The sequence below is a fragment of the Pelodiscus sinensis genome, chromosome 14 (genome assembly GCF_052426305.1).
Source record: "Pelodiscus sinensis isolate ZL-2025 chromosome 14, ASM5242630v1, whole genome shotgun sequence".
In the NCBI taxonomy this organism is placed as follows: Eukaryota; Metazoa; Chordata; order Testudines; family Trionychidae; genus Pelodiscus; species Pelodiscus sinensis.
The window spans coordinates 18,043,679-18,302,300 of record NC_143065.1 but is presented as its reverse complement, the minus strand read 5'-3'; the positions used below and the strand labels follow the sequence as shown (position 1 = coordinate 18,302,300).

General features: G+C 43.6%; 2 protein-coding genes, 1 long non-coding RNA gene and 1 pseudogene across 10 annotated transcripts; 2 read left to right on the top strand and 2 right to left on the bottom strand.

The window, feature by feature from the left end:
* Nucleotides 1-1,954: 1,954 nt before the first annotated feature.
* Nucleotides 1,955-22,940, bottom strand: MNS1 (meiosis specific nuclear structural 1). Its single transcript, XM_075897306.2, has 10 exons — nucleotides 22,773-22,940; nucleotides 22,273-22,500; nucleotides 18,612-18,739; nucleotides 16,102-16,204; nucleotides 12,884-13,113; nucleotides 12,027-12,243; nucleotides 11,827-11,934; nucleotides 8,196-8,453; nucleotides 6,140-6,265; nucleotides 1,955-2,257 (listed from the first exon to the last, which is right to left on the bottom strand). The coding sequence occupies exons 1-10, from the start codon at nucleotides 22,773-22,775 to the stop codon at nucleotides 2,159-2,161; spliced, it is 1,500 nt and encodes a 499-aa protein (XP_075753421.1). The 5' UTR covers nucleotides 22,776-22,940; the 3' UTR covers nucleotides 1,955-2,158.
* Nucleotides 22,941-22,955: 15 nt separating this feature from the next.
* Nucleotides 22,956-74,164, top strand: LOC142818325 (uncharacterized). 3 transcript variants are annotated; one of them, XR_012895790.2, is made up of 4 exons: nucleotides 22,956-23,169; nucleotides 62,032-62,178; nucleotides 62,308-62,434; nucleotides 73,531-74,164. It is a non-coding gene; the product is annotated as an uncharacterized LOC142818325 (long non-coding RNA). The 3 variants fall into 3 exon arrangements; XR_012895789.2 differs by lacking the exon at nucleotides 73,531-74,164 and adding an exon at nucleotides 63,683-68,018; XR_012895792.2 differs by lacking the exon at nucleotides 73,531-74,164 and adding an exon at nucleotides 63,683-68,018 and having other exon boundaries at nucleotides 22,956-23,257.
* Nucleotides 74,165-111,428: 37,264 nt separating this feature from the next.
* ZNF280D (zinc finger protein 280D) lies at nucleotides 111,429-244,638 on the bottom strand. Of its 6 annotated transcripts, none has more exons than XM_025190091.3 (21): nucleotides 244,385-244,638; nucleotides 243,702-243,803; nucleotides 226,357-226,502; nucleotides 205,908-205,973; nucleotides 205,478-205,806; nucleotides 196,020-196,137; nucleotides 189,567-189,734; nucleotides 186,851-186,960; nucleotides 179,819-180,048; nucleotides 170,821-170,978; nucleotides 169,837-169,937; nucleotides 169,580-169,726; nucleotides 168,423-168,557; nucleotides 165,555-165,802; nucleotides 163,563-163,703; nucleotides 157,046-157,108; nucleotides 150,072-150,190; nucleotides 137,786-137,822; nucleotides 129,275-129,320; nucleotides 124,642-124,697; nucleotides 111,429-113,240 (listed from the first exon to the last, which is right to left on the bottom strand). In XM_025190091.3, the coding sequence occupies exons 3-21, from the start codon at nucleotides 226,493-226,495 to the stop codon at nucleotides 112,604-112,606; spliced, it is 3,048 nt and encodes a 1,015-aa protein (XP_025045876.2). In that variant the 5' UTR covers nucleotides 226,496-226,502; nucleotides 243,702-243,803; nucleotides 244,385-244,638; the 3' UTR covers nucleotides 111,429-112,603. The 6 variants fall into 6 exon arrangements, 5 of the variants coding, with proteins under 5 accessions (XP_025045876.2, XP_006112547.2, XP_075753418.1 ...); XR_012895788.2 differs by lacking the exon at nucleotides 243,702-243,803 and adding an exon at nucleotides 117,860-118,027 and having other exon boundaries at nucleotides 113,103-113,240; XM_006112486.5 differs by lacking the exon at nucleotides 243,702-243,803 and adding an exon at nucleotides 113,347-113,431 and having other exon boundaries at nucleotides 113,103-113,240.
* LOC102449634 (S-phase kinase-associated protein 2 pseudogene) lies at nucleotides 114,192-114,982 on the top strand (annotated as a pseudogene).
* Nucleotides 244,639-258,622: the final 13,984 nt, after the last annotated feature.

Sequence of the window (258,622 nt, the reverse complement as noted above, 5' to 3'; positions counted from 1 at the left end):
CTGCAGTATGGATCAGTGTCTACACAGATATCTGAAAAGTTCCATAGATCAGCAAAGTCAGTGATTGGACATTTTGTTTGAATAACTTAACAGCTGCTTAATATAACTTTAAATTAATACATCTGCCGCAGCATCATATCAAGGGACCATATTTAAATCAGTTATCTCAATCTCACTCCTGTTTTCATTTTTTGACCAATTACTGTTATGCGGGAAGTAAGCTTGTGCAAAATAAGGAAGCTCTTTGCTTTTTTTTAAAATAAACGTGTTCAGTTTGCCTGGTTAATAAGAATCTGCCTCATAAGGAGTTAAATAAAAGGAGGAAATAAATAGGAAATGAAACAATGGCAAGGATCGGTTAGTTTGAGAGAATACAGGTTTTTGAGGCTGGCATGGTTTCATCCAATCCAAACCAACACCTACCTTAGAAAGGCAAGCATTTTAGGCTTTAATATTGTCTAGAGAGGAAGCATATTGTCCATACAGACTCCCTAAGACAACAAACTGGAGTAAACAAACAGCCTCTCTCCCTCACCGCCCTTCTCTCAAAGGACAGAGATAAGGAATTTTACCCATAGGGCTATCTTTCCTTGCAAACTTTTGTAAGACCAATGCAGTTAGGTTTTTGTTTTAGTCCTTCGCTCTGCACATTGTGTACCTTTTGTGTGACTAATGCTTTGTTTTGAGGAAGCTGTTTTTGATTCACTTTAATCAGCTGCTATTGGAACCTGTGAAACCCTTTTTTTGGGAGCCTAAGTGAATTAAAATAAACCAAACTGAGGCTATTTTAATTCTGAATAACTATCAACAAAATTAATGTAATTTAATCACTTCAAAACACACCTTTAATTAACTCAGATGAACTTTGAGTGTCCCCATGTAGGCAGAGCCCAGCTATGGATAAGATGCATAGTTCTACCCAGAAAGGGGTTTAGGTATAGTAATACCTGTCCCTAAAGAGGTCAAGGAAATCAAAGGAGTTTGAATACACTTTAGCTATCTCTATACTGTGCTCTCTTGAACAAGAAACTATGCAAATGAGGCAAAGCGGTGAATATCGCCATGCCTCATTTGCATACTTAATGAGCCACCATTTTTGCACAAGGGGCTTTTGCGCAAAAAGGAGCTGTCTACACAGCTCTTTTTTGCGCAAACCTCTCCCCTCCCCCCCCTGCCCCTTCCACAAGAGCTGTTCTGCCTGAAAAGAAGCAGCAGAACAGCTCTTGCTCAAGAGGGGAGTTTTGCACAAAAATGGCGGCTCATTAAACATGAAAATGAGGTGCAGTGATATTCACCACTTCACCTCATTTGCATATTTTCTTGTGCAAGAATGCAGTATAGACATAGCCTTTGTTCTGTAACCGAACTCTTGCATTAGGAAATGTCAAAAGTCTCCGAGGGTTAGCTGTGTTAGTCTAACTTTAAAACTAACAAGTATTCTTGTGGCACCCTAGAGTTTAACAAAAATAGTATCATGAGCATTTATGGGCAAAACCCACTTCTTCAGATAAGCTGGAGTGGGAAAAAAACCAGGAAGCTAGAATGTATAACAGAGGGAAGGGAAATAGCACCAGCACTACAGCTGACAGATAACGAGGCTAACTGAGTGGGCTGGAAGTGTACCATATTTAGCTTTTGATGTGAATGAGGTGTTAAGTATATGGAAGGCTGGTTTTATAATGAGACATCCTGTTAATGTCTTTGTTCAAACCTAGAGAAAATGTTTCTCTCTCCTTTCTTTTTCTGTTATAAATTCTGGGTTCCTGTTTTTTTCCATTGCAGCTCATCAGAAGAAGTACGTTTTGCCCATGAAAACTCATACTATATATATTTGTTAGTCTCTAAGGTGCCACAGGATTACTTTGTGACTAGGAAATGTCTTAACTTATAAAACTGCAATTCCTATCATCTGTCCAGATATCAAGTTTCTAAAGTAAACTCCTTAGCAAGTCCGTTATATCATGCACACAGTGTTTTAAAAATTTATTGATACAAATTAACTACAACAAAGACTGTAGCTATTGTAAACATTTAGAAAAAAATCTAAGTACTTAAGTGGGACCCTTTCTCATATCATTAAACAGGAATGTTTCACTAAACAGCATGTAGAAATAAGATGACATCTAGTGGTATGCAACAAAACAAGTTCAAGAGAATTTCAGTTATATTCTGAATACATATCCTCTTTTCTCTTCTGATAAGCCTTCCTAAACTCCTCACCAAGCATGTTAACATCATCTTCATCTTTGAGTATTCCCTGCAATCAGGAGACAGGAGAATAAACATTATGTATGTTACTTAACTCTGTATATCGGGGACCAAGAATACATAAATTATTGACTATACATCTTAGGTATGCCAGTCACTATAGTACTATTTTGAAACTTGAAAATAAAAACTGAGGCAATAGACTATTTCTTTTGTAAAGGAGCACAACTGCTTTGGAGGTTGAGTTCTGCAGAAAAGGACCTGGGGATTACAGTGGATGAGAAACTGGATGAGTCAATAATGTGCCCTTGTAGCCAAGAAGGCTAATGGAATATTAGGTTGCATTAGGAGGAGCATTGCCAGCCGATCTAGAAAAGTGATTATTTCCCTTTATTCTGCTCTGGTGAGGCAACATCTGGAGTATTGTGTCCAGTTCTGGGCACCCACCCCTTACTAGAGAAAGAATGTGGATGCATTGGAGAGGGTCCAGCAGAGGGCAACCAAAATGATTAGGGAGCTGGAGCACTTGACCTATGAGGAGAGAGTGAGGGATTTGGGTTTGTTTAGTCTGCAGAAGAGAAGAGTGAGGGGGGATTTGATAGCAGCTTTCAACTTCCTGAAGAGAAGTTCCAAAGAGGATGGAGAAGACTGTTCTCAGTAGTGATGGATGGCAGAACAAGGAGCAATGGGCTCAAGTTACAGTGGGGGAGGTCTAGTTTGGATATTAGGAAAAACTACTTCACTAAGAGGGTGGTGAAGCACTGGAATGGGTTACCCAGGAAGCTGGTGGAATCTCTATCCCTAGAGGTTTTTCAGTCTCGGATTGACAAAGCCCTGGCTTGGTTGATTTAATTGGGATTGGTCCTGCCTGGGATAGGAGGCTAGACTTGATGACCTCCTGAGGTCTCTTCCAGCCCTAGGATTCTATGATTAAACTGCTCTTAATAAGAATCTTTAATAAGGAGGTTAGAAGCTACCAAAAATCTTGTCTACATGTTTTAGTTCTGAAAGTGGAGATGTGAAATCAGTAAGAATAATAGCATCTGACATCACATAACAGAGCAAAGTATTATTTGTTTGTGATAGAGCTCATTACCAGTGCAAACAAGGATATATACATAGCAAAAGCCTACCTTGACTCCAGTAACAGTGAAGACACTGCAGCACTGATGAATTATCCAAGACGACGTCCAGGGTCCATGCTAAGCTTGTACTACCAACACTGAAGGCCACACCATGCTGACTTTATTATGATTGTTGAACCTGTGCTAACTGGATTTATTCTATCTTGGGTAGGGTAGCCTATACACAGCTTGTGCTGTGTAGGAATACTGGGTGGGGTAAGGACCACAGCAAAGAACCAACCTCCCAGATTTATAAAAATGCAGGAACAATATTAGAGAGACATTGTTGAGGTCAAGTCTGACCACAAGCTTAAGTCTTAAAAAACAAGTTACAAACTAGGGATGTTAGCATATCGTCATTTAAACAGGTTAATCCTAATGACTACACCACACACATATGCCTCTTGCTGCCTCTGTATCAGACGCAGCAAGGGGAGAGGAGGTGGGAGCCAGTGCCCGTGGGGAGCCAGCTTTTAAGCCAGCTCCCTGCATGTGCTAGTTCCTGTGAAGTCACCTCCCCGCATCCCCATGCTGATGCTTCTTTATCAGAGGCAGTGGTGGGGACAGCAGAAGCCAATACATGTGGGGACCCGACTTTTAAACCAGCTCTCCATACTTGCCAGCTCTGCAGAGCTGCCTTCCCCAGATGCAGCAGTGGTGGGAGGCAGGTGGGAGACAGTGCTCGAGGAGAGCCGTCTTAAAACGCTGGATACCCACAAGCACCGGCTTCCTGAAGTCACCTCTCCTGCCCTGATTCAGAGGCAGCAGCACAGGAGGTGAGGGGGTACAGGCAGGATGCCAGAGCAGCCTCTGTTCACAAGGCGCTTGGGCCCTCCGCGAACAGGGGCTGCTTCCTCAGAGTCACTCATGCACAAGCTCATACCTGCCACCCTGTGCTGCTGCCTCTGATATAGCCCTGCCTCCGGGGATCATCGACTAATTGTGTAACCGCTAAGATTTGGTGCAGTTATATGATCATTAAATTAAACAATATCTAACATCCCCATTAAAAACCATAATTGGAATTTGAATACAAACTCAAATTAACTATTTGCAACCTCAGACAACCATTATGCAAGTGCAAGACCACCTGAATGTAAAACAAAAAAATCCTCTAATTTGTTGTGCCCATACTGAGAGAAATGTCTTATGTTCTAGTACAGGCAGTCCCCGGGTTACGTACAAGATAGGGACTGTAGGTTTGTTCTTAAGTTGAATTTGTATGTAAGTCGGAACTGGTACATATTGTATGTAGGGGAAACTCTAGCCAAACATTTCTCCAGCGCTCAGTTTTATTCTCTCACACCTCACTTCCCTCAGTCCTTTATTCTCAAGCTGAGGTGTCTGCTGAGAAAAGCCGCTCCGCGTCTCCCTGGTCTGCTGGGGGCGGCGCTAGCTTCGCGTTTCCCTGGTCTGCTGGGGGGTAGCAGCTAGTGCGGGGTTGCCTCACCCCGTTTGTAAGTAGGGATCTGATGTAAGTCGGATCCATGTAACCCGGGGACTGCCTGTACTTAACTTCCACCTGCATTTTATCAGTTTAATACAGTTTGTTTTTTTATTCCCTCCTGTGTTCTTCTAAGGTGCAAAACTGGCAAGTAAAACTCAATCCCTGCTACAACTATTTCTGGAATATTTTTTGGGAAAACCTTCCACGTATCAATGTCCGAAAGTTAAACTTTAAGAAATCTTCCTTTCATACCTCACTTCAGGAGTATACAGGATGTGTAAACAATACAATAGGTAAAGCTAAACCAAGAAAATCAAAGAATGAAATAAATGAATGAATTAAGGAATGGATGCTGATGGAAAATGTGCCTCCAATATTAAGAGAAAAATAAATTCCTGTGTCAGTTAATTAAAAAAACAAAAAAGGCCCATCTGGCACATGTTTATCTAAGTATTCTCTCTCTGTAAAGACAGCCAAATTAGCAAAATGGTTAGGTGAAAATTCAACCTTCTAAGGTTTACAAATTCACACCTGGGTGCTCTGAATTAGAATACAAATATGAATAAATGTTATGCATCTCATTTAACAGAATATCTGCATATTTAGAAATCTACTGAAAACTCTTTTTCTTCAAGTATCTGATTAACCCCTTCGCTGTTGGAGTTACAAATGCCTTGTGTTCATTCTGAATGCAAGCTCTCTGATCAGTGTAGTCTTAGACACTCATTTATTTTGAACATTTCACAGATTTTTAATGCAAAGCAGTCCTCCTTACCTTTTGAACTTTCAAACAGTTAAAATGAACAGAAGGAGGTTCGAGTCTCCTCTCAGCACATTACTCAGTAATTCACTGCCACAGGTAAAGGGCCTACTGATCTTGGAGACAGGATCAGATTCCCTGTGGGAAACCATTGCTTGTATGCCTTTGCAGCAGCAGAAAGATAGTAGAAATTGTGGAAATACCTTAATTTAAGGGGGACTTTCTGGCTGGCATAGAGCTGATATACAGCCTAGTCCTCCTTCTCCTGCCATAGGAGGGAGAAACATGGCTGAATGTTCTGCACTTCAGCAATTTTCAGCCTCCCAGGGCTCAGAGATAATGAGAAGCATGGTATTTGTTAGCACAGCTTTCAAGCTGCTTTCACTTATGCTAAGAGTTGGGCTGCCCTTCTAACTGTCTAAATGGGTTTTTGCTTGGTTTGCCTCTCATATAGGCCTGCACAGAGTGCAGGAATGTAGCCACAGTATATTAAAAATTTAATTAGTTTCAGATATTATCCTGGAAGTAAAATAGTTAAGAGAAAACAGATATGGGATGAGCACTTCAAGCATTTGGGGAAAATATCTGTAATTCACTTACTCTAGGAAGATACCCCAATAATTTTGTTGCATGTTCTTTAAGAAGTTTTTGTCTCTCTTCTTCAACAATTGCACAAATATTTCCTTGTCTTCTCTCTTCCAATTGCCTTTCTTCAAGTTCACGTTCCTACAGAAAACAGCATGTCTTTGTTACCCTTCTATTTCTGTTTAATAAAATATAACTTTAACCACAAATATAAACTAGTGAAGGACTGCGAGTAGAGCAAACCAAGGACTTCCTCTTAATTGCTCAGCTTTTGCATCATCTTGCAAGAAAGTTTTTTTTGTTTTGACTGTTGCTAAAACACCACAAATTCATCATTCATACAGGATGAGAAGATGGTTGTGAAGGGGCAAATTACTGTTTAAATACATAATTTTGATCAGTAGAAAACCTGAGAAGAGAAATTATTTAACTCTTATTTTTCAGAAGTTAAGTTACTTTGCTGCTTACATGTTTATAAAAGCCCCTCTATAAAGTCCAATAAATGAAAATACGATTCCCTGTGAAGTATTTTCAAACAAGATAAAGTATGTCCAGCAAAAGAAACAAGAAAAGAAAACAGATGTGGTCTCATGCTTATGGCCGGGGAATTATACCGATTAATACCACAAAGTACAGTATTTTGAAACTGTTGTACTCATGTGCAAAAAGAAACAAATGGATTTCTGTTACAGTGAGTAAATGATATTGAATACACACAAGAAGCAGATCCACTGAATAAGAAAATAATTTATATATAACTACTTTCCCAGTAAAATATTACTTAGCATTTTGGCTCTCTCATTCTTTAAAAAAAAAAATTAAATCAGAGGAGGGAATCTCAGAGGATGTATAATTGTGAATAAGGATTTGTTTCATATATACAATGTTTGAGCAATTTATCTTGCAGTTCAACCCTTTCATTTTTAACAATTTAATCCAAAGTATTATTTTTCTTTAAGGAAAATGTATGTTCAATATTGGTTTAAAAGTCTAAAAATTGTATTATATTACATAGTTATGAAGTCTGCAGTATTTAAAATAGTGTAATGACATTTAATAAAACTATGATTAAGTGCTAATATTCTGGAGCTAACATTTTTAAATGTAATTTTCAATATAATAATTGTGTGCTAATCAATTTTTACAATGAGAGCAATTAATCTGGTACCGAGTCTGTTTTAATTCCTATAGTAATGCAATTTTAAATATTAAACAGATGTTTTACATTTAGTAAATCCAAGATGAGAAAGGTCCTTTTTGATTCCAAAGCTAACATATTGCTATTTATTTGGATTAACGTGTGATGTATCATCTACTTTAAACAGGTATGGAAAATGTTCGTACTCTGTATGGAAATATAAATTAAAGTAATAACTTTCCCCCTTATATTTCACTCTACTATAGGAATAAGATTCAGTGAATTAATTCACTTAGTTTTACTCCTGATTTTGTTTATAAAACATCTAGACTGATTACATTCCCCTTCAGGTGTGAGCCTGGTAGGTGAATGTGAACATGAATTGGTTTACCGTTGCTTCCATTCCTATGCCATGATTCCTTTTGAAGTTTAAGCATACCTTTCCAAAGGAAATGTCACGATTTAAACTTTTAAAATAAATTATTTGGACTAACCCATAATTTTGAAACAACAATATGTTTGATTTTTAAATGAACATTTTCTACAACGGTGCTGAACAAGTGTCCTAAAACACCACACTAAACCCCTGGTGTGGCAAGTATATATGCTAGCATGGACTTTTGCAGAGTCCATGCAGTGTTCAGTGTTCCCCATGTACACAGAGGTTCAGGATAGTGAATCAACTTGCTGGATCAGGGCCTAAATTAATACATTCATTTTAAGTTTTTGCCAAAAGGAGCTATGAGGTGACTTTTGCCCCTGCAAAATAAAAAGCAAAAAGTAATTTCCCATTCCTTGATTAGAAATTTGGAAAGCAGCAGCAATCTTAACAAACTAGCAAATATTACCTTATAATTGTAATAGGTTTCAGCTCATATCGAAATATGGGCTGAGTAAAATATGGGGGGGGGGGTTAAAAGAGAATCCTCTTACTTTGTCTGCAAGGAACTGTTTGTGACGCTCTTCAATAAGTTTTTCCACTGCCTTTCTGTGCTCAAGCTGCTTCATTCTTCGTCTCTGAGCATTCATCTGTTCAATGCGATCATCTTCTGCAAACTTGGCTAACATCTTCTGTCTGAAGGCCTCCTCTTCTTCTTGCAAAGCCTGTAGCACTATCTTCTTGAAGGCTAATTGTGTTTCATATGTTTGCCTTAATTCTAGACGCTGCCTAATTCTCTTTTCCATTTCTACCTATGGAGAAAAGCCAAAAAAATGATAATACACTGCTAACATTGTATACCATATTTACCCATAGTCAGATGCTTGTATCTTTTATCCAGCAAAAGATAAATTACTGGTGAATACTGGCAATCAGCCTAGACTTAAACTCATTAAGGAGGGGCTCATAAATATCTGAATTGAAATAAACAGTATATTACTGTCAACCTACAAAATTCTTCAATCCATCAAAAAGATTTTTACACTGGGATTTGCACTTTTTTATTGGGACTATCATTCCTAAAACCAGCATGGATGGTATTAGGGAAAACATATACAGTGCACCTGTACAGTGCAGGGTAAGTGCCATTAAATGCTAACCCTTCTGCCACCTTCTTATTTAGTCACAGTAAACATGACTTAATGGAGGATCCAGAACAAGTCAGTATCTTTAGGTATTATATCATATGCCTTTTTAAAAATGCCATCTGGGATAATCTTCTCTGGAATGACCTTTTGGATTATTTATTGTAACCTTGGTCTTCCAGAATAAATAAATGTACAGTACTTCAAAATTATGTAGAAGGGGTAGACATTCTATAATTAAGACTGGAAATGTGTTCCTATTATAATCCCAATATTGTTGTTTGCCATCTGTAAATTCACAAAGGAATGAATCTAAAACTGGTAGGTTATGTCTGGTGCAAATGTAAAATTTTTTCTACCAGATCTGAAATTAAATGAACAAGCTACTCCTGAATAGCACCCTAAAATATTTTACGTTAAGAACTCAAAGTCTGCTTTTTTTTGGCACCATCACCATGTAGTAAAAACAAAAACAACCCACAAGTAGTTGTGCTCCAGACTCATCTATTTGTGATTTAGGGAACAAGTCCAAAGACTAGTTCATTAAACTTGAATTTTCAAGTTACCCACATTTGAAAGAGAATGAATCATCAGCTCCAACAAACTGTCATAAGGATGTCTGAGACCTACATTTTCATTTAGAAAAAAAAAAAGTCTCCAGATCTCTTCTGTGCAAAAGTAAATCTCAAAAGACAAACCAATTGCCAAAAAGGGGCTTGTCAATGGCAAAATGTCAGCTGAAGAAGCTGTTTGTTAAAAGACATATTTTTTAAAGACATTAGCCATCACACTTAGAAACTAACCTTTTTTTTTTTTTTTTTTTTTTTGCTAGAACCTAGTTTGATAATGGAAAGTGGATACACTTGAACTGTATCCAGTACATCTCACCCTAATTTCCCAATTCTTCAAGATACTGAATGGTTGTTGGGCATCTCAGAAACCCCAAGAGACTCATCAAGATCCCTTACAACAAGCCCCAAATCACCATCAGCCCTATTAGGCTATGTCTAGACTGCAAGCCTCTTTCGAAAGAGGCTCTTTCGAAAGATACTTTTGAAAGAGCCTCTTTCGAAAGAGAGCGTCTAGACTGCACGTTGAACTTTCGAAAAAGCGGCTTGCTTTTTCGAAAGAAAGCATCCAGTGAGTCTGGATGCTCTCTTTCGAAGAAGCCCTATTTATATTGAAGAACGCCTTCTTTCAAAAGAGAAACTTTCGAAAGAAGGCGTTCTTCCTCGTGAAATGAGGTTTACCGCCATCGAAAGAAAAGCCACGTTCTTTCGATTTAATTTCGAAAGAACGCGGCTTGAGTCTGGACGCAGGGGAAGTTTTTTCGGAAAAAGGCTACTTTTCCCGAAAAAACCCCTGAGTCTGGACACAGCCTTAGAGTTTAACAGATCCAAACCAGTTTAAATAGGGATTTCAGCCCATCAATAATTCTAAAGTAGGATTATTGAGGGAGAATTATACTAGGTGGGTGGTAGGAGGGTGGTACTTGACTCCAAAAGATTTAGTTCTAAGTCTCAGAGAGCAGTAAAGAGACATGTTTACAAGCTTTTTAGGGTATGTGTACACTGCAGCTGGGAGCCAGCCTTCCAGCCCAAGCTAGTAGGACTCACTCTCAGCTGCAGTGTAGACATATCCCAAGAGCTCTCCAGAGTCATCACCTAGATGGATCATTATTCCTGGTTTTCCCATTGTCTACAGGGAGTGGTCCTGCAAAAGGACTGCAGGAAAGGAAACAAAGGAATGTGTTGTGAGGTACTGCCCGTCACCATCCACCTCACTCTCCACTAACCCCTGTACTTCCATTTCTACAGCAGTGGAATTTTCCTCCAGTGCTCATTTGAAGGGGAGCAAGAATGAGGCTCTATTCCTGCAGACTTCAAAGTTAACTTGCCTACCACCCGCCTACTCTCCCCACTGTCACATTAGGACTATATCAAATACCTAATACATGTTCATACAAAATAATGTTTAAATTGATATTAAGATTGGGAATATGCATCAATAGCTTAAGGATAAAACTTTTACAAGGACAACGAACATATAAACCAGGCATGGGGAACATTTTGTGGATTGAGGGCCAATGACCCACAGAAAAATCAGTCAGGGGGCCACAAATAAGGATAAGCCAAATCCCCCAACAAAAAAACCCCACAACCCTACAAAACAACCCTTCATTGATGTGGCCCCTGACTGACAAGGAGAAAGACACTCCATACATTACCCTCCTGCACCAGAGCCGGGGGGGAGGGGAACACAGGCTAGTAAATTTTGTGTATTCCATCCAGCCCCCAAGCCTGAGATTCCCCACCCCAGATATAAACCATTAAAAAGTCAAGGAATTCAGCATTATAATTAAACATAAAAAAACCCTTAACCCCTTGAAAGCATAGAAATTCATATTAAAGGTATCCAAGCTGCCTTAAGTATATTTAATCATTTTAAACTTGAAACACAACTTTCAAATACAATAAGAAACCCATAAGTCTAGTTGTTTGTGAGATAGTAGATTCCAAAGTCATGTCAGAATTGGTCTAATAAAAAATGCAAAATGGTAGTCAGAACATCATTTTAAAATTTGATATTTTACACATTAACAGCATATTTCAGGATCAACCTTTTCTAAGCATCAGTCCTGCCCCAGTGATCAAATGAGTAAAACAACCTCAATTACAGGGATGGCTAACTGATCTTAGTTATTACGGTACTTTGAATGATACTGTATATAGAGTAAATAAAGTATTACATATTTTTCCTATACTTCTTTCAGACAAGGCCCCATTATTTTTCCTTAATCTTCTGCAAGAAGCATAGCAACATCATTATTCTTTTGCCTCATATCCACATAGGTTTATCAGTGCCTAAACTATGAAGGTAACACAAAACGCCACTTAATGGACCCCTCTAAATTAAGGGTCAAATCCTCACATCAGGTATCTGTGCCAAGCTCCCAATGGAACTCTTCAGTGGAAGACCCATCTGAATATCTAACAGAAAAATATTATACTTATTTCTTTAAACACTAGCAAGCCCCTACCATCTCTCGTTTTCTATCAGCCTCAGCTTGTTCCTCAAGATACAGCTCTTGTCGCACTTGTTCCAGATCTTCACGCTCCTGTTGTTCTCTTTCCAGATTCTGTGCAATCTATTAAAACATGAGTAAGAAAAGTTTTTAAATACATAATAGACATCATACATTTTATAAGAGTCCAAAGTTTTTGGTAGCTATTCTAATACCATATTCTGGAGCTTCTGTTTTCTTTCCTCACTCGCTTGAGCTTTAGCCATCCGATCTTCTTCTCTTTGCTGCTTCATGTTGGCAAACACCATGATTTTCCTATTTTCTTCTTCCATCTCTTCACGCTTCTTTCTCCTCCAAATAGCCTGTTCTTTTTTAAATTCCTCTATGTATCTCTGAGTTGCTCTCATTTTATCTAACTTGAGTTGTTTTTCCCTATATAAGGTACAAAAATATAAATACTTAAATATCTTCTAAAAATCATACTTTGATATTAATCATTAATATAGTCTCACTTCTTGTAAATAATATATCCTTTTAGTGAATGATATTAATCATTAATATAGTCTCACTTCTTGTCAATAATATATCCTCTTAGCGAATAATATTAATCATTAATATAGTCTCACTTCTTGTCAATAATATATCCTCTTAGTGAAAGAAAAGTAGGTACCTAGTGTCCCAAAACCCCTCCCAATTTACTATTATTGTACTCCATCTAGAAGAAGATTCCATACCAGATACACCTTTCTTCACATGGTTTAAAGTCAAACATAGATACCCTATATAAAACTCAGCTCCTGTGCTCCCACAGAGACCAGGGGCATGTGGTACATTTTAATATAATTGGCTGAGGTCTATTTTGGAGTTTTAAGCTCCAGGAGAAAAACTTTAAAAGTTTCAGAAAGCAGAGTAACTTCCCCAGAATAAAACTATCTTCCCCTATCCATCCTCCTTAAGCAACCTTCCTGAACTGGGGTCTCATTTTGAATAATAAACATGCACAAATTGGTTCATCTTAAATGTGATCATATGAACTTTTTTGGTAAAAAATATAAAACCAAAACCAACTAACATTTGGTCTTCTTCATAGATCTTCCTTACGATTTCATCAATCATGAGTTTTTCTTTTAGGAATGCCTCATAAGCATCCTGCTTCTTCTTTTCTTGTTCCTCGAGCTGTTTCTCCAGTTCTTGCTGATAAAGTATTTTCCCCTTATTTCGCCTCAGTTCTGCAGAACTCTCTTCCATTATCACTCTTTCCTGCTCTTCCTTCATCATTTGTGCTATGTCAGCATCACGTTTCTGTTGTTAAAAAACATTGTAAGATTTTTCCCTCCTTTCTTATATTATGAGTATAATCTGGAATGAAAAACTATAAAGTATAGACAAGCAATCTTATAGCATCTTACTGTACCACAAAAATGAAGCCATCCTGAAAGATGACCTACAAATGTAGATTACCAATTTGTGTTAAATTAACAGGTAGAATAAAAGCACACTATTACCTCAGAACTTAAAAGATGTATGTAACATTATGCAGAATGCCTATTGCAGCCTAGCTATTGATGAATTTGGAAAGGTCACTGGAATATGGTGTCTTAGCTCTGCAGATCATCTTACTACAAATATTTTCATTCTATCAAAATACATCAAAAGAATAAGGTACTTGTTTAGAATGATTGTTGTCTGAAATTCTTTAAATATACATTTAATAGCAATAAAATTTCCATCAATGTATATTTCTAAAATCACCACACTAGTTACCTACTATATATAAATGTACCAATGTTGTTTGATATATAGCTTAATTCTGGGAAGAAAACAGAAGAAAAAAGTGTCAGTTAAATATGTAAAGTAATTTGATGTTATATTTCACTATGCAATTTAATTAACAATTGCTCTGACTATTGCTATGAACTAAGTTTCTTTGTTATGGTCATATATTATCAGCTAATTACCCTACAGATCCACAACAAATTATTAGATCCTAACTCTAATGACATTTTAGATAAATCAGCTTCATAATTAGGCTAACTTTAAGTGAGAGGTTTCAGCATAGTTTCTTATTTTCAACTGTTTCTGAGAATGCAGAGAATAAATCTGTTCCTACTTACTGCAAAACTCACACTGATTTCAAGGACACATGGACCAGGCTCTTACCTTCCATGCACCATGATGAGGATTCAATTTATTAACCACATTTTGAATTTGTACATATTTACAAGCATATTTTACTTCCTGGCTAATACAAATAACTAGCAGCCATGAAAGATACGAATAAAGACTTCATAATATACAAAAAGGTTTAAATTCTAGTTTTGTAACAGTAATTAGTCTAGAGAGCAAAACAATTCCATCATTATGTAAAAAACATTGTAGTCTCTGGTGTTTACACTATCAAAACTCAACAGCATAGTTCTTACCAAAAGGCTTTCTTCCAGTCATCTCTAATTCACATCATGGCTGCTGACCCAGGGAGTCTCTGTAAGCCTTCCAGGCTGCACAGTCATGGAAGCAGTACTTTTTAAGGCATAGAATCATCACAGCAAACCATCAGGAAATGCTATGTAATGTCAAAGCTGGCATTACATTCAAGCTGCTCTCCTTCACACAGAGACATACTTTCATCTGGGTATCAAGCTTTTGGGAATAACTTAAGGAAATATACTAAAAAAGCTAACTGTTCTCTTATGTCAGGTCTACTCAACATATGGCCCGCAGCCCGTTTGTTTGCGGTCCACAGTGCAGTTTGGGTTTACATGGGGCTCAATACACAGCACATGGGTAGGATCCTTTAAACATGGCCTCCACTGGGAACACACTCCACAATGGCAAGGTGTCTCTCAGACAGTGTGATCACTTCAAGACACAAGCCGATGGAATGGCTGGAACAGACAGGTACAGGGTGTCAACGTTTCCAGCCCTTGGGGAGGAGGTGCCAAGAGCGCCAGGGCATTGTAGGAACCACTGGCAGCTTAGCCTTGTGGGCAGAGCCTGTGAGGTGCTGACTGGCTTACACTGGCCACGTTTGGGTCCAGTGCCATGGCTTAATCTTTGTATTCATGCCATCAGTGTGAAAGAAGCTATTTGCATATATATTTCCATGTATATGCAACCACACTTAAGTTGCGGCCGTCGGCATGTGCTGTATTATTGTGTCCCCCAGAGCTTCCAAAGTTGAGTAACCCTGCCTTATGTCTTAGCATGGGGTGTGTGAGCTAGCCAGGCAATTTTAACTAACAATGTTAATGGAGGGGACAGATTCAAGGACTTTCCTGGATTTTGATTTCCTCCCACTCATTTCCAGCCATTAGGATGAGAGAGGCACTACTTAACCCTGGCAAGTAATTCTTCCTCTTCCCCACAATATCATAATGTCTGCTTACACAACAAGGCTAGCAATGAAGTTACTGACTGGAATAACTGCAGCAGGGTAGAAATAGAAAATTTGATTGAAGACTTAGGCTACGTCTAGACTGCACTCTAAAATCGAAAAAAGATATGCAATTTGCGCTATGCAAACTGCCTATCTTTTTTCTATTTAATTTCAAAAGAGGCTATTGGGAAATTTGGCACATTTCCATGGCACCAAATTTGGAAATAAAATGCTCTTTCAAGCCATTCCTTATTCCTCGTAGAACAAGGTTTACAGGGATGGCAAAAGAGAGTGTCCATTATTTTGAAAAAAAAAAATCAAAATAGTGGACGTGTTTCCTGGACACGGCGTTGCTATTTTGGGATACTTCTGGTATCCCTTAATAGCAATGCAGTCTAGCCATACCCCATGGAACAGGAGTGTGAGGGTATTGTGAAACTGTGTTAAATCTCAATACACTACTGCCACCCTCAGGTGTATATAAGAATTTGCAGATAGTGCTCTGCATTGGGACACTACATCTGAATACATTTGCTAGCAAGCAGCAGGTTGCTCCGGCTGCAAAGAGGCAAAAAAGTTTTGTATAACTTCAGTTCAGGAGAGTATCCCTGTTCAGAAGTGCACTTAAAACACATACTTATGTCCCATTGACTTTAGGGAGAGTTCAGCATGTGCTTTAGAAAGTGCCTTTTCAGAACTGGGACCTAATAGTTTTCTAACAAATTTGAACACACAATTCCTCTTTATTATAATTCAATTATTTTTCTTCGGGAAATCAATTCATGTTTTTATTTTAATGGAACAAAAATCAAAAGTCTGTAATATTCTTCCATTTTTCTTCTATGTTCTGAAGTTATTAACATATTAAACAGAATTTTGTCTAGATACACAGTAAAAATTTAAAAAACAATTACCATTTTCTCATATCTTATAGCTTCTTTTTCAGCAATTTGGGCAGCTCTTTCTTTATTGATGTAAGCAGATTTCAGTTTCTTTTCTAATTCTCGAAGTTCAAGGCTGCAAAAACAATTTTTTGTCAATGATGAAAAGAATTTGAAATTAATTAAGCTACAGGGATGTAAACTGTATGAAAAATGTGGCTAAGTTTCCCGTGGTCCCACAAAGTTTGTTTACAGCAACCAGTCCTGGCTCTCATTGTTTTATGCTGTCATTTAGTTCTAATGTACCCATAAATGTCTTGTAAGCAGTGGAAGTACTGGTAATGCTGCCAGACAATATTGACTTCTTGTGATTTGGCAAATTCTCTGGTTTGGCACCAGTGAGGCCCCAAGGGTTCTGGACTAGAGAGATTCAACCTGTACTAAATCAGACCTGTAAAAGAAATAGTGTTATTGGGCACCTATTTATATGTGCATTTAGTTAAAACAGAAATAGTTTACAGAGATTTAGTTAAAATTAGAAAAATTAAAATAACTATGTTTCACATGTTAAAAAGTAGTACAGAAAGAGAACATTTAAGAAACATAGGGAAGGTAGCAATTAAAATGGAGAGTTGATGAGAAATACTTTTAAGACTTTTCAAGGAAAGAAGCCTATGCTAGATGGTGGAATGAAAAGGAAAGAAAAAAAAAGAGAGAGAGAGAAGACCTGTGTGGAGGACTTTTAATAAAAAGGTGAAATCCTGGCCCTATGTAAGTCAGTGGCAAAATTTCCACTGATTTCAGATGTGCCAGGATTTTATTAATGGGAGCAAATTTAAAAGTGACGCCTGAAATGAAGAAACATTATTTGAGGATGGAGTTATGCTTCTTTTTATACACCAAAGTTTGGAGAGCTAGGATTTGAAGAGCAACAGAAATAGGAGATACCACAGTTGAACAAGACAAAAAGGAAGGCATAATAAGGAGCTGTTTTCAATGGTCTTTTGTTTACAGCTATTCCAAAATCTTTTTCACAGAGGACAATTTGAAGGTAGAATGATCACTGACAGAAAAATCACTAAACTTCTTTCACTAACATATTAATGGATTAACCAAGATTCCTACTTATCCGGACTTTAAATAGTTGCATAAACTGGTAGTATCTCTTTAATTCTGTCTGCTCTCCCTTAAGCTATGGCTACACTATGAACTGTTTCCAGAAGATGAAATGCAAATGGTGCTCATTTTCATATTCTCACAATCATTTGCATAGTCTCCTCCGATCCTTTTTGCGGAAGAGGTTTTTGCGCAAAAAAGCGCTGTGTAGACGGTGCCTTTTTGCGTAAAAAACCCTTTTTGCGCAAGATCCCTTCTTCCCCAAAAATTGAAGAAGGGATCTTGTGCAAAAGGGGGTTTCTGCACAAAAGGCGCCATCTACACAGCGCTTTTTTGTACAAAAACCTCTTCTGCAAAAAGGATTGGAAAAGAATATGTGAATGAGAGTGACAGATATGCAAATGAGCACTCCATTTGCATTTCTTCTTCTGGATAAAGTTCATAGTGTAGCCGTAGCCTTAATGTCCATGTCATTTAATAGTCTATTGATGTGATATTCACTTGCTACATTGTATTTTATAACTTGCAGCTATAAAAAAAAAAATTAATGCTCTGTCTTAGTCATTGAAACAGTAGGCCATTGTTACTCATCATAATTCTGATGTGGCCTAGAAATGAGCTGAATAGAGAAGATGGATGCATGCCTGGACTATTATTGGAGATATGCCATTCAAGCATTTCACTACATGACCAACAACCACTTTTGAAGATACGTGGGAAATTGCACTAATGCTTAAAAAAAAAAAAAAAAAATCAACAATCCCTAATAACCCATGCCATTTTGTCCTTATTTGTATGCAAGTAAACATCCTGCCCCCAGCCAAAAAAAGGGAAAAAAAACCACTTTCATTGGACAAGATTTTGTTAAAAGTATCAGTGAGTGAGAGGAAAAGTATTATTTCATTAAGGTTTGGACTGATTTTTATTTTAATTGTATTATCATTCTTAGGCACATTCATAAATATAAGTATAATCCCCAAGATGTTGCGCACACAGAATTCCAGGTTATCTGCAAAAAGCTTTTAGGTGGACTGACTAGATACAGATATTCTGACACAGAGGCAGGAAGTGAGGGGGGCGAGTGTAGTTGATAGGATTAACTGATAAACACAGGTTTATCAATTAATTGTTTAGTTGACCACACCGTTGACATCCCTACTCATAATCTTAATTTATTTAAACCTTCCTCACTTGCTCCCTTGCCTGAGGGCTTCTCGCACTGCATCCCGTTCTGTGGCATCTAAACTAGGGCTCAACCCCCGCTGTTTAAAAAAAAAAAAAAAAAAAATATTAAATGAAAATTATGCCATTACTTCAATACAAATGTTTTGAAATATAATTTTCAGAATTTAGCATTATTCAGTTTATAATACTGCAATATTATTTATGAATTAAAAATGAAATGATTGTACTTTATTTTAAAATACCTGTTCTCTCTTATTTGCTGCCTCATTTTTTCATCTTTAAGTTTTTCATAGTTTAATCTTGCCAACTCAGTTGCCAGTCTTTCTTCCTGCTCCAGCTGCAGCTCTTTCAACTTTTTGTTTTCTTCTGCCTGATCAGAACAAATAATTTCTGTCACAATTTCCCCCCTAGACATTTCATGCATTCATTCTCTCAAGAAGATGGATTATAAGAATATTCAATTATAACATCCAATTAAAAAGCAAGATTTGGAAAGGACATAAATGGCCACACTATGGAATGTAAGTCAACCTCAGGTTGGGAAGAAACTTGCCCCGGGACAGGCTACATCATAACTGCCCACCTGCAGGGTTTATTCTTCTGAGATAGCTGGGGCTGGAAAACATCTGGGACAAGAGGATAGACCATGGTTTGATCCACCACAGCAATCTGCACTGAGCTGTACTTGTTTTTCAATTAACAAACCATGTTTTTTTCATTTACGGTTATTGTGCTAGATTGTGATCTATACAGATTTCAACATAATTAATGTTACACAGTATAGCAAGGGTTGGCAACCTTTCCAAAGTGGCATGCCAAGGTTTAACTCTCCTCTTTGGGCCATACCGCTCTTCTGAGATGGGGGGGGGGAAAGGGTTCTCTCCGCCAAACACCTCGTGGACCACCAGGCTCAATGCAAACCTTTCTGTGGACCACCATTTTCTAATGGAAACTCACCTTTAATTATATAATTATGCCCGAGCCATTTTGCTAGTGCTGCAGCTATGGAGAATGGTTTAATTTAAATTATTAAACACACTGAGTGTTTAACTTTTTCACATTAGTTTATCAAACTTCATTTTAAATAAAATAAAATATTAATTTATGTCCAATACAAAAGGTTTCAATGTTTTCTTTATTTATGGCAGGGGTGGGGAACCTTTTTAGAATCGTGGGCTACTGACCCACAGAAAAATCACAAGTGCAAAGAAAAAAAACTCCAAAAAATCCCAACCTTCACTGATGTGGCTCCCAACTGATACACCTCACTCTTCTGGCACTCCAGCCCCACAGGGCGAGGGGAAGGGACAAGGAGGACTGAGGTTCAGGGCTTCCTGTAGTCCAGATATACTTCTTCTGGGATTCCAGGATTAGTGGATTTTGGGGACTACCTTAGGCTCTGGGGTGGGGACAAAAATAAAGAGTTCAGTGTACGGGATAGGGCTGCCAGTGAGTGGGATAGGGACAGGGGTACAGGATCTGGGCAGGAGGGGGTGAGGAAGGCAGGGTCTGGAATGGAGTTTGACAGCAGAAGAGGGTGTCGGGTAGGGGTACAAGAGGAAGTTTGGGGGTGTGATGCAGAAAAGCTGACAGGGCGAGAATGCAGCCAAATAGCTGTACATCAAAACCTCTGTGGCTAATTGATTATTGTGCAAACAGGCTGAAATTCTCTTTCAAAAACAATGATAAAGTGTAAAGAGGATCATACTGTGATGGGGAGAAGGGAAACAAGAATGAGAAGTAAGTAAAGTGCAGCTTCTGCAAAGGAAACTTGTATTCCCCCTCTCATATCTTCCTTCTGTTCCATCCTCGCTCTCCTCAGCCCGATAATTCCCCCCACCTCCTGCAGCCTGATCCACTCGCATCCCTCCATTCCCCCGCAGTGCAGCCCATGACCCTTCCCATCCGCCCCCTGCATCCTCCTTCACCCTACCTTCTACCCCCACATCAGAGGCATGGCAGCAGCACTGGGATTCGCAGCCCCAGGAGAAACGCTGGGGTGGGGAGGAGGAGATGGAGAGAGGGAACGGAGTCACATCCCTGCTGGGTCCTGCCTTTTGCCAAGGGCTCAACCCTCACCTGCAGGCTGCGGGTCCGGGCACAGCGGGGCACTGGGGAAGGGACTCCCTGCTCCTCCTCACCTTGCAGGGAGCAGGGCAGCGCAGCTCAGGCCCCAGCGTCTCACCTGTGACCAGCCACCCAGCCTCAATCTGCGGACCAGGCTCAGCCCCCGCCTCTCCTGAAGCAGAAAGCAGAGCCTGTAGCGCAGGATGGTGGCTGTTAACCCCTTAGCTCCTGGGAGCTGCATGCCCAGGCCAGGCAGAGGCAGCCCCAGGGATGCATGCAAGTGCCTCTTCCACATACTCCCTCCCAGCAGGAAGCCAGAGCTGGTACTCCAGCCTGCAGCTGCACGACAGAGGTTCAGCCGCAGCACGGGCTCCTGCTGCACAGGGAGGAAGGGCAGGGCTGAGCTCCTGCCCCACGTGCCACAGAAAGTTAGCTTGCATGTCGCTTATGGCACGTGTGCCGTAGGTTGCCAACCCCTGCAGTATAGCACTGGTGTATTAGCATTTACTGAGGATGAGGGATACACTATAAAAATCTACACCGAAAATCAGAAGATTATTGTTTTGGAAGTAAACAGTGCAAAAATAATAGAAATGTCTTATAAACATGGGACAGGTGTGGAATATAGCAAATTAATCTAGATATTTTGAAAAGTAAGAACCATTTAAAAATGAAATACTTTAGTTTCCTTGGGAGTACATCATTCTAATTAGTCTGGTCACATAATCTATTACAGTTAAACATGATATAGTGTTAATGTACAATTGTAAATATAGACACATACACTCTGGATGGCTATAGTGTACAGTACAGGTTGAAACTCTCTTAATCGGGACTCTCTGGTCTGGCAACATCCATAGTTCTGATGTTCCAGGATCAGAGAGACCCGCTAGAGGGCTAGTGTCTGGGAGCCCTGCAAGTTGACAGGACAGTGGGGCTTTCAGGTAGGGCAGCAGGAGCCCGGGACAGAGGCTGTGGGGCTACCAGTCGCAGAGGCTGCGGGACTGCCTGGAGTGGCAGCAGGAGACAGGCTCTGTATTAGGAACATGGTGTGCAGAGGCAGCGGGGCCACATAGTGCAGCACAGAAAGTCCGGTGCATGAAGGCAGCAGGGCTGCCGCGTGCTGCAGCCAAGTGCTGCAGCGTGAAGGCAGCAGGAGCTGGGCACAACAGCAGTAGCCCAGTGTGCTGAGGTGGCATGGCTGCCCAGCAAGGTAGTAGGGGCTGACAGGGAAGCAGTGCCAGCGAGAGGGGAGAACCAGCTGGGAGAGCAGCAGTTGGGCCAGGGCTGGAGCGGGCTGGTGGCAGGGGAGCAGAAACAACCACCCCACATGACCATCAAAATCCCTCATCTAGGACTGGTCAGGTCCCAAAGGAGCCAGATCATGGAGGTCCAACCTGTAGTTTTTATTTATAATGTACAGCTTTAAATAATACATTTTTCTACATTAAATGATATGCTTTTTATTTATGTGTGTGTGTGTGGGTGTTTTCAATCAACAAAATTAAACTATGATATTCATATAGCCTGGTAAACTGTACATATTACCATTTGGTAACTTTTATTTCAAAGAAAAGGATTAGAAGCCCTCCAAATTACTCACTCTGCTATGTTGACTGTAAGAATAGCTAAATAATACTAGTTAGGTTTATGGGCATTTAGACATTTACTGTTTTATGCATATGTTTTATCTTTCACTCTTACCCTTCATATGTTGCATGCCATCTTAGGTTGTGAATTTTCCCAGGCAGGGACTGTACCTTCATAGGTGTATGTGTGAACAGTAACTAGCATACGTGATAGGCCCCACTTGGAACACAAATAAGAAGTGCTCACTTTTTGAACAGCTTCCTCCATCTGCTTTTCATACTCTTCATCTTTCAGCAACCTTGTGAGTCGCTTCTGATCAACACGTTCCTCCGCTTCCCACATCACCTCCAACTGCCTAGTTCTGGCCAACTTCTTTTCATGTGCCAGTTGGATCATTTCTTTGTGATACACCTCCTGCATTTTCTTCTGATTCAGCTGGGCAGCAGTCAGCTGGGGAGGCTGCCTCGCCGACTTCTGCGGGAGGAGAAAGGAAGAAGTGTTACAGCGCCACAAGGCGGCAGGGACGCACACAGCGGCCTGAAGTGAGCCAAAGGCGCCCTCTGGAGATGCAGGAGCGAATAGTCCAATTCGCCTTCCCTTACCGCACACGGATTCCCCGCGCGTTTACAAAGACGCAGCCGCGCCCCATAATCTCCTCAAATGCCATTATCGCTCTGAGCGAACGAGACAGGCCCAAGGAACACTCAGTGCAGCGCCCTCGGCCGGATACGCAGCCGAGAACTCACCATCTTCTCGCAGTCCAAGGGCGCGCCAGGCGAGGAGCAACCACCAAGGGACGTTAACGCCCTCCAGCCTGACACAGCCGCCCACTCCCCCAAATTTGTACCGCCCGCGCGCTGTTTGGGGAGCCGAAGCTGTTGCCCTGGTAACAAGCGACGACACCAGCTTCAGGGCCGGCGGAGCGCAAGGGCCACCTTCTTGGAAGCCGCGCTATGATTGGACAGGCGGGCGGCCAACCTCGCTCAGCCTTCTAGAGACAGACTGCTTTGTCGCCAAGCAACCGCCCTTTCCGCCACTCGTTGGCAACCGGGCTAGGAGGGGTTGACGTTGAGGCGCGAGTAAGGGCTCAGCACCACAGACCTCTTCAGCGACTGATCCCCACCGGAAAGGCAGCTACAAAAAGTGAGGGAAGGGCTGACTTCAGCACCGGGGCCTGGCAGAGTGGGGCTTCGAGGAAAAGGGGTCCTCGTGCGTGGGCTCCTGCAGACAGGTGGGGTCAGACAGTTGCTGCAGGAAGGAAGGTGCCGTTCTAGGTCCTAGACCAAATGCAGACTGACTGGTGGGCGATGGGGGGACAAGGGGGGAGGAGGAGGAGGTAGTATTCAGACGCTTTTGTTTATAAAGCTGCCAGAGAAGGGGGTAATAGAGATGTAGTCCTGTTCATCTGGTCTTGCTGAAACAAAAGACAGGACAATGCAGCACTTTAAAGACTAACAAGATGGTTTATTAGGTGATGAGCTTTCGTGGGCCAGACCCACTTCCTCAGATCAAATTGAGGAAGTGGGTCTGGCCCACGAAAGCTCATCACCTAATAAACCATCTTGTTAGTCTTTAAAGTGCTGCATTGTCCTGTCTTTTGTTTCAGGGAGAGGGGGTTGGCGAGCAGGGGACTCAGCCTCCCCCTAGGTTCTTAAATTCATTCTGCTCAGCTCTCAGAGAAATTCTCTGGGATAATTCTCTGCACCCCCTTCCTGATGAGCATAACTTTGAGCAGACAGAGTTTGGGAAAAATAAACGCTTTAAGGGATAGCCGAATTAGTCTGTACAGGATAAACGTAAAAAACAACAAATGGTCTGGAAAAATAGTAAGTTGTCAAAAATATTTTAGATTGTCCTAAATTACTGCAGTTTTCAGTTGCACCAAGATCACTGTTCATATTTACCTCACTTATCTGTAACTTAAAAGTCTAGCTGAGGGTACTTGTGATTTTTTCTCCCCTTCCGTGAAGATTATATTGGAGCTCAACTTCATACAAGTGAAAGGGATGCTTAGATGAAGGGGCGGGATATTCATGTATCACATTACCATTGATATCCATCAGCACTTATAATTCATTTCTCATTGTGCCACTTAATGTTGCTTTCTACAGACAGACCTAATACAAAACCTGAAAAGCAAAGAAAATTAAGGGTACCAACCAATCTGTGAAACTGCACAGACTCAGGATCTGATTTCAAAATGTACTTACATTTATTAAGAAGTTGCCTATTTTATAAGATTCATTATGAAAATCTATTTTTAGAAGTTTAGGGGGAACCATTTTTGGCAGAAAAAGGGTGTATTTCTGTTGGCTCTAGAACAGTGTGTTAGAAGTTTGAGTTTTTAAATCTCGGCTTGACAAAACCCTGGCAGGATTGATTTAGTTGAGATTGGTCCTGCCTTGAGCAGGGGGCTGGACTTGACCTCCTGAGGTCTCTTCCAGCTCTGTGATTCTAAGTTAAACATTATATAATGCCAGAATGAAAACCAGATGACTCACCTAAGGTATACATTCACTGTGTTTTGCAAAACAACCAAAGATCAGTGGATTTTTTCCCTATAGCTTTTCCCTTGATCCTGCAAATAACGAGAAAGACATGTTTTTGCAAAATGACTAGAAGAATTGGGGACTGGCAGGAAGAATAATGATTTAGATGGAAAGAGATAAGAAGCTCTTTAATTAGCTAGAACAGGGCAGGGGAAGTGCTTTTTTTTTTTTTTTTTTTTTTTTTTTTTGGTTTGGGGGCTACTGACCCACAGAAAAATCTGTCAGGGGCTGCACACAAGTGAAAAGTGGAGAAAAACCCTCACTGAGGCCCCTGACTGAGAAAGAGGAAGACACACCTCAAGTTCCCCTTGTACACCAGAGCCAAGAGGGTCCAGCCTAGTAGATTTTGTGCACTCCAGCCAGCATGGGCTCCCCAGTGCTTGGGAGGAGGGCTGAACCTTGGGGGCTGACTACAAGCAAGCTGAGCTCGGGCTGTATGCAGTCCCCAAGCCTGAAGGTCCTCACCCCGATATAGAATGGCTATTTACTGCATAGTATAAGAGAGCATTTTCTTCCTCCTCTTTCTCTCCTGGGTTTGAGTATATTACTTCTGCAATAGTATCAGGATATCCTCTTGGCTACGTCTAGACTGGCATGATTTTCCGGAAATGCTTTTAATGGAAAAGTTTTCCGTTAAAAGCATTTGCGGAAAAGAACGTCTAGATTGGCACGGACGCTTTTCCGCAAAAGCACTTTTTGCAGAAAAGCGTCCGTGGCCAATCTAGACGCGCTTTTGTGCAAAAAAGCCCCGATCGCCATTTTTGCAATCGGGGCTTTTTTGCGCAAAACAGCTCTCAGCTGTCTACACAGGCCCTTTTGCGCAAAGAGGACTTGCTTGAACGGGAGCAGCATAGTATTTCCGCAAAAAGCACTGATTTCTTACAGTAGGAAGTCAGTGCTTTTGTGGAAATTCAAGTGGCCAGTGTAGACAGCTGGCAAGTTTTTCTGGAAAAGCGGCTGATTTTCCGGAAAAACTGGCCAGTCTAGACACAGCCCTTGTGTTTGAGTTCCAGCATTTCTCCTACAATGGCCGAAAGAATGATGGCAAACAAAATCCTGATACTCTGTCTTTAGAATAGTGGAGGAGATGCTGCAAAGAAGGTTTAGGTAACCTATGCTGAAGGCTTTACTGGTCGTCAGTTGTCCCAGGTGTTAGGGGAGCTCAAGGGTGACACAGCCATTTTTGCTCTCCCCGTCCTGGGAATAAACAAGCACAAATCCCATTAAAAGTCAGGCGAGAGAGCGAGAGGCAGGAGGAGGAGGAGAAGAGAAAGGGAGAGTGAGAGGCAGTAGGGGGAGAAGAGAGAGAGGCAGAGAGAGAGAGGCAGAAGGCGGAGGAGAGAGATGGAGCGAGATTCCAGAGGCTCAGGAGAGAAGACCAATGTGGAGGAGAGCTGAAAATCCCGTCTTATGGCGGGTAATTGGCTAGTATAATATAATAAAATTTAACATCCCCGTGGAAGGAGAAACACCTCAGCAGTCCAACACTGTGGCATTTAATTTCAGATAGGGGAACTACACAAAAATAAGGTTAGTTAAACAGAAATTAAAAGGTACAGTGACAAAAGTAAAATCCCTGCAAGCTATATGGAAACTTTTCAAAGACACCATAATACATCAACTTAAATGTATACCCCAAATTAAAAAAAAACGCAGCAAGAACCAAAAAAGTGCCATTGTGGCTTAACAACCATGTAAAAGATTACCCATGGACTGATAACTGGTTAAAGGACAGGAAACAAAGGGTAGGAATAAATGGCTAGTTTTCAGAATGGAGTGTTGTCCCCTAAGGGTCTGTACTGGGATGAATCCTATTCAACTTATTTATAAGTGATCTGGAGAAAGGGGTAAACAGTGAGGTGGCAAAATTTGCAGATGATAATAAACTGCTCAAGATAGTTAAGACCAGAGCAGACTGTGAAGAGCTTCAAAAAGATCTTATTAAAATAAGCGATTGTGCAACAAAATGGCAAATGAAATTTAATGTTGGTAAATGTAAAGTAATGCACATTGAAAAAAAATAATCCAAAGTATATATACAATACAATGGGGACTAATTTGGCTACAACTACTCAAGAGAGAGATCTTGGAGTCATTGTGGATAGTTCTCTGAAAACATCCACTCAATGTGCTGCAGCAGTCAAAAAAGCAAACAATGTTAGGAATCATTTAAAAAAAGGGATAGAGAATAAGACAGAGAACATCTTATTGCCTCTATATAAAACCATGGTATGCTCATACATATGTGGTTGCCTCATCTAAAGAAAGATACATTGGCAGTAGAAAAGGTTCAGAAAAGGGCAACAACAATGATTAGGGGTTTGGAACAGGTCTTATGTTTAATGAGAGATTAAAAAGACTGGGACTTTTCAGCTTAGAAGAGAGGAGACTAAAGAGGGATATGATAGAAGTCTATAAAATCATGACTGTGGAAAAAGTGAATAAGGAAAAGTTATGTTCTTGTCCCATTATATAGAACTAGGAGTCATCAAATGAAATTACAGATTGGACCTCCCTTATTCGGCACACTTGGGACCTGATCCATCCTGACTGAGGGAATTTGCCGGATATGGGGAGATCCTCTTCCACCAGCCTCCCAGGTTGCTCCCCCTCCCTGCAGCTAGCTCCACTATGGCTCCACTGCCATTTGGGCTCCAGCCTGCAGGGCTTGGACTTGGACTCCGTCCCACTGGGGGTCCCCAGGAATGGAGCTTTCCAGCCACCATGGCCCCACTTCTCCTCTGCCCGATCAGGAATCCCTGGGGACGGGGCTTGCCAGCCGTCCCACTTCTGCTACGCTCTGCTGGGTATCCCTAGGATGGGGCTTGCTGGCTGCCCCACCGCCGTCCCTCCCAGCCAGGGCTCCCAAGGACAGGGCTCATCGGTGCCGCTGTTGCCCCACTGGCTGGGGCTCCCAGCCGGTTCACATTTCCGGGCTCCTGGGCTCTCTGATCCAGCACCATGTGTGGTCCTGCTGGACCATAGATGTTGCTGGACTAGAGAGTTCCGGATTTCAGAGGTTCAACCTGTAATAGGTTTAAAACAAACAAAAGGAAGTTTTTCTTAACACTGCACAGTCGGTCTGTGGAACGCATTGCCACAGGATGTTGTGAAGACCAGGACTTTAACAGGGTTCAGAAAGAACTAGATAAATTCATGGAGGTTAGGTCCATCAAAGGCTATTATCGAGGATGGGTCAGAATGGTGTCCCTAATTTCTTGTCAGATGCTGGGAATGGGTGACTGGAGAAGGAATGCTTGAAGATTCCCTGTTCTGTTCACTCCCTCTGGGGCATCTGGCATTGGCCACTGTCCAAAGATAGGATACTGGGCTAGATGGACCTTTGGTCTGAACCAGTATGGCCATTTTTATGTTCTTATAATATTTTATAATAAACTGCATTTGAGCAGAATAACAGTACATCTCTGTTGTCTCAGTCTCCTGAGAGGGGCAGCACATCAGAGAAATATCGAATAGCAATCTACAAAGGAAAGTATTTTCAAGGCTGCCAATCCTTGGTGTCATTTTTCCACTTTCCATACATTTCAAACTTGCAACAGTGTGTTTATAATGCAACTCAAAGACTTACCCAGCATTGCTGAGGTCCTTCAGGCTAGAGGGTTGGGAGCATGGGGGAGAGGGGTGCAGGACATTTTTTGGGTTCCTCAGGGCGGGAGCTTGGGGATATGAGGGGTCCAGGAGTCAGGGTTTGGGGTGAGGAGGGGCTCAAGTCAAGGGGCTGGAGGGGGGGTACAGGAGTCAGGATTGGGGGATGAAGAGGGGCAGGGTGGAGGTGCAGGAGTCAGAGCAGGGGGTGGATGACTCAGGACAAATTGGGGGGGCTTAAGGGCAGGAGTGGAGGGCAGCCAGGGCTTCTCCACTAGCTTCTCCCTGGGGTTGGCCCAGAGCCAGGGGAAGGGAATCTGCACAGGCTGCCCACCAGGTTTTCCCTGGGGTCAGAGTAGGAGGCCATGCAGGCCACCCACAGGCTTCTTCCTAGAGCCAGTGGGGGCTGTGCATACCTGCCCGCTGGCCGGCTTCTCCCGCGGTTTGGTGATGATCATGCATGCTGCCCGCTGGCTTGGACTGCATAGTGCCTGGCAGCAGCTTTCCAGGGCTCTGCTGCCTGCCAGAAGCTGCTTGCTGGAGTGCTTGCTGACCCCCTGTCATCAATAATGAGTATAACGGTACCTACTATCATCTCTCTCATCTTTATTTCATGGGAGACAATCACATTCCACGCACATCCCACTATCCTGGCACAACCAAACCCTGACCTTGTTTTAAGTTAGGATAAGAGGAGGCTGCATACCAAATTTGGTGGCTCTAGCTTTTACCATTTAGGAAGAGTTCTTGAATGAATGGACTCACATAGGAATGGACAGACAGATGCATATTTCTAAAATATATAGTAAGATAAGTTACAAAATACTTTATTTTATATTTGGCAGTGAGCCATTTCTTTTATCTCCACATCTTTTGGCACTACATGTTTAGAAACTTTCCCATTAACAGTCAATGGAATGGCAGAACTTGGTCCATAATAGGCTTGGAGTTTGAGCTACTATTTCAACCCAAAGATGGTTCTTTCAGGTCAAGATAACATTGGCTGGGCAGTCTGAGGAAGCCATGCTACACTCCTCTCCCCACCCGTGCCCCATAAACAGACATCAGTCTCCAGGGCTGTCAGTCGCATCTTTAATGGGTACTTACTTCACTTAGTTTTTAGAAAAATATATATGGTTTTGTTGTTCTGATGACCTATGTTTTAAACAAATTTTAAATATTTCCTCTATATTTTCTCTGCAACCCATTTAGAACAATATACTTAATGTTTCTTCTTTTTTGTCTCCTAATTAATGGGTAGTAAATATTGCTTAATAGTTCAACCCCCCCAACAATTATTTCTCCAACACTGTTTATGTTCGAGAATATCCCCAGAAAAGGAACATTTTCCTAAAAATTGTCATTCAAGGTTGGTGTGTTAAGGTTGCTCCCTTCTGCCTGAATGAAGGCTACCTTTGACATGCTTAAAATAGATGGACAGAACAAATAGTTAAGATGCCAGTGCTTATAGTACTTTGACTGAGAGCCATTTTGGGTTGCCAATATCCCCCATAGCTGTAGAAAATACACTGAAAAATACTTAATAGTTCCACTGCATAATTCATATTTGCAGAATTGTGCCCATAATCCATCCAAAATAGTAATCAACACCTGTTTTTCTACTAGCAATAACACTACATATAAAATGTTAATAAAATCAGTAAGTTATGCAATTTGCTGGTAAAGATGGAAAGATCAAGTAGTCCGGAAAAGACACTATCAGGTAAAAATTGTCCCTAAATGTAGATTTTATAAAAAAATCAACTTACACTAATTACCTTAGTATATTTTCCATGTTTTCAATAACGTTTTAAATTTTACTTAAAACAATTTTTAAACATATAATGCAAAGGTTTAGGATTCTTATTTGAGTACAACCCCCATAAACTGAAAATGGACCTAATTCTATTCTTTAGATGGACTTTTTGTTTGAAATCTTGCTAAAGAAATATCAACGAAACAGCAGAATCTATTTTATTATAGATTTTAAAAGAAGAACCCTAAATACATAACAACAACCAGATGCAACCTCTGGCTTCTTTTAACATCAAATCCCAGAGCAGCCTGTCTGATTATGGTCACTGACCTACTTTTCATTCCTTTTTCCTAAGATAGCATCAATAATGTCCAGAGCATGAAAACAATAAACATGTAACTATGGCAATGTTTTCTAACAAACAGCTAATTGCAGAGACATCTGTAACTATAAATAAGGTAAATCCCAGCAGTCCTTTCTCAGAGATAAATTAACATATTAGACTATTCACTTTTCATTTTCCACACCACTATTGATGAGTTCACACCAGTATAATATGTTACCTAGCAAATGATGATTACTACCGGGCAAATTAAGATTTTTTCAAAAGAAAAAATATGATGAAACAAGTGTGAAAAAGGAAACAGCATCCACTCAACCCTAGGAGTTAAAGACAATGGAAACTGGGTACACAAAAGAAATCAAATGGAAGGACTAACACAGTGTTGCAGTCTTGCTGTTTTTCCAGACTATTTTAAAAGAGGATCATAATGCAGGACAGTGACAAATGTATTCCAGCTAAAATATGTGGGTCACGCTGAGTTTGCAACAATGTGAACCCCTATTGGGGATAACATGGCTTCTCCGTGAGGCAATTTACCTTCTTTAGATGAACAGATAAATGTGAATTAACAAGGAAGAATCTGAAACATCTGAACAGGGTTATTGATCTGCTAAAGACCTAGATAAGTCATAGAGAAACTAATGCTTGTTTTGGTAGGCATCTATGATGGATGCGGCAGCAGAGTTAGTAGCTAAGGGATCATCACTGTCAAAAAGAATCCTTAGAACTAAGGCAGAATAAAAAAACCCTTTAATTATTCTGTAGAAATGGGGAAATAATGTCCCATGTTAGCAATATATAGAAATGACTTTTTACTTAGGAAGTCACAGGCTGTAGGCAAACATATCATAAGGAACAGAAATGCCTAATATTTCAAATGTGTTCTACAAAATGCAGCTGTTTGTGACGAGAAAATGTGGTTTTAATAAATACCTAGTGATACTACTGAGTTTTCCATCTCCCTTGTGATGTTGCAGTAATCATTTCAATTTGTCTACAAGCCAGCTTTCCCCCCATACTTTACAGAAACAGTGCAGGGAACAAATAAAATGGAATAGGCAAAATTACATGTTTTTAACAACGGCAGACATTAAAATTATCATAAATTGGTTATGTGAATATTTCTGCTCAATTTAACCCCACATCTTAAAAAGCAGTCTCACTAGATATGGAAAACTGAGGGTACGTCTACACTACAGCGCTAATTCGAACTAACTTAGTTCGAATTAGTTAATTCAAACTAAGCTAATTCGAACTAGCGCATCTAGAACTAAAAACTAGTTCGAATTAGCGTTTTGCTAATTCGAACTAGCGCGTCCACACTGATTGGACGCAGGGGGGCATTTAAGGGCAGCTGAAACAGGTTCTGGCAGGGCATCAGGTCAGTAGTTGCTTTGTGTGGCTGCTGTCTGAGGCTATCTGAGGCTTGTGCTTAAAGGGACCCACCCTGGACAGCCGGTTCTCAGCTTTTCCTGCTTCCTTGCCAACCTCGCCGAGGGACAGCAAAGCGTTGGTCTCTGTGCCCGTCTGTGTCGGTGCTTCCCTTCGGGGGGGCCGCCGCAGGTGGCAACATGGAGCCACAGCTTGCCCTGCACCTTCTGGTGCACTTTCTGGACTTGCTGCTGCAAGCCTGCCACCAATGGCTCGAGGCTACCTGGCACCTCCTGGTGCACGTCAGCCCCCTGCCTCTCCGCCTGGCCCCCCTGGGGGCCGTGGAGGAGCCGCGGCGGCACCCCGGCACCGGCGTGCCCCGCCGCGTCTGGCGTCTGGACACCAGCAGCGACTGATGGGACCGCATCATCCTGGAGCGCTGGGAGGACCGACAGTGGACCCAGAACTTCAGGATGAGGAAGGACACCTTCCTGGAGCTCTGCGAGTGGCTCGCCCCTGCCCTGCGCAGAAGGGACACTCGCATGAGGCCCGCCATCCCCCCCCAGAAGCGGGTGGCCATCGCCCTATGGAAGCTCTCCACGCCGGACAGCTACCAATCCGTTGGGAACCAGTTCGGCGTGGGGAGATCCACCATCGGAGCGGTGCTCATGCAGGTACGGCTCTCGTCGGCCACCGAGCCGGGAGAGAGGGGGGGCTGCAAGGAGGGGATGGGCCGCCCCAGGGACAAAGGGGGGGCGGGAGGAGGCGAAAGCACTTCGCACCGGAGGGGACGGTCTGTCCCGGCCGTACTACACGCCGCCAGGGGGGTTGCTACCGGGAGTGGGGCGTGGGGCACTGCCAGGACACGAACGCTCCCAGCCACCCGGGCGCCCCACTGATTGGCGCTTTGCTGTGTCTCTCTCCGCAGGTGGTCAAGGCCATCAACCGGGTGGTCCGCCTCGCTGACCCGGACGCCGTCATCCGGGGCTTCGGTGCCCTCGGCTTCCCCAACTGCAGGGGGGCCATCGACGGGACGCACATCCCCATCCATGCCCCGGAACACCAGGCGTCCCAGTACGTCAACCGCAAGGGGTACTTCTCCGTGATCCTGAGGCCGTGTGTGACCACCGGGGCCAGTTCACGGACATTAATGTGGGCTGGTCAGGCAAAGCACACGACGCCCGGGTGTACCGCAACTCCTCCGTGTGCCAGCAGCTGCAGGCCGGGACCTTCTTCCCCGACCGCCACATCAGGGTCGGGGATGTGGACATGCCCGTGTGCCTGGTGGGGGATGTCGCCTACCCACTGCAGCCTTGGCTGATGAAGCCGTACACGGGGCACCTCAATCCCTCCCGCCAGGCCTTCAATGCCAGGCTGACCAGGGCCCGCATCGTGGTGGAGGGGGCCTTCGGGCGACTGAAAGCCCGCTTTCGATGCCTCCTCACCCGTCTCGACCTGGCCAAGCACAACATCCCTCCCGTGGCGGCAGCATGTTGTGTGCTCCACAATTTGTGTGAGTGGAAGGGGGAGGCTTTCCTGCCAGCCTGGATGGCTGAGGCTGACCGCATGGCTGGACACTACGGTCAGCCCCGCACCGCTGCCATCCGGGAAGCCCAGCGGGGGGCCGTCCGGATCCGGGAAGCCCTGCGGAAGAGATTCCTGGTGGAGGAGGAGGACTGACCTCTCCCTGCATGCCCCACTGGGGCCTTCTTCCACCCTACCCCCCTTCCCCTTTCCCCTCCCTACCTACTGTAAAATAAAGACACCTGTTTTTCAAACAAAAACGTCTGTTTATTTCACATAACTGGGGTGGGGGAAGGGAGGAATGAGGGTGGGAGAGGGGAGGGGGAAACCTGGGACGAGGGAGCTGGAAGGGGAGGGAAGGGAGGAAGGGAAAGGAAAGCTCAGGGGTGGGAGTCCGGCTGCCTCTCCCATCTCGCCACACTGCGGGTCCGGGGGCGTCGGTGGGAAATGGTTGTGGGGGGGGGGCAGGAGGGACAGGGGGTGTGGAGGAAGCAGGAGCGGGAGCAGGAGGAGCAGCAGGAGGAGGAAATGGGAAGCGGTCGAGCAGGCTCTGGAGGTGGCCTCGCAGGGCACGGCCCTGCTCCTCCAGGGCCTCCAGACTCCTCCGGCACAGCCTCAGGTCCTCCTGGACCCAGTGGTCCTGGGTGCGGAGCTGGTGATCCATGAACCGGAGGTGCCGCCTTTGGTACTCCTCCTCATTCCTGGCTCTTCTGCTTGCCCAGGCACGGGCAGCTGCTGTAGGCGGTGTGGTGCACCCTGCAGGCCCAGGTGCTGCAGCTGTGGTGCAACAAGACCAGCGGTCAATTACCCCAGGGGCCCAGGTGTGTGAAACCCAGCTCCCCTCTGCAAGGCCAGGGCCCCTGCAGGATCCCCAGCTGCTGCTCCTTGGTGGGCAAGGCCCAGGCACACGGTCCCGGGGCTCCCTCTCGCCCCAGCCCCCCGTACACATAAGGGGAACACGATGGTACTCATATGTGGACGCCTCCCCGGCCTCGGACGACACAGGCGAGCGGCTCTGTGGGGTGCCTCGGGGGTCCCGGGTCCCGGGCAGGCTGGCGGCAGGCTCCTGGCTCTCAGAGCCCTCCTCCTCGTCCTCTGTCTCCTGTAGCGGGCCCTCCTCCCCGGGGTCTATCACGTCCCGGGGGGGCAGGGACGGCATGAGCCCCCAGGAGGCGGTCCAGGGCATGGAAGTGGGGACAGGCCTCCGGGTCGGCCCCTGGCAGGCAGGCCCGGGAGTAGGAGTGCCGCAGATCTTTAATCTTGCGGCGCACCTGCTCCTGGCTGCGCTGGTGGCCCCTGGCGGCCAGGTTGGCAGCCATGCAGCCGTAGACGGCTGCGTTCCTGTGGCTAGTGCGGAGATCGTGGACATTGGAGGCTTCCCCCCAAACCTCGATGAGGTCCACGATCTCCGCACTTGACCAAGCGGGCGCCCGCCTTTTGCGCCCCCATGCTGGCTCCTGGGAGCCGCCAGGCTGGTCCTGGGGAGCAGTGGAGAGCTGGGTGTCCTCACGTGGCTGGCTAATAGTGTGGCAGGTGCAGGGTCTGCTGGCACGGGTGCTGGCAGCCTTGCAACTGGCACAAACTGTGTAGCCAGCCCGTGGCCCTTTAAGGGCTCTGGGGCCGGGAGGGGGGCAATAGAGTTTCCCTGGTGTTGGCCAGAGTGGCCACCAGGGAAACCTGGGAAGCCTTAGCCTCCCACTACTTCGAATTAAGGGTCTACACAGCCCTTAATTCGAACTAGCTAGTTCGAACTAGGCTTAATCCTCGTAAAATGAGGTTTACCTAATTCGAACTAAGCGCTCCGTTAGTTCGAATTAAGTTCGAATTAACAGAGAGCTAGTGTAGCGCCTATCAACGTTAGTTCGAACTAACGTCTGTTAGTTCGAACTAACTTTGTAGTGTAGACATACCCTGAAAGAATGGAAGGCATAAGGGAAGATCAGAGAATTTACTTGTATATCTTAGATGGACTTTGTAGGTTTCCAGTAAAGCTTTCTGATATCCATAAAATCAGTAAAACATGAAAATCTATCTCAAAGAGATTATCAGTGTAATCAGCTGTATCACTATCAAAAGAAAGCAGGAGTAATTCTGCATCACTTTCTTTTTAAAAATCTCCAAATACCCCCTCAGGAGGTCTGAAACTAAAGCTCATTGCAGGGATACATAGTCTATCTGATTACAAACTTTCTCATATACAAATAGCAGTGAAAATGTTCCATAGATTTAACCATGGAAAGGAGATCCTTTCAGGAAGTGCAGTCATTTTTCTCCAGAAAATTTAGACTTCTGTGTAATAAGCTGCCACACTCTCAAATCCTTTGTGTTCTTGTGTCAGTACTGCTCTCAGATAATAAGCACTAGCATCAGGGTCCAATATGAATGGGGTTTTGAAACACAGGTAGACCAAGACAGCAGCAATCCCAAGAGACTTTTATAATTCTGAAAATATAAAATCACACTCGGTTGACCATTGAAAAGACTTACCTTTATCACCCTACCAATGCAATGCTTTTGCAATATTGACAAACCCATGAATAAACCTATAGTAGGAGAAGAGTCCTATAAAAACTGAAGTTTCATGAGTGTCTAAAAGCTGCCCAGTTTTGCTCTGCCTCAATTATTATTTTAGAACAACTCAGACTTTGGGCTATTGACAACCTTCATCTCATCGCAGACCCTTTTTAAATGTTTTCATTCTCAGTCAGAAGTTTTAGTATTCACCAGAATATTATCTAAATATAATAATCAAGTTGAGAGAGCCATGATGTGCAGTATTCTCTCCATAAACCAATGCTGCAGTTGCATGACACAACCCCAAAACCTTAACATTAAATTGCCACAAGCTTTTCCTATTGCAAAAGCAGGTTTTTTTCTGTCCCTTCCACCTACAAATAGCTATTTTTAATATCAAATGAATTGGATATTACGTGAAGTCAGGAAAACTGCCCCATCTCAGATTCCTATATTAATTCCTGCTCTACAACACAGCAATCATAGCACTTTGAGTCATGGGACTCTATGCAGAGTATGTGCTATTACAAAAACTTTAATTTTCAGGTGTCTGGTTGCCTGCTATGTTTAATTTGTGCTTGTAGAATTTACTTCAGTCTTAAATCTAAGTATGTCATGTGCAGATGTTTCCTGTCTGCTTTTTTTTCTATTTTGTCCATGAGTTGGCGGAAAAGGGCACATTACAGCTGTTTAATAACCATAACATGGAAAACCATGGGTAATAGTAGCCTACCAGAGTCAAGTGTAGAATGTGTAGATCTTGAAACTTTAATTGAAGTGCACAAGTTATGAGCAAGAAAAATTGTTTAGAAATGAGTGGAAGAAAAACCTATAAAATTTGAGACAGGATGTTTAAAAACAAATCTGTAATTGTATCTGCAACTTACAAAGCAGGTTTCCCCTCTAAACTGAAGAAAGAGGTAATTCAAAGGCTATATTAAAAAAGCATATGAATCTCTCATTCCTACCAGTGGCTGAGTGACATGGAAGTAAAGCTGCCTGTTAGATCCTTCCTTTTTACAGATCTCAGCACAGGCCTTCCAATCAGCCATGGAACAGCTCAGCAGCAAAATCCTGGTCTGGTAAATGACATGCTACCCAGCTCAGCATTAGGACCTCTGGAGAACTCCTTGAGGAGGCTTAGTATAGTATAGGCCAGGGGTCAACAACGTACAGCACATATATCGTAAGTGGCACATGCATGATGATTTTTTGTGGCACACGCAGCAGGACGTAGGGGGCTAGTCAGCCCAGCAAGAGGAGCGGGTGGCATGACCCTGCGCTGGGCTCCATGTCTCTGGGGCATGTAGATCCCAGGAGTTAAGGGGTTAACATCCCTCCCCTTCCCCCCCCCCCACTACAGACTGTGCCGCCTGCTCCAGGAGGGGGCAGGGATGAGGCTGCTCTGCAAATCAGGGTGGTGCAGCCAGTCACATGCTGCTGCTGCTTTGGTGGGGCGCCCGGGCCCAGGCTAAGCCATGGCTGCTCCCCGCAGGTGGGGAGACCCTTCCCCAGCACCCCGCTGCACCTGGTGAGGGATTGGAGACAGCCCTGGGCAGCCTCCCCCAGCCTTGGAGCTGCAGCCTGCAGATGAGAGGTGAGCCAGAGCAAAGGGCTAGGCTGGGCAGGGAAGTGTCTCTGCCCTCCCCGGCCGCTCCTTGCCCCAGCACTGCTCCCGGGGGGCTGCAAGTCCCAGTTGTGCTGCCCTGCTGGTGTGTGCACTGGGAGCACAGGGATGTGAGAGCAGGAGGGGGGTGAAGGAGGATGCAGGGGTAGGATGGGAGAGGGCAGGGCTTACACTGAGGGGATGGGGAAAGTTATATCTTGGCATACCACTTCTGAAAGGTTGCTGACCCCTGGTATAATCTCTTGGGTCATATGTACACATCAGGACTAAAGCTGAGATAAGCTACGCAACTTGAGCTATGTAAATTACGTAGCTTAAGTCTAAATAGCTTATTTTGGCTTTTGGCTCTTTCTACACAGCAGAAAGCCTGAGAGAGCACTCTTCCTCCAATTTCCCTTACTCCTCGTACAATGAAGGTTATAGGAGTTGGAGTAAGAAGCCGTCCAGCTCGACATTATGTCAAAATAACTGCTTGTGTGTAGATGTGGACTATGTTATTTCGGAATAATGTCAGTTATTCTGAAATAACGCTGGTGTGTAGGTAGCCTTGATGTTTTAGGCAAAAGCCTCTGGCAACAATGCAGAAAGTTTAATGATTTCATGGCTGCTAAGTATATTTAACTTGAACTTGAAGCACTGTGAATTGCCTCTGCAACTGCTCAGACCAATGTTGATTGGATCAAGCCCATAGCTGGGTCTTATGGAACTCTTCACCTGACCTGCCTTTTTCCTCTAAATGCCACTCAACTTCCAGAATATGAGCCAAATTCACACCTTGTAGAAGCTGGTACAACTCCATTACAAAACTGAACCTATATCCAGCTGAATTTGTTCCTATAACCAGACTCAAGGCCATGCCATTATGAACAGTGACTAATTTGTGTGTGCAGAGGTGGTGAGGGGAGAAGGAAATGTTGTATTATGGACTACTTCTTGTCTAGGAATGATCAGAAATCCCATTTTATGTTTCACTGTAGATAGCATGTTAGCATGCAGAACTTTAAAAAGTAAAAGGGAAAGATTGTAGAGCAATACAATGTCTTTCTCTTGTTAGAAATCATTTGTTTCCCAGCTGGCTGATGTTTTAAGACATGTTGCTTATATGAACTCGGAAAAGCCACATACTTGTATTTATGGGTAACTGTACAATGTGTGCTTATTGCCTGTACAAGAAGTAAAATGTTAACAATTTGTAAAATAAATAATTACACTGAAAAGATATTTCTCCAATTTAGATATTAAACCAAACCTAATCTAATTTGCTACAGCTGGACACCACCTGCAGAGTACTGTTTAAGTACTTTGAACATTACACACTTATCTTTTAAATATTGATAATGCCATTTTTCATTTATGTGACATGAAGTCCCACAGGGAATAATTATGCTAATAAACCTTAATGATTCTTGCAAATAAATGATCAAACAAAATTGCTACTGTTGATTTATATTAATGAATGCCTTTAGGAGGAGATTTGTCAGGATGTGCTGTTTCTTGAATTCCAATTCATCTTATTTAGCAGAAGAATGTACATAGTTTGTTAAACAGATTAAGTGTTTAAAATATGTGTTCATGGAGTTTCTGCAGTTCATAATGTTCAGGCATTATGCCTTATGGCAAATATGCACGGAGTGGTTTCTTTGTATATAACTTTTCTTTAGTCTTTGTATTCCTTTTATTTCCCTCCTTGTATCCCCGATGGCTAAAACAAAAAGTCAAATTTTATATTTTAAAGCTTTCCATTTGTGTTGCTGAGATTCTGAGAGCTATCAACAATGACCTAATTGCCCATGTATGATCTAGGTAAGAAATTAGTGACCTGAAGCATACTTTTCTTTACTCTTTTTCTGGGTGAACAGGTGCACTGCTGTCAACAATGGTGTTCCAAGCCATCTGATTAGATGAACTTTTGGTGCTCTTGCCAAAGTAAAATATGTGTAGCTTGGTGGTCCTGGGATTTTTAACATTTATATGAATAATAGATCTAGTAAGAACTGGAAGGGATCTCAAGAGATCATCAAGACTAGTCCCCTGCTCTCAAGGCAGGACCAAGCACCATCTAGATCGGGGTGGACAACCCATTCTGGATGAAGAGCCAAGATCTAGCTGGATCCAGTTCGAAGAACTGGGGCAAAAGGTTGCAGAGAGAAAAAAAAATGGAGCCCCCAAAAAGTTGTAGAGCAAAAAACCCCCAAAAACAACAACAAAAAAAGGAGCTCCCGTCATATTGGATCCACCATTTTGATCTGGACAGCTCCCCTGCCCCGGGGAGCTGGGAGGCATGGACCATGTTCAGGTGGCGGCTTTGTGAGCCTCAGCGGTGGCTTCACGAGTCGCATTAATGGGGAGGAAGAGCCGCATACGGCTCACGAGCCACATGTTGGACACGCCTGTTCTAGATCATCCTGGATAGACATTTATCTAACCTGCTCTTAAATATCTCCAGTGAAGGAGATTCCACAACTTCGCTAGGCAATTTATTCCAGTGTTTAAACCACCCTGACAGTTAGCAAGTTTTTCCTAATGTCCAACCTAAATCTCCCTTGCTGCAGTTTAAGCCCATTGCTTCTTGTCCTATCATCAGAGGCCAAGGAGAACAATTTTTCTCCCTCCTCCTTGTAACACCCTTTTAGATACTTGAAAACTGCTATCATGTCCTCTCTCTCTCAGTCTTCTCTTTTCTAAACTGAACAAGCCCAATTCTTTCAGTTTTCCCTCACAGCTCATGTTTTCTAGACCTTTAATCATTTTTATTGCTCTTCTCCGGACCTTCTCCAATTTCTCCACCTCTTTCTTGAAATGTGGTGCCCAGAGCTGGACAACGCTCCAGTTGAGGCCTAATCAGTGCAGAGTAGAGCGGAAGAATGACTTCTTGTGTCTTGCTCACAACACTTCTGAGAATGCATCCCAGAATCAAGTTTGATTTTTTTTTGCAACAGTGTTACACTGTTGACTCAGCTTGTGGTCCACTATGACCCCTACATCCCTTTCTGCAGTATTCCTTCATAGAGAGTTACTTCCCATTTTGTGTAAAGTGGATTATTCCTTCCTAAGTGGAGTATTTTGCATTTGTCCTTATTAAACTTCATCCTATTTACCTCAGATCATGTGTCTAGTTTGTCCAGATCATTGGGAGGGGTAATTGGTTGCACTTGCAACCTCTCCCAGCTTCGTATCACATGCAAACTTAATAAGCGTACTCTCTATGCCATCATCTATCTAAATCGTTGATGAAGATATTGAACAGAACTGGTCCCAAAACAGACCCCTGTAGAATCCCTTCCACCGTGACTGTGAACCGTTAATAACTACTCTCTGAGAATGGTTATCCAGCCTGTTATGCACCCACCTTATGGTAGCCCCATCTAGTTTGTATTTCCCTAGTTTATTGATAAGAAGGTCATGCGAGACTGTATCAAATGCCTTACTAAAGTCTAGGTATAGCACATCCACCGCTTCTCCCTTATCCACAAGACTTGTTATCCTATCAAAGTAAGCTATCAGATTCATTTGACATGACTTGTTCTTTACAAATCCAGGCTCCTACCTATCAATCTATTATCTTCCAGATGTTTGCAGATGAAGTCTCTAATTATTTGTTCCATTATCTTCTCTGGCACAGAAATTAAACTGACTTCTGTAGTTTCCTGGGTTGTTCTTATTTCCCTTTTTATAGAAGGACACTGTATTTGCCCTTTTCTAGTCTCCTGGAATCTCTCCCAACTTCCATGATTTTTCAAAGGCTCAGATCTCTCCTCTGTCAGCTCCTGGAGTATTCTGGGATGCATTTCATCAGGCTCTGGTGACTTGAAGACATCCAACTTTCCTAAATAGTTCTTAACTTGTTTTTTTTTTATTTTAACTTCTAAACCTACCCCATTTCCACTAGCATTTATTATGTTAGGCATCCCTTCATCATCAAGCTTCTTGATGAAGACCAAAACAAAGATGTCATTAAGCACTTCTGCCATTTCCAAGTTTCCTGTTATTGTTTCTCTCTCTCCACTGAGCATTGGGCCTACCCTGTCCTTGGTCTTCTTGTTGCTTCTAATATATTTGTAGAATGTCTTCTTGTTACTCTTTATGTCTGTAGCTAGACTGAGCTTGTTTTCTGCCTTCACTTTTCTAATCTTGCTCCTGCACTCTTGTGTTGTTTGCTTATATTCTTCCTTTGTAATTTGACCTCGTTTCCACTTTCCGTGAAGGTGGACCTGGTCAGTTTCCACTCCTTTCTGATATACTGGCAAATGAGATCACTCTATTAAACTTGAAAAATTCTAACCAGGATTACTCAGAAAATTTTGTATAGCTGATGGCTTCATGTTGTGGGTAGTAAGACTCCAAAATTAGTACAGTACCTTTGGTCCCCAGGGTAGTACAGATATGACATGGCCAATTTCTGTGGGGCAGAGCAGAGGTTGAGAAGAAACATATCTAAGTTTAGTAATAGAGATGTAGCTGTGTTAGTCTGGTCTTGCTGAAACAAAAGACCACAATTTGATCTGAGGAAGTAGGTCTGGCTCACGAAAGCTCATCATCTAATAAACCATCTTGTTAGTCTTTAAAGTGCTGCATTGTCCTGTATTTTATATCTAAGTTTAGTGACAAAATAAACTTTGAGGTCATGCATGTTTAACCAGAGTAGAGCAGGAGAGAGATGGGAATTAAACACGTGCTTAAGTCTGTCCAAATTCAGCTAAGTACGTATGCCCATGCTTAAGATGCTTAAGCTGTTGGTTAAGATCTGGACATAGGTAGCCAAGGGAGTTTCTATTACATGAATAAATGTGGTTCTCTCATATAATAAATAGTTGCCTCTGTCAGATATGGAGGGCAGAATTCCTCTCTTCATTAACTCTGAAATCCTTTCAGGAATTAAACAGTTTGTTAAAATGACCACTAACTTGACTCTATTTTCATCCATCCTGGTACTTATCAGTTGTCCCAATTTTTAAGAGCTGGTCAGATACTTTTCAAAAGCTCAAAATTGAAGAAAAATAATTTTCTCTGGAAATATCTTTCCATATTTCAACAACCTCTAATGAAACACTATCACTTTGTAATGCTGTATCCACAGTGGAATGGTGGTTTGACTCAGACATGGCCTGAGGATGTTTAGATACACATTGATCATGCTGCACCATGAAATTTTGCTAAACCATCATGACATTAAAAGTTTTCCTTAGAAGCCAATCCCAGGAAAGTGGCTACAACACAAGAAGCTAGCATTGTCTGCATCCTAATACGAACAGCCTGGCCGCTGAGATGTATTTTTCTGATAATGGTATGGAATTAATTTGATTTCTGGAATTTTTTTCTGCAAAATTGAATGTTCTCAGGAATCATCGCAAATATGTAATTTTTCCTTTAAAAATGGGTCTCAGTGGCATGGGAATATTTAAAAAAGTGAGAGCACTAAGCCCCCTTACCCCTATCTACCCTCACCCCAGCTGGGGCTGGGAGCAAAGCCCTGGCACTCAGAGTTGGCAGCTGGGACCCTGGGCATGAGGCTGACAGCAAAGTCCCCTGGTGTGCAGGGCTCTAACTGGAAACCCTGCAAGCAGCACTGACAGCAAAGCCCCTGGTGGACAAGGCAGCAGCTGGTAACCCGTCGTGAGAGGCCAGTAGCTGGGACCCTAGATGCTAGGTTGAGAGCCTGGGGGTTCTTGCAGCGCCCTCCACACTCCTACTTCCCAGATGAAAGAAGTATCTAATCCTGAAGTCCCTGGGGATTCTATACATGGAGTGCTTACAAGATTGGGAGTCATTTAAATTCTGCAAAAGCAAAAGCGGCGAGGAGTCCTGTGGCACCTTATAGACTAACTGAAGTGTTGGAGCATAAGCTTTCATGGGCAAAGACCCACTTCGTCAGATGCATGGTAGTGGAAATTACATCTGACGAAGTGGGTCTTTGCCCACGAAAGCTTATGATTCAACACTTCAGTTAGTCTATAAGGTGCCACAGGACTCCTCGCCACTTTTGCTTTTGCAGATTCAGACTAACACGGCTACCCCTCTGATATTTAAATTCTATGGGCTGAGAATGATATAACTTATCATCTTTACTTTCACACACTGGAACTTTAAAGCCCTGCTGTTGGATTCGTTCAATGAGAGCCCTGTGCAAATACAAAATTGGTATCCGCATCCAATCCACAGACATGCTTCGCAGATTTACAGGACTCTACTTTCAATAAATCTCCAAGCAACTAATCGGTGAATGCTTTCAGAAATATAATTACATTGTGTACAATGTGTTGTACAACTAAAGGGATAACAAAAGGTTTAAGAGTCAAGAACTCCTCAATTCTAATTTGGACTCTGCCACTAACTGTGTGTGTAGCCTTCAGCAAGTCATTTCAGCTCACTGCTTTGTTTAGTAGGGATAGTAATACTTGCCATCTCTACCTCACAGGAGTATTGCACAGATTAGTCAATTAATATATAAATTGCTCTATATTAAATGAGTATGTAAATTGTTCTATATTAAACGTTAAGTGTCTGCCATCTTCCATGATATTAATGGAGGAAGTGCGGGGTTGGGAATGGAGGTTGGTGCAGAGGGGAGCTCAGGGTAGGGGACTGCAGTGCAGTAAAGTGTGTGGGGTCTGGGAGGGAGTTTGGGTAAAGGAGGGAGTTGTGATCTGGGACACGTATTGGGGCGCAGGAGAGGATTCTGATCTGGAGAAGGACTGTAGGTGAGGATGTAGAGCCTGGGAAGGGGTTGCGACCTGGGGCAGGGGTGCAGGAGGGGGTGAAGGGGTTTGGGTTGTGATCTGGGACAGGGGATTGGGATGCAGGAGGAGATGCAATATCTGGGAGGAGTGGGGGTACAGAGGGTTTGCTTAGTGATCTAGAGCAGAGAGTTGGGGTGTGGGAAAGAGTAGAGTGCCAGGTGCAGGCTTTAGATAGGAGGCACTTACACCCTAGGTGGTTTCCAGCCAGCAGCCCCGTGGGAGTTTTTGTTAGGCTCCCTCCCTGCTATACACCCGCAAGCCAGTCAAAGCAGCCATCTGTGGGGTCCCTGTGCGTGTCGGCACTCTGTGCGCACCTAGGGGAGCCCTCTGCACACTGTCTGTGCTGCAAGCATGGCCCAGGTAGCTCTCATTGGCTGGATTGTGCTGGGAGTGGGGGCAGCACGCAAAGCTCCCCTTCCTGCCCAGGGCACACAGAGCACACATGGCCCTCGTAGATGGCTGTTTTGAGCAGCTTGGGAGGGAGTAGCAGGCAGGGAGCTTGCCCGAAGCTCCTGAGGGGCCATGAGATACTGGTGGGCCGTATTTTGTCTGCCTCTGTTCTAGAAACTGCTTGTTTCCTAGACATGCAATCCATTTTTATTCATTCTGTATGTGGACTTCCAATCACACCATCTGGCAAATGCTATACACTTTTACAATGCAGAAATTTTCATTCTGTGTTGCTCTTGCATTGACCTTTCACGCTCAAGTTAGATGTTGTGATGTTAGCTTAACAACAGTTGATATATTATTTGCATATTATTTTGATAAGAAAATATTCATTGATAGTTCGTGTTCTTTTTAAAAAAATGCACATAAATCATTAAATTAGTTATGTATTGGCTAAAAATTAATATTGGTGGCTTATAATTTACAGAGTGAATTGTGGCTGTTTTTAATATCCAAATCCTTTTATCCGTAACTTTTCTAATGAATTCACACACTTTAATTTTTATATTATTTTCATTTGACACCATGACTGTACATTGCCAGTTACAAAAAACAAATTACCACTTTCTAGACTGCAAGATTCTTCTTTTTCTTTTTAATACTTCAGCTGCTCTGTAAGGAATGATTTAGAAGAAAAGTTTATTCCCTAACACCTGACAAAACAGCTGCTTTGTCCTGCACCAGTCTTCTGAAAAGTCTAAAAAAATTGTATTTCTGAATTTCATAGCCAGAGCAGCCATGTGTTAGGACAGAGTGACTTTAAATGCAATATACAGAATATATCAGATTGTGTTTTGGCTAAAAACTTAAATATTTAACTTTAAAATAAAAATAGATCAAACAGAAACGTGTTAACATTTCTTTCATAAATAATATTTTTAGGAATTTATAATATAGCCATAAAAAAGATGAAACAGTGACACCCACTGGCAAACTAATTCTTATGTCACATTGTAAGGCTCTGGGGGTACGTCTACACTACAGCGCTAGTTCGAACTAACTTAGTTCGAATTAGTTAATTCGAACTAAGCTAGTTCGAACTAACGCATCTAGAACTAAAAACTAGTTCGAACTAGCGTTTTGCTAGTTCGAACTAGTAAGTCCACATTGAGTGGACTCTGAACAGGGCTTAATGATGGCCGGAAGCAGTGCCGGCAGGGCATAAAAGGAGGACTTAGAGCATGGAGATACTGTCTCAGGCTAGCCGAGGGCTGTGCTTAAAGGGTCCCGACCCCCACCCCGGACACACAGTTCTAAGGGGTGCCCCGCTTGCAAAGAAGTTCTGGCTTGGAGTGCCCTGAGTGCCCACACTGGGCACATCACACCACTCGGCCATCAGCCCGGCTGCACTTGCCACAGGCTGCCATCTGGGGAGAGGGAGTAATTGGGGGGCTGCAGGAGAGCTTCCACCCCCAGAAGCCCGCAGAGCCAGCCCAGTCCTCCCCATCGGGGGCTCGTACCCCATTCCTCCCTCACCTCCTTCCACTTGCCCTTCCCTAGCCCCCCTTCTTATTGATGTACAAAATAAAGATAACGTTTCTTCCAACATTGACTCTGTCTTTATTGAAAAAAACTGGGGGAGACTGGGAAAAGGAGGTGGGAGAGGGGAAGAGAAAGGCTGGGAGAGGGGAGGGCAACTAACATGATCAGGGGTTGGGAACAGGTCCCAGATGAAGAGAGGCTACAGAGACTGGGACTGTTCAGCTTAGAAAAGAGGAGACGGAGGGGGGACAGGATAGAGGTCTCTAAAAGCAGGGGTTGGGTGGAGAGGGTGCATTCAGAAAAGTTCTTCCTGAGTTCCCATAAAGAAGGACTAGAGGACACCAAAGGAAAGGAATGGGTAGCAGGCTTCAAACTAGTAAGAGAAAGTTGTTCTTGACAAGGCAAATAGTTAACCTGTGGAACTCCTTGCTGCAGGAGGTTGTGAAGGCTAGAACTAGAACAGAGTTTAAAGGGAAGTGAGATCAAGTGATGGAGGTTGGGTCCATGGAGTCCTATTAGCCAGAGGGTAGGAGTGGTGTCCCTGCCCAAAGTTTGTGGAAGGCTGGAGAGGGATGGCACGAGACAAATGGCTTGGTCATTGTCTTCGGTCCATCCCCTCCAGGGTCCCTAGGGTTGGCCGCTGTCGGCAGACAGGCTACTGGGCTAGATGGACCTTTGGTCTGACCCAGGACGGCCATTGTAAGCTCAGGGCTCAGGGTCGGGGGTCTCAGTGGACCCCCTTGATTTTCATGCACACCTGGTCCTGGGTGGCCAGGCTGGCAGCTCTCCTGCCCTAGCCGGCCACTTTCCTGTGCCTAGTGCGGAGATCGTGGACGAGGTCCACGATGTCCGCACTAGCCCAGGAAGGTGCCCGCCTCTTGCGGTCCAGGGCAAGCTCCCGGGAGCCGCCAGCCTGGTCCCGGCAAGAGGGGGTGGGCTGGGGGGCATCGGGTGGGTGGCTCTGTGCCGTGCCAGGTGCAGGGTCTGATAGCTGGGTGCTGGCAGGCTTGCACCTGGCACGGGCACCGTAGCCAGCCCGTGCCCCTTTAAGGGGTCCGGGGCCGGGAGGGGGGCATAGAGTTTCCCTGGTGTTGGCCAGAGTGGCCACCAGGGAAACCTGGGGAGGGCTAGCCTCCCACTAGTTCGAACTAAAGGGCTACACAGCCCTTAGTTCGAACTAGCTAGTTCGAACTAGGCGTTAGTCCTCGTAAAATGAGGTTTTCCTAGTTCGAACTAAGCGCTCCGCTAGTTCGATTCAAATTCGAACTAGCGGAGCGCTAGTGTAGCGCATAGGAAAGTTAGTTCGAACTAACGTCCGTTAGTTCGAACTAACTTTCTAGTGTAGACATACCCCTGGTTCTCAGCCTGGAGTGATACCGAGAAGGTTTAAATTTTAATTAATTTCAACACAGATCGCAGCAGATTATTTACATTTTTTCAACAGCTCTAGTCACATGTCCAGCAAGCATCACAGAGGTGTTTTCAAAGTGCTGCAAAATTTAAGCTTTTATTAGAAAAAGAAAGTTTATAGACTTTTGATTTTGAAGGTAACCTAACTGTAAATGACTGCAGTAGTTGGGATGCTTAAACATTTAGAAATGGAATAACATGCAATTAATGACATTTTCAGTAAGTATCTATACAGTATGGAGTTTTCTAATATGGTATTTTCAAATGTGTATAATCTGAGTATAAATGTTACATTGGTCATGTATACTGAATAAATGTAATACAATAAAACAACAAATTTATAATTCTTTGGATGAAACATGAATCTTATCCCCTTCAAGACTAAGAGCAAAAACTAGGGAAAATTGATAATAAAAATACAATATGAAAAAGCCAGAGGTCAGTGGGGGACTCCATTTACCACTCAGTCTGTTTGAATATAATAATATTGCCATGCTTTATCAGGAGTGTGAAATTATGCTGGCTAACTTGGTTACCCTTAATGTACACAATGTCAATCTACTGCAGGGATAGGCAATTTTTTACCAGGGGTCGCTTCAAAAATTTTTGAAGTAGTCCGGGGCCACACTAGAAGAGGTGGCGCCTCAAATGAAAGGGGCGGAGCTAGGTGGCTTCTGCACCCCCAGACCATGATTGGTCTGGGGGTGGAGGAGCCTCTTTGCCCCCCCCATCCCACTAAGTACCCAGGCTCCTGGTAGTGGGAGGAGACTTCCTGTGCTCCTCCACCCCCAGGCCAATCAGGGCCTGATGGCGGTGGAGCATGTGAAGCCTCCTGCCCTGCCAGGAGCGCACTGCTTCTAAGTGCCACGCACTCCTCACGGGGCAGGGGTAGGGCGGAGGAAACTGTGCACTCCTCCTGCCGCCAGGCCAATCAGGGAGCTTTCTTTGCTGATCCCTCCCATCTTCCACTCCTTATATGCTTTCTGCTTTTTCTTAATCACCTCCCTGAGATGCTTGCTCATCCAACTTGGTCTAAAACACCTACCTATACATTTTTTCCTCTTTCTTGGGATACAGGCTTCTGATAGCTTCTGCAACTTAACTTAAAATAATCCCAGGCCTCCTCCACTTTTAGGTCCATAAATTCTTTAGTCCAATTCACTTCCCTAACTAATTTCCTTAATTTATTAAAATTAGCTCTTTTGAAATAAAAAATCCTAGTCTCAGATTTATTTTTGTTTATCCTTCTATTTAGTTTGAACTGAATTAGCTCATGATCACTCGAGCCAAGGTTGTCCCCTACAACATTTCTTCTATGAGGTCCTTGCTACTCACCAAAACCAAATCTAAAATGGCTTCCCCCCTTGTTGGTTCAACAGCTACTTGATGAAGGAATTCATCAGCAATCACATCTAGGAAAATCTGAGCCCTATTATTATTACCAGTATTTGTTTCCAGTCTATATCTGGAAAGTTGAATTCTCCAATGATTACACAGTTTCCGTTAGTATTTACTTCTTTAAAAACATTAAAGAGGTCTCTATCCATATCTAAATTAGATCCTGGTGGTCTATAGCACACCCCAAGCACTATCCCAGGGGAGGATCTAATAGTTTTCTTCCCAAATGTAATTTTTGCTCAGACAGACTGTCTTCTCCATTTCTTCACTTTTTAATTCTTTGCAATCTACCTCATCATTGATATACAATGCGACTCCACCATCTTTACCTTTATTTCTGTCTTTCCTAAACAACACATACCCTTCAATACCTGTACTCCAGTCATACCTAGTATTCCACCATGTTTCTGTTATTCCTATAATATCTGGTTTCACTTCCTGGACCAGTAGCTCTAGTTCCTCCATTTTGTTACCTAGGCTCCTCGCATTGGTGTACAAACATCTTAATTTTTGCTGTTTCACCTCACTCACATTCTTTACCCCATTTGGCATGGACATTGTACCTCCAATATAACCTACTAGACTAGTATCCACTCTTCCCTTCCTTGTTATGTCTATTCTCCTACCCCCGGCTATATCCTTTCTTACTTCCTTTTCCTCCCTCTCAATGCTAAAATCCAGTGTAGAGATTACCTGGACATCTCCCAACCATCTCCCCCAGATTCCTGGTTTAAAGCTCTCTTAATCAGTTGTGCCAGCCTCCATCCTAGAAGTGTGTTTCCTTCCCTACTTAGGTGAAGTCCATCCCGAGAGAACAGTCCTCTGTCCGTGAATGCCTCTCAGTGGCCATACATCCCAAAGCCCTCCTTATAGCACCTCTGCCTGAGCCAACTATTGAGCATCATAATCCTATTACACCTTTGTTGCCCTTCTCTAGGAACAGGCAGAATACCACTGAAAATCACCTGAGCCTCCATTTCCTTAAGCGTCCTCCCCAACCTGGCATAGTCTCCCTTGATTCGTTCCAGCGAGAATCTAGCCGTATCATTTGTTCCTACATGAAGGATGATCAATGGATTCTTTCCCGCTCCCTTTAGGATCCTCTTCAACTTTAGTTCCACATCCCGTATCTTAGCACCTGGCAGACAGCACACCCTTCTGTTCTCTGGATCAGCTCTGGTTACAGGCCTGTCTATTCTTCTCAATAAGGAGTCCCAAATCACATAGACCTGCCTTTTCCTGGTGACAGTGCGATTCTCTGGTCTATCCCTTGTTTCCTCTGGCTGCAAGTTCTTTCCATTCCTATCTTCCCTTGTAATCTTCTTCAACCCGTCCTGTATCCTCCTGGTGCTCATTATTGGTGTTGTCTCCATCGACTCTTCCCCTTTATGTATGGGACTCGCCACTCTTCTCTTCTTCTTGCCTTTCCACCTTCAGTGGCCACCTGCTGTATCCCTTCTCCATTCTCCAACTCCGCATGCCTGTTCTTGAGCTCTATTTCTCCTTCACTGGCCCATCTTTTCCTCTGCCTGGTTCTCATAGTCACATGCTTCCACTGTCCATTTTCTTCGCTCAGCAGTCCCCCCTCAGAGGCCTTTGATCCTGCTTCAGTCTGCATGTCTAAACTTTTCCCTTCAGCCACCACATGCCTTTGCTCCATCATCTGCTCGAATCCCCTTCTAAACTTGACCAGAGTTTCCACCTGCATTTCTAATCCTTGGATCTTTTCTTCCATCAGTTCTGTTAGGCAACACTTCATACAAACAAAACTCCTTTCAGGTACCCCCTCCAGAATCATATACATATCACAGCTGCCATATCCACTCAGTCTCATTGTGTCCTCCACTGCTTGGGTTATGGCCACTGCTATCTCTGTGTTAAACAGCCTTCTCACCTAAATCCTGCTAGTCCGGCCAAAAGAAAAACAAACCAAAATACCTCCCTATGGCAAAAAAACCCAACCCTAAACGAGTCCCACAATCCAAACTCTCCTTACAAACTCCCCCTCAAACTCCGCTGTTTACAGCTCTGTTAGCTGGATCCTGCACCGCTGCTGCTCTCTGCATGCAGGCTGCCCCCAAGAGAGAGAACAACTGCAGCCCTCTCTCACCACAGCATCTTGGGACCATGTGAAAAGCGCCTGTCCTTGGCCACTGCAGCAGACACAGCTTGGGGAGGGGTGCATGTCCCCCAGCTGAGAGACAGACAGACAACACGAATAGACAAACTCTCTGAAATATATAGTAGATGGCTTTCCCTTTCTCCACCCGTGCCCCCTGCTTGCACAATAGGATTATAGCTATTCCAGGCCCCATCTCTGGCCTCTTTCAGTCATTCTGTAGTACAACAGCCAGCCCCCTCCTTTTCCATTTTATGAAAAACAATCAAATTTTTTCTGGCACAATCAACCCCTGATCTTGCTTTAATTTTGGATAAGAGGAAGCTGCCTACCAAATTTGGTGTCCTTCCTCTTACTGTTTAGGAGGAGTTCTTAAACAAATGGACTCACAGATGGTCTGACAGACAGATGAACATTTCTAAAATCTATAGTAAGATAAATAAATGTGGAAGCTCCAGCATGTCAGTGGGGACTGCAGGCTATTTACAGGGTGGGAGACCACCCTGCAGCCCTCCCCTTGGACACAGACTTCGCAATGAGGCTGCTCCTCACCTTGATAGAGCATATTGACTTGGCTTGCCCCAGAAACATCCTAGGGCAGCGATGGGCAACCTAAGATAGTAAGTGAACTGCATGAGTGGCCCTCAAGATTGTCATAACCAAGACATTTTCTGGGATAGGGTAGTTTTAACTGCACTTACCTAGAATTTGTGGGATGTGACAACTGAACCATAGCAGCGTTCTGACTGGATGCAGAGGGAGCACTGCGCTATCGCAGCCAGTGTTGTGTGCAATCAGCACGCATCTCACTTCACATGCCTTTGCTTTATGTGCATGTCACTTTAGTAATCTGGTAGGAAAAAAAACCTCTGCGGGCAAAAAACAGAGTAATTTGGCAACCCTGCACATGGGCTACGGTAAACAAAATGTCTCACAGGCCACACATATAGAGCCCCACTAGACCACATGTGGCCCTCGGGCCACAGGTTGCCTACCACTGTGCTAGGGCCTAGCCGCCCCGTGTGGGCATGCAGGCTTAGCCCAGTAAGAGACAAGTGTGGAGGGGCTTCCTGTAGGGTGATCCAAGTAGATGGCGAGAAGATTCTGTGTGTGTGGGGGAGGGGGCAAATCTGGGTGCAGGTGGCTCGTGGAAGTCCAGGTGCAGAGGCACTTGGGACCATACAGGAGGGTCCAGGTGAAGGTGGTTGCGGCACACTAGGGGGAGGCTCTGGGAGCTGAGGAAATGGGGCTTGATGGGGTTGGAATGTAGCCGGGTGGGGCTTAGTGGTATGGAGTTCTAGGTGCAAGGGGTTCATGAGATTTGCACAGGTGAAAGGGGTGGATATTATTTGCTTGGGGGTTTGAATGTGGGGAATGTCCTAGATGCAGGGGGTTGGGATTCTGTGGGGGAATCGGGGAGCACGAGGTGGGGCTCAATGGGGTCTGAGTATAGGTGGATTCAAGTAGACGGGATTGGATTTGGCTTGGGAACTGGGTATGGGAGGGCCCAAATGTATGGGAGTTGAGCAGACAGGGGAACAGCTCCCCATACAGTGACCCCTCTCCCCACAGCTGAGGAGCAATGGGGCAGAGAATGGAGCTTCGGCAACAGAAGGAGTTTTCTGGGAGTGGGTCTGACTTGGCTCTGGATGCTCCTTATAGGAAAAGAGAAAGGGCAATCCTCCTGCACCCCCTGCCCAGCTGCAACTAGCCCAGCTGTCCCAGCCACTCCCCCCCCTCCCTGCAAGGCTTCTGAAGTGCCCAGAACAGTAATCGTGGCCCCGCCTCCCAGCTGGGACTCCCCACCTGGTAGCGCTCTGGGCACTTCAGAAGCCTCGCAGGGACGGGGGGGTGGGGGTGGTGGCTGGGACTCCCGGCTAGGCTTCTGAAGTGCCCAGAGCAGCGATCTCAGCCCCGCCTCCCAACTGGGATTCCCTCTGCCCCCGCCAGGTTTCTGCGCAATCACAGGCTCCTAGTGCCGATCATGGCCCTGCCTTCCAGCCACTCCCCCATCCCACGCTAGGCTTCCGTCCGGTGTGCAGCCGGAAAAATCAGAATACTGGACATTGCACATGTCCGGTATTCTCTGATTTTTTTTTTACCGGACAAAGAACGCAAATACTGGACGGTCCAGTAGAATACCGGACACCTGGCAACCCTAGGTGTCTGGTATAGACCCAGACAGTCCGTTATTTTCGCCTCCTGGCAGGGAAAAAAAAATCAGAAAATATCAAGCATTTCAGGTGTCCGGTATTTTCTGATTTTTTTTTTTTTACTAGACAGGAGGTGAAAGTACTGGACTGTCCAGGTCAGTACCGGATACCTGGCAACCCTACGCAGCACCTAAGTTGCTCTAAACAGCTCTGGAACTGGAGTAGAATATTGGGGAGCTGTACCTGGTTGTTGGTTCCCAGCTTATCCTTTTTTCCATCATCTCTTGGGACAGTTTGGGAGGAGACCAATATCACTTGTTAGAAGTTCCCCTAAAGTCAAGCAGAGCCAGGTCAGTGCCTGTCTTGTTTTTTCTGGGCTTCCACATCCTGGCAGGGAAGGAGGCAATGAAGCAGCAAGAGCTACTCTCATCCCTCCTCTGTAGTGCAGCACGAAGCTAGCACAGTGACTGAGGAACAGCTGCAGCAGGGAAGAGACAGCAGCTGCTCACAGCACTCCTGGCTCACATCAGAACTGCTCTGGGTAAAGTGGTAGGAGGCAGAGCCCCAATTCTCCTCTCTAGAGTAACAGGACTGAATCAAACACTTGTATTTAGTTACCACAGTGCATGGCAGAGTGAACACATATTTGATTAATTACTAAATATTACTTTTCTTTTTAACTTAATACCCTTTAAATGCCACAAATGACACCACTGGAGTTCCAGCTAAATTAGGGTGTTCCCAAATTGTGACCCATACTACAGCTGCAGGTGGCCAGCGTGGATTTGTCAGTCATATCACACTGGCTCCATCCAACGCCTCCTCTGCAGCTGTAAAAGTACATTACAAATAAATTCTATATTTTTCAACCACCTCTTTTCCATGCCTACAATTGCTGTAGTTGCTCCAGGATACCAAGGTATCTTAACTGTGTACAAGGTAATTTCTGTTTTAACATATAGTTCACACTATGAAAAAATGTGAGGGCCCCTAACCTGACCTGACCTATCTTGTAAGTAATACAATGGATGCTAAGTGCCACTATACTAATTAACTCTGAATGTATTTCCTTCATGCATTTATTAATACTAATCTGTAGTACTCTGTTGCACATTATAAATTAACAGTATGTTTTAATCCTGTCATTAGGAAAAAGCCTCCTCTAGTACTAAAACCCACTTTAATGATCATGCTTATTACCTTCTATTGAGACAGTTTGGAGCAAACAGGCTTGTAATCTATTTAGCTTCAGGAGCATGCCTCTTTCAGTCATGTGGGTCTGCTAATAGACCATTTATCAGGATGAAGGGTGCTCTCTGGAGAGAGCAGTCAGCAGGACAAGCCAAGCCTGAGTGACAGTCTGTCCAGAAGAGATTGACTTTAATGAAGCACAGAATAAACAGGAAGATTAAGAGGGTGCAAAAATCAGTGACAAGTTTTGGGTTGACCTCACTGTAGGAAATGGGTGTCTCACTATGTGGTGTAGATCTATCTTTGGATTATAAATGCCGTGTGCCTGTTTTGTTGTTAATAATCACCTACCATATAAATAAACATTAGAAGAGAAAACTTCCTCCATTATTTGCACACTTGAATGGCCACATGATTGTCACTCTGTACATTGTTTTAATCCCAGCAATACAAATATTTTTCATCCAAGTAATTCATTTTGTGAAGATGACGTTTGTGGATTTTTCAGGAAAAGTCTTTACATTCAGTAAGAAGTTGTTTCCCACTCATTCCTCTAAAATAATGAAACATCACAGTAACTATCTAGACAAAGTTAGCTATGAAGCTTGGCCTGGGTCTTCCCTGCCTGTGGTTGATATTGTAAAACTACTGTGCCTTGTCTCCACTAGAACTTTGTAGCACAATACCTAATGCATGTTAACCCATAGTAAAATAACATTTTTTTAATCTATAGCAGAGAATACTTAGAGAAGTGAAGCAATGAGCTCCAACACACCCCGCCAGCCACTTCTTTTGGCCATCTACCATACCCTTCCCCTTCCGCATTTTAACATCTGTCCATGTCCCACATCTATTCCTTCCTTTTTCTTCTCCCTTGTTAACTTTTGATACAACCTTGACCCTCTCTCCATCCTCACCCTCTCCACTTCCCACAACCATTCACGCCACCACCTTCACCTTTCTCATGCCACTATTCATAACCTCATTTCCATCACCTTCCTTCCCTTTTCCCCTTCTTCAGCTGTCTCTGAAACCCCCATTTTATCTTTAAAAATATCTGTCGTCCATGACCTCTTCATCTCACTCCATCCAGCTCGTCCCTCATCATTCTTCTTATACTGCCTCAGCAGCTGCCCTCTCCAAGAGAAGCCTTTCTCTTATATTCCCCGCTGTGATTCAAACAACAGTGGTGGAGTCAAGCATTGCCTCTCTCATTCCTGCCAATTCCAAGGTCTCCTCTCTAATCCTTCCCATCTCTTATTTATAAAGAACTACTTCCAACTCTTCTCGTCTCACCTCTCCCCTCCTCCTCAGCACTGAAGTCATCTACCATCCACCAAATTCCTCCCCATCAGCCTTCCTCTCTGATTTCAACTCCTGCTCACTTTGTCTCCCACAATCACTATCAGTGACTTCTTCCATGTTGATGACAAATCCAACCTCTTAGCTCCCTGTTTCCTGGCCCTCACCTCTTCATTTGACTAGCAGCCCTTGTTCCACTTTCCCACTCACCGCAAGGGTTGTTCACTTGACTTGATCGTTACCAACAACTGATCTCTCATCTCCGAGAGCATTCCCACTTCTTTGATTATTATTTGGCCTCCTTCAGCATTGCCTATTAGCCCCCCCATCTCATGCCCAGTCACTTGACCTATCCATATCTTCCAGCCATCAACATTTGTTATCTTTCTTCTTCTCTGTCCTGTCCTTTCTGTCCCTATCATTGCTTTCTTCCACAAACATGGTTATTGATGCTCAACATGTTTCATTCTCCTCTCCCCTTGACTTTTTTGCTCCTTTGCCCCATAACAAGGTCTGTCCTGCCTACTCCTAGCCCCAACTCATCCCCAATATTTGCTTTCTTGGTCCCTCATCTCATGCTAGAGGGGCTTTGGCAGAAATCGTATGACCAGGATTTCTCTATTACACATTTGTTCTTTCTTCCTCCGCTTCTGCCATCTTTCTACCTAAACAACTGTATTTCTTCAAACTTTTAAACTCCCGCCTGCAATTCCAGCTCCTTTGACTCACTCCTTAAACTCTTTCTCTTCTGCCTTGTTTCTCTCTTAGCACAGGATCTTGTAAATTTCTTCCCAGAGAGAACTGACAAAATACTTTGACACCTTGTCTAGCACCTCTGGTCACCTCTCTTTCTCCCTCATAATACATGTCAATTTTTAATCTGCTCTTCTCTTCTATCCCTTCCACTTGCCCAAATGACTTCATCCCATCTCCTGATCTCCCTGGTCTCTTCTATCAACCCCTCTTTTACTGTTTTCCTTAACTCTCACTCCTCTCTGGCTTTCCCCTCAAAAACAAACATGTTTTAGTCTCTCCCATCTTTAAAAAAAGCACAAAACGTTCTTGGCCCCACTTGCCTCTCTAATTATTTACCCTCCATCTCTAAAGTCAGTTCATTCTCTGCCTACAATTGCTTTCTGGAGTTGCTCTGTTCCAGGTTTATCCTAAATCCTCTCCTCACTGACTTCTATTCTTCTTATGCAATTGAAACAACTCTCATCAAAGTCTCTAACAACCTTTTCTTTGCCAAATCTCTGAGGCTATGTCTACACTGCAGGCTTCTTGTGCAAGAAGTTTTTTATGGAAGAGATCTTCTGCAAAAACTTCTTGCACAAGAGTGCATCCACACTACAAAAGCGCATGGAAAAAATGACGCACTTTTGCACAAGAGAGCATCCAGACTGCATGGACACTCTCTGGAAAGGAAACTCTGATTGTTATTTACAGGATGGCTACTAGGGCACCCTGTACTTTTTTCGATTGCCTCTTTTTGAGCAAAAAACCCCTGTTCTCTGTCCAGAGGAATACCTACACCGGAAAAACCCCTCCGTTCTTTCGTTTTACTTGTGCAAAAATGCGCTTGTGGATGCTCTATGAGTTTTTGCACAAAAATGGCAAAAGCTCTGTAGTGTAGACCTAGTCTGAGCCAGTATTTTATCCTAATCCTCCTTGACCCCTCAAGTCTTCTTTGACTGCACTGACCATGTTCTTGAAATCTTATCCTCTCTTTGCTTCTGTGACTCTGTCCTCTCCTGCCTCTGTAATCACTTCTTCAGAGTGACCTTTGGAGGATCCTCCTCATCCCTCTTCCAGCTTTCTGGGAGGATTCCTCAGGACTCTGTTTTTGGTTCTTTTCCTTTCTCTCTCTGCATCTGACCTTTGGATAATATCATTCACAAACACATATTGAACTACAATATCCATTCTGGTGATTCACAAACCTACTTATCTACTCCAGACGAGTCTCCTCCTGCCAAATTAAAAGCTCACCTTGGCTCTTGGACTGCTCCTCACAGATAGTTAGTCATTGATCTCAAGACCACTATAGCTAGAATAAAGCGACATATCTTTGCTCCTTGCTTTCTTGTTTCTCAAACATTTTGGACACCACCACATTCTTGCCTATGTCAGAGGCCAGTAACCTGAAGGCCAGCTTCTCTAGATCCTCACATCGAGGCTATATCTAAGTTTGAAGATTTGTCTGAATAACATCTCTAACATATGGCCTTTTCTCCATCCACACAGCTAAAACTCACATCTACACTCTCATTATCTCATGCCTTGAATACAATATCCTGTTCTCTAGCCTTGGCAAATGCAATCTTGCTCTGCCCAGACCCATTTAGAAAGCAGCAGCAAAGGTCATTTTCCTAGCCTGTCATTTTGACCTTGTCACTCCTTTCTTTGGATCCCTCCACTGGGCCCCTCTTCTCTAGTACATCAAATAGAAGTTACTTTTCTTCACAGCCTAGCCATATCTCTTCTATGCTGCCCAGACGTCAACTTCTGCCTATGATTAGGCCACAATGCCAGCCTCTATCACTCACTTATATTTTCAAACAAGCTCCTTTGTGCTTTCTCCCAGACAGCTTCTTGCATTTGGGGTTACTCCTGTAAATATCCATAAACTAACGCATTATCCCCGTTTAAACAAACCCTAAAACTCTCCTGTACCTTGATGCCAACCAATGAACCAGATAAAGCCCTGAACAAGAAAAAACTTAACAGTTGGGCTATTGGGATGCACTAGTCTGTCATGCTGACCAATACTGTATTATTGTTGCCTTGTTTTTCCACTGGTCTTTCTTTATCTATGTACGTTGTCTCTTGTCTTGTATTTATATTGCAAGTTCTTTGAGGTAGGAGCTGTCTTTGCACAGCGTCTAGGCACAATGTGGCCTTAATGTATAACTGGTGCTCACAGAAACTATGGCGAGGGGGCGAGGGGGGAGGAATTAGCAGGCAGGAATCATCAATAAAGAGTGGAATCTTTTTCATGTTCAAGTCTGAAAACCAGGGGCTTGTGTTGCAATTCTGCATTCTCAGCAGTGGATGGCACCAGAATTCAATCTGAGAGCAAATACTTCCAATTTCCTATGCATACCTTGTGATAACAGAGACAGTGCTTGAGCACATACAAGCAGATGTACTAAGATTTATTCTGTTTAATTCTGTACAAAATACATTAGGTAAAGGTCAGCATGTTCTTTGTTAAAGAAACCATCACCTAATTTTTCTATGTCTTAGGCCCAAATTATATTAAAACAATTACTTATTAATTCAAAGTGTGTGCCACAAAATGACAGACCCTTGATTTAAGACTCATTTTGATAGCTGCTTTAGATACAGATTTACATTTTGCACCACTGAGTCAGCATGCTATCAGTTGTTGCCATTAAGGCCCCAGTCTTGTCAGGACTGTGTGCAGAGAGCAAGGGTCCTCTCACATGGAACTCATTGCAGGGTCTGGGCTGCAGACAGAACATGGCAAGGCTGAGATCCTAGCAACTATTCATTAACCGTATTCTTGAATAAATGCAATGCCAGCTAACAACACTTTTAAAAATAATATTCCCCCAGTTAGACCTAATAAGGATCCTTCTTGCTTTATTTTTGTTCATTTCTTTGGGTTAAACACAAGACAATTGGCTAGCATAGGAACTGGTAAGTAAATATTCCTGAATTTTAACAGTCAGAATGTATTTGGGATCTTATGGCTTCTCAAATACAATGGTGTTGCTGTTTCTTTAATTTATATATAGGACATTTCATGTAAGAAATAATACCCTCACTAGCAATAGTATTTCTAATGCAGATTTATAGCTTAAAGTAGGAAGAAGGAGGATATTTCATATAATTCAACAGTAACCGTATCAAATATTTAGACAATTAAAAACTGTATAAGGCCTAAAATATTGTGAAATATTGTGAACTGTTAATGAAAACCATATTGCTTAAACTGAAAAAACTGTTTTTCAGTCACTATGTATTACTAGAACTATCATTACAATTGTAATTTATTATGGGGACGAGCCTGGAAAATATTATGCTGAGGTCCCCGGATTATGTCTTGGAACCAGAGGCTGGCTCAGCATTTTGGTTTTGGTTTTAAACTATGATATGCCTGGGGCAGGAAAAAGAAGTCCATTCATTTTTGAAGTTCCTAGAAAACAAACGCTGTTAAAAAAAAAAAAGCACACAGATAAAGCTGAATTCTATAGGCCAGAATAATGATATTGGCTAACAGTTCTCAGTCAGTATCATTGTGGTCAGTACATTCCCAGAATCAAATGCAATCAAACTAACACATTAACAAGAGAATATAAAGGCTAAAAGATTTTGCAATGCCTAAAATACCAATGGAGCCATTGCCAAGAAGTTCTAGCTGGAATATGAAGGCTTAAGCTATATCTTACCTGTTTGGAAATCACTGTATAAGTAAGCAAAATACAGGACTATGTAGCACTTTAAAGACAGTTTATTAGATGATGAGCTTTCGTGGGCCAGACCCACTTCCTCAGATCAAATAGTGGAAGAAAATAGTCACAACCATATATACCAAAGGATACAATTAAAAATAAAAAAGAAAACATATGAAAAGGACAAATCAAATTTGTATATATCGGTATATATGGTTGTGACTATTTTCTTCCACTATTTGATCTGAGGAAGTGGGTCTGGCCCACAAAAGCTCATCATCTAATAAACCATCTTGTTAGTCTTTAAAATTTAATAGTCCTGTATTTTGCTTCAGCTACACCAGACTAACACGGCTACATTTCTATCACTGTATAAGTAATTTGTATAAGCTGTCCACTCATTCACTTGGGCTTCTTTACTTCTTTATATGACTCACTGACAGATAGTAATGAAGGTATTAACTACTGTTTTACTTTGCTTTTTACATTTTTACATACTTTTTTATTTAAAAATGTTTTGAAGCATCTGAACAAGACAGCATATTTTTTATGTTTGGTGTCCAAGTAACTTCTTTATACAAGTATGTAGCTGGAAGACAGCAAAGTCTTTGACTGTTAGATACTGTACATTCACTGTTATTGCTTTTAAGGTATAGCAGAAAAAGGCTTTGAAAAAGTCACATGCAATTTTTCTCATAACAAAATGCCCATTTGATAAGCTTACAGAATTTCAGGCCTGTATATAATAATCAATGCAAAATTAAAACACATTCAAAATTTATCTGCAGTTCTGCAGGTTTTCACATTCAGTACATTATACGATCTTGTCACATCAATGAAACTGGTGTTGAAATTCAGCAAGTGTTTTGCTCTATTCGGATTTTCATGGAAATGCTGAGACAGCTTTTCTTTGTGTCTTTTGAGTTTTGAACTGAGATTGGTTACATGGCAGGAGCAGAGAAGGTGCTAGATTAGGACTTGGGAAAGGGGCTCAGTTCCCTATTCTACTATGGATTTTTGTGCCTTATTACATTATTTGTATTGCAGTACTACGTGGAGTCTGTTAGAAGAAAAACTGCCCACCCAGTAAAAATATTTGGCCAGGCCGCTCTTGCTATAATGGGCTGTAGTACTCCTTGGGAGAAACCGGCCGCACCCTTCCTGCATACCATTGCCTTTAGAAAAAGAGAAGGTGTGAAAAGGGGAAAATAGCCTTAGACTCTCCCACCCGTCACCTTGGCGTGAGAACTGCAGGGCTTATCTGGTCGCATGAAACCTGCAGAGTTTCGGCCCAACCCCTGGGACACAGACCCCCACTTGGTGACTGTTGGGCCGTATATGGTAATATGCAAGCGTGGGAAAATGATGTGCAGACTTGGGGATAAATACCCATCGCACAGTTCGCTCGAGGAGGTCTTCACAACACACATACCACTGTGCGTGTACCCTCCCATATACTTCAAAGTGCTGCCGGCCTGATCAATTGACCAGCCACCTCCCTCGACTCTCGGGCGTAACCAAGGCCTTCGCAACCAAACCGATATCTTTGAAATGGTGTGTGTGCTGTGTAAGTATGTATGATTTGATTTTCTTTGTTGTATAAGCTTAGTGTTGTAGTTGTTTTTGGCAGTACATAGAGTTTGTAGTTATCACTGTTATTTAATTAGTGTAGCTGGATATCTTTAGAATAGAGACTATTCCCCTTGCCATTCCCTTACTTATATTTCTGACACATTTAACTAGAAATCGTAGAATAAATATAATAAATACTGTAAATTCATTATTAACACGGTCTATTAAAAATCTTAGAATAAATACTATACATTCATCACTGTCATAAATAAATACCTTTTATTTACTAAAACGGTCTACCTGGTTCTGTCCTCCTCCTCCCCCGGGTATGCATCATCGGACCTGTGGTTCTCACGACAGAGCCCACATCATGAACCAGGTCACTTTTATGATAGGTATACAAAAATAGAAAAAAAAGATAGTAGAGTATTATCTGTAATAAATTCTTCTTTCTTCCACCCTTTTCCTGTTTCTCATATTTAGAACTGTCTCCTGTGCACAGAAGATACCCAGCACAGGTCTGTGTCAGGACCTGTCGATGCTGCTGTAGTAGAAACAACTAACAATAATGGTGGGAAGCAAATGGTTGAGGTCACATGCTATTTCTTCTGATCCTCTAATTGGTTGAGAGTGAGTATTCAAAGTGACAAAAAGGGATTTAACAACCAACCACCCAAACCATTTGCTTAGGCAGAGTAGCTGCATTTTGTGTCATCTTCTGCAATATATTTTTTCCTCCCTTTTTCCCCATTCTTCTAGGATGTTCCCAAAGTCTTATGTGGTGTTCTCTAGCCTCGGTCTCCTGGGGACAGCAGCAGCAAGCACAGCTCTACAGGAGAGGATAAGAACCATTGATTGTCCTGACCCACAGGTCATCATAGATGAGGTAGCCATGGCCCTGCTTACTAGCTTCCCTATTGATACTGGAGTGAAGGGTGAGCCTGCCATAAACCAAAAATATTGGATGGGAACATTAGGCACCTAGTTTTTCATTTAAGGCAAGTTTACAGCACTAGGTAGGGGGCCCACCAGACTTGATGGGACCCTGGGCAAGGTGGGGGGTGACTCCATGCTCCCCGAAGGGGTGGGGCCTTGGGTGGAAGAGGCAGGGCTAGGATATTTAAATCCCGGGCTTCATTTGCAACTTCGAATGCCTACATTAGCCTCCCTAGTTCGAACTAGGGGGCTAGTGTAGACATACCCTATGAGAGGAAATAAAATAATGCAATTCGTTGCTCTCCACTAGACTTTAACTTGACCAGCACAATATGTTTTCAAAGCGCATGTACAGAGTTGTCACCCATTTGGGTTTTACCCAAGTGCAGTCCAGTGTTTTACTTCTATGCCCAGGTGCACAGTTTTAGAAAGGAGACCTGGCAACCCTAAATGGTACTCAAATCAAAAGTCTGGTCACTGTGGAGCAGGGGGAGGCATTGCATCATTAACCCACACCATACCCTACCTAGTTGGGGGTCACCTCCTACTTGCATCACTAAAACTATCCAGTGAGTGACAGGGGAGAAAGGGTGCAGAGAAGTGAGTGATGGGGGTGGAGCCTTGGAGGAAGAGGGAGATAAGGGGGGGGGGAGGGCGGGGTGAGGCATTAAGGGGAAGGGGAAGATGGGGTCCAGTTACCAGCAATTAGAAAGGTGGCAACTCTGCATGTGTATTTTTCCTAGATTAGACTTCTAGTTAGTATGTGTTTGCTAACCTCACATGCTAAATCCTAGTCTGCACAAGTCTCTGGTGGTGGACCATTTTACCTGGTTAGGACCTTCAGGCAAGCATCAAAAATTTAATAGTTCCCCTCCTATTTCCCAGATTTACATGTTATTTTGCTGGAAACAGGGTGATGGTTAATTGAACGCTCTTTAGTGTAGTCTTGTTATAGCGTGGCTGGTTTTCTTTACACATTTACATGTGTTGTGGCTATGTTAATCCATGGGTCTGCCTGGCTTTTATTTAATTCCCTTCTTAGTACTCAAAGGCAGGGATAAGGAACAAAATAAATTATTATTTTTTATCCACAACGTATAATTTGATTTGACAGTGGGGTCCCTGCCCAGCTCTGTGTGTCCCACGGTCAATTTACTGTAATGGGACTCTTCAAATCTCCAAATTTGTTATTTATCAGGCAGACAAATTCACAGAACTCACGGACAGCAGTGACCACAGGGGATGCCGTACACAAGTCCTTTGAAGAAACAGTCACCAAAAAAGTCATGTCTTAACTCTTCTAATGTAAAAAACAAAGAGGGAAAAAGAAACCTTAAAAATGACTAAAAGCTTCTTCTTTTCCACAAAGGAACATCATACATGGCAGAAGAGACAATATGTTATTTTCTGTTCACCAGTTCGCAGTTATAAAGGAACAGAATGTTTTCTCAACCTTTTTAGGAAACAGTTCACAGGATTTACTAGACCATGCCAAGGAATGAGTCCAACTTATCTTTTGATGCAATATTTTACATTTTGCACTCCTGCTCAAGTTCCTGTGGAATAACAGATTGCCACTGATTAGAGTTAGGGGTTGGGTGAGCCTCCTCACTACTCAGACATATTTTTCATTCATTTATATAGGCAGGGAAGCTGGAGGACAAAGGAGAGGTAGGAAGGGTCTGCACACAAACACAAGCAGGCATTTGTTTTAAAGGAACAGTATTAATATATTTTAAGTGTTAGATGGCAATATAACCAATGGCAGTTTTGGCATGCCGTTTTTCCAGACTCACAGTTAAAAGTGCATTCTGCTCTTTTGGTATGTGCATGTGTTTTTATAGGAGATAATATAAAGTTAAACTAGTGGTATGGTGAGAAATGCACATTATATTTACGTGAGCAGAGGGAATAACAAAGAAAACAGATGAATCAAATTACAGGTGTCTGTGAGGAAGGGAATATGGATGCAAAGCTCCAGTCTGAGAATTTCAACATCTGTCAACATTAAAATACCCAAGTGGGAATTAGAAGACTAAAGCCTTTAACAAATCTTGCAGGTTACTGATGTTCGGCCTGTGATTCCACAGAGAACTGAAATTAATGGAGCGAGGCTTAAATTCATCTAACATGTTTAGGCTAATTTTGTCTTCTGGCAACTGTTTTCCTAATCTGACAGTTTTTGTTTTTTACTTTTAACAATACCTATACAAAACTCTTTTCTTAGAGAAAGGGTAAGATGTGTTGTTTTTAACCATGAATTGTTTTTCAAGAATATTGAAAACATCGTATGTGAATGCAAGGATGCAAGTACAGCTTCACACTGTTCCATGTAGCATACATGGGATTTACATTCAAAACTTTTTGAATAATTTATATAAACTGCTGTGTTCTTTACTTGTCATTAAGTATAGTATCTGCACGGGAGCAAGGCCCATTGACAAACACTGTGGGGCTTATTTACTTTACAAACACACGCCCCCTCCCAAAAAATGTGAAAGAAAAACCCTCCCCAAAAGAGTAATCCAGACCATTGGCTTATCCACAAAACCCTTCTTTGCAGCTGTGAAGATGGCAGACTTTCCTCTGGACTCACCAGAAATGGGACAATGGCACTAACAGCACAGTCAGCTCACAGCATAACCTCTTTATGCTTTAAACACAGGCAAATCAAGCCACTCTAGAAGTGATGGGTGGCAGCCGTGCCTGAGTCTTATGCCTACTGCACAGCAAGCAGGAATTTAGAAGTGTGGAGTAAGATAAAATGTTAACTACTATAATGATCCTCCTTCAGGATTTTGTCTCCAAACTCTCTGCTTTCAAGTTCCTCTCCAATAGCAACTCCCACAGCTGCAGCAAGTCAGTAAAGCTGAAAAATTAGCAATACTAGTAATATAGGGATGCTATAAAAAGTAATCTGACCTTGTGACAGGGTTCGACTCTCCACTGCAGTGCCTTCTCCTGGCTGTTTTGGAGATTAGCTTTGTATGCCAGTGCATTGTCTTCCAGTGATGTCTGGCCACCATCACTTGTGCTCCAGAGATCCTTATCGCGCCCAAGATTGTGGTGTCCTCTATATGACAGAGCCCTCCAGTTGTGCCATGCTGTATTGCCCTCTTCTGGGGTACAGTACTGCAGTCTCTCAGTCCAGCCACTTCCTCAGTTGTGAATGGAGATGGGGGAACCTACTACTCTAGGTCTCAGTCTAGGGGCCCTGTAAATGATGCCACTTGCTATGTCCTAAGGATGTTAAGAACTAGTCAACTATCTGATAAGCAAATGCTCATTGGATAGTAGAGTCAACTAGTTGATTCCACCCCCCTTGCTGCCTCTATCAGACAGAGGCAGCAAAGTGGGAGGGGAAGAGAGGGTACTTCAAAGTGGCAGTGCCGCACGGAGCCCATACCCAGGCTCTGTGTGGCGCTGCCCCTTTGAAATGCTGCCTCGACATTTCAAAGCAGCACAGCAAGGAGCTGACCCCAGGCTCCATGCAGTACTGCCCCTTTGAAATACCGTGGTGGCATTTCAAGGAGGCAGCGCGGCACAGCTGAGCCCAGGATCAGCTGTGAGGCGCTGCCCCTTTGAAACGCTGCTGCAGTGTTTGCATGGAGCCTGGGGTCAGCTGGGGAGTCCTCAGTTAACCCTGGGCTCCATGTGGCATTTCAAAGTCCATTTGAAATGAATCCATTGCAGCACAGCATGGAGCCCAGGTCATCGGGGGACTCTTAAGTCCCCTGCTGAGCCCAGGCTCCATGAGGGCGCTTCCACTTTGAAATGCACAAGAGCCCCTGCTGGGGACTCTTGTGCATTTCAAAGCTGGTACCTGCATGCAGCCCGGAGTCAGCAGAATTTCCCACTGTGGGGGGCTCTTGTACATTTCAAAAGAGGAATGCGGAAGTCTATGGAAATTCCAATGACTACTCGACTAGTAAATTACTCACTATTTAACATCCTTACTGTGTCCCCTTCAACTTCTCTGTAGATCTCCCTGAACCACTTCCCCATGGCCCCAACTTCCTCTTTGCCCTTATCTCAGCATGCAGATCCCTGCAGCCCACCAGCAGCTGCCTTTAGATCCCTGGATCTCTGTCTGCAGCACTGCTCTATCGCAGGTGCTTGCTGCCTTCTGCCTGCAAGGCAGCCAGTCCCCCTCCCTCCTCAAGCTCTAGAAAGTGACTGAACCTGCTCTGCAACCATTTTTATATTGCCCATCCCTACCCTGATTTGCTGCTGCTCCTACAAACCCTTCTGTGATTGGCTGTCTTCTGTGCAGCCTCCCTAGGGCTCTACTAATCCCTGAGAGCCCAGTGTGGGACAATCACATCTGCCCTCCTCAGCCTATCCCATTTTATGTTATCTTCTCCTAGCCTGATTCACACACTTTTACTCATGTAAGTTGTTCCAGGGTCAGGCAGTCTTTAAAGGCCTCAGGTGAGCAGGGACCTTTCTTTCACTTTCTGCCTCTGACAACTGGAAGCCAACAAAGAGCACAGCCTGGCATCACTGCTTGGGTGAAGACTCATGAGAAGTTAAAAAAAAAATTCACCACATCCAGAAACCTTCCATATGCCATTAAATAGTTGCAAGCTCATTTCCATTATCCTTACTACTCAGTCCATAAGGTCGAGACGTTCCAATGCTCCCTCTATATTCACTGCATCCTCCACACAACCTCCATCCTCGCCCCAAGACACTATCATTCCTCTTCCACAAACCAGTTTGCAGAAGAAAGAGAAGTCCTGCAAACAAATGAAATTAAACAAACCAGATATTTACTACTAATCCAGTGTATTCCTCACATACCCACCATGGACAAACCCGTGATGAGAACAGCTGCATAGCCAGTTCTCAGAATGATGCTGATCCCTGCCACATCAGCGGTCAAGAAGCTATTCATTCATTATTAACAGCCTTACAAATGATGAAACACTCCCCTTTTTGCCTGTATCACACAGACCCAGTTAGAGGACACTGGGCATCGTGCTGACCCACATGTTCTGCCTCTAGACAATCTGGGCTGGAAACATCCCTTGTCCTTTCCCTGTCTTCAGCCCATTCATGCAACAGTAGCCACATATAGCACTAAAAGGAATCTAAGTTACCACTGGCCCTTCCAGGTTGGTAAGTGATGTGTCTTCTTCTAATGGAGATTGTTAATGACATTTTTGAAGAGAGGAACCTTAAAGCATGCACTGAAATAGCTCAGCCATTCCTTATGGTGACAAAACAACATCTTTTATAACCCCCTCCCCCCCTTCTTCAGAAAGCTTCGGTAGAAAAATCAGGGACACTGGCTATAGTAACAAGTAAAGAGAAGCTGCCAACTTTTTAAAAATCATTCACATAGCTTTGAATGTAAACTCCATTTGGCATATATTAATATAATGGAACTACTCACATGACGAAATGCCACTTGCTGAAGAAATGATCTATAGGATCAGGCCCTTTAATTTTATACTTCTTGAGCTAGAGCTTTGTCCATGTAGTACAATGTGTTTACTGTATAAGTAATAAATAAAAACTGTGTCCCAAGATATCTGTAGAATTTAGTTACCAATTTTAGCAGCAGCCTTTTTTAGCTAAGTAACTGCAGAGGTACCATGTATCTCTCAAAGGACACCAATGCCTTGATTATTACATGTACGAACTGAAAAAAACGTAGCATGTTTAATTTAGTGAACTGGGCCCACAGCACATTAGTTCTTGATCTGAATAATTGATTACTCTGGAGGGAACAATACTTGACACCTTTCATCACAGGATTCTTCACAACTGCAGTTCCGTATGGCTCATTTTCATTTGACATAGGCAGAGAACACCAAAAGAAATGGTGCGACAGACAAGTGTCACCTACGTGCCACTATGTAGGGTGAGCTGTGTTGCATTGTACAGTTTAGGGGAATACAAGAAGTGCAGGACCTCAACTGCTACAGTGAGATCTGAATTTCCAGACTTCTAAAGTTTCAGGTTATTAAGATGAGAAGTTTCGTTCAGCCTGTGGTAGGGGAGTCTGTGACGTAGTGGAGATTGTGTTCACTCTGTTCGCTTTGTTATGTTGTATGTGATTCCTACTATCCTGTACTGTTCCATTGTTACCCTGTGTGTGTGCCTCAGCTTCCATGGGCACTGCACCGATGCCTGGCTGAGGATGGGAATGTTGGGTGTGGCTCTCACTGAGGAGAAATTGCCTCATCTTAGCACATATACAACAGTAGCTCAGCCTCTTTTGGAACCTGAGGCGAGGTGGGGGAAGCAACCATGTGACCCCTTGCCCTGGAATCTGAACAAAGAAGTAGGCTGGGCTTCCTGGAGGGCTAGGACCAGTGTGAGAGTTAGTTTTTCAGCAGGTGTAGGGAGAAGGGAGTCTAGCTGGCTTGGAGGCCCCCCCATCCCCAAGATGGGTTGTACTGAATGCTCCTGGTTCCTGTAACAATGAGTCTGTGCTACGCTGTATCCCTGTGAACCAATAAGCCTTCTGATCTACTTGCTGTCTGAGTCTCACATCTGGTTGTGGATGGGGGTGCAGGGCCTGGTGACTCCCTCACACTCTGCAACAGAGCCACCTGTAACATTGGGATCCAGATCTGGATTTGAATTCCTATCTCCTGCAAATGCTGTGAATGTTCAGATCAGGGGGTTTGATTTGGTCTCATCTCTGATTATAAGGGATAAAACAGCATTAAAAACAACCTTTTCCCGGACAATCACATCAGAGTGCTTTACTTTACTGACCTTTGGGCTATGTCTTCCCTATGTGTTTTGTAGGAAGAAGCAATGCAAATGAAGCACGGATTAGCATTTTCTCACGTTTCATTTGCATAATCTATTCCAATCAGTTTTTGAGCAAGAGGTTTTTGCGCAAAAACATGCAGTGTGGACATGTCCATTTTGTGCAAAACCCCCTTTTTGTGCAAGATCCTTATGCCTTGGATAACATTGAATGTTTTTGCACAAAAACCTCTTGCACAAAAATGGATTGGAATAGATCATGCAAATGAAGCATAAGAAAATGCTAATCAGCGCTTCATTTTCATTGCCTCTTCTGACAAAACATGTAGTGTAGACATAGCGTTGGAGTATTAGCATTGAAATCTAAAGGAGAATCTTCACATTCATTTTCCCTTAAATAAAAATAGATAGAAATAAAAAAACGGAATGATTTTTTTGTTAAGTTCTCTTATAGAAAGATTAAAGTAAGTTCTAATTATTTACCTAAGATAGAAGGCAAAGAGACACACCATAATGGGATGTTCAAATCCCATATTTGGAAACTACTTCGGTCAATACAATAGACATTTGCAGTGTGTACCTAAATTGTAACTTAGACACCCAATTTGGGCATCATCAGAAATCCCTTCATAGTGTAATTTCAAGTAGTCTCCGATAGTGTGGAAGAACCATCAAACTCTGAATATTTGTTGTTAGCTCTAATTGCATTTTCTTACTCTTCACAAGCCAGACCTCCACCAACAGTACAAATGGCCAGTATCTAATCAAGGATTCTGCAGAAGTCATGAAATACATATAGGTTTCTGAGAATCATACACATAACCTTGATACCTTTCTTGCATGAAGCAGAGATCACCTGGGTTGGTATACATTGGATATATATTTTAGAGATTTGTGTGTCTGTGTGCCTGTCTGCAAGTCCATTTGTTCAAGAACCCCTTCTAAAGCAGGGGTGGGCAATAATTTTTGATGAAGGGACACTCCAAGATCTTGGTCAGTGGTCAAAGGTTGCATTTTTCTATGGACCTTTGGGTGTGGGGTCTGGGATGGAAGTTGGGTGCAGAATGGAGTTCAGATAGGGACCGAGGTGCAGGAGAGGCTTTGGGGTCTGAGAGGGAGTTTGGGTGAAGGAGGGGATTGTGACACAGGGCATGGGATTGGGATGCAGAGTCCCAGAGCTGGTATGGATGCAGAAGAAGATTCTGGCCTGGGGCCGGGCTGCAGGAGCGGGTCTAGAGCTAGGAATGGAGCTGAGGTGCAGGACGGGGTGTGGTACCAGAGGCAGGTTCTGGCCAGGAGGTGCTTGCCTAAGCAGCTCCCTGCCAGCAGTACTTTCAGGCAGGCTTCTCTGCCTGCCAGCAGCCCCAGACTGCTCTAAGTGGCTGGCTGCTCCATGTGGCTTCACGCACTGCCCCCACCTCCAGTAAAATCTCTTAGCTCCCATTGGCCAGTTTCCAACCTATAAGAGTTAAGAGATTTTCTGGGGGTGGGGCAGCAGGTGAAGTTGCCCCTCCCCTGTAGCCCACAGAGCAGCCAGCCACTGAGAGTGGTGCTGCTCCATGCTACAGGGGTGAGCCATGGTTCAGATTAAAAGACTTGGCAGGATGGATCCGAACCATTGGTCATATCTTACCCACCCTGTCCTAAGTGATAAGAGATAGGACCACCAAATTTGGTACCCAGCTTCTTTTTATCCTAACTTAATGCAAGGTCAGAGATTGGTTGTGTCAGGAAAACAGGATATGCCTGGAATTCAATGGTTTTCCATCACATGGAAATGGTGGGGGCTGAGTGAAGGGATCCTATACTCACAGTCACCACGGGGGGCAGCAAGCACAGGAGAGAGCTATATATTGCAGAGTGACCACTGGGGATTGTCATACCACCAAGGGAGTGGCCAGCTGGGGATTGGAATCACCATCTTGCCTGTCACTGGCCCAGGTAAGTGGTCCCGCTGCCACATATCCATCCCCCCTTGTCTGCAGCACTGAACAGGTGGGGGGAAAAGCCTCCTCAGCTCCACCTGGGAGCCACCACCGGAGCCACAGCCTGCCCCTCCCCCCCCAGTCTGTGTGGCTCTCCATTCCTTCCCCACCTTGGGCCAGGTCCAGGGAGTGCCACCGGCACCACACTAGGGCAACTTTCACACACTGGGGAATTGGAGCCCTGTACTTCCTACTCCTCCGGCACTCTCTCAGGACTTTTGGAGTGCTGTCAATCAGCTAATTTCTGGCTGTTCAAGCTCGGGGAGGGAGGGGAGAAGAGCAGGCATGGAGTGTGAATCAGAGGATTCATGGCGCTCTAAAAGTACTAGGAGGGAGGGAGAGTAGGAAGTGCAGGGCTTCAATGCCCCAGAGTGCCAGAGGCGAGGCAGAGACGGGGTGGACAAGCCATAGGTGGAACCCACCACTGGAATCATACAGCCCAGTGAGAAGAAGGAAGACCACTCACGGAGCCTACTTACTAGGCTTGATTGCCCATCGCTGGACTATACCAACGTTACCTTGTTGGTGGAGAAGTCATAGAATTGCAGCCTTATCCTCCCTGTGCCTCCAAGATGCGGCCTCCAGTATGAGGTTGAACATCTCATAGCAGAACAACTCATTCTAGAACTCAGAGGTGAATCACCGGAGCTCCCAGTGGGGTAGAGTACCATGTCAAGCATTGAGGAGTTCATCTGTGTAAGCTGCTAGCAGAATTCAAACAGTTGAAGCAAACCGGACATTCTTTGATGAATAGGTCTCACGTCCTGCATGGAGCCCATGCCTTGCTTATCCAGGCAAAAACATCTTTGATATGAAATGAAATTCAGGATCTAAGTCTGTGTAGTATCTGTTCAGCTACATGGGTCAGAAAGCTGGACCTTCTTCAGAGGAACTTGGAGAGGCTAGAGACTTTCCATATGTGCTGTCAGCACCAAATTCTGAACATAAAGTGGTTTGGCCTTGCTTCAGTTACTGATTTTATTCAAAAGTGGGACTGCACACACTTTAGCCATGTTGCCAGGATGGGTTGCCACATTCTCAACTCTCTGTCAACCCATGAAGGGGTGTATGTCCTGACCCTGCCTGCAGGATTGCCCCAGAGACTTGTGGATTTGCATGAGTCAGCCAGATCTGGGAACTTCACTGCACAACATTCTGTGTAACTTTTGGTCACCTTGACTGGGGTAACAATCATTAGTAGACTATGTATGCTATGATATTTGAGATGCCATATTTGAAAACTGGTATCCTGAAAACTCTAATCATAAAATTGTATTAAAATACACATTTAAAATAAATGCAACTTTAATAAAATAATGGGTGTTGCAAGTTAACAGTTGCCGTGGAGGAGGAAAAGAGAAGCCCATTAGTCAAGTCAAAAAGGAGGCTGATCATATAATGAAGATCTAATGTGAATGGAGTTTTGTTTTGCATCTTAAGCAAATCGAGTCTGTTCTGTGGGTAAAACTTGGAAGCTCTTCCCCGGCAACCCTTGTCTAGGAAGGTTTTTCTAAAGCTTGGCTAAACCCTGCAGCCTTAACTCATGGACAACTTTTACTAAAGTCTGCAGATTTGCCTTTGCCTGAAGAGTCTGGTTCACAGTATCTATTTTAGAAGGTTGCTGTTGGAACGAGGATCCTTGCAATCATATGTAAAAGAGAAAGGACATGGCTCTAATTAGGAAATGAATGTGCAGTGGAGGTAATTTGGATACCAAATTACAAAGCAGATTAACCAGGAAAACATCTTAATTCTCGTTCCTTAAAACAGCTCTCCTGCTGACCAAGACATGGATTAAACCTATGGTAGAATGTGATGCAGCAGCTATTAGTATTCAATCCTCATCCTGCAAAATCCCCCATCGAACCCCATCAGGAACAGGACATCCATTGTGCTTGGTGTTGTACCATCATACACAGTGACCCAATCCTTGCCCCAAAGAGTTTGCACTCTATAAATTATAGCCTGTAATTAAAAAAAAAAATCTATCACAAGTGGTAACATTCTCAAAATCAAGATAATTACAACACTAGCTCATCCTGATTTGTGGGGATATTTTTAGAAGAGAAGAGCCTCATGTGCTCTGAGCTTTTTTATATTTGCATTAAGTCCTCTGCGATTCCTCCACTGAAATGTGGGCATATGCTGAGTCCATGCGAGACGCTACCACTGGCGCTTGTCATAAGAATTAAATCCCTCTCAAGCTTGTTTACAGCTCAGCGCTTGTCATACTGCTCCCTTGAGCTTCATGCCTGGTTGGGTTCCCCCCCTTCCCCTGGCTCTGTGAAAGATTTAATTTCATTTTTGTTTATGTGTGTACTTACACTTGCAGGTGCAGGAAAGAAAAAAATTGCTGTGCCCAGATGTTTTGAAGCTGCAGCAGCATACATACAGCTCAGATTAAGGAGAAAAATTGCATCAGATAAAACCGACACTTCTCGTACAGTATTCTATAGAGTATTTAATAAACCTATCATGTTTCTCTGACAATAAGACTCTTGAATTTAATTTTAGAGAGACCAGAATATTTTAAACAACCATGGGTTTAACTCATTTATTGCTGATTTGGCAGAAAGCTTTATGAAATCTGAACGTGGCCCAATTATATCTCTCCTATTTTCAGTTGCAAAATATTTTGCTGGAATAGTTGCAGTCTCAGACTGTATATGCAGTATAGCTATGGTTTACCAAGCCGTCTTAGCTCATTTTAATTAGATGGACCTTAAATAGCCCAGTTCAGATATCATCTTACACTTTGAAAATTACACCATATTCATTAAAAAGAACAACTCTCATGCCGTTCATATACCTCTGAACTAATATTTGGAATTATCGCCCGAGTTGCCAATAGTGCAACTCATTGCACTACTGGTGCCTTAATTGTATTTTGTTAAAAGTATCTCCTGCTGGTAATTGCGGCAATACGATGCTGCAACATATTCACCCCACCACACTCCAAATAGTTCATAAAACATGCAAGCATTAGCTAATCAAGGTTTCTTAGATGTCTTCTGTATTTATCTTGCTATACAGAAATGGTTTGTCTGTTTCACCTCCACAGCATGCTTTAGAGACAAGAGTTTACTGCAATCAGTAGCAGAGCAGCTCAGTACTTCCTTCTAGTTGCAGACTTGCAATCCTGCCTTAGATATATAGTTAAAGAATACTAATAAATATACATATGTATTTCTAATTATTAGTCAAGTAAATCCATCAGCACAATTGTGTTAACAAAAAAGGTTTATTTTAATCTTTGACTATCTTTACCCTTAGTCTTCTTTCAGTGACCTACAAACTAAAGCAGTAGTGGGTAAATACTGGCCCGGGGCCGGATCTGGTTTACCAGGGCTAGCCCAGCAGGCCCCCACTGCTATATTTACCTGCGCCTCCACAGGTGCAGGCGATCACAGCTCCTGTTGGCTGCAGATCACCATTCCCAGCCAATGGGAGCTGTGGGAAACAGTGTCCCAGTTCATGCCACTTCTAAGCACTCCCATTGGGTGGGAACGGCAATCTACGGCCAACAGTAGCTGTGATTGCTGGTACCTGCAGAGGTTCAGGTAAATATAGCGGCGACGGCTGACTAGGGGCTAACCCTGGTGAACCACTGCCATTTTATTGCCCACCCCTGAACTAGAGGGCCTCACAATTTTGTTGCTTAGGTGAACTAGTCAAGCTGATGGTACAAGGGGCAGGAACATACACTCTATCCCTGAACTTACAGGAATTTTATAGGATACTGCCACTAAACCTGTATTTAATTGGAAAGATTTCTACGCCACTTCTCTTTTTCTTCATAGTTTTATCCATTTCATATAACCACCCCCCCAAAAAAAATGTTGCAAACAAAGAGTTCTGAGCAGCAGCACCGCAACATCAAAGGTAACTCACCAACCTTAAACTCCAACTCTACTGCTTGCCTTGATCATCTCTCCTCAGCAGTGCCTATTTGGTGCAGCAGGGATAGGAAGATCTCTGCCTATAGCTACGGTGGGCAATAAAATGGTGATTTGCCAGGGGTAGCCCATCCTGATGGGCTGCCCCCACCTCTGTATTTCCCTGCACCTCCACAGGTACCAGTGGTCCAGCTCCCTTTTGCCACAGATTGCCAATGATTCCTGCCAATGGGAGCAGCAGGAAGTGGCATGAACCAGGACATAGCTTCCCACAGCTCCCATTGGCTAGGAATGGTGATCTGCAGCCAATGGGGACTGGGATCGCTTGTCCCTGTGGAGGCACAAGTAAATATAGTGGTGGGGGCCCACCAGGGGTTAACTGTGGAGGACCAGATCCAGCCCAAGGGCTGGTATTTGCCCACCCTGGTCTATAGTACCAATTGGGCTCTGTTTTAGAGAACTAACACAGGCAAAAAGATAAATGAAGACCTGCTCAGAGCTAATCTACTACAGCGGGTAAAGACAATTTTAAAAAAAATAGTTGGCAAAGCTTACTCTGCCCATATTCAGGACACTCTGCTGACCCTCGTGTCAGATTTATTTTTGATTGCTGCCATGCCCAGGTCTGGGAGGGTGAAAGGTCTGAACGGGGAGTGCACTATATGCCTCACCTATTTTGTCCACAAGTACACTGCCTTTCAACTGATTTGTGTGCACGAAATGAGGGTTTGCATCCTTCCCACAGCGCACAGGCTCTTCAGGGCAGGGACTATGGTCCTTACTGTATAATACAGATTTCTTTTAAACATATGTCTTTTAACAGAAGGCAAAGTGCAACTGCATGTGTGATGCAAGCATGTAGGTGCCACAATCTGCTTTTGTTTGTACAGCACTTTGTGTGTTGTGGGTTCTGTATCGTGGGTGCTATATTCTCCCAACCAGCCTAGCAAAAGGTTTCAAGTACTCGCCTAATCATCTGCACAGCAGCTTTTAAATTACCGACATACCCATAGTAGGTTCTAATTTTGCATGGTAAAGTGAGTGAAGCCTAAAGAGAAAAAAGTCAGCAGGTTAGGAAAACACCCCTGTATTTTCTTAGATATAAGCGGTCAGAATAGAACTTGATGTAACTGGCTCAATAAAAGAAGACTTACAACTCAGCTCTACCGCATTTCTCTGTCTGCAGAAAAGGGCCCAGTCCTAGCCCTGAAGAACCTACACATGCTGTGGTAAGAATGCAAGTTCCTGTTGCATGCACACCCTCTGCTAACAGATTAATTGAAAGGAAAACCACACCAGTGGAGAATATGGGAGAAACATACAGTGCACTCCAACACCCAGGCATTTCATCCTCCTTGGCCAGCAAGTGGCAGTAATGAAATATTTATATGGCATCAGGGAGTTTCCTGAGCTTAATCTAGCTAGAGGAGGCTTTGTAAACTAGATTTTAAGAGTAATCTTTACCCACTGCTGTAGCTTAGCTCTGAGCAGGTCTTGGCAATCTTCTGTCAGGTCAAATATCACCTGCAGCTTCCATTGCTGGAGTGCTGATAACAGCCAGGATGGGTAGATATTGTGTAGGACCTAATGCTTGTAATAGGAGAATTCCAGTCCCAGACAGCAAAAATAAACTAAAAAGCAGCAGCATTTCACTGTACTGGTTCTGTATTCCACTCACAGTAAACCTCTTGTTGTAGCTTGGTATTGATCTTTTATTGCAATGAGGCATCTTGACATCCAATGACACATCTAGAGTTCTTTGTCTCGCTGTATTTTCCCCTGAGGCAGAAGTCCCACCATTTTAGAGAAATAGTGTATGGCTGTTAATGTGTGTGATCTAAATGTACAGTGAACATGCAGCGTCTTTATTTTTTAATAGCGAGAAGCAGGAGTTTCAAATTTTTGAAGAAATTTTTTTTAGATCTTCCATTTATAAATTAATTTTGGAGGGTCATTTATATGTACCAAAATAAAAAATGAAAGGAAACATGTGATCAAGAAAACCTCGATGGTGTGTTCAGACTGTAAGCTCCCTACAGCAGGGATCGTGCCTTTTATTTGTGTTTAAAGAGCAATGCATGTGTAGGATACAGATTAAATAAAATTATGCAATTATATTATGTTGGAAGACAATGCTTCTATTGTGATTGAGCTATTGTATCATTTTCAATACAAACAACAATAAAGAAACCATACCTTACTGAATGCTTCCAGGGTAACATTACTGAACAGCAATTCTGTTAGTGCAGCTAATTGACTCATCAGCTTTGGTCACCTGTAGTCAGAAACATGATCAGACTCTTATTTTCATATAGCCTATTTTGTTTTCATTATGACTCATCCTTTCTACGTAAGGATTTGCTCTACATAACTTTATGGGATCAGCTGTACCATGAAGACCCAGCTCACCATTGGGGGAATGCACTGCCCCATGTGGAATTCTCGGATGCATTGTGGCCAGTAAAGTCTCCCAGGGAGCACAGAATCTTTGCCACACACAGAGGCTGGAGCACATGCTCTCCAAGCCTGCAGGCTATAGGGATGGAGCCCTGGCACCTTCTTGTTTCTCCCTACACACTTTGGGGTGGATAGTGCTGCTAACCAGAAGGGGCCTTTGTTTAGTGAAATGCTTTAATGTCTGGGCAACCCTATAAAAATTCTGTTATGGAGCCTCTGCATTCAGGGAAGCACAAGGGTTGCTGCTGAACCTTTCTCCTTTCTCACAACAGCAGAGCTTCCTTGCTCTCTACTATTTTGTTCACCAGGAGAAAAGCGGGGGGAAGGGAAAAAGTACCATCCATCATGTTTTACATTTTTATTATATTAACACACACTATATGGCTGTATTATATACACATGCAAAATAATGGTCACCCAAAATCAGCCATTGTGGTTTACAGTTAGAATCAGCTCAATTGTCTAAGATTTTTCAAATCAAGCTCAATTTTTAAAGATTTTTTTTCCCCTTTTTTTAGGTTGATGCTTTGTTGCTTGTTCATTGTCTTGTGGCGAGTCATTCTAACATTCTGTAGCAGGTTATTTGTCTGGAAGATTCCAAGCACTGAAAAAAACCGGTGAAAACCTTCCTCCTGGCACCAGCCTTTTTATTTTTGCATTTGCCCATGTCCTAGGCAATAGCATTTGATTTTGCAGAATGCATAAAGTGCCTTTTTTTTGTAACTACATCATTCAGTTTGTATTGTGGACAGTGGCACTTACATGCTTGAACCACACATGCACTTACACTTTGGTCTTCACTGTATAATATAGGTTCCTTTAAAACATGTCAGACTGAAGAATGTAGAGGTTCTTCTTGAAGGATTTTTTGTTTTATTCTTTAAACAGTAAAAGAAGCAGCTGGTTAAAGTTTGTGTGCGATACTATAATATCCGATTCAACCACAATTGGTGAGAGTCCATCAAGGAATTAACCCAACGTAATTTCATTCATTGTAGCCCTTTGGCAACAGAAAATTCATTGAGCACTATCCCTTTATACAATCACTTTCCCCATTAAAGGGTAGAACTTCCTACAGATCATTCTGGAGGTTGTAGTTTTCAATTGTGATGACCAGAAATGTTGCCAAGAAAATTAACTTTCAACTCTCTTGGAAAAGTAAATTACACTTACCTGTAAAGTCAGGCTGTGGTATTGAGTGGATAGAAATGAATTGTAAGTATATTACTATCACAGGCAACAAAGGAGCAACACTGGGGCTAGTGTATTTACTGCATTCTCTACTTGTGAATATTTGAAAGCAACAAAGTGGAACTCGGGGAGGGAAAAAATAGGGATTCGTCATTTAACTCTACTGAAATACAGTGGACTGGGAGAGCTTTTTGGTCAAAGAAGAATACTGTATGTTCTTATTTTTAAGAAAATGATTTGTTCTTGTTTAAGAGAAACACTAACTGCTGAATTTCAAATGCATATTACACCTATATAGTATTTTACACTCCTTGTATTGTTTATAGTGTGAATGTGTAAGTCAAAATAACACATCAGGTTACCAGAAAGGCACTGATGATCAGTATGGCTCATATCCTGCCAAACTCATGTTGATTTCAGGGAGGCAATTTTTAGAGTTAAGTTACTATTCAGCACAAGTAAAGATACTAAGTCACTGTGCCTGTCCTTGATGAACACCACTACTTACAAAACACATAAAATGGCAGCAATTCTGGTCTGAGGAGGCCATGATCCAAGCTAAATATTACATGAGTGAAAGATAATTACATGGTGTTGGAGGAGTGAGTGTGTGCAGGGAGAAGATGGGGAAGGATAATGAAAACTCCTTTGTAGGGCTTAGAGTGCGTCCTTCAGCAGGAAAAGGAAAATAACACCCAATTGAAAACTATGAAATTGTCCACAATGTTAATTTCCCAATATCCTTTCCAAGATATAGAATTACTGTCCAGAGATGTGGAAGAAATGTCTTACCATGTGCCCCATGGCCATTCTCATCCTCCTGCCTGCACAATGCCAGGTGAGTCATCATTGGCTCCCCCATCTGCACTTACGTTTTCCAGTTTTCTCCAGAAGAAGTTAGTGACTTTGAGAAGGAGTCAATGCTGGACAGACAGTTTGCTGTGTGACCATCCTACCTATCATGGCTCCTCCCAGGTTCAATCTCCTGCCCACTCCAGCACCTCACCACAGTCTCCACAATCTCAACTTTTTATCCATCCTAAGGAGCAGCTTCCAATGGCGGGGGAGGAGAGGGAGGGATGAATTGCTGCTGCTGTTTCTACATGCACTGCCCAATTCTGGGCTAATTTTTATTCCTTCAGCCTGTGAAGGTGGAGAACATCCAGGGCAAGTAGAAGTGGCACTGGAACAGTTTTTGGAGTTGGGGTGCTGAGCTACACTCCTCACCCCTGTCTGCAGCTCTCACTGCCCCCTAGAGATGGGGCCACCAGGCCTGGTGGGACTCCAGGATGGCAGCAAGGACCCTGGGGTCAGCAGCAGAACCCCCAGGTGTGGGCCCAGTGGTCAAGTGGGACCCCAGGCCAGCAGCAGAGCCCCGGGGGTTGAGGTTGATGGCTAAGTATGACCCTGGACTGGGACCATGGGTAACTGAAGCACAGGGCCAGGATGCTGGGTGCAAAACCTGGAGGTGCTGCAGCACCCCCACACCTCTTCTTCCTATGCCTACCTTAAGCAGACTAAAGGATATTTTGTGTTTTGGCACAGAAGTCACAAATTCAACCATACTACCGCAGACAGAAATAGAACATTTCTTAGCTGATAACTTCCTTTCTGGGACTGACCCCAGTGTTCCCTGTATGCGGTGTGTTTGTGCAGCCACTCAGGAGATATTCCAATGCCACCCTACTGATTAGTAGAGTGCCCACAGATCAGTTTTTTATTTCTAATGGAACATGCTTCGGTGCACAAAACAAAATTTTACTCCATGCATGTATGGAAAAAATCCATACATAGATGAAAAAGATTAGAAGGAACATTGCTGACCTCCCATCTAAACAAACCCAAATTGGATAGAAACATATAAGATATTGGCACTTTGGCTAGTGCAAGGAGCCTGGATAACACAAGGAACAGTTTCCTAGGGATTCACTGAGAGCTTCTTGTAGAATTTTAATATCTATACAACTTTGGAAGTGCTCATCAGAGGAGCATGAGAAAGGATATAATAAAACCCTGAAGCATGAGTCCAGACTGTCTCTGATATGCCAGGAAAGTGCTAGCCACAGAAGGAGAAAAAAGCCAGGATCCAGAAAAGTTTAATCTTTTATCATCTTTTAAAAATACTGCTATAGCTGACAAACAGAGAGAAGCTCACTGGAGGTAGGGTGGTCGTGGGAAGGGGGGTGGGGAGAAATAAGAACAGTGTGATACTGTTGTCTTTCTTCTGAACAGGTTTCCCTGTTAGAAGATAAATACCTCTACTCATACCAAACCAAAAGAACAAGGAATAAAGAGAACACAAGTTTTGGAAAGTATTCTATGGCTAACACACCAGAGTGGCAAATGTCAGTGTTCTATACCTGGCTTTGACAAAGACTTCTTGTGTGACCTTGACCTGAAATCCTCAGTCTCTGTGTGTGTCTCAGTTCCCCCTTCTGTAAACCACTAATCTGAGTCAGGGATGTCACGAACATGAGCTCATTAATGATTATGAAATGCCTTTGAATCAAAGATACTGTAGACATACATCAGAGGGGTCGCCTTAATTAATGGGTAGCAGGTTTAAAACTAATAAAAGAAAGTTCTTCTTCACACAGCGTGTAGTCAACCTGTGGAACTCCTTGCCAGAGGAGGCTGTGAAGGCTAGGACTATAATAGAGTTTAAAGAGAAGCTAGATAATTTCATGGAGGTTAGGTCCATAAAAGGCTATTAGCCAGGGGATAAAATAGTGTCCTTAGCCTCTGTTTGTCAGAGGCTGGAGAGGGATGGCAGGAGACAAATCGCTTGATCATTGTCTTCGGTCCACCCTCTCTGGGGCACCTGGTGCTGGCCACTGTCAGTAGACAGGCTACTGGGCTAGATGGACCTTTGATCTGACCCAGTACGGCCATTCTTATGTTATGTTCTTATGTAGCCGTGTTAGTCTGAATCTGTAAGAACGAGAAGTCCTGTGGCACCTTATAGACTAACAGATTTATTGGAGCATAAGCTTTTGTGTGCATCTGATGAAATGGGTCTTTGCCCACGAAAGCTTATGCTCCAATAAATCTGTTAGTCTATAAGGTGCCACAGGACTTCTCATTGTTCTTGTAGACATACAAATAGTGATATTAATAAGCTTATGTGTACAGCAGACTCAGGTCTAAAAAGTGGCCTATGTACAATTTATCTACTTGTACTGTTTATAGTTCACACTGATTCTTAAGTAAACATCTATATTCTTTGTTTTATGAAAGCCAACAGAATGGGTCAAATTCATTCTTGGTTAAAATCCATTTTAATTCAGTGGAGTTACCAGATATGCATTTGGTCCACTGTTTTCAGCCCAGTTTAAATAATGAGAGGATCTGCGAATCTGCATCTTTATCTGTTTAAAGTAGTGTCATATTAAATATACTAATCCTGAGCAAGGAGGAAGGGATTTAGAGTAACAATTTAGTGAGGTTGCAAAGCTTATTTTAGCTTAATTTAGTTGTATTAGTAAATTGAGGCTGTGTGCTATTCTGGTCTCTCTCTCTTTTTTTAAAGTCTCAGTTTTTAAAGTGGTGATACTCGTGATACTTCAGGCTGTTTTATGCAGTGTTGTTGCCTTGTTCATCCCAAGATATTACAGAGACAAGGCAGGTGAGGTAATATTTCTTATTAGACCAACTTCTGTTGGTGAGAACCACTAGCTTTTGAGAGCACTGACTACATGAAGAGCTCTGTGTAAACTCTCACAAACAAAAGTTGGTGCAATAAAACTTGTGTCTCAGGCTATTTTACGATATTAGTGGATTTTAAAAAAAGCACATTAGATGAATGCCATATAATGTAGATAATGCAGGTTGTACAAATACGAAGCATCTAGAATACCAAATCCCATTGTATAATATCTGGGTACATAAACAACAGAGTTGAAAACACAGAGAAAGAGGAAAAACTTAAGGCCAAAGGGAGTTCATGTTTCTTTTTTTCTTCTTCACAACAGTAAAAATCAGCATGAAGGTTACTACGTACGCAGGGGTTGTTTTGTGATTAAGTATATGTTGGCTAGCACCATCTGAACTTGCACCTGTTCTTGGGGGCATGTTTTTTCACAACAGTGCAGAAGAATAAAAACAAGTCTGTCAGTTCTTCAGAAGTCAGCTGCAAAGCTAGAGATTTTGCTGTTCTGCACTATGGGATTCCTTACAGGTTTCTCTGAACATAGCCTGTGAGATTCACTGCTGTCTTTACAAATGTTACCCAGTCACAGTCAATGAGGTGCAACTGAAGCAGGTTGGGAAGTTGCTCCCCAGACAACTATTTAGAGGAGCCTAATGAATAGGGATGTGTCTATACACAGACTTTGTATCAATATCACTATGTCATTACAGATGAGATTTTTTACCAAAACAATTATATCCAGGGAACCCATAAGGACAGTTCTCTACTATCTATTTTAGAGTGTGCGTGTCTGTGTGTCTATCCATCCACAAGTCCATTTGTTTAAGAGCTCCTCCTAAACATAAAGATCCAGGACCACCATATTTGATATGCAGCTTCCCCTTATCATAACTTTAACTTAAAGCAAGGTCAGGGTTTTGGTTGTGCAGGACAATGGGAAGAGTATGCAATGCAATTGTTTCTCATAAAACAGAAAGGGAGAGGTGTCAGAGCAAGGACAGATATACTCATGAATGACCACAGGCAGCAGCAAGCACCCCAGCCCTGGAGAGTGGCCGTTGGCCAGCAGCACAGCCCCCGCCACCCTTGCTTGACTTAGGGAGCAGCCACTGGCCGCTGCTTGGTCCTCCCACCCCAGACTGCCCCTGGGGAGAAGCCAGTGCGTAGGCATCGCAGCTCTAGCTGCCCCTGGATGCAGACAATGCCGGGTAAGTCTAGTACCAGTATAAAAATACACATAATGGTATAGCTTATACCCACAAGGGAAGAGAAACAGTCTATGCTAGTGAGAGCACTTTATAGCCTTATAACTGAACTCACTCGGGAGAACTGTACATGCAAGACAAGGGTTTAGTAACAGGAGCTCAGGATTCAATCATACGGTAGCTGGCTTCTGCTGCACAATCCACCCTTGAATAGTTTTCTGTAATATCAAACAATGGGAGAACCTATGCTGTATATGTGGATTGCAAATGAAAGAGAAACGCCCAACAGATTCTTGATGATAGAAGATCCACATTTCACTTTTCTGATGGGCTAGTGAAAAGCAGATTTTAAATGTTACTATATTGAGTGCTCTTCTTGGCTTTACACTGTACAAATGTCCCCCTAAATCTGGAGTTAGGGAGTGATAGACGTAGTCCTCCACTTGTGCACTGCTCTCAATATAATGGTACATTACAAACTTTCCTACAGCTTTGGCAGCTTACCAGATATACGATGACCCAAGGGGCAAATGATGTGCACACTTCAAATGCGATGCTGTCTAGTGTCAGGACTGGTCACCTTTAGTTGAGCCTGAAGACTAGCCAGACTAGCCTACAGGCCAAATAAAAAACCACAGGTGGTTTGTGCCAAATCCAGGCTCCAGCCCACCAAACCTTTTGATCCAGCCCACAGCTGCCCCACCTCAAGACAGACTCTCAAAACCTGCCCCATCTCAAGACAGGCTCTGCCTGCTGCAGCCTCATGCTGCTCTCTCTAGGTACCATGCATCCCTTGTAGACTGAGTGGGAGACTTCTAGCACTGCTCCTGCCCCAACCCAATCACAGCCCCCATTGGCTGAAGACTGGCCAATGGGAGCTGCAATGATTGGGCTGGGGCAGGGGCAGCACGCAAAGTCTCCCCCTGCTTCCTACCCCGTACATGGAACAGAGAGGCACATGGAGGGAGCAGCCAGCCATTTTGGGCAGCCTAGGAATGCGGAAGGCAAAGAACCTGCCTGGGCTGCCGTCTAGAAGCCACCTAGGTAAGCGCCTCCTGGACAGAGCCTGCCTCTGGCACTCCACCCCGTCCTGCACCCCAACTCCCTGCCCCAGGTCACCACCCTTTGCCCAAGTCAAAACTTCCTCCCAGACCCTGCACCCCTGCCTACACACGTTCCAAGGCCAGAATCCTCTCCTGCATCCATACCACCCCTCAGACCCTGCTCCCCAATCGCCTGCCCCAAATAACAGTCTCTTCCTTTACCCAAATTCTCTCTCAGACCACATTCCCTCTGCTGCACCCCAATCGCCTACCCCAACCTCACTTCTGCACCCAATCTCTATTCCCACACCATATAAGTGTGGCCCTTGACCACTTACCAATATCTTGGAGTGGACCCCCATTAACGTTTTTTGCCCACCCTTGTCCTAGACATTATTCATTCATCAACAGTGGGGATAGTTTTGTTGCCCATCAATGTCTGGCCATAATTTGGCATACATGGGCAACATGTAACTCCTAATGCCAAAGGGGCAGAGAAGAGTTATCTCTGTTAAGGGATTTGAGTTTCTTTTTTCTCACGCCTTCCAACTCTCCTGTAGTCTGTGTGTGCACGTATCATTTTCATATCTGAAGTTAGAAATATTGACCTGTGTATCGTATCTGTTGCTTTGGGTCACTCCCACTGCTGACACTTCAGTGACTACAGTGAAAAAGCCACACATGGCTGAGGGGTCACTAGCTAGGACAATGGACTGTGCATAGGCTTGGCCTTCCTGTGGATGTTTCATAATGCTACTGACTCATGAACGATGGAGTCAGAGGTGTTGGTCACCTGATCCTAACCTGCATCTTGGACTGCTTCACAGGGGGTGGGAGGAACCAAAGAAAGGTTTCCTGCCTTGTGGGAATTCTATATAAGGCAAGAGAAGAAAACAAGGATTGTCTCCAGCTTGCTTTACCTTTACCTCCTCACTCCAAAGAGATATTTGAAAACACCTCGAAACAAAGGATAATAACTGAAGGAGAGAAAAACTACTGGACCAGACTAATAGGTACCAAGTCTGTGAAGCATTCTAGCCTGAAACAATAACTAGGGTGAGAAATTATTATTTGTAACCAATTTATTAGTCAATATAGTGTAGATTGCAGACTCTATTATTTTCTTAGTAATCTGCTTTGTTCTCTTTGCTACTTCTTTGACCATTTAAATACAACTTTCCATAGTTAAACTTATTTCTGGTTTATAATATAACCCAGTTAATGTAATTTCTAATGGGTGGAGTAGCAGAGAGGTTGTGCATACCTTCCTTCACAAATGAGGAAAGAGGAAACTTCATATAATTTTGGGTTTGTACCTCAAAGGGGACTGCATATCTGGGTGCAGTAGTAAATTCCCTCAGCTGAGTCCTTCCAGAGAGGATCTCAGTGTCTGTATCTGCAGCTAGTCGTGGCCCTGCCTGTGTACTTTATTGGAACTGTCTTGAGAGCCTGGTTAAAGGGGGAGGAGAGGGGCAAGTTGGCAGAGAAGATGGGATCACCCATATCTTAAGCACCTTAGTTGGCATCTTATAGGCCCCAAACCATTACACTTCCCACCTATACAACCCATTGCTCCTCAGTGGGACCTCAGTGTGGTTCTATCTGTACTGACAAAACTACCCTTAGAGCATAATGCCAGTGGTTCAATGTCTCTCCTTTCCATTAAGGTTGTCTTCCTTGTTACTATCACTTGATGGGATGGTGAATCTGGGGTCATGGTGGCTGACCCTCCTTTCATGACTTTCTATAGAAAGTCTCACTATGCTTGCATCCCAAATTTTTGCCAAAGATCATTTCCCAGTTTCACATCAATTCATTGACTTACTTGCTTTCTTCCCAAAGCAACCTAATAAACACATTACTGAGGCTACCTCCAGACTGCATCCCTCTGCCGACAGAGGGATGCAAATCAAGCACTTCGAAAGTGCAAATAAGCCCGGGATTTAAATATCCCGGGCTTCATTTGCATACTCACGTTTGGGTGCTGTGCCGATCAAGCGCCCTTTCAAAAGTGAAGTAAAGTCTAGCCACGGCTCTGCCGACAGCGGGGAGCTTTTTTGGCAGATCCGGTACTCCTCATTTTTGAGACTTTACTTTCACTTTTGAAAGGGCGCTTGATCGGCACAGCACCCAAAAGTGAGTATGCAAATGAAGCCTGGGATATTTAAATCCCAGGCTCATTTGCACTTTCAAAGTGCTTGATTTGCATCTGTCAGCAGAGGGATGCAGTCTGGAGGTAGCCTGAGTGTCCAGATTAAACACTTTCACCTCCCTGGACATTCAGTAATGGATTTTAGAATAGCCATCCTTCTACAAAAGACTTTAAAAAACCAGTTACAAAGGGAGATATCTTGAACTGGAATTCATTTGCAAATTCAACACTCAGTTTAGGATTGAATAAGGACTTCCAACTGGCTTACACATTATAAAGGCAATTTCCCTCTTTGAATATTAACATCTCCAGACCAAATACCATGAATGACCCACTTTTACCCTAACTTGATTAGCTTCATTAAAACAAGCAACTTCTTCCTGCTTCTGTAACTTCCACTCCAATTCATCTGATGAAGTAAGTTTTATGTCCTTGTGACGGGGTGTACCAGCCCTGCACTGGGGAAGCGAGGACTAACCAGACTCACCTGGTTGAAGAAGTCTCACCCCTGTGATCCTGTTGGGATGCTCAGACTGCAGCCCAGGTATAAAGGCTTGAGAGAGGCTCAGTCTGGGCTGGCTGCTGAGGAGGGCTACATCTAGACTGCAATCTCTTATTTCGAAAAAGTGAGCCGCTTTTTCGAAAGAGAGCACCCAGGCAGTCTGGATGCTCTGTTTCAAAAAAGCCGTTTGCATTCAAGAATGCCTTTTTTCGAAAGAACACTTTCAAAAAAAGGCATTATTCCTTGTGAAATGAGGATTACCGCCATCGAAAGAGAAGCCTGTAGTCTAGATGCAGGTGAAGTTTTTTCGAAAAAAGGCTACTTTTTCGAAAAAACCCTACAGTCTAGACACAGCCGAGGAAGGAATAAGGCCCAGAGCTGATCCCCGGCTCCATGAAACGCTGCCACTTTGAAACATTTCAGGGAGCCCAGTGTCAGGCTCCATGCAACACTTCAAAGTGGCAGTGCTGCATGGAGCCCAGGATCAGCGGGGGGTCCCCAGCTAACCTCAGGCTCCATGTGGCATTTCAAAGTGGCAGACCCCAGGCTCCATGCGGCACTGCCACTTTGAAGCATCCTTCCTCTCCCCCTTGCCCTGCTTGCTGCCTCTTTCTCATAGACGCAGCAAGGACAGGAAGAACGACTAGTCAACTTGTGTGTCAACTATCCGAAAAGCATTTGCTTATCAGAAAGTCGACTAGGCAACTAGCCATTTACATCCCTAGTCCTAATAAAGCTTATGTCCTAATAAATCTGTTAATTTCTAACAAAACTCCTTTTTTTTGCATATATCAACTAACATGGCTACTACCTCGCTGTGACAGCTTTCCTATTTTCTCCACTGAATTGTAAGTCAGTATATTTCCTTGAAGTTTCCCTAAAGCAAACATTTACGTAAATCATAGCCACTATGTTTTCCACCTTCAATTTTGCTAGAGTAACTTGAAAAATAAGATTAGTATTTAAGTACTCTATTTTTTCTGTTTTTCTAAAAATAACCATTTTCTAAACAATAATACACAAATCAATGTGAGGTTTCAATGTCACATGGCACTTTCTGATTGCTAGGTGCACTGTTTTTGTTTTGTAGCTTCAGACTGTGCCCATAACTTGTATCACATCTATATAATTTTGCACCAATAATATAGAAACAACCTCAAAGAAGAGTATTTCTGCAACCCCTTCTAAATTAAATGCCCAACATCATAAAAACTAAGTGGATTAAAAAAATTAAAATGACTCTGTGACCTTCTATACCTTGGGGAAACAACCTGTAGTCCCCATACTCCTCATCTGTCTATGATATTGCATATAAAGCATGCTGTCTGAGGTATCAGGGAAAACGTTATGATTTACTGAAAGTAATGTCTTTATCCGTATATGTACTGTACATCAATAACACATATGAAGTTATGAGAATCATGTTGAATGGTTGTCAGTGTCTAAAATATACTGTAAGTTGGGGATTTGGCCAAATGCTAACGCTACAGAGGCAACGAGGAGAGTAACCAATGCCCAGATAGGGTATCAATGGCCATTGTCTAGAAAGGAAGCCACAATAAAAGACCCACCTATATGAGGACACATCAGGGCCTCATGCTCAACTTTCCCTGGAAATTCAGCAATGCTCCCAGACATGCCTGGACTTGTACTCACCAAGCACATGGGACAGAGTATAAAATAGAACATAGTGGCCACCAGTGTTCCCTCTAAGATTTTTCCATCTGTGAGTGGAGTGAGTTTTGTCTTGTGCACCAATACTGATGTCACATGAGTTTGTTTGGAAGTGCCTTACTATGGCACCCACCAGTTACTAACTTACCCCCTGTACCAGTGCACGCCGAGGCTAGTCAACCTGTGCTTTTATTCATGTCCCACCACTTACTCCCCTGGTGAGTACAAGAGTCCGACCCGCGCCAAGTCTTTCCCATATTACCCTGTGCCCCTTTAGGGCCTCGTCCATTGTGGCTCGGGGTTCCCCATGGCGGGTGACCCAGCTACGCCTACTCTCCCTTGCCGTTCCTCCCCCACTTCTAAAGTGGGCGCCAGCACCTTTTAAACCCTGGCGTCTCATCACGCCCGGGCGCCTCCCCTCCCAGCTGTTTCACGGCCCACAAACACACCATGCATGCTCCGTTCATGCTCCGCCACACCCCCCGCCTGGCTGGCACTGGGGGGTTTAAAGTGCAGGGCTGCTACGCCCCGTCAGGCGTGGCCCATGGACGCGCATACTCTCTCTGCGTCCTGTACATAGCTGGCACTGGGGAGCTTAAAGTACGGGGTTGCTGCTCCCCGTCGACCTCCCCCCCCCACACTTACATGGCTATGGAAGAAAAATACTAAAACAATGGGTAGATAACAAGGTTCATGATCCTGCACCCACTCACCCTGAAAATCACCTAGCTTGGCACCCAGTCTCACTGCCACCCAGCCTTGCTCCCACCGTTCCTCACCCCTGCACCCCCATCCTGTGCAGTGCACCCTTTGCCCCTAACATCTGCACAGTGACCCCTTCATTTCAACCCCTGCATGCTCCTCCCAGCTGTGCCCCCAACCTCCACCCTGCACTCACGCCAAAAGTTCCCTGGTGTGTAGGGAATAGGTAGGTAGAATGGTGGGAGAAAGCACGGAATATACAGGCAATACTTTTTAATGCTGCACTACAGTGGGTGGAATTTTAAAGTGAGGAAACAATTGGAAGCCATAAGCAGTAAAAGCCCAGCTACACTTCAGTTTATTTAGAATAGTCTGATGCCTCTCACTGCTGACTTTAGCAGAGCAATTTCTGAAGGGGAAAGAATAGGGAGTCTGCCTGGGAAATACAATGAAATAATGAGAAAATTAAATCTCAGTTAACAGCAAAACAAAGGCAGATAGATATTCTTGGTCACTGATGTCTCACAGCTGACCCCCGGCTCACCGCGGCATTACCCCCATTGGAGACTCTTGTGCATTTCAAAGCAGGCATGCCGTGTGCAGCCCGGAGTTAACAGGACTTCCCACTAGCCCCAGGCTGAACGTGGAGTTCCTACAAGGGCAGGGTCCCTTATACATTTCAAAGGAGGAATGAGGAAGTACCTATCGACTAGTCAATTAACTGCATTTTAACGTTCTTATTCCCAACACGGCCTCGGTGGTAGCCAGAGCTGCTACCCCTCTATGGCCTCTGTAGCAGCTGAAACAGCTGCCCCTCAAGGCAGCCCCCATCCCCAATCTCGCCCGCCATGTGGCCTTTGCTGTGGGAGCAGCGATGCCATTCACTTTCCAGGTCCAACAAGAAGTTGAGTGTTGCTGTGCAGCTCTGCAAAGGAGGTGGGCAGGTTTCAAATTTTATGTGCGCAGCTACACAGGGGTGCACCTTAGAGGGAACACTGGTGGCCATGTGCTTAGCCTCTCTCCTTCACCCACCATGCTGCAAGCAATAAGGACATTCTGAAGACTCCAATAGTCTTAGTTGTTGCCCAGTCTAACAGGGCTGAGAGTTTAGATTGTGTGTTTATATTTTCTTTTGGTAACCACTCTGACTTTTTGCCTAACACTTATAAGTCACTTAATTTCTATCTGTGTGATCAACAATCTTACTGTTTATCTTACCCAGTGAGCTTGCCCGAAGTGTTTGGTAAATGTGCTCAGGCGTTTTACAAAGGCTGTTGTATATCCATTTCCTTGTTGAAGTGGGAAACCAATAAATAAATTGGACAGTATATTCCTGAGACACAGTGCTGGGGGCTGGGCAGATATGGTTCTGGTACCTCTCTATATGTGATTCATGAGTAGCTCTGGGAGCTTTCATGCAATCTAGCTGGGTGTGGGGGTCTCTATATATGGTTGTGCTAAGTGATAACAGCACCTGGAGAGGTTGCTGCTAGTCACTAAGCAAGGCACTGAGAGAGACAGCCCAGGCTTGAGAGAGTTACGCCATCCCACCCTGCACACCGGAAATTATTAATCTTCCACTTGTAACTATCATTACTACTAAAAAGTGCTTAAAAGAATGAAGGATTGGATTTTATTTCACAAATCCATGTTGACAAGTTTTGCCCATGGAACCAGTCTGATTTTAAATTGTGTAATATAGCTAATATCTATGTAACATGCACACTAGTTCTCTTGGTGGATATGGAATTAAACTTGGCTAACGTGAAAAGTAAACATATTACTTACCAGTTATCCATGTGGTAGTCATTTAAAGTTTAACCTCTCCAACAGCCATTAGAATAGTAAATACACCTAACAGTGAACTATTTGATGTAAGTAGATGCATTAGCTTTATGTTAGTTTGCAAGAACATCAGATAAAACTTCTAGAAGATGAAATGTTTCACAATAAAAAGTTTTCCACCCTTTTGCTTTCATCTGATGTATACAGTAAACATCAATTTAATGTGGTTAATCAATACAAACTATGAATACATTTTCAAATTTAGAGTTTCAGAATTGATGTTGGAATTCAATAGCAAGAACAATGCCACATACAACCTCTTGCAATATGACGACCAACTTTAATTCAGCTCTGGAGGAAATTAAGGGAAAAATTTCACTCACAGTTGTATCTGAAACTCCAATTGGAGCAGCTCATTGGAATTTAACTTTAATTAATAGATATTCACCCATTCTGCTTCTGATCTAACAATAGTCTCTCAGGATACCCAGTAATCATAAAGTATTAACCTATCTTCTCTGGTAGACTACTGAATATCAAGTGTACATTCTGAGGTTAAATGGCATAAACCAGAACAGCTCATAAACAAGAACAGCTAAAGACATAAGAACAAGCCCAACCACAAATACACAGGCATAAGACCACTTAAGTCCTGAGTGTAAAAGATAAAGTAATTTTACTTATCTTTACTACACAGTGGATTGAGATTGTAGTGATCAATGCATGATCAGTCGATTTATAGTGTCTAAGCAAATGTGATAAATCAAACTCTGAGTGCTGTCCCATTGACTCTGGTACACCAACAGGATGAGAAGAGTACCTGGAGTTGATAGGTGAGCAGCCTCTACTGATCTTACCACACAGAAGACACCGCAGTAAGTATGTTGACATCAGCTACTCTAGTTGTGTAGCTTAGATCAAGAGGGGGCTGTTGTGTAGACTAGGCTTCAACAATAGAACTCCAATGTCAGAGATAGATATCTTTCAGTCAGACATCACAAACTTTGCCTGTTAAGAGAAAGCTAGTAAATTCTATGACCTGACAGTGGTACTTGAGAGTTTATTTTATAGCTGGAAACATTATCAAATAAAAATATTACTACTTCATCCAGTAGCACTTACCATCCAAAGATTTTAGACCTCTTTTATAAACATGAAAGTTTTTGAAGTTCTTATACCACACCCTTCATAGGCATCTGAGGATACATCTACCCTGCAAAAAAGAATCCCACATATCTAACAAAGACACTAAAAATGAACAGGCACAGGAGCATCAATGAGGAATAGGACTGTTCAAGATCAGTGATAGCCCAGGATATCAAATTAATAGACGGGATCTGGATGAATGGACCTAACTTCTTGTTGTGACAGAACAGATGAAGATGGATGAAGAATTCCACCTGACAGCTGGAGCAAGTCCATATACCACTGCTGTTTTTCCCAAATAGGAGCAACAGTGTTTTTCCGCCCCCCTCATCCTGTCCTGATGTATTTTCTTCCTAGCAGAGCTCCCTCCATCATGAATTTGCTCTGTTCAAAACTAACATACTGTACTTTGCAGAGATTTATGTGCCTCACTCAGACAGCACAGACACTACCGATGCTCATCACTAATGGAGAAAGAGTAAGGACAGGAAACTCATCCTTAAATTCCAGAACTTTGGGCTTTGTCCTGGAACCAGGAATAATACGCTTTACTATCTATAAAACCACAAACTACTGAAGGTTTGATAAGGGGATGGTTGGATGAAATAACATGATCTTGGTAACTAATTGACCATTCATTTCCAGTTGGAAATAGGTCAATGGAGGGATGATAGGAGTTGCTATAGGGAACTTTCTGGGTGTCTGGCTGGTGAGTCTTGCCCACATGCTCAGGGTTTAGCTGATCGCCATATTTGGGGTCAGGAAGGAATTTTCCTCCAGGGTAGATTGGCAGAGGCCCTGGAGGTTTTTCGCCTTCCTCTGTAGCATTGGGCACAGATCACAGCTGAAGGACTCTCTGCATGTTGGGGCCTTCAAAGTATTGGAAGGCTTCAATATCTGAGACATAGGTGAGAGGATTATTCTAAGAGGGGTGGGCGAGATTCTGTGGCCTGCATGGTGCAGGGGGTCAGACTAGATGATCATAATGGTCCCTTCTGACCTTAAAGTCTATGAGTCTATGAGTCTATGAGAAGTGAAGATATAAAGCTATTTATAAATATTTTTAACTTTACAGAGTGAAGGAGGATATTATTCTGACTCAGGCATGTGGCAGTAAGGCGGCACTGGAGAGGCATCAACCCATGTGATACTACTTCTAACACTGTTGGACAAGGAGGGTTAATGGACACTGCTTTGAACAAATTCTGAGCTTGGGCACATAGTGCACATGCATATACATGTATAGGGTATATATGGGACTGTCACTCAAAAAACTACTATTTAACTTAGATATTTATAAATGTAGAAAAGTTTAAATTTTTCTTCCTAAGAGAAAAGCATTAATCAAATATTGCATTTTTCATTTTCTGAAGTGCTCTTAGCCATATAACAAATTAACTGCCCCCAAAGAAAAATCCCAAATATATTATGAAATTTCATCTCCCCAGGTCAATATTTTTCAGTGTTTGAAAAATCAGCACATGCTATTGCTGCTGGAGAAAGTTAAATTCTATGTCACTCTTTTTCTCCTGATAGAAGTACTACAGTACAGTACATGCCTTTCTCATGAAGATCAGGATATACCTCAGTTGTCCATTCGCAAAAAATGCTGATTGTTTAGCAAGGACATGGAAATTTCTCTATCCTCCCACCAACCTCTAATGGTTACTGTTGTTAAATATTTGTTTTTTCATAGATGAGTATTACCTTGTGTTAATAACGGGATTCATTCTGTGGAGAATCCTGTTATTTACACAAGGTAATACTCATCTAAGAAAAAACAAACATTTAACAGAACTGTAACCAACAGAGACTGGAGGAAGGATAGAGAAATTTGCATGTCCTTGCAAAACAATCAGAGCACTTTTATGTATATAAAAATACTTTCATGATTAATATCTTTGAATACATACATATTTTCTCCAAATAATTCAGGTCTTTTCAATATGATAATTTTATGGCCTCACCTTCACATAGTAGGTGGCTCCAAGACTTCAAACACGTATTTTTCCAAATTCGTATAATTTAAAATAAACTTAAGTGCAATAATAAAAAAGAAGCACAATGACTAGCTAATTACACATAGTGGCATCACAATATAACAAAAATAAACTTCTCCAGCAACAATGTTTATTAGGGTTTCAACTTAAGTCATACTATTTGCATAAGCAGGCAAAAGTGAGAACTATTAAATTTTGTTTGGATTGTATGATTGTTGTTTTCTATACTGTGAGTAGCTCAGGCTCCCCATCAGTAAGAAACATATCAAGTCATTTGGTTGATTGACTTTCCCAATACCCCTTTTTTTTGGGATGCTCTGTTTATTTTAGGCGATTTGAAAAACAATCACCATCATCACCACTTACCATAAAAACATAAGAGTAACCATACTGGGTCAGACTACAGGTCCATCTAGCTCAGTATCCTGTCTTCTGACAGTGGCCAATGCCAGATACCTCAGAGGGAATGAGAAGAACAGGTAATCATCAAGTGATCCATCCCTTGCTGCCCAGTCCCAACTTCTGACAAAGAGGCCAGGAGCACCATTCTTGCCCATCCTAGCTAATAACCATTTATGGACCTATCCTCCATGAATTTATCTAATTGTTTTTTGAACCCTGTGATAGTTTTGGCCATCACAACATACTCTAGCAAGGAGTTCCACAGATTAACTGTGCATTGTGGGAAGAAATACTCACCTTTTTTTTGGTTTTAAACCTGATACCTATTAATTTCATGTGGTCTCCCCTAGTTCTTGTGTTTGGGAATATGTAAATAACTTTTTCTTATTTACTTTTCCACACCAGTCATGATTTTATAGAGCTCTATAATATCCCCCCTGGGTCTTCTCTTTTCCAAGCAGAAAAGTCCCAGTCTTGTTACTCTGTCCTCATATGGCAGCTATTTCAAATCATCTCCTAATAATTTTTGTCATCCTTTTCTGAACTTTTTCTAATTCCAAGATATATTTTTTGACATGACTCAACGATATCTGCTTGCAATATTCAAAATGTAGGTGTACTATGGATTTATATGAAGGCAAAAAGATAGTCTCTGACTTATTATCCATCACTTTTTAAATATCTAACATTTGGTTTACTTTTTTGACTGATGCTGCACAGTGGAGAGGATGTTTTCAGAGAACTATCCACAATGATTCCAAGATCTCTCTCAAGTAGTACGTGTAGCTGGAATTATGTTTTCCAACATACATTACTTTGCATTTATCAACATTAATCAGATATTTTGTTGCCATGTCAGCCAGTTCTGTGAGATCCTTTTGAAGCTCTCTACTTTGGACTTCACAATATTCAGTAGTTTAGTATTGTCTGCAAATTTTGCCACCTCATTATTTACCCCTTTCTTCAGATCATTTATGAATATATTGAATAGGACTGGTCCCAGTATGGATGCCTGCAGGACACCACTAATTACCTCTCTGCATTCTGAAAACTGATCATTCGTTTCTACCTTTTGTTTCCTATCTTTTAATCAATTATCAGTCCACGAGAGAAGAGTTACTCACCTTCTGCAGTAATAGGAGTTCTTCAAGATGTGTCCCCGCATGGGTACTCCACTAAGGGTGTCTGAAGAGCAGTGTCCATCTCGAGGAGGTGGTTTTGGAGCCTTGTCCCAGAGACAAGGAGAGAACAGTGTGACCCACTGATGTTGTTGGGATTAGGCCAAATGCCAGAGCGCAGTGTCTGGCAAATATATGTTCAGAAGACCAGGTTGCTGCTCTGTAGATGTCCTCAAGTGGGACATTATTGAGAAAGGCTGTGGTCGAAGCCACTTCTCTGGTAGAGTGTGACGTGATAACAGGTGGTGGTTGTTTGTTATGGATAGTTTAACAAGTATGGATGGACGAGGAGATCCATTTTGATATTTGTTGTGAGGCGACAGCTTGTCCTTTCGAGCCTTCGGCAAAAGAAATAAAAAGTCTTGCGGATTTTCTCTAGGATTTGTCCGACAAGTGATCGCTTTTTTCTCGACAGGACCAAGGGTGTATAACCCTACCTGGATTGTGTCATTTTATGGCTTTGGACAGAATGCAGGTAAGTGGATTGGTTCATTAATATGGAAGAGTGTGAGAACTTTTGGGGGGAATTTTGGGTAAGGTATGAGTGTGACTTTGTCCTTGCTGAAATTTGTGTAAGGGGATCTGCCATCAAAGCTGCTATTTCACCTACATGTCTGCTGGAAGTGATGGCTGTAAGAACGACTACTTTCATTGAGAAATGTAGCCACAAACATGTGGTGAGTGGTTCAAAGGGCAGTTTTGTTAGACTCTTAGGGTATGTCTACACTACCCCGCTAGTTCGAACTAGCGGGGTAATGTAGGCATACCGCACTTGCAAATGAAGCCCGGGATTTGAATTTCCTGGGCTTCATTTGCATAAGCGGGGAGCCGCCATTTTTAAATCCCCACTTGTTCGAACCCCGTGTAGTGTGGCTACACGGGGCTCGAACTAGGTAGTTCGGAATAGGAATCCTAGTCCGAACTACCTAGTTCGAGCCCCGTGTAGCCGCGCTACACGGGGTTCGAACAAGCGGGGATTTAAAAATGGCGGCTCCCCGCTTATGCAAATGAAGCCCGGGAAATTCAAATCCCGGGCTTCATTTGCAAGTGCGGTATGCCTACATTACCCTCCTAGTTCGAACTAGGAGGGTAGTGTAGACATACCCTTAAGGACTTGGTTGAGGATGGGAGTAGGTGGTCTTATTGCAGGGAATGTGTTTTGCAGGCCTGTTAAGAAACGTTTAGTCATGGGATGTGAAAAGAGCGAGATCCTATCCATTTGTTTGTGAAACTCTGCAATTGCTGCTGTGTGGATTTATTGAACTAAAAGAGAGACCTGACTCTTGCAGTTCAAGTAGCTAGCTTGTCAGGCAGTATTAGCTATAGCAAGCATCTTACACCATTTCTCCAGGAACTGTCATAGCTTTCATTTAATTTATGAATACGATTGTAGGCATTGACTTCAATCTGTACATGGCTTAAATTTTTGTTATCTGAGAGAGAATTTCATATTCACGCAGAGAATCCCTTCCATTTATATGTATACGTTTTCCTGGTAGAATCTTGTCGACTATTGATTAGTATTTATTTTACCCTGTCAGAGCAGGACATTTCAGCATCATGGAGTCATGAACGCAGCCAGGCCTTGAGGTGAAGAATGACTGGATCTGGATGGAGGATCTTGCCATGATTCTGGGATGGAAGATTATGATATGGTGGGAACACACGGGGAATGAAGATGGCCAATCACTGCAAGTATAGAAACCAGGCCTGCCTGGAACACAATGGTACTACTAATATGACATGTGCTCTGTTTTGTCTGATTTTCACAATTCATATAAAAAGGTAATAGTGGGAATGTGTACAGAAATGGTAATTCCCATTAGAGGAGAAATGCATCCCCTAGAGATCCCTTTCCCAGGGCTGCCCTGGAGCAAAACTGGTGACATTTGCAGTTGGATCAAGTCACAAAAGAGTCTGTCGTGTTGACCCCATATGGAGAACACTTCCTGAAGGGCTGTTGTGTCCAGTTACCATTCATGTTGGTCTGAGAACAGGCAGCTGAAGTTTTTCGCTGTAACATTGAGAGCCCCCAATAGGCAGGTTGCTGTAGGAGTTGTCTGGAGCTGTATTCACCAGTTTCAAAATTTCATTGCAAAGGGAGTACAAAGGGAGCTGGACTGTGTCCCTCCCTGGTGTTTGATGTGTTGTCTGTTAGGATGAGGATAGTCTTGTTTTTGAGGTGTGGAAGGAAATGGAGACATGTGTATCGTACTGCTCTTAACTCCAAAAGGTTGATGTGGGGGTGTTTATTCAAGATAGGACCATTTGCCCTGCACTGTATGGGAGTCCAGGTGTGCTCCCCAGCCCATAAGGGAAGGTATACAGTTATGGTAATTGTTGGGGAAGGTTGTTGAAATGGAACGCCTATTAGCATGCCGTATCCACCAGTGTAGCGAGCTAGGACATGATGTGGCTTGGAATGTTGACTTTTTTTGTGTTGGGAGTCCCTGGAAGGGACATAAACTGTGGCCAACCATGTCTGAAGGCATCTCAGATGGAATCTGGCTAGTCTCACCACCTATGTTGTGGCTGTCATGTGACCAAGTATTTGGAGACAGCTGTGTACTGTTGTACTGGCAAAGCCTGCACTTTGTTTATAAGGGTAATGAGTGACTCGAGCCTGTGTTTGGCTAGCGTCGCTCTGGCTGTGATGGAGTCTAGTTGAGCTCCTACAAACTCGAGAGCCTGTGTGGTCTGCAATGTGGATTTCTGATACTTAATATGGAATTCAAGGCTGAGTAGTAGAGCGATAGACTTGTTGACTATGTCCTGGCTATCTGGATATGATGTGCCTTTGATAAGGCAGTCATTCAAATAGGCAAAGATCATCACATCTATCTGGCAGAGGTATGCAACTACTACAGCCAGGGTCTTTGAGAAGACTCTTGTTGTCATTGACAGGCTGAATGGAAGGACTCAGTATTGGTAGTGGTCGATTCCTACTGCAAAAATGTAGGAAATGTGGGTATGTCTACACTACAGCACTAATTCAAACTAACTTAATTTGAATTAGTTAATTCGAACTAAGCTAATTCAAACTAGTGCATCTAGACCTAAAAACTTGTTTGAATTAACATTTTGCTAATTCGAACTAGCATGTCCACATTGAGTGGACCCTGAACCGAGGTTAAGGATGGCCGGAAGCAGTGCCGGCAGGGCATCAGATTAGGACTTAGAGTGTGGAGCTGCTACCTCAGGCTAGCCGAGGGGTGTGCTTAAAGGAACCCGACCCCCACCCCGGACAGACAGTTCTCAGGGGTGCCCCGCTTGCTTGTCTAACTCGATGAGGGACAGCAAAACAGTCCTGTCTTGGAGTACCCTGAATGCCCACACTCGGCACATCACAGCACTCAGCCATCAGCCTGGCTGCACTTGCCGCAGGCTGCCATCCGGGGGGTCAATCGGGGGGCTACAGGAGAGCTTCCACCCCGAGGAGCCCGCAGAGCAACCCCATTCCTCCCTCACCTCCTTCCACTTACCCCTCCCTAGCCCCCCTTCCTGATGTACAAATTAAAGGACACGTGTGTACAAAAATAGAAACTCTTTATTGAACAAAACTCGGGGAGACTGGGAAAAGGAGGTGGGAGAGGGGAAGAGAGAGGGTGGGAGAGGGGAGGGCAACTAAAATGATCAGGGGTTTGGAACAGATCCCATATGAAGAGAGGCTAAAGAGACTGGGACTTCTCAGCTTAGAAAAAAGAGAAGACTGAGGGGGATATGATAGAGGTCTATAAAAGCACGAGTGGTGTGGAGAGGGTGCATAAAGAAAAGTTCTTCATTAGTTCCCATAATAGAAGGACTAGAGAACACCAAATGAAATGAATGGGTAGCAGGCTTCAAACTAATAACAGAAAGTTCTTCTTCACAAAGCAAATAGTCAACCTGTGGAACTCCTTGCTGCAGGAGGCTGTGAAGGGTAGAACTATAACAGAGTTTAAAGAGAAGTTAGATACATTCATGGAGGCTGGGTTCATAGAGTGGTATTAGCCAGGGGATAGAAATGGTGTCCCTGGCCTCTGTTTTGGAAGGCTGGAGATGGATGGCACAAGACAAATGGCTTGGTCATTGTCTTCGGTCCATCCCCTCCGGGGTAGCTGGTGTTGGCCGCTGTCGGCAGAGAGGCTACTGGGCTAGATGGACCTTTGGTCTGACCCAGTACGGCCATTCTAAGCTCAGGGTCAGGGGTCTCACTGGACCACCTTGATTTTCATGCAAACCTGCTCCTGGGTGGCCAGGCTGGCAGCTATCCTGCCCTAGACAGCCACTTTCCTATGCCTAGTGCGGAGGTCATGGATGAGGTCCACAATCTAGGCACTAGACCAGGCGGACGCCCGCCTCTTGTGGCCCTGGGCAGGCTCCCGGGAGCCGCCAGCCTGGTCCTGGGAACAGGCGGAGGGCTGGGTGGCAGCGGGTAGCTGGTTCGTGCCGTGCCAGGTGCAGGGTCTGCTGGCTGGGTGCTGGCAGGCTTGCACCTGGCATGGGCACCGTAGCCAGACCGTGGCCCTTTAAGGGTTCCGGGGCCGGAAGGGGGGCAGAAGAGTTTCCCTGGTGGTGCCCAGAGTGGCCACCAGAGAAACCTGGGGAGGGCTAGCCTCCCACTAGTTGGAATTAAGTGGCTACACAGCCCCTAATTGGAACTACTTAATTCGAACTAGGCGTTAGTTCTCGTAGAATGAGGTTTACCTAGTTCGAATTAAGCGCTCCACTAGTTCGAATTAAGTTCGAATTAGCGGTTTGCATGTGTAGCGCCGATCAAAGTTAATTCGAACTAACGGCTGTTAGTTCGAATTAACTTTGTAGTGTAGACATAACCTGTCTGTGTGCTGGATGAATAGTTATATGAAAGTAGGCGTCTTAGAGGTCAAGGGCTGAGAACAAATCTCAACTGTCTAACACTAATATGATGATTGCTAATGTGTCCATCTTGAACCTTTAATATGTTATGTATTAGCTGAATTTTCTGAGATCTAGTATGTGTGGTTTGTGTGGTTGTAATCAGGGAGGAGAGCCAAATAATTGGCTACACACAATCGTAAAGTGGCAGAGGAATAAACCTTTCTGCCCAGTATATTGAGTTGTTTATGATCCTTGTCCTGGGGATGGACCAGAATTGGGGATATTTGGCTTTATGATGGATGGAGTCCAAGGAGTTTAGAGACATATGTGAAGAAATTGTTACTCACCTTGTGCAGTAACATCTGTTCTTCGAGATGTGTGTTCCCGTGGGTGCTCCACTACAGGTGTCGGGCTCGTCCCGGCGCCGCAAACCGGAAAGTTTTCGCCAGCAGTAGCCCCCTCCGGAGGACCTCGCATGCGCACAGCATCCCGCGGCGTTCGCGCCTTTTCCGCGTCGTGCGGTCCGACTCGCCAGTTCCTCCTAGCTGGAACATCTGAAACAGAGAAAGACAGAGCTCCGAAGCAGGGAGGAGGGTGGGTTGTGGAGCACCCACGGGGACACACATCTCGAAGAACAGATGTTACTGCACAAGGTGAGTAACAATTTCTTCTTCTTCGAGTGATGTCCCCGTGGGTGCTCTACTACAGGTGAGTATGAAGCAGTCACCCAAACAGCTGGTCATGCTTCGGAATTATCTGTGCACAGAAGAAAGAACTGCCTGAGCGACTGCAATGTCTGCAGCTTTGAGACGGTCAAGGGCATAATGTCGAGCAAACGTGGATGAGGACGACCATGTTGCTGCACGGCATGTGTCACGTAGCAGGACGTTCTTTAGGAATGCTGTGGAGGCAGCCATGCTCCTGGTTGAGTGTGCTGTTGGTGGACAGGGTAGGGGCCTGCCCCTGATGGGGGAACAACGAGTGATGCAGTTAACGATATGCGACGATATACGTTGTGACAACAGTTGATGACCTTTAGAGCGGGTTGCCACTGATAATAGTAATCATGGAGACTTCTGGAAGGGACGCATTCTGTCCAAATAGAATGCCAACGACCTTCTGACTTCTAACGTATGCCAGCGGGCTTCCTCAGGTGTAGCATGTGGCTTGGAGTAGAAGGTAGGAAAGACCACAGGCTCATTGACGTGGAATGACGAATTAACCTTCGGCACAAAGGCTGGGTGAAATCTCAGTGAGACGCCCTGTTGAGTGAATACTGTATAGGGAGGATCGGCGGAGAGTGCCGCGAGCTCGGAGACTCGTCGGGCTGAAGTGATCGCAAGGAGAAAGGCAACTTTAATAGTGAGAGTCTGTAAATCACAAGTTGCGAGTGGTTCAAATGGTGGACGGGTAAGAGTGTCCAGTACGAGGGTAAGGTCCCATGGTTCTGAGATAGGCCTATGCGGTGGGTAGAGATTGGAAATACCCTTAAAGAACCACTTCGTAAGTGGATGAGAGAAGACGGAAAAACCCTCTATCGGAGCGTGGAAGGCCAAAATCGCCTCCAAATGTACTCTTAGGGAAGCAACTGCCAAGCCTTGCGAATATAAATGGAGTATATAGTCTAGGATGCATCGGATATGTGCTTTGAGAGGATCGATGGTTTGTGATTGGCCCCAAGTATAGAAGCGACGCCACTTGTAGAGGTAAGATCTCGGAGTGCTGTGATATCTGCTTTGTACCAGTACGTATCTGACTGCTTGGGAGCAGGTTAGCTCTAGGCCTTGGAGTCAGTTAGGAGCCAAGCTGTCAGATGCAAACGGTCGATGTTCGGATGGAGAAGATTGCTGCGTTGCTGCGAGATCATGTTGCTCAGCTGTGGAAGTCGTTGAGGTCTGGATAGCGACATCTGCATGAGTTGCGTCAGCCATGTCTGGCGAGGCCAGAAGGGAGCCACCAGGATTACTGTCGCTGCATCAGATAATATTTTCCCTATTACTCGGGGTATCAGCGGAAACGGGGGAAAGGCGTATAGGAGATGATATGTTCCCCAATTGAGCAGGAAAGTATCTCCCATCGATTGGCCGCCTATGCCCGCTCTTGAGTAGTAAGCGCGACATTTCTTGTTGTCGCGAGTGGCAAAGAGGTCGATTTCTGGGTAGCCCCATAACTGAAACAGATCGCGGGCTATGTAGTCGAGTTCCCATTCGTGTTGGGATTGGAAGGATCTGCTGAGTGCATTTGCAATTGTATTGACCTTGCCGGGGAGATAGGAGGCTGTGAGTGTGACACTGGCGAATAGCCCAGTTCCAAAGGCGCACTGATTCCACACACAAGGTCCTGGATCTGGCTCCGCCCTGTCGATTGATGTAGTATACAGTGCATATGTTGTCCGTAAGGACCTGTAGTGTGGTTCCCTGGATCTGGTGGACGAAGTGGCGGCAAGTGTTGAAAACTGCTCTGAGCTCCAGGAAGTTTATATGAAGTAGGGATTCCTGGTGGGACCACAAGCCTTGAACCCAATGTTGTAGTATATGTGCTCCCCAGCCTACAAGGGACGCATCCGTGGTAAGCTGGATTGACGGGGGTTGAGCCCGGAAGGGGACACCAGCAAGAGTATTGGCAGGGTGGAGCCACCATACGAGCGAGTCCCTGACGCAGGCAGGAACAGGCGTGAGCCTGTTGATATTGGTAATACCAGGTCTGTAGGTTGCGAGAAGCCAATGTTGCAGGCACCGCATGCGAAGGCGAGCGTGGGCTATGACATACGTAGTGGAGGCCCTGTGGCCTAACAGTTTCAGGCAGGTGATGTATGAGACTGCTCGGGCAGTAAGCAGGACGCTCGATAGGTCTCGGATGGCGTGGGCTCTGTCTATGGGTAGGTACGCCATAGCGGTTGTAGAATCTAGTCTGGCTCCAATGAATTCGATAGATTGGGCCGGGACCAGAGAAGAATTTGGTAGATTGATGATTAGTCCAAGAGTCTCAAAGATACCTCTTGTAGCGGTAACTGCGGTCTCGGCCTCTTGCATAGAGGGGGCCGTGAGGAGGCAGTCGTTGAGATAGGGAAAGATGGTGATGCCGGCTCGACGAAGGTACGCAGCTACGACTGCCAGGGTCTTCGAAAACACTCTTGGGGCTGTGGATAGGCCAAAGGGGAGCACCGCGTATTGGTAATGATCGCTGCCCACGGTAAAGCGTAGAAATCTCCTGTGAGCTGGATGGACGGCAGTATGGAAGTATGCGTCCTGTAGATCGAGGGATGCGAACCAATCCCCTTTGTGTAGTGCTGGGATGATGGAGCCCAAAATAACCGTTTTGAATTTCTGTCTTCGCAGGTGGCAGTTGAGGCCGCGAAGATCCAGGATCGGTCTCCATCCGCCAGACTTCTTCTCGGTGAGGAAGTACCGGGAATAGAAGCCTCTGCCTCGGAACTCGGAAGGAACTACTTCTACCGCACCTATAGTAAGTAGGTGCATGACCTCCTGACACAACAAATTTGTGAAAGGGGTCCCTGAAAAGGGACGGGGATGGGGGGTTGGTGGGAGGTAGAGTGGAGAAGGGAATGGTGAGTCCAGAGGGTACGATCTCCCTGACCCAACGGTCCGTGGTGATGGCGAACCAACGGCGGCAATAAGGGTTCAGGCGGCGGTGGAAAAGCTTGGTTACTTGTGATGGAGACTCCAATAGGGGGATGGTATGCAGACCCTCGACAAGGACGTCAAACTTGCTGCCGCGGTTTTTGTTGATTCTGATGCTTATTAGGCTGCTGGCGGCGACATTGAGGGCACTGCCTTTGTTTATATTGGTCATAGGGCCTGAAGCATTGGGTGGAATAATAATAAGAAGGCCTTTGTCTGTTATACAGCCATGCTCTCCTGCGCCTGAAAGGCGGAGTGTACATCCCGAGGGTTCTTAACGTAGTTCGGGAGTCTTTTCCGGAATGGAACACTCGATTCGTGTTCTGGGCAAACAAGGACGCTCGATCAAATGGAAGGTCCTCCACCTTGGGCTGTAGATCTTTTGGCACAGAAGCAAGGTGGAGCCAAGAGGCACGTCGCATTACGACCAATGTCGCCGTAGTGCGGGAAGACGAGTCGGCAATATCCAGAGATATCTGGAGTGCATTACGGGCTGCTGTATAACCCTCCTGCACAATGGATTTCAGTACATCCCTTTTGGAGTCTGGCAGTACATCCCTTTTGGAGTTTGTTGTATCAAAGGCACCAACTTCGAGTAATTATCGAAGTCGTGGTTAGCAAGGTCGGCGGAGTAATTGGCCATTCTCAGTGTGGCTGTTGTCGACGAATATACCTTCCTGCCGAGCAAATCCAGATGCTTAGCTTCCTTGTCCGCAGCAGAGTTTCTCGATTGCGTGGACTTCACCTTTTGCTGGGCTGCGTCGACGACGATGGAATTAGGGGCGGGGTGAGTAAAAAGAAATTCTGTGTCTTTGGTGTCAATAAAGTATTTCCTGTCTGTGCATTTATTGGTAGGGGGCACGGATGCCGGGGTTTGCCAGATGTCATTAGCTACTTCAAGGGTAGCGGCATCGAAAGGGAGAGCTAGTTTCGATTTGTTGGATTGTTGTAAGTTTCTGAGGAGGGCATGCTGCTTCTGTGGCACCTCGGAGGTACGTAGGTTTTGTGAATATGCTACCCGTTTAAAAAGCTCATGGAATTGTTTGTAATCATCCACCAGAGAGGGTTCGTCATTGAACACCGCGTCGTCCGGGGAAGAGGAAGAGACATCTGTTGGAGAAGCCGTGGGCTGTTGCTCTGTTACAGGTGACTGAGTGATATCGTCATGTGGGGCAGAGGCTGTTGACGCATCACCAGTAGGCGTTGGTGGGCGTTGAGCCAGTGGGATAGAGTCCTGAGTCATTGGTCGTGGTGAGTATAATTGCTGCCACTCTGGAGACGAGGGTGAGCGTCTTGTAACTGAACGTGAACGATCACGATGGGGCGAGGTGTACATACGATAACGAGAGTCACGGTGTGAATATTGCGGAGAGTAAGAATCGATGCTCCTGTGGCGATAGTAACGGGAGCGAGGAGGAGATCACGGGGATCGTGAGCGGTGTGAATGGTGATATGGAGATCTCGAGTAGTATGTACGGTGGTAACGCAGCGGTGTAATAGATCGCCTCGGAGATCTGTAGTAACAGTGCATAGGAGAATAACCGTAATGGTGGTCCCGCCGTCTTTGGCAAGGTGAGAGCGATGGCTCAGGGGAAAACGCCGCCCTGTCGGGACTGGGGGAAGGTGTACGGGGATGGTGAGTCTTCCTTTGCGCCTTAGTCGGTACCCCCATGGATGGGGGAGCCCTGGGGATTGGACTACCCGGAATGGAGACGACCGAGGCAAAGTCAGAAACTTCCTCTGGGAGGCGTGGTGACCGAAGTGCGGAGGATGGGGATGGTGGTGCCGTATCGTCCCTCGAGTGGGGTTGTGGGCCCATAGGGCCCGGCGCCAAAACGACGGACGGTGCTGGTTCAGCCGCACACAATGGGTGGTCTGTGCAGGCAGGTGCAGGCGTACCCAGTACGTGTGGCGTAGCCGCATCCCCAGGTCTTGAATGGGGGAGGGTTGACCTGGGTGCCAAGTGCTTTCTTGGTGCCGTCTCCAGTGTCTGCACTGGTTGTGGCTTAGTCTTCGATGCCTGCTTAGGCTTCGGTGCCAAGTCGACTCTTGATGCTGAGTTAATCTGAGAGTCTTCATGAGGCAACGGTGCCGAGGACCGCACCATACATGGCTGCGGTGCCGCTCGGAGACTCGGTGCCGCAGATGATGGTGCCGATTCCAGACGACCTGGTGGGACCAAGAGCACGGGGCTCTGTGCCGATGTACTACGGGCTTTGGGTAACTTGTCCACTCCCTGTTTGGGAGGGTAGCCCGATGGGCCTCGTGTCTCTCCTGCACTTAGGCTCCTGGACGGAGCGGAGCTTTTTCCGTCCCTGGACTTATGCGGGGCTGAAGCTTCCCGTTCTTCTACTGGCGGGAGCTGAAGCGCCTTATTGAAGAGTGGCATCTTCAGGCGCATTTCTCTGTCCCGCCTCGCCCGCGCGGTCAACTTGGAACAGTGACCGCATTTCTGGGGGATGTGGCCCTCTCCCAGGCAGCGAATACAGCGGGAGTGGCCATCGGAGACCAGCATGGCGTCACCGCACGAAGCGCATTTCTTAAAGCCGGGAGAGCCGGGCATGTTTAGTGCGGCGGTCTCTGGGGGAAGAAAGAACTTGAGGAGCTGGTCGGAGCGGCCCTCAGAGGTTAAAATGGCAAGAGAAATTTTTTTTTAAACTATTAACTACTAATTTAACTAAGATAATAACTAACACTATGTAGGAAGGGGCTAACTGGGAAAGAACAAACGAATAAACGATATGATTTCTCCTCAGGAGAGGAGCGTGTTCCAAGTCCGTCTGCGGCCGTGGACGGTTAGGAGGAACTGGCGAGTCGGACCGCGCGACGCAGAAAAGGCGCGAACGCTGCGGGACGCTCTGCGCATGCGCGGTCCTCCGGAGGTGGCTACTGCTGGCGAAAACTTTCCGGTTTGCGGCGCTGGGACGAGCCCGACACCTGTAGTGGAGCACCCACGGGGACATCACTCGAAGAAGAAGAGAGAAAGTCCATCCTCTTGGTAGGGACAAAATATTTCCTATTTGCCCTCTTGCTTGTGGGCATGATTGAGGTGAGTGTCTGCCAAATGGTGTCGGCCAGGTCAAGAATGGCTTCGTCCATAGGGAGAGCTATTTTGGAAGATGTGGAAGGCTGCTGGTTATGGAGAAAACCTATGTTGCTTCTTTTGCACTTCTTTGGAGAGCTAGCTCCTGTGCATTGGCCACTTGTTTGAACAACTCCTGAAACTGTTTTCGGCTGTCCGTAGGAGTTGGGGTCGTATGAATTATTGCTTCATCAGGGGATGAAGATGAGTTATCAGGGGGGGATCTATCTTCCTCCTCTGACAAAGGCTCTTCCTCCTCTGTCTGCTGTTGTTTAAGAGAGTTGGGTGCTGTGCTGTGAGTCTGGCATGGTGGGGATATATCAGGTCTTTTTGCAGGAGCTGAAGATGTGGTGACTCCTATAGGCTGACCTTACATCCCATGGTGGCCATTGTCCTGGATATATCAGTGGTGGGTGGGTATGGCCAATGATGACCATACCAATGCAGAGAGGGTGGTTGGTACATGGGTGGATCTAAGTGAGCATGACTACCAGGGAGGGTGTCTCTGTGTTGGTGAGGAATATTGAGACAAAAACCAGCTTTGTGGTCTCATATCTGGCTCACTCAGTGATACTGATGGTGACAGAGATCTGGGGCAATATACTGAGTGGGCTGATGACACCGGTGAATGCAGTGCCGATCAGACATCAGTCTGAGTATGCTGAGTTGGTGCCACGGTGCATCTTGGTACATCCTTTTGTGGTGCCATCTTGGTAGATGCCAATGACGGTGCCAGAGAGCTCAATGTCAGAGCCCTGGGAAGTGGCATATCAGCATGGGGTGGCTTTGATGACATCTGGTGCTGATTTTGGTGTGGTCTTAAGTGCAGCATCAGGTAACGGCACCGTTGGTGCCAATATTGGAGCAAGTATCAAGGGCTTGTGCCTAGGTTCCTGGCATTTAATTTCAAAAAGGGGAATTACGCAAAAATGAGGAGGTTAGTTAAACAGAAATTAAAAGGCACAGTGACTAGAGCCAAATCCCTGAAAGCTGCATGGAAACTTTTTAAAGACACCATAATAGAGGCCCAACTTAAATGTATACCCCAAATTAAAAAACATAGCAAGAGACCTAAAAAAGAGTCACCGTGGCTTAACCACCACGTAAAAGAAGCAGCGAGGGACAAAAAGGTATCTTTTAAGAAGTGGAAGTCCAATCCTAGTGAGATAAATAGAAAGGAACATAAACACTGTCAAATCAAGTGTAAACTTGTAATAAGAAAAGCAAAAAAAGATTTTGAGGACCAGCTAGCCAAAAACTCAAAAAGAAATAACAAAATGTTTTTTAAGTACATTAGAAGCAGGAAACCTGCTAAAAAGCCTGTGGGTCCCCTAGATGATCGAGCTATAAAAGGAGCAATCAAGGACGATAAAGCCATTGCGGAGAAACTAAATGATTTCTTTGCTTCAGTCTTCACGGCTGAGGACGTTGGGGAGATTCCTGAATCTGCACCATCCTTTGTGGGTGATGAATCTGAGGAACTGTCCCGGATTGAAGTGTCATTAGAGGAGGTTTTGGAACAAATAGAAAAACTTAATGTTAACAAATCTCCGGGACCGGATGGCATTCATCCAAGGGTTCTAAAAGAACTTAAATGGGAAATTGCTGAGCTATTATCTGTGGTTTGTAACCTATCCTTTAAATCGGCTTCCGTACCTAATGACTGGAAGGTAGCCAATGTGACACCTATATTTAAAAAGGGCTCTAGAGGCGATCCTGGCAATTACAGACCGGTAAGTCTAACTTCAGTACCGGGCAAATTAGTCGAAACAATAGTAAAGAATAAAATTGTGAAGCATGTAGAAGAACATAATTTGTTGGACAAAAGTCAACATGGTTTCTGTAAAGGGAAATCCTGTCTTACTAATCTATTAGAGTTCTTTGAAGGGGTTAACAAACATGAGGACAAGGGGGATCCAGTAGATATAGTATACTTGGATTTTCAGAAAGCCTTTGACAAGGTCCCTCACCAAAGGCTCTTGTGTAAATTACATGGCCATGGGATAAGAGGGAAGGTCCTTTCTTCGATTGAGAACTGGTTAAAAGAAAGGAAACAAAGGGTAGGAATAAATGGTAAATTTTCAGATTGGAGAGGGGTAACTAGTCGTGTACCCCAAGGGTCAGTCCTGGGACCAATCCTTTTCAACTTATTCATAAATGATCTGGAGAAAGGGGTAAGCAGTGAGGTAGTAAAGATTGCAGATGATACCAAACTGTTTAGGATAGTCAAGACAGAAGCAGACTGTGAGGGACTCCAAGAAGATCTCACCAAACTGAGTGATTGGGCAACAAAATGGCAAATGAAATTTAATGTGGATAAGTGTAAAGTAATGCACATCGGGAAAAATAACCCCAACTATACGTACAGTATGATGGGGGCTAATTTGGCTACGACAAATCAGGAGAGAAATCTTGGAGTTATCGTGGACAGTTCTCTGAAAACTTCCACACAGAGTGCAGCGGCGGTCAAAAAGGCAAATAGGATGCTAGGAATTATTAGGAAAGGGATAGAAAATAAGACCCAGAATATCTTACTGCCCCTGTATAAAACTATGGTACGCCCACATCTTGAATACTGTGTACAGATGTGGTCTCCTCACCTCAAAAAAGATATTTTGGCCTTGGAAAGGTTTCAGAAAAGGGCAACTAAAATGATTAGGGGTTTGGAACGGGTCCCATATGAGGAGAGGCTAAAGAGACTGGGACTTTTCAGTTTAGAAAAGAGGAGACTGAGGGGGGATATGATAGAGGTCTATAAAGTCATGAATTGTGTGGTGAGGGCTGATAAAGAAAAGTTATTTATTAGTTCCCATAATAGAAGAACTAGAGGACACCAAATGAAATTCATGGGTAGCAGGTTTAAAACTAATAAAAGGAAGTTCTTCTTCACACAGCGTGTTATCAACCTGTGGAACTCCTTGCCAGAGGAGGCTGTGAAGGCTAGGACTATAATAGAGTTTAAAGGGAAGCTGGATAAATTTCTTTAACTTTCAGATCTCAGAATCATTCAATGAAGTGAGGATCTCAACAATTATAAAAACAAAATGTTCTAGTACTCATGGTTGAAGAGAAAAACTTGAAAAACATCCAAATATTCAAGAAAAGGATGACAAGAAAGAAAACCCCTTCTTTTATTATTTTTCAAAATCATTATTCAATCTCATGTTTTTTGGAGTCTGGTGCATGATTCTGGAATACCGGAGATTGGCAATACTGTTTATATTTAAGTAGCACCAAGAGAACTCAATCTAGCATCCTTACTTGTGAGCTAGCTAGTCTTGAGCTTCCTCAGTCACAGGAAGACCACTGTTCCTAACTTAAAAATTAACAAGACCTAAGCTACTGACCCAATGTTCTATTTAAACCCTTGCCACTCCTGGCTTATGTTGTAGTGGCAGTGGAATTTCCTCACAGGGAACACTTCGGATGCTGTTGGCACAGCAGAGTTCCTCCCAGAACTCCAAAGTAGTATTAATATCCTGTCCCAACATATTAAAATAGGAATAACATGCGTGTATAGGCTCATTACATTTCAAAACAATTCAAATATTTCTCAATCCACTAATTTTAAGAAGAAATAAAAATGAAATAGATAACTTTTGGAACCTGCAATGAAATGTTTAAAGAAACAGAAAGACTATGTACAAATTAATTACATGAAAAGTAAAATTATTCACAAAGACAAATATTGTTGCAAATATTTACTCAAAAATGTAATATTTACAGCAGAGTTTTAATAGCTATTCAAAACATTTAACATTCTTTAAAAACAAAATTGAAGGAGTCAAATGCACATTGTAAAAGATTCAAATGGATCATTTTAATGAAGTTTTGTTAAAGCAAGCTACTGTTAATCATATTATGCATTCCTATACTTAGCTGCTAACTACACAGCAAAAATAAAATAAAATAAAATCCCAAAATTATTTCAGCAGCCATTTTCTTGTGTATAAGTTATACTATAAAAAGTATTGAAATGGAATTGTACATCTCTGCTTTATATGCCCTTGAGTCTTTTTGTAACAGCAGGTAGCAGCTGCAAAATGGCAGAATACATGCCAGTCTGTTTCCAGTTCTTTTTGTAAAAGTTTCTGTATTAAACCGTACTTTGGTTTGACTTAAAGACCATTCATATGGGTCTATCACTAATAAAAAAATCATTAAAACAACTGTAATGGCCTAACAGCTACAGTACTTCGAGCAGTATTGCCCTACTTTATACAACTAGTACATCAGGTAAATCTGCACAGCTTGCACACTGAGAAGTCTCACACATTTGTATTTATATTGCAATTTCCACTTTCACTGAAAGTTTAAGGTAAGCTTACAACCTGGCAAGTTTACACCTATACAAAGGTGCATAGACTCATTTAATTGTGTTTACATGCTTTGACAGACAGGAATGTGACATCAAATCCAAAGTAGGTTTCTATTTATCCAAACTGTCAGTAAGCCAATGCACCATTGTTTTGAACATGCTCTATTTCAGCAGTAGATTTACTTAAACCTTGTGATGCTAAGATTTCCACATGGACACTATTTTCACAATCAACAATCATTTCTGCTTGAGTAACAAACCACTTTATTATTGGCAACATCATGATGATTTTTTTTTTCATTTTCAAGTGCCAGACTAGTAAGACATATTCTCTTTCCATCTCTTGGAGATATAAACTAATGTGCTATTCTTTGTCATTTTGTTACTAAATTGCTTTCTTCATATACAACATCTATCCTCTTATTTATCTATCTTAATACTCTGAATCGGAAACAATAAGCATACCCATCAGGAATGGTCCATGGTGTTCTTACCATAATTTATATAGCATACTACTTTATACTGAACAAAGTTACTTGAATTTCAGCTTGCTTCATTCTCATCTGTCTGGTTTTCAGTTGTCTCCATTCTGCTAGGACTGCTTTCTTTAGGAATGTCATCTGTTTGTTCAGAAACTAGTTCAGCTTTCTTTGATGAAGGTGCAACATTGCCTTTCTGAAGGATCTCTGTAGCTTCATGTTCTAGTACCTCTGATGGAGTCAAAGGCTCCAAATGAATGCTGCCTTGCTCGCTAATGTCAGAACTAGCAGATTCAGGTTCGTCTCTTTTTCTTAAAAACTGTTCAAAACTAACATCTTCACCCAATGTCAGTTTTAAGTCCTTAGTGTTCAAAGCTGAAAGCCTAATTCCACCCAAGCTATCTTCTTTAGTTTGGTCATTCAAGATAGTATTCTCTGAACTTTGACAAATTTTCAATTCAGTTTCATTACAAATATGTTTTTTTTGTTTTTCCTCTATGAGTTGATCATTATCTGAATCACAACATACTGCTATCTCACAAGATGAGTTTCTTGAATAGTTTTCCTGGAGTACTAGATTGGAGTCTTTTTTCATATCTGATGATGCACTTTCTTCAATCTTTTCAACTGATGAGCCATTGTTAGCTAGATTTCCATAGCATTCTTTTTTTGTATCCTCTGAAGAGTCAGTTGCTTGTTTGCTGGAAAAAAAAATCTACTTATTTCTCACGCATCATACAAATTATTTTAACATATGGGTCTACTCTGCAAGACTAAAAATGTCTATACTTGTCATCACTTACTGACCTTCATATCAAGCAGAAAGTGCTCCCACAACTGCTAGCCCTGCAAACTCAGCCTTGCATCTAACAGCAGAGTTCTTTCCTTCCTGCTGTCAATAAATAAAGATCTTTCAGGCCAAATGAGACCCTTATCTGTACCTGTGCAACACAATGCTTTTTCAAATTATTCTCTCAGTGACACCTGCTCTATCATCACATTGTTTTTGCATCATCTGAATTACTTAATTCTAATTAGTGATATTTATTCCATTTTAGACAAACAAAAAAACCCTTATAAAAGCTTGCAGAAGAAAAAAACCAACCAACGACCCCCACCCCAGAATCTAGGTCACTGCATCTTAACCTAATTGGCTCTGTAGTACTAACAGGAATACAAAGCAGTACAAACATGTTCCCCCCCCTTCATTAAAGCGAGCTGCTCCCTGAATTCACACAGGGAACAGGTTTGGCTGAGCATAAAAGGTGGCATTTTCACATAACTTTTCACAGTAAAACTGTATTTTAATTGTTCTTTTTAATTAAAAAAGGTACTGAATTATCTAAGCCAAGTCAAGGAAAGCCTTTCCATAGAAGTCCATTTAGTTATTTATGCTAAAGGGACAATATTGGAACAACAAATAGATATAAACTGGTCACAGACAAATATAAGATGGAAATTAGAAGCAGTCTCAGATAGGAAAGTTGAAGCAAGCAAGCTTAGTTTTAAGAGAACTGGAAAAATATATGAGTTCTATTGAGTAATAGGATTGCTTGTGATGGGATGAGGGGAGCAGGACTCAACAGCTGCAGGGTTCACTTCTAGTTTATGTGTTATGTTCCTAAACAATGGTATTGGAAACCATTGTTTAAAAGCAACCAACCTCTTAGAGTGCAACATATGGATCTGTCCAACTGCACAGTAAATGTTGTAGATCTCCATAATATTCTTTGTTGTTGTGATCGACTACAGAATCTCAGCTTGGAAGGACTGGTGCTTTCTGATGATATCATTAGGTGTATTGCTCAGAACTCCAGGTTGGTACGATTAAATATCTCTGGATGTTCTAGATTTTCTGCAGAAGCACTAGAGATGATGTTGATCAGCTGTTCTGGATTGGAAGAATTGAACTTATCCTGGTGTGACTTCACAGCTGATCATATTAAAGCAGCAGTCAGTCACATTTCTACAAATATAATCCAACTATGTTTTAGTGGATATCGACAAAATCTGCAGATATCAGATATTAAATCATTGGTTACAAGATGCCCATATCTCATCCACTTAGATTTAAGAGACAATGCAATGTTGAAGCCTGAATGTTTTCAATTTTTTCGTCAGCTTATCTGCCTACAGCATCTGTCTCTTAGCAGATGTTATCAGATATCTCCTGCTGATTTACTTGAACTTGGTGAAATTCCCACACTAAGGACTCTTCAAGCTTTTTGAATAGTGACTGACAGTTCCCTACAGCTCCTAAAGGAAACACTTCCCCACATAAAAATCAATTGTTCGCATTTTTCAACCACTGCACGGCCAACTGTTGGCAGCAAAAAGAACCAAGAGATCTGGGGTATCAAATGCAGACTGATACTGAGAAATCCTAGAGATTTGTGATGCAGTTTGCTGGATATTTCCTTTTGTTGACTCCAAGTGTAGTGTGCTTCATCAAGAAACCCAAACACTGGAGTATCACTCTACTTCTTGTAAAAAGTATTTTAACTTGTTTTTATGCTATAATTTACTTTCATACATATATTTTTACGTTGTCTGTCTTAGTGCATTCAGAAATGTGTCCAGAAATCTAATCAGGTATGAGTAATTGTAGACATTTTAAAAGTCAGTCTTGCTTTTCAAAAGATGTTTGCAAAAACTGAGTGAGTGTTGTAATTGTGTTAAACATGAATGTTAGAATATTTTGTAATAAATAGTATAGCTGGTCTAGTTAAAAAAAATGCAGCAAGGGAGGTTTAGGTTGGACATTAGGAAAAAGTTCCTAACTGTCAGGGTAGTCAAACACTGGAATAAATTGCCCAGGGAGGTTGTGGAATCTCCATCTGTGGAGATATTTAAGAGTAGGTTAGATAAATGTCAATCAGGGATGGTCTAGACAGTATTTGGTCCTGCCATGAAGGCAGGGGACTGGACTGGATGACCTCTCGAGGTCCCTTCCAGTCCTAGTATTCTATGATTCTAAAGGCTCGTGCTTCAGGGTTTCAGCTAGCTACCTGCAGGGGTCATGAAGGTATATCCTACAGTATTCTGAGCACTTTTTTCTTGTTTATCTCCTTCCTATGAAGCATCAGGAATGATTGCAGCTGGAAATGGAACTTTGGTGATGTAGTCCCAACCTCTCAAGTGGCACTAAGCATTATCTTTGTCTGGTGTTTCGATGGCTGATTCTTACTTGTGCTCAGAGTCTAACTGATCGCTATACATAAGATTTGGGATCTAATACAGCTCCTCTGTGATATATTGAAAGCTACAGTAGATGACATAATTGTTCCTTCCGGCCTTAAAAACTTTATGGCTATAAATAAATCCAAGACTAACATAGATAAGGTTTCTATATAAAGTAGATTTAACTGCACCTTTTATTGCTATATTGTTTTTAAATGCACTGCTCTAAAATACCCAAGGAAATCAATATGCCCCACATAAAAACTGCAGAGAACTCAATTCATACATATAAACCTCTCAAATATACATAGAAAATCTGAATATTTTTTAGTCCAGTCCCCACATTTATCTGCTCATATTTTTGGTTCTAATAGTTGGTGATCCAAGTAGGACACAGTTCTGAATATTGTTTTGTTATAGAAACACCGACTTCTATCATTTACTTGTACTGAGGGAACTCTGGTCTCCATTCAGAATTTTAGTTTGATGGAATAGTTACATTTAATTCCTAGCACCCACAAGAAGCCCTAGAATCTGAAAAAGCTCAGACTAGCAGAAACTATGAATAGGATGACAGATTAAAAAGGGAGAGGAAAGAACTACAATTAGAATATTTTCAAACTTAATTTGTACTCTAGAAGATTTATCTGCTGATGCTCAGGTCCTTAACCCAAATAAGTTTTGGTTTTGTTCATTTAAATCATTGTTCGAGGGTGGAGCTGGTACGAAGGGTTCAGTATGCAGGCTACCCCAGGGAAAGAAGACAGCTTCAGAGCGCTCTCACTGCAGCACCTTGGGGCGAGGTGAGACGTGCCTGTGTATGGCTCCTGCAGTGGGCACAGCTTGGGGAAGGGGTGCATATCCCCTAGCTGGGGGACAGACAGATACTCTGCAATATATAGTAGATATCTGTCCGTTTCTCCATCTTGGAAGCTGCATACCAAATTTGGTGGTCCTAGCTCTTACTGTTTACGAGTAGTTCTTGAACAAATGGATTCAAAGGCAGATGGACAAATAGACATGCACATTTCTAAAACATATAGTAACATTAAAAAGGCTAAACCAGGGGCTCAACATTACTCCAAATTTAGCTTAACAATATTTCAAATTTAGCTTTCAAAATCTAAAACTAGAATTTAAAACAATCCTGGACAGCCAAGAAATGTGTGAGAGAGAAAAAGATGTGAGGGGTTTGGATGGCGGTGAGGAGGTAATTGATGAAAAAGCATTTAAAGTTTAATTTTTGCAAGCAGTTTTAAAAGTGGTTTGAAACTAGTTCTGGCTAAAGTCATTTACAGCACTGGTTAAGAAGAAAACGTAGACTGTTCCAAAATCCTTAATACAGGCCAGAATATAGGCTGGTTGCCTAAACCTAATTAAAACTTTTTAAAAATAATGTAGTTTTCACTTTAGGAAGCACTTTAAATGCAGATCAGTGCCAAATGGATTTGTATTTGTCTAGACAAAGAGTTTATGGGAGCTGTGATTCTCGTGGAAAAACAAAAACCAAACCAAAACCAACTAATTTTCTGTTATTTTCTTTTTATTCTACGCACACAGATTTTAAATCTACATGTACTGCTGTACTTATCTGGATATATCAACAGTTTAAATGAGCCACTTGTGATAAATTACATTTTGCAGATTACTGGAACTCTAAAATAAAAGGATTCAGTATTATTCTAGCCAAGATTTTACTTTACAAAATTGAGTAGCTGCTCTGCTTTCAAGTTTTACTTTCACTTAAGAAGATTAACCAAGATTTAAAAAAAAAACAAAAACAAAAACAAAAACAAAAACAAAACAAAAAAAGAAGTGAACTTTCTTGTGAAGGATGTAAATCTGACAAGAATTCAGCAACCACCATTATCTATACACTAGAAACAGTAGAGACAGCTCTAATGTAAGCACTGCCAGAGCAATATGTTTTGTTCATACCCTGAAAGGATTCATTCAAGGGTTAAGAAGCTACCCATTAAAACCCCTCCTCCAAAAAGATTGCTAACAAAGGTTAAATTTATATTTCATTTTTATTTATAAAATGTACTGTAATCTGTTTAAATCTCTACATAAAGATAACACTTTTTTGCTTCTTGTTTAAAACACATTCAAAAAAAGCAAAAACAAATAAAATTCCTACCTCACAATAACTTCCATGAAAGACTTGAAATAGAGCCTTGCATGAGCTATTGGGTGCAACATGTTCTAGAGCTAAGGACTCTACTCAGAATACCATGTCATAAGTGTCTTGATGTTTAAAATCTAGGGTTTCTTAGCATGATTATTCCTGCTGACTTTGATCACGCTGCTGGAATAAGGAAAGAGAAATTCTCTCTCAGATAACAAAGATTTAAGCCATGTACAGAATGAAGTCAATGCCTACAATTGTATTAATAAACTAAATGACAACTATGACAGTTCCTGGAGAAATGGTGTAATATGGTTGCGATAGCTAATACTTGCCTGAAAAGCTAGCACCTTCATTTTGGACTACAGATATAAAATCCCATTTAATTGGTTAACTAGTTAAATTTAACTGGTTTACTCATTAAATGGGGTAATTAGGAGGGCTGGGCCAGAGTGACATCCCCTGCCGTGGGCAGGGGCTGCTCTGGGCCAGAAGAGCCATCAGCCCTGCATGGGGCCAGAAGCATGATGCTTACTGTTAACATCCCTATTTTGAATCAAGTGTAGCTACAAGGTGACAAAAAAGATGTTCCCTACTGAAAGCTCTGAGCAGATACAAAATTTTTATCTGCATCTGTATCCACAAAATGAGCTGCGGATATACACATCCGAGGATGCGGATACCTGCAGATATAAAGCAGATATCCACAAATTTGCAGAGTTCTATCCATACTGATCCACATGGAATTCCAAGAACAGACAGGTGTATAAGAACATGTTCAAAGTCAGAATCTCTTAGAATGGGAATATACCCTCAATCAATGGGCAAGAATCATTATCCCAAACCCTCAAAATCTCAAGCATCAAATTCTCCATCTTTTTTCAGACTGACCCTCTATGAATTTGTTCATATTCAAGCTCAGTTTTGGCCAGGAACTGGAAAGCAGCTTATGCATCATTTGATACTTGCAAAGAAATAGATGGAATTGTGTGATATCAGCACACCAACAAATTTTTATACCCTACTACTAATTTATTTATACATGTTGAACTGAAGGCTGTAAGATTAAAAACAATTTTGAAAATTCACTCAAAAAGACCGGTTGCAGCAAAGGAATTTACGTACTCAAAACAAGTGCTGGCCTCTCAGATAAAAACACATATAATGCCTCTAAAGCAATACCATCTACTCCTGACTGAGGATTACAGATGAGTCAGTAAAACTTGGTGCCGTGGTCCCCAACATTCGTGCCTGGCCCTGGGCACGTGGCGCATGCACAGTGCCGGAGCCGGCTCCAGGCGCATGGTGAGTGCCGGCCTCGGGCGCTTGGGGGGGGGGGGGGTGCGCGGCGCTTGGGGGCGAGGGGGCGCCGACCCCGGCCCCCGGCGCTTGGAGGAGGGGGGGGCGCCGGCCCCGGCCCCAGGTGCTTGGAGGAGGAGGGGGCGCCGGCCCCGGCCCCCAGCGCTTGGAGGAGGGGGGGGCGCCGGCCCCGGGCGCACGGAGCTTGGTGGGGCAGGGGGCGCCAGCCCTGGGCGCACGGTGCTTGGAGGGGGGGCGCCGGCCCCGGGCGCACGGCGCTTGGAGGTGGCCCCGGGCACTTGGAGGAGGGGCGGGGGGCGCCGGACCCGGGCGCCGCTCTGGGGGGGCGCGGCTATGGGGGGGGGTCCCGCCCCCGTCCCCTGGCGCCCGGCCGGCGAACGGCCACGCCCTCTGGCGCCCGGCAACCTCCACAGGTTGGGGACCACTGACTTAGTGATTTGTGACAAATTAAGACACTGAGTCAAAAATACTGTTTGATGTTGAGAAATGCATATGAAAAATAGCCATTTTATTGGTAAGGTTGTAACTGAAAAAAATCTGATACTTAAAGGAATGAAACATCAACACTCCTGTGATATATTCCTGTATGCTAACTATTTTGACAAACATGCATGTAAAGAAACAACTAACTGTAGATGTGAGGGGAAAAAATAGGAAAAACTATAATTTTCCAGAGAGAATGAAGGCTTTGAATAAATACAGCTAGTCATTTGGCTTCTGTACAATGAAAACAAGTATTCATTTTGAGACTTGTATGGTTGCCTAACCTTTCATGTCAAGACGAGAATACCAAGAATGTACTATGGTAATGAGCAAGTTGACATGTGGCCCTAAAATAGCCAGCCTTGACCGTAAGGCTACACCTACATTACACTCTCTTGTGCAAAAACCCCCTCTTGTACAAAAGCTATTCTGCCACTTATTTTCAGGCAGAACAGCTCTTGCTCAAGAGGGGGTTTTTGCACAAGAAGGAGCAGTGTAGGCTGCTCCTTCTTGTGCAAAAGCCTCTAGAATCATAGAATCATAGAGCTGGAAGAGACCTCAGGAGTTCATCAAGTCCAACCCCCTGCCCAACGTAGAACCAATCCCAATCCCCTTGCGCAAAATGGGACTCATTAATGGCTTCAGCTCCAGCAATTGCTATGCAGCAGGCAGCTGCTTGCTGCTGAAGCTGGTTGTTCATGGTGGCTCTGGGGGGCTGGGGTTCACCCTGGCCCCAGAGTCCCCCAGTGCCACCCGTAACCCCTAGAGCATCCCACCCCTACATTACCCTCCAGCACCAGCTACTGCCCCCCAGAGTCCCCTGCAGCCTCCTGTCCCCAGAGCCCCTCCGTGCCAGCCCCTCACCTCTTAGTGTTCCCTGCCTGTAGAGCCCCACAAGCTCCCAGTGCCTACCCCATCCCCATACCTAACTCTGCGTTCCTCCCAGGTCGTGGCTACTCTAAGGCTGCCAGGCCATGCTCCGCAAGACCTTCTGTGTCCAGGCAGAGACCCCCCCTCCTCCCCGGCATTGGTTGGCTGAGAGGCGAGGCACTGGGTGGTGTACCCTAGCCCCGGCCCCTGAGCCACTGGCACCAGGCCACAGATCAGTGGGTGGGAACCGTTGAGCTAGATCATGGAGTCATGTTGAAGCTTTGGCTGAAAAGTGAAATTTGGAAGAAGAATAGACCACTGACTAATCTTGGAGAGAAAGGTGACTCGAGCAATGGTATCAAGGGCTGCTGAAGAAACTAGGGTCAATATGGATACTTATCCACTGCCGATTGCCAGGAGGATATCACCAACAAACACAACTAGTCAGTGCTTTGTTATATTGTGGCTTAAAATCAAAGAGATCAATGAAATTTGGAGGATTAAAAAATGACTGATAACAGGAGATGCCTTACTTTAATTTTCTGTATTAAAAAAATATAAAGAGGTAGGTTTTCCATCATATTGAAATCTGTGCACTACAAACTAGACCAGGAGTGGGCAATAACTGGCATACAGGCAGAGGTGATCTGCCAGGGTTAGCCTCTGGCAGGCCATCAGACACTTTATTCACCTGTGCATCCTCAGGTATGGATGCTCGCAGCTCCCATTGACCACAGTTCACAATTGCCAGCCAACAGGAACTATGGTAAGCGGTGGCCTGGTGTGCACCACTTTCCACAGCTCTCAGTAGGCTGCTTATTTCCTCTTCTGAACTAGCCTTAGACAACCAACTCATTTCCTCTAGGCCACTGGACTATTTTTAAACTTGAATAAAAGTGTCATTAAAGAGCAAAAAGCTGCAAGAAATATAGATGGGGAGGCAGAGAGAAGTTAGTAAATATGATACACAACTGCTTACCATGCAAGATTACAATGATTTACTACAGCCCTGGGATGGATTGGAACTAGGGATGTTAAATATCAGTTAACTGAATAGTCGAGTATTCTTATCATTTAGTCGACTATTCTATAGTCCCTGGGGGTGGGACCAGCAGCTAGTGTACTCCAGCTTCACTTCTGGGGAGCCCCCTGCCACTCCGCTTTGCTGCCTCTGTATCAGAGGCAGCAGTGCAAGGTGCCAGGCGGGAGCTGGTCTGGGGTGGGAGCCAGTTTAAAAAACAGCTCCCCTAGTGGACCAGCTACCTGTCACCCTGTGCTGCTGCCTCTGATGAAGAGGCAGCAGCATGGGGTGACACCAACCCCTGTCTAGGCTGGGTCTAAACTCCCGGACCTGGTGTGAGCTAGAACTGAGCCAGTCTGCCTGCCTGCCTGGCTCCTAATACACTTTAAATGCAGTGCTGCAGCAGGGGTAGGTCCCCGATCTGTTTCAAGCCAGGACTGAAACAGGCTGCTGGCCAGCCTGCTAAAAAATTTACTGGCAAGAGGGGTGGAGGGTGGGGGTTGAGGGGTGCAAAAAAGGATGTGGTGTATAGTATTAACCTATACATATTTGTTTATTGGTTAATTGACTATACTATTACATCCCTAATTGGAACCAGTGATGTAGCAAAAGAGAGGCACCTGAGCCATCCAGTTCCCATTATTAAACAAGCAGTTTAAGTGAAAGTAAAATTTTAGAGCATCAAACATACCTCAGGCCATAGCTATGACCAAAGGAGGGAAAAGCAAAGGAGAACAATTTATGGGTAGAAAATTAACTGTCAGGATATTGTGTTAAAGCTTACTTTTTAAAGACCGTGTATACTGTAACATATTTCAAATGTGTATGAATCTAATTTAATATAATTAAGTTAGAAATTTGTGGCAAACAACTTTTAAGGACTACTTCATTTGAGTTCATTTGTTCAAGAACTCCTCCTAAATCAGACTTGGGAAAAATCCAGCCCACAGAGGCAGCAGAGAGCCCATGGCAGGCTTCCCTGCTTGCCCCGCACACTGCTCAGAAAAGCAGCTTTAAAAACTGTGAGCAGGGAGGGCAGGGGGGAAGGCTTCAGGCACAATTCCTGCCCCAAGCACAATCCCATTGGTCAGCTTCTGGCCAGAACTGACCAATGGGAGCTGCCTGTTTGAACAACAGGCAGCACGTGAAGCACCACGCCCCTCCTCCCTCTCCGTTATTCGCACAAGCACAGGGCTGTGAAGGCATGAGGCAGGCAGGGAGGCTGGCTGAGAAACTTTTAAAGCTCTACAAGCATTTAGCTCTGCAAGCAAGCAGACTGGGAAGTCTCCTGGCCAGAGCCTGACTCTGGAACCCCAGTCCCTCTCTTCCCCAATTCTCTGCCTCCTCACTCACCCAAACCCTCTGTCCCCTTCCTGAACCCATACCTCTCTCCCAGGTGTGGCACCCCAATCTCCTACCCCAGATCACAATCCCTTTCTACCCTAGGTTACAACTCAAACCCCTGCACCCCAGTCCCGTGCCCTAGGTCACAACTTCCTACTCCCTTCCAGACCCCACTACCCCTCCTGCACCCCAATCATTTACCCTGAACTCCCTTCTGCAACCAACCTCCATCCCAGACCCTGCACATCCTCCCTTAATATCATGAAAGAGTGTGGTATCCTTGATCTTGGAGTGGCCTCCCATCAAAAATTATTACCCACTCCTGTCCTAAACGAAGAACTGGGACCACCAGTTTGATATGCAGCTTCCTCTTAACCTAACTTAAATCAAGATCAGGGCTTGCTTGTGCCTGGAAAATGGGAAGTGCCGGGAATGGGACTGCTTTCCATAACATGGAAAGGGAGGAGGCAGAGAAAGGAGGAATGTGAAAAGGATGGACACAAAGAGGAGGGATGAGATACTGAGAATGGACTCTGGGAGCAGCTGCAGCACCAAGAGAGTGGTCAGCAGGGCTGGAGTTCTGCCATCTCGCCAGCCTCCAAACCAGGTAAGTAGCCCCCTCTTCTACACCCGGAGCCTCCCCACCATGGAGAGTCTGAAAGCTGGGGGGGGGGGGGGGAGGGAGGCAATGGAGGAGCAGGCAGGGGAGCTACTGGAGCCTGGTCCCCCCACAGATAGCCTGCAGGCCACAAGGGGGTAGCTTAAGACCCCAGGCAGCCCTTGGAGCCTTGCCTCCCTCAAACAACTTGAAGGCTACCAAGAGGGGTGCAGCAGGAGGGGATCGCTCCCCAGAGCCTCCCCCCCACCTCAACAGAGTGCCAGGCTGAGGGAGGCACTGGAGGCTAGCAGCAGCCTCCAGAGCCTCCCCCCACCCAGATAGCCTGCAGGCCATGGGGGGAAGGAGGGGTGAGAAAAGAGTCAACTGGAGGGGCCTGCTGGCAGGGGAGCGCTGCTCTGGCTCCTTAAGAAGAGTTGCCACCAGAACAGCACCACCCTTGCCACCATGGGCAGCCCCAGTAAGCACCCCCACCTCCAGAGCACCACACCTGCCACCTGCCTTGACTAATGCACCCCCCCCGAGATCCCCATCACTGAAATAAAGCATGTATATTTTCATTTATATCCCTCCCCCTAAAAAAGCATTTCTTCAACAATATTGTGCATATTGCTGTAATGTTACCATCATCCCACAAGTTCCCATATATAGCTTCACATTTTGAAGAGTATCTTTTCAGAAGTGTGAAAATAGGTTTTTATGAAGCAAAAAATAATCTACAATACTGATGTTTTAAAAAATTACTTAATTAGAGTGCATGTTTATTTTAGACTTCTATTTCCCCCTGAAAATGCCCTTAAAATTCGCATTCATTAATACAATAAACAATCCTTCTATTCAGTATTTTATACATGTCCCTTGGGGGAAATTATTTTTAAATTTTGACTGTATGTTTACAAATATTAACGCTTTAAAATTTGTAGCAAATACACAAAATCTGAAGCCTGACAGCCCAACTTCCACATATTATTGAGTAAATATACTATAGCTGCTATTAAAAAATTGCTTTCTATCATAAAATATTAACAGTATGCAAATACTAGTTAAAATATTTTTTCCTAATTACCTGAGAAATAACACAGCACACGTGTTATTTTATGTACTTGAATTTCAAGAGATGCAACTGTTCCTTATATTTACCTTTCAAAAGTTGATGTTTCCATTTTTCCTTCAGGCAAACTAGGTCTTGAATTTTTCTGTAATAATTAATGATATATTTTTATTTTACATCCATGATCAACTGATTATACAGTGATGCAGCAGAAAGAATTTTATACTGTTATTTCCCCAGATCTGAAAGTTTGTAGGAATCCAATGGACAGCTAAGTACAGCCACTTGCAACCAGTCTTCAAATTAAGAAAAAGTGGATCACATTTTACCATAAATTCCTGGAGCTCTTATTCATATAAGTGCACCCACTCACATCTTACTTGAGCAGAGTCTGCGGAACTGAGTCCCCACAGTTGTTCATTTGAAGAATGTTAAGACTGAATTATAGATTTGTTGACCGTAAGTGGAAGAAAGTGAAGTTAATGCAATTTAAAGTATTGCAGAAGACTTCCTACACAGTACTGGTAATGTATTAGATAAGGAAGAGTGACATACAAGTATGTCTCATATAAAAACTGTAAAGCTCTTATTGTAATAAGGGATGTCTAGAATACATGCCTCTGCTGACAGAGGCATGTAAACTAGGCTACCTGACACAGTCAATGAAGCCGGGATTTAAATATCCCCGGCTTCATTAAAATAAAAATGGCCACCGCGCTGTGCTGGCTCAGCTGATCGTCGGCACAGTGCAGCAGTCAAGATGCGGATCGGTCAACATGGGAAGCCTTTGTCGACCGCTCCATTATGCCTCATGAAACGAGGTTTACAGGAGCAGTTGACAAAGGCTTCCCTTGTCGACCGATCTGTGTCTTAACTGCTGTGCTATGCCAACGATCAGTTGAGCCGGCACAGCGCAGCGGCCATTCTTATTTTAATGAAGCCGGGGATATTTAAATCCCGGCTTCATTGACTATGTCGGGTAGCCTCGTTTACATGCCTCTGTCAGCAGAGGCATGTAGTCTAGACATACCCTACAATGTTAAGAGGCATATAACTGGCTAATAATGTAGTTGATACAATGAAGGAAGGTGGCTCAGTCCCAGTTCATGCGAGGTCGAGGAGCTACCCATTCTGCGTATCTGCTGTTTAAATGTAGTAGGAGCTGGGCACAGCTCCTACTAAATTTAAACTGCACTGCCACAGAGGGGGGAGGTGCCCAACCCAGCACGCGCTGGGATTAGCCAGGCTTGCTCAGTCCTAGTTCATGCCAGGTCCAGCAGCCCCTACCACGGTGGGTCCCAGCTATGGCAGCAGCCTGTCTGCAGCGGCTGGGGCTGCTCCAGCTGGACTTCCTGTGGACTGGGGCTGCTCTGCAGGATGTGGAGCAGTCTCTGCTCGTGGTAAACCTGGGCCCACTGCAGTCAGAGGATGCTTTGTGACTACCTCCCCAGCACTCTCTCCCTGTGCTGCTGCTGGGAAGCACCATGGAGATGGTGCTGAGAGGAACCAGCTTTTAAGCCAACTCCCCACACCACCAGCACTGGCTCCTGCTTCCCCTCCCAACTCTGCTGTCTCTGATACAGGGAAAATGTGAGTAGTCAACTTCTTGACTGCCTCCTTACATCCTTAGGTTGTAAGTGCTTAGTGTGATATCTATATAGGAGAACAAATTGTCCACTATCATAACTTAACAATGTAAGCAATTTTCAGCACTTTAAGGCATAATAAAAATGAGCTAATTCTTTCGTGTGCAATCTAATAAAAGCAACTACCATATTATAGACCCTTAGGTCCATGCAAAACCCCACTAAAGTCAATGAAGGCTTAGAGACAAAAATGACAACATTAGAAAATTTAATTCATAATGGTCACTGTCAAAACTATAAATGGATTTTGGATTTAAAATGATAAACTGTGTAATGCTGAGCAAAGTATTTTAAATTTCTATTATTTGTATTGAGGGCTTTTTAGGTCAAAATGTTTTTTCTATTTTGTTTTTGTATTGTACTATATGTATACTTTGTAGTGTAACATACAATACATAAAATATATGGGGATCTGTTTACGCTGCTATAAGGAGACCAAATTCTACAGCAAACACTCTTAAACTTCATGACAATGTTAATCGGTTGTAAATAGCCTTCATTCTGATCCCTTCACTGATATAAAACAAAAAACAAACAAACAAAAAAACCCCAACGCAAATAAAATTATTTCCAACAAAGATTATCTTCAACTATGGATTTTTCACTATGTCCTTCAGATGACTTTGCTCCACTCTTCATGCCTTGGATCTCCTGATGATGTCAAGTTGTCTGCTTCAGAATCTCTTTCCCCCACCTACGTCTACCTAAGAAGAGGTGAACTTATAGGGCAACTTATTTTCCTGTGCTGTTCTCAAGGCAATTTATCTAGCCAGCCCATGCTTTTTGTTCCCCCAGATCCAGGCTGTAAATTAGACTCCAGCTCTGGTCTCTGCTCCCCATTATCAAATATTATCAAGCAGAGTAGAAAGCATGCATTATAACGCAGTAATCTTCTCCTCACAAGGAAAAACTGGAGAACAAAATTTTGTTTCTTGTACCTGATCTGCTATAGTCAGATCCAGGAGAGCAAGCAGAATAAACAAAATGTCAAGCTTCTAGCTGCAGCAAAATTTAAAACATTCCATGCCATTGTAGAAAAATTAACCAATTCCACAGTTGTAGAATCAAAAACCCATGGCGCCTTGATGAAAACTGTAGGTTCAGGTCATGTTTCTGAGGGCTGGTTTCAAGACTCCCTGCAAACTCAAAGCCAACAATAAAATGGTCTGCACTTTGGTCACTTCAGTGTAATGCTTCTTCTGCAATATTTGCCTGAAAGCTGAAGCTAGACAAAGTCAGACTGAAATAAGGTATAAATGTTTAACAGTGAAGGTAGCCACAGGAATAATTTTCCAGGGACCATGGTGGATTTTCCATCAAAAAAGATATGCTCTGGAAATTAATTTGGTGAAGTTCTACAGCCCGTACTACGTTAGAGGTCAGATTAGATGATCACAGTGGTCCATTCAAGCTTTGGCATCTACGAAAAAGAATCTTAAGAACTAAATTTAATCTTTGTTTTTAAACAAAAACAGAGGTTCTAGAGCACAATTCTGCATAGCAATGGGTAAATTCCACAGCGAATTCTATGCTGCTGAATCCTGGAAAACATGAGGTCCCATTATATATCAGTATAATACATTGTTAATCTTTTGTATCAGCAATACTTAATAAAAATGTGGAAAGAAAAAGCTGGAGAACCATAAAAGAGGCACATTTCTGCCCCCAAATCCAGAAGATCTAACACTTCTGCAAGAAATGAGTGCTAATTACAAAGAGGTTGTGTGTCAGGTTCTTGGCCTTCCCCTTCGCCCACTGGAAGAGTGAGATTTTCTGAAGCTTCTCAACAGGAAAGCAGTTGAACAATATCCATTATTCCACCAAGTACATCCACCACTCTGCAAATCCCCATCCACAGGAGAACATTCTGTAGGATGTCAAGGGAATGGCAGTGATTGGTATTGGGGATGTGAACAGGTAGTCGATTAACCTTGGGTGTAGGGGGAAGGGAGCAGAAGCCAGCCCCCTGCGCTCATGACTACTGACTCCTGCTGTCACCCCCCCGCCCTCTGAGGGGGAACTGGCAGCAGGAGCCAGGAGCCTTGCTCATGTGCAGGGGTGCCAGAATCAGAAGACAGCTCCCCGCTTGTGCAACTGCTAGGCCCAGCAGTGGCAGACACACCTTGAGAGGGTTGGGAGGGCCAGGAGTGGGAGCCCACTTAATTGGTTAACCAGTTAAACCTTCAGTTAACTAATTACATCTCTAGTTAGTACAGGAATATATACTGTGATAGACTGCAACTACTCCCTTCCACACAGAGCAGCAGGGAGCTATGAGAAGATCTTAGCAAAGCAGACAAGACTAGGGATGTAATAGTATAGCCGATTAACCAATAAGCAAAAGCGTATGGGTTAATGCTATAGACTACACACATTTTCCCCCCTACCCTCACCCTTTGCCAGTACATTTTTTAGCAGGGTGGCCAGAAGCCCAGCTCAGTCCTAGCTTGCACTGGGTCCTGGACCTACTCTGCTATGGCTCTGCATTTAAAGTGTATTAGAGCCAGGCAGGCAGGCAGCCTGGCTCAGTTCTGGCTCGTGCCAGGTCTGGGAACTCAGACCCCTTCCTCCCCCGGACAGGGGCTGCCCAGGGACTATAGAATAGTCGACTAACTGATAAGAATTCATGAGGTTAATCGACTATTCAATTAACCAATTTTTAACATCCCTAATCTAGACTAGCAAAGGAATGACTAAAGTATTTTGTTTGTTTTAACTATGCCAAAGAGTGCAAGGTTTTTTTAAAAGTCACTTCATCACTTCCATTAAGATCTATGCAGTATACATACAATTAGCAATGGCTTCATTAGGTTGGCATTCCAATCCAATCAGTATTTGAATACCAATTGGAAGTTGCTAGATATAACAAATTTAAAGAACATTGAGTGAAGGAACATTTTAGATATGTCCTTGAAATAAAGATGACAATGCAGGACAAAGGTGGATTCTTCAAAACAAATGCGTCTTCTGGACATGCCAACTTTATTATACAGCAGTACATCACTATGTATTTAAGTAGTATCTTCCTATTTGGTTAACCATTACATTCAAAAATAACTTCTTTAGACTGTATTACCTCAGACTTCGAAAGTGCCATCAGAGAGAGAGACGTTGTCTTAAACCTAGTGAGTAATGAATTAAGATTCAGTGTTTTCATACTGTACTATTAATATTAAAGTAAATTAAATTTAATTAATTAAAATAGGTGAAAATAGAATATTATATGTTAAGAAAAATAACATGGCAACTTGAAATGTATTTTTATTGTTAAAAATGGAACCAAGTTGGCTTATAATCTATATAGTCCTTCCAAAGAACATTTCATCATCTCAAAACATTTACTGTATACATGTAATAAATTGCACACAATCGGGTTTCAAGTGACCCTTTCCCATTTGTTTCATTGATGGAAAAAGGGAAAGCAATACACTCACAAAACTTCAAGAAATATTGTTCTGCTAATACTGTAAATCTATTTGATGGTAGATGATGCATCTTGCCCACAGTCAACCTCTCAAACTATGACCGAATCCATGTTTTAAGCACATAAGTTCCTAAGATTTATATATGAAACTTGCTTTGTCTTATACAGCTATACAATTATATTAAACAGAAAAATTCTTACAACAAAACTGTTGCATATATCTTTCTTAAATTGTGCAATTTATTGCAACCAATTGCTCAGAATAAAGAAGCTTTTTAGAATGTTGTAAAATGTTGAAATTGACCTTCATGTATCACTTAGAGGATATTCTTCCCCCAAAATATCTTCACAAGCACAATCCATACATTTAGATAGCTATAAATTATTTAAATGTATTGACTTCTAAAAACCACATTAATTAAACAGCTTATCACAACATCACCCTGATTGATTTTCTGTGTTTATATGAGAAAATGCTACTGCAGAGATAGTAAGAAGTACATGTGTCCTATAAAACCTTGTTAACTCATCAGTTTTAATATCAAATCTAACCTTTCAAAGGCTTTTTGTTTTAGAAATTGCTTATGGTTGTATCTTCTTTGTTGATGCTGCATTCAAGTCAATTTTAATCGGCTGACGTATGGTACTCTTTTCATCAGACCTGAGTAGTAATGTTATTAATCATGAATTAAATTATTCATGACCTCGGTGAAGCTTAATGACTGCTTCTACAACGTTCAATATACCTTGCATAAGAAACAGTTAGTAATTTAAATTGTATCAAAAACAGATAACACTATGACTGATATCATCTATCCTAATTGCTATTCTATTATTCACTAATCCAAGAAAAAGAACAGTGTTAAACACCATTTCAATAATTTTTAAACATTCCCTATGGACACATCATAAAGCTTATGTTTATTAATAAACATATTGGTATGTATTAATGAAGACTTTGGTAGTACCATGTAAACCCATATATGATTATTTATTACATCCTGATTTATAATATAGATTTTTTTTTCAAGGAGAGCAAAGATCATATTGCTTTTATTGTAGCACTTAGCATTATATTAATGTAAAACTAATTAACAATGAGAAAACCAGAGTAAATCAAGTGTTAAGTTTGTATACAATAAATGACACACTCAAACCACTCTTTTCATTCAGGGATTTAGAATACTCTGAAGTATTTAATCATGAGTAAGAACACCAATAAAAATGAAGCGGCTTCTCTCTACTATTTGGCTCAGCTTCATTGCTTTAATGATTTCTGTGAAGAGAATATAATAAATTTGTTTTTAATAATGATTTATCTAAAGCACAGACACTAGTTAGAGAAATGTGGTGAAAAGGCCAGACCAATTTAAATGCCACAAAAATATAGTTGTTGATCCTGTTCTGACTGGAGTCAGTAGGGGTTCTGCCACTAATTTCAGTATTTGTTTACAGTATCTTTCACTCTGCTAGATCAAACTCGCATGCACTTCAGTGGATTGTGCATTTCTGTACATTAACATGTTGGGAGAAAAAAAAATGGTTACTCACCTTAGTAACAGGGATGTAAAATCCCATTTAATTGGTTAACTAGTTAAATATTTTGTTTAACTGATTAACCAAGTAAAAGGGGCGGGGGAGGGGAGGGCACTCCAGCCCTGCTGAGGCCAGGCTGGAGTGTCCCCTGTCTGTAGGGAACCTGGGCTCGGGAGCAGCTCCTGCCTGAGGCAGGTGGGGAACTGCTCCAGCCCCCACTGGTTAACCGTTTACCATCACCACCACAAACAGCTGTGAATTTTGCAAAAGGGCTTAGTTCTGTCAATGTAGAAGGCGAGAGCTCACTTGACATCAAGAAATGCAGCATTTGTTCTCATAAGTTCTGGTTGGATTTAGGGTTAAGAGTGATGCTTACTGGTTAACCTTTCACATCTCCACTTTGTAACTTGTTCTTCAAGATGTGCTGCTCATATCTATTCTAAATAGGTGTTCACATGCCACATGCATAGCAGCTGGAAAGTTTTACCCTTAGATGCTACCTGCTGGGTTGGCTGTGGAGCTCCTTGGAATAGCACCGGAGCAGTGAACACTATATGACCATACTGACCCAACCACCCCTTAGATCCTTCTTGCCAGCTACTCTGACAGTGGGGAAGAAAGATGGGTATGGAATAGATATGAGCAACACATCCATAAGAACAATGGTTACAAAAGTGAGTAATTGTTTTTTCTTCTAGTAATTTATATCTATTCTAAATTGGTGATTCACAAGCTTTATTCAGGAGGAGGAGTTGAAGTCAATGTATAGCCAACTAGAGTACCACAGCACCGAAGGCTACATTGCATCTAGACAGTTACACAATGATGTAATGTATTCACTGAAGACCACATCACAGCCCTACATATTTCCTGAAGAGGAACATGAGCCAGGAAAGAGGCCTGTGCCCATGTAGAATGTGCCATGAGAGGTGATGGTGAAACTGTGGCAAGATTACAACATGTATGCGATGGACACTGTAATCCAGGAGGAGATGCACTGTATAAAGCAGGCATGGGGCCCTGGACCAATGGGTGGAGTCTAGTCATGCCCTTGAGGAAATACCCAACCAAGGGGCTTGCGGGAAAAAAAAAACTGGCTTCCCCTGGGTTTGTCATGATTATGAGGGTTAGCCAGCAGCCTGGGGATTAAGGGTTAACTACACCTAGCCAGGTGGAGTAACCAGTAGGAATGTAGGTGGGACTTTCAAACTGGGACAAAGGAATTTGGTTTTTTTTTTCCTTTCGCCTTTTGTCTCTCTGGGTGTGTTCTTGGCAGCTACAGAGAGGGACAAGCATGTCTCTCTCTCTCTCCAAGACACCATTCTTCATTTTCTGTAAGTAGGGTAAAGTTTAGGTAGTTTCGTTAGGCTTTATTGTTTTAAGGGTTGGGTATGGAATCTGAGATCTGGCACTGTTTAAAAGATGTTTTGGCTTTTCTTTGTAACTAAGTTCTAGGCCCATGGAGTTTCTCCATGAGTGTATTTTGTTACCTTCTCATTTAGTCATTCTGCTTACAACAGGAATATTGTTGTAATAATAAAAGTTTTCTTTTCTTTTTATTAATCTGGCAGTGGTTAATTGTGTGCCCTGATTTTTATTTTAGGGGTGAGATTTCTCAAATGATCTTTCCTTTGATTTCTTTATCAACATTTAGGTGGTGTCAGCGGAAGTTTTATTCCCAAGATCTAGGTTTTAAGATTTTGGGGGGAAGTTTTGTACCAAAGCCTGGTAGATAAGGCTTTGGGGTACACTCGCTGGCCCGCACTTCTGCATTTATCATGCCAAAGTGGGGAAGGAGCCATGAAAAAGTTGCTAGGCCCTGTTGCTTCTGGGATACCCAGTATCCAGCACCTGCGGGATAGGAGCCAGCATGGGTGCCAGATTATGTTGGAGACACCAACACAAGAAGCATTTCCACTTAGCCAGATACATGAGCCTAGCAGAAGTAGAATCATGGACACCTCTGATTGTCCCGGGCAGCAAAGAGGTCTAGCTGGGGAAACACTCCCTTCCAGATAATGGCATGGAAAAAGTCATGTTGTACTGACCACTCATATGAGTGAAGAAATGGCAGCTGAGGAGATCCACCAGCTAATTCTGGACCCCTTGGAAGGGCATGACACTTCCAGGTGAATAGAGTGGTTATGCATAAGTCCCGCAGATGAAGGGCTTTGAAGTGGAGGGGGCAGGAAGAATGATGGAGCTCCACTCTGTTCGTTGATATAGTGCATGGTGGTCATATTGTCCATAATGTCTGCCACACAACACCCCTGAATGTGAGGTAGGAAAGCAACAGAAAAATGAGATGGACTGCTCAGACCTTGTGTACAGTGATGTGGAGGGACAACTCCACCACCATTTACATCGCTTGAGATGTGAGGTTTCACAGGTGAGGCTCCACAGCCCAAAGCAGATACTTCTGTGACAAAAGACACTATGGGCTTGAGGCATAAAAGGGAACGTCGACCATCACTGACTGGGGATCTAGCCACCAACAAAGGGAATGAATGAAGTGGCGTGGCACTGTGACCACCATTCTCAATGCTGTCCCTCAAGATGGCTTGTCATCAACAGATAGGACTGCAGGGCCTATAGGTGGACCCTGGGGAATGAGACTACGTACGTGCATACCAACTTGTGGCCTAGGAGTTTGAAGCATGTTTTGGCTAAGGTGATTGGAAAGTCTGATAAAGACTTCAGGATCTGGGTCAATGATGTGAAGCATTGTTCGGAAATGAATGTTCTGGCCTCGGTGGCATCGAGCACTGCCCAGATGAATTAGATCCTTTCTACAGAAACGAGGGTAGATTTTCTGGGTTTGAGCAACAGGCATAGCCTTTCAACAGTCACCCAGCTAAAGGTGACATGTACCTCCACCTGTTGATAGGAATGGCCATCCAGGAGCCAGTCATCCAGGCAGGAGAAAACCTGGACTCTGATGCCTGAGAAAGGCTGTCACCACTGCCATATATTTGGTAAACAGCCGGGGCACCACAGAGAGCCCAAAAGGAAGGGCTGTGAACTGGAAGTGTGACTGCCCCACAAGAGACTGGAGATACTGTCTGTGCAAAGGCTAATTGCAATACCAAAGTAGGCATCCTTTTACGTCGAGGGCAGCGCACCAATCCCCCAGATCCAAGGACAAGGACATAACCGACAAACTGCCCAGTATCCTTTCTTCTGACAGTGGCTACTAAAAGGTACCCCAGAGGGAAGGAACAGAACAGGTAGCCATCAAGTGATCCATCCATTCCCAGCCTCTGACAAATAGAAGCTTGGGACACGATTCCTACTCATCCTGGCTAATAGCCACTGATTGACATATCCTACAGGCATTTATCTAGCTCTTTTTTGAACCCTATTAAAAACTTGGTCTTCATAACATGCTCTGGCAAGAGTTCTTCAGGTTGACTATGCATTGTGAGAGTGTGACGGGGCGCATTCGCCCCAACCCCTCTCAGTGCCGGCTGCATGCGCCAACGGCCCAGTGGGCCATTCAAAGGGAGTGCCGGCATGCACAGGTGGGGCATCCTGGGAGGTGGAGAGGACATGGGAGTCCGGGGAAGCAGAGGAGGAGTCAGCAGCCGGGGAAGAAGAGGGACACCTGGAGGCGGCTGAGGCAGGTGAAGTCAAGCTGGAGGGGGCGGCCGAGGTGGCCTCAGAAGCAGGAAGAGACGCGGTGGTCCTGGAGAGTGGCAGGTGTCAGAACTAGGGATCAGAGCAGGTGGATCGTCAGTCCAAGGACTCGCAGCCACCACAACTAAGAGTAATTCCCCAGGAGGGGGCAACCCGGTGACAAGCAACGCGAAGGCAGAGACTCGGTCTCAGCTTGGAAACCGCAGGGACGATGCAGCGGTAAGGCGCCTGAACCTTGGTCAGGGGGAGAGGAGGAGACGCAGTGTGTGATGGGGTAGGAAGTGGCCCAGGGCAGAAGGGAACGAGGAAGAGTCCAGGAGTGAGTTAGGATCTGCTCCTTGGGCTCCCCACCAGAAGGACGACTCTAAATCCTAAGGGCTTTGGGCTGGGGCCCAGAGGAGAAGGAGGGCCCGGGCCCCCCTATCCTGCCAACACCTCTATATCCAAGACCCAGACCTCAACTAACCCGGCCTGACCCCGTCAAACTTCGGACTAGGAACTTTAAACCCTCCGCTGGTGGTGACTTATAACCAAGGAGAGCAGAATCTCCACAGTGAGCTGGAAGGCCCTGTAGGCTGGGATCCTCCCACCAAGCATTGGTGCTAAGCCTCGTTGTTGGGAATGGGGCAGCCCGACCCACAGAAACAGAGCTAGAATAAGCTGGGGTAACTTAAACTTCCCCTTCCCCTTCGGCTTACGCGCGGGGGTCACCACCCCACAAGCAGTTACGAGCCATTAGGGCCAGTCACAGCGAGGAAATATTTCCTTTTGCTTTTTAAAAAAGAGCTACCTCGGGGAGCAGAAGCCGGTGCTGGGGGGAGCCGGCTTAAAAGCATTTCCTTTTAACACACATCAAGCAGTAGTAATCCTACACCTGAAGGTATCATGATTCATCTCTCCTCTGAAAAAAACCCTTAAATTTTTAACTGTTCAAATTTGTTTTACTATCTTACAAGTCGTTTGTAAAGAACAAATCATGTCAAACCAATCTGACAGCTTTCTTTGATAGCATAACGAGTCTTGTGGATAAGGGAAAAGTGGTGGATGTGGTATACCTAGACTTTAGTAAGGCGTATGATACGGTCTCGCATGAGATTCTTATCAATACACTAGGCAAATACAACTTAGATGGGGATACTATAAGGTGGGTGCATAACTGGCTGAATAACTGTTCCCAGATTTAACAGTTCACAATCCCGCTGGAAAGGTATAACAAGTGGGGTTCCGCAGGGGTCTGTTTTGGGACCAGCTCTGTTCAATATCTTCATCAACGATTTAGATATTGGCATAGAAAGTACGCTTATTAAGTTTGCAGATGATACCAAGCTGGGAAGGGTTGCGACTGCTTTGGAAGATAGGGTCATAATTCAAAATGATCTGGACAAATTGGAGAAATGGTCTGAGGTAAATAGGATGAAGTTTAACAAAGACAAATGCAAAGTGCTCCACTTAGGAAGGAACAATCAGTTTCACACATACAGAATGGGAAGCGACTGTCTAGGAAAGAGTATGGCAGAAAGGGATCTAGGGGTTATAGTGGACCACAAGCTGAATATGAGTCAGCAGTGTGATGCTGTTGCAAAAAAAGCAAACATGATTCTGGTATGCATTAACAGGTGTGTTGTGAGCAAGACACAAGAAGTCATTCTTCCGCTCTACTGTGCGCTGATTAGGCCTCAGTTGGAGTATTGTGTTCAGTTCTGGGCACCGCATTTCAAGAAGGATGTGGATAAACTGGAGAGGGTCCAGAGAAGAGCAACAAGAATGATTAAAAGTCTAGAGAACATGACCTATGAAGGAAGGCTGAAAAAAATTGGGTTTGTTTAGTTTAGAAAAGAGAAGATTGAGGGGGGACATGATAGCAGTTTTCAGGTATCTAAAAGGGTGTCATAAGGAGGAGGGAGAAAACTTGTTCATCTTGGCCTCTGAGGATAGAACAAGAAGCAATGGGCTTAAACTGCAGCAAGGGAGGTTTAGGTTGGACATTCGGAAAAAGTTCCTGTCAGGGTAGTCAAACACTGGAATAAATTGCCCAGGGAGGTTGTGGAATCTCCATCTCTGGAGATATTTAAGAGTAGGTTAGATAAATGTCTATCAGGGATGGTCTAGACAGTATTTGGTCCTCTCATGAGGGCAGAGGACTGGACTCGACCTCTCGAGGTCCCTTCCAGTCCTAGTATTCTATGATGTTTTAGGTTCCAGATATTGTCCATTTCCTTTTATTAATTTTAAATTAGCTGCATTTCAATTAAATTGAATATTCCCCTTATTCTTGTGTCATGAGCTGTACCTGGGAGACAATATTTGTCTGTAAATATCTCCCTTCTGTTAAGGCCTGAGAAAGCTCATGTACTACATTATTGTGTCCTTTAACAACTCTTCCAACAAAATCACAGAGATGATATAATCTGATATTAATAACATTAAAAAGCAAAAACACCCACAAAATTATATGTGCTTCTTGAAAAAAAAATATTTTCCGTGAACACCATCTAAGAAAATCAGTGACAAAAACCACACATCATTATCATATTAATTACCTAATCTTCATTCTAAATGTCATAACTAAATCCTGATTTATTTTGTTCAGATAAAATCAGAATCTTCACTGTAATCCAACAACACTAAAGAATCTTTAGACAGTGTTAATATTAAAGATGTGTTAAAGCAGTGTTCAGCTTAGTTAGGTTTCCATTCAGTGCCAAAATCTCCCCAATAATCTAACAATTCTTACAAGTATTAGAGATGGGTTGAAGCAGTGTGAGATTTTGCCAAAAGCCAAACTATACCTCAATCCTTCTAGGTCTTTTCCAGTTAGGATACAACCCAGAAATAAAACTCTGCAGACAGAGACCTAGGAATACATATCCACACATCTCAAATACCATGAAATTCAAAGGAGCTCATATTCATAGTACAACTTTTAATCATAACTACTTAATACAAATTTAGCCAACTACATTTTAGATGTTAACAAAAGCAAAAACTTACTTAGAAATGTGTTCAGCACCTGGCCAATCTGCAGAAACTGGAATTAAAAATAAAGCATTAATTTTATATTAAAAATGCCCTTTGAAATATAATAATCAAAGATAATCCATTTTATCCTTACCCATAGGAATTTTATATTCAACAACACTTTGTCCAAGCCATGGATACTAGGGCAGCTTCCCAATATTTCAACCTCTTAATAGGCCATCCAGAAGAAGAATTTTTGGATAAATGGACAAAAACAGTAATATACTTGAGATATATCAATGATATTTTCATCCCCTACACAGATGACCCAAACTCCCTTACTGATTTCCACCACAACTTGAATAGCTACCACCCATCCATTAAATTCTCTTTAGGACATTTCCACACTAGCATCAACTTCTTGGACATCATGACCAGCTTCAACATTGGAACCCAATCAACAATTTATTAAAAAAAACAAAAATCCAGATTGCCACCTCAAACTTCACAGACCCAGCCATGGCAGTAGGACAGGCAGTACTGTCCACAGTGACTAACACAGGAAGAGAGAGCATAATGAGGAAGAGAGAGCATAATGTTGTGCAAAAGTATGGTCCGAGGACCAGGTTGCAGCGTTACAGATATCCTGTAGAGGGACATTGCTGAGGAAGGCAGTAGTGGAGGACATCGCCCTGGTGGAATGTGCTGTAATCGTTTCAGGTAAGTCTTTGTCGTAAAGTACATAACATGTTCGGATGCACGAAGAAATCCATTTAGAAATCCTCTGTGACGAGACCGCCTGTCCTTTGGACCGTTCTGCATAGGACAAAAAACTCTCGGGGAATGTCGCCATGGTTTGGTGTGGTCCAGATAAAAAGCAAGCGCCCTAAGGACATCTAGAGTGTGCCAAACTGCTTGAACTGGATTGGCATGAGGCTTAGGAAAAAATGCAGATAAGTGTATAAGTTCATTGACATGAAAGGGCGAAAGGACTATGGGGAGGAATTTAGGGTGTGGTTGAATTATCACCCTATCCTTAGTGAATACTGTATAAGGGGGATCAGCCATCAGTGAGGTGAGTTCACTCACCATTCTACTGGAGGTTATCGCCACGAGGAATGAGACTTGCATTGATAAATGAGACCAGGAGCAGGTTGCCAGTGGTTCAAAAGGTGGCTGTGTCAGACTCTTGAGAATGTGGTTGAGGTCCCAGATAGGAAGTGGTGGTCGGTCTGGTAGGAAGGTATTCTGTAGCTCCTTAAGGAATCTTTTTGTCATTGGGACAGCGAGAAATGAGACCCCCTGACCTGTACGATGAAATGCTGCAATGGCGGCTGCATGTACTTTGATAGTAATAAGAGCTAGGCCTGACTGTTTCAAGTGTTACAAGCAGTCCAATAGGGTGGGGAGAGGGGCGTGCCCAGCGGATGATACGTGGGAACTCTTGAACTAATGCACAAATCTGTTCCATTTGTAGAGATACGTTCTCCTAGTGGACTGTCTCCTACTATTGATCAGGATATGTTTCACTGGTTATGAACAGGCATTTTCGGCAACCTGGAGCCATGAAAGAGCCAAGCATGAAGATGTAGCTTGTGGAGTTCCGTAGTTCTGCGATAGGAGGTCTCGGAGAAGTGGAAAGGTATACGGATCTGCTAGCGTCATCTTGCAGAGGTAAGGATACCACGTCTGTCTGGGCCACGTTGGTGCCACAAGTATGGCTCGAGCACGATCTATTCTGATCTTGTTGAGCACCTTTTGAAGAAGAGGAAAGGGCAGAAAGGCAGAGAGGAGGAGACCATGCCATGTAATCGAAAAGGCATCGCCAAGGGAGTGCTTCCCTAGAGACGCTCTTGAACAGTAGAGGTGGCACTTTCTGTTGCCTTTTGTGGCAAAGAGATCTATATCCGGTTGCCCCCCCCCCGACGAAAAACTAGTGCAAGTGCGTTCCTGTTCACCTCCCACTCATGTTGATCGTGGAACGTGCGGCTTAGGGCATCTGCCATGACATTGAGCACTCCAGGTAGGTATGAAGCTATGGGGGTAACATGGTGTGTAAGACACCAATTTCAGAATCTGATGGCTTCCGTGCAAAGGGAGTGGGATTGCGCCCCTCCCTGTCGGTTGATATAGTACATGCAGGTGGTATTGTTTGTCATTATGGAAATGGACTTGTGAGTTATGTAGGATTAGAAATGTTGGCAGGCATACCTGACCGCTCGCAACTCGGGAAGGTTGATATGTAAGGTTTCTTCCATAAAGGACCATTTGCCTTGAACTATGATGGTGCCTAGGTGAGCTCCCCAACCCATGAGTGACGCATCTGTCACAATAGTGAGTATGGGAGAAGGTTGATGGAACGGTACGCCTTCTAACATATTTTGGGGGTTTGTCCACCATTGCAGCGAGTTTAGAATGCGAGGTGGTATAGTTAGTCGTTTGGAGAGAGGATCTCTGGAGGGCCTGTAAGTCGTGGCTAACGATGACTGAAGGTCTCTCATATGAAGTCTGGCGAGCTTGACCACATGTCGTGGAAGCCATATGCCCTAGAATCTTGAGACAGTCGCGTAACCATCATGGTAGGAGATAATTGTGCACTCCTGATAAGATTGCGCATTGTGCTGAATCTGTGAACGGGTAGAGCGGCTCTTGCTGCTATAGTATCGATGAGTGCACCTATGAACTCCAACTTCTGTGTTGGATGTAATGTGGACTTTGAGAGATTTATGCAGAAGCAGAGACTGGTGAGGGAGGTTATGGTAATATTGATCATGTCCTGGGTCATGTCCAGGCAGTCATCCAGGTATGGAAAACTGATGACTCCTTGACAACGTAGCGAGGCCATTACGACTGCCAAGGTTTTGGAAAAAACTCTGGTGGCGGTTGAAAGGCCAAACGGGAGCACTCTGTACTGGTAATGTCGGGTGCCCACTTTGAATCGTAGAAAACGTCTGTGCGCCGGATGGATGGTGATATGAAAGTAGGCGTCTTGAAGGTAGAGAGCCAAAAGCCAATCTCCTTGATCTAGAGCAGGGATGATGGATGCTAAAGTAACCATTTTGAAATGGTGGTAAGCGACGTACTTGTTGAGTCTCCTCAAGTCTAACATGGGACGCCACCCCCCATTCTTCTTCTGCATTAAGAAGTAAGTTGAATAGAAACCCCGACCATGGAATTCCGTTGGAACTTGCTCAACAGCCCCCAGTTGTAGGAGGTGTGAAACCTCCTGATGGAGGAGGTTTTCATGAGATGGGTCCCTGAAAAGGGACAGGGTAGGGGGATGGGTGAAGGGCATAGAAGTAAAAGGGATTGCATAACCCTGTTGGATCAGTTGTTGTAGGAGGTGTGAAACCTCCTGATGGAGGAGGTTTTCATGAGATGGGTCCCTGAAAAGGGACAAGGTAGGGGGATGGGTGAAGGGCATAGAAGTAAAAGGGATTGCATAACCCTGTTGGATCAGTTGTAGGACCCATCTATCCGATGTTATTTGAGTCCATTGATGGTAAAAAACCCCGAAGCGGGTGATGAAATTGAAGAGGCTCGGGCATGTGTGTTACTGGAGTGGGTATCCGGCTCTTGACATATCTTTCAAATTTGTTGTTTCGTTGCAAGTGGGTGGGTCGTTGCTGAGCGTTGCTCTTGCTGTCGTTGCGGTCTACGACGTTGTGGTCTCTGTCTTTGCCTAAAATCGTACTGAGGTTGCTGATAGAAAGGCTCCCTAGGTCTCTGGTAAGTCGCAAATCTTGTTCTCTTCGTGGGGGGTGTGAGTGTACATCCCCAATGTTCTGAGTGTGGTCCGTGAGTCTTTCATAAAATGTAAGACCTCGTCTGTCTTGGTGGCAAAGGTTATTTTTATCAAAAGGCAAGTCTTCAACCTTTTACTGTAAATCTCTGGGGACTCCAGAAGCCTGTAGCCATGATATTCTGCGTAATACAATAGCTGATGCGGTAACACGGGCTGCGGTATCTGCTATATCCACTGTGGATTGCAAGGCAGTACGTGAGACTGCGTGACCATCATGCATTATATTGAAGAGTGTTGATCGTTTATGTTCAGGTAAGTGTTGTGCCAAGTCCTGAAGTTTAGAATAATTTCCATGATCATAATCCGCAAGCATTGCCATGTAATTTGCTGCTCGAAGGAGCAAGGTAGCCGAGGAATAGACCTTACGGCCCATAACGTCTATTCTCTTGTGATCTCTATCCTGTGGTGACGTCTTTAGGTTAGGTTGTCTTCCTTTGTGACAAACCGAATCCACCACTAGGGAATTAGGTGGTGGATGGGTGAAAAGGAAATCCGCGTCCTTTGGTGCAATAAAGTACTTATGGTCAGCCTTCTTGTTGGTGGGGGGAAAAGACACGAGAGTCTGCCAAATATTCTCGGCTGGGTCCATAATGGCCTCATCCATAGGGACTGCCAGTCGAGAAGTAGTAGATGGTTCCAGTGTACGTAGGAGTTTATATGGTTTAACATGTACCTCCTGTAAGTCCGTTCCTGTGCTAGCGCCACTCTTTTAAAAAGATCATGAAATTTCCTAGAGTCATCACCAGATGGTGGAGCTTCCGGTGTGACAGCTTCATCAGGAGAGGATGAGGAGTTATGTAGAGGGGATCTGTCTTCGCTCTCAGAGAGAATCCTGTGTCTCAGAGTGGCTTGGGGAATTTGGCTGTGTCATGAACGCAGTAAGAGGTGGCGAAGCCAGTGTCCTGGAAGTTGTTGAAGGAGGATGATGATGACTTCACTTTGGTCTTGGCTCACATGGCTGCCATTGAATAGCGTATGGCGGTGGTGGGGAGGTATATTGTTGAGCATACCATGGTGGTGGCAAAGGTGGGTATGCGTATTGTGTGACCGGAGGCTGCCAAGAAGGAGGTCTGTGGACAGGACTAGAACGTTGGGAGGAGAATCTACTCCTGGGTTCCGTGCCTGCATTGCTTGGAGACCGTGAGATGTAGGACGATCTGCCTGAGTGAACTGATTGCACCAAAGAAGTTGGTGAAGTCGGTGCCAGGGATGAACGGCTCCGTACCAGGGAATGATAGCGCTCATCATGGTGGCTCGGTGCCGAGGCGCGGAACTTGCTCGGTGTCGATGGTGGTGCCGAGTGGCACGAGAACGGCATGTCAGTGCGGGGTTTCTCCACAGTCGGTGCCGGCGCCCGGTGCCGTGGTTGTTTCGGTACCGAACTATCCTTATGACCCGCCGGTGCGGCCGGTGCTGAGGAGGAGGTCGGTGGCGCTGACGCTGGTGGTGCCGATGCTTTCTGTCTCAGCTCAGAGAGCGCTTGCTTGTGTGGTGCCGGCGTTTTGGCCGAAGCCATACCAGATGTGCCCGGCTTGTCTGCGGTGCTAACCCGTAAGGCTGAGGACGCTGAGGGCAGCGAGCGGGTCGGGGAACGAGTCATTCTTGATGCAACCGGGGTAAACGAGACAAGGAACATGACTTGTCCGTACCCTTGGTCAGAGAGGCCATTTCTGGAGCCACTGGTGGGTTGTCTGATGGAGGTCAGAGAGACTTCTCGTAGAGAATTGTTTTCAGCCTATTAGCCCGGTCCCTCCGTGCTCTGGAGATTAATTTCGAGCAGTGCTGGCACTTCTGAGTCTGCTGAGATTCGCCAAGGCACTTAATGCATTTGGCATGTCCATCAGACACGGGCATGACATCCCGGCATGTCTGGCACCTTTTAAAGCCGGGAGATCCTGGCATGAGGTGCAGGAAACAAGCGGCAAGCGGCAAGAAGAGATTTTTTTTTTCTTCTAACTATAGCCTAGGGTAGGTTAGGGTTAGCAAAACTTGGAATATGAGGTAACTATGGGAATTAACCAGGGTTTCAATTTATTTTTTAAATCAAAGATGAAGAGGAGAAGAAGCTCTGTCTATTGCCGAGGACGGTAAAGAAGGAACTGAGGACCCACGCCGCGTGCATGCCTAACAGATTCCAACGACACAGGAGGGCGCTCTGGCACATGAGTGCTGCGATGGAAATAGCTAGAAAGATCTCTAGTCGCTGGCGCGAGGACGCACCAGCACCCAGAGTGGTGCACCCACGGGGACTTCTCGAAGGGGAAACAAACAATCTCTATATTCCGGTGAACTCACAAAACGAATGATCAGACAAAACCACCATATCACTTGTGAGTTAATCTTCACAAAATGATCTCTCTACAGCTGACCTCAAGTCCTCATCCAAAAAGGAAAGCTGCACAATCTTCAAAAAGAGGAGTCTTAGAACTTAAGTTCATAAGAGATGGTTAACTCACTTTGTACAGTAACTGAGGTTCTTCAAGATGGCTGTCCCTGTGGATGCTCCACGTTAGGTGCCTGGGGCTCTAGTCAGAGAATTTGGGTAGCAGTGCCCTCAGTAGGCTGCGCACATGGAGCAGCTCGCACATGCCAGTGCAGCTACTCTACATGCACAGCCAATCATCCCTTCAGTTCCTTCTCTGCCCCAGAAATTAGTAGTTCCAAAGCAAAGGGGAAGAAGGGCAGGTGATGGAGCATCTAAAGGGACAGCCATCTCGAAAAACCTCAGTTACTTCACAAAGTGAATAACCCTCTCCTTCTTCAAAGAGTGTTCCTGTAGGTGCTCCACTTTAGGTGACTTTAAAGCAGTACTCATGCTAGGAGGAGGGAGCTTTAGCTCACAGCTATTATGCATGGCAGCTAGCATTATTTGTCTGAAGTGTGTATCCTGTGACAACATACAGGACTATGTAGCACTTTAAAGACTAACAAGACGGTTTATTAGATGATGAGCTTTCGTAGGTCAGACCCACTTCCTCAGATCATTTTATCTGAGGAAGTGGGTCTGGCCCACAAAAGCTCATCATCTAATAAACCATCTTGTTAGTCTTTAAAGTGCTACATAGTCCTGTATGTTGTTTCAGCTACACCAGACTAACACATCTACATTTCTATCACTATCCTGTGACAAGTAGGTTTCAAGTGCATAATGTTTGGTAAACGTATATGTGGGGGACCAGATGGCAGCTCTGCATATGTCCATCAGAGGTATGTTGTGTAGGTATGCTGTAGACGTATGTGGAATGAACATGCAGCTGTTGCAGAGGGATCCTGTCCAAAGGTACAGTAAGCCAGTCTTATACAGTCTGGCTGTGTCTACACTGCACCCCTTTTCCGGAAATTTCTTATTCCTACTTTCTCCGGAAATTCTCCGGAAGAGGGCTTATTTTCCGGAGAATCTCGTCTAGACTGGCGCTTTTCTCCGGCTTATCCCCAAGCCGGAAAAAAGCGGCAGCCATGTAAGTGCAAATGCCGCGGGGGATATTTAAATCCCCCGCGGATTTGCAATTCCGACTTGTCTAATCTGCATCCCTTTTCCGGAAAAGGGGTGCAGTGTAGACAGAGCCTCTGGGATCCATCTGGACACTCTATTTGGAAAATTATCATGCCCCTGGGTCTTTCAATGATTGATACAAATCATCTTGGTGATTTGTGTATCTGTCTAGTGCTGTCTAAATAAAACCCGACTGCCCTGCGGATGTCCAGTGTATTCAATGCAGCCTCCCTGCTTATCTGCGTGGGGTTTCAGGAAAAAGACAGGTAAGTAAATGGGTTTGTTACAATGGAAGGGAGTTGGGACCTTAGGGAGGAATTTGGGATGTGGACAAAGAAGGACTTTGTCCTTGTGAAATAAAGTGAAGTGCGGATCTGCCATGAGAGCACCTAATTCCCCTATTTTCCCCACAGAGGTCGCAATCAAGAAGGCCACCTTCATAGACAGCATAGAGCAGATAGCTAGGGGTTCAAAGGCCTTGTGAATTAGTGCCTTACACTTGGTTGAGGTCCCAGGGCTGGGACTGGGTTCTGGGTTCTTTGTGGATGGGTATTTTGAATGCCCCTCAAAAAATGTTTGGTGGCAGGATGAGTGAAAACCGACTTCTATTGGGAGGTGAAAAGTAGTTATTACAGCCAGGTGAACCTTTAGGGGACTAAGAGCCTTGAGCTCTCCAGAACAAATAGGTATTCCAGTATGAGAAGAAGCAAGGCAGATATGAGAGCTGTTTGTTTCTTGCAGTACCACAGAAAAAACCTGTATCTTTTGTGTAAGTATGATTTTCTAGTAATTGGCCAGTGACGATTCAAGAGAATTTCGTGCACGGGTCCAGAATCGGCTGCTTCTATTGAGGTGAGCCAGATACCATGCTTGCAGATAAAGTGTCTGGACACAGGGATGTTGTATCTGACCATTCTCCTCAGTCAGAAGATGTGGAATCACCGAGAAACGCCATGGAGTTTTTGCTGACACATGCAGCAGGTAAGGATACCACATCCGTCTGGGCCAGCAAGGTGTGATTAACATTACTATGGCCCTACTTGGTTTTATTTTGTGGATTACTCAGTGGTGAAGTGGAATTGGGGGAAATGCAAATGAGAGTGGCATACTCCATGGAACTGAGAATGCATCCCCCAGAGAGCGTGTTTCAATGCCTACACGAGAACAATACAGTAGACACTTTGCATTGGTACTGGCTGCAAACAAGTCCACCATTGGGAATCCCCAATAATTGAACAATTGTGAGAAGAGATTGATATCGATCTCCCATTCGTGATTCAAAGTGAAATGTCTGCTGAGGTTGTCTGCCAAAGTATTGTCCTTGCCTGGCAAGTAGGCGGAATGGAGGTATATATTGTGTGGATAAACCATTTCCATAACAGAATCACTTCAATGCAAAGGTGGTAAGAGCTGGCTCTGCCCTGATGATTTATGTAGTACACAGTTGTCGGACTGTCCGTAAAAATTCATATTGTCCTGTTGAGAATTAGATGTAAGAAATGGTGACACGAATTGCTTACTGCTCTGAGTTCCAATATGTTTATATACAACTTGGACTCCTCTGGAGACCATCAACCGTGTACTAGCTGTTAGCTGGTATGTGCGCCCCATCCCATAAGAAATGCATCTGTTGTAAGGGTTATAGATGGTGGTTCTGGGTGGAAAGGAACCCACTTGCACTTATTTAGGGGATTTGTCCACCATGATAGTGACTGCTTTACTTAGGACAGTATTAGGATGCTTTTGTTGATGCTATGGAGATGCGGTTTGTAGACTGCCTTAGTCTACTGCTCTCAGAGAAGATGGTTGAGCTCCTAGGTGAGGATGAGCTTGTAAGAAGAGTCCCCGGAAAAGGAAGCAGGAGGGAGGGTAGATTGGAGGGATAACGAGAATGGGAGACAATAGCCAATCTTGACAATTTCCAACACTCATCTGTCAGTGGTGTTGGATCTCCAAACCAGTTAGAAGGGTGCTAGATGATTGCTGAATGTCACCACACTGTCCAGGTGCCTTAGAGATGTCTGGGTTAGTGTACCCTTGACCAGACCTTCAAAACATTTGCCTGGATGTTGAAGGCTGGTCTGCACTCTGCCCACGCCTGGTCTGCCATTGTCTTTGCCTGGCCTCATACTCCCTCTGCAGTTGGTTGAATGGGGTAGACTTGTATCTCTGTGTAAAATATTTACCGATTTCTTTTAGTTGCAGAGATATGGATGCCCAGAGTCTTTAAAGTTGAGCGGGATTCTTTGAGGGTGTGCAGCAAAGCGTCTATGGACTCCGTGATCAACTTCAAGTCCTCAAAGGGCAGGTCCTCCACAACTGACTGCACCTCTTGTGGAAAGCTGGACAGATGGAGCTAAGAGGCACATCTCAACCACAGCTATGGCAATCAACTGGGCCACCGTATCAGAGGAGTCCAAGGCCTCTTGTAATGCAGTGCAAGAGATGAGGGCACCCTCATTTATGTTTGCCCTAAACTGCTCCCTTTTATTATCTGGAAAACTTTCAATAAAGTGGGACATCTGCTCAAAAACATGATAGGTGTATTTGGCTAAAGGGCAGTGTAACTGGCAATGCACAACTGCAATGAGGCAGATGAGTAAGCTTTTCTGCCAAAGAGTCTAAGTACTGTCACTGGGAGTGGTCCGGGCAGTACTTTGCTTCCCTGCTCTAGTTCACTGCTTCCACCACCAGGGAATTCGAGGAAGGGTGAGAAAACAGAAAATCAGTCCCTTGTGGCATTACGTGGGATTTTGTCTGATCTTTTACAGACTGCTAGAATGGTAGCGGGATTTGCCTGGGTCCATAATGGCTGGATTCATTGGTACTGAAGGTTTAGCCAATGGAGAGGCATGGAGTATGTATGTTAGTTTGGGCTGGATCTCCAGTAGGTTCACTAGGGAGACCTCAGATACATCTGCCACCCTCTTACACAGCTCTTGAAATGACTTTAAGTTGTCCCCTGACACAGGGGGAGGGAGCACAGTAGTGTTTTCAGGCAACAAAGATGAAATGTGAGTGGGAGAGGGAGAGCTGGCAGATATGTCTTCTTCAGTAACATCTGGGTCATCCTCTTCCTCCACAATAAACCTGTCCAAAGATTCTATCAATGGAGGCTGTGGTGAATAGGAGGGCACAGACTGAGGCAGAGGCTATTGCGCCCTATACAATGCACACAGGTCCCAGTGGGGCCCAAGAGGGCACTGGCACGGGCAACTATTGTAGTGGTTGCCATTGAGGACGTGGCTGCGACTGCTTCAGGGAACAATGTCTTGGTGTGTGGGTACCCACTGAAGATTTCTCATCCCTGACAGTGGCAGTGCCAACCTTGCAGGAATAGAAAGGCTGAACCTGGTCATGATCAGGTACCATTAGTGCTGAATAATGGCATGCCTGGCATCAAGGTGACCTATAGTTCCTTGCTGGTAGTGAAGAGTTGTGGTGCCAACCGTCCAGCGACAGTGGGGCTTGTGGTGCCAACCGTGCAGAGTGTTTGTGCTTTTTCGGTGCCAGGGACAGCTTGAAAGCACTCAGTGCCGAGCTGGAATGTGGCTTTTTTGGTTCCAACGAGGATTCCAAAGGTACTGGTGGTGCCAACTTGGATTTTGCCTTGCCTGGTACCTTAGAGCTGACCCTAGTAAGATTCTTAGCCCCTTGGGATGGGTCAGTGCCTGACAGTCCTGGTGCCAATCTCTCTAGTGCCTTGAGTTCTGCTGGTGCCGAGGGTGTTTTCTCAGGTGGTGCCTGCTAATTTGAGGGAGAGTCACCTCTGGAAGCTAACTTTTTGGGCTGGTGGTCCAACGCTGAGTCCCTGGTACTCGACCACAAAGGACCCACCTTGTCCTACACCACCATTAGGCATGGCTGTCTGGATGGTTGTGGAATGCTTGGAATCTGAGGCTGGCCACACAGTATTTTCCAGTAGGAGCAACTCCAGCTGGTGCTCCCTGGCCTTTCTAGCAAGCTTCTTACAGTGCTCACGCTGCCTCATGGAGTGTGCCTGTCCCAGGCACCGGACGCACTGCAAGTGGCGATCTGAAACTATATAAATAGCCTGCAGGACAGGCAGCATTTGAAACCTGGGAAACGAGGCATCCTAGGAAGAAAAACAGCCAAAGGGAAAAAGGCCCAAAACTAACCAAGATTTTTTTTTTAAATAATTAACTCGAATGGTATCACAATCTCACTAACAACTATAACAACAACAACACTATCCAACTCAAATCTAACAAATTTGAAAAGTATCAGGAGGGCAGCTATCAGTTCAACTGAAGCTGGCAGCGGCAGAGAAGGAATTGAAGGGACAGTTAGCTGTGCATGCAGAGTAGTTGTACGGGTGCATGCTGGCTGCTCCATGTGCACAGCCTACTGAGGGCACTGCTACTTAAATTCTCCAACTAGAGACGCAACGGCACCCCAGACACCTAAGGTGGAGCACCCACAGTAACACAGCTCAAAGAACTTGGCTAAATCCTAAAAATCATGGATTGAAGAAAGGTACTGTTTTTTTGGATTATTACAAGAACCTATAACCCACTAACTCCACCCATTTCCCCTTCATTATTGGAAATATGTTAATGGAGCATCTCACCTTGAACAACACATATTTCAAGGAACTTCTTATGCTAAACAATCTGTTCCACTTTGTATTTATCTGTGACATTCTCAACACATTTTAAAGACCCGAAGAAGAGTTGTGTAAACTTGAAAGCTTGTCTCTGTCACCAACAAAAGTTGGTCCAATGAAAGATATCACTTCATAAAAATTATCATGAAAGATCAGCATACATTTTGGGATGTAACTGCACAAGAACCACCAACAATATTAAGGTTACCATATTTGAACTTTCAAAAAAGAGGACACTCCTTAGAGAGAGTGTATCTGTATCAGTATCTTCCAACCTTCAGGAGTGTCCTCTTTTTTGAAAGTTAAATATGGTAACCCTAAACAATATGGTAGATTAAAATACTATATTATTAAGATTCAATATATAAAAATAAAATATACTACATGTACTTACCATTTTCTGTAATAACTTGACAAGTATGAGTATGTCTTTCACTCAAATGTGTGGCCATCTTATCTAAGCCAGAAACATCAGTTAGGAAATCACAATTAAGACACACTACAGTAACACCCCTAAAAAGAAAGGGGAAAAAAGTAAAAAAGAGTGAGTAGTACAAAGTTTTCTTCTACTTTTGGCATGTAAAGTTTAGATCTGTACATAGTCTCAATGAAAACACAACATACATTTATATAATGTTTATGTAAACCATAATCTTTCTGTACACTGAAATATTTATTATTTGCATTGAGGTAGCACATAGGAGTCCTAGTCACATACCAGGATCCAACTATGCTAAGCACTGTACAAACATAACAAAAAAAAGAGCCAGCAGTATTAGCCATTACTAGCATTTTTATTACAGCATTCCGAACATTATAGACATCATACATGTGAAAATGGGGAATAAGGTGGAAGAGGCAGTAAGACAATTCCTTTATTTATTTGCAGTTAAATTAGCTCTCCCCTTTAGCAACTTCACTTTCCCTGCATAAACAATTTCACTTCTATGTTGCTTCCAACTTGCGACAACCTATAAGATAGAGAAGTTACTCATTTCACCCAGTCACAATTGTTCTTCAAAATGTGTGTCCCCGTGGGTGTTCCACTGTTGGTGTTGGGCTTGTCCTGGTGCCACAGACAGGAGACTTTCTAGCAGTCATCAGGCGGGCTGTGCATGCGCGAGTGGAAAGCAGCATTCCCACCTTTGAAGTAGCATACACAGCCTGCTTTTCCCTCTGTTTCTTCTTTCACACCCTCATGGGCTGCTATTATTGCCCGAAGAAGTGGGAGGAGGATGGGTCGTGGAGCACCTACAGGGACACATATCTCGAAGAATAATTGTTACTGCACAAAACGAGTAACTTCTCTTTCTTCGAGTGATGTCCCCATGGGTATTCCACTGTTGGTGACTGTGTAGCAGTGCTCATTGAGATGGATGGTGGGCTTCAATTAATTGCTACAGATTATGGAGAAAATCACAGTGGCTACTGCGGTATCTGTTGTGGATTATGGTGGAATAGCGTAATGCTGTGATTGGACAACCATATCGCTGCTCTGCTATTTCCTGGAGTGAGTCCCCCTTGAGGAAAGCAGCTGATGTCACCATCGCCCTGGTGCAATAGGCCCTTGGAGTCATTGATAATGACCTGTTCTGGAGCAAGTACGCATGATATTATCAGAATCTCTGGGATAACCGAAAGGATTGAGTCCTATCAAGATAGAAAGCAACTGCACTTCTAACGTCCAGAGCGTGTAATATGGGTTCTTCTCTGGAGCAATGTGGTTTTGGATGGCATTCCGACACCACTTTGGGCAAGGAGGATGGATGAGGCCACAGAATAATCTTATGCTTGTGAAAGGTTGTGTATGTAGGCAAAGCCAGGAGCACTGCAAGTGCACTAACCTGCCTTGTAGACGTGATTGTAAGGAGGAACAGCGTCTTCATGGTGAGGAAGGTAAGTAAGTTGCCATTGGGTGAAATGTGGTTTTGTGAGTGAGTGGAGGACCAATCCTATGGGTGTACACGGTGGGTGAAGGATTTGTAGGCCCTTCCAGAATCTCTTAGATATGGGATGGGAAAACATGGAGAACCCATCAATGGGGGGATGGAAGGCCATAATGGCTGCCATGCGCACACGGAGTGATGAGAGCAATAAATTTTGTTGTTTCAGATACATAATGTATTCTAGTATTAGGTGGAGCAGTGCCCTAGAGGGTTAGACTCCCCTTGGTGTGCACCCCTGCATAAAGCGACATCATGTGTACAGGTAAGTTTTGAATGTCATTTGCCTCCCGCTATGCAATAGTATGTTTCTCACTCGTTGAAAGCACTGTTGTTCTGCTTCCGAGAACCAGATAAGTACCATGCTGTCAAGTGTAGCATTCGCAGTTGGGGATGAAGTATTCAGGCCTTGTTCTGGGAGAGAAGGTCCGGGGGGTTCGGAAGTGGGCTGGGTGGTCATAGAGATAGTTGATAAAGACATGGGAACCATGTCTGTCGAGGCCACACTGGGGTTATTATTGGGCCCCGTCTTCCTGTTTCTTTCGGAGGACTCTGAGAATGAGGGGGATAGGAGGAAAGTCATATAGTAAATGGGTCCCCCAAGAAAGGAGCACTGCATCTCCCAGGGAGCTGTATCCTATGCCCGCTCTTGAACAGTACTGGGGGCATTTGTTGTTCTGTCTGCTTGCAAAGAGGTCTATCTGCTGTGCACCTCAGAGTTGGAACAGCTCATAGGTGATCTGATCATGTAGCTCTCACTCATGCTCTGTGAAGAAGTTGCGGCTGATGGTGTCTGCCATAATATTCTTGTCTCCAGTAAGTATGCTGCCATAATGGTTATGTTGTGGTGGATACACCATTTCCACAGCTTGACTACCTCTGCGCATAACGACTGGGATCTTGCATCCCCCTGGTGATTGATGTAGAACATAGTATTCATGTTGTTGATGAGGATATGCAACAAAGATCCCTGGATGTGTGGAAGGATGTGCTTGCACAAGTTGTGAACTGCTTGAAGCTTGAGCAGGTTTATGTGGTGTCTGGACTTGTCTTTGAACCACTTCCCTTGCGCAACTTGTTCCTGGAAGTGTGCACCCCAGCCCATCAGTGAGGCATCCGTAGTAATCTGTTTGGACGGCTGCTTCTGATGAAAAGGCACCCCTTTGTATAGGTTCTGTGCCTGGGTCCATCATCACAGAGAGGTAAGTACCCACTGAGGAGGCGAGACGTGCCGGTGGAGGTGTCGGCTGGCTGGCATGTACACTGAAGAAATCCAGTGCTGGAAACATCAAAAGTGCAGCCTGGTGCGCTGGACTACGTATGTGGTGGCTGTCAGGTGTCCCATAATCTTGAGGCAAGTTAGGTTGGGCTGGTGGTAACGATAATGATGCGGCTTTTTATGTTGTCAAAACTGTGATTGGGGAGATAGGCTCCTGAGACTATGGAATCTATGCGAGTGCCTATGAACTCCAGGGATTGCATAGGACATAGTGTGGATTTCTGCTCATTGATAATGAAGCCTAGCGACTAAAGAAAGGCCTTTGTAAACCCGATCATGCCTTTCGTGGCGTGTTGTGAGGGGCCCTTGATAAGGCAGTTGTCCAGATAGGGGAATATTGTAATGCTGTTGCGTCTGAGATATGCTGGGGCCACCGCAAGGGTCTTGGAAAAGACTCTGGGGGAAGAGGAGAGTCTGAATGGGAGGACTTCATACTGAAAGTGATGTGAAGCTACCATGAATCATAGGAAATGTCTGTGTGGGGGACTGTAAATGGTCTCACTCAATCCTGGGCCCCTGACTGCTGCTCAGGCCTATATTTACTAGTCTGGCAGCCCCTTTAAGATGGTGAGGCCTGATGGTGGGGCAGACCTCAATGCCCGCACCAGCCTAAATATCAACACAACTCCGACCCTGGTTCAGGGCGGGGAAGGCAAGCAACCAGTTCCCATAGTCAGGTTTAGCCCAAGCCCTGGTTCAGGGCAGGGCAGGCAAACACACAGTTCTCAAGTCAGTGGTGGCCCAGGCCCAGTTTCAGACCAGGGCAGGCAAACAAATGGTTTTCCCAGCACAAGTGGGGAAAGGGAGACTGCCACCCAGTATGTGGAAGTGGCAGGGAGGATGCGGATCCTCCCTTCTTCACTGTGTCCCAGCCCAGGGCCCTGGAAGCCACTGGGGACAGCAAGGAATTTGCACTGGCCTTGGCAGCCACTGGGGACAGCAAGGAATTCGCTCCAAAACATGCTGACACACATAAAAAGGCTATCAGGTCAACCTGACCATCCTCTGCTTCCCCTGAGCCACTTACGGACTCCCCATAGTCTGTACCTGGCTCCCAGGCAGCTGCAGGTTCATACAGTCTGCATAGTCCACTTTTGGGGGTAGGGAGAAAAGGGTCTCCTCTTCAATGCTTGGGCCTGGTGCCCGGGCCTGTTGTCGGCCTCAGAAGGATCCTCAGGGTCCTCCCGGAGTGAGAGTTTAGGGTAGGCCTCTGCTCCCTCTGGCGGCTGGGCCCTTACTGAGCTCCTGGGCTCAGCTTTTATATTTGCTGCCCCACCCCTAGGCCTCTGTGGACTTAAAGGAGCAGGCTCCGTCTCAGCCCACCCGGGCTCAGAAAGGGATTCTTCCTTTTCGGGGTCAGTGAACGGCCAATCCTGCTCACTACAGGGATGTATTGTGACGTGAAAATATGAATCCTGAAGGTTGAGAACTGTGAAACAGTCCCCTCTGTCCAGGGCCAGAATTAGAGTGGCGAAAGTGATTACACTGGTCTACAATTTTTTAGAAGTCATCTGCTTCAGAGATAAAATGTGCTATTTATTATATATTTTGATGTGCTAAATTCAAATATGCTAATTAAAACAACTGATTGGCTACTGTTTCCAAGATATTTAAGTTTTTAAATTTTACGTCTATGTATATTGTGTAGATAGTAGAGTTTTAATCATGAATTGTAAACCTAGGTCTTTTCATGTGTTTATGGTTGCTTTACATGATAATATTTTACCTGTCCTGTTTACGTAACACTTTAAAAATCAGCAAAAGGGTTACATAAATAAAATTTATTATGAAACAAAAGGCAAGAAACTATTATGTACATATTTTAGTCCTATTCAGTGTCTAGTCGGCGCTTCCTGGCTTGTCTCTTGTATTCATTAAATGGAGCATCTCTTGTCACTGTCCAGCAATAGTCTGCAAGCATTGATGGGCTCCATTTGCCCTGATAGCATTTCTCCATTGTTGCAATGTCCTGGTGAAATCGCTTGCCGCGCTCGTCACTCACGGCTCCGCAGTTCAGTGGAAAAAAATCTAGATGAGAGTCCAAAAAATGTATCTTTAGTGACATGTCGCAACCAAGGCTTTTGTATGCCTTGAGGAGGTTTTCCACCAACAACCTGTAGTTGTCTGCCTTGTTGTTTCCGAGAAAATTTATTGTCACTAACTGGAAGGCTTTCCATGCCGTCTTTTCCTTGCCACGCAGTGCATGGTCAAATTCTTCATCTCAAAGAAGTTCACGAATCTGAGGACCAACAAAGACACCTTCCTTTATCATAGCTTCACTTAACCTTGGAAATTTTCCACGGAGGTACTTGAAAGCTGCTTGTGTTTTGTCCATGGCCTTGACAAAGTTCTTCATCAGACCCAGCTTGATGTGTAAGGGTGGTAACAAAATCTTCCTTGATTCAACAAGTGGTGGATGCTGAACACTTTTCCTCCCAGGCTCCAATGACTGTCGGAGTGGCCAATCTATCTTCATATAGTGGGACTCTCTTGCACAACTATCCCATTCGCAGAGAAAACAGCAGTACTTTGTGTATCCAGTCTGCAGACCAAGCAAGAGAGCAACAACCTTCAAATCGCCACAAAGCTGCCACTGATGTTGGTCACCGTTTATGCACCTCAAAAGTTGTTTCATGTTGTCATAGGTTTCCTTCATATGGACTGCATTTTTTATATGACTCCTTTTTTATTTTTAGATCATGCAAGATCTCGTGGTTAAGCCAAGGCGGGCTTTTGCCATATTTTCTATCTTTCCGACACATCGGAACAGCTTGCTTTTGGGCCCTTAATATCCCTTTGAAAAACTACCAACTCTTCTCATAGTAGGCTATGGTGTCTGTCATAACAGTGCCATTCAGGGTGCCAGGGAGGATATTAATAATTAGGTAAGCCGTATGCCCCGTAAGATGCATATTCTCTATCTGGGGAGGAGTGTTGAGAGAAGAACCTACTCCTTGTATCCCCTTCGTAGGCAGTGATTTGAGACAAGGTGGGTGAACATGGTGAGCCCCTTATCGGTAATGGGGAATAAGAGCGGTGCCGTATCAAAAGCCGAGTGGGGAGCCCAATTCTGGCCCTCCTGTCCAGTATCAGTGGTGCGTGTGTTTTGCGCATTGGGGAACAGCTGTGGGGTGATGCCCTGTGAGCCACTGCTGAACCCCTCAGTGCATGAGGGGGTGGCATGGGAGCAGTCGCAACCCCGGGGGATGTAGGGTCAGAGTGAGGTACTAAAGGCAGCTGGGACTAGCCCTGTCACCTCTTGGCGCCTGTGGTAAAGACTGCCCAGAGGGTTCACGCTGTGCTGGGGATACTGAATGTACTCGAGGCACCCCAGGTGTCCTTGATGCCATTGGTGATTCTGTTACATCAGGGCCCTTGGTAGGTATCCTTTTTGATGTCTGGGTAGCTGGTTTGACCATTGTTTAGAGCGCGCCCTTGAGCCTGTCATTTAGGAGGCTCGAGATTTTCCCATGCCCAAGGTGCCCGGTTCATTCCCACTATTGATTCTTGAGGGGAGAAAGCGGGCTTGTGAGGGTCTGATTTCTAATCCCTAAAGGGATTGTGTGCTTGAGCCCTTATTGCCCCTTTATAGCTATGGGGGTCAAGGGCTTTGTCAAGACAGCGTGCGGGTAGTGAGCTCTCTTTCCTTGTGAGCTCTCGCTGTCGGGCTGTGGCAGTGGACACATTTTTGCGGTACATGTGTGTCCCCCACATGTATGCATTCGCTGTGGGCATCAGAGGCTGGCATAGGCTCCCAGCACCTCAATTGCTTCTCTTTGATATGCAGAGGAGGAGAGGGTTGAGTTCCATCCATGGCTGAGGGCGGCGAAGAAGGAACTGAGGGAAAAGCGGGCCGCACGTGCTACTTCAAAGGCAGGAACGCAGCTCTCTGCTCGCGCATGCGCAGCCCGCCTGATCACTGCTTGAAAGTCTCCGATCTGTGGCACCAGGATGAGCCCAACACCAGCGGTGGAGCACTCATGGGGACATCACTCGAAGAAGAAGAAGAAGAAGAAGAGTTCTGAAATCTGAACCTCAAATACAGGTTTATATCCGATATCAAATCAATTCAGTTGCTTCATTGACAGTGCATATTAAATAAAAGAATGAAACAAAGAATAATTTACAACTGAAAATATGAATTACCTCAGTTCTTCTGAATGTGTCTTATAGATCCAAAATCTTTTACTTGGACGAGCACTATGGAAACTATAAAGAAGAAAATACAATTTAAACTATTTTTCTACATAGAAGGCAAGTATTTTTGAGTGTAGCGTTCCGCATAATTACATTATAAATGGTAAAGGATTTTTATTTTCTGTCCATGTACTGATATAAAGTAGTAAATATGGTACACTAAGAATTTACAGGTTCATGAATCTCATTTCCTGCTCAAAATAAAGATACTGGTATAGTATTTCAGTAAGCCATCACTACTTGTTATACATTTTCAGCATTAGACCACTAGTTAAAGCAGGGGTGGGCAATAATTTTTGCTCAGGGGCCATTTACAAATTTTTCTGAAGTGGCCCTGGGCCACCCCGGAAGGGGCGGGACCCAAACCAGAAGGGGCAGGGCCAGGATGCTTCTGGGCTACCCCACCCACAGACCATGATTAGTCTGGAGGTGAGGGAGCCTTTGCTCCCCCTTTCCCACTAGGCACCCATGCCCCTGGCAGGGTGGGAAGAAGCTTTGCATGCTCTCTAACCCCCAGGCCAATCAGGGCCTGGGGATAGGGGGGCGCACAAAGCATCCTCCCACCCTGCCAGGAGCACATGGAACTTGGAAGTGCCGCGAACTCCTCGCAGGGCTGGGGCAGGGCTAAGGAAGCTTCACGCAGCTCCCCTGCCCCCAGGCCCTAATTGGCCTGGGGGTGGGGGGAGTGCGCGAAGCTTTCTCCTGCCCTGCGAGGAGGCTTTGCGCCCTCCTCCGGCCCCAGTCCAATTAGGGTCTGGGGGAGAGGGAGCTGTGCGAAGTTTCCTTTGCCCTGCCCCTGCCCTGCTCAAGTGTACAGCACTTCGAAGTGCCTCGAGCTCCTCGCAAGGTGGTGGTGGAGGTGGAGTGGAGGAAACTTCACACACTCCTCCCGCCTCCAGGCCAAACAGGCCTTGGGGGTGGGAGAGTGCATGACATCTCCTCCCACCCTGCGAGGAGCGCCTGGCACTTCAAAGTGCTGCATGGTTCTGCCAGGGCGGGAGGAAGTTTCATGAGGCCTTAATTGGCCTGGGGGTGGGGAGCAGCTGGGCCTTCACAGGCCAGATCCGGCTTTTGACCACCTCTGAGTTAAAGGATATGTCTTTATTCTTTTCCTACTTAGTAAACACTTCCTTCTGAAGAATTTGATTTTTGGACAAAAACATTTCATTCATGATTAGCTAGAAAGTACTACGAAGTAGGGATGTTAGAGGAGAATCCGTTGATAGAGATTCTCTAAGCTGTAGTCGGAAAGAGAGGAGGGGAGAGGGCAAAACATTGGCCAGAGCTGACAAACAACCGCATAGAAAGGAATCCAATGCATCAGGGAAGGGCAGACAAATAACCAGTGGCAAATTTTTAAAGTGCTTGTACACAAATGCTAGGAGTCTGACTAATAAGATGGGTGAACTAGAGTACCTCGTATTAAATGAGGAGATAGACATACTAGGCATCACTGAAATCTGGTGGAATGAGGAAAATCTGTGGGACACAATCATACCGGGATATAAAATATATAGAAAGGACAGAGCAGGCCGGGTGGGTGGCGGAGTGGCAATGTATGTGAAAGATAATGTAGAATCAAATGAAATAAAAATATTAAGTGAATCAACATGTTCCATAGAATCGCTATGGATAGAAATTCCATGCTCCAATAACAAGAAATTAGCAGTAGGGATATATTACCGACCACCTGACCAGGACAGCAATACTGACATAGAAATGCTGAGGGAGATTAGAGAGGCTACCAAAATAGAGAACTCTATAATAATGGGGGATTTTAATTACCCCCATATTGACTGGATACATGTCACCTCAGGAAGAGAAGCGGAGATAAAATTTCTCAAAGGCTTAAATGACTGCTTCTTGGAGCAGCTAGTGCAGGAACCCACAAGGGGAGAGGCAATTCTCGATTTAGTCCTGAGTGGAGTGCAGGATCAGATCCAGGATATAACCGTTACAGGACCGCTTGGGAATAGTGACCATAATATAATAACATTTAACATTCCTGTGGTGGGAAGAACACCTCAGCAGTCCAGCACCCTGGCATTTAATTTCAAAAAGGGAAATTACACAAAAATGAGGAGGTTAGTTAAACAGAAATTAAAAGGCACAGTGACTAGAGCCAAATCCCTGAAAGCTGCATGGAAACTTTTTAAAGACACCATAATAGAGGCCCAACTTAAATGTATACCCCAAATTAAAAAACATAGCAAGAGATCTAAAAAAGAGTCACCGTGGCTTAACCACCATGTAAAAGAAGCAAAGAGGGACAAAAAGGTATCTTTTAAGAAGTGGAAGTCCAATCCTAGTGAGATAAATAGAAAGGAACATAAACACTGTCAAATCAAGTGTAAACATGTAATAAGAAAAGCAAAAAAAGATTTTGAGGAACAGCTAGCCAAAAACTCAAAAAGAAATAACAAAATGTTTTTTAAGTACATTAGAAGCAGGAAACCTGCTAAAAAGCCTGTGGGTCCCCTAGATGATCGAGCTATAAAAGGAGCAATCAAGGACGATAAAGCCATTGCGGAGAAACTAAATGATTTCTTTGCTTCAGTCTTCACGGCTGAGGACGTTGGGGAGATTCCTGAATCTGCACCGTCCTTTGTGGGTGATGAATCTGAGGAACTGTCCCGGATTGAAGTGTCATTAGAGGAGGTTTTGGAACAAATAGAAAAACTTAATGTTAACAAATCTCCGGGACCGGATGGCATTCATCCAAGGGCTCTAAAAGAACTTAAATGGGAAATTGCTGAGCTATTATCTGTGGTTTGTAACCTACCCTTTAAATCGGCTTCCGTACCTAATGACTGGAAGGTAGCCAACGTGACACCTATATCTAAAAAGGGCTCTAGAGGCGATCCTGGCAATTACAGACCGGTAAGTCTAACTTCAGTACCGGGCAAATTAGTCGAAACAATAGTAAAGAATAAAATTGTGAAGCATGTAGAAAAACATAATTTGTTGGACAAAAGTCAACATGGTTTCTGTAAAGGGAAATCCTGTCTTACTAATCTATTAGAGTTCTTTGAAGGGGTTAACAAACATGCGGACAAGGGGGATCCAGTAGATATAGTATACTTGGATTTTCAGAAAGCCTTTGACAAGGTCCCTCACCAAAGGCTCTTGTATAAATTACATGGCCATGGGATAAGAGGGATGGTCCTTTCTTGGATTGAGAACTGGCTAAAAGACAGGAAACAAAGGGTAGGAATAAATGGTAAATTTTCAGATTGGAGAGGGGTAACTAGTGGTGTACCCCAAGGGTCAGTCCTGGGACCAATCCTTTTCAACTTATTCATAAATGATCTGGAGAAAGGGGTAAGCAGTGAGGTAGTAAAGATTGCAGATGATACCAAACTGTTTAGGATAGTCAAGACAGAAGCAGACTGTGAGGGACTCCAAGAAGATCTCACCAAACTGAGTGATTGGGCAACAAAATGGCAAATGAAATTTAATGTGGATAAGTGTAAAGTAATGCACATCGGGAAAAATAACCCCAACTATACGTACAGTATGATGGGGGCTAATTTGGCTACGACAAATCAGGAAAGAGATCTTGGAGTTATCGTGGACAGTTCTCTGAAAACTTCCACACAGTGTGCAGCGGCGGTCAAAAAGGCCAATAGGATGCTAGGAATTATTAGGAAAGGGATAGAAAATAAGACCCAGAACATCTTACTGCCCCTGTATAAAACTATGGTACGCCCACATCTTGAATACTGTGTACAGATGTGGTCTCCTCACCTAAAAAAAGATATTTTGGCCTTGGAAAGGGTTCAGAAAAGGGCAACTAAAATGATTTGGGGTTTGGAACGGGTCCCATATGAGGAGAGGCTAAAGAGACTGGGACTTTTCAGTTTAGAAAAGAGGAGACTGAGGGGGGATATGATAGAGGTCTATAAAATCATGAGTGGTGTGGAGAGGGCTGATAAAGAAAAGTTATTTATTAGTTCCCATAATAGAAGAACTAGAGGACACCAAATGAAATTAATGGGTAGCAGGTTTAAAACTAATAAAAGGAAGTTTTTCTTCACACAGCGTGTTGTCAACCTGTGGAACTCCTTGCCAGTGGAGGCGGTGAAGGCTAGGACTATAATAGAGTTTAAAGAGAAGCTGGATAAATTCATGGAGGTTAGGTCCATAAAAGGCTATTAGCCAGGGGATAAAATGGTGTCCTTGGCCTCTGTTTGTCAGAGGCTGGAGAGGGATGGCAGGAGACAAATCGCTTGATCATTGTCTTCGGTCAACCCTCTCTGGGGTACCTGGTGCTGGCCACTGTCGGTAGACAGGATACTGGGCTAGATGGACCTTTGGTCTGACCCAGTACGGCCGTTCTTATGTTAACTATCATTTATTTGTGTAAATGTGTAACCGCTGGAAATTCTAGCAGTTACATGTTTACATGCAGGAGGAGCAGGCAGGAGCCAGTGCTCGGGGAGAGCTAGCTTTTAAGACGGCTCCCTGTGAGCACCATATCCCACCTGCCCCCAACCTCCAGTGCCTCTGATAAAAAGGCAGCAACACAGGGGGCAGGCAGCTCTGCAGGAGCCAACATGCATGGGGAGCCAGCTTTTAAGCCAGCTCTCCGTGCATGCCAACTTCCGTGGAGCTGCCTGCACCCCTCCACCCCAACTCCCACAGAGGCAGCAGTGCAAGGGATACAGGTGAGAGCACTTCCCCGGGAGCTTCTGCCCCTGTGGGAGTCAGCAATTGGGGGGACAGGTGGCTCTGTGGAGCCGGCTCCCCATGCATGTTGGCTCCTGCCTCCCCCCTTTCCCCACTGCTGCCTCTGTGGGAGGCAGCGAGTGGCTCTGCAGGAGCTGGCATGTGTGGGGAACCGGTTTAAGTGCCAGCTCCTTGCAGGCACCGGCTCCCTTCCCCCTCGTTGCCTCTGATACAGAGGCAGCAAGGGGAGGTATTGCGTGTAGTCAATATGATTAACCAATAAGTGCAGGCTTATCAGTTAATCGTTTGATCAACTACACACTCGCATCCTACTACAAAGTTTAATTTTTCAGGATACAATCACTTACTCTGATAATATGGTAATACCATAACATTGTCTTTTAACAAGGAATCCGAAGTTTTGAGTTTGCACATGAACAAGTAATAAATCATTTAAGAAAACTGACAATACAGCCTAAGAATGCATTCTCAACTTCCAAAGTTTTGCAGATTATTTTAATGTTTTACAATAATTACAATAAGCTAAATACGTGTTCTCAATATCACTATTCCAGTATGCTCTCGCTCCACATAGTTAGGAAAAAGGCCTCATTGATGGACTATACTCAATAGGCTTAAACAACATCTTAATAAATGTGCATATATTAAATGAAATCGCTCTTAATATACAAGACAAAATAAAACTACAATATAGCTATATAGCTGCTGATTGTTATCATAGAAGGTTCTCCTATTAACTAACTAGAAATCAATGGCTACGTCTAGACTGGCATGATTTTCCGCAAATGCTTTTAACGGAAAACTTTTCCGTTAAAAGCATTTGCGGAAAAGAACATCTAGATTGGCACAGACGCTTTTCCGCAAAAGCACTTTTTGCGGAAAAGAGTCCGTGCCAATCTAGATGCGCTTTTGTGCAAAAAAGCCCCGATCGCCATTTTAGCCATCGGGGCTTTTTGTGCAAAACAGTATTGTGCTGTCTACACTGGCCCTGTTGCGCAAATGATTTGCGCAAGAGGGCTTTTGCCTGAATGGGAGCAGCATAGTATTTCCGCAAGAAGCACTGATTTCTTACAGTAGGAAGTCAAGTGTTCTTGCGGAAATTCAAGCGGCCAGTGTAGACAGCTGGCAAGTTTTTCCGCAAAAGCAGCTGATTTTGCAGAAAAACTTGCCAGTCTAGACACAGCCAATGAGTTTATAACATGACATATCACTTCATCCAAAAACTCAAATGGACACTGACAGCACTACTTGTTTATGTGTGTATGCAAACACATGCATGTCCACATACACACTATACTAAACCATTATGATTGCCAAGTCACGCACTCAGTTACAAAATGCTAGAATTAAGGCTGCTTAGGCATGCTTAACTCATTCCCATTGTGCATATGCAGTGCAGTCTTTAACTATATGATCACGTATTTTTTTCTACAGGACCCATGCCTCATTGAGTGCACAGAATCAACAGTGCTCATTTAAACAGCAGCTATTAAATATTTTTATTAACCCTCGTGTGTGAGGTCCCCATACCATATTACTGCACCACTATTCAAACACTGCACTAAATACAGAATTATTAGTTTTATCATGGGCTTTTCTATTATGATTATCACTGTGTTATCTGAATACTTCACAAACATCAAAGAATTATCTTCATATCATCCCTATGAGATAAGACAGTAATATTTTACTAATGCAAAACTGAGGCACATTTTTTATTTTTAAACTTATATTTTATAATAATTACTTTAATGATAAAAATTTTAGAAGTTCTCACCTCATCATATGATTCACATAGGCTTTGCTACAGCTAGTATTGTATCTGCATAAGCTGCAACTGACATATGCTGGAAAGTGACTTGCAAAATCTTTTATTTCTGAGTAACATTCAATGCATTTATGAATTCCCAAACAATACCTAATGGTAATACAAATGAATGAAATACTGTTAGTGTTAATACATTAATAGGACATCCTTAATATACTTTAAAATGTCTTATTTTAAAGCCACAACAGCACTGGTATGAGGAGGGGGAAAAAAGAGCCTTTTTAACAAATGTGTTGATTAACATGATTTTAAACATCACTTAGTACTAAGTGTAGACAGTTTAACACATTTTAAAAATGTTAGCTGGCCATGGTAGAGCCAATATACTAAGCACAGTTTAAATTCATATTAGCTCATACTTTAAAAAAAGCTCCCAAGAACACATTTTTCCCTTTCAGTACACAGTGTCATTTTGATCTTAAAACTTATTCAAAGATTATCTGCTAAAGAATTTAAAAAGTTACTTGCACAATTTTTGCTGCTCAAAGAAAAGGACTGGGATTTCTTCCCAGATGCGTTCACAAACCATCCACCACCTCCAAAATTCCCCACAAACTTTTCAGAAAAATTAAATGAAAAAAGCCAAGTCTGGTCCTCTCTAAATTTGTTGGAGGCCCAGTTGGATGTCCTGATATTTATTCTGAGGTTTAGTATCTCAATTGAAGAAGTGGGATTTATAATCTTTAACAAAGGCATTCTGTATCCAAATTGCTATTCACAGAAGTTAAATAGCTATTTAAAAAAACTAAAGATGTTCTTTCTTTTCAATAGCTTAGCTTTCAATCTCGTGACTCTTCTGGAACAATTTCATTATATCTCCAGTCACATAGTGCCTTCTAGGACAGACAAGACCTGAATTTCTAATTTTAAAAATAAACAAGAAAAACAAAGAAAAAACAAAACCTTAAAAACCCTACAAACAAAATTACTTCTTTGTAACGTCATAAAAAAAGCTAAAAGGAACTCAAACACAGAACTGTATTTTCCTTTGCAGGTTATCATTAATAGACTCTGGCTCTAGACCTAATAGTAGCAAAATGTGATTTTGTACAGTGACCCAGTGAAAAATCTAAATTTTGTAGAAAATTAGTAGTTTCCACATCATCTGTTCTACCCATTGCCAGGAAGACTGTTGCTAACAAAACAACAAATCATATGGGGAAGAATAAAGATAATAATATCAAAATAGGGGTATTTAAATTTCAGGATAATACTGATAGAAATGTAGCCGTGTTAGTCTGGGGTAGTTGAAGCAAAATGCAGGACAATGTAGCACTTTAAAGACTAACAAGATGGTTTATTAGATGATGAGCTTTCGTGGGCCAGACCCACTTCCTCAGATCAAATAGTGGAAGAAAGTAGTCACAACCATATATACCAAAGGATACAATTAAAAAAAATGAACAAATATGAAAAGGACAAATCACATTGCAGAACAGAAGGGGGATGCGGGGGGGTGGGAAGGGGGAGGAAGGAAGGTAAGTGTCTGTGAATTGCTGATATTAAAGGTAGGGAGAGTGGGATGTTTGTGAGTTAATGGTATTACAGGTGATAATTGGGGAAACTGTCTTGGTAATGGGTGAGAAAGTTCAAAGACTTGTTAAGTCCTTGTTGGCAAGTGTCGAATTTTAACATGAATGACAGTTCAGAGGATTCCCTTTCAAGTGCAGATGTAAAAGGTCTTTGTAGCAGAATGCAGGTGGCTAAGTCATTTAGAGAGTGTCCTTTCTGGTTAAAGTGGCAAGAAACTGTTTTCTCTTTGTGATCTTGTCTGATATCTGTTTTGTGGATAATACTGGGTTTCTTATGAACCTGCCCTTCCTGCAAAACTCAATCATGTCACAAATTGCTTGTGTCTTCCAATAAGTTTTATCTTCGTGAAATGATCTTCAACTACATTTTATGATTTTCAAAATATACTTTAGAAATGAAAGATTTTACCTTAGATTATGCAATGCTGTATTGGCAACTTTTCTCTTTTTTTTGCTGCTGCTACTGTTCATAAATGTGTTTTGCTTCTTCTGTATAGTTGATGATTTTAGTTTTGATTTATTTGCATTAGATTTGTTCTGATTTCTAGTGTTTGTATTTGTAGTTTGGGGAGATAACTGAAATGTGGAGCTGCTTGTGCTAAAAGATGTGTCAGATGTTCCAGATTGGAGAGGTCCAACAGAAGCTCGAATAGTAACCTAGAAACATGAAATAATATAGGCACTTTATTTATAAGACGCTAAAATTAATTACACCTTTTCAAGAGGATATGTTGAAAAATATAAGTTACAAATGACACAGAACAGATGCTGTACCTCATATCACCTGATTATCATAAAAATGGGGGGCATCTAATAGGTGCCCCTACCAAATTCACAGCTAAGCAAAATGTGTTACAGACCATGGAATCTGGTGTCCTCTTGTGAAATTTGGCCTTTTAGGTGCTTTTACCTATTGCATATGGATTTCATGGGCAAGAACAGTGTTTCTCAAATTTGGAGTGCTGACCCAAAAGGGAGTAGCAGGGGGATCACCCTATTAACACCCACACTACTGAGCTGTCTTCAGAGATGGACAACTGGAGAGCAGTGATTGTAATGATGTCTGTATGCCCAGCTCTGAAGGCAGCACTCCAACAGCAGTAGCAGTGCATGAGTAAGGGTGGCCCTTACTTCCATACTGCCATGTTGCCCTTACTTCCATACTGCTCCTAGAAGTACCAGACACCTAGAGAGTGGCAAATACTGACTGAGGGTCCAGCCCTGCAGGCAGCGATGAATAAGTAAAGAAGGCCATACCATACCATGCCATCCTTACTTCTGTGCTGTTGCTGGTGGTAGCTCTGCCTTCAGCTGTCCAGAGTCAGAGCCGCCATTAACAGCAGTGCAGAAGTAAAGGCAGAAGTGCCGGAACCTCCTCTACAATAACCTTGCGATCCTCACACAGCTCCTTTTTGGGTCAGGACCCCTACAATTACAAAACTATGAACCGTGACTTTGGTAAAGCTCTACCAATAGGTAAGCAAGCAGAATATCCATTGCTGAGTCTTAAACCAATGAAATCTTTGAAAGTTTATTTTAAAAAAGTACTTTATAATTTGTGAAGCAGCTACCACAATTATGAGCTCTCTTACAGGGAATGAAATGATAGTGTGGTCATACCGGTCAATTTCCAAGCGCATCTATTTCACAGACCTGTCAAGTCCATAGGTTTTCCTCATAAGACTATGCATCTCAAACCTTCTTAGATGTTGTTACGGGGAAGTTGTTACAGGTCCAAAAGCAGCCCTGGGAAAAGGCTGGGGCTGAGACCCAATCAGAAAAGGGCTAGACAGAGCCAGAGTTTGGCTAGGCCCTGTAGAGGAGGAGCTCAGTATTGCTTCCAGCTATGGTACAGAAAGGACCTGGCTGCCTGGGAAACTGGAGTGGGTAACTGAGACAGAGCAGTGCTGGAAAGGCTGAGGCCTTGTTTTCAAGGCCTGAGAGGTACTAGGGCTAAAGGGAGGCAGCCAGAGCAAGAGAAGGCAGCAGGTTCACACTCTCCTTGTCAATGATGAATGGCATTTCGAACTGCAGTTTATCCCAGAGGCAGGGGCTAGATGATGACTGGTACTGGGTCACTGAGGCAAAGCTGGTGTAGGGGTTGGGATTTCCTGGAAGGGGAGGACTCCAGAGTGTGGGGGCACTGCCTTGTGGCAGTACTGCAAGGAAACAGGCACCATGGACCAGGAGGGACAGTGCCTGATGGGCGGTGGAGACATTTACAGGAGGTAGGTAGCAGACAGGAAAAGGCCAGCAGAGTACGGTGAGGCCAAAGAGGAGATAATTCCCAAACTGGACAGCAGGAGGTGCTGTAGTGGTGAATCACAACATGCTTCAGACATCTTTAGGAAAAGAAACCCTGAGGCTATGTCTAGACTGCAGAGTTATATCGGAAAAGATACGCAAATTGCAAACTGCAATTTGCATATCTTTTCCGCTTTTTTTCAGAAGAGGCTTTTCCAAAATTTAGCCCATCTACACGGGGCCAAATTTCGGGTAAAACCTCCTCTTTTGGAACATCCCTTATTCCTCATACAATGAGGAATACAGGGATGCTGAGAGAAGGCATCCGGTTTTTCGGAAACTGTCCCGAAAAAGCAGACACGTTCCTTGGAGGAGGCAGTGTAGACATAGCCCTAGTTTACAGAGCAATCCTGTGCTGGATTGGCTTCTTGTCACTCATTCTACTTTTTCTTCAGGAAGGGCAATCAGGTGAAATATTCCACATGCTGCTGAACAATAAGATTCTCTCCGCAAATATAGCAAGAGGTCTCTTCATCTCCCTTCAAACATGGGTCTGGAGAACTCTTACAGCAAGTTTTGCTCCCTTTCTGGCTGCTGCTCTTCCCCAATACTGCCTCATAAATTGAGAAAGTGTCAAATATTTCCAACCACTGATAACACCCTCTCTATAGCCAATAGACTGAAGCCCACACTTTCTTCCAAGAAAGTAAGAGGGGAAGAGAAGGGCAAAACAGGACCCTCAGCTCAGGAAAGCAGCAGGACTAAAAAGTGGTAGTGGATCTATTATTAGTTGTGTGTGTTGAAGTGCATAGACATGTGTGAGGGAAATACAATCCTTTATAAATTATGGAGCTGGGGGACAGAATTAAATAATCTGCTTTGAGGGATAGTGTAAAATTGATCCCTTTGAGCAGGGAAGAGTCTGTCCTTTCCCGAATGTGAAGTATCTCCCACCACCTCCTTTCTAAATAGGCTCTCCATTTCTCCACCCAGGTAACTTTTTCGTCTTTTCTCTTATATTAAGTTAACTTACTTTAGTTCCAGGAGGCAATCCCTCTAGTTGCTTGGGTTTCCTGAATGTCCGATGGTGTTGTGTCTTGTGATCCATTTTTTCTTTGCATGTCAAAAATTGCAATCTGCACTTAGTACAACGGTATATTCCCTTTTTCTTTTAAAAATAGAAGAAAATGTCCAGTAAGCAGGAATCTTCTGATGAACTTAAGCTGCCATCCTATCACATCTCAAATAATAATGGACCTGGGTCTTATTTTAATAATACTGTATACCAAACCAGAAAGTGAACAATTGTACACTGCTTTATAATACATAAGCACTATGTACCAGTAACATCCAGGTTACCAATTCAATTATATTACAAATAAAAGATAACTACTTGATAATTCTGCATCTGGTTCCACAAGAATCAGCGGGTGTTTTGTCAATGATTTCAAAAGGAGTAAGGCTGGTCAGCATAACATATCTAAGGGTACGTCTAGACTACAGGCTTTTGTTGACAAAGCTTCTGTCGACAGATACTGTCGACAAAGCACGTCTAGACTACATTCAGTTCTTTCGACAAAGCAAGCTGCTTTGTCGACATGGCAGTGTAGACGCAAAGGACAGTTTAGATGCAATAACGCCTTCTGTCGACAAAAGGCATTATTCCTCATAAAATGAGGTTTACCAGCGTTGACAAAACTGCTGAGTTCTGTCGAAGTTATGTCGACAGAACTCAGCGGTAGTGTAGACGCAGGTTTAGTTTTGTCGACCAAAGTTCCCTTTTGTCGACAAAACCCTGTAGTCTAGACACACCCTAAGTAAATAGATGACAACTTATATATATTCTTTCATATAATGTACAGAGGTTTTTCAATAGGTGCCCACCATCACTGCTAATGCAAGTTATACAAAGAATTCCTCACACCTCAATATACTGGAAAATCTACCAGTGAAATATAATAATTTACTTAAAAGAATACAAAAGAAATGGCCCAAAGCTTTATACAGTAAATATTTTCCTTGCTAGTATATTAATAACGTATCTCCAGTATTTTAAAACATAACTTCTCTCCTTCTCATTGGTCACACAATCAATTAAGCTATTTTTATGGGAGAAGATGTAAATTAGCATATTACTAAGTTAATATTTGCTTTTTGATCATGAAGAGACAAAAAGTAACAGCTACTTACCTGATGCCTCATGTAATGGTGCATGTATGGTGCTCCAATTTTAATAACTTTGAGGCAAAATGGACAAAGTAAATGTTTTGTGTTTTCATGTACAGTTCTAAAATGCGTTTCTACATCTGAAAAAGCTGAAGATCTGTAACTGCACACCTAGAAATAAAAGTGCAGTTTAACCTCCTGAGATCAGCTGACTTGCTTTTTAAAAATTTTATTTAAAAAAAATAGGTGTTTTAAATATAGTACTGAAAACTCTGAGGTACCTGGCAAACGTATGGCATTTCACCTGGCTTATGATTGTCTTTCATATGTTGCAAAAGAATTTGCTCTGTTTCAAAGGATAATTCACAGATTTTACAAATAGCTGGAAAAGAACAAACACATAGTCTAAATGTATACCTTGGATTTTGGGGAAAGAAATGCAAGTATAAACTGCTATGTACATATATACAAAGAAATTACACGTGTAAAAGTATTAAATAAAGAGATGACAAACTGAAGATTTAGTTTGCTTTAGAAACTTACTTTAATAGTCTGCAGACATGACATCTGCTGATTGAGGTGGGGACGGAAGGGACAAAGGGGGCAGTTGCACTGCAGCAATGGCCTGAACCCTGGGCCCTTTAAATTGCCATTGAAGCACTCTGTGTGGCTCTAAAGGCAGGCGCTGGGAGGGTATGACGTGGTGCACTCTGGGTAGCACAGAAGGCTGGCTGCTGAAGCCCTGCCTTCCAAGGCCTTGTCCCTTTCAGGAGCACCGAGCCACCCTCCCCCCACACCTTGCTCTTGGGCCAATGGAGGCTGTCGGTACTCTTGAGTCAGGATTTCCTGGTGTGATGCACTGTCTTTTAAAATACAAGAAATCTGGCAACGGAGAGCCCAGTCCTATCATGCACAGCCCAGGCAGCTCCCATTGGCCTGTTTCTGACCAATGGGAGCTGTGAGGATTGTGCTGGGGGTAGGGACAGTGACAGAGACCCCTTCCCACATGCTGGCCTGAGCCTGCCTGAGCGTCCTACTAGGCCATGGGACACTGGTGACCCAGAGGATCATGGTGGGCCGGATCCGAATGTTTGGCAGGTCGGATTCAGCCTGTGGGCCAAATTTTGCCTGCTTGCTCTAACTTCTGTATTTATTTTCCCCTTAAAATTTTTTTTATCCTGCCACTATATTTGCAAATTACAAATCAGCCAATAGCTAAAAATTTTAGGATCACAATGATTAAAACACAAAGTGAACAAACTTACTAGATGACTCATAAGGAGTGTGTGTACTTTCAATGTGGCACTGCAGCTGGAAGGGTGTGGGAAACTGACGATAACAATGCTGGCAGGTGGTGTGGCTTTCCCAACTTTCACTGCTCTGCTTCTCAAGTTCTAAATGGTGTTTCATGTGGTTCATAAACCTATTAAAAATAGTGAACAGGTGCACAAACTAAGCTTAAACAAAAAACATAACTTAACAAATTTGATATGAAGTATGTAAAGTGAAGCCTTGAAAACACTGTTGAATATGAGAACTTTCCAAGTGACCTGTAAAGAAACTTATTGTTCTTATGATTTCTAAATTATCAAAAATTTCATAAATAGATGATACAAAAAAATCTTTCAACAGATTAACATTCAGGATATCTTTTGGTTTAAATTAAAAGCACACTACTGTATCAAATATATTCTTCAATATAGAAAATCTATAGTATTGTCATATTGGTTCATAGTCATATGTCAGAAAGACAAGGTAGGTAAGATATTTTATTGGACCAACTTTTATTGGTGAAAGAAACATGCTTTCAAATTACTCAGAACTCTTCTTCAGATTACCTAATGGTGACCTGATAAAGGAGCTCTGTGCTAACTCTCACCACCGAAAGGTGGCCAAATAAAAGATACTACCTCACCCGCCTTCTCTCTCTAACATCCTGGTACCAACGCAACGAAAACACTCCATATCACAATATGTCAAATGCTTTCCATATTTCAAGAAGGAACAGTCCCTACTACAAAGATCTTATAATCTAATGAAGAGAAACAAATGAAACAAAATAAATAATCTACAGACAAGTTAACACAATTCACTCTAAGCAGCACAGCAGAAGTGGTTTTCAAAAGTGACAAACACCAACAGTACACCAACCTTACAGTGAAGTACAGTGAGGCTATACCTTGTATAAGAGATTCCCTCCCCACAGACATATTGAAGGAGTTGTATCCCTGAGTAAAGGGGGGGGGGGCAGCATGTGCCTGCCCTGTAAGCCCCACATTCCAACTGAAAAGTTAAGTCACTCAACAGAACAAATTCCATCCCCCTGAATTCCTCTCTACTTTCAGGAACCTTATTTAGAGATCAGTTTTGAAGTACAGGCAGTCCCCGACTTACGCGGATCCAAAGCCGCGGGGGAAGCCGGCAGCGGGACAGCCCAGACGCCCCGCGGCTGTCCCACTGCTGGCATCCTCAGAGGCTTTGCTCCCCGTCTCCCTGGTCTGCTGGTCTCCAGGAGACCAGGGAGACTGGGAGCAAAGCCGCGGAGGACCCAGGCGGCGGGACCGCGGTGCGTCTCGGTCCGCCGCCCGTGTCTTCCTGGTCTGCTGGGGTGGGGGGGGGGGGTGGGGGGCACAGCTAGTACGCCCCCCCCCCCCCCCAGCAGACTAGGCTTTTCTCCGGACGCCTGTGGCAGAGCAACTGGGGTGCTGCCAGTTGGTCCCGCAGCGCTGCTCTGGGCGCTACTGGTCCAACCCAGCAGCACCCCAGCTGCTCTGGTCCTGATTCAGCCGCTGCTGGTCAGTTTCAGCAGCAGCTGACTTGGGGACGCTTGGGGTTCTTAAGTTGAAGCTGTATGTAAGTCAGAACTGGCGGTCAGTTTCAGCAGCGGCTGAATCTGGACGCCAGTTCCGACTTACATACAGATTCAACTTAAGAACAAACCTACAGTCCCTATCTTGTACGTAACACGGGGACTGCCTGTACAGGGAGGAGGGGTGGCATGTTATACTGTTTGTACAGTAGAATCTCAGAGTTAATGAACATGAGCTCTATGAACAGATCAGTCAACCACGCACCTCTTTTGGAACTGGAAATACACAATCAGGCAGCAGCTGAGACCAAACAAGCAAATAAAGAATTACAGTACAGGTTGGACCTCGCTGGCCTGGCATCCTCAGGACCGGACGGGTCCCAGAGGAGGGATTTTTCTGTATCAGGGGAGGTCATTTAAGGCTTCTCTGCCAGCTTTGCCTCCCACACTCTCCCCCACCCCGCCCACTTGAGCCTCACACTTGCTCCCAGGATCCCATATTGCTGCAGCACACCAAGGGTACGTCTAGACTACATGCCTCTGTCGCCAGAGGCATGTAGATTAGGCTACCAGACATAGTAAAATGAAGCGGCGATTTAAATAATCGCCGCTTCATTTAAAATTTACATGGCTGCCGCACTGAGCTGACAAACAGCTGATCAGCCGTTTGTCGGCTCAGCGCGATAATCTGGACGCGTGGGTGTCGACATCAAAGGTATTTGTCGACCACCCAGGTAAGCTTCCTGGGATGAGGCATGTAGTCTAGACGTACCCCAAGACTCTCTGATTCTGGAACATACATGGTCATGTCATAGATGTTGCCAGAGCAGAGAATCCTGGATATCAGAGGTGCCAACCTGTACTGCATTGAACATAAGCTGCAGGTTAGACCTCCCTGGTCCAGCACCCTCAGGTCCTGACCAGTCCCAGATGAGGGATTTTGCTGGATCAAGGAAGGTAATTTCTAGTCCCTCTCCTTCCTCCCTCCGTCACAACCTGGCCCCCCACTCATAGCTTGGCTGCCAGCCTCCCAGCCACCTCCCCTCCTACCACCAAGACCCTTCTGGCCCCGCTAGCAGCCCGCTGCCCTGCCAGACTGCAGCCCTCCACTGTGACTCTCTGGTCCTGGAACATCCATGGTTCTGCCAGCTCTGAAGGCAGCACACAAGTGACAGTGGCAATCCCATGACCTCCCTATAACAGTTTTGCGACCACACATTCACACAAACACAATCTTCTTTGGGGTCAGGACCCCACGGTTACAACACAGTGAAATTTTAGGTTTAAACAGCTGAAACAGTGAAATGTACCAGTTTTCAAATCCTATGGTTATGAAATTGGCCATAATGATCCATGAACTTGGTACGGCCCTATTCATGGGCCTTCAGAAAACTCTACCATAGGAAACTTACTACAAGACGCATGCTGAGGAAACCAGCTAATCACTGGGCAATGAAGTGTGCAGATGATATACAATCAAGGAGAGTGGTAAATAATGACAAGAACAGTTGAGTTCTACAGAGTGATCTAGATTACTTTGTGAGGTGGTCTCACTTGAACAACCAGTATTTAAATAGAGCCAAATGCAAGATCACATCTACAAACAAAAAACTGTAGGTCACACTTACAGGTAGGATAGTGATAGAAATGTAGCCGTGTTAGTCTGGGGTACCTGAAGCAAAATGCAGGACAATGTAGCACTTTAAAGACTAACAAGATGGTTTATTAGATGATGAGCTTTCGTGGGCCAGACCCACTTCCTCAGATCAAATAGTGGAAGAAAATAGTCACAACCATATATACAGGTAGGGGGACTGAATTTTGGAAAGCCTGTCTCTGAGAGTACATCTACACAGCAGCGTTATTTCAGAATAACGTCAGTTATTCCTAAATAACGTACTGTCTGTCTACGCAGCATGGCCATTATTTCGAAATAATGGACTTATTACTCAAACTTCTGTAAACCTCATTGTATGAAGAGTAAGAGAAGACAGAGGAAGAATGCTCTATTTTGAAATAAGTGCTGTGTACACACGCCCACATTCAAAATAAGCTATTTTGACTTAAGCTACGCAATTAGCATAGCTCAAATTGCGTAACTTATTTTGAATTTAGCCCTGCTGTGTACATGTACCCTGAAAGAGTATCATGATATAACTAACTGAATATGAACTCTCAATGTAACGTGGCTGATAAGACTACTAACAAGATCATTGGATGTGTAAGCATGGGAATATTGGGTAGAAAGAGAGAGATAATATTATTACTGGATACTTCCATGAGGCTATTACTGAAAAACTACATCCAGCTATGTTCCATGCTTGAAAATGAGTGTTGTCTAGATGGAAATGGCTCAAAAATGAGCTACAAGAATGATTCAAGGTCTGGAAAACCCATGTTACAACAAGAGATGAACAAAGCTTAATTATATAGTTTATCCATAAAAAGTTTGAGATTACTTGATTATAGTATAAAACAACATACATGCGGGAAAAGATTTCTGACACTGATTGCCCTTCAATCTAGCAGATAAAGGCATAACAACAACATTGCACGGCTGGAAACTCAAGGCAAAAATATTCTGATCAGATTTATAAAGTGCAAATTTTTACAGCAAGAATATTTAACCATTGAAAAAAACAGCCTGTGGATTTGATGATGGCACCAGCATGGTCTGAAACATAATAATTTTTGACCAGAGGCCACTTCAAAAAATTTTGAAGTAGCCCTGGGCCACCCCGGAAGGGGTGGGGCCTAAACAGGAAGGGGTGGTCTGGGGGTGGGGGAGACCCTTTGCTCCCCACTTCCCACTAGGCACCCATGCCCTGGAAGAGACTTGGAACACTCCCCCACCCCCAGGCTAATCAGGGCCAGAGGGGTGCATGAAGCTTCCTACCACCCTGAGAGGAGCACATGGCACTCTTAAGTGCCAGGGGCTCCTCACAGGGCCGGGGCAGGGTGAAGGAAGCTTCACACAGCTCACCCACCCTCAGCTCTCACTGGCTTAGGGCGGGGGAGGGCTCAAAGCCTCCTCTGTTCTCCCCTTCGCCCTTCAAACAGCATGTGGCACTTCAAAGCGCCATGTGCTCCTGCCAGAGCAGGAGGAGGCTTCGGGCGCTCCCCCGCCCCCAGACCCTAACTGGCCTGGGGGCAGGGGAGCAGAAGGGCCTCTGCGAGCCAGATCCACTCACTTGGCAGGCCGGATCCAGCTCATGGAGGCCCTTTTGCCCACCCTTGAGCTAGGGAGTCAATGTCAAGGCAGTACTTTATGGATCTTTAGACCTGGGCAATAAAATTACAAATAGCAAGAAGGCTTGATGGTGGTTTAGCCCCAAAGGTAATATAAATCAGACCAGTTATTAAAAACAGAAAATGTAATAAGAAATAATGAAGAGTTACAGGACAGTCAACAAAAAAATATTGGCAACTCCCGATTTTAACATCGATTGGGAAATAATAATGAGAGCAGCAGTTACCAGTGACAGGATACTTGCTTGCTTGGAATGACAACTAGGAAGATTCTAGAAAGACCTGAATACTGGTGACTGGAGGGCACAGCTGCCAGCACCTCTGCAGATCAAGTAACTTTGAGAGCCAAGGGAATCCCAGATTATTTCATGCAAGAAGGACAAATCCCAGGAAGAAGAAAACATTGTTTACTCTATCTTTGGAAGAGACTCAAAATCACAGAATACTAGGACTGGAAGGGACCTCAAGAGGTCATTGAGTCCAGTCCCCTGCCCTCATGGCAGGACACAGTACTGTCTAGACTATCCCTGATAGACATTTATCTAACCTACTCTTAAATATCTCCAGAGATGGAGATTCTACAACCTCCTTAGGTAATTTAATCCAGTGTTTAACCACCTTGACAGTTAGGAAGTTTTTCCTAGTGTCCAACCTAAACTTCCCTTGCTGCAGTTTAAGCCCACTGCAGTTTAAGCCTCAGAGGCCAGGAAGAACAAGTTTTCTCCCTCCTCATTGTGACACCCTTTTAGATTCCTGAAAACCACTATCATGTCCCCTCTTAATCTTCTCTTTTTCAAACTCAACAAGCCCAATTCTTTCAGTCTTCCTTCATAGGTTATGTTCGCTAGACCTTTAATCATTCTTGTTGCTCTTCTCTGGACCTTCTCCAATTTCTCCACATCTTTCTTGAAATGTGGTGCCCAGAACTGGACACAATACTCCAACTAAAGCCTAATCAGTACAGAGTAGAGCAGAAGAATGACTTCTTGTGTCTTGCTCACAACATACCTGTTAATGTATCCTAAAATCATGTTTGCTTTTTTTGCAACAGCGTCATACTGTTGACTCATATTTAACTTGTGATCCACTATAACCCCTAGATCCCTTTCTGCCGTACTCCTTCCTAGACAGTCGCTTCCAATTCTGTATGGGTGAAACTGATTGTTCCTTCCTAAGTGGAGTACTTTGCATTTGTCCTTATTAAACTGCATCCCGTTTACCTGACCATTTCTCCAATTTATCCAGATCATTTTGAATTATGATCCTATCCTCCAAAGAAGTTGCAATCCCTCCCAACTTGGTATCATCTGCAAACTTAATAAGTGTACTCTCTATGCCGATATCTAAATAGTTGATGAAGATACTAAACAGAACTGGTCCCAAAACAGACCCCTGTGGAACACCATTTGTTATACCTTTCCAGCAGGATTGTGAACCATTAATAACTACTCCCTGGGAACGGTTATCCAGCCAGTTATGCACCCACCTTACAGCAGCCCCATCTAAGTTGTATTTGTCTAGTTTATTGATAAGAATATCATGCGAGACTGTATCAATGTTCACTTAAAAGAAAATAAACTACCACAGGTTGAACATCTCCAGTCCAGCAGAGAATTTGCTAGACCATGGGAGGTCAATATTGACTAGCACAGTGGTTCCCAAACTTTTCGGCATCACGCCCCCTTTTTGATTTTTGAGAAACCCTCACACACCCCCTCTCCAAAAAATAGCAGCAAAACTTGGGGTGGGATTGACGGGTGTGTGTGTGTGTGGCTGGGTCGCCTCATGCCCTCCCCCGGAAGTTCTACATGCACCCCAGTTTAGGAACCCATGGCCTAGCAGCATTACCAACACTTCCACTGCTTCCTGGGTTCTTAGGAGACATTTTGGGGTAAATTAGAGTTAAATAACAGCACAGAACACTGAGAGTCAGAATTGGTAGCTGTAAATAAACTGGAACCACAGGAAACTTGGTCACACCCATGAAAAGTGGACATCCAACTAACTAAAATCATACTGAACCACAGATGTTGTCATGCCGGAGTAGAGAGGTTCAATCTAAAATATTTTGTCACAAGTTAATTAGAAAATCAGAATCTGTAAGTCAACTAAACAAAGTATCATTAAATATTGTTTTCATTTAAAAAAAATTGTTAATTTACATTAGTATATGGAATATTACTGATTATAGACTATTTCCAAGATGAGCTAAATAGGAGGCTCTAATTTTTATAGTAAAACTATTATGCACAGAAAAAGGCAAAACAACTTTCTTCAATCTACATCAAATACTGTTTACAGTTTTTAAAGATAAATGAAAGGGAGGAAATGCCATAGCCAACAGCAACTATCAAATCATGATAGCAAATCCTTTGAAGGTCTGACAGCATATAATATTTTCCAGCTGCTTAAAAGATAAATTACTTAGTCATTTTATTTGTGACTTAGTTTTTAAGTGTGTATAATAGCAATTTTAATGCCTGCAATTATAAGAACCATTTGTTTTATTTAACGATATAGGTTTAATGTTATCACAAGCCGTTCATTTTAAACTTGCAGACTGTGCCCTTTGAAGGCCCAGTCCATTTTTCAGTTTTACATTCTGCTACATCAGCTTCCCTTACAAGCATTTTATGAAAAAGAACCACAACCTTAACTGCCAAAGCAATTGTGATACAAACTGGCCTACCTATTGAAACAGCTTATGAAAGCTTTTTGTTGTATTTGAAAGTAAAGTTATTCCATCAAATAACAGTTTTTCCACTGGTTACACCACCACCAATTACTCATCGCAGACCCCTAAAGGGAATTATACTGAAATGTACTGTTAATGTCATCAATCTGGATGGCAAATTGTAAACAAGTAACGTGTTACCTCTTATACTTCCATACTACTACATCCAGACTCATTAAAACACACAATGCTCTGTATCTTTTAGGTATTAATATTAGCCATTCTAATTTGCAGGGCTTGGCAAACCGCTGTTTCTACTCAGCACGGGTGAGTAGATTTCAGCCGGTCATTCTGTGCGCCCCATTCACCGGTGCTGTGCACATGCGCAGTGCTGGTCTGGCACATGCGTGGCGCGGGGCTGGCGAGTAGCTCTTGCGGCAGTTTGTCGAGCCCTGCTAATTTGTATAAAATTTTAAGTTATAAACATACACATGTAGTGAAAAATAAAAGTTTAACTTTACTCTGTAGTATAGTGGCAGGCAAAATATGACTCACGAGCTAGACACAGCCTCCAAAACATTCAGATACAGTTCACCACAATATTTTGGGCCACCAATGTCCTGCAGCCCAGTGGGACTCACAGGCAGGTTTCTTGCCTGCTGCACCCCCACACACAACGCTCAAAGAACCTAGCTGCTGAGGCCAGCACTTGTGTCTCTGCACGATGTGCATTCCTTGAGGAAGTCTCCACACACTGCCCCCACAGCACCGTCCTACGGGAGCTGCTTGAAATGCATATTGCACTCAGAGACCACTGCACCTTCCCCCCAAGAAGCCATGCAGTGACACTCATGCTGGCTGCAGCAGCCAGCCACTTTGAGTGGCATATGGTGGTTTGGCAGGCACGGAGCCTGCACGAGGCTCCCACTGGGCTACTGGCCTAGAGCCACCTACGGGAAGCACCTCCCAGCCAGAGCTTGCATCTGGAACCCACCTCCCACCCCAACCCATGCCATAATCCCTCCTGCTCTCAGATCCTTCACTCTCTCCCACACCCCAACTCCCTGCCCCCTGGTCACAACCCAAATCCTCTGCACCTCCTCCTATGCCCCTCCCTCAAGTCAGAATTCTCTCCTGTACCCAAAATGCCTCTCGGATCCTGCACCCCAGCCCCTTGCCCCAGGTCACAACTCTCCTTCTTCACCCAAGCTCCCTCCCAGACTCTGTCCTGCACGTCAGTCATCTACCCAGAGCTCCCTTCTATATGCAACTTCTATCTCAGACCAAGTACCCCCTGCATTAATATCATAGAAATGTGTGGCCATTGGCCACTTACCAAATTCTTCAAGTGGGCCCCCCATCAAAAATTATTGCCAACCCCTGGTGTAGTAACTTTATAGCATTAATTTTCAAGTTAAGTCAAAAACATGAAATGCATCTTTACAATCCAGATACAACTGTGATGGCATGATTTTTATTTTTATTACTAGCATATAGTATCTAGCAGGTACAGAAGTGAATGTTTAGATACCTTATGTTATTCTTAAGAACTTTCAAACAGCTGAAGCACTTAAAAGTGGTATGAGTCTTCTGTTCCTGTTGTACCCGATGGACATCACCTTCATGCTTTCCATAATAAAAATCATTAACTAACATGATCAATTTTCCTTTCTCAGTTTCAGCAGTCTTACTTGGTGTACTTGAACATTCTGTTTTGGCCATTCCCAGAAAGACGTTATTTACCATATCTGGACAACAGTACTGAAAAAGAGACACAAGTATAAGTTACTAAATTGACTAAAAATTATAAAATCCCTTTTAAAATCCACAGAGAAAAGGTATACCTGCTGCATTTCTCTTCCCATTACTTTGGGACATGCCCTGACTTTGCTCTTGCCCCTTTATCTATTCTGGATGGTATCTGCTCTTGCATTGTTGAGAATACATACAGACATAAGGATACGATTTAGACAATTAAAGACTAGCATTTTAAAATACAGACAAAGGGATTTTTCTTTACTGTTTATATAAGACTACCAAAAATCATAAGACAGAATGAATACCTTGTTTTATATGTTGATTAAAAATATTCTGAAATGTACAAAAATATTCTGAAATGTACAGCACAATTCAAATTTCTCCAATCTTCATTTTATTAATTAGAAAATTATTCTCCCTCCTAATGTTAAATTTATGCTGATTAAAACAGTTGCTTTGTAAACAAAATATCTGTGAACATCTTTGTTGACAACTATGAAGAAAACTATTTTTTTTAAATTCTGATTGTCTCAAAAATATCTGTATATATATAAACCAATTGATTAGAGAAGATAATTGATAGTAAAGATATCAGAGTTCTTTCCCAGTTCCATGAATGAATTCAGAATATGTAAAGTCATCTAGACTCTACTAGATGGAGGTAACATCTACACATCTAACAGAAATACACTAATTCCTCATTTAACATGTGCCCGCTTAACACGTTTTCACGGTAGCACGATTTTTTTTAGGGAACATTTTTTTAATTACACGACCGTCCCCGGAATAACACGATTTCTCCAGCCGGCCCATTGCTGGGGGCTGCATGGGGCTTCCCCCACCTTCCTGCAAAAGTGGCGGAAGGTTTGCCATTCGCCGCGCCGTTCCCCGCTGACTCCCCCTCGCCAGACACCTTGCCCCCTCTCCTCCGCCCGATTGCAGGTTGGCGGCTGGGTTTCCCCAGCCGACCCATCGCCGGCAGCTACACGGGGCTTCCCCTGCTTCCCTGCAAAGTGGCGGAGAGTTCGCCGCGCCATTCCCCGGCGACCCCCCCCTCGCTGGACGCAGTGCGGGTCCTGGCAGACCTGTCATAGGGGCATACTTCCAACCCAATCCTCTTCTCCTCCCCCAGAGCCAAACACTCTACTCCCTGCTGTAACCCAGTCCCCTTTCTCCCCCAACCTTATGTCCTGGTACCAACAGACACCACCGCTTGAAATGCAACCCCCCCTTTTTCCATTATTTTCAATGGGAAAATTGACTCCGCATAACACGTTTTCACTTAATACACTCATTTTCTGAAACATATCTATAGTGTTAAATGAGGAATTACTGTATTGCAAAACAAAGTATTTTAACCAGGTGGAATTCTGCGCCACTGGGCATGTACAAAATTCACATCCCCTGCAAAATTCTTTGCTTCCCTATAGAAAAATGTCTATCGGACAGGAAAGAAAAGGGAAATCATGCACCACTCCCTTGCAGGTCAGGTACATTGTTTCAGTTATCCAAAGGATAACTGGCAGAGGAGTAAACCACTTTAGGGCTGGATACACTCCAGCTAGTGACTCCTACTTTGCTACATCAGTAGAGTTTGGATCAGCTGCTAATCCCAGCTGGGATGGAGGAAGAAAAGGACTGCACTTCTTCCCCTGCAGGGAGTGGCGGGGCTGTGTCAGACCACACATAGAAACCTAGAAACCTCCACCAGCTGCATGAAGCTCAGCATCCTCCCCTGCTTCCTGCCCCATCACTCCTCAGCTGCAGGGAAGAGGGTCACTGCATTGGGAGGTGCTTCCCCAGACCCGAACCCCCATGTATTCATACCTCTCATACCAAGACTCTCCCGGTACATCCAGAACCCCCAATCCTCCGTATCAGAACCCAACACCACTGAATCTCAACCCCTGCATCTGGAGCCCCCCTGCACTCAGACCCACTACCTCTGGACCACCACCCCTGCACTCAAACCACCTCCAACTCAACACCCCATCCTGATTAGCCCCCTTCTTCTGAGCCCTCATATCCAGACCCCCATGCCATTGACACCCCCCACACCAAGCTGCATCCAGAAATGAAGAGAGAGTCTAGATTCAAGGGTACTGAGACCTGCACTGGGCTCAAACCATGCTGTATAGATCAAACTGAAAATCCCTTCAACATGGCAAGGTAGGTGGCTCTAGTGCAGGATTTCCTACTGCCAAGGAGGACTTATCTAACCTGGTCTGAGCAGGAGAGTTCCAAGGGGTTCAGCCATGTATCTTCCATGCAATGAGGTGCAAAGACTTGAGGTTTGGGTGGTGTAGACAGCTATGGTTCTGTGTGAGAGAGGCCTGGGAAGAGCAGAAATGGGATGAGGATCTCAACTGACATGTCAAGCAGGGAGGTGTGCCCAATGTTGATAAGCCCAGGGCAGTGCTCCCTCTAAACTGCAGAGCAGCACAGTTTCACAGGTGATTAATCAGCCTCACCCAGTCAGAGGCTGGGGCCATGAGAATGACCTGGGCTTGGGCTCAGTCTTGTCCGATCTTGAAAAGTACCTTATGAATGGGTGGTATGGGTGGAAAAGCATAAAGGACACGTTCTCCTCAGTTGAAGAGGAATTCATCCATGCAGGAGCTTGGACTGAGGTTCTGGAGAACTGCTGGCACTTTTTGTCATGCCGTGTTACAAAAAGATCTACATGGGGCAGTCCCCAAGTCTAGAAGATTGACTGTGCGACATCCAGGTGAAGAGATAATTAGTACATATGAAAAGAGTGACTGTGACCATCTGCCAGCTTGTTTTGTACTCCCAGGAGATATGAAGCCTGCAGGTGTTTTGAGTGTTCTACACAGAAATCAGGGCTTCCTGACCCAGGGAACAGAAGCATGCATTCTGGTATATTGATATAGAACGTTACTGTTGTATTGTCCATCAAGACAATACACAATGATCTGTCAGGTGGATAAAGAAAGGCTTGGCATCCCAGGCGCACCGTTCTAAGGTCCAGATCTGCTGGGGACCAAAAGACTTGAATTCTGAGGTCTCCTAAGAAAGCTCTCCATCCCACGTCTGACGTCAGTCACTAGGGTCCACGATGCCTGTGAGGACTCCAGAGCACATTTGCTGCTGGTCCAGCCACCACAGGAGGAAGTCTAGTACCAATGGGGTAATGTTACCAGCCTGTTCATACTGTGTCAGGATGGGTGATATGCTGACTCCAACCATTACTGAAGAAGTTTGAGCCTTAGTTTTGTATACTGTACCACACACGTGCATGAGGCCACGTGACCCAGCAGCTTCAGGCAAGTCCTGGTCATAGTGGGGAAGTTGTCGGAGGCCCTGAATAATTGCTGATATTGCTTGAAACCTCTCTACTGGAAGATAAACCTTTGCTTGGGTTGCCTGCCTTAATTCCGGAGTCAGCCCCATTTCCAGGGCAGCCAGTGTGCTGCTCCCAAGTGGGGGGGAGGGATCAGGGTGACCCTTATGCTGCCTTCCTAATGGCAGAGCCAGCTCAATTTCCGGGTGCGGGGGGAAAGGAGGACAAAATGAAATGTATCCTTTGGGCCAAGGAAAAAGTAGCTTTTGTTTCACTGAGGAGACCTAGATTGTTGATGATAGTTCTGATAAGGTTCATGTGGGCCTCTACTTGACTCCTGCATTGGCCCTTGATTGGTCAGTTGTCTAGATATGGAAACACGTGCACCTGGTGCCTGAGGAGGAAAGCAGCAATGACTGCCATGCATTTTGTGAACACTTGAGGAGCAGAAGATAGCTCAAAATGGAGCACTGTGAATTGATAGTGCATGTCGTTTATTATGAGTCTTAAATAGTTCCTGTGATCAAGATATGGACGTCTCATCCCTCAAGTCAAGGATGGCGCACCAGCCCTTCAGATCTAGGGAAGGAATTACGGATGCCAGAGAAAGCATGCATAACTTGAACTTCTGTACAGATTTGTTGAGTTCCCGCACCCTTGGCTTTTGGTACTAGGATGTAATGGAAGTAAAACTGTGTTCCTGAGGAGTCCCTTATACTGCTTCTCTCATTAGGAGGTACTGCACTCCTGAATTAGAAGCTGCTCATGAGAAGGGTCCCTGAAGAGCAACCAGGACTGGGAGCAGGAGGGTGGGATGGAAGAGAACTGGAAGGAGTATCCCCTCTCTACTGTGCAAAGCACCAGCTGACTGGAAGTAATTTGGTAGCAGGCACAGCAGAAAAAAGTCGAGACAAAAAGGTAAGGTGGAGTGGATCCAGAAAGGTGACTGGCACAATCATCCTTGACCATGCCTTCAGAAGGTCTGCTTATGGCCTGTTGAAGACTTGGGTTGGCCTGAGCCTTGGTCTGATCATGGAGGCTGCATCTTCTGCCACTCCTGTTCCTCCAAGGCCCATCTTGGCAGCCCTGAGCTTGGCACAGGTGAGAATAGGTATGAGGTAAAAAGTGCCTGTGGCAGGGGTCTGGCAGCATAGTGACCTGAGGGTTGCTCTAGAGTCTTTAAGGCTATGGTCTTTTCTGAGAAAAGAGAGCCATACCCTCAAATGGGAGGTCTTGAATAGTCTGTTGGATCTCATAAACTAGGCTTGAAACTTGATGCCAAGCCTCGCTGTCCATGGCTACACTGATGGCCGTAACTCTGATGGTTGGGTGAGCAGCATTCAAAGCAGCTTTAGGGCTGCTCTTGATATAAGCCTCCCTTTCTCTACAAGGGCTAAAAATTTAGTGTGGGAGTCCTGGGGAAGCAGGCCCATAAATTTAGTCATTGCACTGCAAGAGTGGAAGTATCTGCCAATAATGGCCTGCTGATTAGAAATGTGCAGCTGTAATTCACCAGTTGAATACATCTTTCTACCATTCATCATTTTGCCTTGTTTCTTAGGGGACAGACCCTGGAACCTGTACCACTCATTCTGGTAGACTAAATCGACTACTAACGGATCAGGGGGAGGATGTGTATAGAGATGTTCATATCCTCTTGATGGCACAAAATAACATCTCTCGTTGTGCTTGGCTGAGAGTGGCAAAGAGTCAGGGGTCTCCCACATCTTGGTGGCATCCGTGATTGTTCTGATAAGAGACAGAGCAACACAAACCAGGGTGCAGGAAGTGAAAATATCTGCATCCTCTACCTCCTCCTCTGCCTAAATACGAAGGCACTGGACCACCTGCCTAAGAAATTGCTGTAGAACCCTGTTATCTTTCAGAGCCAGGGCAGGAGCCATACGCATCAACGCTTCATTCCAGGAAGATAAGGAAGTGCCCAGCAGGGGCAGACGCTCATCCGCATCCATCACCTATGAGTCTTGCATAGTCCTCACATCAAGGACTCCCTTTGCTCTGCTGATCACAGGCACTTTTAGCGCTGAAGGAGGGAACTGGAACTGGTGCTGGAAGACTAATGGTGCCAGTGCCAGAGACCCTGATGGTGCCATAGCTGAAGGCAGTGCTGGCACAGAAGCAGGCACCTGTGTCAGCACCAGTGCCAAAGAGGACACAGATGCACAGGGCAATGCCAAAAGTAGTAGGGTGGTGGCTGGCTGCAATGGTACAGCGCCAAAGCTGATGGTGTTGTTGGGGACTGGCACCAAAGCTGATGGTGCCAATGGGACAACAAATGTGGCCAATATGACTGATGATGCTTTGGAGTAGGGTCCTTGGTGCCGAACTTGGCTTTGATTAAAACCCAGTTGAGTCCAAAAGGGCAACTGTGTGAGGGACTGCCACTGGGTTAGCCAAGGTGTCATGTAATGGTGCAAGTCACAGTGACCATAGACTGTCTACTCCCACTGAGGAGGGACCTGCTGTAGATGAACTGTGCTCTTGGGCTGCTTGAAAAGCCTCAGGCATCAAGAGCACACTGATATCTTCTGATGGTTCTGGTGATCAGGCCAGCAGCAGGGTTCATCATCCTTCAACTTCAGCAGAAGAAGATTCCATTGGCTTAGTTGCCATGGCTGGAACAGGGTTATGTTTTGATTTTTCACTAACAGGAGGAAAGGAAGAAAGTACTTTTCTTTTTTGTGAACAGCGTTTTTCTGGTTTACGCATTAGTACAGGCAAAATACGAACTCCTCTACGGGTCAGTAATTTGTAATAATTTTGGATTCAATTCTTTCAGAGTCTGAACTCCTGTTGCATACGAGTTCAGGATCATTAACACTATACATAAGGTGCTAAAACCCTCACAGAGAAGACAATGACCATATCCGTAACTGGTGTTCTTCGAGATGTGTTGCTCATGTCTATTCAAGCAGGTATATGTGCTCACCACATTCACTGGTGCCAGAAAATTTTCCCTCAGCAATATCAGTAGGGGACCAGCTTCAGCACTCTTGGAGTGATATGCACATGCCACCGCACACAGGGATCCACCGGGCCCATCCATCCCGCAGTTCCTTCTTGCCAGAAACTCCTATTTGGTGTGACATGTGCAAGGGGTGCTGGACACAGTCCCTTACAGAGACTGCTGAGTGAAAAATTTCCAGAATCAGTACATGTGGTGAGCATACACACCTACTTGAATGGACATGAGCAAGCACTCGAAGAACTGAGTTACACATGCCTATAAGATTTTTATTTACACATGACTAAGCAAGCATGTAACCTCTAAAAAGGACAAGGAACAATGAAAAACGAGTGAAAATGAATCTCATTTTGCTCATTTCTTTTACATTCTTCTTTGCTCATGGGTGTGAAAAACATTCAGCACCTCAGAAAATTAGGCCCACGGTGAAAACATGCAGAGTGCAGACAATAAAAATGTGGTCCCGTTTTAAAACTTTGTTTTAATTACTTTTTACAAATACAAAAATATTTTACCTTCATATGATTTTTTAAAGGATCCATAAGATTGAAATGAATATTGCATTTTGGACAAGCTCGTGGAAAAGGTGCGCCATTTTTAACATTGCTTGATGTTGTATTAATACCTGTAAAATGTGAAGTGTACATTAGGACTCCAAATTCACAGTCCATCACAAGAGTAATTGCAACAAAGCTTCTTAGAAATCCAGCAAAATACACTGTTTAAAATGAAATCTCTTACAGCTCAGGTGGTAGTGGTGGTTGTAATTAAAGACTGAATTCCGTTATTATAACTATCCTTTCTTTTTGGTGACAACTTGCATACAATATTACTGTATGTCCAAAATACTCTAAGAGTGGAAGAGATAACAAGAGATAGTTGATTTTCCTAAGATTCTTATACAGCAGTACTACATTGTAAGAGCATAAAAGCCCTTAAGTTAATAATGTTCATATTTTCCTCTCCATTATTCTGGGTATAGGAAAGCATTTAGAATGTGTGTTTTGATCCCAAGAGCATCAATTCATAGAGGAATGTTTATATTTTACACCATGATCTCACCATCAACTGACAGTGTTTAGTCTGATCACTTCTGGAAAGGAGTTCCATGCTTTGGTTGGTTAGTGATGAGAGAATACTGTTCTCCCTGCCTGGTCCAGGTTGAAACTCTCTTAACCAGCATATTGATGTTGCAGGATCAGAGAGTCCCAATGGAAGGCCAGCAGTAAGAATCCCAGCAGGGCAGTGCATGGCTCACAGGGAGCTGATGGCAGAGCCAGTCAGTGTATGGCAGCAGGGCTAGGAGACCCGGAGAGTGGCTGCCCACGGAGCCCCAGCATGTGATGTGCAGCACTGCTCACGGAGACGTGGCGTGGCTCACGCAGCTGCTCAGGAATCCTTGGTGCATGGTGTGCGCAGCTGCCTGGAGCCCCAGCACCAGGCTGCCTGGTGGATAGGCAGGGCAACAGGGCCAAGGAGGAGGTGGGGAGCTGTCTGGGAGGCCAGCAGTTGGGCCACAGGAGCCAGTGGCAGGGGTCCAAAAACGACCTCCCCTGGTCCGGCAAAATCCATCATCTGGGACCAGTCAAGTCCTGAAGGTGCCAGACCAGTGTAGTTGGAATTTACATAATCCATGCTGACATAAGATATCTTTAAGGTTCATGGAGAATAAATAGATATATGTCAGGCACCTAGATTCCCATTCATGAGAGAACAGTCTTTTCTCTTTAAAATAAAAAATTGCCTCCTGCTAATTAGTTTGCCTTTAAATGTTGGAATAGCTTATCTTTATGAATATTGCTTATATCTGGGCTTAAAGTTATCTTGCACCTGACAAAATCAAAGCCAGCTACCTCTACAGGTGACCTCCTGCACACAGTTCTATCTGAACAAAAGGAGGAATAAACACAGGAGAGGTGGTTTTTTTTTTTTTTTTAAGAAGAATACATACAAGCTATTTGAGGTCAACTGTAATCTAGACTATGACCAAAGGTTACATCAGTGAACACACCACCTTTTAAGAACCAGGCAACATTTTTCAATTAAAATATTTTTGGCGGGAGGAGGCAAAAAATGAATAATTGGTCAACAAAAACATTTCATAAATTCATGTAAGTCTTGCCAATTTGTTTAAATAAATATTGAAATTTAAGGCTATTTCAAATGAAAAACAACAAAATTGCTATAAAAGGAAGGAATTTTTGCTTGTGGGAGCGGATTTCTGCAGTAGCAAGTCCAAATTGAAAATTCCTCATTCTGAGAATCCTTGCAGTCTTGGTTATTAATCTTCAAAAAAGGTACTAATCTGCTATTCTGTTTTTTAATAAATTAGATTCTAAAGTAATGTGATTAACTATAGACCACTACATTATAAATATTCATATTTTCACAACTATTGAACCAGATTATTTTATTCTGGGCTTGCTTTATAGAGATCAGACCCTAAACAAGCCAAGTCTAAAAACTAAATATACTGTAACATTTGTAAGACTCCAATGCATATTAAATAGAGTACAGGTTGAACTTCTCTGATCCAGCACCCTCTGATACAGCAATATCTATGATCCAGCATTATTTTAGTTTCCCTTAATGTAATCTGCTTATTGTGGGTGTGGCCACGTTTCTTGATGTTCCCATAATGTTTGCATCTGCCAGCCCTGGCTCTTAATAGTCTATGCTGTAATTTAGTTCTAATTTACTCTTAAATGTCTTCTCAGAGCCCAGCAAGCAGTGGAAATGTTGGTAAAGCTGCTAAGCATAAGCATGTTTTTTATGCTTTATCTACTAGTATACTTGTGCCAATACAGTACAAAATTTTAACACTAACACTTTATTATGAAGAGAGCTGATAAGCCTGGTCTAGGCATAGACTTATATAAAGTGTCTCAGTACAGTCATACATTATTAAGCAGCATTGCAAGCATTGTTCCATTTATTCACCTAGAAAAAATAAAAATAGAGACCTATTCATTACAATATTGACTTCCTGTGGTTTGGCAAATTCTCTGGTTTAGCACCCATCAAGTCCCAAGGGCGCTAGACTAGAGAAGTTCAACCTGTATTAGAAAAAGAAAACATCTTTTAAGGCATATGCACAAGGGGAAGGCAGACCTGTTGAGTTAACACTGCCTTAATTTCTGAATCTTAATTATTCAACACTGCATTAATGCTAGCTTTTTTCCATGGAACAGATACATGGATTTAACAGCTAGACCATTTAATCTACCCTACCTTTTGAAGAAACATTTTGTGATGTTGTTACTGTTGGAGATTTAACTGATGGTGACACAGCTGAATTGCTTCCAGCACCAACCTCATTAGGCTTCGGCTTTTTTGGAGTAACACTGCTGGCTTCAGAAGCAGCTGGACGTTTAGACACAAAACCACTCTCATTCAGACCTATAGCAGTTTCAATTAAAGAACCTCAGTTTCTTCATAGTATATTATCAATCTCTTACTGACAAGAACTTTTTAATGGATACACAAATCTAAACAAATAATAGTTATTAAAAACTCCTCTACACAATAAAGTAATTTATAAGTTAGGAAAATTATGTTTGGTTGAGTCAGCATCAATACTTTGAAATCAATGCGGTGTGAATGGGCAAGAGTGGGAGAGAATGGGCAACAGACTGCAGCCCCCTCATTTCTTTGGGGACTAGTCTTTCTGATAGCTCTTCATATAGCACAGGCTTACTTTGTGTGTCTAGCCCCAAATGCCTATAGCATTAGTCACTGCAATGCATATCATTTGGAGGCACCTTAATTCTTTTTTTCATCAGAATCTCTCTCTCCTCTCATCTTATCCTCCCTTGCCTCTCTTTTACTTAGCATTCAGTTTTAGTTTATGTATGTATGTTACCTCTGCAAAATGTATGATTTCCAGTTTGTATACAAGATCTTATAAATAGAACACAACTTTTATAATTGCCAACTATCCAGATAATGGTACTCTTTCTGGAAAGAAATTCTTAATTGTCCTTTGAAGGAAAAAAATTGCTTCCAAAAGATTGGAAGTCTGTTAAAAGTAATTGTTTGCTAGCGGCCTATAAAAATGCTAAATATTGAAAGTAACTTTCAAATACATGTAGTTAAAAGGCCTGATTAGATCCATTAGAAAAGCTGTATGTCTTTTTTCCAGTGCCAAGCTTCCCTAAAGTCAGAAAGTCTGGCACTGGAAGATTAACCCCTGCTCAGGAAAACCACCCAATATCATTGACTCAATGTAATGGTGAAAACAGGAAATATAAGGTATGGCTGGGAAATCTCTACATGCCAATAGCTTTTCCAGGATGTCAGTACAGTCCCTGAGGACCACTGGAAACTACAATAAATTAGACACAAATTTCAGACTGCTATAATCTATACTGGGGATTGGACAAGAATAAAACCACCCCGGGCACGCAGGGTGAGAATAAAAATATAAGTCCTGTGCTTTCTTTCTCAATTCACCAGCTGCATTTAGCACATCTTCGGTAGAATCGAGAATCTACCCTTTAATCCAGTGGTAAGCAACCTGTGGCCTGTCTGCCACATGCAGCTCTCTGGGGTTCCACCCGTAGCTCGTAGACCCCCTGGCTGTCCCTCTCCTCTACGCACTTCTTGCACACTGGTGCTCCGCAGTTCTTGCTCCTTCCCCTCCTCCCAGTAGGGATGTCACACTGAAGTTGACTAAATGATTAACTGATAAGCCTGGTCTTATCTGTTAATACCATTGACTATACACACTTCTTTCCGTTTTGCTGCCTCTGTATCAGAAGCAGCAGGAGAGGAGAGGAGGCGGAAACAGGTGCCCATGGGAAGCCAGCTTTTAAGCCACCTCCCCATGTGCAACAGATCCCACAGAGCCATCTCCCCCACTCCCACACTGCTGCCTCTGATAAAGAGACAGCAGGGCAGAGGGTGAGGGGGGCAGGTAGGAGCTGGTACACGTGAGAAGTCAGCTTTCAAGCCAGCTGCCCGTGTGTATCAGTTCCCATGGAGCTGCTTGTCCCCCTGTGCTGTTGCCTCTCTATCAGAGGCACAAGTGTGAGGGGAAAGGGTAGGCAGGAGCAGATAAGTGTGGGGGAGCCAGCTTTTAAGCTAGCTGTCTCCCTCCCCCGCTGCTGCCTCTGAGGGACAACAGGGAGGTGGGAGGGAGGTTAAGGAAGGCTATCATGGAGCAGCCTCTGTCCGTGCAGAACTCAAAACCCACCGCAAACATAGGGCTGTTGCTGCACTGTGCAGGGTGACTGGGGGCTTCCTGGGAGTGGGCCGGAGAGTGCACTGGGTACCTGACCCGCCCCTCGGGGACTATGGAATAGTTGTGTAATCTCTAAAATTTGATGTGGTTACAAGATTATTCAAGTAATCGTTATCTAAAGTCCCTACCTCTCAGCACTTTCGGAGCATGCAAATCACCTGATTTGTGCTCCATCCCTGCTTCTTTCTCTCCCTCCCAGATCTTGAACAGCCATGAACAGCTGATTTGCAGCGTTCCAGCTCTGGGAGGGAAGGCGAGGTGCAGGGACAGGAACAGAGCACAAATCAGCAGATTCATGTGCTCCAACAGCATTGCAAGGGAGGGAGAAGAGCATTGCAAGGGAGTGCAGGACTCCTGTGCCTCAGTGCGAGAGGAGGAGAGGGAACAGAGGGAGGACCCTAGGGGACACAGACTGCTGCAGCACACTGAAGTGAAGGAGGATCACTCATGCCACCTACCTACCATTCCTGGCTGGCCATCCTGGCTTTAATCTTTCCTTACAAACAATAAAAGGAAAGCTAATCTCACATAGAATTGTTAATCATCTCATTATTTCACAAACAATTAAACTAGGACTTCAAATGGTGACACCCTCCTAAACTGTAACTGTGATTCACATTAATCACCACTTGTACAAGAAGTGATTGTACTCTATTAGCCACTCTACTGGCATCATTAAGCATGGACACTTGTCTAAGGGTATGTTTAGACTATATGCCTCTGTCACCAGAGGCATGTAAATTAGACTACCCAACATAGTCAATGAAGCCAGGATTTAAATATCCCCGGCTTCATTAAAATAAAAATGGCCGCCGCGCTGTGCCGGCTCAGCTGATCGTCAGCACAGTGAGAGAGTCAAGACGTGGATCGGTCGACAAGGGAAGCCTTTGTCAACTGTTCCTGTAAATCTCGTTTCACAAGGCAAAAGGGAGCTGTCGACAAAGGCTTCCCTTGTCGACCGATACGCGTCTTGACTCACACGCTGTGCCGACCATCAGCTTGAGCCGGCACAGCATGGCGGCTATTTTTACTTTAATGAAGCCGGGGATATTTAAATCCCGGCTTCATTGATTATGTCAGGTAGTCTAATTTGCATGCCTCTGGCGACAGTCTAGACATACTTTAATGGACAACGTTTTTCCCTCCATTTCTCCCCTTCTCTTTCCCTCTCCATCTCCTCTCTTTCTCTGGTATTTATTTGCAACATGGACCTCTTTACTCCATTCATCTGAAGAAATGGGTTGTGCTCACAAAAGCTCATGATACCATCTACATTTTTGTTAGTCTCTAAGTTGCTACAGGACCATTCAGTTTAAGCTTGTACAAGAAGAGATATTCTGTTGTAGTCAATAGTTTTGTTAAAGATATTGTGGATGTTGTGGGGGTGCAAGTACAAAAATTGTATGCAGTGCTGGAGCAGTGTCAGCCCCAGGCTATTTTAGAGACTTGGTGGGTAAGATAATATCTTCTACCAAACCTACTTTTTTGGTGAGAGATATAAACTTGATCTTACACAGAGCTCTTGTACAGCCTGAAAATTGTCTCCCTCATCAACAGAAGATGGACCAATATAAGATGTTATCTCACCCACCCTGTCTCTCCAATACAAAGATTCTAATGCCTGTGGAAACTGCCTACATTATGCTCCATACAAATGAGAATGTAATTAATTTTCAGTGAAGGCTTTTATATTTTATCAGATTAAAAAGCTGTTTTGCAGTCATACTTTCTAATTATTCAAATCCAGTCATTTCCTGAAATGTTATAAGTGAACCTGTTAAACATACATTTCCAATCCAGTTTGTACAACTTTTCTTCTAGGTGATTAAAAATTGCTGAATCAGATCTAAGTTGTACATTGGATGTTATCTTTCTCTAGTGTTTTTGTTCACTTATATGTTCACTGCTAAGTATGTATGAGCTGTTTGCTCGAGTTTGTGTGTATTGACTAGCAATGGCTGTTGTGCAACTGGTAACAAATTTGTATTCTTCTGTACCATTGAATGTATTTGTACAATGGGCCTGTAAACAACAGCGGATACAGTTCTTGTAGATGTAACTATTAGATGGATTTTTATAAATGGCTATGGAGGTTGAACCAACTGAGTGAATCCTCTTATAAAATACCAATTTTTTCAGTCATATTTGTGCCAGAAGAAAATCAAATTTTAATATAATTTTTAACATTTCCTACCCATATTGGAATGTTTTCTTTGGTTCTACATTACAAGAGTCAAGTTAACTCTATTAAGTTGCATCTTTTAGAATAACCACCTAAAGAGTAGCAGATTTTGTTGACAATAAATAAGAACAGAATTCAAATGCACACTAAAGAACAGCTGCACTTATACTGTGAAAAATACTACTTTAAACAAAGAAATTCTAAGCACTGTGTAACATTAAAACAAGTTGCCAATCTGAGAACTAAGGATTATTATAAGGCAATCTCTAATTTACATGGTCTTAACTTTGCAAACACAAATACACATGCTTACCTTTATTTCAGTTAGACTACTCATGGTTAAGGCTGCAAATCTGTCACATAAGGGAAGGATTCTGTGACCTCCGTGATTTCTGCAGAGGCTAATGTGGCTGGCCCAGGGAGCCTGTGGGCCAGCTGCACTGGCTGGTGCTGTCTTGGGCCACTGTTTCTCCATTCCCTAGCAGCAGCAGGAGTTTGAGTGTGGGAAGGAGTCTCAGGGCTGGGACATGGGAAGTTCTGTGTAGTGCTTAGCTCTGGGGGCTCTTCAGAAACAGCAACGTGTCCCTCCCTCAGCTTCCAGCTTCATGTGTTACCTGTCACCTAGCATGACACCTCAGGTCCAACTGGTCATAGTTCCTGACCAATGGGAGCTGCTGAATTGCACTTGGGGAAGGGGCAGCATGATGAGCTAAGAGTTGAGGAAAGGTGGTGAGTTCTTGTTTACTGTGTATTGCTTTTATTAAAAATACCAGTGACTTAGCCTTATTCATGATAGTAAAGTTAAGCCCAGCTTTAGGAGCCCCCTTAAGAATATAAGTCCCACTGAAGTCTGTGCTCAAAGTTAAGTAGTCAGAAGTACTTACTAAAAGGCTTGTGAAATCTGAATCATCAATAGTCTTCTGAAAACTCGATGTTTCTAAAAAATCAAGTCCTCAAGTATACTTGATTTTAACTGTGTTTTGTGAAAACATGAGAGTCATTGCAAAAGTCTTGGCAAGCAGATGGGCTTAAATGATAAAGACCTCATTTCCCTCATTTGCACTGAAGATTTTGGTCTTCAGGAGCTCATATGATATGAAACTGACCATCTATGTATGTCAGTCCTTACTACTGCACACAATGTTCTCAATTTAGTCAACCCAACTCAGTCCTACATATGTGCTTGATACTGCCTAGAGCTACTTTCCCCACCTTTTCCCCTGCAGAGTACATTGCAGGAAAAGGCTGCAGTAGGAGTGAAGATGACTATACCAAGAAGTGTGCATGGATAACTACTGGGGGAAAAAAAACACCTGTCGCTTATCTGGGAACAGAGCACTCCATTTACTTTTATCCGACCACCACCTCCCCCTTCCCCAAGAATTGGTTAGATTTTCATCTCATTCATTCTGCTTCACATAGAACTTGTGTTTTAATCTCTCATCTTGTAGAAGGATCAGAAAAATTGTCAATTATATTTCATTATAGATTGAATTACAAGCTGACCAACAATTAATTCTGCCATTCAATTAGCACAAAAATACAATTCTTCATAACGGACACTTGAAGTTTAAAACAGCATATACTTATTCTGAAATCTAATTTAATTTTAAATGTTCTAATCAGTATTTTAAATAAATACAATTTTCTTCAGACAGTTTCTGCAATTAAAATAACATTTTAAAAAATACTTTAGAGGTTCATAACAAACATTCTTTCTCCTCCCTAGTTTCTCAGAGCAGATCCCTTTGATCTGCCTACTCCAATTGCTATATATAGCAATCAGGAAACAAAGCATGACATCTAGGGAATCCACTGAACAGACTCAGGAAGTTCCTTTGGCACTGTTCCATGGGCTCTTGCTGGCTGACTGACAGACACTTTTATTGACGTCACTCAGAGAGAACTGCATATGCTGCAAATGAGCCTTTGCCTGCCAAAAAAGTCATTTCAGTGAGTCTGGCAGTAACTTTTAATATAGACAGACAAAAATCACAAGCACATATTGATTGAGGTCAATGTATAACACATGAAAGCTCACAAAAGCAAGACTTAATTGGAAATTATATTTTAAGTCCAATGCTCAAAATCTTTTTTGTTACTTGGACACTGGTACTGTTGTTTTGCAAACACGGAAACTATCCTATGTTCTGAAACCTCTATTAAAATTATAACCCAAATATTTGTCTGAATATCAAACACTCTGTACTTCTACTTTTAAAAGAAATAAAAAAGCTTTTACTGAGAAACTCACACTCACCTGGCATATTCATTGCTGGTCCACTCTGGTAATGAGGAACTCCTGACTTCTGTCTCAATCCGAACAGTATGCCTGAAGTATTATTTGGTACAGCTTGTGAAGAACTTGCAATATAACTCTGATAAGCCATTTTCAAGAGGCAAGGAGTGAGGAGGGAAGAAAAATTAGCACTTAACTTTCATAAAGCACTTTGAAATTTGCATACGAAAAAATCAATATACAAATACAAGTTGCAGTATCATATGCCTCTTTTTTATAACTACAATTGGATTCAGGTAATTTAATCACTGATTCTGTAAATACTGAACTTATAATTACCATATGCCAAAATAACAATATAAATTCTGTTAAACAATTAAAACCTGACCTGATTAATTTATAGTTGATTTATCCTGTGTGCATGCCAGCCGGAATGGCAAGATTTGTTTATTTTCCTCAAGATGGGGAACCTTTTTTGTGTCAGGGGCCAATGACCCACAGAAAAATCAGTCCAGGAACCACACACAAGGGAGAAGAAAAAAACCACCACCAAACAAATCTTCGCTGACGTGTCCCCTGACTTAGAAGCAGAAAGATGCTCCCTATATTCCCCTTGCATATCAGAGCCTAAGAGGCCCAACCTTGTAGACTTACTGGTGGAGCCCCAAGTCTCAAGGGCTGCATTCTCCACCCGGCGATTTTAGGGAAAGTATGCAGTCTATTGATTTACTTATTTGAATATAAACTGTCTAACCAATTTACCCTAAATCTGCTAATGTTTCTAATTAAAATTTGTTTCTCTAAGCATTTGTCCACTTTCTTCCTTTCAATTTAAATTCAGAGAATTTACTTATTTCTATAGCTAGTTAACAGAGTCCTGATTTCTGTCCTTTAAAATGCAATGTAAACTCGAAGGCTGTGTCTAGACTACATCCCCATCTAAACTGCAGTTTTTCTATAGAAAAGCCCTGTTTTGAAAAAACCCGTGACTGCCGTTATGCAAATGAAGCACGGGAAATTTAAATCCCGGCTTCATTTGCAATTTTGAAGTGTCTAATTTACATCCCTTTTTCGAGAAAAGGGATGTAGTCTAGACACAGCCATAGTAAATAGAAACTTTTTAATACAAGAGGAGCAAGATCAGTTATTTTGGTTTTTTTAAGTGTCACCTATTAAAGCATCAATTTATGTCAAGATTCAGAAGCCATAATCAATATTTACATTAGGAAATTCTTTTGTGATCATAAAAGAAGGATCAATATAATTAATATGATATATTAATATGAGCTATGCCGTAGTGAAGTCAGATGAGAGCATTCCAGAAAAGAGCCAATTATTAATAAAAATCATGAACATGTTCAGGTGAAGACAACTCGACACACAATTTGAGGGTCTTGCAGTTTTTACTCTATTTTCTAGAACTGAAGTTCTCATTTAAAGAATATGTCCTCCTAGTACCAAATATAACCTTCAAAATAGAAGCCAATATATAGTGTTTATGTTAATGAATATTTAGTCACAAAAACCTTGACACTCAATGGTTCCCAGCCTTTTTTATACCATGGACTGGAAAATGCATTCACAAACATTTGGCAGGCTGGTAGCATTTTATTTGCATATTCATTGTGGAAATAATGAATATGCAAATGAAATGTGGTCAGTCCACCAAGGAGCCTCCAGGAACAGCAAGCTTCAGCTGTGTCAGCTTCCCACCACATGGCGGCTGCCAGAGCTGAACCCAGTTGCTGTGCAGTGGCTCAGGGGGCCAAGGTGTACCCACGACCCAGCCCCAAGAGCCGCTGTGAACAGCCAGCTTCAGCTCCAGCAGCCACCACGGCCCAGCAGCTAGTGCCTTGTGGGCTAGCACCAGTCCATGGACCAGAAGTTGGGAACCACTACTTTAACTCATCACCTCATTGGTTTCAGAAATAACCCACTAATAACCACTGAAATTTTAAATGTCTTCTTTGTTATATACCAAAAGCATATATGAAGTAAACGGATCTTAAAATGTTCACATGGCACTTGCACATCACAAAAGCCAATTCATTCAAATTGCCATTTCTCACACACAAAATTATACAGAATACATGCAATTTCCAGAAGAAGCATAATCAATTAAGAACAACCAGATGATAGACGGGGAAAATGTAGAAAGAAGTGAGATGGATATTCATAGAGACCATGTACAGGACTATGTAGCACTTTAAAGACTAACAAGATGGTTTATTAGATGATGAGCTTTCATGGGCCAGACCCACTTCCTCAGATCAAATAATGGAAGAAAATAGTCACAACCATATATACCAAAGGATACAATTTAAAAAAAATGAACACACATGAAAAGGACAAATCACATTACAGAACAGAAGGGGGATGTGGGGGGGGGGGGGAAGGAGGTGAATGCCAGTGAGTTAATGATATTAGAGGTGGGGAAGGGGAGATGTCTGTGAGTTAATAGAACAACCAAGAAAAGACAATAAATTTTCCAAACTGCTCCACACCACAAGCTACAACAGCAACAACCTCAACCCACCGGATAATATTGTTAACCTCTCCAGCTACAAACTCAATCCAGCAGAAGAGTCTGTCTTATCCAGGGGTCTCTCTTTCTGCCCCACGTCCCCCACAAACTGGATATAATTTTGTGGTGACCTTGAAGCTTTTTTTCGCCGCCTCCGCCTCTGAGAATATTTCCAAGCCACCAATGAACACCAATCTAACCTACCAGATCCCCCCTATCAACACAAAAGGAAGAATAATTCTATATGGACTCCCCCTGACTGTCGGAATTACAATCTAGATTTCTATATACAAAGCTTCCGCAACAACGCACAGACTGACATTATTCGCAAACAACAACAAGCGACACACAATCTCAGCCACGCTGAACAACATGCCGTCCAGAGTCTCAAAAACAACCTGGACATTATAATCAAACCAGCTGACAAAGGTGGTGCTGTGGTCATTATGAATAAGGCCAACTATAACCAAGAGGCAACCAGACAACTCTCCAACACCACATTTTACAAACCTCTCTCCTCTGATCCTACCTAGGAATACCAAAAGAAATTACACTGTCTCCTTAAAAGCCTCCCTACAGCTACTCGGGAACAAATCCACACAGAAACACCTTCTGACCCCCGACCAGGATTTTTCTATCTGCTTCCCAAGATCCATAAACCTGGTCACCCCGGACGCCCCATCATCTCTGGTATTGGGACACTCACTACTGGTCTATCCAGCTATGTAGACTCTCTCCTCAAACCCTACGCAACCAACACCCCCAGCTATCTCCGAGACACTACTGACTTCCTAAGGAAACTACAAAACATAGATAACCTCCCCAATAACACCATCCTTGCCACCATGGATGTAGAAGCACTATACACCAACATCCCACATGAAGACGGATTACAAGCTATTAGAAACACTATCCCAGAGGACACCACTGCCAACCTGGTAGCAGACCTATGTAACTTCGTTCTCACCCACAATTATTTCCAGTTTGAGAACAACTTATACCTCCAGATCAGCGGCACAGCCATGGGTACACGCATGGCCTCACAGTATGCTAACATCTTTATGGCTGACCTAGAACAACGTTTCCTCAACTCCCGTCCCCTTTTACCCCTTCTCTACTTACGCTACATCGATGACATCTTTATGATCTGGACGCATGACCAAGAAACACTGGAGACATTCCACAGAGATTTCAACAACCGACACCCCACCATTAACCTCAGCCTGGACCATTCCACACGAGAGATCCATTTCCTGGACACCACAGTACAAATCAACAATGGAAAATTAGACACCACCCTCTACAGAAAACCCACTGACTCATACAGTTACCTACATGCTTCCAGCTCCCATCCAGAACACACCATACGATCCATCATCTATAGCCAAGCCCTTCGATACAACCGCATCTGCTCTAATCCCACAGACAGAGACCAGAAACTTCAGGATCTCTACCAAGCATTTATAAATCTCAACTACCCACCCGGAGAAATAAAAAAGCAAATTGAAAGAGCCAAACGAATACCTAGAAACCATCTACTACAAGACAGACCCAAGAAAACCAACAATAGAACACCACTTGTCATCACCTACAGCTCCCAACTTAAACCTGTCCAACACATTATCAATAGATTACAGCCTATACTGGAACAGGACACTAAACTCCAAGAAGCTCTGGGAGACAGACCCATAGTCTCCTATAGACAACCACCTAACCTCAAGATGATTCTTACCAACAACCACAGGACATACCACACTAATACCAACCCTGGTACTTTCCCTTGCAACAAACCCCGCTGCCAGCTTTGTCCACATATTCACTCTGCTGACACCATTATTGGGCCTAACCAAGTGAGTTATAAGATCAAGAATACATATTCCTGTGCCTCCAGAAATATAATCTATGCTATCATGTGCCGAAAGTGTCCGTCTGCTATGTACATTGGACAAACATCTCAGACACTTCGCCAAAGAATCAATGCCCACAAAACAGACATTAGACAGGATCACAAAGAAAAAACAGTTGCTTGTCATTTCAAACAGAAAGGACACTGTCTCAATGACCTACTAACCTGCATCCTACTTCAGAAGACATTCAAATCTGCACTTGAAAGGGAATCCTCTGAACTGGCATTCATGCTAAAATTCGACACTCTCCGCAGGGGACTTAACAAAGACCCCAGCTATCTTACCCATTACAAAGATAGCTTCCCCCATTATCACCTCTAATTCTATTAACTCACAGACATCTCCCCTTCCCCACCTCTAATATCATTAACTCACTGGCATTCACCTCCTTTCCCCCCCCCCCCCACATCCCCCTTCTGTTCTGTAATGTGATTTGTCCTTTTCACGTGTGTTCATTTTTTTTAAATTGTATCCTTTGGTATATATGGTTGTGACTATTTTCTTCCATTATTTGATCTGAGGAAGTGGGTCTGGCCCACGAAAGCTCATCATCTAATAAACCATCTTGTTAGTCTTTAAAGTGCTACATAGACCTGTATTTTGTTTCAGCTACACCAGACTAACACGGCTACATTTCTACCATAGAGACCATGATATCCTCTGAACTTTATGGTAAAACGAGAACCCATGAAAACTTCATTTTCATGTCTGTTTTTGCACAAACTGGTTCAATCATTTCATATGTAGAATAAATCAATATCTTTCACTGCCTTGGAAGTAACAATCTCTATTGGGTAAATATTTCAAAGCATACTTGAAACACCAATTTTACAATCTCATTAAAAGGTCAAGTGCAACATTGATATGAGTCCCCCTATCTGCAAATCCTGTGATAGACCAAAGGCAGGGGGCTGCAGGAGTTTGGTGGAGGACAGGTACATCTGTAATTGGATGAGTGGGTTCCTGTTCCCTGCATAGGCTGTGAGAGACTGCTGCTCAGTAACCAAGACACAGGCAGGCACCTGAGACTCATTAAGAGCCAGCCAGCAGCAGCAGGCTAATTAGACACATGCAGCCAGTTAAGGCCTGCTGGCCTACTATAAAAGGCTTCCCCTCAGGTAAGGGATGGGGGAAAGGAGAAGAGTAACCGAGTGGAGAGGAGGAAGTGCAGTGTAGAGGAGAACTAAAAGTTACAAGTGGGAAAGGATTCACTTGAGAGACGGTATCATAGGTGTGGTTGTGGACATGGCACAAGAAGGGGCTACTATTCTATGGAGATAAGGGCAAGAGCCCCACTAGTGGCTGCTACCTAGGGTCCTGGGCCAGAACCCAGAGTAAGTAGCAAGACTAGGTTCTCCTCAATCCTCCCCATGCCTGGTGGGCTGTCCCTGAGGGGAAAGGGGGGGCCTAGGACCATGGAAGGATTTTCCCCCCATGCTAGGGAATTGCCTGCGATGAGAATGGCTTGTTAAGCAGGGACCTCACCTTGGACAGACAAGAGGCAGCAGGAGGGTCTCCGCAAACCTCTGAGGCATACTAAAAATCCGCCAGGAAGCACAGGACCCAGAGGTATGACAAAAGCTCCACCACAATCCCAAGAACCACCACCATCAGTGTTGAATACACATTGATGTACACTTATAATATGTTTGCCATCTCGAGCACCTGATTTCAGCAAGGATCCCTGGATACAACTTCTTAAAGTAAGACAATTTCTACTCGGTGAAGAAACAGGACACACTGAATCAGAATATGCCTCTGTCTCCTCACTGAGTCTGTTCTCTGACATGCCCAAGAAATCAAAGGCCTTACTGGAAACAAACCTCCATCTCAAAACTTGACCGCTGACACAAGAAGTCTCCCAAAACTAGTATTCTATTGCTGGCATGTCTTTTAAGATTATTATCCTCATAACAATCCTTAGGAGTTTGGTTCAGTATAGCCATGAATCCTTGATCTCTCAAAGAGTTGGGGTTAATGTCATTAAGTAAACTAGACATGGACATGCAAAAGCAATTTAATTACTGCCATGGCTGTATAGCAGTGGTTCTCAAACTTTTTGGCCTGTGGACCACCTGGCTCAATATAAACTTTTCCACGGACCACCACATGCTAACGGAAACTCACCATTAATTACATAATTATGCTCAAGCCATTTTGCTAGTGTTGCAGCTAGGGAGAATGGTTTAATTTAAATAGATAAACAGATTAAGTGTTTTAACTTTCTCATATTAGTTTATCTAACTCAATTTTAAATAAAGTAATATATTAACTTATGCCCAATACAAAAGGTTTCAGTGTTTTCTGTATTAATAGCAGTGGTGGGGAACCTTTTTGGGTCAGGGCCACTGACCCACAGAAACAAAAAAATCAGTCCGGGACCATACAAATGAGAAGCAAGAAAACCTCTTCCAAAACCCCCCAGCCCACACTGATGTGGTCCCCAACTGACACACCTCACTCACCCACAGGGCAAGGGGAGGGACAGGGAGCACTGAGGTTCAGGGCTTCCCATAGGCCACATTTATTTTTCTGGGGTTCCAGAGTTGGTGGATTTTGTGCCTTTAGGCTCTGGGGTGGGGACAAAAATAAGGGGTTCAGTGTACAAGACAGAGCTGCCAATGAGTGGGATAGGGATGGGGGTACAGCAGGGGGTGAGGGTCGGAGGTCTAGATGGGAGGCAGGATGCAGAAGCACACTGGGAGTAGGGTGTCTGGCCAGGAGGGCATGTGTAGGAGCAAGCTGGGTGTGTGGGGTCTTGGCACGGGGGGCTGGGTATGAAGGGGGGGGCTTACCTGGCTTTGCACTCCCACCTCTCTCATTACCTCCCGACAGCGCGTCACTACGCTTCTATTCCCAGTATGGAGGAGGAGCTCAAGCCCTCTTCCCCACGCAGCAGGGAGCCTTTGCAGACATAGAAAGGGGACATAGAACCATAGAAGAGGAGGGTTGGAAGAGACCCCAGGAGGCCTTCTGGCTCCATCCCCTGGCTCCAAGCAGAACCAACCTCAAGAAAATCAGGCATCTCACTTCTTCCTTTGGGCATTGTAGCCTCAGAGTGGCTAGAGGGGAATCTTTCCTTAGGGTTAGCCACAGTTCTGGCACTTTGCTGTGCTCACCTGGCTGAAAGGCGAGCCCAGGGTGCAGAGATGGGGGCGTGTTGCTGTCCCCACAGTAAGCCAGCTGGGGAAAGCCCAGGGCTCGTGGCTCCACCAGCGCAGGCCAATCCACAGTGCAGCAGTATGTTCCTTCCCACCTTCCCCATCTCCGAGGCCCACTCCCTTGAATCGTTACAACTCCCTGACCCCAAAGAAGCGTGCTATGTTGGGACCTTGGGACCTGCTCCTACCAAATGTACCAGATTTTGCACATAACCCGGTGCACCACCCCCTCTCCTCCAAACTACCATCCCTCGCTGCCTTTTTGTAAGAAGGAGGCTCCCCCTCCCCGCCCCCGGTTTAGACCCACCAGCCAGCACTGCAAAGAAATCCAAATTGCAAAGCAAAGGGAGTTGACACTTTCCAGACCCCTGCTGAATGCTGTTTGCAAACCTAGGACTGCAGCCTACTCACCATGCTTGCAGGAGAAAAGCGAATGGGCGGTGAGAGCCTGCCCAGAGCTTACAGGTTGCATGGAGCAAACGCAGTGCTCCCGCCCCCAACTTTTGCCTCCTGCATAGCCCAGCCAGCACTGTAGCCCCTTTGTATTTCCTCCCCCAACCCATGCCATTTCCCTTTAATGAGCTGATGGGAAGGATCTGTGCCAAGCCCAGCACCACCAGTCTGAAACGCACAGAGTAGTTCAGAGAAATCCTTCTTAGAAACCCCCCCTACTTGCAGCCTCTCCCTGTTTGAGCTCCTTCCTCCCCCACCATTTCTAGAACAGGGGAAATCTCCCCCTCCCCTTTGCACCTCCTCCCCTTCACCCGCCTGCTGAGGGAAGCCAAAGAGGGCTCCCCACTGCATGGGGGGGGGGGGAGGGGCTGAGCTCAAGCCGCGCACCACCTCACCTGTAAGGTGGCTGCGGACCACTAGTGGTCCGTGGATCACACTTTAAGAATCACTGCAGTAAAGTGACATAACTTAGGTCAATGTAGTTTTATAACCTACACACAACCTAGGTAATACCTTATTTGCAACTTTTTAAACTTGAGATAAAATAATGGCACTGCAAACTCTAGAATACATACTGAAGTCAACGCCTTACAATCAGGCGATTGGACTATCAATTTGTTCACTCAGTTTATATTAATATTTCAAATCTCAACCTTGTAAGAAAACAATGGGAAACATTGCAAAAAATTAAAATATGAATAATTAATTATTTTTTCAATTACAACATACAGATCAAAGTTATACTAAAGCCCAGATCCTGCAAACTGCACATACAGAACTTTATACACAAAAATACATTGTCCTGAAGACAATGTAATTACTCCTGTGTACAGTTAATCAGCTGCCAAAGTCTCTGAAAAACAACTTTAAAACACAGTGTAGTAAAAAGCCCATTTAATACTAAAATTCCTGAAAAGGAACTTGTGTGTAGGGATAATAAAATGCGTTTATTTGTATAAACGTGTATCTGCTGAAATTTTCAGCCAATAGTCATTTACATGTGGGCGGGAGGTGGGAGCCACTGGTTGCAGGGACCCAACTTCAAAGCTGGCTCCCCGCAAGTACCAGTTCCCATTCCCCCACCCCCACACCCCACCCTCACCACTGTCTCTGTATCAAAGGTGGGAGGGGAGTGGTCGGCTGGGCGGGAGCTGGTTTCAAAGCTGGCTCCTGATAGAGACAAGGCAGCAAGGGCATTGCATGTAGTCATTAGCTTTAACTGATAAGCCCAGGCTTTTCAATTAATCATGTGAACAACTACACGCTAACATCCCTACTTATGTGTCATGATATGCTTAGTAAACTTCTACAAAAACGACAAGCTTCTTCACACTGAAATTAAGTGAACATACAATAAGCAATTACCACTTTTTTGTACTTCGTTAATTTAGTTGTAATTGATTCTTGAATTTTATAAGCCACAAAAAAAATTACCTCATTTAATATTACAGGTTGTGCTGTTACTGTAGCTACTGGCCTCAATATGGGTGGAGCCATTTCAGGAACTGTAATATTTCTTGATACTGGCTGTATCATGACAGGAACGGTTACAGGACTGCTAACAGGCTGTATTTCAGAATCTGACCCAGGTATCTGCTGCACTGATAAACATCCAGCAACAGGTCTCTGTGGAGTTGGCGAAGTTCCTGAAATAGTCACCGGTCTGGACACAGACTGAAAGACTGGTGAAACAGCGACAGCACCAGGAGTGGATGCAGGAGACATATAGTGTTGACTTGCAGGCTTGAATGTAGTAACTGTACCTGTTACACAGAATTCCAGAATAATCAATACATAGTATTACAATTAGATGTTTCATTAAGGTTGTTTTTTTTTAAATTACCATATTAGGACAATGTAGTACCTCTACTAGGTGCACCATTCTGTATCCCCGTTCGTGATGAGCTGAGGTTGACTCTGTTCAATATATCTGTTAAAAGTTACATTTATGTCTTAATTCCAGTGACAAATTACTAAAAACTGAAGTGAAGTTAAAATAAGAACAAAAATTAAAATCAGCATTCACATTTGTGAGGTACCATAAGCCAACAGATTTTTTTCAAATACAAACTTGAATGCCATTTCTAAAATAAATATCCAGTACATCAAACTGCTTTATCAGCCTATTTGTGGAAAGCTCTTGATCCTAATTTTTCCTCTTGAGACAGTTAATTCACCAAATCATGTCAAACTTTAGTTCTCTAGAAATGTATCTAAGAAAGCAAAACTTTCATACACTAATCCGTAAATATTTAGCTGTGTTGTACCAAAATTTAATGAAGACAATCGAAACAAATTAGAAGTGAATACATTCCTAAATTATCTTAGAAAAAGTTTAATTCTGAAAAAAAAAATCCAAAAAGGGGAAGCAAACTCCTTGCTCCTTCCCCCAATTAATTACTGATTACTTTGCATTTGACAATTTTTTAAGACCCATCAGGAGGAATAATTTGAACCACTTATTCTAAACAGTATCAACTTACAAAAAGGATGTGATATCATTGCAGAAAGCTCAATCTCCAACACAGGTGAAAAGCCAAATAATATATTAGGCTGTTCAAGGAACAAGACAGAGAGGTACTACCAAAATATAAAATACCACTATATAAATAAACAGCATTCTCTCACCTTGTATATTGTTCAGTTTTAGTCACTACAACTCAAAGTTAAGATAGGAAATAGAGGAGATACAAAAACAGTCAAACATTATGAACACGGAAACATATTATGAAGACATTGGAAAGACTGGAATCTTTTACCTTAGAGAGCAGATGAATAAAAGGGAAAAATCATAGAAATATAAAATTAATAAATGGTATAGAGACGGTAGTTCAGGAACATCTAGTCAATCTCACTTATAAAAGGGACACAGAAGGGTAGCAAATTCAAAACAAGAAAAGAACACTTACACAAAAGACACAAGCAGCGAAAGTCAGTTTAACCCTCAAAATATGATTAAGGCCAAGAATTTAGCTGGATTTATAAAAAGATTAGATATTTATATAACTAACAAGAATATAAAAGGGTAACAACAAATATTTAATTTTTAATTTCTGGGCAAAAGCCTACCTGGTAGCTAAAAGAAGCTTTTCCTGGGTGAAAATGATGCTTCAGGTGCTTATTGAAGAGTTTCTTCCTCTGGAAAAAAAACTGGCACTGGCTACTGTTAGAGATAAAAGAGCAGGCTAGTTGGACCACTGGTCTTATCCAGTATAGTGAGCAGAAGTTTATCATACCAGTACTCATCTGGATGACATTACATAAGGAAAACCAAAAATAAAGAGGCAAACTGCTCACTATGATAGGGTATATATATTTACCTTGACCACAAAACCAGCAGAACTCACTATCTAAGCACTGTTTGGAAAAAGGTCCAGGAGGGGAAAAAATGGTAATTTTCTTGCAGTGTAATTGTTCTTTGAGACCTGATTCATAGATGTAGTCCATTTGGAAAACTACAAGCATCGCTACATTTTAATGGCCAATCCTCTGTAAAAAGCATCTAACACATTGAGAAACAACTGTGCTGATGTCTTGACCACCAAGCAGCCTTCTGTCAAGAAAGCCCATAACTCCTTTACATCTTCAGACATGACATTGCATCCCAGTTTAAAATCACGTTTTCCTAACAATTCCATTTGGAAAGGTTTAGCCGTCTTAAATCCCTCAAAATTGCATCTTCCATCCACATTCTTGGTCAGGTTTGTGCTTTACTTCTTGCCAACTCAGCTCTATAAACCTTCTGTAAAAGTGTACTTGTTGTGAACATTACTTCATCCCATTGCACCCGCCTGGTTCTCAAGAGGAGCAAAACTACAACTTGCCAGGATTATCTAAGTAAGTATTTCTTCCTTTGTAACAAAAGTTAAACAGATTTTGAAACATCATAATTTTTGACATTCAGAACTGTTGTTTCCTTTCCACGGGTGTTTAATAGCCATGTTTCTGTTCCATACAACAGAACTACCACGTTGAACACATGTATCTTAGTTGTTACACAGGCATTCTGCCAGTTAAAGAGGTTTTTGAAGATGTTGAAATGACAGACACAAGACTGAATCTACGTGTAATTTTTTCAGTCATAAACAAACCCTCTTGCTATAAATCAATTATCAAGACCGACAAAACTGTACCAATTCAGTGTCAGGAGGTCTTTTGTATCGGTTTTATAAGATGGGTACACGTCTTTGGTTCTCATTACTGACATTAAGTCCCATAGCTTCTGCAGTTTTTTGCAGTTCTTCTGACATTAGTTGTGGTTTGTCAATGGTCTCTCAGGGAGTATGGATCAACATTCACCTTGCACTCATCAGTACACAGTCTAAGGAAGAGAAGTTAACGATCCAATCAATCAACTAACCAAATTTGGTGATGAATCCTGATCACATGCCATCAGAGGCATGTTTCGCATATGTTAAGAAGAACGGTCTCCGCAAGAAAGGTAGTATCATCTACATACTTCATCTTTAAATTTCACTCCACCTATTTTGGTCTCAATCAGCTTTGTCACAAGATCATCTATTAGAATTATAAACCAGTGGCACATGTACCCCAAGGGATACAAAGTAGACTTCCAGAGAGGTACATCAGTTCATCTAGACATTTGCGTAGTATTACAATAGGCTATATAAAAAGGAGTAGCAAAGTCAGTACAAACTAAAATTTCATACAGACAAAATGAGAAATTAAGCAATTTGTCAGTAATAATGTGCTGTGACACTTTGTATTGTTGTATCTGATTTTGTAAGCAAGTAGTTTTTAAGTGAGGTGAAACTTGGGGTACACAAGACAAATTAGACTCCTGAAAAGGATGCAGTAGTATGGAAAAGTAGAGAACTACTGCTATAAATAACATAGGTGAGAAAATGCATCCCTGATTCTACTGAAAGCCAATTTAAAATACAACTATTGACCCTCCCAAAGCTAAACAAATTGTAATATAGTTCGTCCACCAAGCACACTAAGTACTTAGGCACTCCAGCAAGCTCAACTCCTTAGGAATAAGCTACTTAGGTAGGTTGTGAAAACTCCATCTCTAGAGATATTTAAGAGCAGGTAAGATAGACATCTATCAGAGATGGTCTAAATGGTACTGGGTCCTGCTATGAGTACAGGGGACTGGACTCGATGACCTCCTGAGGTCCCTTCCAGTTCCAGTGTTCTATGATTCCAAACTCATAACAGTATCCACAGTGCTGATTCCTCTGCACCAAGCTAAAAGAACTGCAACGTCTATCAATGCAGTATTAAACTTCCTTTGTTTCTGTTATCATTTTTCATTAACATTCTGCACAGCACATATAGGACAGATTTTAGATCTGCCAGTGTAGAATCCACGCTGGCTTGGTGTCATTTTTTGGCTGATACATTTCAGATGGTACAATAGCATAATCATAAACATCTTTTCTGGGCTGGAGAGCAATATTATTCTCTCATAGTTTGAGCAAGCTGATGACTCTCCTTTTTGAAGGGTAAGACATCCCCTCTTCTAATTTTCTTGAAAATTATTGGTTTCCCAAACTTTTTAAGACAGCTCTATTAAGCTAGTAACTTAAATCCAGCCACTACAACTCTTTAGGAGTTCTGATGAAATATTGTCAAGACCAGTGGCTGCATCATTTGGTCAATGTTGGACTATACATATCACTTCCTCAACTGTCACCTTCCTGTTTTCTGATAGGCTCTCTTTCAGATGAAGTTGAGTTTACATTTTTGTGAGGATCTGTTCATTAATTTCACCAAAGCGCTCCCACCAATGTTTAAATTGTGCATCAATATCTTGTAAGTATTCTCTGGAAAGAAGAGGAAAATTTTTTTCTCCTGCCTAAGTCAAATCTCTTGGATTTTCTCTCTTGGTAGTTGCCTTGAATCTCTCTTGATGTAACCACCCACCATGAAGGAGTTAGAGGAAGGGTGGGAACAAAAAGCACCCAAAGCCTTGCATCGGGACACATCATTTGTCTGTATGTTTGTCTGTGGGTGTTAAGGAGGCTGGTACATGCTGTAAGATTCTTTCTGTCTCCAAAAGCAACCCAGTAAGGAGGAGGGCTCTCTTTCCAGTGGCTGCTGCCTGAAGAATGTCCAAAAGCCTGGGAGTGTTCTCTTGGATAAGCTCAGTTTGTATGTTCAATACTGCATTATTCCTCTTCAATAGTTCCTGTTAAGATTCAAAATCCTGTGAAACAGGGGAGCAGGGATCCGAGGCCATTGAGTTTTCTGGGAAGGACAAGTTAACCAGAGTTAGTCAGTCCTCCTGAAATACAACTGGATCTTTGGGTGCATCAGTAGCTACATAGGCTGTCAATGTAAGTGGCTCCCAACAATATTTAGCAAAACAGTCTGGTGAATTTCCTTTGCAGCATGCAGATAACTGAAACCTGGAAAAACTGTGACAGTCTCTCATCAGGAATCCTTATGAGGTGAAAAGACTGTAGGTCATAGGTGATGGTATATTAAATTCAATGGAACAAGAGAGGCAAAAAGACACAAAAGTGTTAAAATGACAAATTATGCAAAATGAAACTGTTCACAAAGGTTCAGGATTTGATATAGTGACCTAAGCCTGCTTAACACCATGGCAAATAAACTATTTAATACAAGGTTAGATATATTTAAGGCACAGAAAACAACAAAATAATTTAAAGCATTTGAAATTCACTGTAATAAATAAGGCTTTCATTTTAATAACATTCCTTATTTTATTTAGGTGGACAATCCTATAGAAGAAAAAAAATCCCTTGTTCTACGTTCTCCTAGATAGGGCCCTAACAAATTCACAGTTGATTTTGGTGAATTTCACAATCACAAGATTTTCAAAATCAGAAATATCATGATTTCAAATATTTAAATCTGAAATGTCATGGTTTTATAATTGTAGGGGTCCTGACCTAAAAGCTGTGAGAGTGGGCACAAGGTTATCGAGAGGGTGAAGTACTGCTACTCTTATTTCTGCACTTTTGGTGGCAGTGGCACTGCCAACAGGTGGCTGGAAAGCAGCAGCTGCTGATCAAAGGCATACCTCTGAAGAAGACGTGGTATAACACTGCCAACCCATACTTCTGTGCTGCATCCACTCTCTGGCTGCCCATCTCTGAAGGCAGCAGCATAGAAATAAGGGTGGCATGGTATGGTATCACCGCCCTTATTTCTGTGCTGCTGATGGCAGGGTGCTGTAATCAGAGCTAGGAACCTGGCCAACAGTTTGCCACTCTCCAGCCATCCAGTTCTAAAGGCAGTGCAGAAGTAAGGGTGGCAATACCCCTATAATAACCTTGTGACCACCTTGCAAATCCTTTTTGGATCAGGACCCCCAATTTGAGAAATGCTGGACTCTCATGTGAAATCAGTATAGTATAGAGTAGAAGTACATAGAAGACCAGAGTTCCTGACAAGACACCAGATTTCAGAGTACATGACATGGTTTTCATGGCCATGAATTTGGTAAGCCCCTACTTTAAGATGGTATTTAGGATGATCATAACTGTCCTTTTTGAAGAAAGGTGAAAAAGTTAGCAGCTCAAATTGCGTAGCTTATTTCGAGCTACGGGTGCAGTGCAGATGCACCCTAAGCCAGACTTTTAGAAGAAAAAAGGAGATAGTAAAGTAAAAGAAATGAGGTAAAGAAGGAAAAGGGCACAGATGGTAAATAGTGGAAAAAGAGTGTCTCATTCCAGATGGCAACTGGAATTCACTCAGAGCTAGTAGCTCTCTCTGTCCTGGTCAGGACCTCTCTCAGAATAAGGATAAGAAGGTCCAAGGATCCCAGGAGAAGGTGGCAGCTATGACAGGGAAGCTCAGTCATGTAGCCAATTTTTTCTCCCAAAGTCTCTTAAGGATCCCAAAAGGCAGTAGAAAGTGGAACAGCACATCACCTCATTATTTTGTTCCCCAGTTTTAAGCCTAATATCTGACACACCAATTTTGGTTCATTATAGATCATTGAGAGGCCAATACCTCCTTCCAAAAGTGGTACAGAATGTTCACTCCCACCATCCACTTACACCAGTATTCTGTCAACAGATCTCCCCCCAATGACCTCCATTTTCAGCACTGCCTGCAACTCTTCTCGTGTGACTCTCATCCATTTTGGAAAGGAAATTCTTCCTAATGGAGTTGCCATTGCACTTTTTCCAGATGATGTTGCATCATGTTTGTTCTTTGCAAACTTGTGGAGAATATCTGAGCAAAATCTCTCACTATTTGCATCAACTAGATCTGATCTGGTGAAAGGGCCTGTACAAGTTTCAGGCAAGCAAATACCTCAAAGCCTAGCTCAAGTCTGGCTTGCCAAGGGTGTTTCAAGAGTATCCGAGGACTTTCATGGCTTGAGAAAATGTACAAGGTAAATCTTCATCTTTCTTATGCCAGATATCTTAATCTCATCATATACCAAGATCTCAAAAAGTCCCTGGCAGCAGGTCATCAATTTAAATTCGGATAATGGTAAAGTTCCCCAGTCTACATGTCTGGGTACCCCTTTCCCTTGGACCCCTACCAGAACTATCAATTTTAGGAAAGCCCTTCTACAGGCCCTCACTTCTGCCATTCAACCTTGGCCATACTTGCATTCCATCAATGAACACTCTTCTTTATATGCGCCTATAGATCACAAGAGTAGCTAATTATTGTACTCATCCCCATGAGCTTCTTTTTCCCAGAAAGTAGATTTGACCCCAAAGTGGGACCAGCATTCAAGCTTAAGAGCTCCAGCTTGATTATTTGCATGACTGAGTGGGTATCTGCACGAGTTCCCTGTGGTCTTCCCTCATCCATACAGATGTCATGTTTCTGGAACATGGTCTGTACATGCTTTGCACTTCAACTACAGTTTGGTGTCCTGCTCTGCTAGTGTCCCTAATTGGTGGGTAGGCAGAAGACATGCAAGTTCCATCTCTAGTGACCCACTGGCTGTACTTCATCCGACAGTTCTCCACCAGCTGTACCTCATCTGACAATGACTCAGGCCATGTCCACAGAGATAAGGTCAAATTGATAAAGATCGATCTGTCACTTGATTTTGTAATATCAAAGGTCCACATCCCCACTGTGTGCAAGAATTTAAGATAGTCCATTAGGGAGACAACAGTTGACTTGGAGAAGAAAGCACTATGGGAATCTATCAAACAGTGCCTGCACCACTTTGCATTTTGGGTTATGTTCCCAGTGCATGCTAGGACCAAAACTCTGCAGTGGGTAGTTCAGAAAGATTCACACTGCAACTTTTTTTCCCCCAGGATGGAAAAACAGAATCAGAAATGCTGATAGTGATTCTTGGTAACCCAGCCTATCTCTTGTTCCTGTGAAGCCGCACACAGGCAGCCTAGACCACAATAAGGAGCAGTTCAACTACAGGCTGAACAAGTGCAGAATGATGGTCGAAAGTGCCTTCAGGCATTTGAAGGGAAGGATAAGGTGTCTACTAACTTGATTTGACTTAAACAAACACAACATTCCCTTTGTGATGGCACCCGAGGGGGCAGGGGAGATAAGAAATGTAAGGAGGAGTCTTTTGCCTCCAACGGTCCTGGAGGTTGTGTGTGTGGCTGCCCCTGAATTTCCTCTCCTTCCCCCTGCATCCTGGAGCCCCTGGGGGTGTAATATTGTCTGTCAAGACTGAAAAACACTTGTTTCGTAGGTGGGGCAGGAATGTTCAACATGTGAGGCATACTGCTCAGTCCCCTGACATTTATGTGCAGTGATAATTCTGACTCAGACCACATTCCTTGAGTCCTGAGATCTCCGGCATGTACTCTCCATCCTATAGCTGAAGCATCCATCAGCAGCTGAACAGATGGGTTCAGTCTGGCGAATGGAACCCTGGCACAGACAACCTCCTCCTGTAGCCAATAAGTCAGGGTAATCATGACACTTGGGGGAACAGTGACCACCATGTCCAGAGGGAGCTGAGCTGGGTTGTGTATTTAGGCATGCCACGTCTGCAGAGGACAAAGTCGCAGTCTGGCATGTTACACAACGTATGTGCTCGCTGCCATGTGGCCCAGCAGTCTTATGCAATTTATGACTTGTAATGAGTGAGGCATAGAAGGATATCACTAACATCAAGGAAGGGAGCTCTGGGGAGGGAAGCCGTAGCTGTTGTGGTGTCCAAGAGAGCTCCCACAAACTCTATCTTCTGTGTAGGGACAAGGGTGGACTTGGCCTCATTGAGCATAAGTCCCAGACAGAGACCCTCACTAGTTCTACGTGTTCTTGGACCTGGGTGTGGGAGAGAGAACTTTCATCGGCCAGTTGTCCAGATGCATTTCCTGAGACAGGCTGCCACTACTGCCATGTACTTTATGAACACTCTAAGGGCTGTAGAAAGGCCAAATGGGAGCACCATGAACAGATAAATGGTCCTGTCCAATGCTGAAGTGAAGGAACTGTCTGTAGCATGGGCTAATGGAAATATGGAAATATTTATCCTTTAAATCAAGGACAGCATACTATTCCCCTAGATTGAGAAAAGGTATAATGGAAGTTCCTTAAACGTCCCCATCACCAACCAGGAGTTGTAGGCATATCTGCTCTGCATTGCCTGCTGGTTGGCAATCCTAATCTGTAAGTAACCAACAGCGTAAGCTTTGCTGCCTAGGAAATCAAGCTTTTTCATCTCTTTGCTCTTCGTAATGGGACCCAGCTAACCCTGTCTCTCCATATGACCAATGTACTAGGGGAGGGTGGGTAAAAATGTGCTCATGCCCAAGTTGAGGGACATAATACCTCCTTTCAACACCCTCGTGTGGGAGGGGACAGGAGCCAGGATCTGCCAGAAGATCTTTGTGATCTCGACCATGGTCTTAAGTGGCAAAGCCATTCTAGATGGACCCTCAGCTGTCAGAATGTGCATCATAGGATCAAAATCTTCTAACTCCTCCGTTAGACCCCTAGGTTCTGGGCACGCCTTCTCAAAAGCTCCTGATGGACTCTGGCATCCATAGATGACCTGGAGGGCAATGAGTCTGCTAATGCCTCACCAGGAGAAGACACATATTCATGCAGCACTAGGTGTTCCAAGCCCTACTGAAGTTCTGTTTTGTGGAGAAGGTGGCTGGGCAGAGGCAGTGGTCTGCAAAGCTGACCCTCCAACAGTGGTCTAGGGGTCTCCTTCTGAAGGTTAGGCCTAGTCTCTGAAGCAGGAGGAGTGTTGCAAAAGGGGTGCCCTGTGGAAAGGAGTACAGAGACCCTGGTCTGGAGTGAACGGGATCAGGCCCTGTGCCTGATCGTAGACCCAAGGGGTCCCAAAACAGCCACTGTACACAGAGGATGCCACTGGAGTGGCCATGTTTGGTGTAAAGTTCCACTACCGTGCCAGGACCTGTGCAGAGAATGAGAGCCTCAGCGTCTGACCAACAGGGGAGGAGGCAAGTGAACTGAATGTGTTGTCACTGGTGCCAGGATTTGAGTAGGTGCATTTGGAGTTGCTGAAGAACACGGTGCTGAGTACACTGCCAGCACTGATGAATCTGGCTAAACGTAATTTGTCTCTCGGTGCCATGTCATTGGCCGTTGCTGAGGATGGCACTACTCAAGTCTCCATACAGAGTCCAGAAGGTGGTGATGAGCCTGGGGATGATGTCAGCTCAATCAGGTTTCAAGCCAGCCCAAAGGTTTCCTGCGTAGATGATTCGTTAATCTCCCCCAACATCATTTCCTCCAGGTCTGGACTAATTGCCTATGCCAAGCTCAACTGACACTTAGTCAGCACAGAAGCACTTGACCTACAGATTGGGAAACCCTGATCTGGGACCCAAATATGGGTCACCATTACATTTCAAAAGGGTCACCAAGTGTCTCCCCAGGTGGCTCGGACCTCCCCTCCTCCCTCCATTTTTGAATTGCCTTCGGTCACTAGGTCTTCCTGAATTGTCAAAATGGGTCCTCACTTAGAATAAACACTGTTTTTAGGAACAAGGGTTACAGAACCAGGCTTTATGTTTGCAAACATATGTGCTCAAGCAGATCTGTTGGCAAATCTTGTTATCTGAACATCAATATTAATTCCGCTCTTGAATTCAAACTAAGAACTTGCTCAATCCATTTAATGGAACACTAAAAGAATGCATTCTGGCAGCTATAGTTCACAAAGCATATTTTCACCTTCAGGCATTTTAGTATAAACATTTAATTCATATTCTGTATGTCTGAAACATTTAATGGCTTGTGCTTAAGATATATATCACAAAAAACAATGTATTTACAATGAATATTTTAAGAAAGGAAAACAAATTCCTTGTAGGCCGATGATTTCATCCACCTCATCAATCCACAGCTTGTTATTTCAACGTGGACTCTTAATTTGTTTTTTACTACAACTAATCACCATCAAAATTTTATTTACACAATATGGTAGTAAGCAAGTTTAATAAATTACATTTTATTTAAGAAATATAACAAGAAAAATATTGTTTTTATCCAACAACAGCAGCCTACAATCATACCATACAAGGCTGTTATTGTGTGTCATACCAAATTAAGCAGCATGGGCAGACCTGCTAACGGGGGTGGTGCAGTGGGAGAAACTACACTGGGGCTAGGGCTCCCAAGTGCCGCCCCTATTGCAGTGGCAGCCAGAGCTCCAGGCACTTAAAATCACTACTGGAGCAACAGGTGGCACCGAAGGACTGGTGGAGGGGAAGTGAGCCCTGAGCCCCATTCCTTACACCCAAGAGTGCAGAGCTGTGCCCCCCTCACCTTGCCCAGATGCCCAGCAATTCTGTCAGTCTCTCTGAGCACAGGACTAGACAGTAGTTAGATGGGCTGTAGGAAACTGTATAGGTAACAAGAAACAGCATTCTACCTTTCCAGACAAAGCTGAACTAATGCTGTTGTATTGCAAATGGGAAGAATTTTCTGTGGGAGGTGCTATTTCTGGAAGCAAAGCTCCTCTTCTACTCTGACTTCAATCCCACTTTGTACATTAGATGTATTAACCACTGTATTTCGAATGTGTAGACAGAACTTTTTTACTTTAAATGTTCTAGGATACTAAACAGAACTCAAAGGAATTTGCAGAAAAACCTAGAATTTAAATATTGTAAAATTATATTTCTCTTAATTGGACATAAAAGAATGAAAACAATGGGTCCAGTGGCACGTTAAAGACTAACAATTTTATTAAGGCATAAGCTTTTGTGAGTTGCAACTCACTTCATCAGTTGCATGAAGTGAAAGAAAAAGAAACAGACGTAGGGATACAGAGATGGGATTGTTATATCAGAGCCAATTCAATCAGCATGGATGTAGATAAGGTGAGAATACCTACAGTGGAAAATTACTTATTGTAATAAGAACCTTTCCCAGTTCCTCTTCAGACCCATTCAGATGGTATCAAATTTGCATATGAATTCCAGCTTAGCAGTTTCACGTTGCAGCCCGGTTTTGAAGTTTTTTTGCTTGAGGGTGGTAACTTTCAAGTTTGTAATTGTGTGTCCAGGGAAATTAAAATGGTCTCCCACTGGTTTTTGTATTTTACCATTCTTGAGATCTGATTTTATGTCCATTTATTCTGTTGCACAGAGATAGTCCAGTTTGTCCAATGGTAGCATGTATCTGGACCCTTTAGTTTTCATACATCAATAATTATTTTTAAGATAAAGACTGGAAATAGAAATTAATGTTAGTTTAAATTTAGAAAATCCACCCTAGCTGACCAAAATGGTGAATGTAATCAAAGATTCCATCCCTGAAAGAAACAGTGTGATGTAGCGGAAAATTCAATTAGATGTCATAAGAAAAAAGTCACATGGATGTATGTCATATGTACCTACATGTGAGAACACTTGACAATGTGATGTCACAGGGATAGTGCTGAAAAACTAGAAGCTGATTTACTAACTTGAAGAGCAACCAGTATATAAGGCCAACAGGCTGAATTTCTAGTGGGTTTGAGGTCTGATGGAGAGGAGAAACTGCAAGACTCCTGTGAAAAAGAAGCTAACAGAGAAACAGCAGCAGCAATAGAACCCTGAGGTTGCCCTGACAATAGCTGACATAGCAACTCAGCCAGCAGCTACCAGTCACCTTGACCAACAGGCTTCCATAGCTGTCATCAAAGGGCAGCTTTCACCTCAGAGGCAGTGGTCTCTCTCCTGCATCACACAGCATTAGACATAAAGTGAACAGCGCTTCCATTTTTCTGACAGACCAGAAAGACCCATCTATAAAAACGGGAAATAAGGACAACCCAGGAAACTACAGACCAGTCAGTTTAACTTCTGTGCAAGGAAAGATAATGGAGCAAGTAATTAAGGAACTCATCTGCAAACACCTGGAAGATAATAAGGTGACCGGTAACAGCCAGCATGGATTTGTAAAGAACAAATCATGTCAAACCAATCTGATAGCTTTCCTTCATAGGATAACGAGTCTTGTGGCTAAAGGAGAAGTGGTGGACATGGCATGCCTAAACTTTAGTAAGGCATTTGATATGGTCTCGCCTGATATTCTTATCAATAAACTAGGCAAATACAACTTAGATGGGGCTACTATAACGTGGGTACCTAACTGGCTGGATAACCATTCCCAGTAGTTATTAATGGGTCACAATCCTGCTAGAAAGGCATAAAAAGTGGGGTTCCGCAAAGGTCTGTTTTGGGACCAGTTCTGTTCAATGTCTTCATCAATAATTTTGATATTGGCACAGAGAGTACGCTTATTAAATTTGCAGATGATACGAAGCTGGGAGGTGTTGCAACTGCTTTGGAGGTCATAATTCAAAATGATCTGGACAAATTGGAGAAATGGTCTGAGATAAATACGATGAAGTTTAATAAGGACAAATGCAACATACTCCACGTAGGAAGGAACAATCAGTCTCACACATAAATAATAGGAAGCAACTGTCTAGAGTGGACAACTGCAGAAAGATCTAGGGGTCATAGTGAACCACAAGGTAATATGAGTCAACAGTGTGACACTGTTGCAAAAAAAGCAAATATGATTCTGGGGTACATTAACTGGTGTGTTGTGAGCAAGACATGAAAAGTCATTCTTCCGCTGTACTCTGCGCTGATCAGGCCTCAGTTGGAGTATTATGTCCAGTTCTGGGCACCACATTTCAAGAAAGAGGTGAAGAAATTGGAGACGGTCCAGAGAACATGATCTATGAAGGAAGACTGAAATAATTGGGCTTATTTAGTTTGGAAAGGAGAAGACAGAGGGGACATGATAGCGGTTTTCAGATATCTAAAAGGGTGTCACAAAGGAGGTGGGAGAAAAATTGTTCTCCTTAGCCTCTGAGGATAGGACAAGAAGCAATGGGCTTAAATTTCAGAAAGGGAAGTTTAGGTTGGACATTAGGAAAAACTTCCTGTCAGGGTGGTCAAACACTGGAATAAGTAGCCTAGGGAGATTCCATAATCTCCATCTCTGGAGCTATTTAAGAGCAAGTTAGATAGACATCTATCAGGGATGGTCTAGACCATAGGTTCCCAAACTAGGGGGCATGAGGCGACCCAGCCCTCCCTATCAATCTCCCCCCTCCCAAGAAAGAGCCTGATCCATCCCGTTAAAAAATTCAGAAAATACTGGACATTTGTTTTCCTGGCTCGGGGATCCACCGTGGTGGGGGTTTTTTTCCCCTCAAGTTTTGCTGCTTTTTTTTTTTTTTTTTTTTTTGTGTAGGGAGGCATGAGGGTTTCTCAAAAATCAAAAAGGGGGCGTGATGCCAAAAAGTTTGGGAACCACTGGTCTAGACGGTACTGGATCCTGCCATGAGGGCAGGGGACTGGACTTGATGACCTTCCAGTTCTAATGTTCTTTGGTTCTCTGACCCCACTGCTGTTTCACTTCTTTTTTCTTAAATCCCTGTAAATGTAGTTTTCTATCTACTATCAAAGAACGAACAGGTTTCACTTGTAAATAAAGTTGGATGCCTGTGGTCTGAATGAGATCTTCTGTTACCCATCTAGTAGTTGCTTGGCCAGCGGTTACTGGATGTTAAAATAGTGAACATGAAATGTTAAAAGTTAAATGTTACATTCTAGTGTTAAGTCAATAGTTACATAGTCTATGCCTTATTTGCTGTGCCACTTTTTTTTTTAAAAACTGTAAGTTTGGGTAAATCACTTAACTAATTCAGTCTCCCACTTTCCCTTTCTGTGAACTGGAAATCAATGTTTACCTACTTCACAGAGCTGACAGTCGATTGGTTAGTGCTTATATTGTACATAAAACATGCACATTTCTTAATATTTTTATGTTTAAAAGAAATGTAGAGGCCACAGTGAAATTGTCAATGAAAATGATTTTTCCAAGTTATAAATAAAAACTCTCCATTTAAAGAAAGCCCAAACACTTGTTAAGGAATGCCACTGTCTCAAACTTGGAATAATGTTGCCGTCCTAATATTCATTTTGTTTCCCTAGACTTGTATGGTAATTTTTTCAATATTGTCAGATAAGACTGTGGTCATCTAGGGCTTGATCCCAAGCTTGGTGAAGTGAATGGAAACTGAAATGAGTGTTTCCATGGACTTCAGGGGAAGGACGGGTTAGGACCCCCCCCCCCCAAGTTATAAAACCAGTAGTATTCTACATTTTCAGTTTTTATCAATTTTCACTAATAAATTACCAGTTCTTTTATTAAAAAAGTTCAGTTTTTACTGATTTATACACCTTTATCAATCCACTCAGTATTTTTGGAGTGCTTATTTTTGTTAACCACAAAGCTTTACATGACTGGTGTAACCTGTAGCTCTGAGATTGAAGCAGTTTCACAGAATACATGCGCACATAAACACAGTGGAGGTCAGAAAAATCAGTGTTAATATCATGCAAGGAGATGGTGCCTGCCTATTTCTGTGTCCATTTAGCACAGCACTGATTTAAACAATCCACCCGTCAAAAAATAAGTAACACCCCCATCTATCCATTTACCTCCTGTAGTGTCAATTTCCTTATAGATTTGAATGGACTGGCCTAGGTTCTTCTGGAGCCTCACATGGCCAGTCCCACTCTTTCTGTGGCTGGCTCTAGACTAGGAGCTTTCACCAAGGATTTAGTGAAAAGAGGACACAGCCAGTGTTCCTCCTAATTTTTTATATCCATGCACAGAACGAATTTTATGTGAACTTATATGGAGATGATGTGTGACACCTCACCTCCATATGGGTGCTCATAACAAAATTCATTCTGCACATGGATGATATGGAGGGGTTTGTGCCAAGTGGCTTGGCATGTGGGAGGATGCACAGGGCTGACGAGGATGAGGGCTCTGGCTGGGGGTACAGGCTTTAGGGTGGGGTTGGGGATGAGGAGGTTCCAGGCTGGAGTGAAGGATTTGTAGTGTGGGAGTGGACTCGGGGCAGGAGGTTGGGGTAAGGCTGCAGAGTCTGGCTGAGAGGGTGCAGGAGGAGACTCAGGGTTGGGGTATGGGGAGCTAAGGTGGTAAAGTAGGCTCAGGTTTGGGACTCTGGGCTGGGGCATGGGCCACAAGATTAGAGAACAGGGCACATACCTGAGCAGCTCCTACTTGGATATGTATGTGGAGGGGAGAGGGACAAATAGTTCCACATGGCGCATGCTGACCTGCCAGCACCACCATGACCACCAGCCAACGTGAGCTGGGGGACAAACCCTCCAGGTAAGGAAAGAAATGCCCAGCACTCAAGGCAAAACAGCTCCAGCTGTGGCAGGGGGTGGGTGTGGAGTGGCAGCATGCACAGCTGTCTCCTCCCCTCACCAAGAACTGGCCCAGAACACAGGGACTTTATGGGCTGTAGCCCAGGGGGGCTCCCCCTTATCCTGGGACACTGGTCTTCAGCCCCTATAACCCCTTTCTTAATCTAGCACCGCTGCTGAGGTTGGAGGGGCATGACTCTCTCCTGACCTTGGGAGCTCCCTGCTAGCCCTGTTGTGGCTGGGAGAGAGGAATGTTCCTCCAGCCACAGCAGGGAGCTACCACGGCCAAGGGCCACAGCAGCTCCATGTGCAGCAGCCCAAAGCCTCTGCATGGGGCTTATTAGGCAGCTGTGCAGCTGCCAGCTTAGAGGGAACTGTGTACAGGCAGTCCCCGGGTTACATGGATCTGACTTACATCAGATCCCTACTTACAAATGGGGTGAGGCAACCCCGCACTAGCTGCTTCCCCCCAGCAGACCAGGGAGACGCGAAGCTAGCGCCCCCCTTCCCCCCCTCCAGCAGACCAGGGAGACGCGGAGCGGCTTTTCTCAACAGACGCCTCAGCTTGAGAATAAAGGACTGAGGGAAGTGAGGTGTGGGAGAATGAAACTGAGCTCTGAAGAAATGTTTGGCTAGAGTTTCCCCTACAATATGTACCCGTTCCGATTTACATACAAATTCAACTTAAGAACAAACCTACAGTCCCTATCTTGTACGTAACCCGGGGACTGCCTGTACAGAGCATAATTGTGTCAATGAATTTGTGTGTGTTCTTTATTCCAACAGACAACCACTGTTCATAACAAAGGAGCCCACTGGTGATTTTGTGCAACCTTACTGTCCAGCAGAAAACCCTTTTCTAATGCAGACAACATCACCCGTAAATATCTGTAGGAAAATAGTGATGCTTTGGTATTTAATCTTATGGAATTAATTGATGGAAATGTGGTGTCTAGTTTGATTTCTTACAAGTCTCTTGATGCTTTGGAGATCTGATTTTTGATCTTTTGCTTTCGTTTTTTTAATTTCAAAGCAAATAAATCCACATTGTTTTGTGTTGACATGACATTCATCTCCTCTGCTGATAGCTATTCTGTCAAGGCAATGAAAACTGACACGTTTGAGATGCACCAACTAACTTGGGAAAATATAACCACAAATAACATATATTCTGCTTCCTAGATGGCAAAGTTTGCACAGAAAACTAAACTCAATCACAAACAGGAGCTACTACATATTACTTCTCCCACTCATCTGATTAAAGCTGCACTGTCAGCAGCTCCTGTTAAAAATGAAATGAAATGAAAGACATGCAATCTTGCATCAGTGGATTCAGTGTTATTTTCATGTATGAAAACAAGTTAAAAACTTACAGTGCAAGATGAGTGCAGAGCTACCTGCCGATAAGCTACTCCTGTTGTGCCACATGGGTGGACGAACTTGTATTTTGCTGCCTGTCATGTAAATAACATACAGACTGTGCTGATGCATCTCCTAGTTCATCCTCAGTTTGTTGGTTCTAAAAGGAGAAACTCTGAAGAGACTGGCAAATAAAAATGCCACCAGATTCTGCATACCACATTGCTGAAAACTGAATCACTGCATGACACAGGAAACACTGGAGTTCTCAAACTACAGCCCACACATTTGCCAATACAAACTTTTACCAGACCCTGACAAGGTCTCAGCTGAACTAAGCATAAAAATTGGAGAAGAAACTTACAGGGAGAGAGGGGGAGGAAGCTGTTTCTGGAAATCTTTCCTACTCCAGAACACAAGACAGCCAAAAAGCATTCAAACCTTTCCACAAAACACTTTGTGAGAAATGGGCGACAAACCGGGTCCATAAATCTGAATCCTGAAGAATTTAGTGCCAATGATTCTTTTTGAAAAGTCTCCAGATGTTGCATCCCTTGCTCAAGATGAATTTTGCAGCAGACTATGACCATTATGGCACAGTGTTTCAAATATTTCCACTAAAGATGACATTTCAAATCTTAATTGGAAATTTAATAATTATGTGAGTTTGCCTAACCCTGACAATGCAAAAGTGGATGTGCTGGCTTTTTTGAAAGCCATTAAGGCATCCTTCCCGGCTGCAGTCAAATGGAGCTTTGAGTGCACCTCTTCTTTCCCCCACATCCTTTGTTTCAAAGCACATATTTTTAAAGCTGGACAACTTCCAAGACAGCAAGAGACTCAACATGAGTGAGGATTTTTTGAAGAAAAATTATACATGTATACACAAACCAGGATTCTGGAAAAACTAGAAGAGACTGAAAGATATAAAAATATACCTTTGTACATTAAAAAAAGTTTCAATTAGAGGTAAAATGTGTATATTACAAACATTTTTGTGTTTTTCTTTTTTTTAACCCCTGGTTTTTATTATTTTTAAACACTATTTCATTCCAATTTTAATGTCTGGAAAATAAACACTGAAAAATTCCAAGATCTTTTTAAAATAAAAACTGAAAATGCAAAGCACTAAAAATAATTTAGCTCACAATTATTTTTTCCAGTCCTATATACTACTACCATTGTATGTCAAATTCAATATACCATTGTATGTCAAAATTGATATATTCAATATTAATACCATCTATATATAAAATACACAATATTACTATTGAAATGTTGTCCCACATTATAGATTTGCACAACTAGGAAGCCTATTCTATATTACAAAGTGCAAAGACTAATAAAATCTTCTCTAAAATACACAGCACGGCACAGAATATTTTTTGAAAATTAACTTCAGCACTGTCTAGTATGCCATTCAACGATTTATTTTAAATGGTCTTTTGAAAATTCTACTTTAGTCTACAACTTAACATTATTATGACATGAATTTGGTCAAGATTTATTTTTAAGGATTGCTTCAAAGACACAGCATGTGGAACTTCACTTAAAATTACAATCAACATCTTCTAAAAAAATATCCTTTCCAGTTCAAGCTTTAGCACCCCCAAAGTTATTGAAGATAATCTGATATACCAGATTCTCAACCAATATAATTTTAAACTCTCAGCAGGATAAATCCATTAAAAGTATGTATTTTAAAAGAGGCTACTATCTTAACATCAGCAGTAATGTACTATCAATCTTCTTTAATTTTTAAGACGTGAACAGCGAGGACTTTGAAAACACCCAAAAGCAGCATTTAAAATACTACTTGCTATCCCAAACAAGTAACAGAAAGTGATAGATACATACGTGTCAGTATACAGAGATATTAAAAGATTACCAACACATTTATATTTTACAATCTAAGTAAAGAAAATCATTTTCTCCTTTACTTACCTGCCAAAGCCCAAGTACAGGACTAACATGGAATTCTGACACAGCTGATGATATCACAATCAACTAACTCATTCCCTGCACTAGGAGAAAACTATAGAACTTAATGAACAAACTCTTACTTCAAGTAAATCAATATCAGATTATTAATAGCAACATCTTATTTGACACAGGTGCCTTCAAATGTTTCTTTCTATCATAGTACTCTCCCCTTCCCTGATTATGTGTTTTGCAGACAGAGAAATTGCCTTTATCAGAAGTGTACAACCATTTAAATAGTCTCTCTACCACTGTAAATCTTGCTTTTTAATTAGTTCTTTAAAAAGAATGAATTAAATGGATGTACCTTATGTATGTACAGGCAGGCACCAATCTTCACTGCAAAGACAACCATGTTCAAGACTTCAGTTACAATATTACTTCATTCAGTCATGTAAATGGTATGTTTACCAAGCTCCTAAAGTATACTAAATCTGAGGAACAAAGGGCAGGCAACCATGTTGTACTTGAGTCCCAGAAGAGAGTTACCCTAAAAGTGTATGTCTACATTTCAGTGCTATTTCGAGATACAGGCAGTCCCTGGGTTACGTACAAGATAGGGACTGTAGGTTTGTTCTTAAGTTGAATTTGTATGTAAGTCGGAACTGGTACATATTGTAGGGGAAACTCTAGCCAAACATTTCTTCAGAGCTCAGTTTTATTCTCCCACACCTCACTTCCCTCAGTCCTTTATTCTCAAGCTGAGGTGTCTGCTGAGAAAAGCCGCTCCGCGTCTCCCTGGTCTGCTGGGGGGTGCGCTAGCTTCACGTATCCGTGGTCTGCTGGGGGAAAGCAGCTAGTGTGGGGCTGCCTCACCCTGTTTGTAAGTAGGGATCCGATGTAAGTCGGATCCATGTAACCCGGGGACTGCCTGTACTTCCACTATCCTGAAATAGCTACTCCACGTCTTGACAGCATACCTGTTATTTCAAAATATCTTTCGAAAAATGGGTGAGCTATTCTGACGTCCCAATATGCCTCATTCCACGAGGATTAAGGAACATTTCGGAATAGCAGTTTATTTGAAAAAGTGGTGCTATGTGGACAGCATCAAATTAGAAATAAGCTATTTCTAAATTAACTCAAAATAAGCAATGCAATTTGCGTAACTCAAATTGCATAGCTTGTTTCGAGATAGGGGTGCAGTGTAGATGCACCCTTAGAGTATGATAGATAATCAGGAATGAAAAGAATTTAATGCACATAATTTATTAGATCATATCTTTGCTAACAATACAAAATGCAGTCGTCTTTTCAAAAGAAAGTAATTTTTAATTACTGTTTCCATTCTTCATCACATCAAGAATATATCTTTAAAAGGTTTGTTTTATAACGTAGAAAATGTGATCTTACATGTACTGGCTGGCTTGGAACTCGAAATCTCGCCAACGAAGATTGGTTCATCATCATCATCATCCTCCTCAACTTCTTTCACTCTCTTTTGCCATGGTTCTAGCTCCTCCTCCTCACATTCCATAAACAGCTCTGCCATTTTGATACTAAATATTAAAAAATAATCATACAAGTTTGTCCTGGGAAGTAAGGGAGGGAGGGTTGCTCAAATAACCCACACCTTTCAATAATAAAATTACTGTGTTGATGCAAACACAACCACTGAACACTGAGTTGTATCCTTCATTCAGATTTAGTTCCCAAATACGCTGAATTCAAATTCTTACTTATTGTTAACATTTCTGCAAATTGTGAGTTTGATCCTGCTTCCATTGATATCAGCAGAGTCTATAGTATTGGGTGCCAGACAGACAACTTAAATTCTTCATGGAAGACTTATTGAAACCCGCCTCTGCTTATTCTCCTTGCTTTATCATTCCTTTTGCATCTTCCTCCACTCTTGCAATCATTTTATTCTCATTTTGCAGCATCTATAATTCTCTATTTCTATCTAAACGAAGTCCTCAAGGTCCTTCAAATCCCTCCTCAAAACCAACTTCTGTCTTGTTTCCTACTACTGACACCCAGTAACAGGGCCTAATCTACACTAGAACTCTGACTATTGCTTGACAAGATGCCACTGGCATTTTAGTCACCTTCAGTTAGACTTGCTCTGAAAAAGGCATCATTGTTTCCACCACAACATCTTGCTTTATCTGCTTGTGGAGATTTCCCAGTGCAGTGCACCAATTGGAAATTAAGTAAAAACTCAGTGCAAACACAGCCATGTTGCCCATTTCCCCTAGCACAGTCTCTACTAGAATATGAGAGTGTATATGATTTCCCAGTGTATTCTGTCTGGCACTATTTGTTTTAACCCTTTTCTATCATTTTCTTATCCATTTCTTTTCTCTAGCCTCATGATCTGTCTAAATTAGAGACTGTCAACTCTTTAGGGAAGGGGTCACTTTTTAAATTTCTGTAACGTGCCATGTGGACTTACAATTTGTTCAGCCCTGGCCTACCCTTTACCACTTAAAAGAATTATGAAATATTGTAAGACAGGAATACAGTCTTCAATGCATGAAAACATTGAGAAAGATTAAATAACCATTCAACTGAACAAGTTAAAACAAGCTTTTATTGCCATACATTTGAAATCTGAATTGTGCCTGTATCTTATTCTTTCATCACCAGAGCTCCATGATAGTACAGGTCTAAATTTATCAAAACAGAGAAAGAACTTGCTTATTTTAAAAATTCTTGATATTTACTGAATTTTAAATAAGTTTTGTATTAAGAATTCAAAACTATCCTAGAAATAGCATTTCACATGCTGAGTCAACTATTCAGCAGCATCAGAGTAGGAAAAAAGAAAAAAATCCAAACTAATTTGACTTGTTAAATGCAAACCTTAGCTGCATAAATCACTATGTGCAGCAATAAAAGGTAGTCACAAAATAGGTGCTTATGGCTTTCTGATCCAGAGGCTTATTATATGCCAGCTAAGGCATAGTCTACACTAAGCTACAACAGCTAGTAGTATTTCCCATAGGGAACTTTACGACAGCATGCGATTGTCAGCACACAGTATTACCTTCTTTAGCCATGCTTTCTTTGGTTGGGGGAGTAATCGATATCTCAGAGCTGAATTATTCCCCCACAACAGGAATCCTCAACATGGCAGTTATACCAATTTTACAATCCTCCCAATTGTGCTGTGGGATGCACAAAAGGACCAAAGATCTTGCACTTAGCATACAGTCCTTTCCCACGCAGTAAGCGTATTATATCATAGTAACTTAAATTGGGATGGGTAGGAGATGTTAATAAATGAACAAAGTATAATGAATGATACTGTGATGAAATGTAAGTGTTTTATTTGAAAAGCACAGTGTACCTGCTGTCAGGCTTTCATCATATAATCTGAATAAAGCTTAAATCTTCTGAGAACTTTCAATAAAACTAGTTTATTAAAAATTGGCTAGTGAAAGAGTTTACTTTCTGAGCCTCGTGTATTTCTGGATCCTTCTATTTTGAGTTCACCGTGAGAGTTTGGATCTCCCTGGGGTTATTAATTTTTTTAAATTACCAAAACAAATAATCATTCTTCATAACTGATTTTTATGCATTATGAAATACAATGGAGAAAAGTTTATGTTTGCTATTTTCATTCTCCAATATAGTATGTGTAGGATAGTCTAAAGAGTACAGGAAAACACATAAAACTGCTCCTCAACATATCCCATCAAAATCATTCCTGCTATCTATTGATGTTTCATATGGTAGATAAAGAATAGATATGGTTAGGCAAATGGTGTTTGCATTGTGTCAGAAGATCCTCAACCAATAACAGTTACTTTGCTAAAGACTAGGACCTCTATGAAACTATTCTGTTGGTTCAGAAACATCCACAGCCAAGATCATTAAAACAGTAAGGGTATGTCTACACTAGCCCCCTAGTTCAAACTAGGGAGGCTGATGGGGACGACCGAAATTGCAAATGAAGCATGGGATTTAAATATCCCACGCTTCATTAGCATGTTCCCAGGCAGTTGCCATTTTGGAAATTGACTAGCCCAGAAGAACTGCTAAAACTCACTGGTTAAACCTCAGTGGTAATTCGAAGTAAGGGGTTTATTTCGGAATCGCCCTTCTCTGCCGCGTGTAGATGCGGGGAGTTCTTCCGGGCTAGTCAATTTGCAAAATGGCGACCGCCTGGGAACATGCTAATGAAGCACGGGATATTTAAATCCCGCGCTTCATTTGCAATTTCGGTTGCCCTCATCAGCCTCCCTAGTTCCAACTAGAGGGCTAGTGTAGACATACCCTAAGTTGTTGCTTTATCTGAAGCTACAATCTGTGTCAGTTTGTCAACTAGTTAAAGAAAACTAACTGAACAGCTTCACCACTAGGATTGTCGCATATAGGCAGCACAAGAGTTCCTTGAATTGCGTAAGCAGTTAGTTTAAGTACAGCATCTCCAGCAAAGTATTCCACTGCTCCAATAAAGATCCTGCTAAGTATGAAATAATGGAGGTAATATCAGAACAAAGATGCACTGAGAAATTTCCACAAGTTTATCATTTTTTCCTGCTGCAGTATTAGGGTGACTTCAGTATCCATATTTGCTCCAGAAACGGTTTTGGATTAGCTTATGATCTCATGATAACAAACTATCTCCATGCATTCCACTGGTCAGATTTTGGTGACCGAGAATTAGGCATGTAATAGTGTAGTCGATTAACCAATAAACAAAAGCTTATAGGTTAATGCTAGAGACTACATGCCTCTTCCTCCCCTCCAAATACATTTTTTAGCAGGCTGGCCAGCAGCACAGATCAGTCCTGGCTTGCAATGGGTCCGGGACCTACCCCTGCTGTGACTTTACTGGGTCAGACCAAAGGTCCATCTAGCCTAGTAGCCTGTCTTCAAACAGTGGCTAATGCCAGATGCCCCAGAGGTTATGAACAGAACAGATAATCATCAAGTGATCCCTCTCCTGTCATCTATTTCCAGCCTCTGACAAACAGAAGCTAAGGATGCCATTCCTAAATATCCTGGCTAATAACCATTAATGGATCTAACCTCCATGAATTTATCTAGTTCTTTTTTGAACCCTGTTAAATTCCTGGTCTTCACAACATTCTCTGGCAAGAAGTTCCACAGATTGACTGTGTGTTGCATGAAGAAAATCTTTTGTTTTAAACCTGCTATCTATTAATTTCATTTGGTGACCCCTCCTTCTTATATTATGGGAACAAGTAAATAACTTTTCCTTATTCACTTTTCCACACCAATCATGATTTTATAGACCTCTGTCATATACCTCCTTACTCTCCTCTTTTCTAAACTGAACAGTCTTTTTAATCTATCTTCAAATGGAACCCATTCCAAACCCCTAATCATTTTTGTTGCCCATCTTTTCCAATACCAATACATCTTTTTTGAGCTGAGACAACCACATCTGTATGCAGTATTCAAGATGTGGGCACATCATGACACAAATCAATCAAATGTGAAGGCATTTTGGGGGTCTAATGATGATGATTAAAGGACTTAATTTTAATACTGAGTTCTCTATAAGGAAAATTTTAAACCTGAGCCCAAACATAAAGGATGATGATTTCTTGTTCTTGCATATAGAAAAGTGGTATGTGAGCATATATGACCAAGTGTCCAAATGAACTTTCTTCATTTTGCGGAAAAGCATCCGTGGCCAGTCTAGACGCGTTTTTCCGCAAAAAAGCCCCGATCACCATTTTCGCGATCGGGGCTTTTTTGCGGAAAACAGTACTGTGCTGTCTACACTGGCCCTTTTGCGCAAACGTCTTTCAGAAAAAGACTTTTGCCCAAACGGGAGCAGCATAGTATTTCCGGAAAAGCACTGACAATCTTACATGAGATCGTCAGTGCTTTTCCGGAAATTCAAGCGGTCAGTGTAGACAGCTGGCAAGTTTTTCCGGAAAAGCGGCTGATTTTCCAGAAAAACTTGCCAGTCTAGACACAGCCTTAAAGTCTATTCATTTCCTTTACCGTTAGCTGTAACAGCAACAGACCTGGTTTCATTAGTTAATACTCTCCTAGAAACAAATAATGACCAGGCAAGTAAAGCCACTTTTTTTAAAAAAAATCGGTCTTTATTAAAATCAAACGTGTGTTCGTGAACACAGATTATGAAAAGAGCAGGAGGCATGTTTCTGAATAACATCTCACAGAGGATGACTTTGGATACTAATTTTAGCAAATGCAAGACAACTCTTTTGAACCCTTTGTTCAGAAAGTGGAGAAGGAAGAAGTGCACATCGGCTGGAGTGCCACTGCTACACATATGACAATAGCTATTTTACTGCAAATTAACTGCCTTATTTCTATCAGATTCATTGCTTTTCCAGAATTTGGCCAAGATTTAAACTGGAATAAAAGAGCTGCTCAAACCTTAATCTAAGTAAGTGGGTAGTTAGGTTAGAAACTTTGAAGAGGTGAGTGGGAGAAGTATCTGGAGAATACATCTGGAACGGTTATTATTTCTATTACTGAGGGAGTAAATGCGCTCTTTATTCAAAAGGTTTTCTGTTTCATGTGCTCATGAATCCCAAAATGCTTCTACAATCTTAGGTGATACTGTTTGGGCAAAAGCACACAAATAAATGGACACATGTTTAATCATATGCAAATATCAAACTCAGACTTCACATCAGCTATCCTTGATTTTGTGACAGATAGTGCATTTAACATTTGTTCAAGAAACCCCAATGATTAAAAGATATTAACTATACAGGATATGACATCAGATCTACCAACTTTTTAACGATCTGAGGCTACCATGAAAGTGTTTAAAATCCAGGACCTCAAATGATAATGTCCGAAATGCTTCCAAGTCCATGCACAGGACCAGGTAGATAGGCAGAACTGTGGGGTCTCAATACGTGTCGGAAAAAATGGTGTAGGGAGGAAGGGTTTAGCTTTATAAGGAACTGGAGAAACATTCAGGAAAGGGAGAGCCAATACAGGAAGGATAGGCTCCATCTAAACCAAAAAAGGAACCAGATTGTTGACATTTAATATTAAAAAGGTTGTAGAGTAGTTTTTAAACTAAGGACTGGGGGAAAGCTGACAGGTGTGGAGGATCACATGGGTCCGACAGACACATCCCTTAGGGGAGGGTCTATTAATAGAGATTCTCTATGGCCTAGTAAAGAGGAAGGGATGGAAGATAAAATATGGGTAAGATCTGATAAAAAAGAGTCCCATTCAATTACATCAGGTAATGGCAAACAAGTTTTTAAAGTGCTTACATACAAATGCTGGAAATCTATATTATAAGATGGATGAACTAAAGTGCCCCATACTGAATTATGCATCACAGAAACTTGGTGGAATAAGGATAATCAATGGGACACATTAATACCAGGGTACAAAATAGATGAGAAGGGAAGAACAAGTCATGCTGGTGAGGGAGTGTCAATATACGTGAAGGAAAGCATACACGCAAATGAAGTAAAATTGTAAATGAACCAAACTGTTCCATAGTAGGGATGTAAAATCCCAGGTAATCAGTAAAGTGGTTAAAGGCTTGATCAGTAACCAGATGACCTAACATTTAACCAGTTAACTGACTAAGCAAGATCTGAGCTGGGGATTGTTTTGGCCTGCAGAGTTCCCACCCCCTGCCCTGGGACTGGTTGCCCATTCCCACCCCTGCTGCAAATGCTACCCCCACCTGCGGGGAGCGCAGGCTTGCTGCAAACGGGCTTCTCTGGATAAGAACAGCCTCTGACTGTAGAGGGCCCCCAGCAGAACTGGAGCAGCCCCCTGCCTGCAGCAGGTGGGAAGCTGCTCCAGTCCCTACTGGTTTCCCAGAACTGATAATCATTACACCTGTTCAGGATTATGCTTACCAGTTGACATTCCTATTTCATAGACCCTTTATGAATTATAATTCCATGCTCTAATAATATTAATATAGTAGTAGGGATATATTACCCACCACCTGACCAGGACAGTGATAGTGATTGTGAAATGCTAAGGGACATTTCAGAGGCAATCAAAATTTTTAAAAAAAAACCTCAATAATAGTAGGGGATAATCCCTATATTGACTGCGTACACATCACCTCAGGATGAGAAAATGAGATAAAAAGTTTCTGGACACCTTAAATGGCTTCTTGTTGGATAAGTTGGTTCTAGAACACACAACAGGACAAGAAATTCTTGATTTAGTCCTAAGTGGAGCATAGGATCTGGTTGAAGGGGTGAAGATAGCTAGACTGCTTAGAAATAGTGACCAGAATATAAATAAATTTAACATCCCTGGGGCAAGAAAAACACCACAGCAGCTCAACACGGTGGCATTTAATTTCAGAAAGGGGAAAATTAAAAAATGAGAAGGCTAGTTAAACAGAAATTAAAAAGTACAGTGACAAAAGTAAAATCCCTGCAAGCTTCATGGAAACTTTTCAAAGACACCATAATAGAGAGTCAACTTAAATGTATACCACAAATTGAAAAACACAGTGAGAAAACAAAAAAGGGCCATTGTGGCTTAACAATCAAGTAAAAGAAACCATGAGAGATAAAATGACAGTTTAAAAAGTGGAAGTTAAATCCTAAGATATGTCTACACTACAGAGTTTTTTGGGTTGGTTTTTTTTTTTTTTCGGAAAAATGGCCATTTTTCTGAAAAAAATTCAATTATGTCCACACTGCAATCACGTTCTTCAAAAAAAAATTAAAAGAAAAAAGGGTTTTTTCCAACATTGGTAAACCTCTTTCTATGAGAAAGAAGACTTCTTCCAAAAGAACTCTTTCAGAAAAAGGTGTCTGTAGATGGGGAAGAGGGAGTACTTTCGAAAGAAGAGGAAAGAGGAAAAAGCACAGGCGCCCTGGTGGCCACTTCATCCATAAAAATCACAGCTTAAATCTGAGATAGTGTCCATTCAGTGTGAATGCTATCTTTTGAAAAAGCAGATCGCTTTTTTAATGCGCTTTTGCTGTGTAGACACTCTCTTTTGAAAGAAGTTTTTTCAGAAGATCTCTTCCAGAAAAGTTTCTTCTGAAAGAAGCCTGCAGTCTAGACGTAGCCCTCGTGAAGAAGATAGAAAGGAATATAAACTCTGTCAAATAAAGTGTAAAAATATAATTAGGAAGGCCAAAAAGGAATTTGAAGAACAGCTAGCCAAAAATTCAAAAAGTAATAGCAAAACTCTTTTAAATCTATCAGAAGCAGGAAGCCTGCTAAACAACCAGTGGAGCCACTAGAAAACCAAGATGTTAATGGTACACTCAAGGACAATAAAGTCATTACAGAGAATTTAAATGAATCCTTTCCTTCGCTCGTCACTGCTGAGGATGAGAGAAAAATTCCCAAACCTGAGCCATGCTTTTTAGATGACAAATCTGACAAACTGTCCCACCTTGAGGTCTCATTAGAGGTGGTTTTTAAACAAATTCATAAACTAAACAGTAACAAGTCACCAGGACCAGATGGCATTAACCCAAGAGTTCTGAAAGAACTCAAACGTGAAACTGCGGAACTACTAACTGTGATATGCAGGGCTTGCCGAACCGTGGTGAGCCCTGCTCGCCAGCCACGCTGTCCGGCGATCTGCGCGTGCGCAGATCGCCCAAACCCGGCTCTTCCGGGTTACAATCTACTCGTCACGAGTAGATTGTATAATTTGTCACGCCCTCGTGATATGTAACCTAGCCTTTAAAACATCCTCTGTACCAAATGACTGGAGGATAGCTAATGTGACCCTAATTTTTAAAAAAGGCTCTAGAGATGATCCCGGCAAATACAGGCTAGCATGACTAAATTCAGTACCAGACAAATTAGTTGAAACTATAGTAAAGAAATTAGTGGTGTCCCCAGCGGTCCATACTGGGACCAATCCTATTCAATATATTTAAAGCTATCTGGAGAGAGGGTTAAACAATGAGGCGGCAAAATCTGCAGAGGATACCAAACTGCTCAAGATAGTTAAGTCCAAAGCAGACTGTAAAGAACTTCAAAAGGGATCTCACAAAACCATGTAACCGGGCAACAAAAATGGCAAATGAATTTTAATGTTGATAAATGCAAAGTAATACATATTGGAAAAAACAATCTCAACTATACGTACAAAATGATGGGGACTAAATGAGCTATTACCATCCAAGAGACATTAGAGTCACTGTGGATAATTCTCTAAAAACATCCACTCAATGTGCAGCAGCAGTCAAAAAAGCAAACGCTAGGAAAATTAAAAAAGGGATAGAGAATATCTTATTGCCTCCATATGAGAGCATGGTATGCCCACATCTTGAAAAACCTATGCAGATATCATCATCTCATTTCAAAAAAGGTATCTTGGCACTAGAAAAAGTTCAAAAAAATGCAACAAAAATGATAAGGGGTTTGGAACGGCTGCCATATGAAGAAAGATTAGTAAAATGGGATATTTCAGCTTAGAAAAGAGGAGACTAAGGGGGAAAATGACAAAGTTATACAAAATCAAGACTGGTAGAAAAAGTAAATAAGGAAAAGTTATTTACTAATTCCCATAACATGAGAACTAATGGTCACCAAATGAAACTAATAGGTAGCAGGTATAAAACAAACAAAAGTAAGTATTTCTTCACGTAACGCACAGTCAGCCTGTAGAATTCCTTTCCAGAGGACAGTGGGGCACATCAGGACTTTAACAGGGTTCAAAAAAGAACTAGATAAATTCATGGAGGATAGGTCCATCAATGGCGATTAGCCAGGACTGGCGACCCTAGATGCTGTTTGTCAGAAGCTTGGAATAAGCAAGATTAAAATTGCATGAGCAACTGTAAAGATAGTACTTCCTAACTCTGAGCGCTTCTTTTTGAACATTGAATTGCGCCCTTCTAATACCTTTGTCAAAGGCAAGTTCCCACAATATGTCTTTGGGGGTCAATGCTAGAGGGAAAAGTTGGTATTAAGTTAAAAAAAATCTACCGGGCCTCAGCATGGCTGCCAGGAGGGGAGCAGGGCGGGGCGGGCTGGGAGGAGGTGGGCGGGGCGGGGGGACTGGCCACTGGAAAGCAGGGTTGGGGGCACTGGGGCGGGGGCTGCCAGTGGTAGCAGGGCTGGCCGGGGGGGGAGGGGGCGGGCTAGCTGGGGGAGATCGGGAGAAGGAGGATGGGAGAACCAGCCACTGGAAGCAGAGCTGGACGGGGGCAGCAGGGCTCGCCAGGGGAGATCAGGAGAAGAAGCAGGGGAGAATCGGCCAGCTGGGAGGGGGTCAGGGGGAGCGGGGCTGGTCGGGGGACATCAGTGGGGGACAGAGAAGAAACAGCAACCGGAAGCAAAGCAGCATGAGCCCATCTACCAGCCATGCAGTTAGCAGCTACAGACAGATACACCTAATAATAATAAAACTTATCTAATTAGAAAATATCAGCCATTTTATATGTCCAGTATTTTCTCAATTTGTTTCCTGGACAGAACCCTCAAATACCGGACTGTCCGGTACAAAACCGGACACCTGGCAACCCTACCCCTCTCCTTGCACCCTCCTTCCTAGCCAGATACCCTATCCCCAATCTGCTCCTGCTCCCGCCTCCTGAAGTGTCTGTGCGGCGCCGGGTCCCCCAAGCCCTGGCCCAGGCTGGGCGGAGGATGCAGCCAGGTGAAACATTGAAAATTTATTCATTTTAAATTCTTTTTTTTTGTTAATATGTGTTTATATTTTGGGCTGAAAAATGTACTGAAAAAAAACCAGGTTCCAACTAAAGTAAAAAGTTTGGAAAACCCTGGTCTAGCCAGCTTTCTATCCATCTTATAATCCATTTATCAAATCCACATTCCCTTAACTTTCTGGCAAGAATATTGTGGGTGACTGTATCAAAAGCTTTGCTGGCACTGGGGGCTTTGGGAGGACCAGAAACGACGTATTTGAATATTCATCATTTGCTTAATGAATATGCAAATGAATGTTACAGGTCCTCCAGAAGCTCATGAATGGATTTACTGGTCCCCATGTCAAAAAGTTTGGGAACCCCTGATGTATAGGATTTAATTATAGGTGATGCTTTTAGTTCTCAACATTTGCCATGTGAGGATCCCACTTCCCATTTGGCAATGTGGAAAGTCTAGCATGCTTATGAACCTCTCTCACACATTATCACAATCAACCCCTTGAAAATCTATCGTCTCCACTGCTTGGTTTTAAATATATTGTCAGTTGAAAATAATTTAGAATCTCTATTCCTAGGATCAAGCGTAACAGTTCTGTTCCTATTGGGAGAAAGCAGTAGGTTCATTAAATGTGTTATCCGCTTTCACCTATTTAAAAAGTATAAACTTTACAAGACTATTTGTGTTCTGAATGAGCTATGACAAAATAAATGTTAGGTACATATGCAGCAAGATACATGATTTATTTGTCATCGAAAGATGACAATACCATAGACTGCTGTGTTGAGGACTTGTCAGTCAGGCTGTGAGAAAATAGTGGATTGCGATTTTGCTGTGGAAACTTCAACTTTTAACAGTGTTGACTCATTTTTAACTTTTAACACATACCACAACTGTGTATAGTTTCTGCAACATTGAATAAGATTGTAACATGGCACCCAACATTCCACTGCTACCAGATTATTGTTTTTAATTATTTATGGTATATGAACCATATGCACATTTAGAACCAAAAATATCAACAAACTTCATACAACCTTATCAGCAATGTTCCCTCTAATTTTTCCCCACCTCACGAGGAATTATTTTTTATGTGCATGAATCTAGAGGTGATGGTGCACATAACAAAATTCATGGGGTGGAGTTGAGGAGTATGGAGTGGGAGAAGACTCAGGCATGAGGCAGAAGATTGGCCTGGAGGATGTTAGGGTCTGGCTGCGCATGTGGGTTCTGGGGTGGGGCCCAGGATAAGGGGTTTGAAGTGCAGGCTGCCCCATGCTATGGGGGATGCATGAGATGGCTCCTCTGAGGTCTCTGCCTGCAGCAGCACCTAGAATGAGATGGGGGTGAGGTGCCTCTTTCCCCCACAGAAGCACCAGGACTGGGGTCATGGGAGAGATGGGAACTGAGCTTAGTTGGGTCCGGGCACCTGTCCCCCAGCGTGGCAGGTCTAGGCTGGCCCTGGGTTTGAGTGGTGGGATGTGTGCCTTCCCCTTGATAGGTCTGGGGTTGGGCTAGTCAGTGGTTCCCAACCTTTTCCAGATGGGGACCGATATTGACAACTTGGGAAGACTTGGTGACCCAAGGCAATTCAAAAACAGGGGGAGAAGGGAGGGCAGAGCCACATGGGGAGGCACCTGGTGACCCCTTTGAAATGTAATGGCGACCCATACCTGGGTCCCAACCCACAGGATGGGAAACCATGGGTTAGGTTGAGGATGGAGGAGGGGCACCTCTCCTCTGGCTGTGGCAGGTCTTCTGGGGCTTAGAAACATGAAAGTGTTCAAAGTTATACATTTTAAATTAAGTTTCAAGTTTTCTTCATGGAATAAAACTTCTTGAAATAGAGGACTGCTGAAAAAAAATTAAAGATAAGTATGAGTAGTTCAAAAAAAATAAAGAAAAACTTTCTCCTTTCAGTTAAAGAAGATTCTGTGACCAATACCACTGCATTTCTAAACAATAAAAACTAGCACTAGTTAATTACAGCAGCCATAACTGCATCAACTTTTAGGATATTACTACAAAAAGCGGCAAGGAGTCCTGTTACAATAACTCCTCATTTAACACTATAGATATGGTTCAGAAAATGATCGTGTTAAGTGAAAATGTGTTATGCGGGGTCAATTTTCCCATTGAAAATAATGGAAAAGGTGTTGGTTGCGTTTCAAGCGGTGGTGTCTGTTGGGACGGGGACATAAGGTTGGGGAAGAAAGGGGACTGGGTTACAGCAGGGAGGGGAGGTGTTTGGCTCTGGGGAAGGGAAGAGGAGGAGAAGGGAGGAGGATTGGGTTGGGTTGGGATTATGCTCCTGTGACAGGTCTGCCAGGACCCGCACCGCATCCAGTGAGGGGGAGTCAGCTGGTAACGGCGTGGCAAGCGGCGAACCCTCCGCCGCTTTGCAAGGAGGCGGGGGAAGCCCTGCACAGCCACCGGCAACGGGCCGGCTAGGGAAATCGTGTTATTCTGGGGACGGTCATGTAATCAAAAAAACCTTCCTTTAAAAAAAAAAAAATCGCGCTATCGCGAAAACATGTTAAGTGGGCATGTGTTAAATGAGAAATTACTGTACTCAACTGTAGTCAGACTGCTTGAGACTGATGCAAGTAAAAAAAAATTCCATATCTTATTGAGCAAAATCAAGTGAAAACTAAGTTTATGATGGAGTAAGCTTATTGCCTCTATATAAAACCATGTCACGCCCACATATTAAATACTCTGTACAGATGTAGTTGCCTCATCTCAAAAAAGATATATTGGCATTGGAAAAGATTCAGAAAAGGAATGATCAGGGGGCTTGGAATGCGTCCCATATAAAGAGAGATTAGAAAGACTGGGACTTTTCAGTTTAGAAAAAAGGAGAGTAAAGAGGGATATGATAGAGGTCTATAAAATCATGACTGGTGTGGAAAAAGTGAATAGGGAAAAGTTATTTACTTGTTCCCATAAGAACTAGAGATCATCAAATGAAATGAATAGGTAGCAGGTTTAAAACAAACAAAAGAAGATTATCTTCATGCGGTGCACAGTTAACCTTTGGAACTCCTGGCCAGAGGATGTTGTGAAGAGCATGAATTTAACAGGGTTCAAAACAGAATGAGATAAATTCATGGAAGTTTGGTCCATCAATGGCTATTATCCAGGATGGATAGGAATGGTGTCCCTAGCTTCTGTTTGGTAGAGGCTGGGAATGGATGACAGAAGAGGGATCACTTGATGATTACCTGTTCTGTTCAATCCCTCTCCGGCCTCTGGCATTTGCCACTGTCGGGAAGACAGGATACTGAGGTGGATGGACCTTTCGTCTGATCCAGTATGGCCATTCTTATGTTCTTAAGAGCTTTTGTTTCTCTGCATAGCTGTTATAACTCCATTTTAATACCATAGGTGTGCACTTAGCATAAATGTAATACGCTTACTAAATATACATCTCTGACCTTATTGACCTATAGAGTCTTATAATAAGTTTGAGTGTTTACATAGTTAAATAAAAAATTACAATGTGTTTGAGAAATATGAACTAAGTAGTGGGCAAGAATACAAAGGCAGAAGGGGGAAGAGCGTTTGCAAAACATCATGTGTAAACTAAAGCCATAAAATGTTGTCTTTGTTTTTGACATGACAAGATTCAAAAATTTAAGAAGTTACTGAAATCCTTCAGCAATTTATAGCAGCTACAATAACACCTCCTCAGTGTTCTGAAAAAATTCCAACATGAATAGTTTCCATGGGCCTATAAATCCTAGTACCTTTCTCTCATTCAGTTGTACAAAATACGGAACAAGTCATCCTTCCAGAGAAGAGAATACAGGCATCTACTTCAAGATAGTAAAACTTTTCAGATTGGTGTTGCTTGTCTATCAATTTCTCAGGACAATAGTTAAATTATCTGTATAATGTAATGATAGTGACATAATAAAGTGCTTTGGAGGATAAGTCAAAATTCAAAATGATCTGGACAAACTAGAGAAATGGTCTGAGATAAGTAGGATGAAGTTTAATAAGGACAAATGCAAAATACTCTGCTTAGGAAGGAGCAATTAATTTCACAGTTAGGATGCATCTACACAGCAGCGTTATTTCAGAATAAAGGCAGTTATTCCAAAATAACAAAGCAAGTGTCTACACAGCAATTCCGTCACTTCGAAATAAATTTGAAATAACAGACAGTTTATTCCTACTTCTGTAAATCTCATTCCACAAGGAATAACACCTATTCTGAAATAGCTATTTTAGAATAGCAGTAGTGTGGATGCTCCACTGCTACTCTTTCAAAATAGCTCCTCCCCAGGGCCATTCAAACTAATTACTCCCTAGTGTCTCCTGGGGCTCTAAATTGAGGTAGCATGTCCACGTTAGAGAAGCCTGCCTCAGACTAATTTTGAGGCTTCACTGTAATGTAGGAGTGTTATTTCGAAATAATTGTCCAGTGTAGATGTACCCCATACAGAATGGGAAGTTACTGTCAAGGAAGGAGTATTGCAGAAAGGAATCTAGGTGTCATAGTGGACCACAAGTTAAACATGAGTCAACAGTGTGACACTATTGCTAAAAAAAGCAAACATGATTCTGGGATACATTAAGAGGAATGTTCTGAGCAAGACACAAGAAGTCATTCTTCCATTCTCCTCTGTGCTGATTAGACCTCAATTCAGTATTATATCCAGTTTTGGGCACCACATTTCAAGAAAGATATGGAAAAACTGGAGAAGGTCCAGAGTAGAGCAACAAAAATGCTCTTGACCTATGAGGGAAGACTGAAAGAATTGGGCTTGTTTAGCTTAGAAAACATGACCTATGAGGGAAGACTGAAAGAACTGGGCTTGTTTAGCTTAGAAAAGGGAAGACTGAGAGGGGACATGATAGCAGTTCTCAAGTATTTAAAGAGTGTTACAAGGAGGAGGGAGAAAAATTGTTCTCCTTGGCCTCTGACAATAGGACAAGAAGCAATAGGTTTAAATTGCAGCAAGTGAGGTTTAGGTTGGACATGCAGCTCTTCAAAGAAAAGACTGCAGCTCCCACACCCACGCTCTGAAAGGGGTGTTTGTGTCTGAAAGAGATAAAGCTAGAGTCAGGGTGTCTCATGCAGAGTTCAAAATGGCCTCCTTAAAAGGGCAATGCCTGCTCTGTTCTTAAAAGGGCGGCAGCTGCACCTCTTTTGGGGTAGGGGGAGAGGCGACTCAACTTTTTCCCCTCAGCTCTTTGCACTGTATCCACCACTATTTTGGCTTTTCGTCTGTAACAGGTTGGCCATCTCTGATCTAGACAGTGCTTGATACTGCCATGAAGGCAGGGGACTAGACTCAATGACCTCTCAAGGTACCTTCTAGTATCCTATGATTCTATGACTGTTAAACTTTACGGCTATGTCTACACTGCAGCCTTCTTGTGCAAGAACTGTTTTGCGCAAGAGTTCTTGTGCATAACGTCTTCCACAAGAGCATGTCCACACTGCCATGTGTTTTTGCACAAGAGATGTGCTTTTGCACAAGAGCGTCCATGGCAGTGTGGATGCGCTCTTGCGCAAGAAAGCTCTGATGGCCATTTTAGCCATAGGGGTTTCTTGTGCAAGAAAATCATGTTGCCTGTCTACACTGCCTTCTTGTGGAAGAGCTCTTGCGCAAAAGGGCTTATTCCTCGTGGGGAGAGGAATAACTCTTCTGGAAGAAGCCCTGTTTTCCGACGCTGTACTGTGAATTTATTTGCGCAAGAATGCACGTGCAGTGTAGACACATGACAAGTTTTTGTGCAAGAACAGCTGTTCTTGCACAAAAAGCCTGCAGTGTAGACGTAGCCTAATAGTTGCCCTTTAAGAGTTGTTTTAAGAAGCAAAGTTGCATTGTACATAAACCCAAAGCTCAACCTAAAGCATCCACCACCTTTCGGTCCATACTACTTCAGTTAGCATAATTTAATGTCATGTGGGCAATCTACTATAGCAGGGGCAGGCAATTTTTGGTGAGGGGGCCACACCAAGACTTTGGAAAGTGGTCAATGCAAGCTCTTTTCTGTGGAGCAGATATGGGGATGGGTGCAGAAGGGAACACAGGATAAGAGACTGGGGTGCAGGAGAGGATTCTAGCCTGGAGAAGGAGTTTGGAATGGGTGAAGGGTCTGGGAAGGAGTCGTAACCTGCAGCTGGGGGGTGCAGGATAGTGACCTGGGGGAAGGAGGTGGGACTCAGGAGGGGCAGAAGTGCCAAAGACAGGCTTTGGCTGGGAGGCACTTACCTAAGCGTCTCCCAGCCAGCAGCCCTGCAGCACCCCCAAGGAAGGCTGGGCTCCCTGCCTGCTGCAGTCCCAGAGGACTTAATACTGCAAGCTGTTCTCTCCATGGCTACGTCTACACTGGTACCCTCTTGCGCAAGAACTGTTCTGCAGAAGAGTTCTTGCGCAAAAAGTCTTCCACAAGAGCGCGTCTACACTGGCATGTACTTTTGCACAAGAGATGTGCTTTTGCACAAGAGCATCCATGGCAGTGTGGACGCTCTCTTGTGAAAGAAAGCTCTGATGGCCATTTTAGCGATAGGGGTTTCTTGTGCAGGAAAATCATATTGCCTGTCTAACCTGCTTTCTTGTGGAAGAGCTCTTGCACAAGAGGGCTTATTCCTTGTGGGGAGAGGAATAACTCTTCCAGAAGAAGCCCTGTTTTCCAACGCTGTACTGTAAATTTACTTGCGCAAGAATGTGTGCACAGTGTAGACACCCGACAAGTTTTTGCACAAGAAGAGTTGTTCTTGTGCAAGAAGCCACTAGTGTAGACATAGCCCATGGGGCTCAGTTCAGGGAGGGGGAAGAGGCTTGCACTGCTCACATCCCCATGACCAATCTCTCAGCTCCTATTAGCTGGTTGTTTCTGGCCAATAGGAGCTGAGGATTGGGCTGGGTGTGGGGAGGTCACAAGTTTCTCCCGCCCTGGAAAACAGTCACACAGAGCAGCCCTGTGCTTAAAACAGCAGCTGCTGCGTGACAGAGTCTTGGCAAGGTGGTCCACGGGCCTGATATGGGGGCTTAGTGGGCTGAATCTGGCTCCCGAGAGGTATTTTGCCCACCCCTGTACTATAGCAACGTCATAGTCTGCAGGTCTTGGTTTGTTTTAGAAGCTGTCAAACACTGCGTTAGGGATGTGAACAGACTTAAAAGAAACTAAATGTCATTTACCTTTGATGCAAATGTAAAAAAACGATTAAGCACCTAGCCCAGTGGGGAAACGTCCCTCGAAAACACCTTCCTGCCTCACTGTCATGAGATGGTAAGAGCCTCCTACAGAAGGGCAGCGTTATCTTTTGTACGCAAATTACAAGTTCTCACAAGCTACATGGGTGTGAGGTGAGGCCGAGGCAGGGTGCAAGGACGCCGGGACAACAGGGCAGCTCCCTCTGGAACCGTTCTCTTTCACGCGGCTTCATCATTTCCCTCTGACACGCTCCGTGACCCCCGGTGTCTGAGGCAAGGGCTGGTTTGGCCTCAGGCAGGAGGGGTCGGATGGGGATCGGAAACCCGCTTGCACCGCTATTAGAACGGGGAAGATCCTCAACACCCACTCACAGCTATTCGGGAGACACCAACAAAGGAGGGAGGGGAGGGCGAGCCCGCGAAGCTCCGGCTCCCGCGTCAAGGGGAGACTAACAAGGTCGCTAGAAAGGCTGAGAGTCCCAGAGCTCGCCGGTCGGGGAGGGGGGGGGGCTACAAGGCCACGCTCCGAGCCAAGATGGCGTCGGTCTCGTAGGCAACAATCCCCCCGGTGGCCCACCCTGCGCTAAGCAGCGGTAGCTCCCTCCGCACTGGAAGGCCCTGAGCAGGCCGTCCCTGCGGGGAGGGGACAGCGGAGCGGGCCGGCTTACCGTGCTGCGCGTGTGAAGAGGCCGCGGCAGGCTCGCTCGCTCCCTGACTGACGGGGGGGATGGGAGGGGGCGGCTCCGGCGGAAGATCCTCACATCGCCCAGCCGCGGCGCCCAACCTCAGTCTCCTGCCACTGCAGCCGCCGCTACTGGGGGGAATTCGCTGAACCCGGCGCGCTGGCTGATGGGTAAAGTGCAGGTCAGCCCCACAGAGAGGCGCCTTCTTTCCGGCAGCCACCAGGGAGGGGGCGGGGCAGCGCGGGGGAGGCGCACACAACGCAGGGCCATGTGCCTGGCCTCACACCCTGCAGAGCAGGCCTGGCCTGTAGGCCGCACCTCGGAGCTTTCCTTTGCTGGGGGACTCTGCTGCACACAGTATCCTCTGCCTCCCACATGGGGCAGGGCCAGCCCTCCCTACATACTCTGTCCTCCCAACAACCATGGACCACTGGTAAAACCACCACCCATGGGACACATACTCTGGCGTGAACTGCCTTCCCATCATCAAGGGGCTGAGGCCAATCCCACAGGAAGCCCAAGGCACAGAAAGTGATCAGTGCCCTGCACCAGCAAGCCTACACTGTACTGTGTGCCTGGTCTGTAGACATAAGATGCGTGCCACAGAGGAAGCCAGGTTCACAGCCCAGCAAATGGTGTCTATAGCACCAGACACAGACAGGTTATTGAAAAAGCCCACACTAGGATATTATCTTCCACACATAATAACCAGCCACAATCACCAGTAATTTCCTGTCTCAGAGATCTAGGATCAGAATATTACTCCAGGGAAAGAAGTACCCACAGTAAAAAAGTACAACAATTTGTCAAGTATAGTGAACTAAGGGAAAGCAAAATTTGAAACTTTAACACTACATGTTCTTTGTATGATAGCTGTATACACATTTCCATTAACAGCTATAAAACTAATGAAAATGAGAAAAAAATTTAAATCTGACATTAATATTCACATGTGAATATTTGTACACATTTGTTATGGTTTATGTAACTTGTTTAGCTCTACTATGTGTGGCTCTACACAAAAACCCAGAAGTAATCAGGAGAATTTACAATCTAAGATCCTGGTCCAGCAGTTTGATTCCAACAGCCACACAGAGTTCCACTGTAGCTGACAGGACTTCACATGGACATAAGGGTTTGTCCACATATATTAAATATCAGGATCAGGATATGAGGGTTAGGTCTTGCAAACCTTTATTCAACTAGGTACAGTAATCTTATTTATTTTAGTGGCACTACTCATGACCTGCAGTATCAGGTTGTACACACTGATGAAAAAAAAACATCTACAGAGACTGGTGGCACTTTCAACATCTTTTTCCCCATCTCTTTTTAATATGATGGAAATCAGCATTTTATTAAGTTTAGTTAATACTCAGAAAATTTTCTGAGTCAGAATGAAAAAGACCGACTTGAAGACATTCAAGCTTTCACGTGCCTTTCTTGCTGTCTATTGCTATTCCTTCCCCATAGGACAAGGCTGGTCCATCCCAATATTATGGAGGTAATTAGAGCTCTGTGATTAAACTTGTGTCTAGACTTCCACTCTATGCCCTATTTTCTATTCTACAACAACACTAACTACAACTATTTTCTACCCTGGAAATTAAGAAATTTGTTTCCAACTTGTTATTCCTAATTCAGGTGTAAAAAACTTTTTTCCCCCAGAAAATTTGAAATATGCAGGACAGAAAGGCATTCAAATGCCACTCATAACACAGGTTGCTTCTCCCACATGGGTATTTTCCAGAAGAAAAGAATTATTGACCTACGATATAGAAAAGAGGAAGAGATCAGGGTAGACAAAACTATTTAAACTAGAAAGTGTCCTGTTTGTCTCATACTGTTATGTAAGGTTTTGAAACACTCTAGATATTTTTCAGAAGAAAAAAAATGGTTACTCATCTTTTATAACTGTTGTTATTCAAGATGACTTGTTCGTGTCCATTCCAATCAGGTATGCACATGTATGTGTGCATGGAAGTTGGAAGCAGCAACTGTCAGGTCAGCCTAACAGCCCTCTCTAGTACCACCAATATGGTGTTTGATATATAGCCTTGCTGACCCATCAACTCCCCAGTTTCTTCTGACGGCTACTCCAACAGAGGAGAAAGAGGGTGGGTATTGGAATGGACATGAACACCACATCTCAAAGAACAACAGTCACAAAAGATGACTGGCTGTTTTTTTCTTCTTTGAGTGATTGTTCATATGCATTCAAATCAAGTGGCTCACAAGCCTAAACTTTAGGAAGTGGTGTTGGAGTCAAGAGCTGACTGGAGCACTGCCCTACTGAAAGCCATGTCATCCCTAGCCTGCTGGGTGATTGCATAATGTACAGCACATGTGTAGATGGATGATCATGCCGCTATCTTGCATATCTCATGAGTTGGGACGTGAACAAGAAAAGCTATGGATGAATCCTGTGCCTGGTAGAATGGGCTGTAATAGCCAATGTTGGGATCAGATCAAGGTTATAGCATTCACTGATACAGGAGACTATCCAGGAGAAGATTCACTGGGATGACATTGGGTGGCCTTTCATCAACACAGGGAAAAGTCTTAACTGCATCTTGTCCTTAACACAGGGTAGGGGATTCCAAGGTCAGGGCCCTAAGTCTGGACACCCTCCTGGCAGAGGTTATTGCCAGGGCTCGACGATCGCAGAGCAAACCACTCGCCAGCCCCGCACTGTGCATGCGCAAGACCCGCACTGCACATGCGCAAACCACTGGGTGAACAGGGTGACCAGCTGAAATCTACTCGCCACGGGCGAATAGATCAGCAGATTTGTCAAGCTCTGGTTATCGCCATGACAAAGGCTACCTTATATGAGAGGTAAAGCAAAGAACATGTGGCCAGTGACTCAAATGGGGGACCTGTCAGCCTTGATTGGACTAAACTGAGGTCCCATGAAGGTATAGCCTATGAGTATAGCCTATGAGTATAGCCTATCCAAACCTTTTAGGAAATGACTTACCATTCTGTCTGAGAATACCATACAGCCTCGTACGTCAGGGTGGAAAGCCAAGATGGTGGCCAGGTAAATCCTCATGGATGAAGCCAAAAGGCCCTGCTGTTTCAGGTTGAGGAGGTAATTCGTGGTAATTTGGATCGGAGCTGACATAAGGAACAAACCAAGCTGAGATACCCAAATCAATAACTTCTTCCACTTGGTCAGATAAGCGGCTCTTGTGGAGGGGTTTCTACTACTCAGGAGAACCTGTCAAACCTAATTGGAACAGAGAAGCTCTCTGGGATCTAGCCATGGAGCTTCCCGACCTTAAGACACAAGGATTTACAGTTGGGATGATAGAGACAGGCTTAGTCTTGTGTCAGAAGGTCTGGATAGAGAAAAAGCAGGATCAGTACATCCATGGACAAGTCCAGGAGGAACATGTACCAATGCTGTCAATCCCAAACGGGAATAGTGACCACAGTATAATAACATTTAACATTCCTGTGGTGGGAAGAACATCTCAGCAGTCCAATACTCTGGCATTTAATTTCAAAAAGGGGAATTACGCAAAAATGAGGAGGTTAGCTCCGGCTGGCCAGGTCCTTGCTGGCTGGAGGCGTCAGTTGCTTTTAACTGGCGTCTCTCCTGGTCGTTCCTCCACTCGGGATGAATGTTGAATAGGATTGGTCCTAGGACCGACCCTTGGGGAACACCACTAGTCACCCCTCTCCATTCTGAAACTTCACCATTTATTCCTACCCTTTGTTTCCTGTCTTTTAACCAGTTCTCAGTCCATGAAAGGATCTTCCTTCTTATCCCATGACAACTTAATTTACGTAAGAGCTTTTGGTGACGGATCTTGTCAAAGGCTTTCTGGAAATCTAAGTACACTATATCTTTTGGATCCCCCTTGTCCGCATGTTTGTTGACCACTTCCAAGAAATCTAGGGGTACGTCTAGACTACAGGCTTTTGTCGACAGAAGTTTTGTCGACAGATACTGTAGACAAAGCTTCTGTCAACAAAGAGTATCTAGACTACATCCAGTTCTGTCAACAAAGCAAGCCACTTTGTTGACATGACAGCGTAGACGCAAAGGACAATGTAGATGCAATAATGCCTTCTGTCAACAGAACTCTGGTGACAAAAGGCGTTATTCCTCGTAGAATGAGGTTTACAGCCGTCGACAAAACTGCTGAGTTCTGTCGATGTTATGTAGACGCAGGTATAGTTTTGTCGACAAAAGTCCAGTTTTGTCGACAAAACCCTTGTAGTCTAGACACACCCTAATAGCAAGGCCGGCTTTTGGAAGTGAGCAGCCCAATTCAAACAATTTCAACGGGGCCCAGCAGCAATTTTGGTTGAACAAAAAAAGGCACACAAGTTTAACCGGGGGGCCCCCGTAATTTTTGATTGAACAAAAAAAAAACCCCCGGCACACAAAAAAATCCCCCACCAACACACACAGACACACACACACCCTCCTGCAGCACAGGAAAACCCTGCACTAAACTCACACCAACACACTCCTCTTCCGGGGCCAATGCCCCTTCCCGCAGTGCACCTGGCAGAAGCGGCATATTTGTATAATTTTTGGTGGTGCCCCATTAGCCACATCCCTGACCTCTGTTAATCACACCCTCACCCCCATTAGCCCCACCCCCGCCCCCGTTAACCACGTCCCAACCCCCATTAGCCACACCCTTGACCCCCGTTAACCAGGCCTCTGGAGGTTACACGCTCGGGGCAAGATGGACACATGACCAGAAGTAAAAGGTGTCATGTCACCCCTCTTGAAGGACTTTTCCCACCATCCTCCTACCAACAGGGATTAGTTTGGCCCCCACCAAACCCCCCTCATGCAACTATCCTGCAATCCTGTGTGTGACATTAACTTGGATGCAGAGAGGCTGGGGGAAGTGTTCCCTCTAAGGCTATGTCTACACTCATGGCTTCTTGCGCAAGTACAGCCGTTCTTGAGCAAGAATCCACAAAGGAGCCACACTACCTCCCTGCTCTTGCGCAAGGAAATGTACAGTATGGTGTGGTAAGAGAGGGTGTCTTGCGCAAGAGCTACGCTCTTTTCTAACAGGTGTAAACTCTCTTGCACAAGAGGGCAGTATGGATGCTTGCGCAAGAAACCCCTGTGGCTAAAATGGCCATTGGAGATTTCTTGCGCAAGAGAGTGTCCACACTGCCATGGATGCTTTTGTGCAACAGCACAGCTCACACATGGCAGTGTGGATGTGTTCTTGCGCAAGAAGCCGCCAGTGTAGACATAGCCTAAGAGTTTCCTCGCATGAGCAGAATGGATTTTGTGTTGTGCACCTGTACTGAGTTCATGTGGCTTGATTGGATGTGCCACCTCACTAGGATTTGACTTCCACTTTTTAAAAGATATCTTTTTATCTATTACTGCTTCTTTTACATGGTTGTTAAGCCACAATGACCCTGTTTTAGGTCTTTTACTATGTTTTTTAATTTGGGGTATACATTTAAGTTGGGCCTCTATTATGGTGTCTTTGAAAAAGGTCCGTGAAGCTTGCAGAGATTTTACTTTAATTACTGTACCTTTTAATTTCTGTTTAACTAACCTCCTCATTTTTTAATAGTTCCCTTTTTGAAATTAAATGCCATAGTATTGGGCACTCTAGTTTACCCATCTTATTTTTTAGACTTCTAGCATTTGTGTACAAGCACTTTAAAAATATGTCTGTTTATTTGTCTGCCCTTTTCTGATGTCAGATTCTTTTTTATGTGAATGTTTTTCATCTGATCTGGCCCATACTTTATCCTCTTCCATCCTCTCCTCCTGACTAAAACCTAGAGAATCTCTATCAATAGACTCTCCTCTAAGGGTATGTCTACACTACAGCACTAATTCAAACTAACTTAATTCGAATTAGTTAATTCGAAATAAGCTAATTTGAATTAGTGCATCTAGACCTAAAAACTAATTCAAATTAGCATTTTGCTAATTCAAAATAACATGTCCACATTGAGTGGACCCTGAATCGAAGTTAAGGCTGGCCGGAACCAGTGCCGGAAGGGCATCAGGTTAGGACTTAGGGTGTGGAGCTGCTGCCTCAGGCTAGCTGAGGGCTGTGCTTAAAGGGACCTGACCCCCACCCCTGACAGACAGTTCTCAGGGTTCCCCGCTTGCTTGTCTAACTCGATGAGGGACAGCAAAGCAGTCCTGTCTTGGAGTGCCCTGAGTGCCCACACTCGGCACATCACAGTACTCGGCCATCAGCCCAGCTGCACTTGCCGCAGGCTGCCATCCGGGGAGGTCAATCAGGGGGCTGTCAGGATCCAGAAGGCCCTGCAGGAGAGCTTCCACCCCGAGGAGCCCGCAGAGCCACCCCAGTCCTCCCCATCGGGGGCTTGTGCCCCATTTCTCCCTCACCTCCTTCCACTTACCCCTCCCTAGCCCCCCTTCCTGATGTAAAAAATAAAAGACACATGTATTCAAAAATAGAAACTCTCTTTATTTAACAAAACTGGCGGGGGGGATTAACCTCTGGGGAGACTGGGAAAAGGAGGTGGAAGAGAGGAAGAGAGAGGGTGGGAGAGGGGAGGGGGAAACCTGGGAGGAGGGAGCTGGAAGGGGGAAGCCAGGGGAAGAAGGAGGAGGGGAAGTATAAAACTATGGTACGCCATATCTTCAGTACTGTGTACAGATGTGGTCTCCTCACCTCAAAAAAGATACTTTGGCCTTGGAAAGGGTTCAGAAAAGGGCAACTAAAATGATTAGGGGTTTGGAACAGGTCCCATATGAAGAAAGGCTAAAGAGACTGGGACTTTTCAGCTTAGAAAAGAGGAGACTGAGGGGGGATATGATAGAGGTATATAAAATCATGAGTGGTGTGGAGAGGGTGAATAAAGACAAGTTCTTCATTAGTTCCCATAATATAAGGACTAGCGGTTTGTACGTGTAGCCCCTATTAAAGTTAATTCGAACTAACGGCTGTTAGTTCGAATTAACTTTGTAGTGTAGAAATACCCTCAGAGACCTCTCTGTCCTATTCATGTGCTCCTCTGCACCAATCGGCTTTTCCCCATCTCTTAGTTTAAAAACTGCTGTGTGACCTTGTGACAGACCCAGCGGGGTCTGCACTGATCTGGGGAGGGGGACCGCCCTCCTCCCGGGACCAGGAGGGCAGGCTGGCAGTGCGGGGGGCGGGAGTAGCCCCGACCGGGCTGAAACCCAGCGCGAGGGAACGCGCACAGTCCCGTGGTGAGGGAGGCAGGGCGCCCGAGAGACGTTCCGGCTGCACAGGGGCGGGAGGAGCAGGGGGCGGATCCTCTGATCCCGGACGGTTTGTGCTGATGCGTGACGATGTTGGGGGGACGGGGCTGGCCCGTACGGTGTCTCTTCCCGGGCCGCTTGAAAAGCGGCTGGGTGAGCAGGCTAAGGGGGGCTCAGGGAGGAGCTGCTGACCCCCCCTCGGGAGGGTAAACATCCCGCCTCGCTGGAGGAAAGGAGGAGCAACGCGGTGGCCGCTAGGACACCGGCCAGATGGGGCCGAAGACTCGGATGTGGTGAGTGCCCCGGTCGGGTCCACAGGTGGGCCGGTGCAAGACAGTGAGTGGAAGGAGCCCGGGGCAGTACGCCTTTGGCGTCCGTGGACAGGCGAGTTTCGGGGATCCACCTCGCCTGTCGTGGAGGGAACGTACTAATCTCTCCACTTAGGGCCCTGGGCTGGGACCTGGGACCTGGTGGAGAGGGAGGGCCTGGGTCCCCCACTGCCCTTCCCCATAGTCTCAACCGAGCTGAACCATCACGTCACCTGGGATTCCCGGGAGTTGAGCAGCCTCAAACACAGTCCGAGCGACTGTTGCCCATACAGGATGGGCCTTAGGGGATAGGACCCCAGGACCTGTGTCAGGGGTAGGACCCCAGACTCCTATCAGGGATAGGACCCTCAGACCCTTAACGGGGATGTAACGGTGGGTCCGCCGAACCCCTTTGCCGTGCTGGCAATGGGTGATCACACCCACAAACCCCTTCATGAGGGAACGGACCCCGAGACCCAAACCCTAGACCTAGACGGTGGGTCCGCTGAACCCCCCTGTGCTCACGAGAGGGGGCACTCGTACCCAGTAAACCCATCACAGACCTTTTTAACATTAAGTGCCATCAGTCTGGATCCACTATGGTGAGTTAGGCCTGAAACTTGGAACCAGGAATTCCTTCTTATGGCCATTTCTGTGGCTAAAGTGTAAGCCACCATGTCCACCTCATTGAGGGTTCCTTGTAAAGATGCCCTTGTACCAAGTTTACCTTCTTCCAGCATGGAAGTAAACTCCTAATAAGAGTCCTGTGGTAGCAGCTCTGTAAACTTAGACAGGGCAGAGCAGGTATTATGGACATAATGGCTGATAATGGCCCGCTGGTTAAATATTCTAAGTTGCCGGCCCCCCATGGTGTAAACTTTCCTCTCAAACAAGTACATCTTTTTGGTCTCTTTGTTCTTTGGGGAAGGACCCTGAAACCTCTGACACTCTTTCTGGTTAGCAGTATCCATTGCTAATGTGTCAGGGTGGATGGGTGTACAAATGTTCATACCCCTTAGATGGCACAAAATAGCACCTTTCATTTCTCTTTGTTGTAGGCAGCAAAAAAGCAGGGGTCTGCCAGAGCAATCTGGTAGACCCCCAAAATTGTCTTTATAATGGGGAGGGCAATACAGGAAGGTCCTACAGATCATGAGATTAATCACGACCAGATCTGCATCCTTGGTAACCTGCTCCAACTGTATGCCCAAATTTTGGGCCACCTTGCACAAAAGCTGGCTCTGGCTCAAGGCAGAGATGCAAACAGTTTAATGGCTCAGGCTTGGCTGCTGACTGAGCAGAAGTTTATATGTCCAGGCCTTTAGTCAGGGCAAGGCTGCAAACAGTTTAAGGGCTCATGGTTTAGGTGCTCAGGGTCTGTCTTCAGGCTGAGGAGAGGTCGGGTCTCCTTGCTTTGGCAGAGAGCCAACAAGCACAGGGGTTTCCCATAACAAGGGGAGCCTGCTGCCTAAGGGGTGGGGTGGCAGCAGAGATACAGGCCCACCTGCTCCACTGTGATCCAGCCCAGGGCCCTAACAGTGGCTGTACAGGCTGACATGGAGTCAGCAGGGATCCTGGCTGCAACACACCAACCAGGTCACAGGTCAGTGGGGATCCTGATAGCAGCGCACTGCCCAGTTGACCCCTATTTCCTCAGCCAGTACTGGTTCGGCTACCCCGGGCTACTTACCAATTCCCCCTGGTGCCTACCCAGTTTAGTCTCTGCTCCTTGGGGTCCACCAGGGTTGACAATGCTGGCAGAGTGTTGCTCGGGGTCAAGTACCAGTCCAGATGGCCCAGACAGTCTTCTGGGTGCAGCAGTGGCCCTGGTGGCCCTGGCCAGTCTTCTGGGCCCAGCAATGGCCCTGGAAGCCCAGGCCAGTTCCCCTCTCTAGGATGGTGCGATTGAGCCTTCCTCCTTGGGAGCTTGGGTAAAGTGTCTGGCTTGCTCTGTGGCTGGGACCCAACGGAGATCTTAGCTCCCGCTTTTCTACTTCTGGCCCTGCCTTTCTGTTTCCTGTGGGTGGTGCTAGGTTTCTCTGGCCCAACTACCAAAGGGTTTTAGGGAATCTTACCCCTTCCGGGTCAGAGGGAGGCCAAGCAGCCTTACTACAGGGCAATGCAAATGAAAAAAAGTCTGTGCTTAACTTGACACAAAGGAGGGAAACATTCTCAGTTTAAAGAACGAGATTCTGGGCATGTGCATGTAAATACAATTCACTCAGTTTGCTTAGGCCTACTAGATATTCAACTGTTATGATGGTGTTTTGCCCATCGTAACCAATTGGCTAATGTGGGGTCACAAACGGTGTTAACATTAAATGCAGGAATTGTGAGATATGATCACTAATTCTTGCAGTTATCGTGGGAATGCAGACAATCAGACAGTGTTTAATTAAGTTCAAAGGAGAGAGACTGTCAGTGTAAAGAACCTCAGATGGACAAGGCTTCCCCCAACAAAGCTCTTTGAAGTGAGAGGGGGAGGGCAGAACTCAGAATCAGCAGGCTGCATGCCTTCTAAGCATGAGTTGTAAGACTGGTTCAACCTGTTTCTCCCCCTGTTCTAACGATATAACTAGAACAGACTACATAAGGAGTCTCTTGATTATTTTAAATGTACTCCAGTAGATGCTGGAATTTCTTGTAGCTGGACTGCGGTTTCGGCCAAGAGCTGAAATCACTGAGAGCTGAAATCACAAGGTTTGTCCCAGAGCCAAATCCACCACAAGCCAGCAGGAAATGTGATGAGGGGCCAGCAGAGCAGAAGCAACATGATGAGCAGCTAGCAGAGAGGCGACGGAGAGGCGTAATGAGAGGGCAGAGATGGAGAGGTGCAATGAGTGGCCAGCAGAGCAGCAGCAGCGAGGTGAGACAAATGGCCAGCAAGTCGGCGGCAGAGAGCAGCAGGATGGCAAGTGACCAGTGCAGTGAGTAAGATGCCTCCTTATCTCCCTCTGACTCAGGATGGGAGTTGAACTCTGCAGATGAACCTCTAAACTCTGGGTCTGCCCTGACCAAGGGCAACAGCTGTGAGTAAGATGCACAGAATGGTTGGGCATATAAAGGGGACTGTGGTGGGGTGCTCTCTCCTGCTCCCTCTGGTGGACAGCGGGACACCCTGTCTCGATGAGTACAGACTCAACGTGCACAGTTCAATATAGTCCTATAAGGCCAGGCCCTCTGGCCCATGTCACTGTGCACAGTTCAGTATGGCCCTTTAAGGCTAGGCCTGTACTGGCAGGTCAGGGTTATAGTGGGGCTACACCCCTGGTAGGGAGACCCAGGCCCACCCTACTCAGCGGGGAAATCCTGCCGAAATGCACCGAGGTTCATGGGACGGGAGAGGCAGCTCCCACTCCTGCCGTGGGCCACTTCCTACCTGGCCCTCTGGGGACACTTCTTTGGTGCTTGTCTGTCCGACTGCCTTCTCTGGGGTGGCGTCTCCACGGCGGGCAATCTCGGCGGTGCCTTCCCTTGCCTTGGTGTCCCCCCTGGCTTCACTCGGGGTCTCCAGTTGCCGTTGATCTGGAGCTCCCATTGTACGCCCTTCTCCTCCAACTGCCAGCCCAGACTGAGCCCTTCCCTAGGCTTTTATAGCTGAACTGCAGTTGGGCATGCCCAGCAGAGTTGCAGGGGAAGGGCCTCTGCAGCCAGGTAACCCTGGCTAGGCCCTGCAACTTCAGGGCGGGGCTTCTTCGCCCCATCACAGGGACATTTACATTGCTGGACTTAAGAACCTGAGAGAAAAAGGACATTGCTCAACCTTCTTGGAGTGGGACTGTTACTCATGATTTTGGTTATGAACTCTGTGGTGTTTTCCCAAATTAATGCCACATTATTTCCCTCCCCTTTTATTACAGGTTTCTTTCTACACTCAGGGTATGCCTACACAGCGGCGTTATTTTGGAATAACTGACATTAATTCAAAATAACAAAATCTGTGTCTATACAGCAAGCCAGTATTTTGAAATAACTTCAAGATGGTGGCCTTCTGTAACCCTCATTTCACGAGAGGTAAGGGAAGTCAAAGGAAGAGTGTTCTTCCTTCAACTTCCTGCTGTGTAGATAGTGCCAAAAGCCGAATTAAGCTATTTTGACTTCAGCTATGCAACTGACGTAGCTGAGGTTGCATACCTTAATTTGACTTTTCCCCTGCTGTGTAGATGTACCCTCAGACTCTGTGCTTGCAAGTGTGGAAGTATTGCCCCTCAGAGGTACCCAGGGGTGCTGTGTGATTTTCCCAGGTTTCTGGGTTGGAGCTCAAGCCAGTTCTGTGTTGGATGGATGGGAAGGAATCCCTAGATATTGAACCTGGCCCTGGATGCTGCTGGTGCTACCTGGCAGAAAGGTTACATTTGTAATAGATCAACTATCTGCCCTGTCAAATGTAGAGAAGGCCAGAGACAACAGTTCTCACCATTCCACTATATTTTCCCTCTATATAGGGGAAAAAAGTGTAGGAGAAGTAAAAAGTTTCCTAATTCACCATATTTCACTTGGTATATGTAGAAACAACACCTCTTCCCCAGTGTAGTCAAAAGCTTAATGAATTACTTTCCACTGTAATATAATTAATCTTAATTAGGAGATGCCACTAATCCTTAATTTCAACTATCTCCTAAATTGCTGAAAGGCAGATTTAATCAATTTTTATTACTATATATTCAAATAGTTTGAATAGATTGATATTTATATTTCCATATTAAGACAAAACACCCGAGTATTGGAAATTCAGAGGTTAAGTTTAAACTTAATACTAATTTTCAAGAGAATGTAAGTCTAGATTCATTTTTTAGTATGGCTGTAACAGTTGATTATGATTTTTGCAAATCTCAAAGCGTTGAATTTTAGAATAAATATATGCAATGATCATTTCATCTTGCCTCAAAATGGAGCCACCTCTGCTGTGTAAATCAGAGTCATATCATTATCAGCAAGACTATGTTCATATTCAGCTATAGGAAACTGCATTGATAGTTCTATGTCCTGCAGGTGAAGGATATATTCTAGTACGTCTGATAATCCCGCCTTGTGTGGATCCTGTGCTCAAGCCAAATTCTGGGATGCAAATCTAGCCCACTTCTGCAGGTAAATTAATCTCGTAATGGGTCTCCTGGAATTAATTAGGATGTCGCTAACCCTTCGAGATAGGGTTAATTCTGTGTGTGAGAGCCAACAGCTAGATGTATGGGGGCTGCTACAGCATCCCACGGGTTTTCTGCCTAGTTCCCAGGGTCCCAGCTGCCAGCTCCATTTGCTGTGGGCTCTGCTGCTGGCCCCAAATGCCGGACTTCTGATTCGAGCCCCACACCTCAGGGGCCTCTGCTGCCAGCCCTGTGTTTAGAGTCCTGGCTCTGACTTCAAGAGTTTGGGGGCCCTACTGCTGGCCCACTCATGCTGGGGTTCTGGTTTAAGCCCCATAGACCTCTGTTGCCAGCCCCATGTTGGGGACCCAGCTGACAGCTCTATATGTCAGGGCTTTATTCCCAGCCTCAGCACCCCCACTTTTAAAAATGTTCCTGAGCAACTCCCAGGAGCCAGTCCTGTTAGCAGAAGAAATAAGTGGTAGACAGAACAAGACACTAACACCTTGCATTGCCGCATGCTTGGGTCCCATATGGTGAAGCTATTTTTCTTGCTCTAATTATGCAGGCACTGATTTGAAATTAGGGGAGCTGAGGCTCCTAGTGAACGGGATGCTCTCCAATTCTTCTCCAGCTCTTCCAAACTTTTTTGGTATGTTCAACACCACCACTCTCCACTTCCTAGTTCCCATGCTATGGCTGCTGGTATCTATTGTTTGGAGTGGCTGCCGCAGCAGCAAGAGGTGAGGCAGGTCCCCAGATAACTCCTACCCTCAAAGCTCTCTCTGTTCCTTTGAACTGTCTGTGTACTCTGGAGAGACAGAATTCCCCCTCTCCCCCCCAAAAAACACTTTTGGACTAGGCTAACGATAGCAAAATAGGTTTTTAAAAACAAAACATGATGTATTTGTGAATTTTCTCATCTTTCTAAAATGGGCTAATTTTAAGAGATTTGTCAGATAGTATAATTCTAAACATATGGTAACATTTATTAGCTAAATTACTTTACCAGTATTATTCAACCTGATATACTCAGCGTCAATTCCTTGCCTCACCATCAACACTGCTATTTTTACCATGCCAGGTGGGCACACAGTGTCTGTGTTCTATGACTATAGATATATCTTTAAGTGAGAAGAGAATCAGGGCCACAGAGTAATTCATTTGGGGTGCAGGTAGACAGGAGAATATTTGAACTAAATTCAAGTTTCAGGCTTCAGACATCAGTTAATTCATTTGTACTCTCAGCGCCAGAAGAAGCACTTACCTCCATAGGCTTGATTTCTGAGTTCATTTCTCTTGGTTCTCTCCTTTTATTCTCTGCCTCATTCTGTTTGTTTCATCCTTTTCCCTAGAGCCCCCTTAATAACAGTCTCATTAAACACTTTACATTATATCTTGCTAACTTCCCATTTGATTGGTTCCTCCTGAAAAGGGTCCTGAAGTCACTGTCTCTTTTTTGATCTCTGATTCCTGTCTCCAACTAGACTACGTCTACATTGGCAAGAGCTTTGCCGGAAAAAAGCGCCAGTCTAGACGCGGATCTTTCGGAAAATAAAGCCTTTTCCGAAAGATCCCTTATCCCTCATCTTAAAATGAGCGAAAGCAAAGCTCCGAGCCGGAA

Excerpts from the sequence above, each read along its gene's own strand:
- ZNF280D (XM_025190091.3), bottom strand. The coding sequence starts at position 226,495 with ATGGCAGAGCTGTTTATGGAATGTGAGGAGGAGGAGCTAGAACCATGG. Across the intron at positions 189,735-196,019 it reads ACCAGCAATGAATATGCCAG|GTCTGAATGAGAGTGGTTTT; the intron begins GTGAGTGTGAGT and ends AAACTGCTATAG. Across the intron at positions 169,938-170,820 it reads CACTCCTTATGAGTCATCTA|CTATTTGTAAAATCTGTGAA; the intron begins GTAAGTTTGTTC and ends GTTCTTTTCCAG.
- MNS1 (XM_075897306.2), bottom strand. Across the intron at positions 8,454-11,826 it reads CTGATAGAAAACGAGAGATG|GTAGAAATGGAAAAGAGAAT; the intron begins GTAGGGGCTTGC and ends TTTTCTCCATAG. Across the intron at positions 2,258-6,139 it reads TATTGGGGTATCTTCCTAGA|GGAATACTCAAAGATGAAGA; the intron begins GTAAGTGAATTA and ends TCCTGATTGCAG.